This window comes from Rhinoraja longicauda, chromosome 2 (assembly GCF_053455715.1).
Source record: "Rhinoraja longicauda isolate Sanriku21f chromosome 2, sRhiLon1.1, whole genome shotgun sequence".
In the NCBI taxonomy this organism is placed as follows: Eukaryota; Metazoa; Chordata; class Chondrichthyes; order Rajiformes; family Arhynchobatidae; genus Rhinoraja; species Rhinoraja longicauda.
In genome coordinates, this window is record NC_135954.1 from 81,754 (window position 1) to 370,111 (window position 288,358).

Below are 288,358 nucleotides of genomic sequence, written 5' to 3' on the forward strand. Positions count from 1 at the left end.
CCACACCGCCCAGCGATCCCTCACACTAACGCTATCCTACACACACTAGGGATAATTTACAGATTGTTAATTAACCTGCAAACCTGCACGTCTTTGGAGTGCGGGAGGAAACCGAAGATCCCGGAGAAAACCCACGGGAGAACGTACAAACTCCGCACAGACAGCACCCGTGGTCGGGATGGAACCTGGGTGTCCGGCGTCGTGAGGCAGCAAGCTCTACCCGCTGCACCGGCCAGTTACTGCAGGATTTATACACCGCCTGTTAAACACTATCAATGTCCTCAGACCACAAACGCACATAAAACAGTTTATTTAAAAATAAATTTACATTTGCAAAAGTTAACCAAGAAATCCCACTTTTTGCCGCTTCGTTCCTAAACTTTCTTCTTTCGCCAGCGTGGTCCGCAGTGACTCGTGTAGAGCCTTGCCCACTCGCCTCCCCGTCTGTCAGGGACACACGAGACAGTCAGCCCCCCACAGCACCCCCCCCCACATACACCCCCCCCCCCACATACACCCCCACCCCACATACACCCCCCCCCACATACACCCCCCCCCACATACACCCCCCCCCACATACACCCCCCCCACATACACCCCCCCCCACATACACCCCCCCCACATACACCCCCCCCCACATACACCCCCCCCCACATACACCCCCCCCACAGCACACCCCCAGCGTGGTCCGCAGTGACTCGTGTAGAGCCTTGCCCACTCGCCTCCCCGTCTGTCAGGGACACAGAGACAGTCAGCCCCCCACAGCACCCCCCCCCACATACACCCCCCCCCCCACATACACCCCCCCCCACATACACCCCCCCCACATACACCCCCCCCCACATACACCCCCCCCACATACACCCCCCCCCCACATACACCCCCCCCACATACACCCCCCCCCCACATACACCCCCCCCACCACATACACCCCCCCCACATACACCCCCCCCCCACATACACCCCCCCCACAGCACACCCCCAGCGTGGTCCGCAGTGATTCGTGTAGAGCCTTGCCCACTCGCCTCCCCGTCTGTCAGGGACACAGAGACAGTCAGCCCCCCACAACACCCCCCCCCCCCCCACATACACCCCCCCCCCACATACACCCCCCCCCACATACACCCCCCCCACATACACACCCCCCCCCACATACACACCCCCCCCACATACACCCCCCCCACATACACCCCCCCCCCCCACATACACCCCCCCCACATACACCCCCCCCCACATACACCCCCCCCACATACACCCCCCCCCCACATACACCCCCCCCCCACATACACCCCCCCCACATACACCCCCCCCCCACATACACCCCCCCCCCACCCCACATACACCCCCCCCCACAACACCCCCCATACAACAAACCGTGGTGTGGGGGTGCGGGGGTCTCGGGGTGCAGGGGTCTTGGGTGTGGGCTCGAGCGGGGGTCTCAGGGTGTTGGGGTCTCTGGGGTGTTGGGGTCTCGGGGTGTGGGGGTCTCGGAGTGTGGGGGTCTCGGGGTGTGGGGGTCTCGGGGTGTGGGGGTCTCGGGGTGTGGGGGTCTCGGGGTGTGGGGGTCTCAGGGTGCGAGGGTGTGGGGGTCTCGGGGTGTGGGGGTCTCGGGGTGCGAGGGTGTGGGGGTCTCGGGGTGTGGGGGTCTCGGGGTGTGGGAGTGTGGGGGTCTCGGGGTGTGGGGGTCTCGGGGTGCGGGGGTCTCGGGGTGTGGGGGTCTCGGGGTGCGGGGTCTCGGGTGTGGGAGTGTGGGGGTCTCGGGGTGTGGGAGTGTGGGGGTCTCGGGGTGTGGGAGTGTGGGGGTCTCGGGTGTGGGAGTGTGGGGGTCTCGGGGTCTCGGGTGTGGGGGTCTCGGGTGTGGGAGTGTGGGGGTCTCGGGGTGTGGGAGTGTGGGGGTCTCGGGGTGTGGGAGTGTGGGGGTCTCGGGGTGTGGAGTGTGGGGGTCTCGGGGTGTGGGAGTGTGGGGGTCTCGGGGTGTGGGAGTGTGGGGGTCTCGGGGTGTGGGAGTGTGGGGGTCTCGAGGTGTGGGGGTCTCGGGGTGCGGGGGTCTCGGGGTCTCAGTGTGTGGGGGTCTCGGGGTGTGGGAGTGTGGGGGTCTCGGGGTGTGGGGGTCTCGTGGTGCGGGAGTCTCGGGGTGTGGGAGTCTCGGGGTGTGGGAGTGTGGGGGTCTCGGGGTGCGGGGGGCTGGTGCGGGTCTCACCTCCATCATTTCATAGACGCTGGCTGGGTCGAGGCTGCCGACGCCCACCTTGCGCAGACAGGTGAGGGTCCCGCGGTGAGTGACCGACACCAACACGCTCGCCATGCTGCATCGCTCCTCCTGCGCCGTCGCATCCACCACGTGGCGGTGACCCACCTGTGGGCACCAACACTGACCTGTCACCCACACACTGACCCACACACACTGACCCACACACACTGACCCACACACACGGACCCACACACACGGACCCACACACGACACGGACCCACACACACTGACCCACACACACTGACCCACACACGACACGGACCCACACACACTGACCCACACACACTGACCCACACACTGACCCACACACACTGACCCACACACTGACCCACACACGACACGGACCCACACACACTGACCCACACACACTGACCCACACACACTGACCCACACACGACACGGACCCACACACACTGACCCACACACGACACGGACCCACACACTGACCCACACACTGACCCACACACTGACCCACACACTGACCCACACACTGACCCACACACACTGACCCACACACGACACCGGACCCACACCACGACACGGACCCACACACACTGACCCACACACACCTGACCCACACACACTGACCCACACACACTGACCCACACACACTGACCCACACACACTGACCCACACACACTGACCCACACACTGACCCACACACACTGACCCACACACACTGACCCACACACTGACCCACACACACTGACCACACACACTGACCCACACACTGACCCACACACACTGACCCACACACACTGACCCACACACACTGACCCACACACTGACCCACACACGACACGGACCCACACACACTGACCCACACACGACACGGACCCACACACACTGACCCACACACACTGACCCACACACACTGACCCACACACTGACCCACACACACTGACCCACACACTGACCCACACACACTGACCCACACACACTGACCCACACACTGACCCACACACACTGACCCACACACACTGACCCACACACACTGACCACACACTGACCCACACACGACACGGACCCACACACACTGACCCACACACGACACGGACCCACACACTGACCCACACACACTGACCCACACACGACACGGACCCACACACACTGACCCACACACACTGACCCACACACACTGACCCACACACACAGACCCCACACACACTGACCCCACACACACTGACCCACACACACTGACCCACACACACTGACCCGTCACACACTGACCGGTCACACACTGACCGGTGCACACACGACCCACCACAGACACTACACACACCACTGGATCTGAACACACCTCCAGTTTACTGCTGTACCATAATAACAACACAAAATGCTGGAGTAACTCAGGGGGTCAGGCAGCATCTCTGGCGAGAAGGAATGGGGCAACGTCTCAGTTCCCTCGTTTCCATCCTCCCTGACTCCTCAGTCTGAAGAAGGGTCTCGACCGAACGTCACCCATTCCTTCTCTCCAGAGATAGTCATAGTGATAAAGTGTGGAAACAGGCCCTTCAGCCCAACTTGCCCATGCCGGCCAACATGCCCCATCTACACTAGTCCCACCTGCCCACATTGTCGGTCAGTGTGGGTGGGTGGGACTAGTGTAGATGGGGCATGTTGGCCGGTGTGGGTAGGTGGGACTAGTGTAGATGGGGCATGTTGGTCGGTGTGGGTGGGTGGGAGTAGTGTAGATGGGCATGTTGGTCGGTGTGGGTGGGTGGGACTAGTGTACATGGGGCATGTTGGTCGGTGTGGGTAGGTGGGACTAGTGTAGATGGGGCATGTTGGTCGGTGTGGGTGGGTGGGACTAGTGTACATGGGGCATGTTGGTTGGTGTGGGTAGGTGGGACTAGTGTAGATGGGGCATGTTGGTTGGTGTGGGACTAGTGTAGATGGGGCATGTGGTCGGTGTGGGCTGAAGGGCCTGTTTGTGTGTGGAGTGGCCAGGTTATGGGGGGATTTCTCACCTTGCTGAGCGTGATGATGCAGGGCACGTTGTCCACGTTCAGGCGCAGGCAGTCGAACGGGTCGTCGGAGAGCTCAATCTCCTTGGAGCCTTCGTCATCCTCAAGGACCCTCACCCTTGGGATTCTACAGAGAAGCAGACAGTGGTACAGGCCAGAGTAACCTACTAGAGGGCAGAGTAACCCTACTAGAGGCCAGAGTAACCTGCTAGAGGCCAGAGTAACCTACTAGAGGCCAGAGTAACCCTACTAGAGGCCAGAGTAACCCTACTAGAGGCCAGAGTGATCCTACTAGAGGGCAGAGTAACCTACTGGAGGCCAGAGTAACCGACTGAAGGCCAGAGTAACCTACTAGAGGCCAGAGTAACCGACTGAAGGCCAGAGTAACCCTACCAGAGACCAGAGTAACCTACTAGAGGCCAGAGTAACCTACTGGAGGCCAGAGTAACCGACTGAAGGCCAGAGTAACCTACTAGAGGCCAGAGTAACCATACTAGATGCCAGAGTAACCCGACTAGAGGCCATAGTAACCTACTGGAGGCCAGAGTAACTTGTTAGAGGCCAGAGTAACTTGTTAGAGGCTTGAGTAACCTACTAGAGGCCAGAGTAACCTACTAGAGGACAGAGCGGGGGGGGGGGGGCCCGGTCAGGTGGTGGAGGGCTCCGGTCAGGTGGTGGAGCGGCCCCGGTCAGGTGGGGGGGCCCGGTTAGGTGGGGGGGGGGGGCCCGGTTAGGTGGTGGGGGGACCCGGTCAGGTGGGGGGGGGGCCCCGGTCAGGTGGGGGGGGGCCCCGGTCAGGTGGGGGGGGGCCCCGGTCAGGTGGTGGGGGGGCCCCGGTCAGGTGGGGGGGGCCCCGGTCAGGTGGTGGGGGGGGGGGGCCCAGTCAGGTGGTGGAGCGGCCCCCGGTCAGGTGGGGGGGGGGGCCCGGTCAGGTAGGGAGGGGCCCCCGGTCAGGTGGTGGGGGGCCCCGGTCAGGTGGGGGGGGGCCCCGGTCAGGTGGTGGTGGGGGGGGGGCCCCCGGTTAGGTGGGGGGGGCCCCCGGTCAGGTGGTGGGGGGGGGGCCCGGTCAGGTGGTGGGGGGCCCCTGTCAGGTGGGGGGGGGGGCCCCGGTCAGGTGGTGGGGGGGGCCCCCGGTTAGGTGGTGGAGCCCCGGTCAGGTGGTGGGGGGGCCCCAGGTTAGGTGGTGGAGCCCCGGTCAGGTGGTGGGGGGCCCCGGTCAGGTGGTGGAGGGCCCCAGTCAGGTGGTGGGGGGGCCCCGGTCAGGTGGTGGAGCCCTGGTCAGGTGGTGGGGGCCCCAGTCAGGTGGTGCAGGGCCCCGGGAGCTGCTGCTCCACTCCGGACCCATGGTGACCACTGGGATAAACGGTGAAGTTCACGGGAAAACCAGACAGAGCGGGTCAATGATGCCGGTGTGGGAGACGTGCCCTGCCGGGACGTCCAGCTCCTCACCTGGTGCTGACCACACTGTCCACGCTAACCACACGCTGACCCTGTCCGGGACGTCCAGCTCCTCACCTGGTGCTGACCACACTGTCCACGCTAACCACACGCTGACCCTGTCCGGGACGTCCAGCTCCTCACCTGGTGCTGACCACACTGTCCACGCTAACCACACGCTGACCCTGTCCGGGACGTCCAGCTCCTCACCTGGTGCTGACCACACTGTCCACGCTAACCACACGCTGACCCTGCCCGTGACGCCCGGCCCCTCACCTGGTGTTGTGAAGCGCTGCTTTAACTGCGATGGAAACGGCATCAAACAGATTCCCTCCACACTCCAGCAGCTGAAACACAGAGACACGCTCGCTAGTGAGGTGGTCACCAGACCGCAGGAGGGAGGAGAGAGGGTGGGAGAGGAGAGAGGGTGGGGGAGGGGAGAGGGTGGGCGGTTGGGGGAGTGGCTGGGGGAGTGGGAGGGAGAGGGGGAGTGGGTGGGTGGGGGAGGAGGAGTTGGCGGGAGAGGGGGAGTGGGGGTGGGCGGGGGAGTGGGTGGGTGGGCGAGAGGGTTGGGCTGGGGAGTGTGAGGGGGGGTGAGCAGGTGGGCGAGAGGGGTGGGTGGGGCCAGACCTACCAACACGTCCACGTACAGCACCCAGCAGTGTTGGCGGGGGGTGATGCACAGGGCTGCCAGCTCCAGGCTGTGTGAGTGGGGGGGGGCTGTGTGTCGGGGGGGGCTGTGTGTGTGGGGGGGATGTGTGGGGGGAGGGGGCTGTGTGGGGGGCGGCTGTGTGGGAGGGGGGTTGTGTGTGGGGGGGGCTGTGTGTGGGGGGGGCTGTGTGTGGGGGGGGGGGCTGTGTGGGGGGGGGCTGTGTGGGGCGGGGGGCCGTGGGGGAGGCGCTGTGTGTGGGGGGGGGCTGTGTGTCGGGGGGGGGGCAGACCTACCAGCACGTCCACGTACAGCATCCAGCAGTGCTGGCGAGGGGTGATGCACAGGGCTGCCAGCTCCACACTGTGTGTGGGGAGGGGCTGTGTGTCGGGGGGGGGGGGGGGCTGTGTGGGGCGGGGGGCCGTGGGGAGCGCAGTGTGTGGGGGGGGGGGGGCTGTGTGTCGGGGGGGGGGGGCCAGACCTACCAGCACGTCCACGTACAGCACCCAGCAGTGCTGGCGAGGGGTGATGCACAGGGCTGCTAGCTCCACACTGTGTGTGGGGGGGGGGCTGTGTGGGGCGGGGGGCTGTGGGGAGGGGGGGGGGCGCTGTGTGTGGGGGGGGCTGTGCGTCGGGGGGGGGCCAGACCTACCAGCACGTCCACGTACAGCACCCAGCAGTGCTGGCGAGGGGTGATGCACAGGGCTGCCAGCTCCAGGCTGCTGCTGTTGTCAAACACACGGTACAGGGTGTTGGTGATCTCGGTGCTGAGATCGTCTCCCCCTCGCCCTTCAAACTTCGGCGTGGCATTGGCAGAGCTGCACGGAAACATCGTTACAAAGTTCAACACCAACGCTGCACGTCGACCGCAAGAGCCGTAAACAATTTCATTTTGATAAACGGAGCTAGTTTTGCTGAAGTTTAGTTTTCATTTGAATCTTCCAGCGAGACAGGAATGAGAACGTGGTCCTCTGGCGCCACCGAGTGGCCAATGCAGCAATGACAATCCCTGCACATCTAACGCCATGTCGGCACAACGAACTAAGTGATGGTTTACCAAAACACACAGAGTGTTGGAGTAACTCAGCGGGTCAGGCAGCATCTGTGGAGAACACGGATAGGTGACGTTTCACAGAGTGCTGGAGTAACTCAGCGGGTCAGGCAGCATCTGTGGAGAACACGGATAGGTGATGTTTCACAGAGTGCTGGAGTAACTCAGCGGGTCAGGCAGCATCTGTGGAGAACATGGATAGGTGACGTTTCACAGAGTGCTGGAGTAACTCAATAGGCAATAGGTGCAGGAGGAGGCCATTTGGCCCTTCGAGCCAGCACCGCCATTCAATGTGATCATGGCTGATCATTCTCAATCAGTACCCCGTTCCTGCCCTCTCCCCAGACCCCCCTGACTCCGCTATCCTTAAGAGCTCTATCTAGCTCTCTCTTGAATGCATTCAGAGAATTGGCCTCCACTGCATAAGATCATAAGTGATAGGAGCAGAATTAGGCCATTCGGCCCATCAAGTCTACTCCACCATTCAATCATGGCTGATCTATCTCTCCCTCCTAACCCCATTCTGCTGCCTTCTCCTCATAACCCCTGACACCCGCACTAATCAAGAATCTATCTATCTCTGCCTTAAAAATATCCACTGACTTGTGGCCTCCACAGCCGTCTGTGGCAAAGAATCCCACAGATTCTCCACCCTCTGACTGAAGAAATTCCTCCTCATCTCCTTCTTAAACGAACGCCCTTTAATTCTGAGGCTGTGACCTCTGGTCCTAGACTCTCCCACTAGTGGAAACATCCTCTCCACATCCACTCTATCCAGGCCGCTCACTATTCTGTACGTTTCAATGAGGTCCCCCCTCATTCTTCTAAACTCCAGCGAGTACAGGCCCAGTGCCGACAAACGCTCATCACAGGTTAACCCACTCATTCCTGGGATCATTCTTGTAAACCTCCTCTGGACCCTCTCCAGAGCCAGCACATCCTTCCTCAGATATGGGGCCCAAAATTGCTCACAATATTGCAAATGCAGCCTGACCAGCACCTTATAGAGCCTCAGCATTACATCCCTGGTTTTGTATACAAGCCCTCTTGACATAAATGCTAACATTGCGTTTGCTTTCTTTACCACCGATTCGACTTGCAGATTCACTTTTTGGGAATCCTGCACCAGCACTCCCAAGTCCCTTTGCACCTTTGATTTCTGGATTCTCTTCCCATTTAGAAAATAGCCTACGCCTTTATTCCAAATGCACGTCTCCACACTTTGCTCCACTATATTCCATCTGCCACTTCACTGCCCACTCTCCCAACCTGTCCAAGTCCTTCTGCAGAGTCCCTGCTTTCTCTACACTACCTGCCCCTTCATCTATTTTCGTATCATCTGCAAACTTGGCCAAAGCCTTCAATCCCCTCGTCCAAATCATTAATCTACAAGGTGAAGAGTAGCTGCCCCAGCACCGAGCCCTGTGGAACTCCGCTAGTCACTGGCAGCCAACCAGAAACAGCCCCTTTACTGCCACTCCTTGTCTTCTGCCGTCCCGCCAACCTGCTGTCCACGCTGGTGTCTGCCCTTTGATACCGTGGGCTCATCTTCCTTAGCAGCCTCACGTATGGCACCTTATCAAAAGCTTTCTGTAAATGTAAGTAAACATCATCTACTGACTCACCCTTGTCTGTCCTGCTATTTACGTCTTCAAAGAATTCCAGCAGATTTGTCAAGCAAGACTTCTCCTTTACAAAGCGGTGCTGACGTTGGCCTATATTATCGTGAACTTCTACGTTCTCCGTAACCTCATTCTTTATAATGGACTCTAAAATCTTACCAAGCACTGAAGTCAGACTAACTGGCCTACAGCGCCCACTATTCTGCTTTGCTCCCTTCTTGTACAGTGGGGTAATATTGGCCATTTCCCAATCATCTGGGACCACTCCTATCTCTAGTGATTCTTCAAATATCACTGTCAATGCCTCCACAATCTCCAAAGCCACCTCTTTCAGCACCCTAGGGTGCAGTCCATCCAGTCCAGGTGACTTATCCACCGTCAGCCCTTTCAGCTTCTGAAGCACCTTGTCCCTTTGACCATGACAGGGCACTCCTATGTGACGTGCATCTTACCAGTCTACGAAGAACTCCACGAAACCTTCGTTGGGCCTCTCCAGTTTGGGCAAGCCCATCTCTGCCTTAACACCGACTAGAATGTCTGTGTGACCCTGTAGGACATGCAGACACACAACGGGTTACTGACAGCAACACATTAACCAGAAACACACCAGTGAAGCGACGGAACCACTGGTTCTTAAATTCACCCACCTTTACTGACGGGACTAATGTCAACGTTACTGATGGCCTCACTGGACACCTGTACGTTTAGTTTAATTTTGAGAGACAGCGCGGAAACAGGCCCTTCGGCCCACCGAGTCCGCACTGACCAGTAATCCCTGCACTCTAACACTATCCCACACACACACTAGGGACCAAGTCAATGAACCTACAAACCTGCACGTCTTTGGAATGTGGGAGGGAACCGAAGATCTCAGAGATGAGGAAAAACTTCTTCACCCAAAGAGTTGTGAATCTGTGGAATTCTATGCCTGAGAAGGCACTGGAGGCCAATTCACTGGATGCATTCAAAAGAAAGTTAGATTTAGCTCTAGGGGCTAGTGGAATCAAGGGATATGGGGAGAAGGCAGGTGTAACTCAGCGGGTCAGGCAGCATCTGTGGAGAACATGGATAGGTGACGTTTCACAGAGTGCTGGAGTAACTCAGCGGGGTTACTCAGGCTAGTGGCTTTACCCAGAACAAGATCGTGCCACACAATCCACTTTCGTCATGATGAACATTTAATGTGTTCAGAGGGTTTAAAGCATACTTGTGAAGTGAGGCCGGGATTGTGGTCGTAGATTGTGGGCTCCACAATCAGAGTGAGGTTTTCAATGTGGGCTTTGATGTGCTCATTGTGGTCACTGGCTAGAATGGCATCTCACGTGATCAACACAACTAGCAATTATGATAAAAATCACTCCACTTAAAGTACTCATTATGTTGAAACAAGCTAATCAGCAGATGTATGTAGTCAGCAGATCCCGTCTGTAAAGCCCACTGGTGCAATGTAACGTAATAGAAAGATCGGAACCCACCCGGGACTAGGGCAGCTCGGTGGTGCAGCGGGTAGAGCTGCTGCCTCACGGCACCAAAGTCCCGGGTTCCATCCTGACTACGGGCGCTGTCTGTACGGAGTTTGCACGTTCTCCCCGTGACCTGTGTGGGTTTTCTCCGGGTGCTCCGGTTTCCTCCCACTCCAAAGACGTGCAGGTTTGTAGGGTAATTGGCCCTGTATATTGTTCCTAGTGTTCAGCACAGTCATTGTGGGCTGAAGGGCCTGTTCCTGTACTACACTGGTCACGGTATTACCACAGACGATCAAGGCAGCCCGTCCCGGTCCTTACAATTTTCATCCTGGCCGAGCCACTGGTGTTGGAGACCACGTCAGTCTCTATCTCGATGTGTCTGTAGTCTTCACATCCACGACCGTCAATCCGCACATCATCCTGAGAGTCAAACACACCCGCAAAACATTCAATTCATCACCTTCTTTACAATTCAATACCAATCCAAGTCTGTCCAACCAACGTCTTCATGAAGCTAATATCCTCCGATCCAGGGTAACCAAAGAATAGATCCCTCAGGAAGCAGAGTGATCTGTGTGTGGGGCCAGGGCTATGATCATGATCAATACTTCAGGAAGCAGAGTGATCTGTGTGTGTGGAGCCAGGGACACACTAGCCCCATCTCCACTAGTCCCATCTACACTAGCCCCATCTACAGCAGTCCCATCTAGACTAGCCCCATCTACACCAGCCCCATCCACATTAGCCCCATCTCCACTAGCCCCATCTCTACCCGTCCCATCTCCACCAGTCCCATCTACACCCGTCCCATCTACACCCGTCCCATCTACACCAGCCCCATCTCCACTAGCCCCATCTACACTCGTCCCATCTACACTAGCCCCAGCTCCACTAGCCCCATCTACACTAGCCCCATCCACACTAGCCCCATCCACACTAGCCCCGTCTACACCAGCCCCGTCTACACCAGCCCCATCTACACCAGCCCCATCTCCACCAGCCCCATCTACAGCAGTCCCATCTCCACTAGCCCCATCTACACTAGCCCCATCTACACTAGCCCCATCTACACTCGTCCCATCTACACTAGCCCCATCTACACTAGCCCCATCTACACTAGTCCCATCTACACTAGCCCCATCCACACTAGCCCCGTCTACACCAGCCCCGTCTACACCAGCCCCGTCTACACCAGCCCCATCTACAGCAGTCCCATCAACACTAGCCCCATCTACACTCGCCCCATCTACACTCGCCCCATCTACACTAGTATTCATGATGAATACGTCAGGAAGCAGTGATCTGTGTGTGGGGCCAGGGGTGTGAGCTCCATCATGATTAATACCTCGTTATTCCCCAAAGAGAAAGAAGGATGTCGAGAGGCTGGAGTCTCACAGACGGGCACACTGACCTTAGGGACGGGCACACTGACCCTACAGATGGGCACACTGATACTTAGGGACGGGCACACTGACTTTAGGGTCACACACTGACCCTTAGGGACGGGCAAACTGATCCTTAGGGATGGGCACTCTGACCCTTACGGATGGGCACACTGACCCTACAGACGGGCTCTCTGACCCTACAGACGTGCACACTGACCCTTAGGGACGGGCACACTGACCTTAGGGACGGGCACAGTGACCCTTAGGGACGGGCACACTGACCCTTAGGGACGGGCACAGACCCTACAGACGGGCACACTGACCCTTAGGGACGGGCACACTGACCCTACAGACGGGCACACTGACCCTACAGACGGGCACACTGACCCTTAGGGACGGGCACACTGACCCTTAGGGACGGGCACACTGACCCTACAGACGGGCTCACTGACCTTAGGGACGGGCACACTGACCCTACAGACGGGCACACTGACCCTTAGGGACAGGCACACTGACCCCTAGTGACGGGAGCAGACCCTTAGGATGGGCACAGTGACCTTACAGACGGGCACACTGACCCTTAGGGATGGGCACACTGACCCTACAGACGGGCACACTGACCCTTAGGGATGGGCACAGTGACCCTTAGGGATGGGCACAGTGACCTTTAGGGACGGGCACACTGACCATCCTGAGACCTGCAGCAGGTCTGCGTCAGGAAGGTGGAAGAGTTATGAATATTGGAGCACATTAAGGTGGGTAGACTCGCAATGTTTAGGAAACATTTAGACAGGGACATGGATAGGACAGGTTTGGGGGGATATGGACCAAACGCAGGCAGGTGGGACTAGTGTAGATAGGACATGTTGGCCTGTGTGGGCAAGTTGGGCTGAAGGGCCTGTTTCCGCCCTGTTTGACTAATTAAGTGCAGGTAGGTAAGAGTTGGTCTTGGCATCAGGAAGCACTGCCTCACAAAAAGGCAGCCAGCATGGCTGTCAAGGGTAGACACAAAATACTGGAGTAACTCAGCGGGTCAGGCAGCATCTCAGGAGAGAAGAGATGCACGATGTGTGGGTCGAGACCCTTCTACACTGGTTGTCAAGGGTTATGGGATGAAGGCAAGAGAAAGGGTTGAGAGGGAAAGACTGATCAGCGACGATTGAATGGCAGAGGGGACTTAATGGGCCAAATGGCCTAATTCTACTCCTAGAACATATGAGCATCATCAAGGATTCACACCACCCTGGCCACACTCTCACTGACCCACACCACCCTGGCCACACTCTCACTGACCCACACCACCCTGGCCACACTCTCACTGACCCACACCACCCTGGCCACACTCTCACTGACCCACACCACCCTGGCCACACTCTCACTGACCCACACCACCCTGGCCACACTCTCACTGACCCACACCACCCTGGCCACACTCTCACTGACCCACACCACCCTGGCCACACTCTCACTGACCCACACCACCCTGGCCACACTCTCACTGACCCACACCACCCTGGCCACACTCTCACTGACCCACACCACCCTGGCCACACTCTCACTGACCCACACCACCCTGGCCACACTCTCACTGACCCACACCACCCTGGCCACACTCTCACTGACCCACACCACCCTGGCCACACTCTCACTGACCCACACCACCCTGGCCACACTCTCACTGACCTACACCACCCTGGCCACACTCTCATCTCACCCCTGCCATGGGGAAGAAGGTACAGGAGCCTGAAAACTGTAACGTCCAGGTTCAGGAACAGCTTCTTCCCGACAGCCATCAGGCTGTTAAACACCACAACCTCAAATAAACTCTGAACTTTATAGACGGGGATATTGTTTGTGTCTTTGTACACTGAGCTTCTTTTTTGTTATTTATTCTGGTATTTAAAGAGTATTATGTTTACATATTTGTTGTGAACAATGCTGCCTGGAAGATCTAGCAGTGGCAAACGAGAAGGCTGTCCACTGTGCAAGAGCCTGGCCCAACATTGGAAACATAGATGATGGAGACGAATATCCATTTTGGGACATGTGACACTGGACAACCTGTCTTTGGGGCAGCAGAGAACGGCCAGGAAATAACAGATCTGTGATTCTCACATCAATGGCAGGGAAGTTATCAGATGCAAATCTGAGGGACAAGATTAACGATCACTTGGAAAAGCAGAGACCGATCAGAGAAGTCCAGCGCGGGCTTGTCAAGGCCAGACCAAGCTGATGGAACATTGTGAGGAGGTAACGAGTGTTGGGTGGTGGAGCACGCATGGTTGCACGGACGAGTCAGGCCTTCAACAAGGTTCTGCAGGAGAGGGTGATACAGGGCTGAGTGCACAGGGCACGTTGGTCAATTAGATCCAAGCACGGCTCAGTTGATGGAAAGGAGAGTGACAGCAGGGGTCATTTATGTGAGTGGATGCCTGTGACCAGTGGTGTTGTGTGTGTGTGGATCATTGTTGTGACTAGATGCCTGTGACCAGTGGTGCTGGGTGCAAGGATCCTTGCTGTGACCAGTGGTATTGGGTGAGTGGATCTTGCTGTGACTAGATGCCTATGACCAGAGGTGTTGGGTGAGTGGATCATTGCTGTGACCAGAGGTATTGGGTGTGTGGATCCTTGCTGTGACTAGATGCCTGTGACCATTGGTGAGTGCGGGTGCTGTCTTAGTTTACTTTAGAGATTCAGTGCCAAAACAGGGCCTTCGGCCCACCGGCCCAGCGATCTGCACACATTCACACTTCCCAACGCACACTGGGGACAATTTACATTTATAACAAGCAAATAAACCTACAAACCTGTACGTCTTTGGAGTGTGGAAACCGAAGATCTTGGAGAAACCCACGCAGTAATGGAGAGAAAGTACAAACTTTCTGAAAGCACCTGTAGTCGGGATGGAGCCCGGGTCACTGGTGCTACAAGTGCTGTAAGGCAGCAGCTCTTCCGCTGTGCCACCCGGCACGGAGTCTGTACGTTCTCCCCATGACTTGAGTGGGTTTTCTCCAAAATCTTCAATTTCCTCCCACACTCCAAAGGATTGTAGGTTAATTGGCTTGGTATAAATGATGTAAATTGTCCCTAGTGTGTGTCGGAGAGTGTTAGTTTAGGGGGATAGAAACATAGAAAATAGATGCAGGAGTAGGCCATTCGGCCCTTCGAGCCAGCACCGCCATTCAATATGATCATGGCTGATCATCTAAAATCAGTACCTCGTTCCGGGTTTTTCCCAAAATCCCTTCATTCCGTTCGCCCTAAGAGATAAATCTAACTCTCTCTTGAAATCATCCAGTGAATTGGCCTCCACTGCCATCTGTGGCAGAGAATTCCCCAGATTCAATAGACAATAGGTGCAGGAGTAGGCCATTCAGCCCTTTGAGCCAGCACCGCCATTCAATGCGATCATGGCTGATCACTCTCAATCAGTACCCCGTTCCTGCCTTCTCCCCATACCCCCTCACTCCGCTACCCTTAAGAGCTCTATCCAGCTCTCGCTTGAAAGCATCCAACGAACTGGCCTCTCTGGGTGAAAAAGTTTTTCCTCATCTCAGTCCTAAATGGTCTCCCCTTATTTTTAAACTGACATCACATCCACTGGCTCTCCCTTATCCATTCTACTTGTTACATCTTCAAAAAATTCTAGAAGATTAGTCAAGCATGATTTCCCGTTCATAAATCCATGCTGACTTTGACCGATTCTGTCACTGTTTTCCAAATGCTGGTTGATGTGGACTCGGTTGGGAAGGGCCTGTTTCCACGCTGTGTCTCTACACTAAACCTGTCTGGACAAACACTTGAATGTGAGAGGTGCAGAAAGTGAGGGGACAAATACGGAGCTGGAGTTGATGCGGATTGGCCTGTATCTGTGGATGGAGCAGACAGGTGGGCATCTTCATCAGGCTGGGCATTGCTCCCAGACTCTGCCCCGCCCTGTAGATAGAGCTGTTAATGATAGAGGAGTCAGGGGGTATGGGGAGAAGGCAGGGACGGGATCAGCCATGATCACATTAAATGGCGGTGCGTACAGGCTGGAAGGGCCGAATGGCCTCCTCCTGCACCTGTTGTGTACCGCACACACCCCGCTCCCCCACCCCGGCCCGGCCCGGCCGCGCTGCCGCACCTGCACCCCGTGCATCACGTACACCCGCTCCGCCTCGCTCAGCACCACCGCCGCCATCGCGCTGCGTCACCACCACGCGCCCCGCCACACGCAGCGTGGCGTCATCACCCCGCGCCCCCCCGCCGCGCCTCGCGTCATCACCCCACCACACCCAGCGTGGCGTCATCACCCCGCCACACCCAGCGTGGCGTCATCACCCCGCGCCCCCCCGCCGCGCCTCGCGTCATCACCCCGCCACACCCAGCGTGGCGTCATCACCCCGCGCCCACACACTGCGCTCTGGCGAGGCAGCGGCTCTCCGCGCTCTCCCTTTGCCGGACGAGCGGTTGTTCTCTGCGGGACATGAGCCGTTACAGGGGGAGCGCGGCCTCGCGACACGCTGCGAAACAAGCACGCAACCCCACGCCGGCGCCATGACGTCACAGCCGTGCGTCAGCTCCATTCGTCGGGGCCAGCTTCCGCTTCCGTTCAGCTCCCGGGCAACGGCCGCGCCTGCGCACCGGAACATGGCGGCGCTTTGGCTGCGGCGGCGACAGCGGCTCCCCCTCCCCCCGCGGGCGGCCTGAACCCCCCGCCCCCCAATACCCCCAACCCCGGCACTGGTACCCCCATCACCCGGCCCCAACCCCGCCCCCCCCCCCCCCCAACCCAGCGGCGGCTCCCCCTCCCCCCGCGGGCGGCCTGAGCCCCCAACCCCAGCCCCCGGCTCCCCCCGCGGGCGGCCTGACTGAGGCCCCGCTCCCCCCCACAACGGGCCGCGACTCCCTCCTTCCCTCCGCCAACACCGTGAACCCCCGGCCCGCGGCTGCCAGGGCGGGCGGGCGGGCGTGAGGCGGCGGTTCCCCGGCCCCGCTCCCCCTCCCTCCACCCCCGGCTCCGCGCCGCGGCCTCGCTGACTGACCAGGTGAGTGTCCGGCTCCAGTGCGCGGCGACTGCACCAAACTGCACTGGAGAGCTTCCCTTCGTTGTGCGCGCTGTCCAGTCAGACCTGATGATACAACACATAACTACAACCAGGACAAGCTCAGTCCAACAGGTGGAGCAGAGGGGAAGGTACATGGTGCAGAATATCGCTCTCAGCATTGGAGCCCATGAGGAAGGACATGAGTGGAATTCTCTGCCTCAGAGGGCAGTGGAGGCCAATTCTCTGAATGCATTCAAGAGAGAGCTAGATAGAGCTCATAAGGATAGCGGAGTCAGGGGGTATGGGGAGAAGGCAGGAACGGGGTACTGATTCAGAATGATCAGCCATGATCACATTGAATGGCGGTGCTGGCTCGAAGGGCCGAATGGCCTCCTCCTGCACCTATTGTCTATTCTTGCTATTGAGGGCGTGCAGCGTAGGTTTACTAGGTTAATTCCCGGAATGGCAGGACTGTCGTACGTTGAAAGACTGGAGCAACTAGGCTTGTATACACTGGAAATAAAGGATGAGCGGAGATCTTATCAAAACGTATAAGATTATTAAGGGGTTGGACACATTAGAGGCAGGAAACATGTTCCCGATGTTGGGGGAGTCCAGAACCTCAGAAGGCAGCGGAGGCCGATTCTCTGGATGCTTTCAAGAGAGGGTTAGATTGTAGAGCTCTTAAAGATCGCGGAATCAAGGGGTATGGGGAGAGGGTAGGAACGGGTTACTGATTGTGCAGAGATCACAGTGAATGGCGTTGCTGGCTCAAAGGGCCGAATGGCCCCTTCCTGCATCTATTGTCTATTGTTCCAGAGACAAAGTCCAATGTCCACAATGGGGTAGAGGTGAAGATAGACACAAAACATAAAATGCGGGACAGGCAGCATCTGTGGGGAGAAGGAATGGGTGACGTTTCGGGTAGAAACCCTTCATCAGGCCGAAACATTGCCCTTTCCTTCTATCCAGAGATGCTACATGTCCCGCTGAGTTACTCCAGCACTCTGTATCTATCTTCAGTATAAACCAGCATCTGCAGTTCCTTCCAACACTTTAAGGAGGGACCATTCAGCCAAACAATCAAGCTCAGACAAGCAAGCCAAACTCCAGTACAATAGGTAGAGCAAAGGGGAAGGTACAGAGTGCAGAATATAGTTCTCAGCATTGTAGCATCAGTTTCAGAGACAAAGTCCAATGTCCGCAATGGGGCCGAGGTGAAGATAGACACAAAATGCCGGGCAGGCAGCATCTTTGGAGAGAAGGAATGGGTGACGTTTTGCGTTTCGACATAGGGGGAAGGGTAAGTTGTAAAAAAAACCAGATCAAAGCAGGCAATAAGGAAATATAGAATGGTTGATGGTTAGCTGAGGGGAAGGTGCTAATGAGGCATACAATCAGTAAAATTAATCAGGAGGACAGAACTAGTTAGAGGATGGGGAGAGAGGGAAAGCAAAGGTTACACAGGGTTGTGGGTGTATGGAACGAGCTGCCGGAGGATGTAGTTGAGGCAGGGACTATCGCAACATTTAAGAAACAGTCAGACAGGTATATGTAGGGATATGGACCAAATGTGGGCAGGTTGGACAAGTGAGGCTGGGACATGTGTAAGAAGGAACTGCAGATGCTGGACAAGGGTCTCGACCCAAAACGTCACCTATTCCTTCTCTCCAGTGATGCTGCCTGACCCGCTGAGATTTTTGTGTCTTTCTGAGGCTGGGAATGCAGTGCTAAAGACAAATACTCTCAATGTTTAGGAAGTATCTTGACCAGCAGTTAAGGCAGAGAAGGCCATGGAGTAAATGCTGGAAAATGGGACTTGTGTAGATTGGTACTTGATGTAAATGTGTGACAGTTGGCATGGATGTCATGGGTGAAGAGCCTGTTTCAGTGCTGTGCTGTGTGATGGATATCATGGGTGAAGGGCCAGTTTCAATGCTGTACTATGTTCTAGGTGGCAGTTGGCATGGATGTCATGGGTGAAGGCCTGATTCAGTGCTGTACTATGTGTGTGATGGATATAATGGGTGAAGGTCTGATTCAGTGCTGTACTATGTGTGTGATGGATATAATGGGTGAAGGTCTGTTTCAGTGCTGTACTATGTGCTGTGTAATGGGTGGCCTGTATAAGTGCTGTACAATGTGCTGTGTGATGCATATAATGGGTGAAGGGCCTGTTTCAGTGCTGTACTATGTGTGATGGATATAATGGGTGAAGGGCCTGTTTCAGTGCTGTACTATGTGCTGTGTGATGGATATAATGGGTGAAGGGCCTGTTTCAGTACTGTACTATGTGCTGTGTGATGGATATAATGGGTGGCCTGTTTCAGTACTGTACTATGTGCTGTGTGATGGATGTAATGGGTGAAGGGCCTGTTTCAGTACTGTACTATGTGCTGTGTGATGGGTATAATGGGTGAAGGGCCTGTTTCAGTGCTGTACTATGTGCTGTGTGATGGATATAATGCGTGAAGGCTTGATTCAGTGCTGTACTATGTGTGTGATGGATGTCATGGGTGAAGGGCCTGTTTCAGTGCTGTACTATGTGCTGTGTGATGGATATAATGGGTGAAGGGCCTGTTTCAGTGCTACATGACCGTGCCTCAGTTTAATTGGTAAAGGTTGTTGCTTTGATTTGGCAGGTTTAAGTATGGACCAGACTACACCATGAGATCATCTAACCACAACAGAGATATTGAGCGGCGGGCGGAGTACCTGCAGGCTGACCAGTGCATGCCACCCCCCTCCAACGACAGCTCAATGGATCGGATCTGGTTCATCAAGGATGGATGCGGACTGGCCTGCGTCTTTGTCACCTGGATGCTGGTTTTCTACGCAGAGTTTGTGGTGGTTTTTGTCATGCTTATTCCAGGAAAAGACTTGCTGTACAGTATCATCAATGGGATTATCTTCAACGTCCTGGCGTTCTTGGCTCTGGCCTCTCACTCTCGGGCAATGCTGACCGATCCTGTAAGTCTCCCGCTGTCACACCTACTGTTGATTTTGTGACTGTTCATTGACCATGACACTAGCAAGTTTGCGGATGACACAAAGCTGGGTGGCAGTATGAACTGCGAAGAGGATGTTAGGAGGTTGCAGGGTGACCTGGACAGGTTGAGTGAGTGGACAGATGCAGTATAATACAGATAATATTAATATAAATGTGAGGTTATCCACTTTGGCGGCAAAAACAAGGGGGCAGATTATTATCTCAATGGTGTCAGGTTAGGTAAGGGGGAAATGCAGTGAGACCTGGGTGTCCTTGTACACCAGTCACTGAAAGTTGGCGTGCAGGTACAGCAGGCAGTGAAGAAAGCTAATGGAATGTTGGCTTTCATAACAAGAGGATTTGAATATAGGAGTAACGAGGTTCTTCTGCAGTTGTATAGGGCCCTGGTAAGACCACATCTGGAGTATTGTGTACAGTTTTGGTCTCCTAATTTGAGGAAAGACATCCTTGTAATTGAGGCAGTGCAGCGTAGGTTCACGAGATTGATCCCTGGGATGGCGGGACTGTCATATGAGGAAAGATTGGAAAAACTAGGCTTGTATTCACTGGAATTTAGAAGGATGAGAGGGGATCTTATTGAAACATAAAATTATAAAAGGACTGGTTAAGCTAAATGCAGGAAAAATGTTCCCAATGTTGGGGGAGTCCAGAACCAGGGGCCACAGTCTTAGAATAAAGGGGAGGCCATTTAAAACTGAGGTGAGAAGGAACTTTTTCACCCAGAGAGTTGTGAATTTGTGGAATTCTCTGCCACAGAGGGCAGTGGAAGCCAAATCACTGGATGGATTTAAGAGAGAGTTAGATTGCGCTCTAGGGGCTAGTGAAATCAAGGGATATGGGGAGAAGGCACGCACGGGTTACTGATTGTGGATGATCAGCCATGATCACAATGAATGGTGGTGCTGGCTCAAAGGGTCGAATGGCCTCCTCCTGCACCTATTTTCTATGTTTCTATGTTAGAATGTAGTTCCAGCCGCCACTTGCTTGTTATGGACCTCGTGGATTGGACTGGGACCAGACTAAAAGCTGGCGTTCCATACAGTTCATTTTTAACTAACAGTTAAAATAAAACAAAGACGTTAAATTGTGTAATTTAAAGGTAAAGTGCTGGAAATAACCAGCAGGTCAGGCCACATCTGTGGGAAGAGAAATGTAATTTTTCAGATCAAGAGCCTTTAAAGAAAATGTTAGGATAGGGCTAGCCCTAAACAAACCGGATGGGCACAGAGCAGTCATTTCCTTTGTGGAGTCCAGGTAGGAAAGGAAGCGTTTGTTTCCTTTGTGGAGTCTGAGGAAGGGTCTCGACCCGAAACATCACCCGAGATGCTGCCTGAGTGCTGAGTTACTCCAGCACTCTGTGAAACGTCACCTATCCATGTTCTCCATAGATGCTGCCTGACCCGCTGAGTTACTCCAGCACTCTGAAACGTCACCTATCCATGTTCTCCACAGATGCTGCCTGAGCCGCTGAGTTACTGCAGCATTTTGTGTCTACCTAGGATGGGGGCAGAAGCAGCTTATTCATGACGCCACTCGTCTGGGTTACATTGCACCTGCCCCTGCCCCTGCTCTGCCCACACTCCAGCTGATCAATGTCCTGCTGTATCCCGAGACAATCTACAACATCAGTTTGTATCACCTGCAACTTAACAGCTATTCCCCAACACTTTTATCCAGGTCATTTCTATACAGAACAAGTCCTAGCATTGATACTGTGTACACCACTTGCTGCAGACTTTCAGTACAAACACTCCACCACTATCCTCTGCCTCCTATCACCAACCCAGTTTTGGAACCAGTTTGCTAACATGCCTCAACCCCATGCCTTGACCTTCTGCGCCAACGTGCAACATTGAAGTCCATGCCAACGATCTCTACAACTCTGTCCTCATCATAGAAACATAGACATTTGGCTCTTCGAGGCAGCACCGCCATTCATTGTTATCATGGCATATCATTCACAATCAGTAATCTGTGCCTGCCTTCTCCCCATGTCCCTTGATTCCACTAGCCCCTCGAGCTCTATCTAACTCTCTTAAATCCATCCAGTGAATTGACCTCCACTGCCCTCTGTGGCAGAGAATTCCACAAATTCACAACTCTCTGGGTGAAAAAGTTCCTTCTCACCTCAGTTTTAAATGGCCTCCCCTTTAATCTAAGACTGTGGCCCCTGGTTCTGGACTCCCCCAACATTGGGAACATGTTTTCTGCATCTAGCTTGTCCAGTCTTTTTATAATTTTATATGTCTCTATAAGATTCCTTCTCATCCTTCTAAACTCCAGTGAATACAAGCCCAATCTTTCCTCATATGACAGTCCCGCCATCCCAGGGATCAATCTCGTGAACCTACGCTGCACTGCCTCAATAGCAAGGATGTCCTTCCTCAAATTAGGAGACCAAGACTGTACACAACACTCCAGATGTGGTCTCACCAGGGCCCTTTACAACTGCAGAATCTTGCATCCTATATATCTCCTAAAAAACAAATCAGTAAATTTGCGAGACAATTTCTGCGTGCACAAAACAATGCTCATTCTTTCCAGTCTGCTCCTCCCTTTCCAGGTGAAGATTCTCAGATCCTCTATCACTGCTTAGCTTGGCACCTTGGTCAGCATGGGTGAGTTGGGATGAAGGGCCTGTTTCCTGTTCCTGTCTGACATAAGGTTCATTGACCTGTGTTTCGAACACTTCCTCCTTGCTGATACAGATGTGCCCCTGAACATCTGCAACCCTCCCTGAACTCCCCAGCCTCCACCTCGCGTTTCATAGTGAAGTGTTCTTCCCGGCTTGTAGGAGCAGAATTAGGCCATTCGGCCCATCACATCTACCCCGTCACTCAATTAGAGCCGAGGTGTGCCCAAAGCTTCACAGCGAATGGCTGTTCATAGAGAGGTGGATTTAGTGACACTGCGGGGGGTGGGGGTGGAGTTAGTGACACTGTGGGGGGGGGGGTGGGGGTGGAGTTAGTGACACTGTTGGTGGGGGTGGAGTTAGTGACACTAGGGGGGTGGGGTTAGTGACACTGGGAGGTGGGGTTAGTGACACAGGGGGGTGGGGTTAGTGACACTGGGAGGTGGGGTTAGTGACACTGGGGGGTGGGGTTAGTGACACTGGGGGGATGGTGGGGGTGGAGTTAGTGACACTGGGGGGGGTGGAGTTAGTGACACTGGGGGGGTGGGGTTAGTGACATTGGGGGGTGGAGTTAGTGACACTGTGGGGGGGGTGGGGTTAGTGACACTGTGGGGGGGGGGTTAGTGACACTGGGGGGGGTGGGGGTGGAGTTAGTGACACTGGGGGGGTGGAGTTAGTGACACTGGGGGGTGGAGTTAGTGACACGGGGGGGTGGAGTTAGTGACACTGGGGGGTGGTGGGGGTGGAGTTAGTGACACTGGGGGGGTGGGGTTAGTGACACTGGGGGGGGTTAGTGACACTGGGGGGGGTGGGGGTGGAGTTAGTGACACTGGGGGGTGGAGTTAGTGACACTGGGGGTGGAGTTAGTGACACTGGGGGGTGGAGTTAGTGACACTGTGGGGGGTGGTGGGGGTGGAGTTAGTGACACTGGGGGGTGGTGGAGGAACGGACCACGTTCTGCCTCAAGAACAGAGATTTGTAACAATTCATTGTTTTTCCTAAGGATCATTAATTAATGTTAGGCGGCACGGTGGCGCAGCGGTAGAGCTACTGCCTTTCAGCGACAGAGACCCGGGTTTGATCCTGACCATGGGTGCTGTCTGTGTGGAGTTTGTACGTTCTCCCTGAGACCATGTGGTTTTCTCCAAGATCTTCGGTTTCCTCCCGCACTCCAAAGATGTGCAGGTTTATAGGTTAATTGGCTTGGTATACATGTAAGTTGTCCCTTATTTGTGTAGGATAGTGTTAGTGTGCAGGGATCACTGGTCGGTGTTGGCTGAAGGGCCTGTTTCCGTGCTGTATCTCTAAACTAGTGTGCGGGGTGATCGCTGGTCGGTGGGGAAGGGTCTGTTTCCGCGCTGTATCTCTAAACTAATCTAGTGTACGGGGTGATCGCAGATCGGTGTGGACTCGCTGGGCTGAAGGGTCTGTTTCCACGCTGTATCACTAAACTAATCTGTTTAAAATTAGGCAGTGCTATCTAGTCAGTTTGTTTTGGTATTAATCTATTTGTGAAATTGGTACTTTTGCAAGAAGACTAAGGCTGTTAATGCATCTCCCTGTAATTAAATATTTAATTAACGGTGAACTGTTGCTTAATTATTTAGATTGCGATTCTGTTGGCTCGCATCTTCATCTGCACAGCTCCTTTTACATTGAGGCAACTCCCCAGAGAACGTGTCAGTAACTATTCTGGACATACTATGTGTGATCACTGTAATGATTGTGAATTGTATTCATCATTGATTCCTGTGGTGACTGTTCATCTCATGAGGAATGACTGATTAAGATTGGTTGTACCGAATTACCTTATTGAGACAGGATTAAAGGACAGCTGCTGGCTGCCTCCTCCCTCTGGCGGACGGCACCAAGACAGGGGCTCGCTTAAGCTCTCACATCTCTGTGAATGTCTGCTTTAATCTGCTGTGAATGCTCCATTATTGAGCCGCGGCACAGGGTGGTCAGAGACCGTGCTGGGACAGTGGGTGAAGGGGAAGGTTAATGTAGATGGGACAGTGGATGAAGGGGGATATTAATGTAGATGCGTGGGGCGTCACGTCGCTGTGACAGTGGGTGAAGGGGGAAAGACCTTGCTGAGACAGTAGATGAAGGGGGAAGATTAATGTAGATGCGCAGGGTGTCACGTTGCTGGGACAGTGGATGAATGGGGAACATTAATGTAGATGCACGGGGCAAGTTCCTTGCTGGGACAGTGGATGAAGGGGGAAGATTAATGTAGATGCGCGGGGCAAGTTCCTTGCTGGGACAGTGGATGAAGGGGGAAGATTAATGTAGATGCACGGGGCAAGTTCCTTGCTGGGACAGTGGATGAAGGGGGAAGATTAATGTAGATGCATGGGGCAAGTTCCTTGCTGGGACAGTCTGCTGGCGAGATGAAAGGGGGAAGATTAATGTTTGTTGTTGCTCAGTGGTGGGTGCCTGGAACACATTACCAGGGGTGGTGGTGTAGGCAGATACAGAGGAGTGCTAAAGATGCTTTTAGATAGGCAGATGGATGGAGGGATATGGATCATGTGTAGGCAGAGGAGAGATGGTCTTGGTATCATGTTCAGCACACACCCTTTGGGCTGAGGGACTGTTCCAGTGGTGTACTGTTCTACTGAGCCAGTTGGGCTGAGGAATAACAGATGGAGTTTAATTCAGAACAATGAGGGTTGTTGCTATTTAGTAAAACAAACTAGGGAGAAGTTTACAAAATTATATGTCTGGTAAAATGAGGAGCAGGAGGAAGAAGCTTTCCACCCAGAACATGGCACTGCCTGAGGGAGTAGTGGCGATGAGTCCTCTCACACCACGAGATGTCCCCAGACCAGATGACCCGATCACAAGATTATAAAGCGACTTGTCATGGAGTAGACGGACTCCCCTTACCCCCCCCCCCACCCCCCCCCCATCCCCAATCTTTGTACATCCCGAATCCTGGATTTTCCACTCGGCACTTTAATTTCATGCATCTTGCTGTGTTCCATGACCGTTGACAAACGAATTTCCTTTCTGGACTAAATAAAGTTATATCGTATCGTAGACCCATTGTATCACTGTCATAGAGTGATGCAGTGTAGACACAGGTCCTTCAGCCCAACTTGCCCACACTGGCCAACATGTCCCAGCTACACTAGTCGTAGAGTGATGCAGTGTGGACACAAGTCCTTCAGCCCAACTTGCCCACACCGGCCAACATGTCCCAGCTACACTAGTCCCAGCTGCACTAGTCATAGTGATACAATGTGGACACAAGTCCTTCAGCCCACAACTTGCCCACAATGGCCAACATGTCCCAGCTACACTAGTCCCACTTAGAGTCATAAAGTGATGCAGTGTGGAAGCAAGCCCTTCGGCCCAACCTGCCCACACCGGCCAATATGTCCCAGCTACACTAGTCCCACCTGTCCGCGTTTGGTCGATATCCCTGCAAACCTGTCCTATCCATGTACCCAAGATAGAATCAAAAAGCTGGAGCTTCTCCTGGTTGCTGGATACTTTAATTCTCCTTCCCATTCCCACACAGACCTTTCTGTCCTTGGTCCCCTCCATTGTCAGAGTGAGGCTAAACGCAGATTGGAGGAACAGCATCTCATATTTTGCCTGGGCAGCTTACAGCCCAGTGGTATGAACATTGACTTCTCTCATTTCAGGTAGCCCCGGCATTCCCTCTCTATCCCTCCAACATCCAAGTCACACTAGCTTCTCATTTCCCCCCATAAACAGCTTACAATGGCCTGTTTCCTTTATCATCGTTACTTTCTTCATTGTTTCTACTTTCTTTAATTCATTGTTCTTTATCTCACCACATCACTATCTATATCTCTCGTTTCCCTTATCCCTAACCAGTCTGAAGAAGGGTCCCGACCCGAAACATCACCCATTCCTTCTCTCCAGAAATGCTGCCTGTCCTACTGAGTTACTCCAGCTTTGTGTCTATCTTCGGTTTAAACCAGCATCTGCAGTCCCTTCTTACACTATCCACGTACCTGTTTAACTGTTTCTTAAATGTTGGGAGAGTCCCTGCCTCAACTACCTCCTCTGGCAGCTTGTTCCATACACCCACCACTTTTGTGTAAAAATAGTTACCTCACAGATTCCTATTAAATCTTTTCCCCTTCAACCTTTGTCCTCTGGTCCTCGAGACTCTGTGCATCTACCCGATCTAGTCCCCTCATGATTTTATGCCCTCTATAAAATCACCCCTCATCCTCCTGCACTCCAAGAAATAAAGACCCAGTCTACCCAACCGCTCCCTAAAGCTCAGATCCTCTAGTCCTGGCAACATCCTCGTGAATCTTTTTTGAACCCTTTCAAGCTTGACAATATCTTTCCTATAACATGGTGCCCAGAACTGAACACAATATTCGAAATGCAGTCTCACCAACGTCTTATACAATTGCAACATGACCTCCCAACTTCTCTATAAGAAAATAACTGCAGATGCTGGTACAAATCGAAGGTATTTATTCACAAAATGCTGGAGTAACTCAGCAGGTCAGGCAGCAACTCAGGAGACAAGGAATGGGTGACGTTTTGGGTCGAGACCCTTCTTCAGACTGATGTCAGTGGGGCGGGACAAATGAAGAATATAGGTGGAGACAGGAAGATAGAGGAAGATCTGGGAAGGGGAGGGGAAGAGAGGGATAGAGGAACTATCTAAAGTTGGAGAAGTCGATGTTCATACCACTGGGCTGCAAGCTGCCCAGGTGAAATATGAGGTGCTGTTCCTCCAATTTCCAGTGGGCCTCACTATGGCACTGGAGGAGGCCCATGACAGAAAGGTCCCAACTTCTCTGCTCAATACTCTGACTGATGAAGGCCAAAGTGCCAAAAGCCTTTTTGGCCACCTTATCTACCTGCAACTCGACCTTCAGGGAACCATGCACCTGTACTCCTAGATCCATCTGCTCTACAACACTCCCCAGAGGCCTACCATTTACTGTGTAGGTCCTGCCCATGTTAGACTTCCCAAAATGCAACACCTCACACTTCAACCATTCCTCCACCCACCTGGCCAATCGATCCAGATCCTGCTGCAATCGTTCACAACCATCTTCACTGTCTGCAAAACCACTAACTCTTGTATCATCTGCAAACTTGCTAATCTTGCCCTGTATGTTCTCATCCAAATTATTGATGTAGATGACAAACAGTAACGGGCCCAGCATCGAACCCTGAGGCACACCACTAGTCACAGGCCTCCAGTCCGAGAAGCAACCTTCCACCATCACCCTCTGCTTCCTTCCATGGAGCCAGTTTGCTATCCATTCAGCTCTCACTCCTTGGATCCCATGCGATCTAACCTTCCAGAGCAGCCTACCATGCGGAACCTTGTCGAACACCTTACTGAAGTCCATGTACACAACATCTACAGCTCTGCCCTCATCAACCTTTTTGGTCACATCTTCAAAAAACTCAATCAGGTTTGTGAGACACGACCACCCACGTACAAACCCATGCTGACTGCCCCTAATCAGCCCTTGCCCATCCAAATGCCTGTATAACCTATCCCTCAGAACACTCTCCAGTAACTGACCAACTACAGATGTTAAGCTCACCGGCCTATAGTTCCCAGCATTTTCCCTGCAGCCCTTCTTGAAAAGAGGCACAACATTTGCCCCCCTCCAGTCTTCCGGCACCTCTCCTGTATTTAAGGACGACTCGTAAATTTTAACCAGGGCTCCCGCAATGTCCTCTCTAGTTTCCCACAATATCCTCGGACATATCTGATCAGGCCCTGGAGATTTGTCTACCTTCAAACACGACAGCACCTTCAGTATTTCTTCAACGGCAACACTGACTGCTCTCTAGACACCTCCAATGACTGCTCCAAGTTCCTCCATCCTGCTGTCTTTCCCCTCGGTAAATACAGAGGAGAAATACTCATTGAGGACCTTGCCCATCTCCTGTGGCTCCACACAGAGGTGACCGCTTTGATTCCTGAGAGGTCCCACTCTCTAGTTACCCTTTTCCCCCTTATGTATTTATAAAAATCTGTTGGGATTGCCCTTTATGCCAGAGCTATCTCCTGGCCCCTTTTTGCCCTTCTGATTTCCTTTTTTAACTTTGCTCCTTAGTACCACACCTGGCAGTCCCAGTTCCCCAACACAGCGTTTAACAGCTGCACTTGGATACAATGCTTACAGGCGTGGTCTGTGCCCACAGGTGTGATTCATGCCCACGGGCGTGATTCATGCCCATGGGCGTGGTCAGTGCCCATGGGTGTGGTCTGTGCCCACAGGTGTGATTCATGCCCACGGGCGTGATTCATGCCCCTGGGTGTGGTCAGTGCCCACAGGCGTGATTCATGCCCACGGGCGTGGTCCCTGCCCATAGGTGTGGTCAGTGCCCATGGGTGTGGTCACCAGCAGGTTTCCTCACTGCCCACATCCAGCAGGAAGACCATTGCACCTTTCCACCTGCCGTCACGTGCGCTGAACCTAGAAAGAAGGTTTCTAGGTTCAAAGAAAAATTGTTTACTGTATGTCACGTTATTATTTGTGAGCAAAGCACCAAGACAAATTCCTTGTATGTACATACTTGGCCAATAAAATGTATTCATTTATTCACACCAGGCGGTAACTGTCCTCGTCTGCTCAGTCACCTCACCAAAGACTGGTGTGAAGAAGGGTCTCAACCCAATACCTCACCCACTGCTTCTATCCACAGATGCTGCCCGACCCGCTGAGTTACTCCAGCACTCTGTGTCTACCTGTTGCTCCATTAAAGCCAATGAGCCGATGTTGATCAAATTATCACCCAACCGATCCAGACTCCTGCTCTAACTGGAACTAACTGGCTCCAACAATCCATGGGCCAGCTTCTGTCTGCATATTATCCCTACCCCTCCATTCCCTGCTCATCCAAAAGCTTCTTAAAAACCACTGTCATCTATAAAATATCATAAAAAAATAGTGTCACAGAAACAATGGTTGCACGGTGGCACAGCGGGTAGAGCTGCTGCCTCACAGCGCTACAGACCCGGGTTCCATCCTGACTACGGGCGCTGTCTGTACGGAGTTTGCACGTTCTCTCTGTGACCTGCGTGGGTTTTCTCCGGGATCTTCTGTTTCATTCCCGCACTCCAAAGATGTGCAGGTTTGTAGGTAAATTGGCTTTAGTATAAATGTAAATTGTCCCTAGTGTGTGTAGGATAGTGTTAGTGTGCGGGGATCGCTGGTCGGCGCGGACTCGGTGGGGAAGAGCCTGTTTCCGCACTGTATCTCTAAACTAAACTAAAAACAATTGTGTCAATGGGGAAAAGGGATGTTTGGTGTCAAAATGTTGCAGACTTACATTAATAAATGTATTTTTCCTGCAGGATTTTCAAAAGTAAAGTTCTTTTAAATAGCTAGAAGTTTATTATGTTTCTATTAAATTAATAGATGCTGTATGTTACATTATTTAATAGAGTATTTGCACTCAATAGAAGGGATTGTTGTTAACAAAGTAACTGTAATGGCCTTTTGTGGGCAAACTGGCAGTAGTGGTGTCGAGGATGCTGGTTTAAATCGAAGGTAGACTCAAAATGTTGGAGTAACTCAGCGGGTCAGGCAGCATCTCTGGAGAGAAGGAAGAAGGGTCTCAACCTGAAACGCCACCCATTCCTTCTCTCCACAGATGCTGCCTGACCTGCTGAGTTACTCCAGCACTCTGAAACGTCACCTAACCATGTTCTCCAGAGATGCTGCCTGGCCCGCTGAGTTACTCCAGCACTCTGAAACGTTACCTGTCCATGTTCTCCACAGATGCTGCCTGGCCCGCTGAGTTACTCCAGCATTTTGTGTCAGCCTGTGGTGTCTGATTACTGCAGGAACGTTACATGGAAACAGGATTTAATTTCTATGACAGCTTTTCTCTGCTTATCAATTTCCAAAGTAACGTTCAGCTTCTGCAATGAAACAGGCAGCCTGCGTCTGCTTAGTACATGGCTAGTACCCAAGCAAGATCACATTGCAACCAAGGCAACCACGTAATGTGAACAGTGTTCCCTGATTCTTCAATCGCATCGCATCCAGTTTCACAGAGAGATGCTGCCAAACGCAGGCAGGTGGGACTTGAGTAGATGGGGCATCTTGGTCGGCGTGGACAAGTTGGGTCGAAGGGCCTGTTTCTGTGAATCACGGTGGTGCAGCGGTAGAGCTGCTACCTCACAGTGCCAGAGCCCCGTGTCGATCCTGACTACGGGTGCTGTCTGTACGGGGTTTGTACCTTCTCCCCGTGATCGAAATGGCGGGACTTTCATATGTTGAAAGACTGGAGCGACTAGGCTTGTATACACTGGAATTTAGAAGGATGAGAGGAGATCTTATCGAAACATATAAGATTATTAAGGGGTTGGACACGTTAGAGGCAGGAAACATGTTCCCAATGTTGGGGGAGTCCAGAACAAGGGGCCACAGTTAATAAGGGGTAGGCCATTTAGAACTGAGATGAGGAAAAACTTTTTCAGTCAGAGAGTTGTGAATCTGTGGAATTCTCTGCCTCAGAAGGCAGTGGAGGCCAATTCTCTGAATGCATTCAAGAGAGAGCTGGATAGAGCTCTTAACGATAGCGGAGTCAGGGGGTATGGGGAGAAGGCAGGAACGGGGTACTGATTAAGAATGATCAGCCATGATCACATTGAATGGCGGTGCTGGCTCGAAGGACCGAATGGCCTCCTTCTGCACCTATTGTCTATTGACCCGCGGGAATTTTCTCCCAGTCTTTCCTCCCACACTCCAATGGCGTGCAGGGTTGTTGGTTAATTGCCTTGGTAAATGTACAAATTGTCCCTCGTGGGTGTAGGATAGTGTTAGTGTGTTAGCGGGGATCGCTGGTCGGCGCGGACCCGGTGGGGAAGGGCCTGTTTCCGCGCTGTATCTCTAAACTAAATCTTCCACACACCAATGACATACAGGTTTGTAGGTTAATTGGCTTGGTGTAATTGTAAATTGTCCCCAGTGTGTGTAAGATGGTGTTAATGTGTGGGCATCACTGGTTGTTGTGGACGGTGGGCTGAAGGGCCTGTTTTCGTGCTGTATCTCTAGAAACAAAAAAAACCTAATCACGCATTATAACAGAACAAACTGCAAGGTCTTTGTTGGGAATGTGAAGATTGTCCCAGACGCTGCCTGAAAGCGTGATTATGAAGCGTTTACATCAGTCGGGGAGGAATTGCAAGCTATGAATGTGATGTTCATCTGCTAATCCATTGGCCTTGAGCGGGGGGGGGGGGGGGGGGGGGGAGTGGTGAAAGTAAGTCTGGATTCTGTTGCCATGTATTGACACTTGAAGGAGGCTCACTCACTCGCCCAGTTGTATTAATCTCGTCACTGAGTGCATTGCTGTGATATCTCTTCCCTCAGTATAGGGGTTCTCATCGCTGTAGCACTTGCAGCTTACAATTATACCCTGTAATACTGTGTTAAGTTGAACATAATGCTATATTATATTTCTGCCATTTGCAGCAGCAGTTTGATTTCACCTTGTCTTTGTTTGCCAGGGCGCGGTACCTAAAGGGAATGCCACTAAGGAATTCATTGAAAGTTTACAGTTGAAACCGGGCCAAGTGGTGTATAAATGCCCCAAGTGCTGCAGCATCAAGCCGGAACGTGCACATCATTGCAGGTAAAACAATCTCACCTGGGTCTTGTCACCAGCAACACCAGCAACAATCTCACCTGGGTCTTGTCACCAGCAACAACTCTCCCTGCTTCACTGGCCTACAAACACCAATTGCAAGAAAAAACCCTCATCTAATATATTATATTTATTATAATATAAATATATTATTTAAATAGGGAAAATTCATTTAGAGTTATTGAGTCACACAGTGTGGAAACAGGCCCTTCGGCCCACTTACCCACACCGACCAATATGCCCCATCTACACTAGTCCCACCCACCCACACCGACCAACATGCCCCATCTACACTAATCCCACCTTGCCCACACTGACCAACATGCCCCATCTACACTAGTCCCACCTGCCTGTATTTGGCCCATATCCCTCCAAACCTGTCCTATCCATGTGCCTGTCCAAATGTCGAGTCATACAGTTACTTAACCAGCTACAAAATGAATAAAACGTCTATGTTGATTAAAACCTTCTCATAGAATGATTATGTGCTGCATCTTTGGGGGAGCTGGGCGGTAGGACGGTGGAGGTTTGTAGATTAGCAAGTCACCAGTCTGCGGGAGGCACAAGGAACAGAGTGGGAAATACTGACCATATAAAGCTGCAGCACATCGGGGCAGGACACAGTTCCTGGCCACTCTGCTCTGGGGGGTCATCGTGACGTTCGGTTTAAGTGACGTACTTTACTCAGTAGTCCGGGATAGAATGATGAGTCAATCAAATTAGATGTCCCCCTGACAATGTCCTGGCTGTTTCTGGTGTCTTTCCATTAGCAGAGTAACATTGACCTTCACTTTTTCCCAGTAGCTTCAATCTCTCTGGCATCCGTCCATCTGTGGGAGATGGTGGTGTGGCTTGGCGTTGTCCTGCTTGGAGAGGGGGATTTGTCATCTGTGGTTACATTTCCTTGCGTGACTGACGAGGCCTATCCGTGTCCGGCAGATCCTTCCACAGCTTCCGCACCACCCGACATTAAACCATTTCACGCCTCATCCCTCCCCCAAACATCACGGCCTTCCCTCGGGCGAGTTCTGTTCCCCCAAACATCACGGCCTTCTCCCAGTGAGTGGGTTCCCCCAAACATCACGGCCTTCTCCCAGTGAGTGGGTTCCCCCAAACATCACGGCCTTCTCCCAGTGAGTGGGTTCCCCAAACATCACGGCCTTCTCCCAGTGAGTGGGTTCCCCCAAACATCACGGCCTTCTCCCAGTGAGTGGGTTCCCCAAACATCACGGCCTTCTCCCAGTGAGTGGGTTCCCCCAAACATCACGGCCTTCTCCCAGTGAGTGGGTTCCCCCAAACATCACGGCCTTCTCCCAGTGAGTGGGTTCCCCAAACATCACGGCCTTCTCCCAGTGAGTGGGTTCCCCCAAACATCACGGCCTTCTCCCAGTGAGTTGTGTCCCCCAAACATCACGGCCTTCTCCCAGTGAGTGGGTTCCCCAAACATCACGGCCTTCTCCCAGTGAGTGGGTTCCCCCAAACATCACGGCCTTCTCCCAGTGAGTGGGTTCCCCCAAACATCACGGCCTTCTCCCAGTGAGTTCTGTTCCCCCAAACATCACGGCCTTTCCCCAGTGAGTGGGTTCCCCCAAACATCACGGCCTTCTCCCAGTGAGTTCTGTATACTTCACAGCTGGGGACTGACCCATCACTGACCGCTGCTGACCACGGGTCTCCACAACCACGGCCATTCCTCCCTCCAGGCCCGGCACATGTGCAACTGGCTGTTTCCCTATGGTTTCCATCCACTCTAATCTTGTAGACTACCATAAGTAATATGAGCAGAATTAGGCCACTCGGCCCATCAAGTCTACTCCGCCACTGACACAGGCGGGGGTTTGCCAAAGGCCTTGCTGAAATACATCCTGGTTTTTCTGCTTCCGCTGAAGGATGAAAGTTCTTATATCTTGCCCTTCATAATCTTCTATATTTCTATCAAGTCCCCTCTCAGCTTCCACCACTTTGAGGAAATCAAAGCGAGACTAATCAGAGGGAATCAGCTCAGCAGCTCCTCCAGTGCAGTCAGGTCCGCTATCTGTGATTAACCAATGCATCTTCATGCCATTCTATCATCTCTCTGCCCAGGCTCCTGAAAGCAAGTCTGACTTTCAGCGCCCTGTGGACTTGTACACCAATGTTGCTGTTTGTTACTCCCCAGAGCCCAGCCATTCATTCTGCTACGGCCCCAGCTAATTAGTCCTCCCATTTTCTCACACTTACCAGGATTGAACAACACCGTGGCACAGCTGTTAGAGCCCCCTACCTCACATCACCAAAGCCTGGCTTCAAGCCTGACCTTAACCTGCCTGTGGTGCTGTCTGTGTGGAGTTTGCATGTTCTCCATGTGAGCATGTGGGTTTCTTCCAGGTTGTGTGGTTTCCTCCCACATCCCAAAGACTCGCAGGTTGGTTGGTGAATTGGCCACAGTAATTGTGGCTCAGTGTGTGTGGGTGAGTCTGTGTGTGTGGCTCAGTGTGTGTGACTCAGTGTGTGTGGGTGAGTCGTGGTATCATAGTCACTGTGCAGTAATTGTGGCTCAGTGTGTGTGGGTGAGTGTGTGTGGGTGAGTGTGTGTGGGTCAGTGGGTGTGTGTGGGTGAGTGTGTGGGTCAGTGGGTGTGTGTGGGTGAGTGTGTGTGGGTGAGTGTGTGTGTGTGTGGGTGAGTGTGTGGTATCATAGTCACTGCAGAAACTGTCCCACTAGTTCATCATGCCTTTGTTGCCTGTTGCACACTAATCCGTTTAGTTTACAGACACAGCGCGGAAACAGGCCCTTCGGCCCACCGAGTCCGCACCGACCTGCGATCCCCGCACACTAACTATCCTACACATACTAGGGACAATTTACTTCATACCAAGCCAATAACCTACAAACCTGCACGTCTTTGGAGTGTGGGAGAAAACCAGAGATCTCGGAGAAAACCCGCACAGGCCACGGGGAGAACGTACAAACTCCCTACAGACAGCACCCGTAGTCGGGATGGAACCCGGGTCCCTGGCTTTGCTTATGCACCAAACCTATGCTTTGGTGACGTGTATTTACCCAGATGCTGCTTAAATGTCTAAATTTGGTCATGCAGCACAATCCTGCCCAAACATCCTCTGTGTAGAAACATTGCCCTCTTCACTTCCCTCCTCTCACCTTGAACCTCGACACGTGTTCTTGCTATCCCCAACATGGTAAACAGATCGATCGTGTCTCTTTCTACCTCCTTCCATCCACAGTAAACAAGCCAGCCTCTGCAATCTCCCCAGAACTAATGTTCAGTCCAACATCTTCACGCTGCCTCAGAGAAGTAGCCAACATTGTCAAAGACTTGTCCCACCTCAGTCATCCCATCTCCCCGCTCCTGTCCAGCATAACATACAGAGGCTTGAAAGTGCGCACCACCAGACTCAGGAACAGCTTCTTCCCCTCTGTTATCAGGCTTGTGAACGGCCCTTCCATGAGCTAGGGTACTGTCCCATTCACCTCTACCCCATTGCGGACATTGGACTTTGTCTGTGATGCTACAATGCTGAGAACTACATTCTGCACTCTATCTTCCCTTTGTATTTGAGGTTAGCTTGATTTAAATACATTGGTGGCATTTTAAAGACATGGACATGCAGGGAATGGAGGGATATGGGTTATGAGGGAAGAGTTGGTCTTGGCATCATGTTGGGCACAGGCATTGTGGGCCGAAGGGCCTGTTCTTGTGCTGTACTATTTATTGTACAGTTTGGATAACATGCAAAACAAATCTTTTTACAGTATCTTGGTGTATGTGACAATAATAAGATTTAGCTTTACCTAAACCTAAACAATAAACATTACTTTAGAGGTACAGCGCGGAAACAGGCCCTTCGGCCCATCGAGTCTGTGCCAACCAGCAATTACCCCATACACTGGCACTCGTACACTGGGGACAGTTTACAGTTTACAGACACCAATTAACCTACAAACTGATACAGCTGGGTGGTGGTGTGAACTGTGAGGAAGATGCTATGAGGTTGCAGGGTGACTTGGACAGGTTGTGTGAGTGGGTGGATGCATGGCAGATGCAGTTTAATGTGGATAAGTGTGAGGTTATCCACTTTGGTGGCAAGAACAGGAAGGCAGATTATTATCTGAATGGTGTCGGATTAGACAATAGACAACAGGTGCAGGAGTAGGCCATTCGGCCCTTCGAGCCTGCACCGCCATTCAATGTGATCATGGCTGATCATTCTCAATCATTCTCAATCAGTACCCCGTTCCTGCCTTCTCCCCATACCATAGAAACATAGAAAATAGGTGCAGGGGTAGGCCATTCGGCCCTTCGAGCCTGCACCGCCATTCAATATGATCATGGCTGAGGCAGAGAATTCCACAGATTCTTTTCCTCATCTCAGTTCTAAAGGAGAAAGAGAGGTGTGTGGCTTGACGATAAGCCCAAAATGAAGGTGGGGAGCCAGGTGTTTTGGGAGGGATTTTATTAGCTGTTGTTCTCTTGTCCAGTCAGGTCTGCAAGGGAACGATCGCGCCTAAACCCCTGCCCTTTATCCCTGAAGTCCATTCCCATGCCGAGGGGTTCGATAGTGGAATAGCCCGACCCTTGGGAGCCACTACAGGTGCAACGAGACCTGGGTGTGCTGTACATCAGTCACTGAAAGTAAGCATGCAGGTACAGCAGGCAGCAAAGAAAGCCAATGACATGTTGGCCTTCTTTGTGAGAGGATTTGAGTTTAGGAGCAAGGAGGTCCTACTGCAGTTATGCAGGGCCCTGGTGAGACCACACCTGGAGTATTGTGTACAGATTTGGCCTCCTAATTTGAGGAAGGACATTCTTGCGATTGAGGGATTGCAGCGTAAGTTCACCAGGTTAATTCCCAGGATGGTGGGACTGACATATGATGAAAGAATGGAGCAACTGGGCTTGTATTCACTGGAATTTAGATGGATGAGAGGTGATCTTATAGAAACATAAAATTCTTAAGGGATTGGACGGGCTAAAGGCAGGAAACATGTTCCCGATGTTGGGGGAGTGAAGAACCAGGGGTCACAGTTAAAAAATAAGGGGTAGGCCATTTATGACTGAGATGAGGAAAAACCTTTTCACCCAGAGAGTTGTGAATCTGTGGAATTATCTGCCTCAGAAGGCAGTGGAGGCCAATTCACTGGATGTTTTCAAGAGAGAGTTAGATTTAGCTCTTAGGGCTAAAGGAATCAAGGGATATGGTGAAAAAGCAGGGTACTGATTGTGGTTGGCTCGAAGGGCTGAAGGGCCTACTCCTGCACCTATTTTCTATGTTTCCATGTCTTTGGAATGTGGGAGGAAACCGGAGCACCCGGAGAAAACCCGCGCTGTCACCGGGAGAACGTACAAACTCCTCATAAACCTAATCCTAACTCCTTGTGAATCTCCTGTGCCATCACATTGTCGTCTTGTGTGGTGACACCATAGAGGTGTTTTATAAAGCTTCAGCATGTGGTCCCAGCAGGAACCGCCTTGTCCGTTTGTGCTGCCTCTTTCAGGCCGTTCCCCAAGGCTATGTTCATCCTCATTCCCGTGGTGTGTCTCACCCTCGTACAGTCACACACACTTACCACAACTACATTCCATTTGCCATTACTCCACACAATCTTTGCTTCATTCATTTATTGTCATGTGCAGCTAGACGCAGCGACACGCTGTGTGAAAGTGAAAAGTTTAATGCGCTTTGTGAAAGTGAACAGTTTAACGTGCTTTGTGAAAGTGAAAGGTTATTGCACAATATAAGAGCTCTGTTGATGGTAACACTTTACCTGGGACAGACGATTTGTTAACAGTGAGGAAAGATGAGGGAGAAGTGGATTAAATTGGCCATGCGTAATTGGTGCAGTGTGGAACCAGATCTGCTGCTGATCCATAACGTCTGGGGATAAATGGGAACCCAAGACTCAGTTGGAAGATGTGAGTGGATAAATCGGCAAGATTACAGGCAGCATGTGGGCAGGGTGGTGAATCTGTGGAACTCTTTGCCACAGAAGGCTGTGGTGGCCAGGTCAGTGGATATATTTAAGGCAGAGATAGATAGATTGTTGATTAGTATTGGTGTCGGGTGATGAGAAGGCAGGAGAATGGGGGTAGGAGGGAGAGACAGACTAGCCATGATTATTGAACGATTGGCCTCATTCTGCTCCTGGAACATGAAATGTAAGGTTGTCCACGTAACAGAGGAGCCTGAATCTTGTGTGTCTTGTTTACTCGGTTCCTGCGTGATGCCCCCTCGTTCCATGCTTTCCTTTCCAAAAGGCTCTCTCTCAATGAAGGGTTTTCATGGAGTCAATTAGTTTCCAGTTAAGACTAGCTTCTAATTACCGATTTGTTTGATTACATTCATTTAACCTCCCTGGCTGTTTAGCACGCAACAAAAGCTTTTCACTGTACCTCGGACCATGTGACAATAAACTCAACTCATTGGATTAGAACTTGTGTCGTAGGGTTAACAGTGACAAGACCCCCAGCGCCTGTGACCCGGCACCCCGCCCCCCTGACCATCGGCAGCATGCTGTGACCCCCGGCGCCCTGTGACCCCCAGCCCCTGTGACCCCCGGCACCCCGCCCCCCTGACCATCGGCAGCATGCTGTGACCCCCGGCACCCCACCCCCCTGACCATCGGCAGCATGCTGTGACCCCCGGTGCCCTGTGACCCCCAGCCCCTGTGACCCGGCACCCCGTCCCCCTGACCATCGGCAGCATGCTGTGACCCCCGGCGCCCTGTGACCCCCAGCCCCTGTGACCCGGCACCCCGCCCCCCTGACCATCGGCAGCATGCTGTGACCCCCGGCGCCCTGTGACCCCCAGCCCCTGTGACCCGGCACCCCGTCCCCCTGACCATCGGCAGCATGCTGTGACCCCCGGCGCCCTGTGACCCCCAGCCCCTGTGACCCGGCACCCCGCCCCCTGACCATCGGCAGCATGCTGTGACCCCCGGCGCCCTGTGACCCCCAGCCCCTGTGACCCGGCACCCCGTCCCCCTGACCATCGGCAGCATGCTGTGACTCTTTGCCCGCCAGCCCTGATGCGCATCTGTTGGAGCAGCTGCCTCACAGCTACAACAGTCCAGATTAGTTTACCGAGGTACAGTGAAAAGCTTTTGTTGCGTGCTAACCAGTCAGCGGAAAGACAAAACATGATTACAATCGAGCCGTCCACAGTGTACAGATATATGATAAGGGAATAACGTTTAGTGCAAGGTAAAGCCAGTAAAGTCCGATCACAGATAGTGTGAGGGTGACCAAGGAGGTAGATAGTAGTTCAGCACTGCTCTCTACAGGCCCCTGCTCGCTGCTCCCACCTCCCCAAAACGTACAGATTTGTAGGTTAATTGGCTTCAGTAAACTAGTAAATTGTCCTTGGTGTTAGTGTGCGGGCGATCGCTGGTCGGCGTGGACTCGTTGTCTCCATGCTGTATCTGAAGTGTAAAGGATGTCGGGTGTACACACTGGAGTGGGCATCGTACAGCATTTTGATTAAATAACTCGTGTATGAAATGTTCAATTGTCTTGCAGTGTATGTAAACGTTGTATCCGCAAGATGGACCACCACTGCCCCTGGGTCAACAACTGTGTGGGAGAGAATAACCAGAAGTACTTTGTGTTGTTTACAGTAAGTACTAGTGTGAATGTGTGTGTGTGTCCTCGAGCCTCTGGACACACTACTCTGACTAGACTCTGTGTCATTGTCTGCTCTGCTCTACTCCAGCTGCATTCCTAGACCTACATGATGCACGTGTGAATGCCCAACACGTGTGAATGCCCGGCACGTGAGCCTGCCCACCACATGCCATGAGTGAGGGGACTCTGAGCGTGGCTTTTCACAATCAGTTATATGGCACAGAAACGGACCCTTTGGCCCATCAGGTCCATGCCAGCCTTTTGCCCATTTGCCCACATTGGGTCCATACCTTCTACACTGTGCCTATTTAAGTGCCTGTCTAAATGTCTCTTAAACATTGTGACTGTCTGAATGCATCACCTCATGTGGCAGTGAGATCCAATTACTCTGTAAAACAAAACACTTCTCCATTCAGACCCCCTTTGGAAACTCCTTCCTCGCTTTTACTCCAGGGAACAAAAGTCCAATCTTGTCTCTGAGACAGGATTTACTCCCATGTGGAAGTGAGTGGGTAATTGAGGACAGCCAGCACGGCTCATCAACCTGAGGTTTTTGAGGAGGTGACAAAGGAGATTGATGGGGTGGGTGGGGGGCTGGATTCTACATGGATTAGCAAGGCTTTAGATAAGGTTCCTCATGGGGGGCTGATCCAGAAGATTCAGATGTATGGGATTCACCGTGACTTGGTCGTATGGATTTGGAACAGGTTTATTCACAGAAGACAGAGGGTTGTGGTGGAAAGTAGATATTCAGGCTGCAGGTTTGTGACCAGTGAGGTTCCACAGAGACTGTGCTGGGACCTCAGCTGTCTGTGATGTGTATACATGACTTGGATGTAAATGTAGATGGGTTGGTGAGTAAGTTTGCTGACAACACCAACATTGGTGGAGTTGCAGACAGTGAGGAAGGCTGTCAGAAGATACAGCAGGATGTCGATCAGCTTCAGAAACGAGCGGAGAAATGGCAGATGGAGTTTAACCCGAGCACGTGTGAGGTGTTGCACTCTGGGAGGTTGGATGTAAGGAGAGAGTATATAGTTAATGGCAAGACCCTGAACAGCATTGATGTGCACAGGCATCTTGGAGTCCAAGTTCATAGCTCACTGCAGGTGGCAGCGCAGTAGACAGATGGTAAAGAAGGCATGTTGTAGCTTGCCTTCATTGCGAGGAGTGTAAGAGTCAGGAAGTCATGATGCAGCTTTACAGGACTTTGGTCAGGCTGCATGTGGAGTATTGCGTGCAGTTCTGGTCACCCCCATTACAGGAAGGGTGTGGAGGCTTTGGAGAGGGGGCAGAGGGGGTTTACCAGAACGCTGCCTGGATTAGAGGGGTTCAGCTACAAGGAGAGGGTGGATTAGAGGGTGTGAGCTACAGGGAGAGGTTGGACAGACTGGGATTGTTTTCTCTGGAACATCAGAGGTTGAGGGGAGATGATGGAAGTGTATAAAATGATGAGAGGCGTAGATAGGGTAGACAGTCAGAACCTTTTTCCCAGAGTGGAGATGTTCAACACTAGAGGGCAGCTATAAGATGAGGGAAAGTTTCATGGAGATGTGCGGGCAAGTTGTTCTACATGGATGGTGTTGGGAGCCTGGAACGTGCAGCCAGGGGTGGTGTTGGGAGCCTGGAACGTGCAGCCAGGGGTGGTGTTGGGAGCCTGGAACGTGCAGCCAGGGGTGGTGGTGGAGCCTGGAACGTGCTGTCAGGGGTGGTGGGGGTCTGGAACGTGCTGCCAGGGGTGGTGGTGGGACCTGGAACGTGCAGCCAGGGGTGGTGGTGGGGCCTGGAACGCACGGCCAGGGGTGGTGGTGGAGCCTGGAACGTTCAGCCAGGGGTGGTGGTGGGGCCTGGAATGTGCAGCCAGGGGTGGTGGTGGGGCCTGGATCGTGCAGCCAGGAGTGGTGGTGAATGTAAATCCTGTCCCTCACCATCTGGTCCATCCACCTCGCCTTCACTGCCAGCAGGCTGACCAGCCTGGACTTCCCAAACCTCACCACTGCCCTCTTACAACACGGACAACATTTCCTGTCCTCCTGCCTCTGGCAGCTCACCTGCAGCTCACCTGACGTATGATGTGCTATCATGTCCACATCCCTTGGCTCTACACATCTTTAGTTGTAGAGAAACAGCATGGAAACAGGCCCTTCGCCCCACCGAGCCCGTGCCGAGCAGCGATCCCTACACACTAACACTATCCTACACACTAGGGACAATTTACCGCTTTTACCAAGTCCAAATTAACCAACAGACCTGCACATCTTTGGAGTGTGGGAGGAAACCGGAGCACCTGGAGAAAACCCACGCAGGTCACGTGGAGAACGTACAAACTCCGTACAGACTGTGGCCATAGTCGGGATCTGTGGCGCTGTGAGGCAGCAGCTCTACCTGCTGCACCACTGAGCCTCATCGAGTACCCTTCTGGTCACTGATGGGACCTATACCTATCCCACAATGCTGGCATTCATTTCAAGAGGGCTTGTATACAAAACCAGGGGTGTAATGCTGAGGCTTTAAAAGGCGATGGGCAGGCCACATTTGCAATATTGTGAGCAATTTTGGGCCCCATATCAGAGGAAGGATGTGCTGGCTCTGGAGAGGGTCCAGAAGAGGTTTACAAGAACGATCCCAGGAATGAGTGGGTTAACATATGATGAGTGTTTGTCGGCACTGGGCCTGTACTCACTGGAGTTTAGAAGGATGAGAGGGGACCTCATTGAAACGCACAGAATAGTAAGCGGCCTCCACTAGTGGGAGAGTCTAGGACCAGAGGGCACAGCCTCAGAATTAAAGGATGTTCTTTTACCAAGAAGATGAGGAGGAATTTCTTTAGTCAGAGGGCGGTGAATCTGTGGAATTCATTGCCACAGACGGCTGTGGAAGCCGTCAATGGATATATTTAAGGCAGAGATAGATAGATTCTTGATTAGTGCAGGTGTCAGGGGATATGGGGAGAAGGCAGGAGAATGGGGTTAGGAGAGAGAGATAGATCAGCCATGATTGAATGGCGGAGTAGACTCGATGGGCCGAATGGCCTAATTCTGCTCCTATCACTTATGACATAGAAACATAGAAAATAGGTGCAGGAGTAGGCCATTCGGCCCTTCGAGCCTGCACCGCCATTCAATATGATCATGGCTGATCATCCAGCTCAGTAGCCTGTACCTGCCTTCTCTCCATACCCCCTGATCCCTTTAGCCACAAGGGCCACATCTAACTCCCTCTTAAATATAGCCATTGAACTGGCCTCAACTACCTTCTGTGGCAGAGAATTCCACAGACTCACCACTCTCTGTGTGAAGAAATGTTTTCTCATCTCGGTCCTAAAAGACTTCCCCCTTATCCTTAAGCTGTGACCCCTGTGACCTTCTGATCTTCCTTAGCTATCCTCTTGCTTCTAATGCATTAATGATTTATTAATTGAACTGTTTGAGTTTAGTTCATTGTCACGTGTACCGAGGTATAGTGAAAAGCTCTTGTTGCGTGCTAACCAGTCAGCGGAAAGACAATACGTGATTATAATCGAGCCGTCCTCTATATACAGGTACATGATAAAGGGAATAACGTGAATGACGTTTGTGTTTGTGTCGAGGATGTGCCCATTCACTCCTGTATGTGGCTGTTTACATTGAAACACAACACCACTATCTGACTCAACGCCAAACTGGCAGGTTTAGGTTCTCATTGCACCGACTGATCAGGCTGTCGTTTGTATTGCAGATGTACACAGCACTGATATCTACACGCACCGACTGATCAGGCTGTCGTCTGTATTGCAGATGTACACAGCACTGATATTTCTACATGCACCGACTAATCAGGCTGTCGTTTGTATTGCAGATGTACATCGCACTGATATCTCTACATGCACCGACTGATCAGGCTGTCGTTTGTATTGCAGATGTACACAGCACTGATATTTCTACATGCACCGACTAATCAGGCTGTCGTTTGTATTGCAGATGTACATCGCACTGATATCTCTACATGCACCGACTGATCAGGCTGTCGTTTGTATTGCAGATGTGCATCGCACTGATATCTCTACATGCACCGACTGATCAGGCTGTCGTTTGTATTGCAGATGTACACAGGACTGATATCTCTACATGCACCGACTAATCAGGCTGTCGTTTGTATTGCAGATGTACATTGCACTGATATCTCTACATGCACCGACTGATCAGACTGTCGTTTGTATTGTAGATGTACACAGGACTAATATCTCTACATGCACCGACTGATCAGACTGTCGTTTGTATTGCAGATGTACATCTCACTGATATCTCTACACGCCCTGACCATGGTGTGCTTGCACTTCCTGTACTGCTTTGAAGAGGAGTGGCTGAGTAAGTCTCTCACACACAATGCCATTGGGTTGTTGTTGGTCTATTTTCGAGTTAGAGGGAATAGCTATTAAACCTTGGGCATTAAGGTGGTGTTAGTTTCATGCACCGTAACCTGTGGCTACCAGGTTGCCCGTTGTTGCCATGTTACCTGTGGCTACCAGGTTGCCCTTTGTTACCAGGTTACCTGTGGATACCAGGTTCCTGTTACCTGTAGTGTAACCTGTGGATACCAGATGACCTGTAGTTACCAGGTTACCTGTGGCTACCAGGTTGCCCGTTGTTGCCAGGTTACCTGTGGCTACCAGGTTCCTGTTGCCTGTTGTGTCACAGAAAATAAGTGCAGGAGGAGGCCATTTGGCCCTTCGAGCCAGCACTGCCATTCATTGTGATCATGGCTGATCATCCACAATCAGTAACCCGTGCCTGCCTTCTCCCCATATCCCTTGATTCCACTAGCCCCTAGAGCTCTAACTAACTCTCTTTTAAATTCATCCAGTGATTTGGCCTCCACTGCCCTCTGTGGCAGAGAATTCCACAGATTCACAACTCTCTGGGTGAAAACGTTCCTTCTCACCTCAGTTTTAAATGGCCTCCCCTTTATTACAATAGACAATAGACAATAGGTGCAGGAGTAGGCCATTCAGCCCTTTGAGCCAGCACCGCCATTCAATGCGATCATGGCTGATCACTCTCAATCAGTACCCCGTTCCTGCCTTCTCCCCATACCCCCTCACTCCGCTATCCTTAAGAGCTCTATCCAGCTCTCTCTTGAAAGCATCCAACGAACTGGCCTCCACTGCCTTCTGAGGCAGAGAATTCCACACCTTCACCACCCTCTGACTGAAAAAGTTCTTCCTCATCTCCGTTCTAAATGGCCTACCCCTTATTCTCAAACTGTGGCCCCTTGTTCTGGACTCCCCCAACATTGGGAACATGTTATCTGCCTCTAATGTGTCCAATCCCCTAATTATCTTATATGTTTCAATAAGATCCCCCCTCATCCTTCTAAATTCCAGTGTATACAAGCCCAATCGCTCCAGCCTTTCAACATACGACAGTCCCGCCATTCCGGGAATTAACCTAGTGAACCTACGCTGCACGCCCTCCATAGCAAGAACATCCTTCCTCAAATTTGGAGACCAAAACTGCACACAGTACTCCAGGTGCGGTCTCACCAGGGCCCGGTACAACTGTAGAAGGACCTCTTTGCTCCTATACTCAACTCCTCTTGTTACGAAGGCCAACATTCCATTGGCTTTCTTCACTGCCTGCTGAACCTGCATGCTTCCTTTCATTGACTGATGCACTAGGACACCCAGATCTCGTTGAACTCCCCCTCCTCCTAACTTGACACCATTCAGATAATAATCTGCCTTTCTATTCTTACTTCCAAAGTGAATAACCTCACTGTGTCCCCTGGTTCTGGACTCCCCCAACATTGAGAACATTTTTCCTGCATCTAGCTTGTCCAGTCCTTTTATAATTTTATACGTCTCTATACATTTTATACGTCACCTATGGTTCCCTGTGGCTACCCAGGTTCCAGGTACCTATAGTGGGTGCTGACAGATTGTGTTCCTCTGTGACTAGAGTCCCAGTGCAGGGGGCTACAGTGTGGCTGTGACTAGTCCCAGTGCAGGGGGCTACAGTGTGGCTGTGACTAGTCCCAGTGCAGGGGGCTACAGTGTGGCTGTGTGACTAGTCCCAGTGCAGGGGGCTACAGTGTGGCTGTGTGACTAGTCCCAGTGCAGGGGGCTACAGTGTGGCTGTGACTAGTCCCAGTGCAGGGGGCTACAGTGTGGCTGTGACTAGTCCCAGTGCAGGGGGCTACAGTGTGGCTGTGTGACTAGTCCCAGTGCAGGGGGCTACAGTGTGGCTGTGTGACTAGTCCCAGTGCAGGGGGCTACAGTGTGGCTGTGACTAGTCCCAGTGCAGGGGCTACAGTGTGGCTGTGACTAGAGTCCCAGTGCAGGGGGCTACAGTGTGGCTGTGACTAGAGTCCCAGTGCAGGGGGCTACAGTGTGGCTGTGACTAGAGTCCCAGTGCAGGGGGCTACAGTGTGGCTGTGACTAGAGTCCCAGTGCAGGGGGCTACAGTGTGGCTGTGACTAGTCCCAGTGCAAGGGGCTACAGTGTGGCTGTGTGACTAGTCCCAGTGCAGGGGGCTACAGTGTGGCTGTGACTAGTCCCAGTGCAGGGGGCTACAGTGTGGCTGTGACTAGAGTCCCAGTGCAGGGGGCTAGTGTGGCTGTGACTAGTCCCAGTGCAGGGGGCTACAGTGTGGCTGTGGCTAGAGTCCCAGTGCAGGGGGCTACAGTGTGGCTGTGACTAGTCCCAGTGCAGGGGGCTACAGTGTGGCTGTGACTAGTCCCAGTGCAGGGGGCTACAGTGTGGGTGTGACTAGAGTCCCAGTGCAGGGGGCTACAGTGTGGCTGTGACTAGAGTCCCAGTGCAGGGGGCTACAGTGTGGCTGTGACTAGAGTCCCAGTGCAGGGGGCTACAGTGTGGCTGTGACTAGAGTCCCAGTGCAGGGGGCTACAGTGTGGCTGTGACTAGTCCCAGTGCAGGGGGCTACAGTGTGGCTGTGAGACTCGGATGTACACAACAGTTGAGGAGTGCCCCACAGATTGGATTCATTGTATGGGCGTCAGAGAGATTATTGCTGCTTCCTTCTTGTATAAAATCTAATGGTCTTTATTAACTCTGGTCTTGCCTCAACAGGAGTGTTGTGTTCAGTTATATTTCTGCACTAAACCACTGCATGTGTGGTCTTCCGTTCAGTGAGATTATATTTTGAAATAGAGCTGTCATTTGTGATGGGTGTAAAGGTGGTGCATAGCTGTGTCCTCTGTCAGAGCCCTTCCCTCTCTAAGTAATTAAATGAAAGCATTAATCACTGCACTGGTTAGTTACGGACTGTTGTCAGCTATAAATCAAATGGAATCAGCATTACTGAGGCGTTATCGTTCTAGCTGAGGAAGTAGGGAATCATGAGTCCTCAAGCAGGTGGGAATAATGTTTCAACACTCTGGAATGAGTGAAACAATAACCATAAGTAGAACGACTACATTTCATAGAACAGTCCACCCAAGGAATAGGCCCTTCGGCCCACAATGTCCGTGCTGTACACGATGCCAAGACCAACTCTCAACCATATCCCGTTGCTAGTGTTACACGTGTGGGCTTAAACTAAGAAGTGAGGGGGAGGGGTTGACAAATTGGGAATATGAAGATGGAGTTAAAGGGGAAGCGAATACAGGAGAAATTGCAAAGGACTCTGGAATAAATGGGATTAGTGGAATAAACAGTGATTAGTGGGCAAAATTAGAGCACATGGTATTGGGGGTAGGGTACTGACATGGATAGAAAGTTGGTTGGCAGACAGAAAGCAAAGAATGGGGATAAATGGATCCCTTTCAGAATGGCAGGCAGTGACTAGTGGGGTACCGCAAGGCTCGGTGCTGGGACCGCAGCTATTTACAATATATATTAATGACTTGGATGAAGGGATTAAAAGTACCATTAGCAAATTTGCAGATGACACAAAGCTGGGTGGCAGTGTGAACTGTGAGGAAGATGCTATGAGGTTGCAGGGTGACTTGGACAGGTTGTGTGAGTGGGCGGATGCATGGCAGATGCAGTTTAATGTGGATAAGTGTGAGGTTATCCACTTTGGTGGTAAGAATAGGAAGGCAGATTATTATCTGAATGGTGTCAAGTTAGGAAAAGGGGACGTACAACGTGATCTGTGTGTCCTAGTGCATCAGTCACTGAAAGGAAGCATGCAGGTACAGCAGGCAGTGAAGAAAGCCAATAGAATGTTGGCCTTCACAACAAGAGGAGTTGAGTATAGGAGCAAAGAGGTTCTTCTGCAATTGTACAGGGCCCTAGTGAGACCACACCTGGAGTACTGTGTGCAGTTTTGGTCTCCAAATTTGAGGAAGGATATTCTTGCTAATGTGGGTGTGCAGCGTAGGTTTACTAGGTTAATTCCTGGAATGGCGGGACTGTCATATGTTGAAAGACCGGAGCGACTAGGCTTGTATACACTGGAATTTAGAAGGATGAGAGGGGATCTTATCGAAACATATAAGATTATTAAGGGGTTGGACACGTTAGAGGCAGGAAACATGTTCCCAATGTTGGGGGAGTCCAGAACAAGGGGCCACAGTTTAAGAATAAGGGGTAGGCCATTTAGAACTGAGATGAGGAAAAACATTTTCAATCAGACAGTTGTAAATCTGTGGAATTCTCTGCCTCAGAAGGCAGTGGAGGCCAATTCTCTGAATGCATTCAAGAGAGAGCTAGATAGAGCTCTTAAGGATAGCGGAGTCAGGGGGTATGGGGAGAAGGCAGGAACGGGGTACTGATTGAGAATGATCAGCCATGATCACATTGAATGGTGGTGCTGGCTCGAAGGGCCGAATGACCTCCTCCTGCACCTATTGTCTATTGTCTATTCCCTGCATATCCATGTGCTGAACCAAAAGTCTTTCAAATAGTATCTGCCCCCCCCCCCCCAACAGCACGTTGCAGGCTTTTATTACCCTTTGTGTAAAAAAAACACATGCCCCACAAATCGCCGTCAAATGTTCCCCCTGCCACCCTGTAGATGTGTCCTCTGGTACAGACATCTCCACCCTGGGTAAAGGTTCTGTTTGTCTCCCCTATCTATGTCCCCCAATGTAATATACTTCTATCATCACCCTGGTGCACAAAAACCCTTTACCCCTCTCACCTTACAACTGTGCTGTAGATCCCTGCATAGTTCCAATGGTCACAGACTCCAGCCTGAATGAAGTCCTTCTGCCACAACCCTCTGTCTATCAGTAAAGCTGCTCTGAACCCAAACCACCAAGTCACTGGTAATCCCATCAGTCTGAATCTTCAGCATCGGCCTGCCATGGGGAGTTTATCAAATGCTTTATTCAAATCCACCTTCCTTTCACAATCGTTGATGTGACACCTGATATTTGTTGAATAAAGACTGCGATATGTGCAGACCGGTGTAACGTGTGTGTGAGTAATGTGTGTAACGTGTGTGATCTGTGTGTGTAATGTGTGTGGCCCGGTGTAATGTGTGTAACATGTGTGGGCCGGTGTAACGTGTGTGTGATGTGTGTGTATGTAATGTGTGTGTAACGTGTGCGGGCCGGTGTAGTGTGATGTGTGAGTGTAACGTGTGTGATTGTGTGTGTGTACCATGTGCGGGCCGGTGTAACGTGTGTGTGATGTGTGAGTAACGTGTGTGATGTGTGTGTGTAATGTGTGCGGGCCGGTGTAGCGTGTGTGTGATGTGTGAGTAACGTGTGTAACGTGTGCGGGCGGGTGCTAAGTGTGTGTGCGGGCGGGTGTCACGTGTTGGTGACGTATGTGCGATGTGTGTGGGTGTGTGTACCGTGTGTGCGATGGTCACTACCTCTCCTGTTCTCCGCTCCAGAGTGCAGCTCGTTCTCGCCGCCGTCCACCGTCATCCTCCTGATCCTTCTGTGCTTCGAGGGGCTGCTCTTCCTCATATTCACCGCCGTGATGTTTGGCACCCAGGTACATTCCATCTGCTCCGATGAGACGGTGAGTTCCTGGCGTCACTGACCCTCACGTTACCAACCCTCCCACTCTCTCCATCCCCCCTCTCCCCTGTCCCAGTAGCAGATGTGTTCACCCTGACCCTCTGCATGAGTCCGTCCATTCAGCAGCTTGTGGTGAAGCTCCAGTGTGTTAATGCCAGTTCTGAGCCGTGAGTCTCCAGTGGTTTACAGTGCAGTTTCTTCCATGGAATGGGAGCAGTTCACCACCTGGGGAGCTGAAAGTCACAGGTAGACACAGAGTGCTGGAGTAACTCAGCGGGTCAGGCAGCATCTGTGGAGAACATGGATAGGTGATGTTTCACAGAGTGCTGGAGTAACTCAGCGGGTCAGGCAGCATCTGTGGAGAACATGGATAGGTGATGTTTCACAGAGTGCTGGAGTAACTCAGCGGGTCAGGCAGCATCTCTAGAGAGAAGGAATGGGTGACGTTTCGGGTTGAGACCCTTCCTTATACTGATGTCGGGGGAGGGGGCGTGACAAAGATAGGATGTAGTCGGAGACTGTAAGACTGGTGGGAGAACTGGGAAGGGGAGGGGATGGAGAGAGAGAGAGGGAAAGCAAAGCCTATTTGAAGTTAGAGAAGTCAATGTTCATACCGCTGGGGTGTAAAGCAGAAAGGGGTGGAGATGGGAAGATGTGGCCAGTAGTGTGATCCCGTTGGAGGTGGTGGAAATGTTGGAGGATTGTACGCTGCATGTGCGGCTGCAACAGTGAATGTTCAACGTTATCTCGGGGATAGGGCCAGTGAATGTTCAATGTTATCTCGGGGATAGGGCCAGTGAATGTTCAACGTTATCTCGGGGATAGCCAGTGAATGTTCAACGTTATCTCGGGGATAGGGCCAGTGAATGTTCAACGTTCCAAGCGTACACTGGTCCTACCCCGAACTCTACCTCCGCTACATTGACGACTGTATTGGTGCTACCTCTTGTACCCATGCAGAACTCACTGACTTCATACACTTCACTACTAATTTCCATCCTGCACTCAAATTCACTCGGACCATCTCCGACATCTCCCTACCGTTTCTAGATCTCACCGTCTCCATCACAGGAGACAGACTGCTGGCTGATATCTACTACAAACCCACTGACTGCCACTTAACTTCCCACCTTGCTTCCTACAAAGACTCTATCCCCCGCTCCCAATTAGGAGCTGCCGGACGAGGTAGTTGGAACAGGGATTATCGCAACTATTAAGGAACATTTAGACTGGTACATGGATAGGACAAGTTTCGAGGGATATAGGCCAAATGCTGGCAGGTGGGGCTAGTGTAGATGGGGTTGGAGTGGGCGGGTTGGGCTGAAGGGCCTGTTTCTACGCTGTGTGATTGTGATTCTGTAACTGAGGAAGCAGCACACCTTGGCAGCAAATGGCAGGAGTCAGGCCGAGCGCAGGCAGGAGTCAGGTCAATGGCAGGAGTCAGGCCGAGCGCAGGCAGGAGTCAGGTCAATGGCAGGAGTCAGGCCGAGCGCAGGCAGGAGTCAGGTCAATGGCAGGAGTCAGGCCGAGCGCAGGCAGGAGTCAGGTCAATGGCAGGAGTCAGGCCGAGCGCAGGCAGGAGTCAGGTCAATGGCGGCTGCATCTCGTCCTTGACTCACAGTTCATGCCCACTCTGAATCCACCAAATATTTTGGTAACAAAGTCATTCTCGGCACCTGAACACTTGCCCAAGATCCCGTCCCCTGCAGCTCCGAGCAGGAATGTGTGGGACAGCTGAACATGGTCTTAGTGAGCCTGGGTCATTGGTCACGCCAATAACATGGTCCTAGTGAGCCTGTGTCATTGGTCACGCCAACAACATGGTCTTAGTGAGCCTGGGTCATTGGTCACGCCAACAACATGGTCCTTGTGAGCCTGGGTCATTGGTCACGGCAACAACATGGTCTTAGTGAGCCTGGGTCATTGGTCACGCCAACAACGTGGTCCTTGTGAGCCTGGGTCATTGGTCACGGCAACAACATAGTCCTAGTGAGCCTGGGTCATTGGTCACGCCAACATCATGGTCCTTGTGAGCCTGGGTCATTGGTCACGCCAACATCATGGTCCTTGTGAGCCTGGGTCATTGGTCACGCCAACAACGTGGTCCTTGTGAGCCTGGGTCATTGGTCACGCCAACAACATGGTCCTAGTGAGCCTGGGTCATTGGTCACGCCAACATGGCTACCTCAGCACCTTGCTTCCTCAAATCCTTCCTACCCTGAAGGCAAAGCCAGGTTAGAATTGTAACTAGTGCTTAAGGTCGACACAAAAAGCTGGAGTAACTCAGCGGGTCAGGCAGCATCTGTGGAGAACATGGATAGGTGACGTTTCACAGAGTGCTGGAGTAACTCAGCGGGTCAGGCAGCATCTGTGGAGAAAAGGAATGGGTAACTTCAGTCTGAAGAATGGTTCCGACCCAAAACGTCACCCATTCCTTCGCTGCAGAGGTGCTGCCTGAGCTGCTGAGTCACCCCGGCATTCTGTGTCTATGTTGGGTGTAAATACGTATCTGCAGTTCCTTCCTACACATACTGCTCACGCAGTGCCGGCTTGCCGGCGTGGTGTGGGACCGCTGGTGACAGCAGACTTGCCGCATCCAGTGTGTTGCTCTGGCCCAGGGTGCCGCTCTGTCCCAGGGTGTTGCTCTGGCCCAGGGGGCTGCTGCGCATCCAGTGTGTTGCTCTGTCCCAGGGTGTTGCTCTGGCCAAGGGGGCTGCTGCGCATCCAGTGTGTTGCTCTGGCCCAGGGTGCTGCTCTGGCCCAATGGCTTATTTATTCTCTCAAACATTTTTGTGATTTGTTAAATTGAAGATGTTTGAACCACTGGGCATTCCAGGCAGCATCAGTGGGATGGACACATTGATGTTTGGGGTTGAAATCCCCATCATTTTCAGTTGTAATTCCCAATTTGCAGTGACTGCAGTTGTAGATTTTCATTTGTGAGGTGCTTAGCCGTTTATTTCTGACGCTGAGACGCTGTGTTGCTGTTGTGCCCTGATGGCGGTGCCTGCACGTGATCCATATCACATGGATATCAATGGCTCTTTGTCCCACATGGTCCGTGCCCAGCATGTTAAACCAATGTCTGCCTGCACGTGATCCATATCACATGGATATCAATGGCTCTTTGTCCCACATGGTCCGTGCCCAGCATGTTAAACCAATGTCTGCCTGCACGTGATCCATATCACATGGATATCAATGGCTCTTTGTCCCACATGGTCCGTGCCCAGCATGTTAAACCAATGTCTGCCTGCACGTGATCCATATCACATGGATATCAATGGCTCTTTGTCCCACATGGTCCGTGCCCAGCATGTTAAACCAATGTCTGCCTGCACGTGATCCATATCACATGGATATCAATGGCTCTTTGTCCCACATGGTCCGTGCCCAGCATGTTAAACCAATGTCTGCCTGCACGTGATCCATATCCCCCCATTCCCTACATATCCACGTGCCGATCTAAATGTCTCAAGCACCACTATTGTATCTGCCCCCACCACCACCCCTGGCAGCCCGTTCCAGACACCCACCTCCCTCTGTGGTCACGATGGAGCAGCGGGTAGAGCTGCTGCCTTACAGCGAATGCAGCGCTGGAGACCCGGGTTCCATCCTGACTACGGGCGCCGTCTGTACGGAGTTTGTACATTCTCCCCGTGACCTGCGTGGGTTTTCTCCGAGATCTTTGGTTTCCTCCCACACTCCAAAGACGTGCAGGTTTGTAGGTTAATTGGCTTGGCAAATGTAAATTGTCCCTAGTGTGTGTAGGATTGTACTAATGTGCAGGGATCGCTGGTCGGCACAGACCCGGTGGGCCAAAAGGTTCTGTTTCCACGCAGTATCTCTAAACCTAAACCAAACTATACATCTCCTTTAAACTTTGCCCCTCTTGTCTTAAAGCTGTGCCCTCTAGTATTTGGATTTCCATCCTGAGAAGGTTCTGGCTGTCTACCCTATCTGTGCCTCTCATCATTTTACACTTCTATCAGGTTCACCCACAACCTCTGGCGCTCCAGAGAAAGTTACAAAATCCCATTACATCAAACTCTTCCCTTTGCAACCAAACCACAAGAGCAAACTTCACGTGCAAGTTAGTCGTATCTAACTCTTGCAGATTAGATTAGATCTGCATCATTTGTCAGTGTGTTGACTATAACTGCCAATCATTCAGTGTTTTTAGTCTAGTTTAGTGTAGAGACACAGCGCGGAAACACAACTCCTTCCCCACCGAGTCCGTCCGCACCGACCAGCGATCCCCGCACACTAACACTATCCCACACAATAGGAATAATATACCATTTTAAATGGAGTTGAAAGCCAATTGACCCACAAACCTGTCTGCTTTGGAGTGTGGGAGGAAACTGAAGATCTTGAACAAAACCCACGCAGGTCACGGGGAGAACGTACAAACTCCGTACAGACGGCGCCCGTAGTCAGGATGGAACCCAGGTCTCTGGTGCTGTGAGGCAGCAGCTCTACCTATTTGGTGAAGCTAACATTCTATTTATGATTACAAAATAGGTCAAGGCAGAGAGTTAGTTGCCAGTGGCTGCAGAATGGTTTCATGGTTTAAATTACAGCAGTTCAGTGTAAAGCTACGGCTGCTTGGTATTTTATTCTTTCCCATTATCTTCCATTTCCATCTCCTGAAGATACTTTTGTTACACAGCATTGGTTGTTCAAGAGGCCATTATTCACAGGGGAGCCTCAGTGTTGGCTGCACAGCAACTGAAGACACTGGGCATCACTGCACGACTTTATCTGCATCCATGTGTGAATATTCCCAGGAGATGGTGATCTTCCCTTGGGTTCCAGGAGTCCATGCCTGCTGTGCCAACTGCCAGTCAAACGGTCAGAAGTGATAGGAGAAGAATTAGGCCATTCAGCCCATCAAGTCTACTCCGCCATTCAATCACGGCTGATCTGTCTCTCCCTCCTAACTCTTTCAGCTGCCTTCTCCCCATAACCCCTGACACCTTTTGTCTGTACGGAGTTTGTACGTTCTCCCCGTGACCTGCGTTGGGTTTCTCCGAGATCTTCAGTTTCCTCCCACACTCCAAAGACGTGCAAGTTTATAGGTTAATTGGCTTGGTAAATGTACAAATTGTCCCTAGTGTGTGTAGGATAGTGTTAATGTGCGGGGATCGCTGGTCGGAGCGGACCCGGTGGGCCGAAGGGCCTGTTTAGTGTGCGGGGATCGCTGGTCGGCACGGACCCGATGGGCCGAAGGGCCTGTTTCCGTGCTGTGTCTCTAAACTAAACTAAAGCTGTCTGTTGAGGTGAACGTGTAGAGCTGAGCGGGGCTGGTTTGGAGGTGACTCCAGGTAATAGAAACATAGACAGTAGGTGCAGGCGGAGGCCATTCGGCCCTTCGAGCCAGCACAGCCATTCAATATGATCATGGCTGATCATCCACAATCAGTCCCCCGTTCCTGCCCTCTTCCCACATGCCTTGATTCCGTCAACCCCAAGAGCTGAATCTAACACTCTTGAAAACCAGGTGATTGAGCTGTGGAACTGGGGGTTCCAGAGCCGAGCTCCTGACCGAGTTTGATCACAAAACCAGGGGGTTCCTGCAGCGTTGGCACCCCACTGTCAGGGTGTTCATTGTTGACCCACCCTGGGGTTGGGGAGACCCACTGCCTCACCACCTCTGGGTGCTGACGTTCCTGCTGATCTTGGCCCCGTGGCAGGTCGTGGTAGTCAAGGTACAACTGCTCATTGCTGCCCTACCTGTCGGGGTGCCAACCTCCACACTCCCAAATACGGGACAAGGTGACGTCACCGCCCCGCGCCCCACGTGACCTCACCCAACCAGCGGCCACGTGCTCCCACTCCACCAATGGCGGCCGCCCGGGCTGGGAGGCGGGTTGCTACGCAACCTCCGTTAGGTGAACACACTCTGCCCCGCTCCCCGAACACACTCCGTTAGCGTACACTGTCCGGGCCTACAGTGTCCGGGCCTACGGTGGCTCCCGGGCCTACAGTGTCCGGGCCTACGGCGGCTCCCGGGCCTACAGTGTCCGGGCCTATGGCGTCTGGGCCTACAGTGCCCGGGCCTACGGCGTCTGGGCCTACAGTGCCCGGGCCTACGGGACAGTTGGCTACCCCTAGCTACCTGCCACCCTTAAATCCTCACCCCTGTCCAATACTTCCATAAGTGATAGGAGCAGAATGAGGTCATTCGGCCCATCGAGTCTACTCCACCATTCGATCATGGCTGATCTATCTCTCCCTCCTCACCCCATTCTCCTGCCTTCTCCCCGTAACCTCTGACACCCGCACTGATCAACAATCTGTCTATCTCTGCTGTAAATATATCCACTGACTTGGCCTCCACAGCCGTGTGTGGCAGTGAATTGCAGATTCACCGCTCCATCGATCCCATCCCATCAGTTCTTTATCTCTAACCATAAGTCAAGGTTTAGCAGCTTCCATTCTGTTCTCTGGGAGCCACTTTGTGTCGTCCTCACCCTGACCCCTGACCCCTCTCACATCCAGGCCCTGATGCCAGACTGCGATTGCTAACTGCCCTCCTCTGTGTCTCTGACCTCACACCGCCACCTGAAACACCTGTGACGTTCCCGTCTCCAAGCTCAATGTCTGTCTGGGATGGCGGAGTAGGGCAGACGCACAACACCCATCAGAGTCATTCCCACACCCGCACACTCTCGCATGGTCTGAATACTATGTGGCTGCAAAGCAATGTCAGGCAACATCACTGGTGACAGTGCAGCCCCACATGATGCACTGATGGCAGGAGCCCCACGGGTGGGCAGCTGGAACACTGGAGGGTGGCTGATGAAGCTTCTCTGTTAGAAGAGGGCTGTAAGGCAAAGCCTGGGAATGTGGGCCAGTGAGCCTGTTATCCATGCTATCCAATCAGTGGAAAGACTATGCATGATTACAATCGCGCTGTCCACAGTTTACAGGTACAGGATAACGGTCAAGAAGACTTTCAGCACATTGGCCTTTATCAGTCAGAGCATTGAGTAAAGTTGGGATGTTATGTTACCATTGTACAAGTCGCTGGAGAATTGTGTTCAGTTTTGGTCACCCTTCTGTAAGAAGGATTTCAATCAGCTGGGAAGTGTGTAGAGAAGATTTATAAGGATGTTGCCAGGACCTGAGGGCCTGAGCTATAGGGAGAGGTTGAGCAGGCTGGGACTTTGTTCCTTGGAGCGGAGAGGATGAGGGGATATCTTATAGAGGTGTACAAAATCATGAGAGGAATAGATGAGGGAGATCAGTCTCTTGCCCAGAGTAGGGAAATCGAGGACCAGAGGACATGGGGTTAAGGTGAGAGGGGAATATTTATTAAGAAGCTGATGGGCAACAGTGTTACTCAGCGTGGTAGGGATGCATGGAACGAGCTGGTAGTTAAGGCTGGGACTATAACATGTACAAGACATTTGGACAGGTATGTGGATAGGGAAGGTTTAGAGGGTCATGGGCCAAACGTGTAGATGGGGCAGCTTGGCAAGTTGGGCTGAAGGGGCCGTTTCCTTGCCGTGTGATTCAACAGCGGAGTGGACTCGATGGGCCAAATGGCCTGATTTTGCTCCTATCACCTGTGACATTATGACCTTATGTCCTGTGTCGTTGACATTCCCACTGTGGTGGGAAGATTCTGACTGTCTCCCTTATCTGTGCATCTATTTTATATACTGCTATCATGAGTTTAGACAATCACGTAAATATGATCTTGTGTATATAAATGGTTTTATATACAGACCTGAGAGGTGAATGGCGATGTCGCAGATGAGCAGTGAAGTCGGCATGGATGTGGTGGGCTGAGGAATGGTTGATGGAATTTAATACAGAGAAATGTGAGGTGTGGCATTTTGGAAAGTCTAACATGGGCAGGATCTACACAGTGAATGGTGGGGCTCTGGGGAGTGTTGTAGAGCAGAGGGATCGAGGAGTGCAGGTGCATAGTTCATTGAAAGTGGCATCATAAGGCTTTTGGTACATTAACCTTCATCAGTCAGAGTATTGAGTAAAGAGGTTGGGAGGTCATGTTGCAGTTGTATAAGACGTTGGTGAGGCCACATTTAGAGTATTGTACTCAGTTTTGAGCACTGTGTTATAGGAAAGATATTGTCAAGCTGGAAAGGGTACAGAGAAGATTTACGAGGACTGAGCTACAAGCAGAGGCTTAGACTATTCCTTAGCGCGCAGGAGGGTGATCTTATCGAGGTGTACAAAGTCATGAGAGGAATAGATTGGGTAGATGCACAAAGTCTCTTGCCCAGAGTCGGGGAACCCAGGCCCAGAGGACATAGGTTCAAAGTGAAGTGGGAAAGATTTAATGGGAACCTGAGGGCTAACTTTATTGCACAAAGAGTGGTGGGTGTATGGAACGAGCTGCCGGAGGAGGTAGTTGAGGCAGGTGCTATCACAACGTTTAAGAAACATTTGGACAGGTACATGGATAGGACAGATTTTGAAGGATATGGGCCAAACACAAGCAGATGTGACTAGTGTAGATGGGGCAGGTGTAGGAAGGATCTACAGATAGAAACATAGAAAATAGGTGCAGGAGGAGGCCATTCGGCCCTTCAAGCCAGCACCACCATACATTGTGATCATGGCTGATCGTCCACAATCAATAACCCGTGCCTGCCTTCTCCCCATATCCCTTGATTCCACTAACCCCTAGAGCTCTATCTAACTCTCTTTTAAATTCATCCAGTGAATTGGCCTCCACTGCCCTCTGTGGCAGAGAATTCCACAAAGTGCTGAGCAAACTGATATGCTGGTTTACACCGATGATGGACACAAAATGCTGGAGTAACTCAGCGGGTCAGGCAGCATCTCTGGAGAACATGGATAGGTGATGTTTCACAGAGTGCTGGAGTAACTCAGCGGGTCAGGCAGCATCTCTGGAGAGAACAATGGGTGACGTTTCGGGTCGAGACCCTTCAGACTGAGAGTCGGTGGAGAGGGAGACAGAGATAAGATTTCGTTGAACACCACCGCTCAGTCTGCCTTAACCTACCTGATCTCCCCGTTCCTCAGCACTATAACTCCCCCTCCCATTCCCACACTGACCTTTCTGTCCTGGGCCCTCTCCATTGTCCGAGTGAGGCCCAGCGCAAATTGGAGGAACAGCACCTCATATTTCACTTGGGCAGCTTCCACCCCAGCGGTATGAACATTGACTGCTCTAACTTCAAATACCCCTTGCTTTCCCTCTCTCTCTCTCTCTCTCTCTCTCTCCATCCGTCCCCCTTCCCAGTTCTCCATCCAGTCTGACCGTCCCTGATTAAATATTATCTCTGTTTGCTTCGTTGTCACCTTCTTCGAGCTAACAATGATCTATTGTACATTTTCCTTGAGCTTCATTTCCTTTGATGTCTAGTTTTGACACTTATCCTTCCTTATCTGTGTCTCCCTCTCCTCTGACTCTCAGTCTGAAGAAGGGTCTCGACCCAAAACATCACCCATTCCTTCTCTCCAGAGTTGCTGCCTGACCCGCTGAGTTACTCCAGCATTTTGTGTCTATCATTATAGATTTGGTCATGTTGGTCGGTGTGGGCAAGTTGGGCCGAAGGGCCTGTTTCCATGCTGTAAGACTCTATATTGTCACGTGTACCGAGGCACAATGAAAAGCTTTGTTGCACATGCTATCAAAACAGATCAGATAATACCATACATAAACACAATCAAGTCATTTATTGTACAACAGGTAGAGCAAAGGGGAAGATACAGAGTGCAGAATATAGTTCTCAGCATTGTTCTCAGTTCCACAAAGTCTAATGTCCGCAATGGGGTAGAGGTGAATCGGACAGTAGCCTAGCTTATGCAAGGGCCATTCAGAAGCTGATAACAGAGGGGCAGAAGCTGTTCCTGAGTCTGGTGGTGCGCACTTTCAATCTTATAATACAATACAATAATACAATATATCTTTATTGTCATTGTACCCAGGGGTACAACGAGATTGGGAATGCGCCTCCCATACGATGCAATAATTTAAGTAATTTAGACAGCAGCAACCCAACGAAACGAAACAGTTGTAACAGTTTTGGACAGGGTAAAGTGCAAGTTGATCTATGCGTTGTGGCCATCCGGCTCAGCAGGACCGGTTCATAGCAGCTATGGCCCTGGGGATGAAGCTGTTCCTGAGTCTGGAGGTGCGGGCATAGAAGGCCTTGTATCGTCTGCCCGATGGAAGGAGTTCGAACAGACTGTTGCAGGGGTGTGAAGTGAAGAGTCTTTGTGGATGCTGGTGGCTTTTCTGAGGCATCGTGTACCTTCTGTACCTTCTGCCGGACGGGAGCGGGGAGAAGAAGGAATGACTAGGGTGGGACAATCTGGAATTAGTAAATGTGTGGTTGAGGGTCGGTATCAACTCACTGGGTTGAAGGGCCTCTTGGTGTGCTGTATCACTATGACTCAAAACACATCTGAAACACGAATCACACTTGGATTGATGGCATCTCAGTGCCCTGCTGATTAGAACAGAGGTAGAACAGGGACAGAACGGGCAGGACAGGGGTCGAACTGTGTGGAACTGGGGTAGAACGGGCAGGACAGGGGTAGAACTGGTGTAGAACAGGTGCAGGACGGGGGTAGAACTGTAGAACAGGGGTAGAACAGGCGCAGAACGGGCAGGACAGGGGTCGAACTGTGTGGAACTGGGGTAGAACAAGGATAGAACTGATGTAGAATAGGGGTAGAACTGTAAAACAGGGTGGAATAGCTGTGGGTAGAACTGTGTAGAACAGGTGTAGAATAGGGAAGAACAGGTGTAGAACAGTGTTGCACGTGGGTTGGCCCTCCTGAGATGGGTCCCATGTCTGAGATGGACAGTGTTATGGAGGTCGGGGGGTGGTCTCCACACTACTTCACATCGCCCAGAGGATGTGTATGGGAAGGAACTGCAGATGCTGGTTTAAACAGAAGATAGACACAAAAAGCTGGAGTGACTCAGTGGGTCAGACAGCATCTTTGGAGAAAAGGAATAGGTGATGTTCAGACCCCTGAAAGCAGTGTTGGGTCACCAGTAGAATGGCTGTCCATTTGCAACTCCCGACCAAGGGAAGGTCTGAAGAAGGGTCTTGACCCGAAACGCCACCTATTTCAATAGACAATAGGTGCAGGAGGAGGCCATTCGGCCCTTCGAACCAGCACCACCATTCAATGTGATCATGGCTGATCATTCTCAATCAGTACCCCGTTCCTGCCTTCTCCCCATACCCCCTGACTCCGCTATCCTTAAGAGCTCTATCTAGCTCTCTCTTGAAAGCATCCAGAGAATTGGCCTCCACTGCCTTCTGAGGCAGAGAATTCCACACCTTCACACCTCTCTGATTGAAAAAGTTTTTCCTTATCTCCGTTCTAAATGGCCTATCCCTTATTCTTAAACTGTGGCCCCTTGTTCTGGACTCCCCCAACATTGGGAACATGTTTCCTGCCTCTAACGTGTCCAAACCCTTAATAATTTTATATGTTTCAATAAGATCCCCTCATCCTTCTAAATTCCAGTGTATACAAGCCTAGTCGCTCCATTCTTTCAACATACGACAGTCCCGCCATTCTGGGAATTAACCTGGTGAACCTATGCTGCACGCCCTCAATAGCAAGAATATCCTTCCTCAAATTTGGAGACCAAAACTGCACACAGTACTCCAGGTGCGGTCTCACTAGGGCCCTGTACAACTGCAGAAGGACCTCTTTGCTCCTATACTCAACTCCTCTTGTTATGAAGGCCCAACATTCCATTGGCTTTCTTCACTGCCTGCTGTACCTGCATGCTTCCTTTCGGTGACTTTTCTCCAGAGATGCTGTCTGACCCGCTGAGTTACTCCCGCTTTTTGTGTCTATCTGCTGAGGATGCGTTGGATGAAGTCTGTGCACCGGTGGTGTGCTGGCCAAGGCAGGGGAGCAGCAGGGAGCGTGGGCAAGGAGGGCAGAGCCAACTTGGTCAACTGTGTAGAACAGTGATAGAACAGGTAGAACAGGGGTAGAACAGTGTGTAGAACAAGTATAGAACAAGTGTAGAACAGGGGTAGAACGGGTAAAGGTGCTGGAGTCAATTATTAAAGAGGTAATAACGGTGCATTTGGATAGCAGTAAAAGGATAAGTCCAAGTCCTCCTCCTGCTCCTATTTTCTATGTTTCTATATGTGTAGAACAGGGGTAGAACTGTGTAGAACAAGGGTAGAACTGTGTCAAACGGGTAGAACAGGTAGCAGGGAGAGTGGGCAAGGAGGGCAGAGCCAACTTGGTCAACAGCTCATGGTTTAAATAGAAAATGAATGCAATGTACAAACGCATCAGTGTTGTGTGAGACGGGTGAATGTGACCCGCTCCCCAGCTCAGGCCTGCTTGATTGAAGCTTGATTGAAGCTGTTCTATTTCTGTTTCCAGGGAATAGAGCAGTTGAAAAAGGAAGAGAGACGATGGGGTAAAAAAACCAAGTGGATGAATCTGAAGGCAGTGTTCGGGCACCCACTCTCAGTAGAATGGCTGAGTCCATTCGCAACTCCAGACCAAGGGAAGGTCGACCCATATCAGTATGTGGTCTGAGGCAGCAGACTCGTTATCTAATCAAAGTACAAAATATCCGTTGTAATTTACTTCATACGTTATCCACAAGACTGTATCCTTTCTGGTGGCTAAACCTGTGCTGGGAAAGTTTGAATGATGATGTCGTGCGTGGGGTTCAGTGTATGGCTCTCTGCTGTATCCCAGTCCTGGTTCAGTGTGTGGCTCTGCTGTGTCGATGATGGTAGCACAGACAGACCCATCTCCAACGGCTCTCTGCAGTGACTGTAGCACAGACCTATGTCCCAGCCCTGGTTCAGTGTGTGGCTCTCTGCTGTATCCCAGCCCTGGTTCAGTGTGTGGCTCTGCAGTGACTGTAGCACAGACCTATGTCCCAGCCCTGGTTCAGTGTGTGGCTCTGCAGTGACTGTAGCACAGACCCGTGTCCCAGCCCTGGTTCAGTGGGCGGCTCTGCTGTGTCGGTGACGGTAGAACAGACCCATCTCCAACGGCTCTCTGCGGTGACTGTAGCACAGACCCGTGTCCCAGCCCTGGTTCAGTGTGTGGCTCTGCAGTGACTGTAGCACAGACCCGTGTCCCAGCCCTGGTTCAGTGGGCGGCTCTGCTGTGTCGGTGACGGTAGAACAGACCCATCTCCAACGGCTCTCTGCGGTGACTGTGGCTCAGACCTGTCTCCCAGCTCCAGGGACAATGTGTGGCAGACAGTGGGTGGCTGGACACTGCAGATGTGGCTGTGAAATTACAATAAAGAATATTTCAGAAATTCAGGTGAATAAACTGTTGAAGGTTGGCAAGCTGCTGTCACAATAACATTAAACTTATTTCTCGGTCGTGTTTTCCCTTTAGTTTCTGCCCTTCACGTACTGGCCGGTCGGTCACAGTGACCGACGGTTGAACGGGTCGATCATCCACAGGTGTTTTACTCCTGGAGTCACAGCCAAGGCGAGCAAAGGCTCAAACCGCATCGCACCCACGTCTGTGCTCGCCTGTTCCATGGTTCCCGTGTAGCAAACAACTGCAGATGCTGGTTAATATATAAAACAACACAACAATGCTGGAGTAACTCAACGGGTCAGGCAGCATCAGGTCTGAAGAGTCTTGATCTGAAACGTCACCTATCCATGTTCTCCACAGATGCTGCCTGACCCGCTGAGTTACTCCAGCATTTGTGTCTATGTTCAGTGTAAACCAGCATCTGCAGTTCCTTCCAACACATGTGGTGTAGAAACATAGAAAATAGGTGCAGGAGGAGGCTATTCGGCCCTTCGAGCCAGCACCGCCATTCATTGTGATCATGGCTGATCATCCACAATCAGTAACCCGTGCCTGCCTTCTCCCCATATCCCATGATTCCACTAGCCCCGAGAGCTCTATCTAACTCTCTTTTAAATCCATTCAGTGATTTGGCCTCCACTGCCCTCTGTGGCAGAGAATTACACAAATTCACAACTCTGGGTGAAAAACTTTCTTCTTACCTCAGTTTAAATGGCCTCCCCTTTATTCTAAGACTGTGGCCCCTGGTTCTGGACTCGCCCAACATTGGGAACATTTTTCCTGCATCTAGCTTGTCCAGTCCTTTTATAATTTTATATGTCTCTATAAGATCCCCTCTCATCCTTCTAAACTCCAGTGAATACTAGCCTAGTCTTTTCAATCTTTCATCATATGACAGTCCCGCCATCCCGGGGATTAACCTCGTGAACCTACGCTGCACTGCCTCAATAGCAAGGACGTCCTTCCTCAAATTAGGAGACCAAAACTGTACACAATACTCCAGATGTGGTCTCACCAGGGCCCTGTACAACAGCAGAAGGACCTCTTTGGTCCTTTCCTCAAATCCTCTCGTTATGAAGGCCAACATGCCATTAGCATGTGTTTGGCACCTGTAGCCAGCTGCTGGCTAATAATAATAATAATATTCATTTATTGTCGTTGCAACTGCCTGTTCCCCTACACCCCCACCCCCTGTACTGCGGCCACCTGTACCCTGGTGCTGCCCCCCTTCACCCTTACACTCCCACTGTCTGTAATGTGGGGTGGCCTGTAGCCAGTGCTGACCGCCTGTGACCCGCCCAGTGCTGACCGCCTGTAGCCCAGTGCTGACCGCCTGTGGCCCAATGCTGACCGCCTGTGACCCAGTGCTGACCACCTGTGGCCCAGTGCTGACCACCTGTAGCCCAGTGCTGACCACCTGTAGCCCAGTGCTGACCACCTGTAGCCCAGTGCTGACCGCCTGTAGCCCAATGCTGACCGCCTGTGACCCACTGCTGACCACCTGTAGCCCAGTGCTGACCACCTGTGCTGCAGGGCCCACTGGTGTGAAGTGCAAATACCCCTTGGCCACCTGATATCTGACCGTCTGTGTGTTTTGTTTACAAGACTACAAGTTTACACAAGGACCACCCCTCCCCTCCCCTCCCCCCCCCGGTCCGTGAGCAGATGTGTCGACACGCTCCTGCAGTGCAAACTCTCCCCTCCTGCAGCCATGCTCAGTCCTATGCACATTTACCTGAAGCTTGCAGAATATTAAACACTACAGGCAGTTTTTATTTGAGCGGTGAGTTTAATCTTTCCGTTTCATGTCCGGCCCTTTCCCTGTGGTCTCCGGCCCTTGTTGCCAGTTCTCCTCCCACCCCCTGGGTCATGGCTTGACCAGTCCATGGCGTTTGTACCACCTGCCCACACTGACCAACATGCCCCATCTACACTAGTCCCACCCACCCACACCGACCAATATGCACCATCTACACTAGTCCCACCCACCCACACCGACCAACATGCCCCATCTACACTAGTCCCACCCGCCTGCGTTTGGCCCATATCCCTCTAAACCTGTCCTGTCCATGTACCTGTCCAAGTGTCACAGTCTAAGCCCCAGTGACGTGGGGCCATTCCGGGCAGTGATGGAGGTGGGTCCAAGTGGCAGCAATCACTACAGTCTGGACACTCCCTGGGACGGTGGCTGTGTGGTTGTGATTGATGTTTCTTTGCCCTGATCATTGGAACGGTTACTGATGCAGCTGTGACACATCTGTAGAGAGGCAGGGCCCGTGTAGGCAGTACTAATGCAGGGAGGATTAATATAGGGAGTACTAATGCAGGGAGTACTGATGTAGAGTACTGATGCAGCTGAGATGCAGGAACTACTGATACAGCTGTGACACGGCATTGGCACATCTGTTGGAGATGGAGGTGAAACAAGTTGAGATAACAGATGAGAGGAACCTGTGCTGATTCAGTGAATGTTGACAAATCTAGTTTTATACCACTGCACGATAATCTGGGCAGCAAAGACTGACAGGGTTTTAATTGAGTTTTGGAATTCCAGACATGGGTTAGCACCTGGTGTGATCTTAGTGTGGTTAACGGATGTGTAAAATGAGCAGTTATGATCGATTCGTAGACTCAGTAATTCTGGGATAATGAGGTGTAACATTTAGGCACATTGCCTTAGTCAATTCAAGCAAATTACACAACGTAAATTTTGGCTTTCTACTTTAGTCCTTTCAACTATCCACGTAATTAACAAACTGTTGTTTTCAGGTTTTCTGTTTATATTACAGTATTGCCAAAAATTATTCTATCATTATTTCTGGTAATGGTGGGGATGGGGCAAGAGTACATTTTTAAGCATGCGTATTTAACCTGGGGTTTGGAAAGATTATGTTTTGTGTTTATTGAAACATTGGCTTCAGATACAATCTGAATCGTGTGAGAAATCTGGGTGCTATGGAATAATCAAATAAAACATTTTACAACGATTCTGTGCCGTGTTTGCATTGATCTTGGTCACATGGGCATTCTCCATCGCTTGGTGATGTTCTGATGTGGGTTTTGAGTAAGTGAATCAGAGAGTGTTCTGTACATCTCACGGGATTGTTGGTGTTGAGTTACCAGTTCGAGTATTTGATCTGATTTAATAGTCACAGAGTGATACAGTGTGGAAACAGGCCCTTCAGACCAGACAACATGTCCCAGCTATACTAGTCACAGAGTGATACAGCGTGGAAACAGGCCCTTCAGACCAGACAACATGTCCCAGCTACACTAGTCCCACCTGTATCCTCTGAACATTTCCTATCCATGTACCTGTCCAAATGTCTATTTCCCAGGGTGGGTGAATCAAGAACCAGCGACGCAGGTTTAAGTTCATAAGTCGAGGGGACAGAATGAGGCCATTCAGCCCATCAAATTTACTCCACCCTTCGATCACGGCTGATCTATCTCTCCCTCCTAACCCCCTTCTCCTGCCTTCTCCCCATAACCCCTGACACCCGCACTGATCAAGAACCTGTCAATCTCTGCTTTAAAAATACCCACTGACTTGGTCACCGTGGCCTTTCTAAGGGGAAAGACTTAATGGGAACCTGAGGGGCAACGTTTTCATACAGAGGGTGGTGGGTGTATGGAACGAGCTGTCGGAGGAGGGAGTTGAGGCAGGGACTATCGCAACGTTTTAAAGACACGGACCTGGACAAGCTGACCACGACCGTACCCTAAACACTGGCAACATCAGTGTGGAGGTCAGCATCTGTGTCAGGGTGTGTGCTGAGCGTGGGCCAGCACGATGTCTTGGATCAACATCAGTGTGGAGGTCAGCATCTGTGTCAGGGTGTGTGCTGAGCGTGGGCCAGCACGATGTCTTGGATGGAGAGGTTCTAGTCGTGGGGACACAGGTGGGGCACACTCATACACAGGTGGGGCACACACACTCATACAGCAAGTCGTGGGGACACAGGTGGGGCACACTCATACACAGGTGGGGCACACACACTCATACAGCAAGTCGTGGGGACACAGGTGGGGCACACTCATACACAGGTGGGGCACACACACTCATACAGCATGGAAACAGGCTCTCCACAACACTACTCGTTCTTATAAGCTCCAAGGAATAAAGTCGTAGCCTGCTCAACCTTAGTCAGTGGAAAGATTATATGACTACGCACATGATTATAATCAAGCCGTCCACAGTGTACAGATACAGGATAAGGGAATAATGTCTAGTGCAAGATAAAGCCAGCAAAGTCCGATCAAAGATAGTCCGAGGGTCTCCAATGGGGGAGATGGGAGGTCAGGATGGTTCAGTTGCCTGACAACAGCCGCGAAGAAACTGTCCCTGAATCTGGAGGTGTGCGTTTTCACACTTCTGTACCTCTTGCCCGATGGGAGAGGGGAGAAGAGGGAGTGGCCGGGGTGAGACTGGTCCTTGATTATGCTGCTGGCCTTGCCAGGGCAGCGTGAGGTGGAGACTGGGTAGAGGTTTACAGAACTGTTGAATGGGGATAGGTAGAAATGGTTCCCACAGTAGAGGTGTGTCGGCATTGGATCATGGGCAGGGGTTTAGTGGGAACCTGCTGCCTGAGCCTGCGGTGCAGAGATTCTCACAACAAAGGTAATGCCAAAGATGAGCCCTTGAATCACAGAGGCACAGACAGCTACAGAAACAGCACTAATACAGACGGGTGTTTGATGGTCAGCACAGAACCTGTACTACTACCGCTGTCAGACCTGCCATTAAACCCGTGGGCTACCGGCCGGCCAGCCGCTGCTCTCCTGAACGCAGACACTGGAAAGGGGCCGGTGACAATCCCAACCACTCCCAATCCTCCTGGAGGATGTTAGCCGTTACATTGTCCTCTGGTGGCCCTGGGGCCCAGGGATGGGGCACTGGGGCCCCACTTACACCGTCACAAGTCTACAACTTTTATATGTTGGAAGCAACTGCAGACGCTGGTTTACACCAAAGATAGACACAAAATGCTGGAGTAACTCAGCGGGCCAGGCAGCATCTCTGGAGAACATGGATAGGTGACGTTTCACAGAGTGCTGGAGTAACTCAGCGGGTCAGGCAGCATCTGTGGAGAACAAATAGAGTGGATAGGTGGCGTTTCAGGTCAATAGACAATAGACAATAGACAATAGGTGCAGGATGAGGCCATTCGGACCTTCGAGCCAGCACCGCCATTCAATGTGATCATGGCTGATCATTCTCAATCAGTACCCCGTTCCTGCCTTCTCCCCATACCCCCTGACTCCACTATCCTTAAGAGCTCTATCTAGCTCTCTCTTGAATGCATTCAGAGAATTGGCCTCCACTGCCTTCTGAGGCAGAGAATTCCACAGATTCACAACTCTCTGACTGAAAAGGTTTTTCCTCATCTCCGTTCTAAATGGCCGACCCCTTATTCTTAAACTGTGGCCCCTGGTTCTGGACTCCCCCAACATTGGGAACATGTTTCCTGCCTCTAACGTGTCCAACCCCTTAATAATCTTATACGTTTCGATAAGATCCCCTCTCATCCTTCTAAATTCCAGTGTATACAAGCCTAGTCGCTCCAGTCTTTCAACATATGACAGTCCCGCCATTCCGGGAATTAACCTGGTGAACCGGAGAAAACCAACGCAGTCACAGGTAGAACGTACAAACTTCGTACAGACTGCACCTGTAGTCAGGATTGTACCCGGCTCTCCAGCACTGTGAGGCAGCAACTCTAACGCTTTGCTATCGTGAGAATGCACCGTAGAGGAGCATTTGGAATAAACACATAGAATTTCTTATACCGATAATGAAAAAGATAACTAGTCTGAAAAAGGGTCACCCATTCCTTCTCTGCACAGATGCTGCCTGACCCACTGAGTTACTCCAGCACTCTGTGAAACGTCACCTATCCATGTTCTCCACAGATGCTGCCTGACCCGCTGAGTTACTCCAGCACTCTGTGAAACGTCACCTATCCATGTTCTCCACAGATGCTGCCTGACCCGCTGAGTTACTCCAGCACTCTGTGAAACGTCACCTATCCATGTTCTCCACAGATGCTGCCTGACCCGCTGAGTTACTCCAGCACTCTGTGAAACGTCACCTGTCCATGTTCTCCACAGATGCTGCCTGACCCACTGAGTCACTCCAGCACTCTGTGACCAAATTATTACTTAGCTTGAAGTTTCAACAAAATTCTCCCCAAAATGCAACTGATATGTTGTGTTAAACTGCACCTCCAAGAGTCGAGAGTTGTCTTTCTTGACTTTAACCAAGTACTGGATTTTCTGGTGTAGGTTGGTGTGTCCGACCAATTTCCCATTCTCCTCAGTCAGGTTGTCCACCTGGCTACGAAGAGTTTTAACCTCCTGCAGTAAACCTACGCTGCACGCCCTCAATAGCAAGAATATCCTTCCTCAAATTTGGAGACCAAAACTGCACACGGTACTCCAGGTGTGGTCTCACTAGGGCCCTGTACAACTGCAGAAGGACCTCTTTGCTCCTATACTCAACTCCTCTTGTTATGAATGCCAACATTCCATTGGCTTTCTTCACTGCCTGCTGTACCTGCATGCTTCCTTTCAGTGACTGATGCACTAAGACACCCAGATCTCGTTGTACATTCCCTTTTCCTAACTTGACACCATTCAAATAATAATCTGCCTTCCTAGTCTTACCACCAAAGTGGATAACCTCACACTTATCCACATTAAACTGCATCTGCCATGCATCCGCCCACTCACACAACCTGTCCAAGTCACCCTGCAACCTCATAGCATCTTCCTCACAGTTCACACTGTCACCCAGCTTTGTATCATCTGCAAATTTGCTAATGGTACTTTTAATCCCTTCATCCAAGTCATTGATGTATATTGTAAAGCACCGAGCCTTGCGGTACCCCACTAGTCACTGCCTGCCATTCTGAAAGGGACCCATTTATTCCCACTCTTTGCTTTCTGTCTGTCAACCAATGTTCTATCCATGTCAGTACCCTACCTCCAATACCATGTGCTCTAATTTTGCCAACCAATCTCCTATGTGGAACCTTGTCGAAGGTACACCACATCCACCGGCTCTCCCCTGTCAATTTTCCTAGTTACATCCTCAAAAAATTCCAGAAGATTAGTCAAGCATGATTTCCCCTTCGTAAATCCATGCTGACTCGGAACGATCCTGTTACTGCTATCCAAATGCTCCTCAATTTCGTCTTTTATAATTGACTCCAGCATCTTCCCCACCACTGATGTCAGACTAACTGGGCTATAATTTCCCGTTTTCTCTCCCTCCATTCTTAAAAAGTGGGATAACATTAGCTACCCTCCCATCCACAGGAACTGACCCTGAATCTATAGAACATTGGAAAATGATTACCAATGTGTCCACGATTTCTAGAGCCACCTCCTTAAGTACCCTGGGATGCAGAACACCAGGCCCAGGGGATTTATCAGCCTTCAGTCCCATCAGTCTATCCAAAACCTTTTCCTGCCTAATGTGGATTTCCTCCAGTTCCTCCGTCACCCTAGGATCTCTGGCCACTAGAACATCTGGGAGATTGTTTGTATCTTCCTTAGTGAAGACAGATCCAAAGTACCCGTTCAACTCGTCTGCCAGGTTGAGACTGGTTTAGTTTAGTTTAGTTTGGAGACACAGCGCGGAAACAGGCCCTTTCGGCCCACCGGTTCCACACCGACCAGCGATCCCCGCACATCAACATTATCCTATACCCACTAGGGACAATTGTTTACATTTACCAAGCCAATTAACCTACAAACCTGTACGTCTTTGGAGTGTGGGAGGAAACAGAAGATCTCAGAGAAAACGCACGCAAGTCACGGGAGAAGGTCCAAACTCCGTACGGACAGCCCCCATATTTGGGATTGAACCCGGGTCTCCGGCGCTGCATTTGCTGTAAGGCAGCAACTCCACCGCTGCGCCACCGTGCCGGCCACAAAGGGTCTTGAACCAAAACATCACCCATTCCTTCTCTCCAGAGATGTTGCCATCCCACTGAGTTACTCCAGCATTTTGTGCCCATCTTTTATACACCCGTCTCACGTCTCCTGAAACGTGGACTCTGTTCCCATAACACAAGGATTGATTCAGTTATTGGCAACGCCTTCTTTTGAGAAGAGTAATGTGTGGTTGATTCCTGGGAGCTGCTCCTTGGAACCGTTTGGATCATGAAATACCTGCAGAACCGGTAACACCAGCGGGGAAGGAGAACGCCTGCACAGACCACCATCTTCAGCCGGCTTAAAGGCAGGGGAACCCCAGCCCAATCTGACCACGCCACATGACCTGACCACATGACCACGCCACATGGCCACATGACCACGGAGGTGAGGAAAACCTTTTTCAGTCAGAGAGTTGTGAATCTGTGGAATTCTCTGCCTCAGAAGGCAGTGGAGGCCAATTCTCTGAATGCATTCAAGAGAGAGCTAGATAGAGCTCTTAATGATAGCGGAGTCAGGGGGTATGGGGAGAAGGGAGGAACGGAGTACTGATTGAGAATAATCAGCCATGATCACATTGAATGGCGGTGCTGGCTCGAAGGCTAAATGGCCTAATCCTGCACCTATTGTCTATTGTCTATGACGTCACATGACATGTCACATGACCACATGACCACGCCTCATGACCACGCCTCATGACCACGCCACATGACCACGCCACATGACCACACCACATGACCACAAGCTGCACCACAGAACCGAGTTGGAGAGCAACGTAGTTTCCCCGTGCTGCATCTTGATGTTTCCACCCAGATGGAACTAAACGAAACTAAACTTTTGCTAAAGTATACGGCGGGATTATCGATCACTTAGTGAAACGGGCAGAGAAACGGCAGATGGAGTTTAATCCGAGCAAGGGTGAGGCGTTGCACTTTGGGAGGTGGAATGTAAAGGGGAAAGTCTACAATTAATGACATGACCCTTAACAGCAGTGATGTCCACAGTGTGATGTCCATAACTCCCTGAAAGTGACAACACAAAGACGGTGGGAAAGAAGGCTTGTGATCGGCTTGATTTCAAAAGAGTGTTTGTCATCATGCAGTGCCCTACATAATGTTTGGGACAAAGACCCACCATTTATTTATTTGCCTCTGCACTCCACAATTTGAGATTTGTAATAGAAAAAATCACATGTGGTTAAAGTGCACATTGTCAGATTTTAATAAAGGCCATTTTTATACATTTGTGGTTATTACAGTGTGTGGTCACTACCGTGTGTGGTCACTACAGTATGTGGTCACTACAGTATGTGGTCACTACAGTCAGTGGTCACTACAGTATGTGGTCACTACAGGGTGGTCACTACAGTCAGTGGTCACTAGTTAGTGGTCACTACAGGGTGGTCACTACAGTCAGTGGTCACTACAGTATGTGGTCACTACAGGGTGGTCATACAGTCAGCAGGTCGGGCAGCATCTCAGGAGAGAAGGAATGGGTGACGTTTCGGGTCAAGACCCTTCTAGTGTAGATGGGGCATGTTGGTCGGTGTGGGCGGGTGGGACTAGTGTAGATGGGGCATGTTGGTCGGTGTGGATGGGTGGGACTAGTGTAGATGGGGCATGTTGGTCGGTGTGGGCAGGTGAGACTAGTGTAGATGGGGCATGTTGGTCGGTGTGGGCGGGTGGGACTAGTGTAGATGGGGCATGTTGGTCGGTGTGGGCAAGTTGGGCCGAAGGGCCTGTTTTCATTCTGTGAGTCTGTGACAACAGCATCGATGCGCAGAGAGTTCTTGGAGTCCAAGTCCATAACTCCCTGAAAGTGGCAACACAAGTAGACTGAGTGAAGAGGGCGCACGTACGCCTGCCTTCATCAGTCGGGGCATTGAGTACAAGAGTCAGGAAGTCACGATGCTGTTTTACTGAACTTTGATCAGGCCGCATGTGGAGTATTGCGTGCAGTTCTGGTCGCCCCCATTACAGGAAGGATGTGGGGGCTTTGGAGAGGGGGCAGAGGGGGTTTACTAGACGCTGCCTGGATTGGAGGGTTCCAGCTACAGGGAGAGGGTGGATTAGAGGGTGTGAGCTACAGGGAGAGGGTGGATTAGAGGGTGTGAGCTACAGGGAGAGGGTGGATTAGAGGGTGTGAGCTACAGGGAAAGGGTGGAGATTTGTTTTGTTTGCTCTGGAATGCCAGAGGCTGAGGGAAGACGTGATAGAAGTTTATCACATTCTGAGAGGCGTATCTAAGGTGGACAGTCAGAACATTTATCCCAGGATGGGACAATCTAAGGCAGAGCTTTTCAGGTGAGAGGCAAAGTTCACAGATGTGCAGGGCAGGGGGTGGTGGGTGCAGGGAACGTGCTGCCAGGGGTAGTGGTGGAGGCAGATACAGAGTGGTGTCTAACAGACTTTGAGGTAGACTTGTAGATATGCAGGAAGTGGGAGAATATGGATCATAATGGGGGCAGATCAGAGATGTTCTTGGCCCATCATGTTGGGCCTTTTGGAAGGGTGGGCTGAAAGATGGCAGATGGAGTTTAATGCTGATAAGTGTGAGGTGCTGCATTTTGGTAGGACAAATCAAAATAGGACGTACAGGGTAAATGGTAGGGAATTGAGGAATGCAGTGAAACAGAGGGATCTGGGAATAACTGTGCATTGTTCCCTGAAGGTGGAATCTCATGTGGATAGGGTGGTGAAGAAGGCGTTTGGTATGCTTGCCTTTATAAATCAGAGCATCGAGTATAGAAGTTGGGATGTAATGTTAAAATTGTACAGGGCATTGGTGAGGCCGAATCTGGAGTATGGTGTGCAGTTCTGGTCGCCAAATTATAGGAAGGATGTCGACAAAATGGAGAGGGTACAGAGGAGATTTACTAGAATGTTGCCTGGGTTTCAGCACTTAGGCTACAGAGAGAGGTTGAACAGGTTGGGTCTTTATTCTTTGGAGCGTAGAAGGTTGAGGGGGGACTTGATAGAGGTTTTTAAAATTTTGAGAGGGACGGACAGAGTTGACGTGGGTAGGCTTTTCCCTTTGAGAGTGGGGAAGATTCCAACAAGGGGACATAGCTTCAGAATTGAGGGACAAAAGTTTAGGGGTAACATGAGGGGTAACTTCTTTACTCAGAGGGTGGTGGCTGTATGGAATGGGCTTCCGGTGGAAGTGGTGGAGGCTGGCTCGATTTTATTATTTAAGAGTAAATTGGATAGGTATATGGATGAGAGGGGATTAGAGGGTTATGGTCTGAGTGCAGGTAGATGAGACTAGGTCAGGGAGAATGGTCGGCGTGGACTGGTAGGGCCGGACAGGCCTGTTTCCGTGCTGTAGTTGTTATATGGTTATATGGTACAATATGGGCAGAAGGGCCTAGTCCTGGGCTGTACACTGTGGGCTGAGGGGCCTGGTCATGGGCTGTACTATGTTCTAACTGTGCTCAGTTCCCTCGTTAACCTGCCTCAGTCTCAGTCTGCCTGTCTGTTCACTGTTTAACTCTTCTTGCTTTTGCCTCTTGGACTAACTCTGCCTCTTTCCTCTTGCAACGCCGCGCCGTCTCAGACCAGACGCTGCTCCTCGCTCTGCCCACACCTTTACTGATCCTGGCCTTTGTTGCTCCAGGTACCGAGTCTGCACCAGCCCCTCGCCCCGCACCGCTCCGCTCCGCTGCCACAGCACCCCTCCCTCTACATGGACACCCCTCCCTCACCACCAGACCCTCCCCACTGGGGTGTCACATAGGTGCCCCGCTCTGCTCGCCCCTCTGCCACAGGGCGCCCCTCCCTCTACACAGACACCACTCCCTCCACACCAGGGTGCCCCACTCTGCTCCGTCCCGCCCCGCTGCGACAGCACCCCTCCCTCACCACCAGGGTGCCCCGCTCGCTCCGCCCCTCTGCTACAGGGCACCCCTCCCTATCCTTCTACACAGACAGCCACCCTCACTACCAGACCCTCGGCACCAGGGTGCCCCTCCCTCCACACCAAGGTGTCACCAGGGTGCCCCGCTCGCTCCTCACCCCTCTGCACCACGTCATTCTCTTGTTGTTGCCTCTCCTCTCTGCCCTGGGGGTGAGACCCCGACCACACTGGGGGCTCCGTGACCCCGCATCCCCCGGGCCAGTGAATGTGCCGGATATGCGGACAGGCGGCTGGTGCTGACGGCAGGGCCTGGAGACCCCTTCACTCTCCACCCAGGCCTCCTGCACCAGTCTGCAGACCCGGCCCGGGACCTGCTCCGGCCTGTGTCCACTGACCGGACTGTCTGCCACGGCCTGTGTCCACTGACCGGACTGTCTGCCCCGGCCTGTGTCCACTGACCGGACTGTCTGCCCCGGCCTGTGTCCACTGACCGGACTGTCTGCCCCGGCCTGTGTCCACTGACCGGACTGTCTGCCACGGCCTGTGTCCACTGCCCCGGCCTGTGTCCACTGACCGGACTGTCTGCCCCGGCCTGTGTCCACTGACCGGACTGTCTGCCACGGCCTGTGTCCACTGACCGTGTCCTGGGGCCGCTCTGCCTGGGCTCGGGGTCTCTCTGACATACGGGGTTGAGGAATTGACCGTTTCGCAATGTTTCAACGCTCCAGTCACGCTTCAGCCCTGAACGGCAACACACAGATCTGTGGACACGCGGGCTGGGCTGCCAGACCTCTCTGGGTCACTCAGCACATCCAGGAGGTCCTGGCAGGGGGGGGGGGGGTGGTTACTGCCCCTCCCTAGTTGCCCCAGTGGGGGGGTGATGACCAGTCCTTGCTGGCGGGGGGGGGGGAGGATGGTTAAAGCCCCTCCCTTGTTGCCCCAGTGGGGGGGTGATGACCAGTCCTTGCTGGCGGGGGGGGGAAGGATGGTTAAAGCCCCTCCCTTGTTGCCCCAGAGGGGGTGTGGGGGGTGATGACCAGTCCTGTCTGGAGGGGGGGGGGGGGGGTGGGTGGTTAAAGCCCCTCCCTTGTTGCCCCAGAGGGGGTGGTGACCTGAGGCCTGGCAATGATCAGTGCGGGTGTCAGGGGTTACGGGGAGAAGGCAGGAGAATGGGGTTAGGAGGGAGAGATAGATCAGCCATGATAGAATGGCAGAGTAGACTGGATGGGCCGAATGGCCATTCTTCTCCTATCACGTGTGACCTTGTGTTGCCAGTGCTGGGGAGGTGTCTGGGATTTACGGAATACATCTGAGGTGGTCACACTCACACTCTCACCCGAACCGTTCCCAGGGCATCGAGCGAGTGAAGAATGAGCCGGTGACCTGGCAGAAGACCATGGGCTGGGCCGGGATGAAGGCAGCGTTCGATGGCAACTTCTCCCTGCGATGGTTCAACCCCTTCTCAGGTCTGCGGTGCAGGAGAGCCCAGGCCAGTGGCCACAGGCCGGCCACGGTCCGCACAGAGGAGGTGGCAGTGGAGGCTCCACCGACTGACCCAACACTGACCGCACAGACCGAGCGGTCAGTGGAGACTGTGGCCGAGTGACCCAACACTGACCGCACAGACCGAGCCGTCAGTGGAGTCTGTGGCCGAGTGACCCAACACTGACCACATGGACTGAGCTGTGAGGTACCGGCGGAGTGACCCTACACTGACCGCATGGACTGAGTGGTGGAGGCTGCAACGTCTGATGGAAGAATCACCAAGAAACATTCATCACACAGAGTGTGTGTGCTATACAGTTCAGTATTGTTCATTGTCGTGTCCTTCACAAAACATACATGTGTGTGTGTGGTGGGACCACTGCAACATGAACCAAAGTATCGTGTGTCTAGCATCTCCTCTGCTGCTGACTGGTCTGAGATGACCAGAGGTACGGACTGACCTGAGACTCTACCTGTAACTGTCCACACCACCGATGACCACCCACCCCTCTACATCACTCCCACCCCTCTACATCACACCCACCCCTCCACATCACACCCACCCCTCCACATCACACCCACCTCTCCACATCACACCCACCCCTCCACATCACACCCACCCCTCTACATCACACCCACCCCTCCACATCACACCCGCCCCTCTACATCACACCCACCCCTCCACATCACACCCACCCCTCCACATCACACCCACCCCTCCACATCACACCCACACCCACCCCTCTACATCACACCCACCCCTCTACATCACACCCACCCCTCTACATCACACCCACCCCTCTACATCACACCCACACCCACCCCTCCACATCACACCCACCCCTCCACATCACACCCACCCCTCTACATCACTCCCACACCCACCCCTCAACATCACTCCCACACCCGCCCCTCTACATCACCCGCCCCTCTACATCACCCACCCCTCTACATCACACTCACCCCTCTACATCACTCCCACCCACCCCTCAACATCACTCCCACACCCACCCCTCTACATCACTCCCACACCCACCCCTCTACATCACTCCCACACCCACCCCTCTACATCACTCCCACACCCACCCCTCTACATCACACCCACCCCTCTACATCACACCCACCCCTCTACATCACTCCCACACCCACCCCTCTACATCACTCCCACACCCACCCCTCTACATCACTCCCACACCCACCCCTCTACATCACTCCCACACCCACCACTCTACATCACACCCACACCCACCCCTCTACAACGTCTTCACTCCCGCAACATGCTGGGGGAGGTTCCCTCAGTTACAGCTGGGGGAGCAACAGCCCAGGACTCTGCCAGAGACGCCATCTACACACCAACAACACGCAGAGACGTGATCTACACATCTACAACACGCAGACTTCATCTACAGATTTACAGCCCACAACTCTGACAGAGACTTGATCTAACATCTACAGCCCAGTTACAGACATGGTCCACACATCTTGGAGATGTGGTCTACATATCTACGTGGTCTCAGGCCTCAGACACTGACTTGACAAAGGGGCTTTTCCGTACAGTGTTTCTCAACTCTAGATTTTGCATTATGCAACAGTATATCTGCACTTTGTACAAATTAAACAGATGTTTTTTATAATTCCTATAAAGAGTTTGTCACGGAGTATTATGGAAGTGTTGAAGGATTAACCTTTGTAGCTGCCAGGCCGATAATCTCTTTACTGACACTGATCTTTTTAAACATTTTCCAATCATTTATTCTTATAACAATTCTGATTTCACAGAACTTTCTGAAATCAAAGACCATTAAAATCTGGTGATGTTTCTCCTCGTCGTGCTGCTGTAATTCTGTCACAACAACAAAATCTGACACAGATATTCACGCATTTATCACAGAAGCAGTGCAGGTGGGGATTACTGGAGATCACAGTGCAGGTGGGGATCACTGGAGATCACAGTGCAGGTGGGGATCACTAGAGGTCAGCCAGTGCAGGTGGGGATCACTGGAGATCACAGTGCAGGTGGGGATCACTGGAGGTCAGCCAGTGCAGGTGGGGATCACTAGAGGTCAGCCAGTGCAGGTGGGGATCACTAGAGGTCAGCCAGTGCAGGTGGGGATCACTGGAGATCACAGTGCAGGTTGGGATCACTGGAGGTCAGCCAGTGCGGGTGGGGATCACTGGAGGTCAGCCAGTGCAGGTGGGGATCACTAGAGGTCAGCCAGTGCAGGTGGGGATCACTGGAGATCACAGTGCAGGTGGGGATCACTGGAGGTCAGCCAGTGCAGGTGGGGATCACTAGAGGTCAGCCAGTGCAGGTGGGGATCACTGGAGATCACAGTGCAGGTGGGGATCACTGGAGGTCAGCCAGTGCAGGTGGGGATCACTAGAGGTCAGCCAGTGCAGGTGGGGATCACTAGAGGTCAGCCAGTGCAGGTGGGGATCACTGGAAATCACAGTGCAGGTTGGGATCACTGGAGGTCAGCCAGTGCAGGTGGGGATCACTGGAGGTCAGCCAGTGCAGGTGGGGATCACTGGAGGTCAGCCAGTGCAGGTGGGGATCACTAGAGGTCAGCCAGTGCAGGTGGGGATCACTGGAGATCACAGTGCAGGTGGGTAATCACTGCAGGTCAGCCAGTGCAGGTGGGTAATCACTGGAGGTCAGCCAGTGCAGGTGGGGATCACTGGAGGTCAGCCAGTGCAGGTGGGGATCACTGGAGATCACAGTGCAGGTGGGGATCACTGGAGATCACAGTGCAGGTGGGTAATCACTGCAGGTCAGCCAGTGCAGGTGGGTAATCACTGGAGGTCAGCCAGTGCAGGTGGGGATCACTGGAGGTCAGCCAGTGCAGGTGGGGATCACTGGAGGTCATCCAGTGCAGATGGGGATCACTGGAGATCACAGTGCAGGTGGGTAATCACTGCAGGTCAGCCAGTGCAGGTGGGTAATCACTGGAGGTCAGCCAGTGCAGGTGGGGATCACTGGAGGTCAGCCAGTGCAGGTGGGGATCACTGGAGATCACAGTGCAGGTGGGGATCACTGGAGATCACAGTGCAGGTGGGTAATCACTGCAGGTCAGCCAGTGCAGGTGGGTAATCACTGGAGGTCAGCCAGTGCAGGTGGGTAATCACCGGAGATCAGCCAGTGCAGGTGAGGACCACTGATGGTCTGCCAGTGCAGGTGGGGATCACTGGAGGTTAGCCAGTGAAGGCGGGTGATCACTGGAGGTTAGCCAGTGCAGTTGGGGATCACTGGAGGTCAGCCAGTGCAGGTGGGGAATCACTGGAGGTCAGCCAGTGCAGATGGGTATCACTGGAGGTTAGGCAGTGAAGGTGGGGATCACTGGCGGTTAGCCAGTGAAGGCGAGTAATCACTGGAGGTTAGCTAGTGCAGCTGGGGGATCACTGGAGGTCAGCCAGTGTAGATGGGGATCACTGGAGGTTAGGCGATGAAGGTGGGGATCACTGGAGGTTAGCCAGTGAAGGCGAGTAATCACTGGAAGTTAGCCAGTGAAGGCGGGTAATCACTGGAAGTCAGCCAGTGCAGGTGGGGATCACTGGAGGTCAGCCAGTGAAGGTGAGTAATCACTGGAGGTTAGCCAGTGAAAGCGGGTAATCACTGGAGGGTAGCCAGTGAAAGCGGGTAATCACTGGTGGTTAGCTGGGGAATGGGTGACAGGCCACAGATGGCTGTGGAGCTGACAATGGCTATAGATAGATAGATTCTTGATTAGTTCGGTGTCAGGGGTTATGGGGACAAGGCAGGAGAATGTGGTTGGGAGGGAGAGGTAGATCCCTGACTAACTCCAACCTCTCCCCTCCTGAACGTGCAGCCCTCCACTCACTCCGCAACAACCCGGACTTAGTCATCAAACCCGCTGACAAGGGAGGTGCTGTGGTAGTCTGGCGTGCTGACCTCTACCGGACCGAGGCCAGATGACAACTCTCAGACACCTCTTCCTACTTATCCCTGGACCATGACCCCACCGACAAACACCAGACCTTTATCATCAGCACCATCATGGACCTCAACATCTCCGGCGATCTACCCTCCAATGCCTCCAAACTCATAGTTCCCCAGCCCCGCAAGGCCCGATTCTACCTCCTACCCAAAATCCATAAACACAACTGTCCCGGCAGACCCATTGTCTCTGCCTGCTCATGTCCCACCGAACTTATCCCTACCTACCTCGACTCCATCCTATCCCCCATGATTAAATCCCTCCCCACCTACATCCAAGGCACCTCACAAGCTCTCCATCTCCTCGATAACTTCCGGTTCCCAGGCCCCAACTCCCTCATCTTTACCATGGATGTCCAGTCACTCTACACTTCCATCCCCCACAAGGATGGTCTCGAAGCCCTCCATTTCTTCCTCGACCGTAGAACCAGCCAATCCCCATCTACCAACACTCTCCTCCGCCTAGCAGAGCTGGTTCTTACCCTCAACAACTTCTCCTTTGACTCCCCCCACTTCCTCCAAACCAGAGGCGTAGCTATGGGCACTCGCATGGGCCCTAGCTATGCCTGCCTCTTTGTCGGGTACGTCGAACAATCCCTGTTCCAGACGTACACTGGCCCCATCCCCTAACTCTACATCCGCTACATCGACGACTGCATTGGTGCTACCTCTTGTACCCATGCAGAACTCACTGACTTCATACACTTCACTTCCAATTTCCATCCTGCCCTTAAATATACCTGGACTATCTCCGACATCTCCCTCCCGTTTCAGGACCTCACCATCTCCATCTCAGGAGATAGTGACTGACATCTACTACAAACCCACTGACTCGCACAGCTAGCTGGGCTACACTTCTTCCCACCCGGACTCCTGCAAAAAGTCTATCCCTACTCCCAATTCCTCCGTCTACGCCGCATCTGCGCCCGGGATGAGGTGTTTCACACTAGTGCTTCAGAGATGTCCTCATTCTTCAGAAAACGGGGCTTCCCCTCTTCCATTATAGATGAGGCTCTCACTAGGGCCACTTCTACATCCCGCAGCTCAATAGACAATAGACAATAGGTGCAGGATGAGGCCATTCGGCCCTTCGAGCCAGCACCGCTATTTAATGTGATCATGGCTGATCATTCTCAATCTGTATCCCGTTCCTGCCTTCTCCCCATACCCCCTGACTCCACTATCCTTAAGAGCTCTATCTAGCTCTCTCTTGAATGCATTCAGAGAATTGGCCTCCACTGCCTTCTGAGGCAGAGAATTCCACAGATTCACAACTCTCTGACTGAAAAAGTTTTTCCTCATCTCCGTTCTAAATGGCCTACCCTTTATTAACTGTGGCCCCTTGTTCTGGACTCCCCCAACATTGGGAACATGTTTCCTGCCTCTAATGTGTCCAACCCCTTAATAATCTTATAGGTTTCGATAGGATCTCCTCTCATCCTTCTAAATTCCAGTGTATACAAGCCTAGTCGCTCCGCTCTTGCTCCCCCTCCCCCCATTCGTAACAAGGACAGAATCCCCCTCGTTCTCACCTTCCACCCCACCAGCCAGCGGATCCAACAAATCATCCTCCAACATTTCCGTCACCTACAACGGGACCCCACTACTGGCCACATCTTCCCGTCCCCTCCCCTCTCTGCGTTCCGCAGAGACCGTTCCCTCCGTAACTCCCTGGTCCACTCGTCCCTTCCCACCCAAACCACCCCCCTCCCCAGGCACTTTCCACTGCAACCGCACGAGATGCAACACCTGTCCCTTTACCTCCCCCCTCAACACCATCCAAGGACCCAAACAGTCTTTCCAGGTGAGACAGAGGTTCACCTGCACCTCCTCCAACCTCATCTATTGTATCCGCTGCTCTAGATGTCAATTTCTCTACATCGGCGAGACCAAACACAGGCTCGGCGATCGTTTCGCTCAACACCTTCGCTCAGTCCGCCAAAACCAACATGATCTCCCGGTGGCTGAGCACTTCAACTCCCCCTCCCACTCCCAGTCTGACCTTTCTGTCCTGGGCCTCCTCCAGTGCCATAGTGAGGCCCACCGGAAATTGGAGGAACAGCACATCCTATTTCGCCTGGGCAGCTTGCAGCCCAGTGGTATGAACATTGACTTCTCCAACTTTAGATAGTTCCTCTGTCCCTCTCTTCCCCTCCCCCTTCCCAGTTCTCCCTCTATCTTCCTGTCTCCACCTATATCCTTCCTTTGTCCCGCCCCCCTGACATCAGTCTGAAGAAGGGTCTCGGCCCGAAACGTCACCCATTCCTTCTCTCCCGAGATGCTGCCAGACCTGCTGAGTTACACCAGCATTCAAATTCCCCACAGCGACGCTCCCGTTCACCGTCCAGCACTGCCAGTATCCCCCTGTCCCTCACCCACTCCCCACTGCCAGCACTGCCAGTATCCCCTGTCCCTCACCCACTGCCAGCACTGCCAGTATCCCCCTGCCCCTCACCCACTCCCCACTGCCAGCACTGCCAGTATCCCCCGTCCCTCACCCACTGCCAGCACTGCCAGTATCCCCCCGCCCCTCACCCACTCCCCACTGCCAGTATCCCCCTGTCCCTCACCCACTCCCCACTGCCAGTATCCCCCTGTCCCTCACCCACTCCCCACTGCCAGTATCCCCCTGCCCCTCACCCAGTGCCCACTGCCAGTATCCCCCTGCCCCTCACCCAGTGCCCGCAACAGCAGCACCCTCGGTCTCTCCCTTCCCTCACGGCCCCACACTCACCCCTCACTCCTCCTTGGTGTACACGCCTGTGTTCCCCGTGTCTGTAGCAGTGTGCAGCAGCAGCAGCCCAGCGAGGCTGAGTGCCGTCCCCAGCCACCACAACAGCGCGTGCTGCTCCCCAAACAGCAGCGTGCCCAGACAGGCCTGCAACAGCACATCACACAGAACATGTCAATCATCTCATACTCAGCCCTGTCACCACACAGTGCAGCACAGACAGACCCTTCCCCCACCATGTCCCTGCCAAGACCAACTCTTCTCTGCCTGCACGTGATCCATGTCCCCCCCATCCCCTGCAGAGCCATGTGCCTATCTGACACCCTCCCAACCCCCACTATCAGATCTGCCTCTACCACCACCCCTGGCAGCGCGTCCCATGCCCAACCACCTGGTGCATCTCACCTTCAAGCTGTGCCCCCTGGTATATGCATCTCCACCCTGGTTAGGTGGTTCTGACTGTCTACCCTCTCTACGCCTCTCATCATTTTACACTTCTATCCACGCAACCTCTGGTATTCTGGAGAAATCAATCCCAGTCTGTCCACCCTCTCCCTGTAGCTCACACCCTCTAATCCATCCTCTCCCTGTAGCTCACACCCTCTAATCCATCCTCTCCCTGTAGCTCACACCCTCTAATCCATCCTCTCCCTGTAGCTCACACCCTCTAATCCACCCTCTCCCTGTTGCTCACACCCTCTAATCCACCCTCTCCCTGTAGCTGGAACCCTCTAATTCACCCTCTCGGTGTAGCTCACACCCTCTAATCCACCCTCTCCCTGTAGCTCACACCCTCTAATCCACCCTCTCCCTGTAGCTGGAACCCTCTAATCCACCCTCTCCCTGTAGCTCACACCCTCTAATCCAGGCAGCGTTCTGGTAAACCTCCACTGCACCCTCTCCAAAGCCTCCACATCCTTCCTGTAATGGGGCGACCAGACAATACTCCAAGTGCACCCTGACCAGACACACAGCTGCATCATGGCCCTGACCAGAGGCACGGGGAGCTGCATCATGGCCCTGACCAGAGGCACGGGGAGCTGCATCATGGCCCTGACCAGAGGCACGTGGAGCTGCATCCTGACTGCTCGGCTCTGATACGCAACACCACGCGTTCAGTGAGAATGTTCCAATGAAGCAAACGATGAACTTACTGAGGTGAGAAAGTTGGAAGCAGTGGTCGTCAGGGAGGTTCGTGAAGACGAGGAATATCTCAGCGCTTTTGCAAATAATATCCACATCAAAGCGTTACAGAGGATGACCAACCCTCCACAGCCGAGCCAGAGCAGTGCATGCAGCTGTAAAACAGGTACGTGGCAAGGCTGTGACTAAACTGTAGGGCATCACTGAACACATTGCACATGGAAATCACAGGTGCTGACACTTGTACAGGGTGTGGGGAGGTGCAGAGGAGGTTCACCTGACACTGCCTGGATTACAGGGTATAATCTGCTGACAGAGGTTGGGTAGACATAGGTTTAAGGTGAGACATAGGTTTAAGGTGAAGCATAGGTTTAAGGTGAAGCATAGGTTTAAGGTGAAGCATAGGTTTAAGGTGAAGCATAGGTTTAAGGGGAAGCATAGGTTTAAGGGGAAGCATAGGTTTAAGGTGAGACACAGGTTTACGGTGGGGGGAGGGAAGTTTTAATAGGAATCTGGGGTAACTTTTTCCACAAAGGGAGGTGGGTGTTTTACCAAGATGCAGCACTGAACGCCGCAGGAGATCCTTCCTCCCTGTGGCTATCAAACTGTACAACTCTTCCCCCTTCTGTCGTGGGGTAGACTGAGACTGCCCCCTGCCCCCCCCCCCCTCCCAATCTTTGCACATTCCCAATCCTTTACACTCGGCACTTTCATTTCATGTTTCATGTATTTTTATGACTGTTGGCAGATCAATTTCCCTCCTGGGATAAATAAAGTTCTATCGTATCGTATGGAACGAGCTGCCAGAGGAGGCAGTTGAGGCTGGGACTGTCGCAACTTTAATAAACATTTGGACAGGTACATGGATAGGACAGGTTCAGAGGGATATGGACCAAACGCAGGCTGGGGGGACTGGTGTAGATGGGACATGTTGGTCGGTGTGGGCAAGTTGGGGTGAAGGGGCTGCCCCTGCATTCCCCCCCCCCCCCCACTGGTCAAGGGGCTGCCCCTGCATTCCCCCCCACCCCCCCACTGGTCAAGGGGCTGCCCTGCCCTGATCCCCCCACACCCAGTGGTCAAGGGGCTGCCCTGCCCTGTCGTCGTCCCCCACACCCAGTGGTCAAGGGGCTGCCCTGCCCTGTTCTCCCCCCCCCACTGGTCAAGGGGCTGCCCTGCCCTGATCCCCCCACACCCACTGGTCAAGGGGCTGCCCTGCCCTGTCCCACCCCCCCCCCCCCCACTGGTCAAGGGGCTGCCCCCCCACCCCAGTGGTCAAGGGGCTGCCCCTGCCCTGCCCCCCCCCCACCCCAGTGGTCAAGGGGCTGCCCCTGCCCTGCCCCCCCCCACCCCAGTGGTCAAGGGGCTGCCCCTGCCCTGCCCCCCCCCCACCCCAGTGGTCAAGGGGCTGCCCCTGCCCTGCCCCCCCCACCCCAGTGGTCAAGGGGCTGCCCTGCCCTGTCCCCCCCCCCACCCCAGTGGTCAAGGGGCTGCCCCTGCCCTGCCCCCCCCCAGTGGTCAAGGGGCTGCCCCTGCCCTGCCCCCCCCCCCCCAGTGGTCAAGGGGCTGCCCCTGCCCTGCCCCCCCCCACCCCAGTGGTCAAGGGGCTGCCCCTGCCCTGCCCCCCCCCACCCCAGTGGTCAAGGGGCTGCCCCTGTCCCACCCCCCTCCCCACTGGTCAAGGGGCTGCCCCTGCCCTGTCCCCCACCCCCCCCCCCAGTGGTCAAGGGGCTGCCCCTGCCCTGCCCCCCCCCCCAGTGGTCAAGGGGCTGCCCCTGCCCCCCCCCCCCCCCCAGTGGTCAAGGGGCTGCCCCTGCCCCCCCCCCCCCCCAGTGGTCAAGGGGCTGCCCCTGCCCCCCCCCCCCCCAGTGGTCAAGGGGCTGCCCCTGCCCTGCCCCCCCCCACCCCAGTGGTCAAGGGGCTGCCCCTGTCCCACCCCCCTCCCCACTGGTCAAGGGGCTGCCCCTGCCCTGTCCCCCACCCCCCCCCCCCAGTGGTCAAGGGGCTGCCCCTGCCCTGCCCCCCCCCCCCAGTGGTCAAGGGGCTGCCCCTGCCCCCCCCCCCCCCCAGTGGTCAAGGGGCTGCCCCTGCCCCCCCCCCCCCAGTGGTCAAGGGGCTGCCCCTGCCCCCCCCCCCCCCAGTGGTCAAGGGGCTGCCCCTGCCCCCCCCCCCCCAGTGGTCAAGGGGCTGCCCCTGCCCCCCCCCCCACCCCAGTGGTCAAGGGGCTGCCCCTGCCCCCCCCCCCCCCCAGTGGTCAAGGGGCTGCCCCTGCCCCCCCCCCACCCCAGTGGTCAAGGGGCTGCCCCTGCCCCCCCCAGTGGTCAAGGGGCTGCCCCTGCCCCCCCCCCACCCCAGTGGTCAAGGGGCTGCCCCTGGCTGCGGCCCCCGACATCCCCCCCCCTTGCCCCCCGGTGTCCCCGCTCTCACCGGTCCGGGTCCGGGCCCGGGGCCGCTCCCGCCTCCCAGCCACAGTTTGGCGGAGGCGGCAGCCGCAGCGCCCAGAGCGCCGGCACCGAGCGCCTCCCTCAGCCCCGACATCCGCGCCGCGCAGCGCAGCGCCTCCACCCGCAATGGCGACGCGTCCTCCTCCCGCCCACAATGGCATGGCGCCCCCTCCCGCCCACAATGGCGCCCCCTCCCGCCCACAATGGCATGGCGCCCCCCTCCCGCCCACAATGGCATGGCGCCCCCTCCCGCCCACAATGGCATGGCGCCCCCTCCCGCCCACAATGGCATGGCGCCCCCTCCCGCCCACAATGGCGCCCCCTCCCGCCCACAATGGCGCCCCCTCCCGCCCACAATGGCGCCCCCTCCCGCCCACAATGGCGCCCCCTCCCGCCCACAATGGCGCCCCCTCCCGCCCACAATGGCGCCCCCTCCCGCCCACAATGGCGCCCCCCTCCCGCCCACAATGGCATGGCGCCCCCTCCCGCCCACAATGGCATGGCGCCCCCTCCCGCCCACAATGGCATGGCGCCCCCTCCTGCCCACAATGGCATGGCGCCCCCTCCCGCCCACAATGGCATGGCGCCCCCTCCTGCCCACAATGGCATGGCGCCCCCTCCCGCCCACAATGGCATGGCGCCCCCCTCCTGTCCACAATGGCATGGCGCCCCCTCCCGCCCACAATGGCATGGCGCCCCCTCCCGCCCACAATGGCATGGCGCCTCCTCCCGCCCACAATGGCGGCGCCTCTTCCCCTCCCGACTTCCGGTACGCGTCACATCCGGGCGCCGGGGTCAGAGTCCGCATCCATCGTCCCCAAAGATACTAGAGAAGACAGATAGACCACTCGACCCTAAACACCACAGTACGTCACGGCGCCATTTTAGTAGGCAGAAACATTTTAAAAGATAAATAACAAAAACCTGTGAGTTGATAGATGAGATATATTCTGCATTTTAGAGGTATCATCACACACACTGTTCCCCCACAACACTGATCACACTGCGAGGCAGAGCGGGCGGTGGGGTTTGCCTCCTAACATGGCGGCCGTTCCGCTGCCATGCGTCCATCTCTTCAGCATTGGCCATTACACGGAGTTGGAGTAGGCCAACTTGCTCCTCTAGTATCTTTGATCTTCACTAAACCACAACTTGTGTCATCTGCAAATTTGCAACCGTGCCGCATCTGTTCTTGGTCCAAAATATTCCAAATGGAACTTAAACTGGAGGTGGCAGAGATTGGACTTAAGCAAGAAGGGCCTCTTGGAGAAGAAGCGCTACCTTAAATGTAGTTGCGTGTGGTTGGGTGACTATGGTAGGGTGAAGACTATTCCCTGCTTTAATTGTGCGAGGGAAGAATGGATTGCTACATACACATCTGTCTTGGCAGCTGGTATCTCGGATTGAATCGAATGCCCTCGTCTTCTCCTGATAGGTTTGGGTTTGGTGTGGATTTGGTCATCTATGTCGAGCTGACCATTTAACATTTTGTAAAAACAGGTTAAACGTTGGGCTTTACAGTTTGTACGTTCTCCCCGTGACCTGCGTGGGTTTTCTCCAGGTGCTCCGGTTTCCTCACACTCCAGACGTGCAGGTTTTTGTAGGTAAATTGGCTTGGTATGAGCGTAAATTGTCCCTAATGTGTAGGATAGTGTTAATGTGCGGGGATCGCTAGTCAGCACGGACTCGGTGGGCCGAAGGGCACTCGTGTAAATGTGCACAATTCTGTCTGCCTGCCAAAGAAAGGACATGGAAGATAGACACAGAGTGCTGGAATAACTCAGCGGGTCAGGCAGCATCTGTGGAGAACATGGATAGGTGACATTTCACAGAGTGCTGCAGTAACTCAGCGGGACAGGCAGCATCTCTGGAGAGAAGGACTGGGTGAAGTTTCGGGTCGAGACCCTTCTTCAGACTGAGTCATTGAGCCACACAGACTGGAAACAGGCCCTTCGGCCCAATTTAACCATGCCCACCAACATGCCCCATCTACACTAGTCCCACCTGCCTGCGTTTGGTCCATAGCCCTCTAAACCCGTCCTATAAATGTACCTGTCAAAACATTTCTTAGACCGTGTTGCAGTAAAGGGGAAGCAAAGGGCAATATTGCTGTGGTGGGTAAAACATCAGCCCATGTTGAGCTGAGAGGCAACGCCACAATCGTTCCACATTGGTACAGGGACCACTCGTGTCAGCGGCACATTAGGAAGTGGTGGCGGCCTGGTGTTGAAGCCCTCCTGCACACAAGTACAGGCGCGGTGAGAGCAACAGGAGGGGGGTCTCATTCAGCAGCCTCAAGGTCGGCTGTGGAGGGGGGGCCCTCTTCCGGGGAGGAGGCTGAAGAGGGCCGGGCGTGGAGAGGGGGCGAACGATGGTTCACGGGACGAGCAGAGTGGAGGCGGTTACAACGCATGTATGTGGGGGCTGAGACACGTGTGTGTGTGGGGCTGTAAGGCGTGTGTGTGGGGGTGTAACGCGTGTGTGTGGGGGCTGTGACACGTGTGTGGGGGCTGTAACGTGTCTGCACTGTACACTGCACTAAGTGGGCGATGGTGTTCATGTGGTCTGGCTGATGTGGGGGCTAACTATGTATAGCACTGTTGCTGGTGGACATGACCACTGAACTCCACCAACTCCAGAAACTGTCTTTAATACAATTACTGGATCAATAAAAATGGCAGCATCAAAATAATGTACAAAGTGAACCCGCGTCACACGGGAGACGGGGAGAGGAGGTTCACCGGGGGGGGGGTTACACCGGGGGGGGGGGGGATTACACCGGGGGGGGGGGGGGATTACACCAGGGGAGGGAGGTTTACACCGGGGGGGGGGGGGGATTACACCAGGGGAGGGGTTTTACACCGGGGGGGGGGGATTACACCGGGGGGGGGGGGGATTACACCAGGGGAGGGGGGGGGGATTATACCAGGGGAGGGGGGTTTACACCAGGGGAGGGAGGTTTACACCGGGGGGGGGGGGTGATTACACCAGGGGGTTGCCTGAGATACAGCGTGTTAGTAATGAGAGGGGTCAGTTTGTGCTGGAGGGGAGAGAGGGGTCATGACTGAGGGATAAACGATGAGGGATACAGAGAGGGGAGAAGGTGAAAAAGGTTTCCCTTTGAGTCGAGTTGAGTGGGTGAGAGGGCGAGGGGGAAGTGTGACCCGTTTACAGCCAGGCTTGACCGTGGGGGGGGGAGCAACATTTACGAGGGGCGGATGATTATTGCTGTACGTTTGCGTCTTGCTCCATCGAGGGGCCGTCTGGGGTCGAGGGGAGGTGTAGACAACCTTATAGGGTGGCGTAACCAGCTTGACCATGGTGGCGGGCGGGGGGTGGGAGCAGAGAGGGGCCAATGATTATTGCTGTATGTTTGCGTCTTGTTCTGTCGAGGCTCCGTCTGTGGGGTTGAGGGGAGGTGGGGGGGTTGGTGGGGGTGGGAGCAGAGATGATTATTGCTGGACGTTTGTGTCTTGTTCTGTCGAGGCTCCGTCTGTGGGGTTGAGGGTAGGTGGTGGTGGGGGGGGGGGGGGGGTGGGGGAGCAGAAATGATTATTGCTGGACGTTTGCGTCTTGCTCCGTCGAGGCTCCGTCTGTGGCAGGGAGCTGGAAAGTGTCGTTCAGGTCGAACCTCTTGTGTTCTTTCAACTTTAGATTCTCCAGTTTCAGCAAATTGTTTTCCTAGAAGCCAATAGGCAGCAGATTAGTTCAGTTTAGTTAGTTGTCACGTGTACCGAGGTACAGTGAAAAGCTTTCATTGCGTGTTAACTAGTCAGCGGAAAGACAACACATGATTACAATCGAGCCATTTACAGTGTACTCCTCCAACCTCATCTATTGTATCCACTGTTCCAGGTGTCAACTTCTCTACATCAGCGTGACCAAGCGCAGGCTCGGCGATCGTTTCACCTCTGCTCAGTCCGCCTTAACAATAGACAATAGGTGCAGGAGGAGGCCAATCGGCCCTTCGAGCCAGCACCGCCATTCAATGTGATCATGGCTGATCATTCTCAATCAGTACCCCGTTCCTGCCTTCTCCCCATACTCCCCGACTCCGCTATCCTTAAGAGCTCTATCTAGCTCTCTCTTGAATGCATTCAGAGACTTGGCCTCCACTGCCTTCTGAGGCAGAGAATTCCACAGATTCACAACTCTCTGACTGAAAACGTTTTTCCTCATCTCAGTTCTAAATGGCCTACCCCTTATTCTTAAACTGTGGCCCCTGGTTCTAGACTCCCCCAACATTGGGAACATGTTTCCTGCCTCTAACGTGTCCAACCCCTTAATAATCTTATACGTTTCGATAAGATCTCCTCTCATCCTTCTAAATTCCAGTGTATACAAGCCTAGTCGCTCCAGTCTTTCAACATATGACAGTCCCGCCATTCCGGGAATTAACCTGGTGAACCGGAGAAAACCAACGCAGTCACAGGTAGAACGTACAAACTTCGTACAGACTGCACCTGTAGTCAGGATTGTACCCGGCTCTCCAGCACTGTGAGGCAGCAACTCTAACGCTTTGCTATCGTGAGAATGCACCGTAGAGGAGCATTTGGAATAAACAAATAGAATTTCTTATACCGATAATGAAAAAGATAACTAGTCTGAAAAAGGGTCACCCATTCCTTCTCTGCACAGATGCTGCCTGACCCACTGAGTTACCCCAGCACCCTGTGAAACGTCACCTATCCATGTTCTCCACAGATGCTGCCTGACCCGCTGAGTTACTCCAGCACTCTGTGAAACGTCACCTATCCATGTTCTCCACAGATGCTGCCTGACCCACTGAGTTACTCCAGCACCCCGTGAAACGTCACCTATCCATGTTCTCCACAGATGCTGCCTGACCCGCTGAGTTACTCCAGCACTCTGTGAAACGTCACCTGTCCATGTTCTCCACAGATGCTGCCTGACCCGCTGAGTTACTCCAGCACTCTGTGACCAAATTATTACTTAGCTTGAAGTTTCAACAAAATTCTCCCCAAAATGCAACTGATATGTTGTGTTAAACTGCACCTCCAAGAGTCGAGAGTTGTCTTTCTTGACTTTAACCAAGTACTGGATTTTCTGGTGTAGGTTGGTGTGTCCGACCAATTTCCCATTCTCCTCAGTCAGGTTGTCCACCTGGCTACGAAGAGTTTTAACCTCCTGCAGTTTCACAGAAATATCAGATAATGTTTCAAAAACATTAAAAAGATTATACAATGATTATTTTTTTCTTCCCCAAATGTAGTGGACGTTTGAGCAGCTTGTTAAAATACAAATACAGGTTGATCAGTTCAGGGGCAGCTGGTGCACAATGCTTTCATAACAGATTCTGGCGACAACACAACACAGCCCAGAGGGATTCACACGGAGGGTGGTGGTGTACAGAATGAGTTGCCACAGAGGGTGGTGGGTGTACAGAATGAGTTGCCACAGAGGGTGGTGGGTGTACAGAATGAGTTGCCACAGAGGGTGGTGGGTGTACAGAATGAGTTGCCACAGAGGGTGGTGGGTGTACGGAATGAGTTGCCACAGCAAGGGCAGGTGCAAGAACAACATTTAAAACACATTTTAGTTTAGTTTAGAGATACAGTGCAGAAACAGGCCCTTTGGCCCACCGAGTCCACGCCGACCAGCGATCCCAGCACACTAACACTATCCAAACCACCCCATCCCCGGGCACTTTCCCCAGCAACCGCAGGAGATGCAACACCTGTCCCTTTACCTCCCCCTCAACTCCATCCAAGGACCCAAACAGTCTTTCCAGGTGAGACAGAGGTTCACCTGCACCTCCTCCAACCTCATCTATTGCATCCGCTGCTCTAGATGTCAACTTCTCTACATCGGCGAAACCAAACGCAGGCTCGGCGATTGTTTCGCTCAACACCTGCGCTCAGTCCGTCTTAACCAACCTGATCTCCCGGTGGCTGAGCACTTCAACTCCCCCTCCCATTCCCAGTCTGACCTTTCTGTCATGGGCCTCCTCCAGTGACATAGTGAGGCCCACCGGAAATTGGAGGAACAGCACCTCATATTTCGCTTGGGCAGCTTGCAGCCCAACGGTATGAACATTGACTTCTCCAACTTTAGATAGTTCCTCTGTCCCTCTCTTCCCCTCCCCTCCCCTTCCCAGATCTCCCTCTATCTTCCTGTCTCCACCTATATCCTTCCTTTGTCCCACCCCCCTGACATCAGTCTGAAGAAGGGTCTCGACCCGAAACGTCACCCATTCCTTCTCTCCTGAGATGCTGCCCGACCATGGGACTAGGGAATGAATGGCAGTGCGGTGGTACAGAGGTAGCCCTGCGGCCTTACAGTACCGGAGACCCGGGCTCAGTCCTGGCCACCGGCATTTGTACGCTCTCTCTGCCATGGCGTGAGTTTTCTCCGGGTGCTCCGGTTTCCTCCCACAGTCTTTGGTTCACTCTTCACTTCCCATCACCTCTCAGGTACTTTCCCCTGCGACCGCAGGAGATGTGACACCTGTCCCTAAACCTCCTCCCTCACCTCCATCCAGGGACCCCAGCAGTCCTTACAGGTGACGAGAGGTTCCTCTCCCCTCATCTACTACATCTGGTGTTCCTAATGTGACCTGTACATCGGCGACACCAAACGTAGACTCAGCGACCGATTCACTGAACACTTGCGCTCGGTCCGCCAAGGCCTGCTGGATCTCCCGGTTGCTAAACATTTTAACTCCCCCTCCCATTCCCACACCGACCTTTCTGTCCTGGACCTCCTCCATTGTCAGAGTGAGGCCCAGCACAAACTGGAGGAACAGCACCTCATATTCTACTTGGGAAGCTCACAACCCAACGAACAGTGAATTCTCCAATATTAGGAATGAATGAATGAATGAATGAATGAATGAATAGGTTTATTGGCCAAGTATGTGCACATACAAGGAATGTGCCTTGGTGCTCCGCTCGCAAGTAACAACACGAACATACAGTGAACAATTAAAAATAAAACATTAAAACATTAAGAACACACGTTACAGTTTAAACATGTGAGTGAAATAAACCAGAGCAAAAGGAGAAGACAGACTTTGTTGTTGTAGAGCTGCTACTCGTGGAAACATCGCTGCATTTATGTCTGTCTGTGGCGGCTTTGACAGTCCGGAGTTGCCTTCCAGAAACTAGTACATCCTCTTCTCTCCCCCCCCACTCCGCTGTGCCCCCCATCCATTCCCGCCCCCCACTTTGCTCTCCTCTCCCCCCCACTCTGCTCTTCTCTTTCCGCTCTCCGCCCCACTCCGCATTGCCCCCCCCCCGCATTGCCCCCCCCCGCTTTGCCCCCCCCCCACTCTGCTCTTCTCCCCCCCCACTCTGCTCTTCTCTCTCCGAAGTGAAGAGTGAACCAAAGACTGTGGGAGGAAACCGGAGCACCCGGAGAAAACTCACGCCATGGCAGAGAGAGCGTACAAATGCCGGTGGCCAGGACTGAGCCCGGGTCTCCGGTACTGTAAGGCCGCAGGGCTACCTCTGTACCACCGCACTGCCATTCATTCCCTAGTCCCATGGGCTTTGACGCAGTAAAAAGATGAGACACGATGGGCAGCTCGGTGGCGCAGCGGTAACGTTGCTGGTTGATATCACCGGAGACCCGGGGTTGATCCTGGCTACGGGCGCTGTCTGCACGGAGTTTGTACGTTCTCCCCATGACTGCGTGGGTTTTCTCCGTGATCTTCGGTTTCCTCCCACACTCCAAAGGAGTTCGGGTTTGTAGGTTAATTGACTTGGTTTAATGTAAATTGTCCCTAGTGTTTAGGATAGTGTTAGTGTGCAGGGATCGCTGGTCGGCAAGGACTCGGTGGGGAAGGGCCTGTTTCTGCGCTGTATCTCTAAACTAAAGGCCCTTATTTAAGGTCGCGCCCATTTCTCCACCACTGCTCTCCATGACCACCCACAGCTCCCCTTACCCAGAGGTGTCTCTCTCTCTCTTCGTTCGCCGATTCCAGGGCTGACCGAAACTCTTCCTTCTCACTGAAGGCCTTGACTTCTAATCTCCTGGTGCGCTCAAGTTCCTCTTGGCATTTGGTGACGTCGAGCTGAAGACAGTCCAGGGACGTTTTGTTCACAGTTAATCTGGACAAACAAGAGTCAGTAGTTTAGTTAGACAGGTAGACACACAATGCTGGAGTAACTCAGCGGGTCAGGCAGCATCGCGGGAGAGAAGGAATGGGTGACGTTTTGGGTCGGTTAGACCGACTCAGGTGGTTTAATTTATTGTCACATGTCACGAGGTACAGTGAAAAGCTTTTGTTGCGTGCTAACCAGTCAGCGGAAAGACAATACGTGATTACAATCGAGCCATTCACAGTGTACAGATAGCAGTTAAAGTAAGAAATGTAGCTGCAGGAGTAGAGATTTAAGAGAGTGGAGCTACACCGGGGGGGGGGGGGGGGGGGGGGTGGAGTGAACAACCTGGAAGTGTGTGCGTGCAGTTAACAGGAAAGAGAGTGTAGGAAAGGTCACGTTTACACTAACAGGGCAGGGGGGATAGGGCCCAATGCAGGGAGAGAGAGGGCCATAAAAGGACAGAAGCAAAAGGTAGAAGGGAGGTAATAAAACTAACCTGAAAGCTTTGTGCCTTAATGCGAGGAGCATTCGTAATAAGGTGGATGAATTGAATGTGCAGTTAGTAGTTAAGGGATATGATATAGTTGGGATTATGGAGACATGGCTCCAGGGTGATCAAGGCTGGGAGCTAAACATGCAGGGGTATTCGATATTCAGGAAGGATAGACAGAAAGGAAGAGGAGGTGGGGTGGCATTGCTGGTTAAAGAGGAGATTAATGCAATAGGAAGGAGAGACATTAGCTTGGATGCTGTAGAATCGGCATGGGTAGAACTGTTTGATAACGCTTGTTGGAGTTGTGTACACGGCTGATCATCTACAATCAGTAACCCGTGCCTGCCTTCTCCCCATATCCCTTGATTCCACTAGTCCCGAGAGCTCTATCAAACTCTCTCTTAAATCCATCCAGTGCTTTGGCCTCCACTGCCCTCTGTGGCAGAGAATTCCTAAAATTCACAACTCTCTGGGTGAAAAGATTTCTTCTCACCTCAGTTTTAAATGGCCTCCCCTTTATTCTTAGACTGCGGCCCTGGTTCTGGACTCCCCCAACATTGGGAACATTTTTTCCGCATCTAGCTTGTCCAGTCCTTTTATAATTTTATACATCTCCATAAGATCCCCTCTCATCCTTCTAAACTCCAGTGAATACAAGCCTAGTCTTTCCAACTTTTCCTCATATGACAGTCCCTCCATCCCAGGGATTAACCTTGTGAACCTACGCTGCACTGCCTCAATAGCAAGGACGTCCTTCCTCAAATTAGGAGACCAAAACTGCACACAATACTCCAGATGTGGTCTCACCAGGGCCCTATACAACTGCAGAAGGACTTCTTTGCTCCTGTACTCAAATCCTCTCGTTATGAAGGCCAACATGCCATTAGCTTTCGTCACTGCCTGCTGTACCTACACTCTTACTTTCAGTGACTGGTGTACAAGGACACCAAGGTCTCGTTGCACTTCCCCTTTACCTAATCTGACACCATTGAGATAATAATCTGCCTCCTTATTTTTGCCGCCAAAGTGGATTACCTCACATTTATCCACATTATACTGCATCTGTCGCGCATCTGCCCACTCACTCAACCTGTCCAGGTCACCTTGCAACCCCCTAACATCCCCTTCACAGTTCACACTGCCACCCTGCTTTGTGTCATCTCCAAACTTGCTAGTGTTACTTCTAATTCCATCATCCAAATCATTAATATATATTGTAAATAGTTGCGGCCCCAACACCGAGCCTTGCCTGCAGTGTAATGAGGAAGGATTAGTTAGCGATCTGTTGGGACTGAAGGCAGATAAATCCCCAGGGTCTGATGGTCTGCATCCCAGAGCACTCAAGGACGTGGCCCTAGAAATCGTGGATGCATTGGTGATCATTTTCCAATGTTCTCTCTGGATCAGTTCCTGTGGACTGGAGGGTAGCTCCACTTTTTAAGAAAGGAGGGAGTGAGAAAACAGGGAATTTTAGACCAGTTAGCCTGACATCGGTAGTGGGGAAGATGCTGGAGTCAATTATGAATGATATTACAGCAGCTCATTTGGAAAGCAGTGATAGTATCAGTCACAGTCAGCATGGATTTATGAAGGGGAAATCATGCCTGACTAATCGGGAATTTTTTGAGGATGTAACAAGTAGAATGAATAAGGGAGAGCCAGTGGATGTGGTGCATCTGGACTTTCAAAAAGCCTTTGACAAGGTCCCACACAAGAGATCAGTGAGCAAAATTAGAGCACATGGTATTGGGGGTAGGGTATTGACATGGATAGAGAACTGGTTGGCAGACAGGAAGCAAAGAGTAGGAATTAACAGGTCCTTTTCAGAATGGCAGGCAGCGACTAGTGGGGTGCCGCAAAGCTCGGTGCTGTGACCACAGCTATTTACAATATATATTAACGATTTAGACGAAGGAATTAAATGAGACATCCCCAAGTTTGCGGATGACACAAAGCTGGGTGGCAGTGTGAGCTGCGAGGAGGATGCTATGAGGCTGCAGGGTGACTTGGACAGGTTGGGTGAGTGGGCAGATGTATGGCAGATACAGTTTAATGTGGATAAATGTGAGGTTATCCACTTTGGTGGCAAGAACAGGAAGGCAGATTATTATCTGAATGGAGTCAGATTAGGAAAAGGGGACGTACAACGAGATCTGGATGTGCTTGTACATCAGTCACTGAAAGTAAGCATGCAGGTACAGCAGGCAGTGAAGAAAGCTAATGGCATGTTGGCCTTCATTGCGAGAGCATTTGAGTTTAGCAGCAGGGAGTTCCTGCTGCAGTTGTACAGGGCCCTGATGAGACCACACCTGGAGTATTATGTGCAATTTTGGTCTCCTAATTTGAGGAAGGACATCCTTGCTATTGAGGGAGTGCAGCGTAGATTCACCAGGTTAATTTCCAGGATGGTGGGACTGACATATGATGAAAGACTGGAGCGACTGGGCTTGTATTCACTGGAATTTAGAAGGATGAGAGGTGATCTTACAGAAACATATAAAATTCTTAAAGAATTGTACAGACTAGAGGCAGGAAACATGTTCCCCATGTTGGGGGAGTCCAGAACCAGGGGTCACAGTTTAAGAAAAAGGGGGAGGCCATTTAGGACTGACATGAGGATTTTTTTTTTAACCCAGAGAGTTGTGAATCTGTGGAATTCTCTGCCACAGAGGGCAGTGGAGGCCAATTTTGTTTTCAAGTGAGAGTTAGATTTAGCTCTTAAGGCTAAAGGAATCAAAGGATATCGGGAGAAAGCAGGAATGGGGTACTGGTTTTGGCTGATCAGCCACGATCACGATGAGTGGCGGTGCTGGCTCGAAGGGCCGAATGGCCTCCTCCTGCACCGTTTTTTCTATGTTTCTATGAATGTAATATACGATTGTCCATCTCCTTCTGTGCCCAGCCGCAGCCAGTGGCCTGGGACGGACAGCAGGGACCGCAGCCAGTGGCCTGGGACGGACAGCAGGGACCGCAGCCAGTGGCCTGGGACGGACAGCAGGGACCGTAGCCAGTGGCCTGGGACGGACAGCAGGGACCGCAGCCAGTGGCCTGGGACGGACAGCAGGGACCGCAGCCAGTGGCCTGGGACGGACAGCAGGGACCGCATCCAGTGGCCTGGGACGGACAGCAGGGACCGCAGCCAGTGGCCTGGGATGGGCAGCAGGGACCGCAGCCAGTGGCCTGGGACAGACAGCAGGGACCGCAGCCAGTGGCGTGGGACGGACAGCAGGGACCGCAGCCAGTGCCTGGGACGGGCAGCAGGGACCGCAGCCAGTGGCGTGGGACGGACAGCAGGGACCGCAGCCAGTGGCCTGGGACGGACAGCAGGGACCGCAGCCAGTGGCCTGGGACGGACAGCAGGGACCGCAGCCAGTGGCCTGGGATGGGCAGCAGGTGAGAAAAACTGAGGTGAGAAAAAAAAAAATTGTGGAATTCTCTGCCACAGAGGGCAGTGGAGGCCAATTCACTGGATGGATTTAAAAGAGAGTTAGATAGAGCTCTAGAGGCCAGAGGAATCAAGGGATATGGGGAGAAGGCAGGCACGGGTTACTGATTGTGGACGATCAGCCATGATCACAATGAATGGTGGTGCTGGCTCGAAGGGCCGAATGGCCTCCTCCTGCACCTATTGCCTACGTTTCTATGACTGAGCTGTCACCTGCACATTGTGCTGCTATGGTCAGTGTTAGCCAGGGAGTGGAGCGGTTTTAGAGATACATCGTGGATACAGACCCTCCCGCCCACCGAGTCCGTGCTGACCAGTGATCACGGGGAGTCCGTGCTGACCAGTGATCACGGGGAGTCCGTGCTGACCAGTGATCACGGGGAGTCCGTGCTGACCAGTGATCACGGGGAGCACTAGTTCTATCCTACACATTCAGAACCATTTAAAGAAGCCAATTAACCTACAAAGTTGTTCATCCTTGGTGTGGGAGAAAACCCACACGATCACAGGGAGAACGTACAAACTCCGCACAGGCAGCACCCGTAGTCAGGATGGAACCCGGGTCTCTGGCGCAGTGAGGCAGCAGCTCTATCCGCTGCGCAGGTAAAGGGATGTCTGGCAGGTGGCTTTTAAATGGGAGCTAGAGGTCAGGGCATGTACGTGTTTGAGTAAATGGTTATGAACAATTACAGCAGGGTCTTGACCAGTTGGTCAAGTGGGCCGATGAATTACTCATGGAATTTAATGCAGAGAAGGGTGGGGTGTTGTTTGTTGGGAAGTCAAACTCGGGCAGGACCTTCACAGTGAATGGCAGCGATCTGGGGCGTGTTGTAGAGCAGAGGGATCTAGAAGCGCAGGTACACAGATCACTGAAAGTGGTCACAGGTAGACAGGGAGTGTTGTGGAGCAGAGGGATCTAGGAGCGCAGGTACATAGTTCCTTGAAAGTGGCGTCACAGGTAGATAAGGTGATCAAGGCAGCTTTCAGCACATTGGCCTTCATCAGTCAGGGTACAGAGCACAGAAGTTGGAATGTTACGTTGCAGTTGAACAAGACGTAGATGCGGCCACATGCAAAGTATTGTGGTGAGTTTTGATCACCCTGCTATTGGAAGGATGTCATTAACATGGAAAGAGAGTGGAGAAGATTTAAGAAGATGTTGCCAGGATTTATGGGACTGAACTGCAGGGGGAGATTGGGGAGGCCAGGACTTTATTGGGGAGGCCAGGACTTTATTCCTTGGAGCGCAGGAGGCTGCAAGAAGATCTTATAGAGGTGTACAAAATCATGAGGAGAATAGATCGGGTGACAGTGCAGAGTCTTCTACCCAGGGCAGTGGAATCAAAAACAAGTTGAACCAGGAGATAAAATTGGCGTGTCACAAATGTAATGCTACGGTGGTTATGGGAGATTTCAACATGCAGGTAGACTGGGAAAATCAGGTTGGAAATGGACCCCAGGAAAGAGAGTTTGTAGAGTGCCTTCGAGATGGATTCTTAGAACAGCTTGTACTGGAGCCTACCAGGGAGAAGGCAATTATGGATTTAGTGTTGTGTAATGATCCGGATCTGATAAGGGGACTAGAGGTAAAAGAGCCATTAGGAGGCAGTGATCACAACATGATAAGTTTTACTCTGCAAATGGAAAGGCAGAAGGGAAAATCGGAAGTGTCAGTATTACAGTATAGCAAAGGGGATTACAGAGGCATGAGGCAGGAGCTGGCCAAAATTGACTGGAAGGAGGCCCTAGCAGGGAAGACGGTAGAACAGCAATGGCAGGTATTCCTGGGAATAATGCAGATGTTGCAGGATCAATTTATCCCAAAGAGGCGGAAAGACTCTAAGGGGAGTAAGAGACACCTGTGGCTGACAAGGGAAGTCAAGGACAGCATAAAAATTAAGGAGAGGAAGTATGACATAGCAAAGAAGAGTGGGAAGACAGAGGATTTGGACTCTTTTAAAGAGCAACAAAAGTTAACTAAAAAGGCAATACGGGGAGAAAAGATGAGGTACGAGGGTAAACTAGCCAATAATATAAAGGAGGATAGCAAAAGTTTTTTTAGGTACGTGAAGAGGAAAAAAATAGTCAAGGCAAATGTGGGTCCCTTGAAGACAGAAGCAGGGGAATTTATTATGGGGAACAAAGAAATGGCAGACGAGTTAAACCGTTACTTTGGATCTGTCTTCACTGAGGAAGATACACACAATCTCCCAAATGTTCGGGCCGGAGAACCTAGGGTGATGGAGGAACTGAAGGAAATCCACATTAGGCAGGAAATGGTTTTGGGTAGACTGATGGGACTGAAGGCTGATAAATCCCCAGGGCCTGATGGTCTGCATCCCAGGGTACTTAAGGAGGTGGCTCTAGAAATAGTGGAAGCATTGGAGATCATTTTTCAATGTTCTATAGATTCAGGATCAGTTCCTGTGGATTGGAGGATAGCAAATGTGATCCCACTTTTTAAGAAAGGAGGGAGAGAGAAAACGGGTAATTATAGACCAGTTAGTCTGACATCAGTGGTGGGGAAGATGCTGGAGTCAATTATAAAAGACGAAATTGCTGAGCATTTGGATCGCAGTAACAGGATCATTCCGAGTCAGCATGGATTTACGAAGGGGAAATCATGCTTGACAAATCTACTGGAATTTTTTGAGGATGTAACTAGGAAAATTGACGGGGGAGAGTCAGTGGATGTGGTGTACCTCGACTTTCAGAAAGCCTTCGACAAGATCCCACATAGGAGATTAGTGGGCAAAATTAGAGCACATGGTATTGGGGGTAGGGTACTGACATGGATAGAAAATTGGTTGACAGACAGAAAGCAAAGAGTGGGGATAAATGGGTCCCTTTCGGAATGGCAGGCAGTGACCAATGGGGTACCACAAGGTTCGGTGCTCGGACCCCAGCTATTTACGATATACATTAATGACTTAGATGATGGGATTAAAAGTACCATTAGCAAATTTGCAGATGATACTAAGCTGGGGGGTAGTGTGAATTGTGAGGAAGATGCAATAAGGCTGCAGGGTGACTTGGACAGGTTGTGTGAGTGGGCGGATACATGGCAGATGCAGTTTAATGTAGATAAGTGTGAGGTTATTCACTTTGGAAGTAAGAATAGAAAGGCAGATTATTATCTGAATGGTGTCAAGTTAGGAAGTGGGGATGTTCAACGAGATCTGGGTGTCCTAGTGCATCAGTCACTGAAAGGAAGCATGCAGGTACAGCAGGCAGTGAAGAAAGCCAATGGAATGTTGGCCTTCATAACAAGAGGAGTTGAGTATAGGAGCAAAGAGGTACCCGTAAAAGGGACCACATCACCCCGATTCCGGCCTCTCTCCACTGGCTCCCTGTACGGTACAGAATCAACTTCAAGCTCCTCCTATTCTCGTATAAAGCCCTAAATGGACACTCCCCCCCCCTACATCAAAAATCTTCTAACCCCCCTCTCTAACTCCAGGTCCCTCAGGTCGGCCGACTTGGGGCTACTCACTATCCCGCGGTCTAGGCTTAAGCTCAGGGGTGACCGTGCTTTTGCGGTTGCAGCTCCTAGACTGTGGAACAGCATCCCTCTCCCCATCAGAACTGCCCCCTCCATCGACTCCTTTAAGTCCAGGCTCAAAACCTATTTCTACTCCCTAGCGTTTGAGGCTCATTGAGGAGGCGCTGTGAACTGTTTGCGTGCTACTGTATGTTTCATTTTTTTTCCCCATTGGAACCTAATCAGATGTACAGCACTTTGGTCAATGTGGGTTGTTTTTAAATGTGCTATACAAATAAAATTGACTCGACTTGAATTGACTTGACTTCTACAGTTGTACCGGGCCCTGGTGAGACCGCACCTGGAGTACTGTGTGCAGTTTTGGTCTCTAAATTTGAGGATGGATATTCTTGCTATTGAGGGCGTGCAGCGTAGGTTCACTAGGTTAATTCCCGGAATGGCGGGACTGTCGTATGTTGAAAGGCTGGAGCAATTAGGCTTGTATACACTGGAATTTAGAAGGATGAGGGGGGATCTTATTGAAACATATAAGATAATTAGGGGATTGGACACATTAGAGGCAGGAAACATGTTCCCAATGTTGGGGGAGTCCAGAACAAGGGGCCACAGTTTAAGAATAAGGGGTAGGCCATTTAGAACGGAGATGAGGAAGAACTTTTTCAGTCAGAGAGTGGTGAAGGTGTGGAATTCTCTGCCTCAGAAGGCAGTGGAGGCCAGTTCGTTGGATGCTTTCAAGAGAGAGCTGGATAGAGTTCTTAAGGATAGCGGAGTGAGGGGGTATGGGGAGAAGGCAGGAACAGGGTACTGATTGAGAGTGATCAGCCATGATCGCATTGAATGGCGGTGCTGGCTCGAAGGGCTGAATGGCCTACTCCTGCACCTATTGTCTATTGTCTAAGACAGATTTAAGTCGGTGGTTTTATGGAATACGCTGCCAGGGAAAAGAGTTGAGGCAGGAAGTAAAACAACATTTAACAGATACTGGGATGGGAAACGTTTAGAAGGAGATGGGCCACATGTGGGCAAATGGGACTAGTGTAGATGGGGCAGGTTGGTTAGCATGGAAGAGTCGGGTCAAAGGGCCTGTTCCATGCTGTGTGAGTCTAAATGGGACTGGTGTAGATGGGGCAGGTTGGTTAGCAGGGACAGGTTGGGCTGAAGGGCCTGTTCCGTGCTGTGACTATCTATGACCATGGCATGCCCACATTAATGTACTTACTCAGTCTCGGTGCGTGACAACTTTTCTGCCAGAACTTCCTGTAAAATTAAAATAGAAATCGATTGATGACACAAGCGAGATTCTCTAACAGATGGCGAATAAATATTCCTGCCGTTCTCGCCGTTTTCCAGACTCTCGATGGGTGAGTGCCAGGTTGACATTGCTCCCTGAACCATCTGCCACACATTCCTCTGTGAAGCCTGCACAGAGCACTGTCCAACCGCAGTGTTGGATCGCCCATGTAACAAGGGTTGGCAACAACAGGGAACGTCTCATTCCACTGTCTCCTTGCCAGAGTAGCGAGCGAGACCGTGTGACACAGGTTCACCATCGACCCACCTATTAACCCAAAGAATCATCACAAGGTCAGTTGTCAGATCAGTGCTGCCACGACCCACCCAGAACAAAGGCCCTCTCCTTTCTAACCCAGGTATACAGAGGCCAAAACTCAGCGGGTCAGGCAGCATCTGTGGAGAACATGGATAGGTGACGTTTCACAGAGTGCTGGTGTAACTCAGCGGGTCAGGCAGCATCTGTGGAGAACGGATAGGTGACTTTTCACAGAGTGCTGGAGTAACTCAGCGGGTCAGGCAGCATCTCGGGAGAGAAGGAATGGGTGATGTTTGGGGTCGAGACCCTTCCTGCCTGACCCGCTGAGTTACTCCGGCATTTTGTGTCTACAAAGATTGATTCTTTGAGCAAAGGAATATCAACAAAGCAGCAGTACCTTGACATCCGATTCTTCGATCAGTTTCTTCTCCAAGTCACTGAGATGTTGTGGCTCAGTTGTTGCACTGTTTAGAACAAACCATACAATTATTTAAAACACAGGAATTTAAAGGACAATCAAAATGCTCTGAAAGATCAACAAATAAGCTGCACATTTACTCCCAACAGACCAACTCATCGAAACACTGGTAACTACCACGATCCCATGACTCTGCAATATTGTACAATAATGTCTGTCCATTTTGGTTCCACTTACCTCTTGCGATGTCAATCTTCACTCAACCTCAATATTAACTACTTTGCTGACACTGAATTCTAACCCTGCTGCACGGAATCATTACAAACGTCTAACTTGGAGCTGAAGACAACAGCTGGACGCAGCGGTAGAGTTGTTGCCTCACAGCGCCAGAGACCCGGGTTCCACCCTGACTACGGGTGCTGTCTGGACGGAGTTTGCACGTTCTCCCCGTGACCACGTGGGGTTTCTCCGGGTGTTCCGGTTCCTTCCACATTCCAAAGATGTACAGGATTGTAAGTGAATTGATTGGTAGGTAAAATTGGTAGGTTCAGCAGGCAGTGAAGAAAGCCAATGGAATGTTGGCCTTCATAACAAGAGGAGTTGAGTATAGGAGCAAAGAGGTCCTTCTGCAGTTGAACAGGGCCCTAGTGAGACCGCACCTGGAGTACTGTGTGCAGTTTTGGTCTCCAAATTTGAGGAAAGATATTCTTGCTATTGAGAGCGTGCAGCGTAGGTTTACTAGGTTAATTCCCGGAATGGCGGGACTGTCATATGTTGAAAGACTGGAGCAACTAGGCTTGTATACACTAGAATTTAGAAGGATGAGAGGAGAACTTATCGAAACGTATAAGATTATTAAGGGGTTGGGCACGTTAGAGGCAGGAAACATGTTCCCAATGTTGGGGGACTCCAGAACAAGGGGCCACAGTTTAAGAATAAGGGGTCGGCCATTTAGAACTGAGATGAGGATAAACTTTTTCAGTCAGAGAGTTGTGAATCTGTGGAATTCTCTGCCTCAGAAGGCAGTGGAGGCCAATTCTCTGGATGCTTTCAAGAGAGAGCTAAATAGAGCTCTTAAGGATAGCGGAGTCAGGGGGTATGGGGAGAAGGCAGGAACGGGGTACTGATTGAGAATGATCAGCCATGATCACATTGAATGGCGGTGCTGGCTCGAAGGGTTGAATGGCCTACTCCTGCACCTATAGTATAATAATTATAATAGTAAATTATCCCTAGTGTGTGTAAGATAGCATTAATGTGCGGGGATCGCTGGTCGGCGCAGAATATAACCGGGTATGCAAGCAAAGAATTTCACAGCGCCTTGTCACACGTGTCAATAAAGTATTCCATTGTTTAGCTTAGAGATGCAGCACAGAAACAGGCCCTTCGGCCCAGAGATACAGCACAGAAACAGGCCCTTCGGCCCAGAGATACAGCACAGAAACAGGCCCTTCGGCCCAGAGATACAGCACAGAAACAGGCCCTTCGGCCCAGAGATACAGCACAGAAACAGGCCCTTCGGCCCAGAGATACAGCACAGAAACAGGCCCTTCGGCCCAGAGATACAGCACAGAAACAGGCCCTTCGGCCCAGAGATACAGCACAGAAACAGGCCCTTCGGCCCAGAGATACAGCACAGAAATAGGCCCTTTGGCCCACCAAGAATAGAATAGTGAAAGGCTTGGATAGAGTGGATGTGGAGAGGATGCATCACAGAAAGCAAATCTTTAAATTAAGGTTCTAACAGGAAACCCATTAATCTGGAGAAAGGCTGGTTCATCAGAACCTTGTACCTGTTCTCCGCTCGTTCCAGGCACCTCTCCAACTCCCGGCAACGTCTCTCCAAAGCCTTCATCTCCAAAAGCTGACTCTTGGATTCATGCAACTGGCTCTGTGATGTCCACCATGCGGAGATACAAAACATCAGGATTGAAGCAATGCGTCTTTCTCAATGTTACTTTTAAAGAGATTAAAAATCTCACATTTCAGAAGGGCTTGCGTGGGAAAGCAAAGCTGATTTTCCAGGCAGTATCAACATAAAACACATCACCTTCCCACAGATTTATCACTCTACACTAAAGATTTATGATATTGGGTTATTTAATTTGTAGAGGCAAAACAAACAATTTTGCACCCGTTCATTTTGCCATGTTTTGAATAACAAAAAAGAAATCTGGTGAATAAAATTCTAATTTACGCCTTTTATTCACCTGGCACTCCAGTCATCGTGTGGGAAGGAACTGCAGATGCTGGTTTACACCAAAGAAAGACACAAAGTGCTGGAGTACCTCAGCGGGTCAGGCAGCATCTGTGGAGAAATGGAATAGGTGATGTTTCAGGTCAACTAAGTCCGAAGAAGGGTCTCGTCCAGAAACATCACCTATTCCTTGTCTCCAGATGCTGCCTGACCCGTTGAGTTACTCCAGCCTTTTGTGTCTATCTCCAGTTATGGAGCCTGTTCACCAAACAATCTTCAATATGGTTCCTTTCTTCTCAGATTTTGCTGAATAATCTCTATCGTGGCATCATACCAACAACTTTCTACTGGTTTCCATTTTCTATATGGCTGCTTGCAAACTCAAAATATTCGTAAAGATTTCTCAAACGCGATTATCCTTCGATAAATCCACTTCATCTCTGCCCATCCCGTTATTTAATATGTCAATTAATGAATTCCTCTATTGATTTATTTATGGGTGATCTTATGGAGGTGTACAAAATCATGAGAGAACTAGATTGGGTAAACGCACAGAGTGTCTTGCCCAGAGTAGGGGAGATCAAGAACCAGAAGACAAAGGTAGAAGGTGAAGGGAAAAGATTTACTAGAGACCCGAGGGGTAATCTTTACACAAAGGATGGTAGGTGTATGGGACACAGGTATTTGGGAACGACAGGTAGTATCGCAACATTGACACAGGTACATGGATAGATCAGGTTTAGATAGATATGTGGGCCAAACACAGGCAGGTGGGACTAGTGTAGATGGGGCATGTTGGTCGGTGTGGGCAGGTGGGACTAGTGTAGATGGGGCATGTTGGTCGGTGTGGGCGGGTGGGACTAGTGTAGATGGGGCATGTTAGTCGGTGTGGGCGGGTGGGACTAGTGTACATGGGGCATGTTGGTCGGTGTGGGCGGGTGGGACTAGTGTAGATGGGGCATGTTGGTCGGTGTAGGCAAGGTAGAACTAGTGTAGATGGGGCATGTTGGTCGCTGTGGGTGGGACTAGTGTAGATGGGGCATGTTGGTCGGTGTGGGTGGGACTAGTGTAGATGGGGCATGATGGCCGGTGTGGGTGGGACTAGTGTAGATGGGGCATGTTGGTCGGTGTGGGCAAGTTGGGTCGAAGGGCCTGTTTCCTTGTTGTATGACTATGACAAATAAAAATCAGTGGCAGTTTTAGAATTTAAATAGTCTGGAAAGTTGGTGTTGTGTTGCTCGACAGTCATTAAAGACCAACACCAATCGAGGCTGTTGTGCACCACCTGTAGCTGCTGAAGCTGTTTGTTCCTGGAGGCCCTCTCCCGCTCCATCTCCTCCAGAACCTCCATGCTGGCGTGGAACGCCATCCCCTCTCCCGGCCTCTGCCGCATCTCCGGGGTGTGGAGCGGATGAACGGGAGACACCTGCGATCGCGGAGTCTGCAGGGAACCAAGCAACACAATAATTAATGTGTTTAGAAACATAGACAATAGGTGCAGGAGGAGGCCATTTGGCCCTTCCAGCCAGCACCACCATTCATTGTGATCATGGCTGATCATCCACAATCAGTAACCTGTGTCTACCTTCTCCCCATATCCCTTGATTCCACTAGCCCCCTAGAGCTCTATCTAACTCTCTTTTAAATTCATCCAGTGAATTGACCTCCACTGCCCTCTGTGGCAGAGAATTCCACAAATTCACAACAAATTCTCTGGGTGAAAAAGCTTCTTCTCACCTCAGTTTTAAATGGCCTCCCCTTTATTCTTAGACTGTGGCCCCTGGTTCTGGAACAAAGTTCTTTACAACAAAGCTCATGGGCACAGGCAACTAGTGATATGTTTCATGAATCTACCCAAAGGATTTCAGGGATGGTTGGTATTTAGAAGGTAAAATTGCAGCAGGTACAGAAAGATTACTGACTGCCTCTGCAACCAAGGAGAACGAAGACAATAAGACCGAGCTGCAGACATATACCTCCTCTCTCTCTGTCCCACCACAATCCCACAGAACCAGGGGGCACAGCTACCAGCATTGGAGGGCATCTACAATACACGATGCCTCAGAAAAGCCACCAGCATCCACAAAGACTCTTCGCACCCCTGCAACAGTCTGTTCGAACTTCTACCATCGGGCAGACGATACAAGGCCTTCTACACCCGCACCTCCAGACTCAGGAACAGCTTCATCCCCAGGGCCATAGCTGCTATGAACCAGTCCTGCTGAGCCGGATGGTCACATCGCACAGTGAACCGGCACAGATCTACTTGCATTTTATTCTGTTTTAAAACTGTTCTAATTTGTTTCATTGGGTTGTTTAAATTAATACTGATTAGCTAATTGCCTCGTATGGGAAGCGCATTCCCAATCTCGTTGTACCCCTGTACAATGACAATAGAGATATATTGTATTGTATTAAGAATAAGAGGTAGGCCATTTAGAACGGAGATGAGGAAAAACATTTACACTCAGAGTTGTGAATCTGTGGAATTCTCTGCCTCAGAAGGCAGTGGAGGCCAATTCTCTGGATGTTTTCAAGAGAGAGTTAGATCGAGCTCTCAAAGATAGCGGAGTCAGGGGGTATGGGGAGAAGGCAGGAACGGGGTACTGATTGTGGACGATCAGCCATGATCACATTGAATGGCGATGCTGGCTCAAAGGGCCGAATGGCCTCCTCCTGCTGTTGTCTATAAAAAGGTTTAGATGCACCAGCCACTCCTGTACAAACAACAGACCTGATAGAAGTGTATAAATTTATGAGAGCCATAGATAGGGAAGACAGTCAGAACCTGTTTCTCAGGGGGAAATATCAAACACGAGGTGCTGGTGCTGCAGTTTTATTGGACTTTGGTCGGGCCACAGCTGGAGTATTGGTCGGGCCACAGCTGGAGTATTGGTCGGGCCACAGCTGGAGTATTGGTCGGGCCACAGCTGGAGTATTGGTCGGGCCACAGCTGGAGTATTGGTCGGGCCACAGCTGGAGTATTGGTCGGGCCACAGCTGGAGTATTGGTCGGGCCACAGCTGGAGTATTGGTCGGGCCACAGCTGGAGTATTGGTCGGGCCACAGCTGGAGTATTGGTCGGGCCACAGCTGGAGTATTGCGTGCGGTTCTGGTCGCCCCCATTACAGGCAGGACAAGGAGGCTTTGGAGAGGGTACGGGGAGGTTCATCAGAATGTGTGGATCATGAACTTCATTCATCCCTGGAGGGAGATTGATCTGCCGACAGTCACGACACTCAAGGTTCACAGAAACCTGACATTAGAAGTGAAAACACAAAGAAAAGGACAAGCGACTGTTGTCTGGCAGCCGTGTGGACAGCGCCTTGACCGGAACAAACAAACACACAAACATACACGGACGTATCCCCTGGGCAGAGGATTCTAGACTAGAGTGCCCCCCCCCCCACACCGGGCCCCCATGCCCCCCCCCCCCCCACACCGGGCCCCCATGCCCCCCCCCCCCCCACACCGGGCCCCCATGCCCCCCCCCCCCCACACCGGGCCCCCATGCCCCCTCCCCCCACACCGGGCCCCCATGCCCCCTCCCCCCACACCGGGCCCCCATGCCCCCCCCCCCCCACACCGGGCCCCCATGCCCCCCCCCCACACCGGGCCCCCATGCCCCCCCCCCCCCCCACACCAGGCCCCCATGCCCCCCCCCCACACCGGGCCCCCATGGCCCCTCCCCCCACACCGGGCCCCCATGCCCCCCCCCCCCACACCGGGTCCCCCTTTGTCCTCCCACCGTCCCTCACGGGGGGCCTCCCACACCGGGTCCCCATTGTCCCCGTCCCCCCCCTCACGTTCATGGACCGCGAGGCCCCACCGCCACCAAGGCCCACGCTGCCGCTGAGGCTCCTTCGGCCCAGACAGGCCTGGCAGCCCGGCCTCTCCACAGTCCACTGGGAGGCCTCTTGTTCGAGTCGGGCTGACTGGGACGTGTTCCGGTCGGTGGTGGCGGCGGCGCGGTTGTTCGGCGGGTGGGTCAGGCCTGCACACCCCGGGAGAGGGGGGATTAGCTACACGGAGAAGTTGGAAACAGGCCCTTCAGCCCACCGAGTCCATGCTGACCAGCGATCCCCACACGTTACACTATCCTACACACACCAGGGACAGGTGACACCAAGCCAACTACCCTACACGTCTTTGGAGTGTGGGAGGAAACGGAAGATCTCGGAGAAAACCCGCGCAGGTCACGGGGAGAACGTGCAAACTCCGTACAGACAGCGCCCGTAGTCGGGATGGAACCCGGGACCTGGATGTCTGGTGCTGTGAGAACATGGATAGGTGATGTTTCACAGAGTGCTGGAGTATCTCAGCGGGTCAGGCAGCATCTGTGGACTGATCTTACCTGCATGTTGGTCGGAGTTTGTCTCCAGGATTCACCCGGATGACCATTCCCTTCAGATTCACATTTTAAAGCTCGGATTTCACCATCTTTTGTCTGCAGCTGTAAACACCACGATGATAAAGGCAAATTACTTAAAAACAGTATCATTAAATTTTACAAAATCACAGAGCAAGAAACGTTATCGACAACTACAGATACGGTAGTGGTGTTTTAGAGGCTTTTAGATAGTCACTTGGATATGACCGTGTCAGGGCAGCGGCCGTGACCGTGTCAGGGCAGCGGCCGTGACCGTGTCAGGGCAGCGGCCGTGACCGTGTCGTGACGTGTCGTTACCGAGAAGTGTCGTTACCGTGACGTTACCGGGCCTTGTTCGTGTCAGAGCAGCGGCCTTGACGTTTCGTTACCTGGCTGTGAAGGTGCTCTATGGTTTTCACGCGGTTCTCTGCTTCGTCCTGCATCAGCTGTAATTTAGCGGTCAGCTCTCTAGAATGTTCTGTTTGCTGCTCGAGGTGCTGGGAGATGGTGGTGAGGTCTTCATACAACATATCCATCTGAATGTCAGAAACAAGGCGTGAGGACAGCACACATGGGACGATACAAACAGCCCAGCCTGTGTGGGGCGGAACCTACACCTCGGGCAAGGCCAGGGGAGGCCTAAACTACAGGCCGCACGTTTAAGGTGAGGGGGAAACATTTCAACGGTAATTACGGGGCAACTTTAACAGAGTGGTGGGTACATAGATCAAGTTACAGGGCATGAGTGGGTTAATGTACGATGAGCGTTTGTGGGCACTGGGCCTGGACTCGCTGGAGTTTAGAAGAATGAGGGGGGACCTCATTGAAACTTACCGAATCGTGAAAGGCCTGGATAGAGTGGATGTGGAGAGGATGTTTCTAGTGGTGGGAGAGTCTAGGACTAGACAGCACAGCCTCAGAATTAAAGGTTGTTCCTTTAGAAAGAAGATGAGGAGGAATTTCTTTAGTCAGAGGGCGGTGAATCTGTGGGATTCTTTGCCACAGACGGCTGTGGAGGCCAGGTCAGTGGATATTTTTAAGGCAGAGATAGATAGATTCTTGATTAGTACGGGTGTCAGGGGTTATGTGGAGAAGGCAGGAGAATGGGGTTAGGAGGGAGAGAGAGATCAGCCATGATTGAATGGCAGAGTAGACTTGATGGGCCGAATGGACTAATTCTGCTCCTACAACGTGTGAACATTTGAACGACATTCGGACAAGTGTGCAGATAGGGAATATGTAGTGATACAGGGGCCAGATATGGACCATCTCCAGTAGACAGACAGTGTGGGCATGAACAGGTGGGACTGGGCGGCCCGTCTATGTGCGGCATAACTACACGATTGTGATAATACTTGGCCTCACCTGCACGTTACAAGAATGTTTCATGCTTTCCACGGCCTCCCTCATCTCCACGACTTCTTGCTCCTTGTTTTCAACCATGGCTTTATTGTCCTCTTTCACAGCCACAGCCGCACTGTACTGCAACTGTAAGCAGTAGAGACCGTCAGTAGAGTCACATCAAGCACAACACGGAGATGAAAGCCGAAGCTTCAGCTCACCTCACGACAGCCCAGACCATCACACAAACCAATCTCCCTTCCATTGACTCCATCTACACCTTGCGCTGCCTCGGCAAGGCCAGCAGCATAATCAAGGACCAGTCTCACCCCGGCCACTCCCTCTTCTCCCCTCTCCCATCAGGCAAGAGGGACAGAGGTGTGAAAATGCACACCTCCAGATTCAGGGACAGTTTCTTCCCAGCTGTTATCAGGCAACTGAACCATCCTACCACAACCAGAGAGCAGTGCTGGACTACTATCTACCTCATTGGTGACCCTCGGACTATCTTTGATCGGACTTTGCTAGCTTTATCTTGCACTAAACGTTATTCCTTTATCATGTATCTGTACACTGTGGACGGCTCGATTGTAATCATGTATTGTCTTTCCACTGACTGGATAGCACGCTAGAAAAACTTCTCACTGTACCTCGGCACAAGTGACAATAAACTAAACTAAACTAGAAACTGAATCTTAAGTGCTTTCAAACATCAGGTAGGGGAATAAATTGCAAGGAAATGGACAAATAGATTTTCTTCAAGGAGCCCACAGACTTGTGAAAACGGCAACCTTCAGTGCTGTTAAGATTCTGTGATTTCAAAAGCAAATGTATATCATATCATATCATATCATATATATACAGCCGGAAACAGGCCTTTTCGGCCCACCAAGTCCGTGCCGCCCAGCGATCCCCGTACATTAACACTATCCTACACCCACTAGGGACAATTTTTACATTTACCCAGCCAATTAACCTACATACCTGTACATCAGAGTACCAGGCCCACACACTGTAGCACTATCATTGTTGAATAAGCACGTCACCCATTCCTTCTCTCCTGAGATGCTGCCTGACCCGCTGAGTTACTGCAGCATTTTGTGTCTACCTTCGATGTAAACCAACAATCTGGATAAGGTCAATGCCAGAGCAGGGGAACGGGTTCGATCCCGACTACGGGCGCTGTCTGTATGGAGTTTGTACGTTCTCCCCGCGAGTGTGTGGGATCTTCGGTTTCCTCCCACACTCCAAAGACGTGCGGGTTTATAGATTAATTGGTCTAAATGTAAAAATTGTCCCTAGTGTGTGTAGGATAGTGTTAATGTGCAGGGATCGCTGGTCGGAGCAGGCTTGGTGGGCCGAAGGGCCTGTTTCCGCGCTGTACCTCTACACCAAAATAAACAATGCTCTTTGATACAATTTTAGTGGTACAATGTGAATGCACACAGCTGCCTCACAGACCATTAAACCCCAGATTTACATCGTTCAAACAGATAAATCAATGACACACTCAGCTATTGTCTGTAACATTTAACTCACTTTGATATCCTCCAGTTCTTGAGTCAAAGCAGAAACATTTTCAGATTTCTGACGGCAAGCGTTTCTCATTTCGTGTATTTGATTCTTCAGTTCCCCCACCACATCCTAAAAGAAACAGATTGGTTCTGGTTAAGATGCAGCAATATCTTCAATTTGGAATAAGATAATATGTTTAGTGTTCACAATCCAGGGGAGTTGGAGCCAGGGACGGCATCTCACCGACTGATGGTTAACGTACGGTCCCAGCCAGCAATGACAGCCCACTGGTCTTTGTTGTGTGAGTCAGTCTTTATTGACAGAGGGCTTGTAAGAGCAGATAAATCTCACCCAGATTATACAGAGTAGAGAAACAATAGACAACAGGTGCAGGAGGAGGCCATTCAGCCCTTCCAGCCAGCACCACCATTCAATGTGATCATGGCTGATCATTCTCAATCAGTACCCCATTCCTGCCTTCTCCCCATACCTCCTGACTCCGCTATCCTTAAGAGCTCTATCTACCTCTCTCTTGAAAGCATTCAGAGAATTGGCCTCCACTGCCTTCTGAGGCAGAGAATTCCACAGATTCACAACTCTCTGGGTTAAAAGGTTCTTCCTCATCTCCGTTCTAAATGGCCTACCCCTTATTCTTAAACTGATCCCTTGTTCTGGACTCCCCCAACATTGGGAACATGTTTCCTGCCTCTAACGTGTCCAACCCCTTAATAATCTTATATGTTTCGATAAGATCTCCTCTCATCCTTCTAAATTCCAGTGTATACAAGCCTAGTCGCTCCAGTCTTTCAACATATGATAGTCCCGCCATTCCGGGAATTAACCTAGTAATCCTACGCTGCACGCCCTCAATAGCAAGAATATCCTTCCTCAAATTTGGAGACCAAAACGGGGGCGTGAACCAGTTTTAAACCTCTGACCAACAACACAAACTGCTGGAGGATCTCAGATGCTGTTTTGGGTGGGGACCCTTCTCCAGACGTGAAGCTCTGGCTACTCTACTCCAGCACTAAGGCCCTGATACTCGACCACATTCATGTTGTCTGCAATAATCAGTGTGGTCTCACACAACTGCGGGTAATGTCAGCAGTGCCTTTATGGTTGTCCCGGGACACATGACGGGCGGCGAGGAGGACTGTTGGCGGGCCGAGCCGGGCGTGGGCTCGGAGTCACTCCCGTGGAACAAACACACGCTCGGGAACCAAACCTTGAACTCAATAGAACATGGCGGCGCTGGCATTACATCCAACATGAATGTCTCTCTGTAATGTTTCACTGCAGATATGACCATAAATATCCATTGAAGTTGCAACTCTCACCTGCTCAGCGGCGTGTTTCTTCTCCACGTCACTGAGAAGCAGTTTTGTATCGGCCAGGCTCTGCTCCATCCGCCTCAGCTCCAGCGCCTGAAAGAACGTTATTCATCAGTAATAATCAGGAGGAACCCGCACAAGGTTCACACTGTGCATTCCCAGAGTCTCAGCTTGCTCACGTGTTCAATAAATCCAAGATTCATATTGGCTTTTTGCCATATTGTCAAATTATCTTATTTAAGTGGTGCAGCGGTAGAGTTGCTGCCTCACGGCGCCAGAGACCCGGGTTCCATCCTGACTACGGGTACTGTCTGTACGGAGTTTGCACGTTCTCCCCGTGACCTGCGTGGGTTTTCTCCGGGTGCTCCGGTTTCCTCCCACACAGGTTTGTAGGTTAATTGGCTTCAGTAAAATGGTAAATTGTCCCCAGTGTGTGTGTAGGATAGCGTTATTGTGCGGGGATCGCTGGTCGGCACGGGCTCGGTGGGCCGAAGGGCCTGTTTCCACGCTGTATCTCTAAACCTAAGCAGTGCACAATGAATCGTGTGCATGAACAATGTTCCAGCCTCCACCCCAGGTGATGAATTGATCGTATTTGTATTGCAGCAGTTGTGTGAGTATTGGACAAGGTACCAATGTAAAGTAAAGCAACCCAGAGTGATGTGGGATTTACGCATTTAACGGTGGAACAGGAATAAAACAACAGAAGCCAAGAGTAGTAACTCTTTTTTTCACCCAGAGAGTTGTGAATTTGTGGAATTCTCTGCCACAGAGGGCAGTGGAGGCCAGTTCACTGGATGAATTTAAAAGAGTTAGATAGAGCTCTAGGGGCTAGTGGAATCAAGGGATATGGGGAGAAGGCAGGCACAGGTTACTGATTGTGGATGATCAGCCATGATCACAATGAATGGTGGTGCTGGCTGGAAGGGCCGAATGGCCTCCTCCTGCACCTATTGTCGATGTTTCTAGAGGAGAAGTAAACAGTTAAACAGGCACAGTGTGTAGGAAGGAACTGCAGATGCTGGTTCAAATCGTAGATAATCACAAAGTGCTGGAGTAACTCAGCAGTACAGGCAACACCTTTGGAGAGAAGGAATAGGTGACGTTTCAGGTCGAGACCCTTCTGCCTGTCCCGCTGAGTTACTCCAGCATTTCATGTCTGTCTTCGAGTTAAACAGGCCGCCTAGATTCACATACCTGCTGTTCAGACTTCAACAATAACTCAGACGTTTCTGTCTTTAGAAGATCTTTCTCATTCAAAGCCTTCACCAGCTCCCTGTATCAAGAAACATTAATGGCTCAGTATTGAAAACTACAGCAAATAATTTAAAAGTAAATCACACACTGAGTAATTACTGTACTTTCATGGACAGCCACAAACACTGGTTAATTAGCAAAAATACTGCCCACGGCATTGTGAATCTAACGATCAAACATCATCAGCGGTCACTGGAGGCGAGTGTGACTGTCCTCTCCATAGGGTGGGACCCCTGTGGGTGACTTTGTTTAACGTGGTGCACAGACAGCCACCACACGGTCCTTGACAGATCTGGGTCAGGATCCAGTGGCGTGGAGTCCAAGACGACCGGGGACTCTTTTCTGCCGCAGCCTTCATCCATCCGCCTTCCCAGCCGTTGTGACGCTCCACTAAAGTCAGCCCTCATCCTCCCTCCCTCCGCCTGTTCCACCGTTGAGGTCTTGGTTGGATCGCTCTTTGTCAGGGACCTCCCTCCCCCTCGACCTTACCCCCATGGGTGACCTACCAGGAGCGTAGCTCCAGACGGCATCGCTCTCAGGGTCTCAGGACCACACGAGCTTCTCCACCGCGACACGGTGACAACCCACGATCGAACAGACAGGCGGCTCACACAAGGCACACTGAGGCTCCCATAAAACACAACAGTCCAGCACAGGAACAGGCCCTTCGGCCCACAATGTCTGTGCTGAACAAGATGCCAAGTTAAACTCATCTCCTCTCCCTGCACGTGATCCATATCCCTCCATTCCCTGCATGTCCATGTGCCTGACCAAAAGCCTCTTAAACACCACGATCGTAACTGCCCCCACCCCCACCCCTGGCAGCGCGTCCCAGGCCCCCACCCCCACCCTGGCAGTGCGTTCTAGGCCCCCACCCCCACCCCCACCATGGCAGTGCGTTCTAGGCCCCCACCCCACCCTGGCAGTGCGTTCTAGGCCCCCACCCCCCACCCCCACCATGGCAGTGCGTTCCAGGCCCCCAACCCCCTCTGTGTAAAACACTCGCCCCACACATCTCCTTTAAACGTTCCCCTCCTCACCTTAGTTACGCCCTCTACTGGTGGACATTTCCACCCTGGGGGGGGGCTCTGACTGTCTACCCTCTCTCTTTTTATGACAAACTTCCACCAAGTCTCCCCTCAACGTGACGTACCGAGAAAAAACAACTAGGAACTTGTCTATTTTGCTACTCGAATCAGGGGGCTTGGGAAGAAGGGTCTCGACCCGAAACGACACCCATTCCTTCTATCCAGATGCTGCCTGACCCGCTGAGTCTATCTCCAACAAATACTTACTTAGAGTTGTTTTCGATGTCTTGTTGAAGTTGTGAAGCGAGAGTTTGACTTAGTTCTTTTTCAGCTTCTGGAGGCTCCATCAGGGACTATATTTAACACAAGAGACAGTTAAGGAGCATTTCACGATCGGTGCTGGCTCAGTGTGCTAAAGTATAGTTTGATGTATCTCTTAAATTATTAAGACTCACAATGCATTTGGGAAAAGGAAACATTTGGTAGGGTAAGGATTAGTATTTGATTAGTACGGGTGTCAGGGGTTATGTGGCAAAGGCAGGAGAATGGGTTAGACAGGCAAAGAGAGATCAGCCATGATTAAATGGCGGAGTAGACTTGAAGGGCCGAATGGCCTAATTCTGCTCCTAGAACTTATAGTTTTCAAACAAAAAGGTGTGGGCACAGGGGAAGTTTGCCTGAACAACGACGAGCAGATATTCGGCATTGTGCCAACATGGGGTGATGCTGAACAAGATCAGCCAATGCATGTCGGCAAGGCTTGAAATCAACATCGACTTTAACACGCTGGCAGCTATCAACCTGTTGAGTGTGGCACTTACCATTCAAACATGAGGTGTCTAGAGCCACACAGTACGGTCACAGCACAGTAACAGACCAGTTAATCCCTACTCTTTGTTTCCTGTCTGCCAACCAATTCCCTATCAATGTCAATACCCTACCCCCAATACCATGTGCTCTAATTTTGCCCACTAATCTCCTGTGTGGGACCTTAAAGACTTTCTGAAAGTCCAGATACACTACATTCACTGGCTCTCCTTCATCCATTTTACTTGTCACAACCTCAAAAAATTCCAGAAGATTAGTCAAGCAGGATTTCCCTTTCATAAATCCATGCTGCCTTGGACCAATCCTTTTACTGCTATCCAAATGCACCGTTATTACCTCTTTAATAATTGACTCCAGCATCATCCCCACCACCGATGTCAGGCTAACTAGTCTGTAATTCCCCGTTTTCTCTCTCGCTCCTTTCTTGAAAGGTGGGATAACATTAGCTATCCTCCAATCCACAGGAACTGATCCTGAACCTGTAGAACATTGGAAAATGATCACCAATGCGTCCACCATGCGTTCAGTCTGAAGAAGGGTCTCGACCCGAAATGTCACCCATTCCTTCTCTCCAGAGATGCTGCCTGACCCGCTGAGTTACTCCAGCATTGTGTGATACCTTCGATTTGTACCAGCATCTGCAGTTATTTTCTTACACCAATGCGTCCACTATTTCTAGAGCCACCTCCTTGAGTACCCTGGGATGCAGACCATCAGGCCCTGGGGATTTATCAGCCTTCAGTCCCATCGGTCTACCCAATACTATTTCTCACCTAATGCAAATTTCTTTCAGTTCCTCTACCCCCCTAGATCCTCTGTCCACTAGAACATCTGGGAGATTGTTTGTGTCTTCCTTAGTGAAGACAGATCCGAAGTACCTGTTCAACTCTTCTGCTATTTCCTTGTTCCCTTAATAATCTCACCTGTTTCTGACTTCAAGGGACCCACATTTGTCTTTACTAATCTTTTTCTCTTAACATACCTAAAGAAGCTTTTACTGTCCTTCTTTATATTCTTGGCCAGCTTCCCCTCGTACTTCATCTTTTCAGCCCGTATTGCCCTTTTTGTTACCTTCTGATGTCCTTTGAAAGTTTCCCAATCCTCTGGCTTCCCGCTACTCTTTGCTGTGTTATACAACTTTACTTTTAGTTGTATTCCATCCCTAACTTCCCTTGTCAGCCACGGTTGCCTCCTACTCCCCTTAGAATATTTCTTCCTCTTTGGAATGAAATAATCCTGCGTCTTCCGGATTATGTCCAGAAATTCCTGCCATTGCAGTTCCACCGTCATTCCTGCTCGGATCCCTTTCCAGTCGACCTTGGCCAGCTCCTCTCTCATGCCTTCATAGTCCCCTTTGGTCAACTGCAACACTGACACTTCCGATTTAACCTTCTCCCTCTCAAATTGCAGATTAAAACTAATCATATTATGGTCACTACCTCCTTGCGGTTCCTTTACCTTGAGTTCCCTGATTAAATCTGGTTCATTGGACAACACTAAATCCAGAATTGCCTTCTCTCTGGCAGGCTCCAGTATAAGCTGCTCTAAGAATCCATCTCAGAGAAACTCTACAAACTCTCTTTCTTGGGGTCCAGAACCAACCTGATTTTCCCAGTCTACCTGCATATTGAAATCCCCATCACCACAGTGGCATTACCTTTGTTACATGCCAGTTTTAACTCCTGCTGCAACTTGCACCCTACATCCAGGCTACTGTTTGGGGGCCTGTAGATAATTCCCATTAGTGTCTTCTTACCGTTACAATTCCTCAACTCTATCCACAGCGACTCTACATCGTCAGTCCCTATGACACAAGGTTCAAGATAATATGGATGGACAATTCTCCAAAACCTAGACCCAAACAGGAACTTTCGGTCAGAAAACAACAAAAATAAAGTGCAATGAACCACTTCAATAGTTTATTTCAGTTCAGAGAGACAGCGCAGAAACAGGCCCTTTGACCCACTGAGTCCGCACCGACCAGCGATCCCCGCACACTGACACTATCCTACACACACTAGGGGCAATTTACAATGATACCAAGCCAATTACCCTACAAACCTGCACGTCTTTAGAGTGTGGGAGGAAACCGGAGCGCCCGGAGAAAACCCACGCAGGTCACAGGGAGAACGTGCAAACTCCGTACAGACAGCACCTGTAGTTCTGATGGAACCCGGGTCTCTGACGCTGAGAGGCAGCAACTCTACCGCTGCACCACAGTGCCTCCTCTCACTGGAACAGAGTACCCCCTGCACACAGAGTACCCATCCACACAGAGCACCCCTGCACAGAGTACCCATCCACAGTCCCCATCCACACAGAGTACCCGCTCACACAGAGCACCCGCTCACACAGAGCACCCATCCACACAGAGCACCCATCCACACAGAGCACCCCATCCACACAGAGTACCCCATCCACACAGAGTACCCCTGCACACAGAGTACCCATCCACACAGAGTACCCATCCACACAGAGTACCCATCCACAGAGTCCCCATCCACACAGAGTACCCATCCACACAGAGTACCCATCCACACAGAGTACCCATCCACACAGAGTCCCCATCCACACAGAGTACCCATCCACACAGTGTACCCGCTGCACACAGAGCACCCCATCCACACAGAGTACCCATCCACAGAGTACCCATCCACAGAGTACCCATCCACACAGAGTACCCGCTGCACACAGAGCACCCCATTCACACAGAGTACCCATCCACACAGAGTCCCCATCCACACAGAGTCCCCATCCACACAGAGTACCCATCCACACAGAGTACCCATCCACACAGAGTACCCATCCACACAGAGTACCCCCTGCACCACCGTGCCTCCTCTAACCAGAACACAGTTTCCTGGTCTTCAAATCATGAACATGTACACTGGAAGAGTCGCTCAATTCCCTGCCTCCTTTCACAGACGTGTCAAACAAGCTCAGCGGATAAAGGTGACCCTGCGGGAACACATCTACTGCACAACTCAACCATTACCGTGACTTTCTAAATGAGACATTATGATGAAACATTGAAATCCAAAAATCTCTCCAGAGACTGGAACAAATAAATCCAGAAAAGCTGCAAACAGCCAGCACAGCAGCGTGTCGAGAAACAACTCGAGGCATCGACCCTGCCATTGGAATAATTAGTGTAGGAAAGAACTGCACGTAGGAAAAAAAACTGTGGATGCTGGTCTAAATCGAAGGTAGACACAAAATGCTGGAGTAACTTAGCGGGTCAGGCAGCATCTGTGTACATGGATAGGTGATGTTTCGGGTCGAGACCCTTCTTCAAACTGTCTGAAGGGTCCCAACCTGAAACGTCACCTATCCATGTTCTCCACAGATGCTGCCTGACCCACTGAGGTACTCCAGCGTTAGGTCTATCACAGGAATAATGAAGTGATCTTTCACTCACACTGATTTCGGACTGCAGAGTTGCCACCTCCTCCTTCATCTGTTGCAAGTGCTCACGCAGTTGGTCAGCTTCATACTCCTTGAATCTCATGACCTCCAGGAGATTGTCGTTGATGTCTTGCAGAGAGCGCTTCTGCTCCAGAATTCTTTCATGCTCCAACCTTGGGTTTGAAAGCACAGGCAGCAGAGAGGAGACCCATGAGGTGGGAATAACAACAGAGCAGCCAGTCAGCAAGACAACAACACCTTGGATTATTATAGATTTCACCGCAAAGAGGGAAGTAAAATAAACATTGACAGAGTTTCAGGAAGCCGTAGAAGTGACAACTGATGAACACCTCCATCTGTGTGGCACAAGACTCAATAAAGTTCAGGAAAGCTGCAGCTTATTCCACTTCTCCTCCGAAGGAGAAGGTAAAACTTGGACATGTACATGGATAGGAAGGAAGAGTTGAGAGGGAGACGAGCCAAACGCTGGCAAATGCAACCAGCTTGGATGGGGCATCCTGGGCCGAATGGCCTGTTTCAGCACTGGGCCACTAAATGTCTACAACTCGTCTCAGAATCGTTTGTTATTTAAACCACAACCCAACAGATGTTCAGGAAGGAACATAGATCAAAGATAGACAAAAAAATGCTGGAGCAAATCAGCGAAGGAATAAGTGACGTTTGGGTTGAGAAACAAGATGTGCCTGAAGAAGGGTCTCGACCCGAAATGTCACCCATTCCTTCTCTGTAGAGATGCTGCCTGACCCGCTGAGTTACTCCAGCACTCTGTGAAACGTCACCTATCCATGTTCTCCACAGATGCTGCCTGACCCGCTGAGTTACTCCAGCACTCTGTGAAACGTCACTTATCCATGTTCTCCACAGATGCTGCCTGTCCCGCTGAGTTACTCCTGCACTCTGTGAAACATCACCTATCCATGTTCTCCACAGATGCTGCCTGACCCACTGAGTTACTCCAGCGTTTTGTACCACAAGGTATCGGTGGGAAGGTGATAAACTCACCTGATGTTATCCAGCTCCAGCTGCACCTTTATGAACTGGTCTGAGGTGTGAAAGAGCTCCACATCGTGCTGGGCCTTGCAGGAATGGTATTCCTCTTTCACGGCTCTGAGCTCCTTGTCTGCAGACCGCAGCACAATGCGCAGGTCCTGCACCTCACTCTGCAATACTGCAACACAGAATAAAGCCGCATCACCCACCGCACTTCACCACAGAGCACCGCACTTCACCACAGAGCACCGGCTTCAACACCCAACAGCAAATCTTCACTCCCACTCGCAGCAAGCTTTTGAAACATTAAAGTTCAGAGACACGGAACTTTACATGCTGGAATCTTGAGTAAAACATAAAGTGATGGAGAAACTCAGCATGTCAGACAGCATCTGTGGAGGGAACGGACAGATGGAGCCTTGGGTGGATTGGGTGCTGCAATGTTTGTTACAGGTAGATAAGGTGGTCAAATAGGCTTTTGGCACATTGGCCTTCATCAGCCAGAGTATTGAGTATAGAAGTTGGGAGGTCATGTTGCAGTTGTATAAGACGTTGGTGAGGCTGCATTTAGAGTATTGTGTTTAGTTCTGGGCACCATGTTATATTAAAGATGTTGTCAAGTTGGAACGGGTTCAGAGAAGATATACGAGGATGTTGCCAGGATTAGGGGGCTTGAGCTACAGGGAGAGGTTGAGTAGGCTGGGAATCTATTGTTTGGAGTGCAGGAGGATGAGGGGTGATCATAAAGTTGTATAAAATTATGAGAGGAATAGATCGGGCAGATGCACAGAGTCTCTTGCCCAGAGGAGGGGAATCGAGGACCAGAGGACATAAGTTTAAGGTGAAGGGGGAAATATTTCATAGGAATCTGAGGGGTAACTTTTTCACACAAAGGGTGGTGGGTGTATGGAACGAGCTGCCAGAGGAGGTAGTTGAGGTAGGGACTACCCCAACGTTTAAGAAACAGTTACAGGTACATGGATAGGACAGGTTTGGAGGGATATGGACCTAATGCTGGCAGGTGGGACTAGTGTAGCAGAGACATGTTGGTCGGTGTGGGCAAGTTGGACCGAAGGGCCTGTTTCCATGCTGTATCTGTCTGAATGGTCCCAACCCGTATACATTCCCTCCGTAGATGCTGCCTGACCTGCTGAGTCACTCCGGCATTATGTAATCAAAGCTTAATTAAAAAATGTTTTTAAAAAATCATCTAAAACAGTACAACAGAAAATGTTGAAAGGGGCATTTTAAGATTTGGTGCAATGGTACACGGGAGAACAGCTGCCCCTCGACGTACGATGCTTCGACTTTACGATGGTGTAAAAGCGATCACATTCAGTAGAACCCCTACTTGGAGCTTGGACCTTTTCCCGGGCTGGTGATATGCGGTACGATGCTCTCTGGTGATGCCGGGCAACGGCAGCGAGCTGCGAGCTGCACCTCCCAGTCTGCCCCACCATCGCCAGTGGAAACAACACAGATGCCATTATTACACTTCCACTACTGTACTGTGTTCAATAAATTACACGAGATATTCAACACTTTAATATAAAATAGACTTTGTGTTAGATGATTTTGCCCAACTGTAGGCTAATGTGAGTGTTCTGAGCACGTTAAGTTAGGCTAGGCTATGATGTTGGGTAGGTTAGGTGGCTATGATGTTGGTGGGTTAGGCTAGGCTATGATGTTGGGCAGGTTAGGTGGCTATGATGTTGGTGGTTAGGTGGCTATGATGTTGGGCAGGTTAGGTGGCTATGATGTTGGTAGGTTAGGTGGCTATGATGTTGGGTAGGTTAGGTGGCTATGATGTTCAGTAGGTTAGGTGGCTATGATGTTGGGCAGGTTAGGTGGCTATGATGTTGGTGGTTAGGTGGCTATGATGTTGGGCAGGTTAGGTGGCTATGATGTTGGTAGGGTAGGTGGCTATGATGTTGGGCAGGTTAGGTGGCTATGATGTTGGTGGGTTAAGCAGCTATGATGTTGGTGGTTAGGCAGCTATGATGTTCAGTAGGTTAGGTGTATTAAATGCATTTTCGACCTGCGATATTTTTGATTTACGATGGGTTTATCGGAACATAACCCCATTGTAAGTCGAGGAGCATCTATCTGTATTAACTTAATCATATGTGTGACCTGGGAATTAAGAATATCCAAGTAGATGAAACAAAACACATTGGCAATAAATGGAATATCTTTCACCTACTGTTGTTTTGGCTCAGGCAGTCCTGCAGCTCATTCTCCAGCGATTTATTCTGTGTCTGGAGGTCCTGCTGGCTTTTGTTCCGATCATTTCGTTCAGAGGTGAGCAGCTAAGAGCAATTCACACAGGAAGGTTTAGCAGGTATGAACGAGGAATATTTACAATTATGGACACAATCGACACATTCCAATGAAGATGCACGCAGAGAAAGCAAGACCTCCCCCCTCGCCCACTAGTAAGAAGATTACAAATCGCCAGGGCTTGAAGATAAATGTAAAGACAAATCACTGTCGTTTTAGAAGATGAAACATTGGCAATAGTTCCAGTTTAAACATTATTGGATACTAGACCAAGTGGACCCGTTAGGCCCAAACCTCTCCTGCATTGGTGCAGCACCCTCTCCTCACCCCCTCTCCTTGCCCCCCTCTCCTCTCCTCGCCCCCCTCTCCTCTCCTCACCCCCCTCTCCTCTCCTCACCCCCCTCTCCTCTCCTCACCCCCTCTCCTCTCCTCACCCCCCTCTCCTCTCCTCTCCTCTCCTCACCCCCTCTCCTCTCCTCACCCCCCTCTCCTCTCCTCACCCCCCTCTCCTCTCCTCACCCCCCTCTCCTCTCCTCACCCCCCTCTCCTCACCCCCCTCCCTCCCTATGAGATAGATTTAAACTTTAAAATTTGAATAACTTAAAAAATATAACACCAATTTCAATGAAACTTCTTCCATTAGCACCAAAGGGACGATGGTGAGTAAAGTGGGCCTAAAATTGTCGCGCTATCGTGTACCGTTTTGGCTGTAGTTCAGGAACAAACAAACAAACAAACAAGAGTTTTAGTATACAGATTTTGTCAGAGTCATAGGCATTTCAGAGACATGGATATGCAGGGATGGGAGGGATGGGATTATGTGCAAGCAGATAAGAGAAGGCCACAACTATTTACCATATATATTAATGATTTGGATGATGGAATTAGAAGCAACATTAGCAAGTTTGCAGATGACACAAAGCTGGGTGGCAGTGTGAACTACGAAGAGGATGCTAGGAGGTTGCAGGGTGACCAGGACAGGTTGAGTGAGTGGGCAGATACAGTATAATAATATAGATAAATGTGAGGTTATCCACTTTGGCGGCAAAAACAAGGAGGCAGATTATTATCTCAATGGTGTCAGATCAGATAAAGGGGAAGTGCAGTGAGACCTGGGTGTCCTTGTACACCAGTCACTGAAAGTAAGCGTGCAGGTACAGCAGGCAGTGAAGAAAGCCAATGGCATGTTGGCCTTCATAACGAGAGGAGTTGAGTATAGGAGCAAAAAGGTCCTTCTGCAGTTGTACAGGGCCCTAGTGAGACCGCACCTGGAGTACTGTGTGCAGTTTTACGAGAATTATCCCAGAAATTAGTGAGTTAATGTATGATGAGCGTTTGTCGGCACTGGGCCTGTACTCGCTGGAGTTTAGAAGGATGAGGGGGGACCTCATTGAAACCTATCGAATGATGAAAGGCCTGGTTAGAGTGGATGCGGAGAGGATGTTTCCACTAGTGAGAGAGTGTAAGACCAGAGGGCACAGCCTCAGAATAAAAGCACATACATTTAGAAAGGAGAGGAGGAGGAATTTATTTAGCCTTATGATGAATTTATGGAATTCTTTGCCACAGAAGGCAGTGGAGGCCAAATCATTGGGTATTTTTAAAGCAGAGATTTACAGATTGTTGATTAGTACGGGTGTCAGGAGTTATTGGGAGAAGGCAGGAGAATGGGGTTGAGAGGGTGATACAACAGCCATGATTGAATGGCGGAGTAGTTTTGATGGGCCGAATGGCCGAATTCTGCTTCTGTGACATTAACTATTAAACAAGGTTACAGCGACTAGAGGTGAGGAATTTTAACATGGAGCAATATAGGGTGAAATCAAATTCTCTGCTTCATATCCAAATCGCTTTTATAATCTACATTAATGCTCATTACCCAGATGGGTATTAGTTAGTTGGTTTAGTTTATTGTCACGTGTACCGAGGTACAGTGAAAAGCTTTTGTTGCGTGCTAACCAGTCAGCAGAAAGACAACACATGATTACAATCGAGCCGTCCACGGTGTATAGATTTATGATAGAGGGAATAACGTAAATGTAATGTTTAGTGCAAGATAAAGATCATAGTTAAAGTAAGAAATATTGCTGTAGGAGTTGAGATTTAAGAGTGGGGTGATCGTGATGTGTGACTGCAGCTCCACTTCCATGGCCAGCACACAATGAGGGGCCTGGGCTGGCTGGCTGGCTGGCGTCTGTGAAACTTAAAACTGTGCTTATTTAATAAAAAAGGCTACCAGGGATCACATAAATAAGATAGCCGTACGTTAGGAAAGTAGTCTACCTTGTTCAACTTGGTGGAATGGTTTTCCAGCTTGTCGATGTTCTGCTGCAGTTTGACATTTTTGCTCTCCTCTTCATCCAACCTGGTCTGGAGATCGGTCAGCTGCTCCTAAAAACCAAAGGCAGCTTCAGCCCGGTCACACACAGCGTCAGCCTGCTCACCCACACCCACAGTGTCAGCCCAGTCACACAAAGTGTCAGCCCGGTCACCAAAGGCAGCCCGGTCACACACACACACACACAGTGTCAGCCCGGTCACACCCACACACACAGTGTCAGCCCGGTCACACACAGCGTCAGCCTGCTCACCCACACCCACACAGTGTCAGCCCGGTCACACACAGTGTCAGCCCGGTCACCCACCCCACACACACACACCCACACAGCTTCAGCCCGGTCACCCACACACACACACACACTGCAAACACACAGCGTCAGCCTGCTCACCACACACACAGCAAACGCACAATTTCCACCAGGTGGCGCCGTCAGCAATGGCAGCCTCGCCAACAGTCTGTCTGTCTTTTCACCTTCTTTGTTATTTTTATTGTGTTTTAAAAGTTTGTGTTAATGTTCTCTGGTTTGTTTTATGTGGGGGAGGGGAGGAGGTCGGGGGAAACTGTTTTCCAATCTCTCACCTTGCCGGAGATGCGATTGTTTTGCGGATCTTATCTCCGGTCACTCTGCGGCCGAACATCGTGGAGCTGGCGGCCTTGCTCGGGACTGACTCCGAGCCCCACCACAGGGCGTGAACTTACCATCGGAGCCTATGATCCCTTGCCTGGGATCGACGCTCCAACCGCGGCCTGCGGACTTCACCATCGAGGAGTTCGCAGTCTCGGGTTGAGACCGATGTCGGGAAGCTCCAAGACGCAGGAGGTTCGACCGCCCCTGACCTGGGGTAGATTGCCCGGCACGGGGGAGCTGAGATTCCCCCCCCCCCCCCCCCCCCCCCGATGCAGGAGCTTGATCGCCCCGACGCGGAGGGGCCGACATGTGGAGGATGTTCATGTTAACATGTATTTTGTGTGTCCTGTTGCTTTTTACTGGTGTGACTGTACGGCAAAACAAATTCCTCATATGTTGCTAATACTTGGCTAATCGAGTATGATTATGATTCAGCCTGCTCACCCAGACACTGCAAAGCTGAGCGCCCATCAGCCCAGGAGTCCTGCAGACCCACGCATCCATCAATAACACGCCACATGGTCAAATTCAATCAAAGGATTCAGCACGGAAACATGCCCTTCAGCCCACCGAGTCCAGGCCAACCATCGATCACCCATTCTATGTTATCCCACGATCTCATCCACCCCCACACACTAGGGGCAATTTAGGGAGGGCCAGCTAACCGACAAACCCTCACGTCTTTTGGGATATGGGTGGAAACTGGAGCACCCAGAGGAACCATATAACCATATAACAACTACAGCATGGAAACAGGCCTGTCCGGCCCTACCAGTCCACGCCGACCATTCTCCCTGACCTAGTCTCATCTACCTACACTCAGACCATAACCCTCTAATCCCCTCCTATCCATATACCTATCCAATTTACTCTTAAATAATAAAATCGAGCCAGCCTCCACCACTTCCACCGGAAGCCCATTCCATACAGCCACCACCCTCTGAGTAAAGAAGTTCCCCCTCATGTTACCCCTAAACCTTTGTCCCTCAATTCTGAAGCTATGTCCCCTTGTTGGAATCTTCCCCACTCTCAAAGGGAAAAGCCTACCCACGTCAACTCTGTCCGTCCCTCTCAAAATTTTAAAAACCTCTATCAAGTCCCCCCTCAACCTTCTACGCTCCAAAGAATAAAGACCCAACCTGTTCAACCTCTCTCTGTAGCCTAAGTGCTGAAACCCAGGCAACATTCTAGTAAATCTCCTCTGTACCCTCTCCATTTTGTCGACATCCTTCCTATAATTTGGCGACCAGAACTGCACACCATACTCCAGATTTGGCCTCACCAATGCCCTGTACAATTTTAACATTACATCCCAACTTCTATACTCGATGCTCTGATTTATAAAGGCAAGCATACCAAACGCCTTCTTCACCACCCTATCCACATGAGATTCCACCTTCAGGGAACAATGCACAGTTATTCCCAGATCCCTCTGTTCCACTGCATTCCTCAATTCCCTACCATTTACCCTGTACGTCCTATTTTGATTTGTCCTACCAAAATGCAGCACCTCACATTTATCAGCATTAAACTTCATCTGCCATCTTTCAGCCCACCCTTCCAAAAGGCCCAAGTCTCTCTGTAGACTTTGAAAATCTACCTCACTATCAACTACACCACCTATCTTAGTATCATCTGCATATTTACTAATCCAATTTGCCACACCATCATCCAGATCATTAATGTAAATGACAAACAACAGTGGACCCAACACAGATCCTTGGGGTACTCCACTAGACACTGGCCTCCAACCTGACATACAATTGTCAACCGTTACCCTCTGGTATCTCCCATTCAGCCATTGTTGAATCCATCTTGCAACCTCACTATTAATACCCAACGATTTAACCTTCTTAATCAACCTTCCATGTGGAACCTTGTCAAATGCCTTACTGACGTCCATATAGACAACATCCACAGCCTTGCCCTTATCAATTTCCCTGGTAACCTCTTCAAAAAATTCAAGAAGATTAGTCAAACATGACCTTCCAGGCACAAATCCATGTTGACTGTTTCTAATCAGGCCTTGATTATCCAAATAATTATATATATTGTCCCTAAGTATCTTTTCCATTAATTTTCCCACCACAGACGTCAAACTAATAGGTCTATAATTGCTAGGTTTACTTTTAGAACCTTTTTTAAACAAAGGCACAACATGCGCAATGCGCCAATCTTCCGGCACCATCCCCGTTTCTAATGACGTTTGAAATATTTCCGTCATAGCCCCTGCTATTTCTGCACTAACTTCCCTCAATGTCCTAGGGAATATCCTATCAGGACCTGGAGACTTATCCACTTTTATATTTTTCAAAAGTGTCCGTACCTCCTCTTCTTTAATCCACCTAATTTCCATCACTACTCTACTTGTTTCGCTTACCTCACATAATTCAATATCCTTCTCCTCGGTAAATACCGAAGAAAAGAAATTGTTTAATATCTCCCCCATTTCTTCCGGCTCAGCACATAGCTGTCCACTCTGACTCTCTAATGGACCAATTTTATCCCTCACTATCCTTTTGCTATTGACATATCTGTAGAACCCCTTGGGGTTTACTTTTACATTACTTGCCAAAGCAGCCTCATATCTTTTTTTCGCTTTTCTAATTTCCTTCTTAAGATTCCTTTTACATTCTTTATATTCCTCAAGAACCTCATTTACTCCCTGCCGCTTATATTTATTGTATATCTCCCTCTTTTTCCGAACCAAGTGTCCAATTTCCCTGGAAAACCACGGCTCTTTCAAATTATTATTCTTTCCTTTCCACCGAACAGGGACATAAAGACTCTGTACTCTCAAAATTTCACCTTTAAATATCCTCCATTTCTCTATTATATCCTTTTCATAAAACAACAATTTCCATTTCACTCCTTTTAAATCCTTTCTCATCTCCTCAAAATTAGCCTTTCTCCAATCCAAAATCTCAACCCTTGGTCCAGATTTGACCTTCTCCATAATGATATTGAAACTAATGGCATTGTGATCACTAGACCCAAAGTGCTCCTCAACACATACCTCCGTCACCTGACCCATCTCATTTCCTAACAGGAGGTCCAACACTGCCCCTTCTCTGGTAGGCACCTCTACGTATTGCTGCAAAAAACTATCCTGCACACATTTTACAAACTCCAAACCATCCAACCACGCAGTAATAGGGAGAACATGCAAACTGTATTGCACACGCTAGATAGAGACTCGACCCGAAACGCCACCCATTCCCTCTCTCCTGAGATGCTGCCTGACCTGCTGAGTTACTCCAGCATTTTGTGAAATAAACACCTTCACTCATAAAGTATCATCACCCATAAAGTATCATCACCCATAAAGTATCTCATTCATAAAGTATCTCACTCATGAAGTATCTCTCGTTGACACTGAGCTGAGCACTCACCTGAACTAGTCGGAGCTCTTCGGCGATGGCTTCGTGTGCTTGTTCATTCATGTCGAGGGGCAGGGACTCGTTCATTACCGCACCGTTCTGACCTCCTGCCTCCAACTCCGCGCACACCCCAGGCGTTCCCTCAGGACTAGTCTGTAAAGCCACGTTCCAAGCAGACTTTGTGGGCGTGGTCATATTCTATGGAAACAGGTATTACAGTCAAATCTTGTAACAATGCAGATGTGGCAGAAAGGAACTGCAGATGTTGGTTTATACCATTCCTTCTCTCCCAAGATGCTGCCTGACCCGCTGAGTTATTCCAGCGTTTTGTGTCTACCTTTGGTTTATACCGTTTAGAGTACGGTGTTCAGTCTGGGCACCGTGTTATAGGAAAGACGTTGTCTAGCTGGAAAGGGTACAGAGAGGATTTACGAGGATGTTGCCAGGATTCGAGGGTCTGAGATATCGAGTGAGGTTGAGTAGGCTGGGACTTTATTCCTTGGAGCACAGGAAGATGAGGGGTGATTTTATAGAGGTGTATAAAATCATGAGAGGAATAGATTGGGTAGACGCAGAGTCTCTTGCCCAGAATAGGGGAATTAAGAAAAAGAGGACAATAGGTGCAGGAGGCCATTCGGCCCTTTGAGCCAACACCACCATTCACTGTGATCATGGCTGATCATCCACAATCAGTACCCCGGTCCTGCCTTCCGCCCATATCCCTTGACTCTGCTATCTTTAAGAGCTCTAACTAACTCTCTCTTGAAAGCATCCAGAGAATCGGCCTCCACTGCCTTCTGAGGCAGAGTTCCACAGATTCACAACTCTGGGTGAAAAAGCTTTTCCTCGTCACTGTTCTAAATGGCCTACGCCTTATTCTTAAACTGTGGCCCCTGGTTCTGAACTCCCCCAACATTGGGAACATGTTTCCTGCCTCTAACGTGTCCAATCCCTTAATAATCTTATGTTTCGATAAGATTCCCTCTCATCCTTCTAAATTCCAGTGTATAAAAGCCCAGTCGCTCCATTCTTTCAACATATGACAGTCCTGCCATTCCGGGAATTAACCTAGTAAACTTACGCTACACTCCCTCAATAGCAAGAATATCCTTCCTCAAATTTGGAGACCAAAACTGCACACAGTACTCCAGGTGCGGCCTCACTAGGGCCCTGTACAACTGCAGAAGGACCTTTTTGCTCCTATAAACAACTTCTCTTATGAAGGCCAACAAGCCATTAGCTTTCTTCACTGCCTGCTGTACCTGCATGCTTCCTTTCAGTGACTGATGAACAAGGACACCTGGATCTCATTGTACGTCCCCTTTTCCTAACTTGACAGCATTAAGATAATAATCTGCCTTTCTGTTCTTGGCACCAAAGTGGATAACCTCACACTTATCCACATTAATCTATGACTCTACAGACCTGCCATGAAGTTGAAGTTTTCTCAAAGTGCTGCGTTGATCTTGGCCAAACACTTTGCAGAAACAAGGAACTGCAGATACTGGCAGACAGAGTGCTGGGATAACTCAGCGGGTCAGGCAGCATCTCTGGAGAACATGGAGAGATGTTTTGGATCAGGAGACGGGGATTTGAAGAGCCTTGATGAAGATCTCTGTACCTCGTTAGCAAGGGTGAGGTGCCGGGACTAATCAACGTTGCTGCTCAGCGGGTCAGGCAGCATCTGTGGAGAACATGGATAGGCGACGTTTCACTGGGATAACTCAGTGCTGGGGTAACTCAGCGGGTCAGGCAGCATCTCCGGAGTAAAAGGACAGGTGATGTTTCGGATCAGAACCCTTCTTCAACTCCTTTCACACCCCCACTGTGTCCCAATATGTGGCAATAATAAGCCAAACCATGAACAGCCAATTAAAAGGAGAGTCTTAAAGCATTGGTTGCATCTCTCCTCTCCACAGAGGCTGCTTGTCTTGCTGAACAATCCTGCTGTTATTATTTTATTTCTGATTTACAGCACATGCATTGTCATGGTTTGCATTAATTTAGGTTTATTATTGTCACGTGTACCGAGGTACAGGGAAAAGCTTTGTTTTGCATCCTATCCAATCAGATAATACTTTACATAACTACAATCCAGTACAATAGGTAGAGCACAGGGGAAGATACAGGGTGCAGAATATAGTTCTCAGCATTGTAGCACATAAGTTTAGTTTAGTTTAATTTTAGTTTAGAGTTGCAGCGCGGAAACAGGCCCTTCGGCCCACCGGGTCCGCGCCGACCAGCGATCCCCGCACACTAACACTATCCTACACCCACTGGGAACAATTTTTGCATTTACCAAGCCAATTAATCTACAAACCTGTATGTCTTTGGAGTGTGGGAGGAAACCGAAGATCTCAGAGAAAACCCACACAGGCACCGACAGCACCCGTAGTGGGGATGGAACCCGGGTCTCCGGCGCTGTATTCGCTGTAAGGCAGCAACTCTACCGCTGCGCCACCGTGACCGCCCAGAGACAAAGTGCAATGTCCGCAATGGGGTCGAGGTGAATCGGACAGTACCCTGCAGTTCAGAAGCCTGAAGAGGGATGTGGGCCAAACTCGGGCAAATGGCTCCAGCTGAGATGGGCAAGTTGGTCATGGATGAGTCGGGCCATGGATGTTCCCGTGCTGTATGACTGTGGCTACAAGAGGGGAAGAAGCTATCCAAGTCTGCTGGAAATGTCACATTATTCTACCTAGCCCACTTGTTCAATACTGCTAAACTCTATAAACACGTGCACTTAGTTCTGAAACCTACAAATAAAAAACAGAACTAAGCTCCAAACAGGGAAATTCACAGTGAAATAGTTGCACTTCAGACAGATCTGGGAAATCGGCATGTCTGATGTAAAGATGATGATTTGAAAATAGTTTACAGAGTTGTCGCGTTTACCTTAATCGTCTCCACATGCATTTTATTCAGCTGCAAGACCTCCTGGCGTTTGTGAGCTTTTGTTGCCTCCAGAATATTTTCCAAATGTTGATTGGCCTTTGCAAGGGTTTGGACTTCGGATTCCAACTCGATTTGTTTCTTCCTGAATAACAGAAATAGTTCACAGCAAAAGTCCTTCAGAACTCTCTTCGACAATTTAGGAATGAACACTATTATCCTGGATTAACATTTGCCGATCTTATAAGCAATGATCAAGGTTCAAAAAATCATGAGGGGAACATAAAGGGTGAATGCAGTGTTTTACCCAGAGTCATCATGGGCGGTCACTGCCCACGGCATTGTGAATCTAACGATCAAACATCATGGGCGGTCACTGCCCACGGCATTGTGAATCTAACGATCAAACATCATGGGCGGTCACTGCCCACGGCATTGTGAATCTAACGATCAAACATCATCGGCGGTCACTGCCCACGGCATTGAGAATCTAACGATCAAACATCATCAGTGGTCGCTGGAGGCGAGTGTGACTGTCCTCTCCATAGGTGGGACGCCTGTGCGTGACTTTGTTTAACGTGGGGAGACTGGTGCACAGACAGCCACCACACGGTCCTTGACAGATCTGGGTCAGGATCCAGTGGCGTGGAGTCCAAGACGACCGGGGACCCTTTTCTCCCGCAGCCTTCATCCATCCGCCTTCCCAGCCATTGTGACGCTCCACTAAAGTCAGCCCTCATCCTCCCTCCCTCCGCCTGTTCCACCGTTGAGGTCTTGGTTGGATCGCTCTTTGTCAGGGACCTCCCTCCCCCTCGACCTTACCCCCATGGGTGACCCTACCAGGGGCATAGCTCCAGACGGCATCGCTCTCAGGGTCTCAGGACCACATGAGCTTCTCCACCACCACAAGAGTAGGGTAATGAAGAGGACATGGGTTTAAGGCGTGAGGGGGAAGGTTTAACAGGAACCTGAGGGTGGTGGGTGTGGATATACATGGATATGCAGGGAATGGAGGGATATGGATCATGTGCAGGCACATTAGTTTATCTTGGCATCATGTTTGGCACGGACATTGTGGGCAGAAGGGCCTGTTCCTGTGTTGTACTTTTCTATGATAATTAATAGGAGCAGAATTAGGCCATTCGGCCCATCAAGTCTACTCTGCCATTCAATCATGGCTGATCTATGTCTCCCTCCTAACCCCATTCTCCTGCCTTCTCCCCATAACCCCTGACACCCGTACTAATCAATAGACAATAGGTGCAGGAGTAGGCCATTCGACCCTTCAAGCCAGCACCACCATTTAATGTGATCATGGCTGATCATTCTCAATCAAGAATCTATCTATCTCTGGTTTAAAAATATACATTGACTTGGCAAATCAATTCTGTGGCAAATAATTTCACCGATTCACCACCCTCTGACCAAAAAAATTCCTCCTCATCTTCCAAAAGGAACGTCCTTTAATTCTGAGGCTGTGCCCTCTAGTCCTAGACTCTCCCACTAGTGGAAACATCCTCTCCACATCCACTCTATCCCGGCCGCTCACTATTCGGTACATGATCTATGTCCTAAACCATTTGCATAAATTTGTTCGTGTCCTTGTATCTGTCCAAATGTCTTAAATGTTGTGATAGTCCCTGCCTCAACTACCTCCTCTGGCAGCTCATTCATTGTACCCTCAACTTTTGTGAAAAACATGATCCCCATGCAAAAAGTCAAAAGACAATCTTTCCCTTGTCATCTGGTTCTTGTTTCCCCAACCTTGCGAAAAAGACTGCATTCACCTAATCTGTTCCCTTCATGAGTTTATACACGTCTATACGATCAGCACTCAGCCTCTTGTGCTGCAAGAGGGCGGCACGGTGGCGCAGCGGTAGAGTTGCCGCCTTACAGCGAATGCAGCGCCGGAGACCCGGGTTCCATCCCGACTACGGCTGCTGTCTGTACGGAGTTTGCACGTTCTCCCCGTGACCTGCATGGGTTTTCTCCGAGATCTTCGGTTTCCTCCCACACTCCAAAGACGTGCAGGCTTATAGGCTAATTGGCTTGGTAAATGTAAAAATTGTCCCCAGTGTGTGTAGGATAGTGTTAGTGTGCGGGGATCGCTGGTCAGTGCGGACCCAGTGGGCCGAAAGGGCCTGTTTCCGCGCTGTATCTCTAAACTATTCCAGAATCAAGTCCTCACTGCAGTGACCGGTCGATCTTGTGTCAGTGACCCGCGTTTACTCATTGGCTAGAGATCGCCCAATCAGCAAATGGCTCACTTGGTCAGGTCCTGAAACTCCTCAAACTCCTGCTTCACGGACGCCCAGTCATTCTGTGCCTGAACAAGTCGAGCTTTCAACCGCTGCTGAGACACAGCGGAGACGTTCTCGATCTTGACAGGAGACGGGTACAAGGCCCGAACTGAGGGATGAAGAGGTTTCAAAGCACAACGTTACATTTCAAACACCACGTTGAATACAAGAGCTAAATTGGGAATGACAAACGGATCCGATACATGGCCTTCAATATTACTAAGCAACTATTCTATCCAGTATACATGTTTAAAGAATATTTGTAGGAAGGGAATGTGGGTGCGGGATTAAACCGAAGATAGAATCAAAAGGTTGGAGCAACTCAGTGGGTCAGGCAGCATCTCTGGAGAAAAGGAGTCAGTGACGTTACTGGTCGAGACTCTTCTTCAGACCGAGAGTCTGGGGAAAGCGAATAGTGGGATATTAACAGTGGTATAGAGAGATATAGAACAAATGAATGAAAGATATGCAACAAAATAACGATGATAAAGGAAACAGGCTGTGGGCTAGGTGAAAACTAGTTACCGACAATGAGACTCAACAAGACAACTTTGAAATTGGTATGGGGGTGGGATGGAGAGAGAGGGGATGCAAGTTACTTGAAGATAGACAAATCAATATTCATACCAAAGTATTTGTTTCTTAAATGCCCAAGTTGTTCAGCAAACTGAGTTTTTGTTTAAGACGTTAGCAATAGTTTTTACCTCCAGCATTTTTCTCCAAGGTAGAGGCTTCCAAAAATGCCCTTTCCAGTTCAGCTGCCCTCCGCAAGTTCAGCTCCTTGGCCTGCTTCACGTGCTCCAAGGAGCTCAGGTACTTGTTTTCTTCCCGTAGAGCACGATTCTCGATTGCATAACTGACCACCCGCGAGTCTTGTTCAATCTGCAACCACAAACCTCGCTATCAGGTCACAACATAGAGGCAGCATTGGGTCCGTTCAGTCTACTCCGCCATTCAATCACGGCTAATCTACACCGATCAGCCAAAACATTATGACCACTGACAGGTGAAGTCAATAACATTGATTATCTTGTTACAATGGCACCTGTCAAGGGGTGGGATATATTAGGCAGCAAGTGAACAGTCAGTTCTTGAGGTTGATAATAGACAATAGGTGCAGGAGGACGCCATTCGGCCCTTCGAGCCAGCACCGCCATTCAATGTGATCATGGCTGATCATTCTCAATCAGTATCCCGTTCTTGCCTTCTCCCCATACCCCCTGACTCCGCTATCCTTAAGAGCTCTATCTAGCTGATGTGTGGGATGCAGGAGAAATGGGCAGGAGTAAAGACCCGAGCGACTTTGACAAGGGCCAAATTGTTCTGGCCAGACGACTGGGTCAGAGCATCTGTGAAACGGCAAGGCTTGTGGGGTGCTCCCGGTCAGCAGTGGTGAGTACCGACCAACAGTGGTCCGAGGGGGGTCAAACCACAAACTGGCGACAGACAGGGTGTTGGGCGCCCAAGGCTCATCGATGCGCGAGGGCAACGAAGACTATCCCGTCTGGTCTGAACCGACAGAAGGTCGACTGTGGCACAAGTCACAGAAAATGTCAATGTTGGTCACGGGAGGAATGTATCACAATACACAGTGCATCGCACCCTGCTGCGTATGGGGCTGCACACGGAGGACCATTAGCATATTAGGCAGGTGAGCATAATGTTTTGGCTAATCAGTGTATTTTTCCTTCTCAACCAAGAACAATTACTAATCAAGAATCTATCTACTGTATCTCTGCCTTAATATCCACTGGCTCCACAACTGTCTGTGGCAATGAATTCCACAGATCCACCACCCTCTGATGAAAGAAAATCCTCCTCATCTCCTTTCTAGAGGAACGTCCATTTATTCTGAGGCTCATCTGCTACAGAGTCACTGTCACACTAAGCACAGGGAGACTTTTACAACAAAACTGCAGATGCTTGAAAACAAAATCAAACTGCAGGAAATGCTCAATGGAAACAAGAAACTGCAGATGCTGGAATCTTGAACTAAACACAAAGTGCTGGAGGGAGTCGGGGGTCAGGCAGCACCTGTAGAGGGAATGGATACACAATGTCTCACGTCAAGATCCTTCTTCAGACTTGCCTGCACCCCTAGCTATAGAATCCCTTACCCGAAACGTCATCCGGAACATTCCATCTGCAAATGCTGCCTGGCCTGTTGAGTTCCCCCAGCACCTGGTTTTTGTACCGGAAGTGTTCAGCAGGTCAGGCAGTATCTGTGCAGAGAGAAACAAGAATAAAAAGAGGCTCAGGTCAAAGATCTTGGTCAGAATTGAGAAAAGAGAAAACATGTCTGTATGGAGGATGGACTGAACAAATGGGCCATCAGTGACAGGTAGTATTACAACATTGAAAAGACATTTGGACAGGTACATGGATAGGACAGGTTGAGAGGGATATGGGACAAGCACAGGCAGGTGGGACGAGTGTAGATGGGACACGTTGGTCGGCGTGGGCAAGTTGGGTCGAAGGGCCTGTTTCCACACTGTATGACTATGCTGAAGACTGCTCAGGACAACGCGAGTTTAGTTTAGTTTAGATACAGTGCGGAAACAGGCCCTTCGGCCCACCGAGTTCGTGCCGACCAGCGATCACCCCATACACTAGTTTAGTTTAGATACAGTGCGGAAACAGGCCCTTTGGCCCACCGAGTCCGCGCTGACCAGCGACCCCTGCACATTAACAGTATCCTGTGGACAATTTACAAGTAAACTAATCAAGTTAACCTACAAACCCGCACGTCTTTGGTCACATAGAGAGCGTTCAAATTCCGTACAGACAATGCCCGTGGTCAGGATTGAACCCGGGTCCCTGGCGCTGTGAGGCTGCGACTCTGCTGTGCTGCCCATGTGCAGGTTAGTGATTCTGTGCATTCAGAGCTCCAGCCGGATGTTTTACCTGCTCTTTTAAAATCTGGATTTCATCTTTCAGTTCCCGGATGACCGTGTCCTTGTCGTCAGGAGAGAGGTTGGCATGGCAACCGTTCACCATCTTCTCCAGGTGTGCGATGTTGGTCTCCCGGAACTTCACGATCATCCTGGTCGACTGGATTATCTTTTCCTTTTTGCCACACACGTCCTTGAGTTGCCCAACCTTCTCCTTCAGGGTCTGGAAAACAAATATATATGAATATAAGGTAGACACAGAGTGCTGGAGTAACTCAGCGGGTCAGGCAGCATCTGTGGAGAACATGGATAGGTGACGTTTCAGAGTGTTGGAGTAACTCAGCGGGTCAGGCAGCATCTGTGGATAGAAGGAATGGGCGACGTTTCGGGTTGAGACCCTTCTTCAGACTGATGTCAGGAGAGGGGGCGGGAAAAAGATAGAATGTAGTCGGAGAGAGTAAGACTGGTGGGAGAACTGGGAAGGGGAGGGGATGGAGAGAGAGAGGGAAAGCAAGGGCTATTTGAAGTTAGAGAAGTCAATGTTCATACCACTGGGGTGTAAACTACCCAAGCGAAATATGAGGTGCTGTTCTTCCAATTTGCGCTGGGCCTCACTCACTCTGACAATGGAGGAGGCCCAGGACAGAAAGGTCAGTGTGGGAGTGGGAGTTGAAGTGCTCAGCCACCGGGAGATCAGGTTGGTTAAGGCGGACTGAGCGCAGGTGTTCAGCAAAACGATCACCGAGCCTGCGTTTGGTCTCGCCGACGTAGAGAAGTTGACACCAGGAACAGCGGATACAATAGATGAGGTTGGAGCAGGTGCAGGTGAACCTCTGTCTCACCTGGAAAGACTGTTTGGGTCCTTGGATGGAGTTGAGGGGGGAGGTAAAGGGACAGGTGTTGCATCTCGTGCGGTTGCAAGGGAAAGTACCCGGGGAGGGGGTGGTTTGGTTGGGAAGGGACGAGTTGACCAGGGAGTTACGGAGGGAACGGTCTCTGCGGAACGCAGAAAGGGGAGGGGATGGGAAGATGTGGCCAGTGGTGGGGTCCCATTGTAGGTGACGAAAATGTTGGCGGATGATTTGTTGGATACGTTGGCTGGTGGGGTGGAAGGTGAGAACGAGGGGGATTCTGTCCTTGTTGCGAGTGGGGGGAGGGGGAGCAAGAGCGGAGCTGCGGGATGTAGAAGAGACCCTAGTGAGAGCCTCATCTATAATGGAAGAGGGGAAGCCCCGTTTCCTAAAGAATGAGTACATCTCTGATGCCCTAGTGTGAAACACCTCATCCTGGGCGCAGATGCGGCGTAGACGGAGGAATTGGGAGTAGGGGGATAGAGTCTTTACAGGAAGCAGGGTGGGGTGTGGTCTAGATAGCTGTGGGAGTCAGTAGGTTTGTAGTAGATGTCGGTCAATAGTCTGTCTCCTGTGATGGAGACGGTGAGATCGTAAAACAGTAGGGAAATGTTAGAGATGGTCCTAGTGAATTTGTGTGCAGGATGGAAATTGGTGGTGAGTTTCTGTACGGAGTTTGTACGTTCTCCCCGTGACCGCGTGGGTTTTCTCCGGGTGCTCCGGTTTCCTCTCACACGTACAGGTTTGTAATTTAATTGGCTTTGGTAAAAATTGCAAATTGCCCCTGGTGCATCGGATAGTGTTAGTGTCCGGCGATCGCTGGTCGGTGGTCGGTGCGACCAAGGGCCTGTTTCCATGCTGTGTCTCTATAGTCTAAGGTCCAACAGGTAAACCCATGGAGCAGTGAGGATATTTATCACCGGTTCCCAGCCTCTCTCCACAAGGGGAATAATGACCTCACAGCCCACCACCAGACAGCCCCCCCACATGTTTCTCCCAAGGTCAACGTTTCCTTGGGTATGGAGCTAGGCTCCTGGTAGGGTCACCCATGGGGGTAAGGTCGAGGGGGAGGGAGGTCCCTGACAAAGAGCGATCCAACCAAGACCCCAACGGTGGAACAGGCGGAGGGAGGGAGGATGGCAGCTGACTTTAGTGGAGCGTCACAACGGCTGGGAAGGCGGATGGATGAAGGCTGCAGCAGGAAAGGGTCCCCGGTCGTCTTGGACTCCACGCCACTGGATCCTGACCCAGATCTGTCAAGGACCGTGTGGTGGCTGTCTGTGCACCAGTCTCCCCACGTTAAACAAAGTCACGCACAGGCGTCCCACCCAATGGAGAGGACAGTCACACTCGCCTCCAGTGACCACTGATGATGATGATCACAGGTCAGCTTGGGAACAGCTCTGCCCAAGATGCCCCATCCAAGCTGGTGCCATATCCCTCTAAACCCATCCCATCTACATACCTGTCCAAGTGTCTTTTAAACGCTAGTACAGCACATGTCTCAACTGTTACAGTTAGTTACAGTTTAGTTTATTGTCATGTGTGCTGAGGTACAGCGAAAAGCTTTTGTTGCGTGCTAATCAGTCAGCAGGAAGACAAAACATGATTATAATCGAGTCATTTACAGTGTACAGATACATGATAAGGGAATAACGTTTAGTGCAAGGTAAAGCCAGCAAAGTCCAATCAAAGATAGTCCGAGGGTCACTAATGAGGTGGATAGTAGTTCAGCACTGCTCTCTGGTTGTGGTGGGATGGTTCAGTTGCCTGATAACAGCTGGGAAGAAACTGTTCCTGAATCTGGAGGTGTGCGTTTTCACACTTCTGTACCTCTTGCCCGATGGGAGAGGGGAGAAGAGGGAGTGGCCGGGGTGAGACTGGTCCTTGATTATGCTGCTGGCCTTACCGAGGCAGCGTGAGGTGTAGATGGAGTCAGTGGAAGGGAGGTTGGTTTGTGTGATGGTCTGGGCTGCGTCCACAATTCTCTGCGATTTCTTGCGTTCTTGGATGGAGCTGTGATGGATCCTGATAAATGCTGATAAATGCTTGCTATGGAGCATCTGTAGAAGTTGGTGAGAGTTGTGGGGGACATGTCGAACTTCCTAAGCCTTGTAAGGAAGTCGAGGCATTGGTGTGCTGGCTGCTCATTCCATGCAGTCACCACCTGAGGGTGTGTGAAGATCGCTGGAATCAACCAGACCCTACAACAGTGTCCTGGATGGATTCTCACCTGGTTTTGACTTTCACTCGTTTCCCAGAGAAGCATAGCTTGCAGAAAGCGATCCTTCCAGTCACCACCATCAACACCACGTCCATTCACAGGCTCGGCATCTAGCAGGCAGGAAAGACGTGTCATTACACTGTCTGCACTGGCATTTGGAAAAGCACTTTTAATTCACACTAGACCAAGTGGATCCATTGGGCCCAAAACTCTCCTGCATTGGTGCAGCACCCTCTCCTTCCCCCTCCCCTTATCCTCCCCCCTCCCCTTATCCTCCCCCCTCCCCTTATCCTCCCCCCTTATCCTCCCTACTCCCCTCTCCCCCCTTCCCTCCCTTCCCTCCTCCCCTCCCTATGAGATAGATTTAAACTTTAAAATGTGAATAACTTTCAAAATATGACACCGATTTCAATGAAACTTGTTCCATTAGCACCAAAGGGACGACGGTGAGTAAGTTGGGCCTAAAATTGTCGCACTATCATGTACGTTTTGGCTGTAGTTCAGGAACAAACAAACGAGAGTTTTAGTGTATAATAGATGAAGCAAACTCTTCCTCAACACAAAGCCATTTCCTTAGACCCAAAAATAAGCTCAGGTTTGGCTCAGCATCTAGAACCTTGCAGTCTATGAACATAGACCTGTGTAGCACAGGAACAGGCCATTCGGCCCACAATGTCTGTGACAAACATGAAGGCAAGAACAACTCTTACCTGTACATAACCCATATCCCTTCATTCCCTGCATACCCATATGCCGATCCAAATACGTAGAAACATACATAGAAACAGAAAATAGGTGCAGGAGAAGGCCATTCGGCCCTTCGAGCCAGCACCACCATTCAATGTGATCATGGCTGATCATCCAAAATCATTACCCCGTTCCTGCTTTTCCCCGTATCCCTTGATTCCGTTAGACGTAAGACCTAAATCTAACTCTCGCTTGAAAACATCCAGTGAATTGGCCTCCACTGCCCTCTGTGGCAGAGAATTCCACAGATTCACAACTCTCTGGGCGAAAAAGTTTTTCCTCATCTCAATCCTAAATGGCCTACCCCTTATTCTTAAACTGGGACCCCTGGTTCTGGACTCCCCCAACATCGGGAACATTTTTCCTGCATCTATCCTGCCCAATCCCTTAAAAATGTTTCTATAAGATCCCCTCTCATTCTTCTAAATTCCAGTGAATACAAGCCCAGTCGACCCATTCTTTCATCAGATGTCAGTCCCACCATCCCGAGAATTAACCTCGTGAACCTACGCTGCACTCCCTCAATAACAACAATGTCCTGCCTCAAATTAGGAGACCAAAATTGCACACAATACTCCAGGTGTGGTCTCACAGGCCCAAGTACAACTTTTAAATGAATGCCACCAACACACGTCTCAACTACCTCCCCCGCCAGCACGTTCCAGGCACCCCACCCTCTGCAATAAACATGCCCCACACCACCTTTAAACTTTGCCCCTCTCACCCCACAGCTACGCCTTGTCTTTGATATTTCCATTCTCAGAAATTGGTTCCAGCTACCCCACAAGTTAATGCATTTCTCTCTTTTGTTCCATAGAAAACAATTCAAGCCTATCCAAACTCTCCCTGTAGCTGGAACCCTCTAATCCAACCTCTCCCTGTAGCTGGACCCCTCTAATCCAGGCAGCGTTCTGGTAAACCTCCTCTCCAACCTCTCCCTGTAACTAACACCCTTTAACCCAAGCATCGTCTGCACTCCAAAGCCTTGCTGTGATGGGGCGATGGGAACTGTACGCAATACTCCAAACGTGGCCACACCAACGCTGGTCACATAAAGCTGCATGACATTCTGCATAGTATTATCTGATTTGAATGGATAGCATGCAAAAATCGAGCTAGTCACTATATTCCGGTACACGTGAGAACAAACCCAATTCTGTGTTTCTCTGGTGGGGACAAAATGTTGGAGTAACTCAACGGGTCAGGCAGCACCTCAGGAGAGAAGGAATGCGTGACGTTTGGGATCGAGACCCGAAACATCACGCATTCCTTCACTCCAGAGATGCTGCCTGACCCACTGAGTTACTCCAGCATTTTGTGTTTACCTTCGATTTAAACCAGCATCTGCAGTTTTTCTCCTACTCTGTATTTCTCTGGCTGTTCCTCGCTCAATTCCATTGGTATTTGTCAGATTAAATCAGCCCATGGTGTCTTAGCTTTTCACACATCCTCTTGTCCTCCACTACTGAATTCCATCTAGTTTTTGCCGGTCAGTAAGGACGTGGGGAAAAGGCCCACGTGTCTGTTGTTGGGTTCCACGTATGTGGTGGCTGGTATTCTCCTCACTGTTAAACCTCACAATTACAGTGGAGGGTGGATTGATACCAGATATTACTCAGACACCTGAAGCTTTGGCTGGGTGCCTTACCTGGCCTGGGCTCGACCTCTTGCAGTATTTGTCCCTTGGACAGCTCACAGATCTGTTCTTTCAACTTCTTAATTTCAGCCTGGAGGTGTTGGACATTTCCTTGAGTATCTTCGTTTATCACAGCCTAGAAACAAAACGCGAATGAACACCTTCCACCACAACACGTCATAGCAACAGCCTGGTAGCAACAGATTAATGCTGGAGTAACTCAGCGGGTCAGGCAGCATCTTGGGAGAGAAGGAATGGGTGATGTTTCTTGTACACCCGAGGGTCAGTCTGAAGAAGGGTCTCGACACGAAACGTCACCCATTCCTTCTCTCCTGAGAAGCTGCCTGACCCACTGAGTTACTCCAGCATTTTGTGTCTACCTTCGATTTGAACCAGCATCTGTCGTTTTTTTCCTACACTTCATAGCAACAGTCTGGTAGCAACAGATCGATAATCGAAATGGAGCAACTATTTTAAAGTGTTTGTACAAGAGTGGCAATAGTTAATTTGGCGCAAGTCAAGAGAGAGGCAAAGTTTCAAGGAGATATGCAGGGCAAGTTATTTAAAGTTATGATGGGATCTGGAACACACTGCCAGGTGTGATGGGTATCTGGAACACACTGCCAGGTGTGATGGGTATCTGGAACACACTGCCAGGTGTGATGGGTATCTGGAACACACTGCCAGGTGTGATGGGTATCTGGAACACACTGCCAGGTGTGATGGGTATCTGGAACACACTGCCAGGTGTGATGGGTATCTGGAACACACTGCCAGGTGTGATGGGTATCTGGAACACACTGCCAGGTGTGATGGGTATCTGGAACACACTGCCAGGTGTGATGGGTATCTGGAACACACTGCCAGGTGTGATGGGTATCTGGAACACACTGCCAGGTGTGATGGGTATCTGGAACACACTGCCAGGTGTGATGGGTATCTGGAACACACTGCCAGGTGTGATGGGTATCTGGAACACGCAGAGAATGGAGGGATATGGTTCACATGCAGGCAAGTTTGTCTCAGCATCATGTTCAGCACAGACATTGTGGGCCGAAGGGCCTGTTCCTGTGCTGAACTGTCCCATGTTCAACTTATTTAGAAAACAGTTTAAATTAATATTAAATTAAGAAGTTAAACATATTTAAATTAAAGACATTGAGCGGTGTTAACACACCACAGCATCTCCAAAGATAATTTTTAAGGAAAAGGTAGGGGGGATAAGATTCCCCCCCATCCTACTCATGATCCAGTCAATGATTACCAGCAGCCTTGGCCTGCAGGACACTGGAACACTGCACGTGCCACTTGTACAGTGTGAAATCACCACAGACAAGTGGCAGCTCAAACCAAGCTCTCATCTGCTTCTATTTCAGATGGTGTGGCACGGTGGTGCAGCGGGTAGAGCTGCTGCCTTACAGCACCAGAGACCAGGGTTCCATCCTGACTACGGGTGCCGTCTGTACGGAGTTTGCACGTTCTCCCCGTGACCTGCGTGGGTTTTCTCCGAGATCTTTGGTTTCCACCCACATTCCAAAGATGTGCAGGTTTGTGATTAATTGGCTTGGTGTATGCGTAAATGATAGCGTGTATGGTAGTGTTAATGTGCGGGGATCGCTGGTCGGCGCGGACTCGGTGGGCCTGTACCTGCGCTGTATGTCTAAACTAAACTAAAGGATGTGACAGTGAATTATCCCCCAGCTGAAATCTGCCTAAAACAGACTAATGGAGATGATAGAGGTGGAAGAGGGATGTTGAGGCCGGAGGTCTGTGATTAGTGGAGTGTGGATAGTGAGGAACTGTATCCTGTGAGGCTGTCAGAAGATACAGCGGGACATAGATCATTTACAGACAGGGGCAGAGAAATGGCAGCTGGTGCTTAATTAACCCAAGCATGTGTGAGGTGTTGCACCTCGGGAGGGCAAAGTACACAGTTCATTGCAAGACCCTGAACAGCACTGATGTACAAACTAGGGTTGCCAACTATCTCACTCCCAAACACGGGACAAGGTGACGTCACCGCCCCGCGCCCCACGTGACCTCACCCAGCCAGCGGCCACGTGCTCCCGCTCCACCAATGGCGGCCGCCTGGGCCAGGAGGCGGGTTGCTACGTCAACCTCCGTTAGGCAGCGCCCGGGCCTACAATATCCGGGACTATAGCAACCCCCGGGCTACAGTGTCCGGGCCTACAGCGCCGGGCCTAATACGGGACAAGGGCGGTCCCGTACGGGACAAACCAATTTAGCCCAAAATACAGGATGTCCCGGCTAATACGGGACAGTTGGCGACCGTACTGCAGAGGGATCTTGGAGTTACCTTAAAATAATCCGAATTAAACTCACTTTATTTTTGATCAACTTGGCCCGACGGGCAAACTGCAGAGTGGAGAGTGTTTCACCAAAACACTTTGACCCCGGGTGCACGTTGGCAATGATGTAGGTCTTCGCATTCCCACCAAGAGAGTCCTGCAACAAAATCAACCCATTCACTCAAAAGACAGCGATGACATAACTGTAAACAGCAACTCATTTCAACAGGCAAGAGCGGTTTATTGTCATATGTCATGTCTATTGTCATAGAGTTAGATGTGGCCCTTGTGGCTAAAGGGATCAGGGGGTATGGAGAGAAGGCAGGTACGGGCTACTGAGTTGGATGATCAGCCATGATCACATTGAATGGCGGTGCAGGCTCGAAGGGCCGAATGGCCTACTCCTGCACCTATTTTCGATGTTTCTATGTCCCAGATAGAACAACGACATTCCTACAACAGAACATGTAAACATGGTACACTGTAAACAGGATAATAAACGATGAAATGTTTACACACACACACACACACACACACACACAAACAATAATAGTGCAAAATCTCATCCTTCTAAATTCTAGGCTTGCTTTCACTGGAATTTAGAAGGATGAGAGGGGACCTTATAGAAACATATAAAATCTTAAGAGGATCAGACAGGCTAGAGGCAGGAAAAATGTTCCTGATGTCGGAGAGACCAGAACCAGGGGTCACTGCTTAATGAATGAATGGTTTATTGGCCAAGTATGTGCAGGTACAAGGAATGTGCCTTGGTGCTCCGCTCACAAATGACAACACAAACATACAGTTAACAATTAAGAATAAAGCATAAACACATCAAAACAATAAGGATACAACATTACGGTCTAAACATGTGGGTGAAAATAAACCAGAGCAAAAAAGAGACTACAGACTTTGGTTATTGAGTAGATCTATCACTCGTGGAAAAAAGCTGTTTTATGTCTGGCTGTGGCTGCTTTGACAGTCCGGAGTCGCCTTCCAGAGGGAAGTGCTTCAAAGAGTTTGTGGCCAGGGTGAGAGGGGTCAGAGATGATCTTGCCCGCTCGCTTCCTGGCCCTTGCAGTGTACAGTTGGTCAATGGGGGGAAGGTTGCAGCCAACAACCTTCTCAGCTGTGCGAACGATCCGTTGCAGCCTCCGGATGTGGTGCTTGGTGGTTGAGCCAAACCAGACCATGATGGAGAAGGTGAGGACGGACTCAATGATAGCAGTATAGAATTGGACCATTATTGCCTGCGGCAGATTGTGTTTCCTCAGTTGCCGCAGGAAGTACATCCTCTGTTGGGCCATTTTGACTGTGGAGTCGATGGTGGCCCCCCCATTTAAGGTCCCTGGAGATGATGGTTCCAAGGAACTTAAATGACTCCACAGATGTGACAGATTAACAATAAGGGGTAGGCCATTTAGGACTGAGATGAGGAAAAACTTTTTTCACCCAGAGAGTTGTGAATCTGTGGAATTCTCTGCCACAGAAGGCAGTGGAGGCCGATTCACTGGATGTTTTCAAGAGAGTTAGATTTAGCTCTTAGGGCTAAGGGAATCAAGAGATATGGGGGAAAAGCAGGAACCAGGTACTGACTTTAGATGATCAGCCATGATCATATTGAATGGCAGTGCTGGCTCGAAGGGCCGAATGGCCCACTCCTGCACCTATTTTTTCTATGTTTCTAAAAAGACAAAACCAATGCCCCCAAATCTATGTAGTTCAGAGATTATTTGAGGTTGTGGTGTTTAACAGCCTGATGGCTGCAGGAAGGAGCTGTTCCTCAACCTGGACCTTACAGTTTTCAGGCTCCTGCACCTTCTTCCCCATGGCAGGGGTGAGATGAGAGTGTGGCCAGGGTGGTGTGGGTCAGTGAGAGTGTGGCCAGGGTGGTGTGGGTCAGTGAGAGTGTGGCCAGGGTGGTGTGGGTCAGTGAGAGTGTGGCCAGGGTGGTGTGGGTCAGTGAGAGTGTGGCCAGGGTGGTGTGGGTCAGTGAGAGTGTGGCCAGGGTGGTGTGGGTCAGTGAGAGTGTGGCCAGGGTGGTGTGGGTCAGTGAGAGTGTGGCCAGGGTGGTGTGGGTCAGTGAGAGTGTGGCCAGGGTGGTGTGGGTCAGTGAGAGTGTGGCCAGGGTGGTGTGGGTCAGTGAGAGTGTGGCCAGGGTGGTGTGGGTCAGTGAGAGTGTGGCCAGGGTGGTGTGGGTCAGTGAGAGTGTGGGTCAGTGAGTGTGGCCAGGGTGGTGTGGGTCAGTGAGAGTGTGGCCAGGGTGGTGTGGATCAGTGAGAGTGTGGGTCAGTGAGAGTGTGGCCAGGGTGGTGTGGGTCAGTGAGAGTGTGGCCAGGGTGGTGTGGGTCAGTGAGAGTGTGGGTCAGTGAGAGTGTGGCCAGGGTGGTGTGGGTCAGTGAGAGTGTGGCCAGGGTGGTGTGGGTCAGTGAGAGTGTGGCCAGGGTGGTGTGGGTCAGAGAGTGTGGCCAGGGTGGTGTGGGTCAGTGAGAGTGTGGCCAGGGTGGTGTGGGTCAGTGAGAGTGTGGCCAGGGTGGTGTGGGTCAGTGAGAGTGTGGCCAGGGTGGTGTGGGTCTCTGCTGATGCTGGCTGCGTATCTGAGGCAACAATTCCTGTAATTCCCTTCGATGGTGGGGAGGTCGGAGCTGGTGATGAACTGGGCAGTGTTCACCACTGCTCCAGGGCATTCAGCAGATATGCCATATTGTTGATGTTACAATGGCCATTTAGGACTCATCCAGCAAACATCATCAACTCTACATGGAACTGTGGGAATCCCTCTGCACAACCTACATGAAACTGACTGTTTATTTCACAGCTAAACTCTGATGAGGGACGCATCGAGCAGCCCAGCAGTAAAGTCCCCATGCAAAATGCTGGAGTAACTCAGCGGGTCAGGCAGCATCTGTGGTGAACATGGATAGGTGACGTTTCAGGACGAGACCCTTCACATCTATTTGTTAAAGGGCTGACGATATGTAATTACCCGCAGCAGGAAGGTCAGCTTGGAATCTCTGTAGGAAATGTGGCGACTCTTGCCATTGGCCATGTCGCCGAGCCCCATGATGACGTGTCCCAGGCAGCTCAGGGAACGGTTTATGTTGCTCGCCTCCTGCACAAAACAGAACAGCATCAAAGCACCGAAACCCACCGGACAAGAACCACAACAACATCGTCTTTAGTGCTGAATACTTCACAACAATAAAGCACATCATACAGAATGGGGCCGGTCGCCTCCACTCCTCCCTTGTTTGATCAGATATTCAACATGATCAGATCGTGGTCTCAGCTCCACTTTCACAGAACAATCCAGCACAGGAACTGGCCCTCTCAGCCCAACCTCCCAACCCCATGTCCCCATAACCCCTGACACCCGTACTGATCAACAATCTGTCAAACTCTGTCCTAAACATATCCATTAACTTGGCCTCCACGCCTTCTGTGGACAAGGACACCTACATCCCACCCTACAGTTTAAGAATAAGGGGTCGGCCATTTAGAACGGAGATGAGGAAAAACATTTTCAGTCAGAGAGTGTGAATCTGTGGAATTCTCTGCCTCAGAAGGCAGTGGAGACCAATTCTCTGGATGCATTCAAGAGAGTTAGATAGAGCTCTTAAAGATAGCAGAGTCAGGGGGTATGGGGAGAGGGCAGGAACGGGGTACTGATTGTAGATGATCAGCAATGATCACGGTGAATGGCGGTGCTGGCTCGAAGGGCCGAATGGCCTCCTCCTGCACCTATTGTCCTCTTCCTCGATTCCCCTATTCTGGGCAAGAGACTGCATCTACCCAATCTATTCCTCTCATGATTATTTACACCTCTATAAAATCACCCCTCATCTTCCTGTGCTCCATGGAATAAAGTCCCAGTCTACTCAACCTCACTCGATATCTCAGACCCTCGAATCCTGGCAACATCCTCGTAAATCCTCTCTGTACCCTTTCCAGCTAGACAACGTCTTTCCTACAACATGGTGCCCAGACTGAACACTGTACTCTAAACGGTATAAACCAAAGGTAGACACAAAATGCTGGAGTAACTCAGCGGGTCAGGCAGCATCTCAGGAGAGAGGGAATGGGTGATGTTTCGGGTCGAGACAATTCTTCAGACTGAAGAAGGGTCTTGACCCGAAACGTCACCCATTCCTTCTCTCCTGAGATGCTGCCTGACCCGCTGAGTTACTCCAGTATTTTGTGATACCTTCGATGGTGCCGACTGTAGAGGTTTAGGTAATGAGGGGGATAGATAAAGTCAGTCTTATTTCCCCCCCAGTGTAGAGGACTCCAAAACGAGAGGACAAATTTAAGTTGATGGGGAAAAGACTTCAAGTGGACCTGAAGATCCGGTTTTCCCAGACAGTGGTCGAGGCAAGTACAATGTTTAAAATCATTTAGACAGTAAAATGGATAGATTTAGATCAATAGATTTAAACACGGTCTTACCAGTGCCTTATAGAGCCTCAGCATTACATCACTGTTTGTATACAAGACCTCTCAAAATAAATGCTAGCATTGCATTTGCTTTCTTTATTACCGATTCACTTGCAGATTCACAGTTTGGGAATCCTACACCAGCACTCCCAAGTCCCTTTGCACCTCCGATTTCTGGATTTTTTCTCCATTCAGAAAATAGTCTACACCTTTATTCCTACGACCAAAATGCATGACTCCACTATATTCCATCTGCCACTTCTCTGCCCACTCTCCCAACCTGTCCAAGTCTTTCTGCAGAGTCCCTGCTTTCTCTACACTACCCTACACAATTTACATTTATCCCAAGCCAATTAACCGACAAACCTGCACGTCTTTGGAGTGTGGGAGGAAACCGAAAATCTTGGAAGAAAACCCACGCAGGTCACGGGGATAACGTGCAAACTCCACACAGACCGCACTGGCAGTCTGGGTGCAGCCCGGGCCTCTGGCGCTGTGAGGCAGAGTTCTACCGCTGCAGACAGCACTGGCAGTCTGGGTGGAACCCGGGTCTCTGGCGCTGTGAGGCAGAGTTCTACCGCTGCACTGCCCATAATGATGGAAAACAATAATGAGGATCAGGCACAGGACAGCATTTACCTTTAGTCGTTGCCCTTCAGCTTGCGAATCTTTCTGCCGTTCAGATCCTGCTAAATCAACCAGGTTTAACCGTGAGGTTCGGATATTGACCAGGGCGCTGGTCTTTTCCTTGGACTCGATGGCAAGTGCAAAGACGGCGTGGGATCGCGAAGACTCTCGGTTCATGGAGGTGGAAGCAACACTTCTGTTCCGCCATCCCACCGACAGAACCTGTGGGGAAATTCATCAAAATTATTCACTTTTACCCACACCACCAACCCCAGAGTCTAGTTTAGTTTAGTTTTGAGGTACAGCGTGGAAACAGGCCCTTCGGCCCACTGGATCCATGCCGACCAGAGATCCCCGCATACTAACACTATCCTACACACACCAGGGACTGTGGTTGGACTCATCTCAGAAGGAGATGAGACAGCCTATAGGGATGAAATCCAAAGGCTGGCAGCATGGTGTTCAGTGAACAATCTGGTCCTGAACTCCTCCAAAACAAAGGAACTTATAATTGACTTTAGAAAAACCAGTGGAGATTACGACCCACTCTACATCAATGGGGTCTGTGTGGAAAGGGTACCAGCTTTCAGGTTCCTGGGTACGCACATCGCAGAGGATCTTACCTGGTCTACCAACACCATCACCACAGTAAAGAAGGCACAGCAGAGACTCCACTTCCTGAGGATCCTCAGGAAAACCAACCTGCAGGAGAAGCTCATGTTGTCCTTCTATCGCTGCTCCATCGAGAGTGTGCTGGCATACTGTATAACCACATGGTATGCCAGCTGCTCAGAAAAGGACAGGAAGGCCCTTCAGAGGGTCATCACGACGGCCCAGAAGATCATCGGCTGCTCACTGCCCTCCCTGGAGCACCTGTTCAGCCTACGCTGCCTCAGTAGAGCAGGCAAAATAATAAAAGATCCATCCCACCCCGGCCACCGTCTGTTTGTTCATCTGCCCTCTGGTCGACGTTTCAGGTCGATCAAATCCCGAACAAACAGACTTAAGAACAGTTTTTACCCCAGGGCCATACGAGAACTGAACACTACCTTTGCACTAGGCAACACCGTTAAAAAATCTTGTACTTAATATAATTGTATTTATGTATTTATTTGTTTTTGCATTTATTGCATATATGTTTGTACGCACCGTCAGGATTGGCTATTTTTTAATTTCGTTGTACTCGTTGCAATGACGATAAATGAATATTATTATTATTATTATTATTATTTACACGTGAACCAAACCAATTACAAACCTTCACGTCTTTGGAGTGTGGGAGGAAACCGAAAATCTTGGAAGAAAACCCACGCAGGTCACAAACTCTGTACAGACAGCACCCGTAGTCGGGATGGAACCCGGATCTCCGGAGCTGCAAGTGCTGTAAGGCAGCAAATCTACCATTGCACCACTGTGCCGCCCTTTATTATTTTCATGTGTACCGAGGTACAGTGAAACGAGATTGATCCCTGGGATGGCGGGACTGACATATGAGGAAAGATCGAAAAGACTGGGCTTGTATTCACTGGAGTTTAGAAGGATGAGAGGGGATCTTATAGAGACATATAAAATTATAAAAGGACTGGACAAGCTAGATGCAGGAAAAATGTTCCCAATGTTGGGGGAGTCCAGAACCAGGGGCCACAGTCTTAGAATAAAGGGGAGGCCATTTAAAACTGAGGTGTGAAGGAACTTTTTAACCCAGAGAGCTGTGAATTTGTGGAATTCTCTGCCACAGAGGGCAGTGGAGGCCAATTCACTGGATGGATTTAAGAGAGAGTTAGATAGAGCTCTAGGGGCTAGTGGAATCAAGGGATATGGGGAGAAGGCAGGCACGGGTTACTGATTGTGGACGATCAGCCATGATCACAATGAATGGTGGTGCTGGCTCCAAGGGCCGAATGGCCTCCTCCTGCACATATTGCCTATGTTTCTATGTTTCTTTGAAACGCTTTTTGTTGCGTCTCTCCAGTCAGCAAAAAGACTATACATGATTAGAAATCAGGCCATCCACAGTGTACAGATGCAGGATAAAGGGAATAATGTTTAGTGCAAGATAAAGTCCAGTAAAGATACAGTAGTCCGAGAGAGAGATAGAACAGCCATGATTGAATGGCGGAGTAGACTTGATGGGCCGAATGGTCTAATTCTGCTTCTATCACTTGAGAACATGACCAGTACTAAACATACATGTACTGGTCTGTATCACAGCAAGGTTAATGTATAAACCTACCTGGTAGGCTTCAGCTGCTGACGTCACCACCTGCTCAATCACTCCTTCGACAAAGACACCCGTCTTTATGTTCTCGCGTAGAAACAGACCCGATGATGCCGGGTCCAGAAGGTCAAATATTTGTTCGTTGTAAATCTCAATGAAGGAGCATTTGCAGAGAAACCTCTTGCCTTCTCCAGCCTAGAAATGGACACGGGTTTGAAACGTTAGCAAGTGGTCGACAATCCACACAACCGTGGTTAGACAGTGTGAGCCGTGTTACCCATGGTTAGACAGTGTGAGCCGTGTTACCCATGGTTAGACAGTGTGAGCCGTGTTACCCGTGACCAGAACAGTGTGAGCCGTGTTACCCGTGGTTAGACAGTGTGAGCCGTGTTACCCATGACCAGAAGTGTGAGCCGTGTTACCCGTGACTAGAACGCTGTGAGCCGTGTTACCCGTGGTTAGACAGTGTGAGCCGTGTTACCCGTGGTTAGACAGTGTGAGCCGTGTTACCCATGACCAGAACGCTGTGAGCCGTGTTACCCGTGGTTAGACAGTGTGAGCCCTGTTACCCATGACCAGAACAGTGTGAGCCGTGTTACCCGTGGTTAGACAGTGTGAGCCGTGTTACCCGTGGTTAGACAGTGTGAGCCGTGTTACCCGTGACTAGAACGCTGTGAGCCGTGTTACCCGTGGTTAGACAGTGTGAGCCGTTACCCATGACCAGAACAGTGTGAGCCGTGTTACCCGTGGTTAGACAGTGTGAGCCGAGTTACCCGTGACTAGAACGCTGTGAGCCGTGTTACCCGTGGTTAGACAGTGTGAGCCCTGTTACCCATGACCAGAACAGTGTGAGCCGTGTTACCCGTGGTTAGACAGTGTGAGCCGTGTTACCCGTGACTAGAACGCTGTGAGCCACGTTGTGACCAAACGTGCCTCAGTCACCCTCAACGCAAGTCTGTCATTCACACCACAACAAGGGGGGGGGGGGGGATGGGTCATGCGAGGGTGGGGGTCATGCTCAAGTGGAGGGGAGGGTCACCCTCAGGTAGGGGGGGTTCATCCTCAGGGGGAGGAGGAGGAGGTGAGAAGGTCATCCTCAGGTGGGGGAGATGGGGGTATTCTCGGGAAGTGGGGGAGGAGGAGGGGAGGGGGTGATTCTCAGGTGGTGGGGAGGGGGTCATCAGGTGGGGGGGAGGGGGGGTATTCTCAGGGAGGGGGTGATTCTCAGGTGGGGGGAGGGGGTCATCAGGTGGGGGGGAGGAGGGGGTCATCAGGTGGGGGGGGAGGAGGGGATTCTCAGGTGGGGGGAGGGGGGGTATTCTCAGGGAGGGGGTGGTCCTCAGGTGGGGGGAGGAGGGGATTCTCAGGTGGGGGGAGGGGGGGTATTCTCAGGGAGGGGGTGGTCCTCAGGTGGGAGGGTCACCCTTCAGGTGGTTTGTGGGGTTCCCTTGTTGGCCAACATGATTGCTGAAGGGAGGTAACATGGAAACACAATACTGGCCCTGCGCTCATCCCTTGTTACCTGGAGAACAAGGACACTGATGTCAGACCATAGCTCTGCCTTGAACAAAACTCATCTTCCTTGTAGGAAAGATGTTGTCAAGCTGGAAAGGGTGCAGAGAAGATTTACAAGGATGTTGCTAGGACTCGAGGGCGTGAGCTACAGGGAGAGGTTGAGTAGGCTGGGACTCTATTCCATGGAGCGCAGGAAGATGAGGGGAGATCTTACAGAGGTGTACAAGATCATGAGGGGAATGGAGAATGTGAATGAACAGAGATTTTTACACGAAGTAGAGAGGGGAAAGATGCAATAGGAACCCGAGGGGCAATGTTTCTCAGAGGAGGTAGTTGTTTAGAGATACAGCGCGGAAACAGGCCCTTCGGCCCACTGGATCCGTGCCGCCCAGCGATCCCCGCACATTAACACTATCCTACACACACTAGGGACAATTTTTACATTTACCAAGCCAATTAACCTATAAACGTGCACGTCTTTGGAGCGTGGGAGGAAACCGAAGATCTCTGAGCAAACCCACAGAGGTCACGGGGAGAACGTGCAAACTCCGTACAGACAGCGCCCGTAGTCGGGATGGAATCCGGGTCTCCGGCGCTGCATTTGCTGTAAGGCAGCAACTCTACCGCTGCGCCACCGTGACCGCCCTGTTGTAGTACCTGTTGTGGCAGGGACTATAACAATATTTGGGACGGGTAGATGCCACAAGAACGGTTTAGAGGGAAGATTGTTTTAAACCAGCATCTGCAGTTCTTCCCTACATATGGTACAGGGACATGGGCCAAACGCTGGCAAATGGGACTAATGTAGGTGGGGCACCTGGGTCGCGTGGACAAGTGGTACAACCCCTGTTTCCGTGCTGTGGGACTAACATTCTTCAGAGTAGATTAACCAGGCATTCATCTGCAATGTAATTATTAATACAAATCACACTCAATCCATTGTGTGAACTACTTTGTGTTAATTATAATCTGCCACATTGTGATTATTTATACAGGAAGATGAATAACTAGGCAGTATAAAGAAAGAATACCTTTTCCTTTTCGCGATTGATCAGGTAGAAGAGGTATTCAAGGCTGCGTGGGATTATTCCTCTCAGGTTGTGAGTGCGGTTGTCAGTCTCCTCAGAGGGCCCTGTGGACACACGTTGACAGAACCAGGCACGCGAATGAGGTCAAAAAGAGGAAATGAGCCGAGCGCTTGCTCGAGTTGTACAGCGGGGGTCAAAAAATGGAACATTTACACACAAAATGACCAAATTCGAGCCTCTTTTAGTGCATTTCAACATAAAAACGGACATTACTAAATAATGTGAATATGTCACTGTACACTAATACCATTGAAGTAAATTCGCACATTAATTGATAATCAGCCCAGAAAGGTGGTAATTGGCTTTTCTGCTGTGTTTTATATTTTAACCCTGTCTTAATTAATTTAGTTCTATAATCTTGCATTTAAATTTAATATTTATTCATTACAGTTCCATCACTGATTTTCTGGCACTCTTGGTTCCAGAGCTTTGCTGGTTTATCCAGCCAGCCAAGGAAGTCGCTGGGCGATGGCGATAGATGTGCCGGCTCCAGCTGGGCTGGAGTTCCACAGCCCCGGCCACAGGTTGCAAATTCAACCCACCGATCAGCCATGGAAGTCCCAATGAGGTGGAGATTGGCTGTCTTTCTCAGACGAGGTGCCACATTTTCGGGGAGACTTCCAGGGCGCAGGGGATTTCTCACAGAACCCCTAGCTACCTCTAGCGGAACCCTAGTGTTCATTAGAAGTCTGTACATCGTTTATTTTCTTTTTTTTCCCGATCCGATTTCTCCATTGGTAAACACGAATTTGGCGGAAATCAGGCAAAAAGTGTGGAAAATGGATTTTAAAAACGTGGAAATCTACGTAAACACGTAAAATGCACATGCCTGCAGAAAAACACGAGATTGGGGTTACGATTTAAAAATATCAGTGAATGGAGCAGGTTTGTACACGTCAGAATACTAGGGAGCCACGATCAGTTTTATTTTCAACGGCTGTTCAGGTCTGAAGGCTGGAAAGTTCACGCGATCCTCAGCTTCCGGTGGGGTTCCGTTCCGAGAAACCCATTGATCATCGCCAACTATCTCCGTGTAACTGCAGCGGGAGGTGGCTGGGAAGCAACGTTGTATAGTTTAGACAAGACAATAGGTGCAGGAGGAGGCCATTCGGCCCTTCGAGCCAGCACCGCCGTTCAATGTGATCATGGCTGAGTTTAGAGATGCAGCGCGGAAACAGGCCCTTCCCCACCGAGTCCGCACCGACCAGCGATCCCCGCACACTAACACTATCCTACACACACTAGGGACAATTTACATTTACACAGAAGCCAATTCACCAACATGCCTGTACGTCTTTGGAGTGTGGGAGTAAACCGGAGCTACCCTGAGAAACCCCACGCGGGTCACGGGGAGAACGTACAAACTGCGCCCGTAGTCAGGACCAAACCCGAGTCTCCGGCGCTGTGAGGAAGCAACTCTACTTCTGCCCAAACGGAACACAGTGCGGCAGGAACAGGCGACTGAACTCCAGGGAATGTACTGAGATTATGACACCACAGAGCATGTGTGTGTGTACAACCACAACTGGCATTACTGCAGAAGGATCATTAGAGGGCAGCACACTGGCTCAGCGGGTAGAGTTGGTGCCTCTCAGCGCCACAGACCCGGGTTGGATCTACGGGTGCTGTCTGTAAGAAGTTTGAAGAAGGGCCTCGACCTGAAACGTCACCCATTCCTTCTCTCCCGAGATGCTGCCTGTCCCGCTGAGTTACTCCAGCATTTTGTGTCTACTTCCCATTTACTGTATTTTAGTTTAGTTCAGAGATACAGAATAGAAACAGTTCACCACACTGAGTCCACACCGACCATCCATCGCCTGTTCACACTAGTTCTATGTTATCCCACTTTCTCATCCACTCCCGACACATTAGAGGTTGAGGTGATTTTACAGAGGGGGGAGTAACCTACAAACCTGCACATCTTGGGGAAGAGAGAGGAAACCGGAGCACCGAGACGAAACACAGGAGGCCACAGGGAGAACGGGTAAACTCCACACAGACAGCACCCAAGGTCAGGCTCGAACCCAGGTCTCTGGCGCTGTGAGGCATCGGCTCTACCAGCTGCTCCACCGTGTCAATATTGGAGAAATTAAAATTCCCCAGAAATATAACCCCGTAGAATGTGTCTATATCTCCGGCGCACAGTTAGGGGCTTGTAATAGAAACATAAAAACATAGAAAATAGGAGCAGGAGGCCATTCGGCCCTTCGAACCAGCACCACCATTCATTGTGATCATGGCTGATCGTCCACAATCAGTAACCTGTGCCTGCCTTCTCCCCATATCCCTTGATTCCACTAGCCCCCAGAGCTCTATCTAACTCTCTTTTAAATTCTTCCAGTGAATTGGCCTCCACTGCCCTCTGTGGCAGAGAATCCCACAGATTCACAACTCTCTGGGTGAAAAAGCTCCTTTTCACCTCAGTTTTAAATGGCCTCCCCTTTATTCTTAGACTGTGGCCCCTGGTTCTGGACTCCCCCAACATTGGGAACATTTTTCCTGCATCTAGCATGACCAGTCCTTTTATAATTTTATACGTCTCGATAAGATGTTATAGAGACAAACCAAGTAAAGTGGTCACCACTTCCTTGTTTCCAAGTTCCACGGTGGCAGGACCTTCCACGTGTGCAGCAATGGTTTTCTTGCGATGCCCTCTCCTCATTTACCGGCCTGTCGATCACGTCTAAACCTCAGCAGGCCCGGGTTCCATCCTGACTACGGGCGCTGTCTGTACGGAGTTTGTACGTTCTCCCCGTGACCTGCGTGGGTTTTCTCCGGGTGCTCCGGTTTCCTCCCACACTCCAAAGACGTACAGGTTTGTAGGTTAATTAGCTTGGTATAAATGTAAAATTGTCCCTAGTGCATCTGGGGTAGTGTTAATGTGGGGGGATCTCTGGTCGGCGTGGACCTGGTGGGCCGAGATACGGCACGCGCTGTATCTCTAAACTAAAAACTAAACCAGGGGGCTGAGAACACATCCTTGCTGGACCTCAAACTCTAAGATACATGACAAAAGCACATGCATTCTTTACAACTTGAAAGCTTTCATATATATCATGTGTTTGTGTACTTACCCAACATTGTAAATGTTTTCCCAGAGCCAGTTTGTCCACTAAGGAAAAGAAACATTTTTTAGTACATTTCTCCTAATGTTGAGCGAAGACAATCTTTATTTACAATACAATATATCTTTAGTGTCATTGTACAGGGGTACAACGAGATTGGGAATGCGCCTGCCATCCGATGCAATAAATTAATTAGCTAATCAGTATACATTTATACAACCCAGTGGAACAAATTAGAAACAGTTTAAAACAGTATAAAGTTCAAGTAGGTCTGTGCCGGTTCACTGTTGGTAAGACCAGAGGATGGGGGTTGTACGGAACGGGCTGCCAGAGGATGGGGGTTGTACGGAACGGGCTGCCAGAGGATGGGGGTTGTACGGAACGGGCTGCCAGAGGATGGGGGTTGTACGGAACGGGCTGCCAGAGGATGGGGGTTGTACGGAACGGGCTGCCAGAGGATGGGGGTTGTACGGAACGGGCTGCCAGAGGATGGGGGTTGTACGGAACGGGCTGCCAGAGGGGGCAGCTGAGGCAGGTACTATCACCGCATTTAAAAGACATTTAGACAGGTGCACGGATAGGGCAGGTTTAGAGGGACGTGGACCAAACGTGGAGAAAGTGGGGCATGTGGGTCAGTGCGGACAAGTGGCGAGGGGCGAGTTTCTGTGCAGCGTGACTGTGCGGAATCGTGCACAGTTCTGATTGCACTCCTTCGGGAAGGATGTCATTAAATTGGAAAGTGTGGAAGAAATTAATTTAGAGGTAAATTAAAGGGGATTGAAAAGCAGAGACTTTGCAGGTTTGCTTCAAGAGACTTTATTGCATGATATCATGGAGAGATGGCAGCAGTAATCTGCCCACCAGTTCTCTGACTTCACAGCAGAATTAGCCGACAGTCACACTAAGCAGTATCCAACTTTTGTTTTCTGTTAGATACAACTTTATGAAAATATACTGCCTACTACATGGGTACCAATGATTTCATTAGACATAACATTCCACTGAAAGTGTGCAAAAAAAAGATTCACCACAACTGGAGGACTTGAGTTTATAAAGAGTGGTTGGGTTGGATAGGCTAGAACTTGAGCATAGGAGTGACTTTATGAAGTTTATAAAACCATGAGGTGCATTGATCAGGGGAAAAGCCACCGACCTTTACCCAGAGTAGGTGAAATCCAGATCTAGAGCAGATAGGGAGGGGTAAGGAGAGATGCAATAGGTACTCAAAGGGTAGGAAGAAACTGCAGAAGCTGGTTCAAATCGAAGGTAGACACAAAATGCTGAAGTAACTCAGCGGGTCAGGAGAGAAGTCAGGAGAGAACTCAGCGGGTCTGGGGAGAAGGAATCGGTGACATTTCGGTTCCGGACCCTTCTTCAGACTCAATGGGAACACTTTCCACACAATGGTAGGTGGGTAAATGGAACGAGCTGCCAGAGGAACTGTTCGAGGCCGGTACAACGACCACATTTAAAATGGAATTTAAACAATGACTTACTATGCAAAGATGGTCCCATTGTACCCGTTCATGCAAGACTCGATGATGCCCCGTCCCACAGCTGAGAACACGGCTTCCTGCAACGTGGAGGACAGGAGACATTCACATCAGCAGCCAATTGTGGACGCAGCCCAGACCATCACAAACCAACCTCCCTGCCATTTACTCCATCTACACCTCACGCTGCCTCGGCAAGGCCAGCAGCCCAGACCATCACACAAACCAACCTCCCTGCCACTGATAGACACAAAAAGCTGGAGTAACTCAGCGGGACGGCCAGCATCTCTGGAGAGAAGGAATAGGTGACGTTTCTGGTCGAGACCCTTCTTCAGACTGATCCTTCAATTGACTCCATTTATACCTCGCGCTGCAAGGCCAGCAGCATAATCAAGGACCAGTCTCACCCCAGCCACTCCCTCTTCTCCCCTTCCCATCGGGCAAGAGGTACAGAAGTGTGAAAACGCACACCTCCAGATTCAGGGACAGTTTCTTCCCAGCTGTTATCAGGCAACTGAATCAGTTAGCTGCGAGGAGGATGCTAGGAGGCTGCAGAGTGACTTGGATAGATTAGGAGAATGGGCAAATGCATGGCAGATGCAATATAACGTGGATAAATGTGAGGTTATCCACTTTGGCGGCAAGAACAGGAAAGCAGAGTATTACCTGAATGGTGGCCAATTAGGAAAAGGGGAGATGCAACGTGATCTGAGTGTCATGGTGCACCAGTCATTGAAAGCAAGCGTGCAGGTGCAGCAGGCAGTGAAGAAAGCAAATGGTATGTTAGCATTCATAGCAAGAGGATTTGAGTATAGGAGCAGGGAGGTTCTGCTGCAGTTGTACAGGGCCTTGGTGAGACCACACCTGGAGTATTGTGTACAGTTTTGGTCTCCTAATCTGAGGAAAGACATTCTAGCCTTAGAGGGAGTACAGAGAAGGTTCACCAGATTGATCCCTGGGATGGCAGGACTTTCATATGAAGAAAGACTGGATAGACTGGGCTTGTACTCGCTGGAATTTAGAGGACTGAGGGGGGGATCTTATTGAAACATATAAAATTCTTAAGGGGTTGGAGAGGCTAGATGTGGGAAGATTGTTCCCGACGTTGGGGAAGTCCAGAACCAAGGGTCACAGCTTAAGGATAAGGGGGAAGTCTTTTAGGACCGAGATGAGAAAACATTTCTTCACACAGAGAGTGGTGAGTCTGTGGAATTCTCTGCCACAGAAAGTAGTTGAGGCCAGTTCATTGGCTATATTTAAGAGGGAGTTAGATGTGGCCCTTGTGGCTAAAGGGATTAGGGGGTATGGAGAGAAGGCAGGTACAGGTTACTGAGTTGGATGATCAGCCATGATCATTATGAATGGCGGTGCAGGCTCGAAGGGCCGAATGGCCAATCCTGCACCTATTGTTTATGTTTCTATCCTAATACAACCAGGGAGCAGAACTACTAGAACAACCAGAACTACTATCTACCTCATGTGTGGTCACGTGTGGCGGCGCCTAACGGCTGCGGCTCGCTGGCAGTCTGTTTGTCCTTTTTCCTTTTTTGTTTGTGTGTTGGTGTTGGGGTGGTTTGTTTTTGGCTGTGTATGTGTGGGGGGTGGGGGAAATCTTTCTTTTTTTAGGTCTCTTCCTCGGGGCGAAGCTCGGCCACGGGACTTACCATCGCCGTTGCGGCTCGGCCGCGGGACTTACCATCGCCCGGTGCGGCCGCGGGGCCTTCCATCGCCCGGTGCGGCCGCGGGGCCTTCCATCGCCCGGTGCGGCCGCGGGGCCTTCCATCGCCGGTGCGGCTCGGCCGCAGGGCCTTCCATCGCCGGTGCGGCTCGGCCGCGGGGCCTTCCATCGCCCGGTGCGGTTCGGCCGTGGGCCTTCCATCGCCCGGTGCGGTTCAGCCGCGGGGCCTTCCATCGCCCGGTGCAGCTCGGCCGCGGGGCCTACCATCGCCCGGTGCGGCCGCGGGACATACCATCGCCCGGTGCGGTTCAGCCGCCGGGCCTTCCATCGCCCGGTGCGGTTCGGCTGCGGGACTTAACATCGCCCGGCTTGGCCGCGGGACTTACCATCGCCCGGTGCGGCTCGGCCACGAGGTCTTTCCATCTCCTTGCGGGGGCTGTGCGGGTCGGTCGCCTCGGTAGGGGTCGAGCTGTCTGTCCGTGGGAGGGGCATGGGGGAAGAGAGAGGAAGTTTTGTTGCCTTCCATCACAGTGAGGGGGTGTTTGGAGTCACTGTGATGGATGTTTGTGTTGGGGTCGTGTGTCTTGTGTTTTTTTTGTTTTTTTGTACTGCTGGCAAATTAATTTCGTTCGGTAAAACGAATGACAATAAAATCTATTCTGTCTGTTCTGTCTGGTGACCCTCGGACTATCTTTGATCAGACTTTGCTGGCTTTACCTTGCACTAAACATTATTCCCTTATCATGTATCTGTACACTGTAAATGACTCGATTGTAATCATGTACTGTCTTTCTGCTGACTGGTTAGCACGCAACAAAAGCTTTTCACTGTACCTCGGCAGACGTGACAATAAACGAAACTGAAAGAGAAGTCCCTGAGCCTCCAGGTGCTCGTTTACCTGCTGGTATTTACGCAAATTTGCAGATGATACAAAGCTGGGTGGCAGTGTGAACAGTGAGGAAGATGCTATGAGGTTGCAGGGTGACTTGGACAGGTTGTGTGAGTGGGCGGATGCATGGCAGATGCAGTTTAATGTGGATAAGTGTGAGGTTATCCACTTTGGTGGCAAGAATAAGAAGGCAGATTATTATCTGAATGGTGTCAAGTTAGGAAAAGGGGACGTACAACGAGATCTGGGTGTCCTAGTGCATCAGTCACTGAAAGGAAGCATGCAGGTACAGCAGGCAGTGAAGAAAGCCAATGGAATGTTGGCCTTCATAACAAGGGGAGTTGAGTATAGGACCAAAGAGGTCCTTCTGCAGTTGTACAGGGCCCTGGTGAGACCGCACCTGGAGTACTGTGTGCAGTTTTGGTCTCCAAATTTGAGGAAGGATATTCTTGCTATTGAGGGCGTGCAGCGTAGGTTTATTAGGTTAATTCCCGGAATGGCGGGACTGTCGTATGTTGAAAGACTGGAGCGACTAGGCTTGTATACACAGGAATTTAGAAGGATGAGAGGGGATCTTATTGAAACATATATGATTATTAAGGGGTTGGACACGTTAGAGGCAGGAAACATGTTCCCAATGTTGGGGGACTCCAGGGGCCACAGTTTTAGAATAAGGGGTAGGCCATTTACAACGGAGATGAGGAAAAACTTTTTCAGTCAGAGTTGTGAATCTGTGGAATTCTCTGCCTCAGAAGGCAGTGGAGGCCAATTCTCTGAATGCATTTAAGAGAGAGCTAGATAGAGCTCTTAAGGATAGCGGATTAAGGATACTGATTGAGAATGATCAGCCATGATCACATTGAATGGCGGTGCTGGCTCGAAGGGCCGAATGGCCTCCTCCTGCACCTATTGTCTATTATAAAAACATCAACTAACTGCCATTTATTCTACCACCAAAATGTGCTATGTCATTATTAAATCGCCTTCATTTGACCCCTGCATTTCTAATACGATGTTTCAGGTCAAGACCCTTCTTCAGACCGAGTCAGGGGAGAGGGAGAGATAAGGAAGGGTAAGGTGTGAAACTGAGAGATCAAAGGGGACGAAGGGCGTAAATGTAGAACTGATCATTGTTAGCTAGGGGAAGGTGACAACGAGGCACACATCTGAAGGTGGGTCTCGACCGAAACGTTAAATATTCCTTCTATCCACAGATGCTGCCTGACCCGCTGAGTTACTCCAGCACTCTGTGAAACGTCAACTATTCCTTCTCTCCAGAGATGTTGCCTGACTCGCTGAGTTACTCCAGCGTTTTGTGTCGATCTTCGGTTTAGAGCAGTTGATTCCTTTAGAAAATGTAAACATTGCTTAGATGGGCATTCAGTGTAAAGGTCCAAGTTTAGCTTGAGCACGGTACCTGGGTGGTGTCCATGTCAGCCACATGGTCGTACGTGAAGACTTTTGGTTCTGGCTTTGAACAGAAGCGGATGGTGTTCGGGGAGGTAACGGTCAAACACAGCCCCTGGTCTCCAGCACAACACAGTCCAGGGCTCTTCTCCAGTGGCCGCACCCTGACATAGACCTTGATGGAGTCACCGTCCACACTGCACGACAAAGCTCTAGTCACACACCATGCACATTACACAGCGCCAGCCACAATGCATCAACAGGCACGACCACACTCCCAAAACAAATTCCGGCCCGTTGCAAGACCTCTGTGTCAGGGATTTTGTCCTGCCACCTGATGTGAAGGAGTCTGCGTAGGCAGCTCAAGTGAAAGTGGTTGAGCTGTTTGGCATGTCTGCTGTAGACAGTCCATGTCTCACTGACATAGAGAAGAGTGGTGAGTACCACTATACTTGGTCAATAAACTCATTCATTCACTTGTCCATTTCTGCCATAAAATTATACACTGGCTTGGCCTCCACAGCCCCATGTGGCAAAGAATTCCACAGATTCACCACCCTCTGATTCCTCCTCGCCTCCTTTCTAAAAGAGCACCCTTTAATTCTGAGGCTGTGCCCTCTGGTCCTAGACTCTCCCACTAGTGGAAACATCCTCTCCACATCCACTCTATCCAGGCCGCTCACTATTCTGTAAGTTTCAATGAGGTCCCCCCTCATCCTTCTAGACTCCAGCGAGTGCAGGCCCAGTGCCGACAAACGTTCATCATATGTTAACCCACTCATTCCTGGGATCATTCTTCTAAATCTCCTTTGGACCCTCTCCAGAGCCAGCACATCCTTCCTCAAATATGGGGCCCAGATTTGCTCACAGTACTCTAAATGCGGCCTGACCAGCACCTTGTAGAGCCTCAGCATTACGTTTGTGTATTCCAGTCCTCTTGATATAAATGCTACCCTAGATTTTGCCTTCACCAGCATGTAGTAAACTGAGGATGATATGAGGAGCATTAATATGGTCGACAATACCATATCAATGCTTCTCATATTGGGCGGTCACGGTGGCGCAGCGGTAGAGTTGCTGCCTTACAGCGAATGCAGCGCCGGAGACCCGGGTTCCATCCCCACTACGGGTGCCGTCTGTACGGAGTTTGTACGTTCTCCCCGTGGGGTTTCTCTAAGATCTTCGGTTTCCTTCCACACTCCAAAGACGTGCAGGTTTGTCGGTTAATTGGCTTGGTAAATGTAAATGTAAAGATTGCCCCAAGTGGGGACAGGATAGCGTTAATGTGCGGGGATCGCTGATCGGCGCCTGTTTCCACGCTGTATCGCTGAACTAAACAATCAGGCTTTTCCCAGGGACAGCACATTGCCCAGCTAGAAGGCACAGGTTCCAGTTACATACTTGTACACTGTTAGAAGATTATATGAGCATTGATGTGGTAGACAGTCAGTCTGTTACCCAGGGCAGGGGATTCTAGGGCGAGAAGGCACAGGTTCCAGTTACATACTTGTACACTGTTAGAAGATTATATGAGCATTGATGTGGTAGACAGTCAGTCTGTTACCCAGGGCAGGGGATTCTAGGGCTGGAAGGCACAGGTTTGGTTTGCAGAAGGAGATTTAAAGGCGTCCCAAGGGGCAGGTTTTTCCGCACAGAGGGTGGTGAATATCTGCAACAAGATACCAGAGGAGGTAGTAGAGGCAGCTACAATTACTGGTTTGAAAGGCATTTCAACAACGTACTGGTGCTCACAAGAATAGGAGAGATCAAATGAATGTGGAGCCAGAGGGCTCGACATTATCTGCTCATTGAGTAAGTGATACCTGCAGAGGCACCTGTACAGAAACAGGTCCATTATACCAAAGTGTGAAAACGCACACCTCCAGATTCAGGGACAGTTTCTTCCCAGCTATTATCAGGCAACTGGACCATCCTACCACAACCAGAGAGCAGTGCTGAACTACTATCTACCTCATTGGAGACCTTCGGACTATCTTTTATCAGACTTTACCGGCTGTACCTTGCACTAAACGTTATTCCCTTATCATGTATATGTACACAGTGAATGGCTCAATTATAATCATGTATTGTCTTTCCATTGACTGGTTAGCATGCAGCAAAAGCTTTTCACTGTACCTCAGTACACGTGACAATAAACTAAACTCGAGTAGAACAAAGAACTGCAGATGCTGGTTTTAGACAAAGATAGACATGAGTGTCAATCACCAATATACATCACCTGCCTCCACACATCATCTACCACCCCGTGGATAGGAAACAATGTTGGTCAGAAAGAGTCCAACATGGTACGATAGAACTTTATTTATTCCAGGAGGGAAACTGATCTGCCAACAGTCATAAAACACAAGATACATGAAACTAAAGTGACGAGTGGAAAGGATTGGGGAGGGGGGTTGGTCCAGAGAGGCATCATGATCACGGTGAGCTGAAGGTGCCCGGCTCTGTGCTGTTTGATTCTATGATATCGATTTCCTCATCCCACACTGACTGTCGTACACACCCGGCAAAGTGATCACCCAGCTTGTTCTCAACATCTATCAATATGAAGATAGACACAGAACTGGAGTAACTCAGCGGGTCAGGCAGCATCTGTGGAGAACATGGATAGGTGACGTTTCACAGAGTGCTAGAGTAACTCAGCGGGTCAGGCAGCATCTGTGGAGAACATGGATAGGTGACGTTTCACAGAGTGCTGGAGTAACTCAGTGGGTCAGGCAGCATCTGTAGAGAGAAGGAAAAGGGTCCCGACCCGAAGCGTCACCCATTCCTTTTCTCCAGAGATGCTGGCTGACCCGCTGAGTTACTCCAGCATTTTGTGTCTACCTACTGTGCTGGAGTATCTTGGCAAGTCAGACAGCATCTCTGGAGAACACCAAAGCTGCTGATATTGTCCCTGTCACAGAGAACTGTTTGAACGAAGGACGGGACAAGGTTGAGGCGTGACAGGTGGATGTGAAAGGACGGGGTACTTCAACGAGATATACTAGAAGGATCTCGACCAGAAACGTCACCTATCCATGTTCTCCACAGATGCTGCCTGACCCGCTGAGTTACTCCAGCACTCTGTGAAACGTCACCTATCCATGTTCTCCACAGATGCTGCCTGACCCGCTGAGTTACTCCAGCACTCTGTGAAACGTCACCTATGCATGTTCTCCACAGATGCTGCCTGACCCGCTGAGTTACTCTATCTTCGATTTAAACCAGCATCTGCAGTTTTCTTTCCTATTCCAGCAGTGTCCTTTTGTGTATAAACCAGCATCGGCAAATCTTTGTTTCTGCATATTCATAAGTTATACGAGCAGAATTAGGCCATTCAGCCCATCAAGTCTACTCTGCCATTCAATCACGGCCACCTGGAAAACAACAGCACCGGTAGAGTTGCTGCCTCACGGCGCCAGAGACCCGGGTTCCATCCTGACTACGGGTGCTGTCTGCACGGAGTTTGTACGTTCTCCCCGTGACCTGCGTGGGTTTTCTCCGGGTGCTCCGGTTTCCTCTGTGCATGCTCTCTTAATTTAAAATCAGTCTGCAGTCACTCAGTCAGTCTGCAGTCAGTGCTATGCACACCACACAGTCTCTCACAGTGGGTGAAAATATATGACATTAAAAACCATTCCTTACCTCAGTGACTGATTAGCTGGTGTATCGGTTGCATCACCTGAAGAAACAAGACATTTGTAACTTTGTGAAGGTCACACATCAATCCCCACACATTGCCACACTGTGCTTTATGTTCAGGCAAGGAGCCATGACCATGAGTTTCAGGGCAATGTTTATATTTTACGGTGTTGGGAAGAACTGAAGATGGTGGTTTAACATATAACATATAACAACTACAGCATGGAAACAGGCCTGTCCGGCCCTACCAGTCCACGCCGACCATTCTCCCTGACCTAGTCTCATCTACCTGCACTCAGACCATAACCCTCCAATCCCCTCCTATCCATATACCTATCCAATTTACTCTTAAATAATAAAATCGAGCCAGCCTCCACCACTTCCACCGGAAGCCCATTCCATACAGCCACAACCCTCTGAGTAAAGAAGTTCCCCCTCATGTTACCCCTAAACCTTTGTCCCTCAATTCTGAAGCTATGTCCCCTTGTTGGAATCTTCCCCACTCTCAAAGGGAAAAGCCTACCCACGTCAACTCTGTCCGTCCCTCTCATAATTTAAAAAACCTCTATCAAGTCCCCCCTCAACCTTCTACGCTCCAAAGAATAAAGACCCAACCTGTTCAACCTCTCTCTGCAGCCTAAGTGCTGAAACCCAGGCAACATTCTAGTAAATCTCCTCTGTACCCTCTCCATTTTGTCGACATCCTTCCTATAATTTGGCGACCAGAACTGCACCCCATACTCCAGATTCGGCCTCACCAATGCCCTGTACAATTTCAACATTACATCCCAACTTCTATACTCGATGCTCTGATTTATAAAGGCAAGCATACCAAACGCCTTCTTCACCACCCTATCCACATGAGATTCCACCTTCAGGGAACAATGCACAGTTATTCCCAGATCCCTCTGTTCCACTGCATTCCTCAATTCCCTACCATTTACCCTGTACGTCCTATTTTGATTTGTCCTACCAAAATGCAGCACCTCACACTTATCAGCATTAAACTCCATCTGCCATCTTTCAGCCCACCCTTCCAAAAGGCCCAAGTCTCTCTGTAGACTTTGAAAATCTACCTCACTATCAACTACTCCACCTATCTTAGTATCATCTGCATATTTACTAATCCAATTTGCCACACCATCATCCAGATCATTAATGTAAATGACAAACAACAGTGGACCCAACACAGATCCTTGGGGCACTCCACTAGACACTGGCCTCCAACCTGACATACAATTGTCAACCGTTACCCTCTGGTATCTCCCATTCAGCCATTGTTGAATCCATCTTGCAACCTCACTATTAATACCCAACGATTTAACCTTCTTAATCAACCTTCCATGTGGAACCTTGTCAAATGCCTTACTGAAGTCCATATAGACAACATCCACAGCCTTGCCCTTATCAATTTCCCTGGTAACCTCTTCAAAAAATTCAAGAAGATTAGTCAAACATGACCTTCCAGGCACAAATCCATGTTGACTGTTTCTAATCAGGCCTTGATTATCCAAATAATTATATATATTGTCCCTAAGTATCTTTTCCATTAATTTTCCCACCACAGACGTCAAACTAATAGGTCTATAATTGCTAGGTTTACTTTTAGAACCTTTTTTAAACAAAGGCACAACATGCGCAATGCGCCAATCTTCCGGCACCATCCCTGTTTCTAATGACGTTTGAAATATTTCCGTCATAGCCCCTGCTATTTCTGCACTAACTTCCCTCAATGTCCTAGGGAATATCCTATCAGGACCTGGAGACTTATCCACTTTTATATTCTTCAAAAGTGTCCGTACCTCCTCTTCTTTAATCCTCCTAATTTCCATCACTACTCTACTTGTTTCGCTTACCTCACATAATTCAATATCCTTCTCCTCGGTAAATACCGAAGAAAAGAAATTGTTTAATATCTCCCCCATTTCTTCCGGCTCAGCACATAGCTGTCCACTCTGACTCTCTAATGGACCAATTTTATCCCTCACTATCCTTTTGCTATTGACATATCTGTAGAACCCCTTGGGGTTTACTTTTACATTACTTGCCAAAGCAGCCTCATATCTTTTTTTCGCTTTTCTAATTTCCTTTTTAAGATTCCTTTTACATTCTTTATATTCCTCAAGAACCTCATTTACTCCCTGCCGCTTATATTTATTGTATATCTCCCTCTTTTTCCGAACCAAGTGTCCAATTTCCCTGGAAAACCACGGCTCTTTCAAATTATTATTCTTTCCTTTCCACCGAACAGGGACATAAAGACTTATTCACAAAATGCTGGAGTAACTCAGCAGGTCAGGCAGCATCTCGGGAGAGAAGGAATGGGTGACGTTTCGGGTCGAGACCATAAAGACTCTGTACTCTCAAAATTTCACCTTTAAATATCCTCCATTTCTCTATTATATCCTTTTCATAAAACAACAATTTCCATTTCACTCCTTTTAAATCCTTTCTCATCTCCTCAAAATTAGCCTTTCTCCAATCCAAAATCTCAACCCTTGGTCCAGATTTGACCTTCTCCATAATGATATTGAAACTAATGGCATTATGATCACTAGACCCAAAGTGCTCCTCAACACATACCTCCGTCACCTGACCCATCTCATTTCCTAACAGGAGGTCCAACACTGCCCCTTCTCTGGTAGGCACCTCTACGTATTGCTGCAAAAAACTATCCTGCACACATTTTACAAACTCCAAACCATCCAGCCCTTTAACAGAAGATAGCCACAAAACGCCGGAGTAACTCAGCGGGTTAGGCAGCATCTGTGGAGAACATGGATTAGTGACGTTTCACAGAGTGCTGGAGTAACTCAGCGGGTCAGGCAGCATCTGTGGAGAAACGGAATAGGTACCGAATAGGGGAGACCCGACAGAGGTATGTAAAAGTATGAGAGGCAAAGATAGGGTAAACAGTCTGAATCTCGTTCCCCAGGGTGGAAATGTGAGAGGGGGAAGTTTAATGGAGATGCGTGAGGTGAGTTTTACTACACATACAGGTTTTACTACACATACAGTTTTACTACACATACACCCACCACCCTCTGTGTGAAAAAGTTACCCCGCAGGTTCCTATTAAATCTTTTCCCCTTCACCTTGAACCAATGTCCTCTGGTCCTCGATTCCCCTACTTTGGGCAAGAGACTCTGTGCATCTACCTGATCTGATCCTCTCATGATTTTGTACACCTCTATAAGATCTCCCCTCATCCTCCAGAGACCTGGGTTCGATCCCGACCACTGTCTGTATGGAGTTTGCACGTTCTCCCCATGAACTGTGTGGGTTTTCTCCGGGTGCTCCGGTTTCCTCCCGCACTCCAAATTCATGCGGGTTTGTAGTTTAGTTGTCTTCTGGGCAGGTGTAAACTGTCCCCTGCTGTGTGTGTGCGGGATGGTGTTAGTGTGCGGGGGATCGCTGAGCAGCACAGACCCAGTGGGGCCGAAGGGCCTCATTCCGTGAGAGAGGCGGCGGGACCGGTGTTTACTCCGCAGAGACCTGTGGGGTACCACTGGTATTGACTAGTGGGGTACCACAAGGCTCGGTGCTGGGACCGCAGCTATTTACAATATACATTAATGACTTGGATGAAGGGATTAAAAGTACCATTAGCAAATTTGCAGATGATACAAAGCTGGGTGGCAGTGTGAACTGTGAGGAAGATGCTATGAGGTTGCAGGGTGACTTGGACAGGTTGTGTGAGTGGGCGGATGCATGGCAGATGCAGTTTAATGTGGATAAGTGTGAGGTTATCCACTTTGGTGGTAAGAATAGGAAGGCAGAGTATTATCTGAATGGTGTCAAGTTAGGAAAAGGGGACGTACAACGAGATCTGGGTGTCCTTGTGCATCAGTCACTGAAAGGAAGCATGCAGGTACAGCAGGCAGTGAAGAAAGCCAATGGAATGTTAGCCTTCATAACAAGAGGAGTTGAGTATAGGAGCAAAGAGGTCCTTCTGCAGTTGTACCGGGCCCTAGTGAGACCGCACCTGGAGTACTGTGTGCAGTTTTGGTCTCCAAATTTGAGGAAGGATATTCTTGCTATGGAGGGCGTGCAGCGTAGGTTCACTAGGTTAATTCCCGGAATGGCGGGACTGTCGTATGTTGAAAGGCTGGAGCGACTGGGCTTGTATACACTGGAATTTAGAAGGATGAGAGGAGAACTTATCTAAAGGTATAAGATTATTAAGGGATTGGACACGTTAGAGGCAGGAAACATGTTCCCAATGTTGGGGGAGTCCAGAACAAGGGGCCACAGTTTAAGAATAAGGGGTAGGCCATTTAGAACGGAGATGAGGAAAAACTTTTTCAGTCAGAGAGTGGTGAAGGTGTGGAATTCTCTGCCTCAGAAGGCAGTGGAGGCCAATTCTCTGAATGCATTCAAGAGAGAGCTAGATAGAGCTCTTAATGATAGCGGAGTCAGGGGGTATGGGGAGAAGGCAGGAACGGGGTACTGATTGAGAATGATCAGCCATGATCACATTGAATGGCGGTGCTGGCTCGGGGAGGGGAGGGGAGGGGAGGGGAGGGGAGGGGAGGGGAGGGGAGGGGAGGGGAGGGGAGGGGAGGGGAGGGGAGGGGAGGGGAGGGGAGGGGAGGGGAGGGCCAGGCCAGACACACACTCACCTCTCCCCGCGGGGCCCATTTCCATACCGAGGCCGGGGATCGAACCTTCACCGCCGCTTCGGCGGCCGCGACGATCGGTTTAAATTTTGGCGCCGGCGCTCACGGTCACGTGCCGGGGGACGGCGGTTGAAGCGACCGCTTGACGTCACGTGTCGGGGAGGGTGGAAAAAAAGAGGCGCGTAACCGTTCCGGCTGGCGCCCCTCTCACGTGACGAGGGCGCCCTGCAATTGGCGCTGCGCTGCAGTTCCCCCTCCCATGTGAGAGGGGCGGCGGCTGCCATTGGCTGTGGGCGAGTGATTTCTCCCCGCCTCCCATGTTCCGGGGGCGGCTACCGTCCATTGGCTGTGAGCTTGCAGTTCGTGTTCCATGTGACAGGGGCGACAACTACCATTGGCGGTTCGCTGCAGTTTTTCCCCCTCCCATGTGCCGGGCTGCCATTGGCGATGCACTGCAGTTCCTCTCCCATGTGACGGGGGCGACAGCTGCTATTGGCGATGCGCTACACTTTCACCCCTCGCGTGTGACGGGGGCGGCGGCTGCCATTGGCGGTGCGCTACCATTCCCCCCTCCCATGTGCCGGGGGCGGCGGTCGGGCCGGGCTGGGCCGGGGAGATGAGCAAACGCAGCGCCGTGTCGTTCGTGCGGCCGCCGGAGCCCGCCTTCCTGCGGCGCTTCAAGGAGGCGGTGGGGTACAAGCCGGGGCCCAGCGTCCACACCAAGGTCGGTGCCGGCGCCGGCCCGGACCCGCGGCGCTCCCTCACTCACCCCCCCCCCCCCCCCCCCCCCCCCCCCCGCGGCGCTCCCTCACTCACACCCCCCCCCCCCCCCCCCCGCGGCGCTCCCTCACTCACACACCCCCCCCCCCCCCCCCGCGGCGCTCCCTCACTCACAACCCCCCCCCGCGGCGCTCCCTCACTCACACCCCCCCCCCCCCCCGCGGCGCTCCCTCACTCACACCCCCCCCCCCCCGCGGCGCTCCCTCACTCACACACCCCCCCCCCCCCCCGCGGCGCTCCCTCACTCACAACCCCCCCCCGCGGCGCTCCCTCACTCACACCCCCCCCCCCCCCCGCGGCGCTCCCTCATTCACACCCCCCCCCGCGGCGCTCCCTCACTCACACCCCCCCCCCCCCCCCGCGGCGCTCCCTCACTCACACCCCCCCCCCCCGCGGCGCTCCCTCACTCACCCCCCCCCCCCCGCGGCGCTCCCTCACTCACACCCCCCCCCCCGCGGCGCTCCCTCACTCACACCCCCCCCCCGCGGCGCTCCCTCACTCACACCCCCCCCCCCCGCGGCGCTCCCTCACTCACACCCCCCCCCCGCGGCGCTCCCTCACTCACACACCCCCCCCCGTGGCGCTCCCTCCCTCCTCCCCCCCTTTCAGCCTACACGTGGCCCGTGTCCCTCTAAACTGTCGCTGTCCACAGCCCCTCACTGACCACCATGCCCCATCTACACTAGTCCCACACTGACCAACATGCCCCATCTACACTAGTCCCACACTGACCACCATGCCCCATCTACACTAGTCCCACACTGACCAACATGCCCCATCTACACTAGTCCCACCTGCCAGCACTTGGTCCATATCCCACCGAACCTGTCCTATCCATGTACCTGTCCAACTGTTTCTTAAACGATGGGATAGTCCCAGCCTCAACTACCTCCTCTGGCAGTTTGTTCCATACACCCACCACCCACTGTGTGGAAAAGTTACTCCTCGGATTCCTATTAGATCTTTTCCCCTTCACCTTGAACCTGTGTCCTCTGGTCCTCGATTCCCCTACTCTGGGCAAGAGACTGTGCATCTACCCGATAAGATATAAGATTATTATGGGAATCGAAGGAGTAACCTTTTCACACAGAGGGTGGTGGGTGTAAGGAACAAGCTGCCAGAGGAGGTAGTTGAGGCTGGGACTATCCCATCGTTTAAGAAAAAGTTAGACAGGTACATGGATGGGGCAGGTTTGGAGGGATATGGACCAAGTGCTGGCAAGTGGGACTAACGTAGCTGGGACATTGTTGGTCGGTGTGGGCAAGTTGGGACCAAGGGCCTGTTTCTGCACTGTATCACTCTATGACTCTATATCTGCAGTTCCTTCCTACACAGAGTACATTGAGATTGGATCAATGAGTGCCACTGTTGGAGCCACTGTTTTAAAGCTGCACTTGTGACTGTTTGCACACAGTGAGAGCACTGTCCATGGAATTGAAGGTTTTGTGGCCAAGATTGCAGATGATGCTAAGATATGTGGAGGAAGCAAGGACTCTGCGGAAGGACTTGGACAGGTTGGGAGAGTGGGCAGAGAAGTGGCAGATGGAATATAGTGCAGCAAAGTGTGGGGGCATGCATTTTGGTGATAAGAATAAAGGCGTAGACTATTTTCTAAATGGAGAAAGAATCCAGAAATTGGAGGTGCAAAGGGACTTGGAAGTGCTGGTGCAGGATTCCCAAAAAGTTCATCTGCAAGTCGAATCAGTTGTCCGGAAGGCAAATTCAAGGCTAGCATTTATATCAAGAGGACTGGAATACAAAAACAGGGATGTAATGCTGAGGCTGTATAAGGCACTGGTCATGTCACATTTGGAGTACTTTGAGCAAATTTGGGCCCCATATCTGAGGAAGGATGTGCTGGCTCTGGAGAGGGTTCAGAAGAGGTTTACAAGAATGATTCCAAGAATGAGTGGGTTAACATATGATGAGCGTTAGAGCACATGATATTGGGGATAGGGGAGAGACATGGATAGAGAATTGGTTGGCAGACAGGAAGCAAAAAGTAGGAATTAACGGGTCCTTTTCAGAATGGCAGGCAGTGACTAGTGGGGTGCCGCAAGGCTTGGTGCTGGAACCCCCGTTGTTTACAATATATATATTAACGATTTAGACGAGGGAATTAAATGTAACATCTCTAAGTTTGCGGATGACACAAAGCTGGGTGGCAGTGTGAACTGTGAGGAGGATACTATGAGGTTGCAGGGTGACTTGGACAGGTTGTGTGAGTGGGCGGATGCATAGCAGATGCAGTATAATGTGGATAAATGTGAGGTTATCCACTTTGGTGGCAAGAACAGGAAGGCAGATTATTATCAGAATGTCAGATTAGTAGAAGGGGAGGTGCAACGAGACCTGGGTGTCCTTGTACATCAGTCACTGAAAGTAAGCATGCAGATACAGCAGGCAGTGAAGAAATCCAATGGCATGTTGGCCTTCATTGCGAGAGGATTTGAGTTTAGGAGCAAGGAGGTCCTACTGCAGTTGTACAGGGCCCTGTTGAGACCGCACCTGGAGTGTTGTGTGCAATTTTGGTCTCCTAAGTAGAGGAAGGACATTATTGCTATTGAGGGAGTGCAGCGTAGGTTCACCAGGTTAATTCCCAGGACTGGTGGCGGGACTGACGTATGATGAAAGAATGGGTCGACTGGGCTTCTATTCACTGTTATTTAGAAGGATGTGAGAGGATCCTCTAGAAACAAACAAATTCAGAGGATTGGACAGGCTAGAGGCAGGAAAAATGTTCCTGATGTTGGGGGATTCCAGAACCAGGGGTCACAGTTTAAGAATAAGGGGAGACCATTTAGGACTGAGATGAGGAAAAACTTCTTCACCCAGAGAGTTGTGAATCTGGAATTCTCTGCCACAGAAGGCAGTGGAGGCCAGTTCACTGGGAGGTTTCAAGAGAAAGTTAGATTTAGCTCTCAGGGCTAAAGGAATCAAGAGATATGGGGAGAAAGCAGGAACGGGGTACTCATTTTGGATGATCAGCCATGATCATATTTAATGGCGGAATGGGCACGATGGGCCGAATGGCCTAATTCTGCTATAACGAGTGAGCTAAGCATAAAGTGCAGAGTTGGTGAGCTATGTTGTGGTAAATGTCAGGGTCACATAATGGTAGGGTTTGTTTTTTTGTGTGTGTTTCAGAGACAGCTGCAGGGCCCGGTGGACAGTGACAGTGGGCCAAGCGACGCGGAGGATGAGCAGCCGCAGGTGGTGGTGCTTCGCCAGGGAGACCTGACTGCCGAGGAAGCAGCAACGGTCAAAGAGACGGCAGAGAGCTCCGAGAAATGTAGGGGGTCATCGTGCCTCGCCCGCCCGCGAGTGTGCCAATAGACCATGGGTGCAGGAGGAGGCCATTCGGCCCTTCGAGCCAGCACCGCCATTCAATGTGATCATGGCTGATCATTCTCAATCGGTACCCCGTTCCTGCCTTCTCCCCATACCCCATGACTCCGCTATCATTAAGAACTCTATCTAGCTCTCTTGAATGCATTCAGAGAATTGGCCTCCACTGCCTTCTGAGGCAGAGAATTCCACAGATTCACAACTCTCTGACTGAAAAAGGTTTTCCTCATCTCAGTTCTAAATGGCCGACCCCTTATTCTTAAACTGTGGCCCCTTGTTCTGGACTCCCCCAACATTGGGAACATGTTAAAGTGTTGTACTTAAATGCGCGTAGTATAAAAAATAAAGTGGATGAGCTTGAGGCTCAGTTAGTCATGGGCAAGTATGATGTTGTAGGGATCACTGAGACATGGCTACAAGAGGACCAGGGCTGGGAACTGAATATTCAGGGGTACAAAACGTATAGAAAAGACAGACAGGTGGGCAGAGGGGGTGGGGTTGCTCTGATGGTAAGGAATGATATTCATTCCCTTGCAAGGGGTGACATAGAATCAGGAGATGTTGAATCAGTATGGATAGAAATGAGAAATTGTAAGGGTAAAAAGACCCTAATGGGAGTTATCTATAGGCCCCCAAACAGTAGCCTCGACATAGGGTGCAAGTTGAATCAGGAGATAAAATTGGCGTGTCAAAAATGTAATGCTACGGTGGTTATGGGAGATTTCAACATGCAGGTAGACTGGGAAAATCAGGTTGGAAATGGACCCCAGGAAAGAGAGTTTGTAAAGTGCCTTCGAGATGGATTCTTAGAACAGCTTGTACTGGAGCCTACCAGGGAGAAGGCAATTCTGGATTTAGTGTTGTGTAATGATCCTGATCTGATAAGGGGACTAGAGGTAAAAGAGCCATTAGGAGGCAGTGATCACAACATGATAAGTTTTACTCTGCGAATGGAAAGGCAGAAGGGAAAATCGGAAGTGTCGGTATTACAGTATAGCAAAGGGGATTACAGAGGCATGAGGCAGGAGCTGGCCAAAATTGACTGGAAGGAGGCCCTAGCAGGGAAGACGGTAGAACAGCAATGGCAGGTATTCCTGGGAATAATGCAGAGGTTGCAGGATCAATTTATTCCAAAGAGGTGGAAAGACTCTAAGGGGAGTAAGAGACACCTGTGGCTGACAAGGGAAGTCAGGGACAGCATAAAAATTAAGGAGAGGAAGTATAACATAGCAAAGAAGAGTGGGAAGACAGAGGATTGGGACTCTTTTAAAGAGCAACAAAAGTTAACTAAAAAGGCAATACGGGGAGAAAAGATGAGGTACGAGGGTAAACTAGCCAATAATATAAAGGAGGATAGCAAAAGTTTTTTTAGGTACGTGAAGAGGAAAAAAATAGTCAAGGCAAATGTGGGTCCCTTGAAGACAGAAGCAGGAGAATTTATTATGGGGAACAAAGAAATGGCAGACGAGTTAAACCGTTACTTTGGATCTGTCTTCACTGAGGAAGATACACACAATCTCCCAAATGTTCTAGGGGCCGGAGAACCTAGGGTGATGGAGGAACTGAAGGAAATCCACATTAGGCAGGAAATGGTTTTGGGTAGACTGATGGGACTGAAGGCTGATAAATCCCCAGGGCCTGATGGTCTGCATCCCAGGGTACTTAAGGAGGTGGCTCTAGAAATAGTGGAAGCATTGGAGATCATTTTTCAATGTTCTATAGATTCAGGATCAGTTCCTGTGGATTGGAGGATAGCAAATGTTATCCCACTTTTTAAGAAAGGAGGGAGAGAGAAAACGGGTAATTATAGACCAGTTAGTCTGACATCAGTGGTGGGGAAGATGCTGGAGTCAATTATAAAAGACGAAATTGCTGAGCATTTGGATAGCGGTAACAGGATCATTCCGAGTCAGCATGGATTTACGAAGGGGAAATCATGCTTGACACATCTACTGGAATTTTTTGAGGATGTAACTAGGAAAATTGACAGGGGAGAGTCAGTGGATGTGGTGTACCTCGACTTTCAGAAAGCCTTCGACAAGGTCCCACATAGGAGATTAGTGGGCAAAATTAGGGCACATGGTATTGGGGGTAGGGTACTGACATGGATAGAAAATTGGTTGACAGACAGAAAGCAAAGAGTGGGGATAAATGGGTCCCTTTCGGAATGGCAGGCAGTGACCAGTGGGGTACCGCAAGGTTCGGTGCTGGGACCCCAGCTATTTACGATATACATTAATGACTTAGACGAAGGGATTAAAAGTACCATTAGCAAATTTGCAGATGATACTAAGCTGGGGGGTAGTGTGAATTGTGAGGAAGATGCAATAAGGCTGCAGGGTGACTTGGACAGGTTGTGTGAGTGGGCGGATACATGGCAGATGCAGTTTAATGTAGAGAAGTGTGAGGTTATTCACTTTGGAAGTAAGAATAGAAAGGCAGATTATTATCTGAATGGTGTCAAGTTAGGAGGAGGGGGAGTTCAACGAGATCTGGGTGTCCTAGTGCATCAGTCAATGAAAGGAAGCATGCAGGTACAGCAGGCAGTGAAGAAAGCCAATGGAATGTTGGCCTTCGTAACAGGAGGAGTTGAGTATAGGAGCAAAGAGGTCCTTCTACAGTTGTACCGGGCCCTGGTGGGACCGCACCTGGAGTACTGTGTGCAGTTTTGGTCTCCAAATTTGAGGAAGGATATTCTTGCTATGGAGGACGTGCAGCGTAGGTTCACTAGGTTAATTCCCGGAATGGCGGGACTGTCGTATGCTGAAAGGCTGGAGCGATTGGGCTTGTATACACTGGAATTTAGAAGGATGAGGGGGGATCTTATTGAAACGTATAAGATAATTAGGGGATTGGACACATTAGAGGCAGGAAACATGTTCCCAATGTTGGGGGAGTCCAGAACAAGGGGCCACAGTTTAAGAATAAGGGGATGAGGAAGAACTTTTTCAGTCAGAGAGTGGTGAAGGTGTGGAATTCTCTGCCTCAGAAGGCAGTGGAGGCCAGTTCGTAGGATGCTTTCAAGAGAGAGCTGGATAGAGCTCTTAAGGATAGCGGAGTGAGGGGGTATGGGGAGAAGGCAGGAACGGGGTACTGATTGAGAGTGATCAGCCATGATCGCATTGAATGGCGGTGCTGGCTCGAAGGGCTGAATGGCCTACTCCTGCACCTATTGTCTATTGTTTCCTGCCTCCAACGTGTCCAACCCCTTAATAATCTTATACGTTTCGATAAGATCCCCTCTCATCCTTCTAAATTCCAGTGTATACAAGCCTAGTCGCTCCAGTCTTTCAACGTACGACAGTCCCGCCATTCCGGGAATTAACCTCGTAATGCCACCGTGCTGCCCCGTCAAAACATGTACAGCCTCTGATAGATTCCAGTAATTCATCACCTACAAAGTGGAGGAGGTTCCCTTCAGCTTATTCCCAAATGACTGAGCTCTTTATCCTGAGATTATGATTGTGTTCAAGATTCTAACATCGCATAGAATGTCCACACAAATATTTATCGCGTGAACATTTTTGTTCCTCCTGGTCTGACCGGTTTGTTGTGTTCATTGTTCTGTGCTTCAGTGCAGCCTGTGGGCGGGAAGATTGTGTTTCGGAAGCCAGCAAAGCGGTCTTCAGATGACAAGGTCACGGGCATCTTTAGCAGCTCCAGCAAGAAGAGGAAGGAAGCGCAGAGCGGCAAACCCGACACCTCACCCTCAGAAAGCAAAGGCAAGCAAGTGAAGAACAGCAGCCTGCTTTCATTTGGAGACGATGATGAAGATGATGAGTAGAGTGGGAGGCCCAGGGACTGGGGGAGAGTTGCAACACATCCCTCTGGTCACCTGTGGTCAACCCATGTGAACATCTCAACCAATAGACTTGCTCACAAGCTGAGCTTGGTCAGTCAATGAGCAGCCAATGCTCTGGGCATTTGTCAGTGCTGGAGACCACCTCTACTGCCCTGCATGCAGAGAACCACAATGCATCAGCTCTGTACATGTGTACGTGGTCACATCACTACAACTGTACCTGAGTTGTTTACTGTTCCCCACATAAACACACACACATAAACACACACACACATAAACACACGCACACACAAACACACACACATAAACACTCGCACACATAAACACGCACACATAAACACACGCACACATAAACACTCGCACACATAAACACACGCTCACATAAACACACACACATAAACACGCACACACATAAACACTCGCACACATAAACACGCACACATAAACACTCGCACACATAAACACACACACATAAACACACACACACATAAACACGCACACACATAAACACTCGCACACAAACACACGCACACACACACATAAACACACGCACACATAAACACACGCACACATAAACACGCACACATAAACACACGCACACATAAACACACGCACACATAAACACACGCACACACAAACACACGCACACATAAACACACACACAAACACACGCACACATAAACACACGCACACACATAAACACGCACACATAAACATACACATAAACACACGCACACATAAACACTCACAATCTCAATCATACTTTATTAGCCAAATGTGTTTTGCAACATACGAGGAACTTCATTTGTCTTACAGTCATAATAAAAAGCAACAGCACACACAAAACACATTTTAACATGAACATTCACCACAGTGACTCCTCCACATTCACCACAGTGACTCCTCCACATTCATCACTGATGGAAGTAAAAACAACTTCAAACTTTTCCCTTCTTTGTCCTCCAGCGGTCGGGGGCCTCGAACCTTCACGCCGCATGCAAACACACACACACACACACACTCAGACTGACACACACACACACAAATGCACACACACTCAGACCGACACACACACACACTTCCCACTATTGTAAGGAAAATAACTGCAGATGCTGGTACAAATCGAAGGTATCACAAACTGCTGGAATAACTCAGCGGGTCAGGCAGCATCTCTGGAGAGAAGGAATGTGTGATGTTTCGGGTCGAGACCCTTCTTCAGACAAGTGTGGTCACATCAGTCTGAAGATGGGTCTTGACCTGAAACGTCGCCCATTCCCTCTCTCTTAGATGCTGCCTGACCCGCTGAGTTACTCCAGCATTTTGTGTGATACCTCCCACTATTATAACGTTAGTGTAGTCATCATGGCAGGGATCAAGGTGGATGTAAAAAGTTATGGGGAATGTTGCCAATCGTTATCCAGCGTTAATTGTATTAGCAGCTTAACGATGGAGTGGATTGAATGATGTTATTATGTTTATTTCTGAAGCTGCTGAGCTCAACTTCTGTAAGTGGAATTATCTGCATTAAATTAGTGTGATGGGAATAATAACACAGTGAAGCTTACTGGAGGAGTAGACACGTGTCTGGTGTCGTGACATTGCCGTGAGTCTGCGGGACCGATGATAACCTGACCTTGGCCAGTGATCTACCTCCTCACTCCATCACACACCCACGGCCTGGCGATATACCCACCTTGGCTCTTATTCTTTATTGCCCCGTATTGCCAATCTTTTATCCATTTTAGATTTAAAATTCACTGTACACAGTTCCACACTTCCTCCACCTCAGTTCGGTTCAGTTTATTGTCACGTGTACCGAGGTACAGTGAGAAGCTTTTGTTGCGTGCTAACCAGTCAGTGGAAACACAACACATGATTACAATCGAGCCGTCCACACTGTACAGATACAGGATAAGGGAATAACGTTCAGTGTAAGGTAAAGCCAGCAAAGTCCGATTAAGGATAGTCCGAGGCTCTCCAATGAGGTAGATAGTAGTTCAGCACTGCTCTCTGGTTGTGGTAGGATGGTTCAGTTGCCTGATAACAGCTGGGAAGAAACTGTGTGACCTCTGTCTCAGGAGAGCTCATCTTCACTCCTGTAAGTTCTGTCTGTAATTTCCAACCCATATTCTCGGGGCCTAGACTTCCAACCAGTGGATAGCTCTGTTCACATTTTCTGTGACTTGTGCCACAGTCGACCTTCTGTCGGTTCAGACCATACGGGATAGCCTTCGTTGCCCTCGCGCGTCGATGAGCCTTGGGCGCCCAACACCCTGCCTGTCGCCGGTTTGTGGTTTGTCCCTCCTTGCTGTTTCAGAGATGCTCTGACCCAGTCGTCTGGCCAGAACAATTTGGCCCTTGTCAAAGTCGCTCAGGTCTTTACTCCTGCCCATTTCTCCTGTATTCAACACATCAACTTCAAGAACTGACTGTTCACTTGCTGCCTAATATATCCCACCCCTTGACAGGTGCCATTGTAACAAGATAATCAATATTATTCACTTCGCCTGTCAGTGGTCATAATGTTTTGGCTATCGCAAAATGCTGGAGTAACTCAGCACGTCAGGCAGCATCTAGGACGTTTCGGGTCGAGACCCTTCTTCAGACTGATGTCAGGGGGGCGGGACAAAGGAAGGATATAGGTGGAGACAGGAAAACTGGGAGAACTGGGAAGGGGGAGGGGAAGAGAGGGACAGAAGAACTATCTAAAGTTGGAGAAGTCGATGTTCATACCACTGGGCTGCAAGCTGCCCAAGGGAAATACGAGGTGCTGTTCCTCCAATTTGCGGTGGGCCTCACTATGGCACTGGAGGAGGCCCATGACAGAAAGGACAGACTGGGAGGGGGAGTAGAAGTGCTCAGCCACCGGGAGATCAGTTTTGTTAATGCGGACCGAGCGCAGGTGTTGAGCGAAACGATCGCCGAGCCTGCGTTGATTTCGCCGATGTAAAGAAGTTGACATCTAGAGCAGCGGATGCAATAGATGAGTTTGGAGGAGGTGCAGGTGAACCTCTGTCTCACCTGGAAAGACTGTTTGGGTCCTTGGGTGGAGTTGAGGGGGGAGTTAAAGGTACAGGTGTTGCATCTCGTGCGGTTGCAGGGGAAAGTGCCCGGGGATGGGGTGGTTTGGGTAGGAAGGAACGAGTGGACCAGGGAGTTACGAAGGGAACGGTCTCTGCGGAACGCAGAAAGGGGAGGAGATGGGAAGATATGGCCAGTGTGGGGTCCCATTATAGGTGACGGAAATGTTGGCGGATGATTTGTTGGATCCGTTGGCCGGTGGGGTGGAAGGTGAGAATGAGGGGGATTCTGTCCTTGTTACGAATGGGGGGAGGGGGAGCAAGAGCGGAGCTGCGGGATATAGAGGAGGCCCTAGTGAGTGCCTCATCTATAATGGAAGAGGGGAAGCCCCGTTTCCTGAAGAATGAGGACATCTCTGACGCCCTAGTGTGAAACACCTCATCCCGGGCGCAGATGCGGCGTAGACGGAGGAATTGGGAATCTTCCCACCCTGTCTATCCCCTACTAAACAGGAGACAGACTAGTGACGGACATCTATAAACCCACTGACTCCCACAGCTATCTGGACTACACTTCTTCCCACCCTCTCTCCTGCAAAAAGTCCATCCCCTACTAAATCTGTGATTCCTACACATAATGTTTTGGCTGATCGGTGTAGTTGTACATGATGATTGGATTTTATCCTTCATGGGCTTTATACATTTCAAATTCTCATTGTCTTGTACATTTATAGAATGTGCTACGACTCAGAAATTATTATTATACGTGTATGTTACAACTTTGGAATATTCTCTTGTGTGAAGTGCGCTGCAATTCTCCTTACTAAAACACTAAGGTGGGCAGCACGGTGGTGCAGTGGGTAGAGTTGCTGCCTCACAGCGCCAGAGACCCGGGTTCCATCCTGACTATGGGTGCTTGTCTGCACTGAGTTCACAAGTTATAGGAGTAGAATTAGACCATTCAGCCCATCAATTCTACTCCACCATTCAATCATGTCTGATCTCTGTCACCTGATGTAATTTTCCTGCCTTCTCTCCATAACCTTTATGTTTTTACATTCTCCCCATGACCTGTGTGGATTTTCTCCGGGTGCTTCGGTTTCCCCCTCACTCTCCAAAGTCTTACAGATTTGTAGGTTAATTGGCTCGGTATAAATGCAAATTGTCCCAGGTGTAGGATAGTATTAATCTGCGGGGATCGCTTGTTGGCGCGGACTCGGTGGGCCGAAGGGCCTGTTTCCGTGCTGTATAACACAGTCTAAGAATAAAGGGGAGGCCATTTAAAACTGAGGTGAGAAGAAACTTTTTCACCCAGAGAGTTGTGAATTTGTGGAATTCTCTGCCACAGAGGGCAGTGGAGGCCAATTCACTGGATGGATTTAAAAGATAGAGCTCTAGAGGCCAGTGGAATCAAGGGATATGGGGAGAAGGCAGGCACGGGTTACTGATTGTGGATGATCAGCCATGATCACAATGAATAGCGGTGCTGGCTCGAAGGGCCAAATGGCCTCCTCCTTTCCACAAAGAAAGAGAAAATAAATCGTTTATTCACCAGACATTGCTGACGGATATTTTATAATTTCCCAGAATATTTTCAGAGCAGCAGGGCGTAGCTCAACAACAAACACGAGCAACTGCAAATGCTGGTTATCAAAAAAGGACGCAAGTGCTGGAGTAACTCAGCGGGTCAAGCAGCATCTGTGGAGAACATGGATCGGTGACGTTCCGGTCGAGACCCCTCTTGGCAGAGCTGCTGCCTGCAGGTCTGTGCAGGTGCCTGTCAAATACAAAGTGTTTTTGTACAAACTCTCAGTTGTGGAACTTCAGCCGACATCCAGCAGAGGCCGGTGTGATGCCTGGCGCCTGCAGACCTGTGCTTGATGCTGAAACTCTGCTGCTGCCTTTGCCTGTGACGTGACTGGTCTGGAATTTGTTGACGGCTTTGATCTGGCCTGCTCTGTGCCCCGTCTCTCTGCCCCCTCTCCCCGCCCCTCTCTATGCCCTGACTCTCTGCCCTGACTCTCTGCTCCCTCTCCCCATCCCTCTCTCTATGCCCCCCCCTCTCTGCCCCCCCCTCTCTGCCCTCCCCCTCTGCCCCGACTCTCTGCCCCCCCCCCCTCTGCCCCCCCTCTAACCTGTTTCTCCGTCTCTCTGCCCCCCCTCTCTACCCCGTCTCTCTCTGCGTCTCTGTGCCCCGACTCTCTACCCCGTCTCTCTCCATCTCTCTGCCCCCCTCTCTACCCCATCTCTCTGTCTCTCTACCCCGTCTCTCTCTCTCCGTCTCTCTCTCTCCGTCTCTCTGCCCCCCTCTCTCCCCCATTTCTCTCTCTGTCTCTCTGCCCCCCTCTCTACCCCGTCTCTCTCTCTCCGTCTCTCTGCCCCCCTCTCTACCCCATCTCTCTGTCTCTCTACCCCGTGTCTCCGTCTCTCTGCCCCCCTCTCTACCCCATCTCTCCAACTCTCTACCCCGTGTCTCCGTCTCTCTGCCCCCCTCTCTACCCTGTCCCTCTCTCCGTCTCTGTGCCCCGACTCTCTACCCCGTGTCTCCGTCTCTCTGCCCCCCTCTCTACCCCGTCTCTCTCTCCGTCTCTGTGCTCCGACTCTCTACATGGTGTTCGGAGCGGCACAGTGGTGCAGCAGTAGAGTTGCAGCCTCACGGCACCAGAGACCCGGGTTCCATCCTGACTATGGGTGCTGTCTGTACGGAGTTTGCACGTTTGTCACGGGGAGACCTGCGTGGGTTTTCTCCGGGTGCTCCGGTCTCCAAAGACGTGCAGGTTTGCAGGTTAGTTGGCTTGGTAGAGGTGTAAACTGTCCCCAGTGTGTGTAGGATAGTGTTAGTGTGTGGGGATCGCTGGTCTGTGCGGACTCGGTGGGCCGAGGGGCCATTGTATCTGGTACTAAACTAAAGTTATGACGGTCAGACGTCCAGCCCTGGTCAGTGGCCTGACCCCAGAGTGTCACAGTTCACAGGAGGTTCACAGGTCACTACCCTCGACCTATGACCCTCCCAGACACACACCTCCAACACTTTAATTCAAATAACGTTTAATGTGAAATGGGCAAAGTTTGAAGGTGTGCGCGGCAAGTCTTTTACAGAGGGAGGGGGTGGAGGCAGATACGATCGTGGTGCTTCAGAGGCTTTTGGACAGGCACATGGATATGCAGGGAGTGGAGGGATATGAATCATATGCAGGCATGGTCTTGGCATCATGTTCAGCACGGACATTGTGGGCCGAAGAGCCTCTTCCAGCGCTGTGCTGTTCTATGTATAGGAAGGAACAGCAAATACTGGTTTATAACATATATAACATATAACAACTACAGCATGGAAACAGGCCTGTCCGGCCCTACCAGTCCACGCCGACCATTCTCCCTGACCTAGTCTCATCTACCTGCACTCAGACCATAACCCTCCAATCCCCTCCCATCCATATACCTATCCAATTTACTCTTAAATAATAAAATCGAGCCTGCCTCCACCACTTCCACCGGAAGCCCATTCCATACAGCCACAACCCTCTGAGTAAAGAAGTTCCCCCTCATGTTACCCCTAAACCTTTGTCCCTCAATTCTGAAGCTATGTCCCCTTGTTGGAATCTTCCCCACTCTCAAAGGGAAAAGCCTACCCACGTCAACTCTGTCCGTCCCTCTCAAAATTTTAAAAACCTCTATCAAGTCCCCCCTCAACCTTCTACGCTCCAAAGAATAAAGACCCAACCTATTCAACCTCTCTCTGTAGCCTAAGTGCTGAAACCCAGGCAACATTCTAGTAAATCTCCTCTGTACCCTCTCCATTTTGTCGACATCCTTCCTATAATTTGGCGACCAGAACTGCACACCATACTCCAGATTCGGCCTCACCAATGCCCTATACAATTTTAACATTACATCCCAACTTCTATACTCGATGCTCTGATTTATAAAGGCAAGCATACCAAACGCCTTCTTCACCACCCTATCCACATGAGATTCCACCTTCAGGGAACAATGCACAGTTATTCCCAGTTATTCCCAGATCCCTCTGTTCCACTGCATTCCTCAATTCCCTACCATTTACCCTGTACGTCCTATTTTGATTTGTCCTACCAAAATGCAGCACCTCACACTTATCAGCATTAAACTCCATCTGCCATCTTTCAATCAATAGTCAATAGTCAATAGTGGTTTATTTGTTACATACACATAAATGTGTAGTAAAATGAAACATTACCCGCAGTTGAACAATAAGACCAATAAGATTAATAACACATACAATCACAACTAACACCAAACAAAAAGAAACATCCATCATAGTGAGTCTCCTCCAGTCCCTCCTCACTGTGATGGAAGGCCAGAATGTCTTTTTCTCTTCCCTGCCGTCTTGTCCCGCGGTCAGGCTGTTGGAGTTGCCACGTCGGGGCGGTCGGGGCTCCCGATATTGAAGCCCCCGCTGGGCGGTGAAAAAAAATCCCGCGGCCTATTTCAGGCCGCGCCGGATGGTGAAAGGTCCGCGGCGGGCCGACCCAAGCCCCGCGATTCAGGGCGGGCGAACACGTTGCCTCTGCCGCTGCCGGAGCTCCTGATGTCGGCCCCCATCCAGGGGCCTGCGGGCTTCCGACGTCCACGCGGCCCGCGCCGGAGCCTCCGGAGACGAGTCGCAGCCGTTCCCGCAGCATTCGCAGGCAGCCAGCGCCGCAGGTGGTGAGTCCGGACCGCGGGCTCTGCGAACCAGAGACCCAGGTGGTCCCAGGTGCATGGCCGGTGGTAGGCCGCAACGGGAACGGAGACACGGCACAGAACAAAGGTCGCGTCTCCGTTCTGGAGAGAGAATGTTACAGTTACAGTTCCCGTTCCCTCCCACCCCCCCCCCCCAAAACATAACATACAACACTACATCATATTAACACTACAATTGAGACAAAAACAACAAAAAACACAAAAGACAGACGGACTGCAGGCAAGCCGCAGCTGTGACGGCAGCGCTGGCTCCTCCCTTCCAAAAGGCCCAAGTCTCTCTGTAGACTTTGAAAATCTACCTCACTATCAACTACACCACCTATCTTAGTATCATCTGCATATTTACTAATCCAATTTGCCACCATCATCCAGATCATTAATGTAAATGACAAACAACAGTGGACCCAACACAGATCCTTGGGGTACTCCACTAGACACTGGCCTCCAACCTGACATACAATTGTCAACCGTTACCCTCTGGTATCTCCCATTCAGCCATTGTTGAATCCATCTTGCAACCTCACTATTAATACCCAACGATTTAACCTTCTTAATCAACCTTCCATGTGGAACCTTGTCAAATGCCTTACTGAAGTCCATATAGACAACATCCACAGCCTTGCCCTTATCAATTTCCCTGGTAACCTCTTCAAAAAATTCAAGAAGATTAGTCAAACATGACCTTCCAGGCACAAATCCATGTTGACTGTTTCTAATCAGGCCTTGATTATCCAAATAATTATATATATTGTCCCTAAGTATCTTTTCCATTAATTTTCCCACCACAGACGTCAAACTAATAGGTCTATAATTGCTAGGTTTACTTTTAGAACCTTTTTTAAACAAAGGCACAACATGCGCAATGCGCCAATCTTCCGGCACCATCCCTGTTTCTAATGACGTTTGAAATATTTCCGTCATAGCCCCTGCTATTTCTGCACTAACTTCCCTCAATGTCCTAGGGAATATCCTATCAGGACCTGGAGACTTATCCACTTTTATATTCTTCAAAAGTGTCCGTACCTCCTCTTCTTTAATCCTCCTAATTTCCATCACTACTCTACTTGTTTCGCTTACCTCACATAATTCAATATCCTTCTCCTCGGTAAATACCGAAGAAAAGAAATTGTTTAATATCTCCCCCATTTCTTCCGGCTCAGCACATAGCTGTCCACTCTGACTCTCTAATGGACCAATTTTATCCCTCACTATCCTTTTGCTATTGACATATCTGTAGAACCCCTTGGGGTTTACTTTTACATTACTTGCCAAAGCAGCCTCATATCTTTTTTTCGCTTTTCTAATTTCCTTTTTAAGATTCCTTTTACATTCTTTATATTCCTTAAAAACCTCATTTACTCCCTGCCGCTTATATTTATTGTATATCTCCCTCTTTTTCCGAACCAAGTGTCCAATTTCCCTGGAAAACCACGGCTCTTTCAAATTATTATTCTTTCCTTTCCACCGAACAGGGACATAAAGACTCTGTACTCTCAAAATTTCACCTTTAAATATCCTCCATTTCTCTATTATATCCTTTTCATAAAACAACAATTTCCATTTCACTCCTTTTAAATCCTTTCTCATCTCCTCAAAATTAGCCTTTCTCCAATCCAAAATCTCAACCCTTGGTCCAGATTTGACCTTCTCCATAATGATATTGAAACTAATGGCATTATGATCACTAGACCCAAAGTGCTCCTCAACACATACCTCCGTCACCTGACCCATCTCATTTCCTAACAGGAGGTCCAACACTGCCCCTTCTCTGGTAGGCACCTCTACGTATTGCTGCAAAAAACTATCCTGCACACATTTTACAAACTCCAAACCATCCAGCCCTTTAACAGAATGTGATTCCCAGTCTATATACGGAAAATTGAAATCACCCACAATCACCACTCTGTGCTTACTACTAATATCTGCTATCTCCTTACATATTTGCTCTTCCAATTCTCGTTCCCTATTTGGCGGTCTATAATACACCCCTATAAGTGTTGCTAAACCTTTCTCATTTCTGAGTTCCACCCAAACAGCCTCCTTAATCGAGCCTTCTAGTCTGTCCTGCCAAAGCACTGCTGTGATATCCTCCCTGACAAGCAATGCAACACCCCCACCTCTTGCCCCTCCGATTCTATCACATCTGAAACAATGAAATCCTGGAATATTTAATTGCCAATCGCAACCCTCCTGCAACCATGTTTCACTGATCGCCACAACATCATACTTCCAGATGTCAATCCAGGCTCTAAGCTCATCCACCTTTCTTACAATGCTCCTAGCATTAAAATATACACATTTAAGGGACCCATCATTTCTTATTCTCAGTTTATTTCTTTTCCCTTCTTTCTCTCCTACATATTGGGTCTGAGTGTTTCCCTTTTCTGCCTCCTGCCTCACACACTGCCTATTAGCTATCTGTGTTTGAGTCCCTCCCCCCAACCGTACTAGTTTAAAGTCTCCGCAGTTATTTTAGCAAATCTCCCCGCCAGGATATTGGTTCCCCTCGGGTTCAGATGCAACCCGTCCTTTTTGTACAGGTCATACTTCCCCCAGAAGAGGTCCCAATGATCCAGAAACTTGAATCCCTGCTCCCTGCACCAGTTCCTCAGCCACGTATTTATCCTCCACCTCACTCCATTCCTATTCTCACTATCGCGTGGCACAGGCAGTAAGCCTGAGATTATTACTTTGGAAGTCCTTTTTTTTAACTCTCTTCCTAGCCCCCTGAATTCTCCTTTCAGGACCTCTTCCCTTATCCTACCTATATTGTTGGTACCTATATGTACCACGACCTCTGGCTTCTCTCCCTCCCCTTTCAGGATATCCTGGACACGCTCAGACACATCCCGGACACCGGCACCAGGGAGGCAAACCACCATCCGGGTCTCCCGACTGCGTCCACAGAAACGCCTATCTGACCCCCTCACTATAGAGTCCCCTATTACTACTGCTCTCCTCTTCCTTTCCCTACCCTTCTGAGCAACAGGGCCGGACTCCTTGCCAGAGGCCCGGGCACCGTCGCTGCCCCCAGGTAGGCTGTCCCCCCCAACAGTACTTAAACAGGAGTACTTATTTCCAAGGGGTACAGCCACCGGGGTACTCCCTAGTCCCTGCCTCTGTTCCTTGCCCCCCCTAACAGTGACCCACTTGTCTACCTCCCGTGGTCTAGGAGTGACCACCTCTCTGTAACTCCTATCTATAACCTCCTCACTCTCCCTGATCAGACGGAAGTCATCAATCTGCCGCTCCAGGTTCCTAATACGGTCCCTTAGGAGCCCCATCTCGTCACACCTGGCGCAGATGTGGATGTCTGGAAGACTATCAGACTCCCAGATTCCCCACATCTGACACCCAGAACAAAAAACTGCCCTGGCAGTCATACTCCCCAAACAAAGCCCCGCGCTCAGTTACTAAACCTACCGCCCGGCCGCTACTCCAACCGCTCCAACCGCCCACCCAAAAGAACTGAGTGATCTCCTGGGAGAGGCGAAAAACCGGATAAAAAACCCAGGCCAATTTGGGAAAAAATCCGGGAAATTCCTCTCCGACCCCAAGCTAGGCGATCGAAACTAGTCCGGCAGATCACACAGGTCTTACTCCTTACTATCCCCACACAATCCCCACACAATCCCCACACACTACTTCCCAAGCAACACAGCTTGGTGCTACAAAAAGCTGGAGTAACTCAGCGGGTCAGGCAGCATCTGTGGGGAACATGAGTCAGTGACATTGAAACATCACCTATTCTTTTTCTCCACAGATGCTGCCTGACCCGCTGAGTTACTCCGGTGTGGGACAGAACTGCAGATGCTGGATTAAATCGAAGCAAGACACAAAATGCTGGAGTAACTCAGCAGGTCAGGCAGCGCCTCCACAGAGGAGGAATGAGTGGTGTTTTGGGTCGAGACCCTTCTTCAGACCGAGTTACTCCAGCATTTTGTGTCTGCCTCTGAGTTAGTCCAGTGTTTGTTGTCGACCTTCGGTGTACACCAGCGTCTGCAGTTCCTTCCTGCCCCGAGACAGGAGATTAGTTGGGCTTGTCTCAGGTTGGGCAGGGCCGCGGTGGGCTGCCGGGCCTGTTGCTGCTGTGCTAACCTTTGTTCTGTGCTACAGTTCAGGTGATTAATCGGGAACCTGTCTCGGTGGAGATTTGCTTTTGCAGTTTACTTTGTTCAGATTTGAAAGCGGTGCGGTGAGAAATCAAAGGGCAGCCGTGTGTGTAACCCGAGACGCCAGACTGTGGCTTGTGTTTGAAGACCTGCCAGGCGGATCGCAGGTGAGGGGCGTCTTCGTGCCGAGTCCTGCTAACGTTCCCCCTCACCCCGCATGAAAGGACTGCCCTCCTTCAAAGGCTGCCCGCACCTGGATGCTGGTTCCCCACTGCAATTACCTGGCGGGACCGAGCGGACAGACTGCAGGCCAGTGACTGCCACGCTCCCCTAGCCCAGGTACACCCAGGTAACACAGCCCAGGTACACCCAGGTAACACAGCCCCAGGTACACCCAGGTAACACAGCCCAGGTACACCCAGGTAACACAGCCCAGGTACACCCAGGTAACACAGCCCCAGGTACACCCAGGTAACACAGCCCCAGGTACACCCAGGTAACACAGCCCAGGTACACCCAGGTAACACAGCCCCAGGTACACCCAGGTAACGCAGCCCCAGGTACACCCAGGTAACACAGCCCAGGTACACCCAGGTAATACAGCCCAGGTACACCCAGGTAACACAGCCCAGGTACACCCAGGTAACAGCCCCAAGGAACCCACACCTCACCCAGCCCAGGTAACCCAGCCCAGGTACACCCAGGTAACACAGCCCAGGTAACCCACACACCACCCGGCTTAGACGAAGGGATTAAAAGTACCATTAGCAAATTTGCAGATGATACTAAGTTGGGGGGTAGTGTGAATTGTGAGGAAGATGCAATAAGGCTGCAGGGTGACCTGGACAGGTTGTGTGAGTGGGCGGATACATGGCAGATGCAGTTTAATGTAGATAAGTGTGAGGTTATTCACTTTGGAAGTAAGAATAGAAAGGCAGATTATTATCTGAATGGTGTCAAGTTAGGAGGAGGGGGAGTTCAACGAGATCTGGGTGTCCTAGTGCATCAGTCAATGAAAGGAAGCATGCAGGTTCAGCAGGCAGTGAAGAAAGCCAATGGAATGTTGGCCTTCGTAACAAGAGGAGTTGAGTATAGGAGCAAAGAGGTCCTTCTACAGTTGTACCGGGCCCTGGTGAGACTGCACCTGGAGTACTGTGTGCAGTTTTGGTCTCCAAATTTGAGGAAGGATATTCTTGCTATGGAGGGCGTGCAGCGTAGGTTCACTAGATTAATTCCCGGAATGGCGGGACTGTCGTATGTTGAAAGGCTGGAGCGATTGGGCTTGTATACACTGGAATTTAGAAGGATGAGGGGGGATCTTATTGAAACATATAAGATAATTAGGGGATTGGACACATTAGAGGCAGATAACATGTTCCCAATGTTGGGGGAGTCCAGAACAAGGGGCCACAGTTTGAGAATAAGGGGTAGGCCATTTAGAACGGAGATGAGGAAGAACTTTTTCAGTCAGAGGGTGGTGAAGGTGTGGAATTCTCTGCCTCAGAAGGCAGTGGAGGCCAGTTCGTTGGATGCTTTCAAGAGAGAGCTGGATAGAGCTCTTAAGGATAGCGGAGTGAGGGGGTATGGGGAGAAGGCAGGAACGGGGTACTGATTGATAGTGATCAGCCATGATCGCATTGAATGGCGGTGCTGGCTCGAAGGGCTGAATGGCCTACTCCTGCACCTATTGTCTATTGTCTATTGTCTATTGTAACACAGCCCCAAGTACACCCAGGTAACACAGCCCAGGTACACCCAGGTAACAGCCCAGGTAACAGCCCAGATACATCCAGGTAACAGCCTCAGGAACCCACACCCCACCCACCCCAGGTACACCCAGGTAACCTACACACCACCGAGCCCAGGTACACCCAGGTAACCAACACACCACCCAGCCAGGTACATCCAGGTTACACAGCCCCAGGTAACCCACACACTACCTAGCCCAGGTAACACAGCCCCAGGTACACTCAGGTAACCCACTTCCTCACCCAGCCCCAGGTAACCCACACAACACCCAGCCCAGGTACATCCAGATAACCCAGCCCCAGGTAACCCACACAACACCCAGGTAACCCAGCCCCAGGTAACCAAGGTAAAGCAGCCCAGGTAACCCATGACTTGCAGAATCGAGAACCAGAGGACATGGGTTTAAGGTGAAGGGGGAAAGATTTAATAGGAATCTGAGGGGTAACTTTCTCCCCACATACGGGGGGGGGGGGGGGGGTGGATGTATGGAACGAGCTGCCGGAGGAGATAGTTGACACATGGACTATATCACAAACGACATTCTCCTCTCCTCCGACGCTGGCAACCTCAACATCCTCATCCTACTTGACCTCAGCGCCGCCTTTGACACCATAAATCACTCCATTCTCCTCACCTGACTTGAAACCTCCTTTAACATCACCAGCACAGCCCTATCCTGGTTCAAATCTTACCTCTCTGACAGACACCAGTTCATCTCCATTAACAACTGTAAATCCCCCACCGCTCCCCTCCCCCAAGGTGTCCCCCAAGGCTCAGTCCTTGGCCCCCTCCTCTTCATCCTCTACCTGTTCCCCCTTGGTCAATTAATCCGCCGTCATGGTCTCAACTTCCACTGCTTCGCCGATGATATCCAGCTCCTCATCTCCACCAAGTCAATCTCCCCCACCACACACTCTACACTGACAAACCGCATCACTGAAATAAAATCTTGGCTTCAATCAAACTTTCTCAAACTCAATTGCAACAAATCTGAAATCATCATCATTGGCCCAAAAATGCTCACCAAATCCACCCAAAACTTCATCCTCAACATTGATGGTCTCCCAGTATTCACCTCACCTCACATCCGGAATCTTGGAATCATCCTTGATCAAACCCTCTCCTTCGACAAACACATCAAACACATCACAAAGACAGCCTTCTTCCACCTCAAAAACATTGCCCGTCTCCGTCCATCCCTATCCTCCACAGCTGCAGAAACCCTCATCCACGCCTTCATCACCTCCCGTCTGGACTACTGCAACAGCCTCCTCTATGGCGCACCCTCAAAAATCATCAATAAACTTCAATACATTCAAAACTCCGCTGCCCGTCTACTCACACACACCTCGATCCGTGACCATATCACCCCCGTCCTTTATAAACTCCACTGGCTCCCCATCCCCCAGAGAATCCAGTACAAAATCCTCCTCATAACCTACAAAGCCCTCCATAACCTGGCCCCATCCTACCTGACCGACCTCCTCCACAGGCACACTCCCACCTGCACCCTCCGCTCTGCCGCTGCCAATCTCCTATCCCCCCACATCCGGACTAAACTCAGATCCTGGGGGGACAGGGCTTTCTCCATCGCTGCTCCCACCCTATGGAACTCACTACCCCAAACCGTTAGAGACTCCCCCACACTCACCACATTCAAAACATCGCTGAAGTCTCACCTGTTCAATACTGCCTTCAACCACTGAAGGTCACCTCACCTTCTGTCTCCTTTCTCTGTTCATTTATTTATTTACTTATTTATCTATTTATTCATTTCCCTATGTTCTCAAAATCTCTGTAAAGCGTCTTTGAGTATATGAAAAGCGCTATATAAATAAAATGTATTATTATTATTATTATTATTATATCAGTGTTTTTTAAATATTTGGACAGGTACATGGATAGGACGGGTTTGGAGGGATATGGGTCAATCGCAGACAGGTGGGACTCGTAGATGGGACGTGTCGGTCGGTGTGGGCAAGTTGGGCAGAAGGGCCTGTTTCCATGCTGTGACTCTATGACTCTATTTCTCCAACTATTCACCCATCCCAGGGACACCCACGATTCAAAATGAAGCAAAGCATTGCCACAGTTCAGTATAGTTTATTGTCACATGTACCAAGGTAAGATCGTTAGTGATAGGAGCAGAATTAGGCCATTCGGCCCATCAAGTCTACTCCACCATTCAATCATAGCTGATCTATCTCTCCCTCCTAACCCCATTCTCCTGCCTTCTCCCCATAACCCCTGACACCCGCACTGATCAAGAATCTGTCTATCTCTGCCTTAAAAATATTCACTGACTTGGCCTCCACAGCCGTCTGTGGCAAAGAATCCCTCAGATTCACCACCCTCTGACTAAAGAAGTTGCAGTGAAAAGCCTTTGTTGTTCATCATGCAGCTGCGGCTCCCCGGCAGTCTCTCCGGTTTTTTTTGTTTTTTGTCATTGTCGTTGTTAAATGTACGTTTTGTTTTATTTTTAATTCTGTGTATGTAGGGGGGTGGTGGGGGGGTTGGGGGAAACCTTTTTTTCAAATCTCCTCCTCAACGGAGATGCGACCTTTACCGTGTCGTATCTCCGTTCGCGCTACGGCCTAACATCGTGGAGTCGGCGGCCTCCAGCTGGGATCGACCCCAAAGACTCCGGTCGCAGGGCCTGGACTTACCATCTCGGAGGCTTCGGCCGTGGGCCCTGCAGACCGCAACATCGGGAGCTCGCAGGTCCCTGGCTGGCGACCAGCTTTTGGAAGCTCCAGCCGTAGCAGCTTCGACCGCCCCGAAGCGCGAGGTTCGATCAACCCGCCCGCAGGCCCTTCATCGCCCTGCGTGGCTCGGCCGCAGCACTTTACATCGCCCGGTGGGGGCTCAGGACTTTCATCGGCCTGCTCGGCTCGGCTCGGCCCTGGGACTTTCCATCGCCCGGTGGGGGCTTCAAAAAGTTGGGAGCCTCGATCACCTCGTGGCACCACGGGAGAAGAATGAGGAGGAGATAAGACTTTGCCTTCCATCACAGTGAGGGTATGCCTAGAGCAATCACTGTGATGGCTGTTTTGTGTAAAAAATTATATCTGTGTGTCTTGTGCTTTTTAATGTCTACTGCCGGACCCTGACGTGAGAGGACGCTGGCGTTGAGTATTCGCCGCTTTTCCGTCAGGATAGTTTGTCTGTTTGTTTCTATGTTAATTGTTTTTGTAAAGCGCTTTGAGCATGTGATAAGGCGCTATATAAAATAAATGGATTATTATTATTATTATTATCATCCAGTCAGCGGAAAGACTACATGATTACAATCGAGCCGTTACTGTACGGATATAACGTTCAGCCTTGAATGTTTAGGGTCAGGGTAAGATACTGAGCCTGATGTATGTTTCCAGATGCCTTGCACTTTACGTTCTGTAGTTCTAGGACCTGCCTGCTTCAGTTAGACGGTGCATAGTTCCCGTCTCTGGATGAGCACGAGGTTCTGGGGAAGATGCAATGAAACGTTTACAGGGACAAAGCCATGAGAATAGAAGAGCCGCTGCTCACAGCACCAGAGTGGTTCAATCATCCTGACCTCAGCTGCTGTCTGTGTGGAGTTTGCACGTTCTCTCTGTCATCCCAAAGACGTGTGAGTTTGTTGGTTAATATCAAAGAACAGCCAAGAAAGCAGAACAGTGCCTCTACGTCCTGAGAAAGGTTCAGGAGGATCGGCACCACCCCTACAAGTCTGTGGATGCCGGGGAAGCAGAACAGTGCCTCTACGTCCTGAGAAGGTTCAGGAGGATCGGCACCACCCCTACAAGTCTGTGGATGCCGGGGAAGGCATCTAGGGTGGGGGTGGTTGGCAACCACAGGAGATGCACAAACCACCCCCTCCCCAGGCACTTTCCCCTGCAACTGCAGGAGATGCAACACCTGTCCTTTTACCTCCCCTCTCGACTCCATCCAAGGACCCAAACAGTCTTTCCAGGTGAGGCAGAGGTTCGTTCACCTGCACCTCCTCCAACCTCATCTATTGTATCCGCTGTTCCAGTTGTCAACTCCTGTACATCGACGAGACCAAACGCAGGCTCGGCGATCGTTTCGCTGAACACCTCCGCTCAGTCCACCTTAACCAACCTGATCTCCCGGTGGCTGAGCACTTTAACTCCCCCTCCCACTCCCAGTCTCACCTTTCTGTCATGGGCCTCCTCCAGTGCCATAGTGAGGCCCACCGCAAATTGGAGGAACAGCACCTCATATTTCACTTGCGCAGCTTGCAGCCCAGTGGTATGAACATTGACTTCTCTAACTTCAAATAACCATTGCTTTCCCTCTCTATGCCCTCCCCCTTCCCAGTTCTCCCACCAGTCTTACTGTCTCTGACTACATTCTAACTCTGTACCACCCTTCCCCGACATCAGTCTGAAGAAGGGTCTCGACCCGAAACACCACCCATTCGTTCTCTCCCGAGATGCTGCCTGACCCGCTGAGTTACTCCAGCACTCTGTGAAACGTCACCTATCCATGTTCTCCACAGATGCTGCCTGACCCGCTGAGTTACTCCAGCATTTTGTGTCTACGTTTGATTTAAACCGGCATCTGCAGTTTTCTCCTACACATCTCTTCCACAGACTCCATCTACACCTCACGCTGCCTCGGCAAGGCCAGCAGCATAATCAAGGACCAGTCTCACCCCGGCCACTCCCTCTTCTCCCCTCTTCCATTGGGCAAGAGGTACAGAAGTGTGAAAACGCACACCTCCAGATTCAGGGACAGTTTCTTCTGTCCACACCTGGAGTACTGTGTGCAGTTTTGGTCTCCTAATTTGAGGAAGGACATTCTTGCTATTGAGGGAGTGCAGCACAGGTTCACCAGGTTAATTCCTGGGATGGTAGGACCGACATATATTGAAAGAATGGGTCGACTGGGCTTGTATTCACTGGAATTTAGAAGGATGAGAGGGGATCTTATAGAAACATATAAAATTATTAAAGGTTTGGACAGGTGAGATGCAGGAAAAATATTCCCGATGTTGGGGGAGTCCAGAACTAGGGGCCACCGTCTAAGAATAAAGGGGAGGCCATTTAGGACTGAAAGTGTTGTGGATTTGTGGAATTCTCTGCCACAGAGGGCAGTGGAGGCCGATTCACTGGATGGATTTAAAAGAGAGTTAGATAGAGCTCTAGGGGCTAGTGGAATCAAGGGATATGGGGAGAAGGCAGGAACGGGTTACTGACTGGATGATCAGCCATGATCACAATGAATGGTGGTGCTGGCTCGAAGGGCCGAATGGCCTCCTCCTGCACCTATTTTGTATGTCTATGTTTTTCTTTTCTCTCTCTCTCTCTCTCTCTCTCTCTCTCTCTCTCTCTCTCTCTCTCTCTCTCCCTCTCTCTCTCCTCTCCCCCCCCTCTCTCCCTCTCTCCCTCCCCCCCTCTCTCCCTCCCCCCCTCTCTCCCTCCCCCCCTCTCTCCCTCTCCCCCTCTCTCTCTCTCCCACACAATCACATGCACACACGCGTGTACACATTCAGACACATGCGCGCAAACACACACACACCAGCACGTGTAGACACACACATGCTCTCTCCCACCGGTGGAGCAGGTGTGTTCGGAGTTAACCGTGTGTGAGGAGGAGAGTGTTTGGGGCCGCTGGGCAGTGGGTGGGGTGGTTTTGGGCTATTGTTAGTCTGTATGCAGCTGCAGACGGGCCTGAAACCAAACAAAGCCTGGAGCTCCCTCCACACCCTCATTATCAGGCGGGGTGGAGACACACACACACACGCACACAGGCCACAGCTCTTTGTGAATGGGGAACACGGTGACTGGGCTGCAGGCTGGTTAACCCTTCGTGTCCACGCCCAGAGACAGACTGATCCAGCATGGGATCAGGCCCTTCATAGAGTCACAGAGTGATCCAGCGCGGTCACATGCCCTTCGGCCCAACTTGCCCACACCGACCAACATACCCCATCTACACTAGTCCCATCTGCCCGCGTTTGGCCCATATCCCTCCAAACCTGTCAATAGACAATAGGTGCAGGAGGAGGCCATTCGGCCCTACGAGCCAGCACCGGCATTCAATGTGATCATGGCTGATCATTCTCAATCAGTACCCCGTTCCTGCCTTCTCCCTGTACCCCCTGACTCTGCTATCCTTAAGAGCTCTATCTAGCTCTCTCTTGAATGCATTCAGAGAATTGGCCTCCACTGCCTTCTGAGGCAGAGAATTCCACAGATTTACAACTCTCTGACTGAAAAAGGTTTTCCTCATCCCAGATCTAAATGGCCTACCCCTTATTCTTAAACTGTGGCCCCTGGTTCTGGACTCCCCCAACATTGGAAACATGTTTCCTGCCTCTAACGTGTCCAACCCCTTAATAATCTTATACGTTTCGATAAGATCCCCTTTCATCCTTCTAAATTCCAGTGTATAAATAGTTGCTCCAGTCTTTCAACATTATTAATTCCGGGAATTAACCTAGTAAACCTATGCTGCACGCCCTCAATAGCAAGAATATCCTTCCTCAAATTTGGAGACCAAAACTGCACACAGTACTCCAGGTGCGGTCTCACTAGGGCCCGGTACAACTGCAGAAGGACCTCTTTGCTCTTGTACTCAACTCCTCTTGTTATGAAGGCCAACATTCCATTGGCTTTCTTCACTGCCTGCTGTACCTGCATGCTTCCTTTCAGTGACTGATGCACTAGGACACCCAGATCTCGTTGTACGTCCCCTTTTCCTAACTTGACACCATTCAGATAATAATCTGCCATCCTATTCTTACCACCAAAGTGGATAACCTCACACTTATCCTCATTAAACTGCATCTGCCATGCATCCGCCCACTCACACAACCTGTCCAAGTCACCCTGCAACCTCATAGCATCTTCCTCACAGTTCACACTGCCACCCAGCTTTGTATCAGCTGCAAATTTGCTAATGGTACTTTTAATCCCTTCATCCAAGTCATTGATGTATATTGTAAATAGCTGCGGTCCCAGCACCGAACCTTGCGGTACCCCACTAGTCACTGCCTGCCATTCTGAAAGGGACCCATTTATCCCCACTCTTTGCTTTCGTTCTGTCAACCAATTTTCTATCCATGTCCATGTACCTGTCCAAATGTTTCTTAATCATCCTCTGGCAGCTCGTTCCATACACCCACCAGCCTCTGTGTAAAGAGTTATGGCCAGCAGGTTAATCAAGGACCAGTCTCACCCCGGCCACTCCCTCTTCTCCCCTCTCCCATCAGGCAAGAGGTGCAGAAGTGTGAAAACTCACACCTCCAGATTCAGGGACAGTTTCTTCCCAGCTGTTATCAGGCAACTGAACCATCCCACCACAACCAGAGAGCAGTGCTGAACTACTATCTACCTCATTGGTAACCCTCGGACTATCCTTGATCGGACTTTGCTGGCTTTACCTTGCACTAAACGTTATTCCCTTATCATGTATCTGTACACTGTAAATGGATCAATTGTAATCATGTATTTATAAGATCATACGTGATAGGAACAGAATTAGGCCATTCGGCCCATCAAGTCCTTAAATAGAGGAGAGACTGGAGGGGGGCAAATGTTGTGCCTCTTCTCAAGAAGGGCTGCAGGGAAAATGCTGGGAACTATAGGCCGGTGAGCTTAACATCTGTAGTTGGTTCAGTTACTGGAGAGTGTTCTGAGGGATAGGTTATACAGGCATTTGGATGGGCAAGGGCTGATTAGGGGCAGTCAGCATGGGTTTGTACGTGGGTGGTCGTGTCTCACAAACCTGATTGAGTTTTTTGAAGACGTGACCAAAAAGGTTGATGAGGGCAGAGCTGTAGATGTTGTGTACATGGACTTCAGTAAGGTGTTCGACAAGGTTCCGCATGGTGGGCTGCTCTGGAAGGTTAGATCCCATGGGATCCAAGGAGAGATAGCTGAATGGATAGCAAACTGGCTCCATGGAAGGAAGCAGAGGGTGATGGTGGAAGGTTGCTTCTCAGACTGGAGGCCTGTGACTAGTGGTGTGCCTCAGGGTTCAGTGCTGGGCCCATTACTGTTTGTCATCTACATCAATAATTTGGATGAGAACGTACAGGGCAAGATTAGCAAGTTTGCAGATGACACAAAAGTGGGTGGTTTTGCAGATAGTGAAGATGGTTGTGAATGATTGCAGCAGGATCTGGATCGATTGGCCAGGTGGGCAGAGGAATGGTTGATGGAATTTAATACAGAGAAGTGTGAGGTGTTGCATTTTGGGCGTCGAACAAGGTCAGGACCAACACAGTGAATGGTAGGTCTCTGGGGAGTGTTGTAGAGCAGATGGATCTAGGAGTACAGGTGCATGGTTCCTTGAAGGTCGAGTCGCAGGAAGATAAGGTGGTTAAAAAGGTCGTAAATAACAACCAGGGCTCCCGCAATGTCCCCTCTAGTTTCCCACAATGTGCTCTCTAGTTTGTCCTCGGACATGTCTGATCAGCCCTGGAGATTTGTCGACCTTCAAACACCAACAGCACCAGGGCCAGAGCTGGGGTCAGTGTGGGGGTCAGTGTGGGGGTCAGTGAGGGTTCAGTGAGGGGGGGTCAGTGTGGGGGTCAGTGTGCGGTCAGTGCGGGGGTCAGTGAGGGTTCAGTGAGGGGGGTCAGCGAGGGTTCAGTGAGGGGGGGTCAGTGTGCGGTCAGTGTGGGGGTCAGTGTGCGGTCAGTGCGGGGGTCAGTGAGGGTTCAGTGAGGGGGGTCAGTGTGGGGTCAGCGAGGGTTCAGTGAGGGGGGGTCAGTGTGCGGTCAGTGCAGGGGTCAGTGTGGGGGTCAGTGAGGGTTCAGTGAGGGGGGTCAGTGTGGGGTCAGCAAGGGTTCAGTGAGGGGGGGTCAGTGTGGGGGTCAGTGAGGGTTCAGTGAGGGGGGGTCAGTGTGGGGGTCAGTGTGGGGTCAATGTGGTGGTCAGTGCAGGGGGGTCAGTGTGCGGTCAGTGCGGGGGTCAGTGAGGGGGGTCAGCAAGGGTTCAGTGAGGGGGGGTCAATGTGGTGGTCAGTGTAGGGTCAGTGAGGGTTCAGTGAGGGGGGGTCAGTGTGGGGGTCAGTGTGCGGTCAGTGCGGGGGTCAGTGAGGGTTCAGTGAGGGGGGGTCTGTGTGGGGTCAGTGTGGTGGTCAATGTGGTGGTCAGTGTGGGGTCAGTGAGGGTTCAGTGAGGGGGAGTCTGTGTGGGGTCAGTGTGGTAGTCAATGTGGTGGTCAGTGTGGGGTCAGTGAGGGTTCAGTGAGGGGGGGTCAGTGTGGGGGGGTCAGTGTGGGGTCAGTGCAGGGGAGTCAGTGAGGGGTCAGCGAGGGTGGTCAGTGTGGGGTCAGTGTGGAGTCAGTGAGGGGGTGGTCAGTGTGGGGTCAGCGAGGGGTCAGTCTAGGTCAGTGTGGGGTCAGTGCAGGGGAGTCAGTGTGGAGTCAGTGAGGGTTCAGTGAGGGGGGGTCAGTGTGGGGTCAGCGAGGGGTCAGTCTAGGTCAGTGTGGGGTCAGTGAGGGGGTGGTCAGTGAGGGGTCAGTGTGGGGTCAGTGCAGGGGATCAATGTGACGGTCAGCGAGGGGTCAGTGTGGGGTCAGTGTGGGGGTCAGAGGGCGGTTCCAAGCCCACACTCCCTTTGCTGAATCATCTCAGGTGACTCATTGACCCCAGTGAGTGGCTCCAGTGTTGACCATCTCCCTCAAGGCCTCGACAAGTCCACTGGTCAGAGACGATGAAGGCCTGACCCCGGCAGCCCAGGACTGACAAACGGACCCAACACCGACCCATGTTCACACACGTTACAGCTGTAGAATTAGGCCATTCGGCCCATCGAGTCCACTTCGCCGTTCAATCACGGCTGATCTCTGCCTCCAAAACCCATTTTCCTGCCTTCTCCCCAAAACGCCTGACACCTGTTCTAATCATGAACTTGTCTATCTCTGCCTTAAATATATCCACTGACTTGTGGCCTCCACAGCCGTCTGTGGCAATGACTTCCACAGATTCACCACCCTCTGACTAAAGAAATTCCTCCTCACCTCCTATCTAAAAAAGCGCCCTTTAATTCTGAGACTGTGACCTCTAGTCCTAGACTCTCCCACCAGTGGAAACATCCTCTCCACATCCACTCTATCCAGGCCGCTCACTATTCTGTATGGTTCAATAAGGTCCCCCCTCATCCTTCTAAACTCCACCGAGTACAGGCCAAATCCGAGGGTCTCCAATGAGGTAAAATGGGAGGTCAGGACCGCTCTCTGGTTGTGGTAGGATGGTTCATTGGCCCTATAACAGCTGGGAAGAAACTGTCCCTGAATCTGGAGGTGTGCGTTTTCACACTTCTGTACCTCTTGCCCGATGGGAGAGGGGAGAAGAGGGAGTGGCCGGGGTGAGACTGGTCCTTGATGATGCTGCTGGCCTTGCCGAGGCAGCGTGAGGTGTAGATGGAGTCAATGGAAGGGAGGAGAATTCGAGAGGAGGAGAACTTCTTCACCTCAGCCAGAAGAAGGGTCTCGACCCGAAAGGTCACCCATTCCTTCTCTCCTGAGATGCTGCCTGACCCGCTGAGTTACTCCAGCATTTTGTATCTACCTTCAATGGAAGGGAGGTTGGTTTGTGTGATGGTCTGGGTAACCATGCTTTGGGTGGTGATCGACCCAAGCAGATTATGAGGTGCTGTTCCTCCAGTTTGTGCTGGGCCTCACCCTGGCAATGGAGGAGGCCCAGGACAGAAAGGTTAGCATGGGAATGGGAGTGAAAGTGGTCAGCGACCGGGAGATCCAGCACTCAGGAGGGAACGGTCTCTGTGGAAAGCAGAAAAAGGGTGGGGATGGGAAGGTGTGGCGAGGGGTGGGATCCTGTTGGAGGTGGCATGGAACGCTGGGAATGGCGGGATATGGATCATGGATAGGTGGAGGAGAGCAGTTTCATCGGCATGTCCACACGTGATCCTCAGCACCACTCGCCCACACTGACCAACATGCCCCGTCCACACACGCACACTGACCAACATGCCCCGTCCACACACACTGACCAACATGCCCCGTCCACACACACTGACCAACATGCTCCGTCCACACACACTGACCAACATGCCCCATTAACACACACGCTGACCAACATGCCCCATACACACACACACTGACCAACATGCCCCATTAACACACACGCTGACCAACATGCCCCATACACACACACTGACCAACATGCCTCATTAACACACACACTGACCAACATGCCCCATTAACACACACAGACCAACATGCCCCGTCCACACACGCACACTGACCAACATGCCCCGTCCACACACACACACTGACCAACATGCCCCGTCCACACACACTGACCGACATGCCCCGTCCACACACACTGACCGACATGCCCCGTCCACACACACTGACCAACATGCCCCGTCCACACACGCTGACCAACATGCCCCGTCCACACACACTGACCGACATGCCCCGTCCACACACACTGACCAACATGCCCCGTCCACACACACTGACCAACATGCCCCATTAACACACACGCTGACCAACATGCCCCGTCCACACACGCTGACCAACATGCCCCATCCACACACACTGACCAACATGCCCCATTAACACACACGCTGACCAACATGCCCGTCCACACACACTGACCAACATGCCCCGTCCACACACGCACACTGACCAACATGCCCCATACACACACACACTGACCAACATGCCCCATTAACACACACACTGACCAACATGCCCCGTCCACACACACTGACCAACATGCCCCGTCAATAGACAATAGACAATAGGTGCAGGAGTAGGCCATTCAGCCCTTCGAGCCAGCACCGCCATTCAATGCGATCATGGCTGATCACTCTCAATCAGTACCCCGTTCCTGCCTTCTCCCCATACCCCCTCACTCCGCTATCCTTAAGAGCTCTATCCAGCTCTCTCTTGAAAGCATCCAACGAACTGGCCTCCGCTGCCTTCTGAGGCAGAGAATTCCACACCTTCACCACTCTCTGACTGAAAAAGTTCTTCCTCATCTCCGTTCTAAATGGCCTACCCCTTATTCTCAAACTGTGGCCCCTTGTTCTGGACTCCCCCAACATTGGGAACATGTTATCTGCCTCTAATGTGTCCAATCCCCTAATTAAAATCGTTCCAGCCTTTCAACATACGACAGTCCCGCCATTCCGGGAATTAACCTAGTGAACCTACGCTGCACGCCCTCCATAGCAAGAATATCCTTCCTCAAATTTGGAGACCAAAACTGCACACAGTACTCCAGGTGCGGTCTCACCAGGGCACGGTACAACTGTAGAAGGACCTCTTTGCTCCTATACTCAACTCCTCTTGTTACGAAGGCCAACATTCCATTGGCTTTCTTCACTGCCTGGTGAACCTGCATGCTTCCTTTCATTGACTGATGCACTAGGACACCCAGATCTCGTTGAACTCCCCCTCCTCCTAACTTGACACCATTCAGATAATAATCTGCCTTTCTATTCTTACTTCCAAAGTGAATAACCTCACACTTATCTACATTAAACTGCATCAGCCATGTATCCGCCAACTCATACAACCTGTCCAAGTCACCCTGCAGCCTTATTGCATCTTCCTCACAATTCACACCCCAACTTAGTATCATCTGCAAATTTGCTAATGGTACTTTTAATCCCTTCGTCTAAGTCATTAATGTATATCGTAAATAGCTGGGGTCCCAGCACCGAACCTTGCGGTACCCCACTGGTCACTGCCTGCCATTCCGAAAGGGACCCATTTATCCCCACTCTTTGCTTTCTGTCTGTCAACCAATTTTCTATCCATGTCAGTACCCTACCCCCAATACCATGTGCCCTAATTTTGCCCACTAATCTCCTATGTGGGACCTTGTCGAAGGCTTTCTGAAAGTCGAGGTACACCACATCCACTGACTCTCCCTTGTCAATTTTCCTAGTTACATCCTCAAAACATTCCAGTAGATTTGTCAAGCATGATTTCCCCTTCGTAAATCCATGCTGACTCGGAATGATCCCGTTACTGCTATCCAAATGCTCAGCAATTTCGTCTTTTATAATTGACTCCAGCATCTTCCCCACCACTGATGTCAGACTAACTGGTCTATAATTACCCGTTTTCTCTCTCCCTCCTTTCTTAAAAAGTGGGATAACATTTGCTATCCTCCAATCCACAGGAACTGATCCTGAATCTATAGAACATTGAAAAATGATCTCCAATGCTTCCACTATTTCTAGAGCCACCTCCTTAAGTACTCTGGGATGCAGACCATCAGGCCCTGGGGATTTATCAGCCTTCAGTCCCATCAGTCTACCCAAAACCATTTCCTGCCTAATGTGGATTTCCTTCAGTTCCTCCATCACCCTAGGTTCTTCAGCCCCTAGAACATTTGGGAGATTGTGTGTATCCTCCTCAGTGAAGACAGATCCAAAGTAACGGTTTAACTCGTCTGCCATTTCTTTGTTCCCCATAATAAATTCCCCTGCTTCTGTCTTCAAGGGACCCACATTTGCTTTGACTATTTTTTTCCTCTTCACGTACCTAAAAAAACTTTTGCTATCCTCCTTTATATTATTGGCTAGTTTACCCTCGTACCTCATCTTTTCTCCCCGTATTGCCTTTTTAGTTAACTTTTGTTGCTCTTTAAAAGAGTCCCAATCCTCTGTCTTCCCACTCTTCTTTGCTATGTTATACTTCCTCTCCTTAATTTTTATGCTGTCCCTGACTTCCCTTGTCAGCCACAGGTGTCTCTTACTCCCCTTAGAGTCTTTCCACCTCTTTGGAATAAATTGATCCTGCAACCTCTGCATTATTCCCAGGAATACCTGCCATTGCTGTTCTACCGTCTTCCCTGCTAGGGCCTCCTTCCAATCAATTTTGGCCAGCTCCTGCCTCATGCCTCTGTAATCCCCTTTGCTATACCGTAATACCGACACTTCCGATTTTCCCTTCTGCCTTTCCATTTGCAGAGTAAAACTTATCATGTTGTGATCACTGCCTCCTAATGGCTCTTTTACCTCTAGTCCACACACACTGACCAACATGCCCCATTAACACACACGCTGACCAACATGCCCCATCCACACACACTGACCGACATGCCCCATACACACACACACTGACCAACATGCCCCATTAACACACACGCTGACCAACATGCCCGTCCACACACACTGACCAACATGCCCCGTCCACACACACACACTGACCAACATGCCCCATTAACACACACACTGACCAACATGCCCGTCCACACACACACTGACCAACATGCCCCGTCCACACACACTGACCAACATGCCCCGTCCACACACACTGACCAACATGCCCCGTCCACACACACTGACCAACATGCCCCGTCCACACACACTGACCAACATGCCCCGTCCACACACACACACTGACCAACGTGCCCCATTAACACACACGCTGACCAACATTGCCCGTCCCCCTCTCCCTCCCCTCTCTCTCCCTCCCCCTCCCTCAACCCCTCTCTCCCCCTCCCCCTCTCTCTCCCCCTCTCTCTCCCCTCCCTCTCCCTCTCCCTCTCCCTCCATCCCCTCATCCCTCTCCCTATCTGCCTCCACCCCTCATCCCTCCCTCTCTCTCTCCCTCCACCCCTCCCCCTCTCTCCCCCTCCCCCTCCCCATCTCTCAACCCCTCTCTCCCCTCCCCCTCTCTCTCCCCTCCCTCTCCCCCTCCCTCTCCCTCCACCCCCTCATCCCTCTCCCTATCTGCCTCCACCCCTCATCCCTCCCTCTCTCTCTCCCTCCACCCCTCATCCCTCTCTCTCCCCTCCCCCTCTCCCTACCCCCATCTCCCTCCCCTCCTCATCCGCTCCCCTCCTCATCCACTCCCCTTCTCCCCATCTCCCTCCCCCTCCCCTCCTCATCCTCTCTCTCTCCCCCTCCACCCCCTCCACCCCCTCCCCCTTGCTCTCCCCTTCCCCACTCCCCCTCCCCCCCAGAGGTGCTACAGATGTGAGTCGTTCCCACCCACACTGGGGAAGCCATGAATCACTCCAATTATCAGCACATCAGTTTGTTGGTGTTAATGAAGTTAAATGTAAATTGGAATCCGGTTGGAAGCTTTAATGGAGACGCAGAGAATTACAGACACTGGGACCCAGAGATCGATGGTCCAAGGGTCACCATGAGGTAGATAGTAGTTCAGCACTGCTCTCTGGTTGTGGTGGGATGCTTCATTTGCCTGATAGCAGCTGGGAAGAGCCGTCATCAGGCAGCTGAAAGATCGAGCCACAACCAGAGAACAGTCCGGAACTGCAGGGAACTGCTGCTTCTTCTTTTTGCGTTTGAGGCAGCAGAAGTTATGAAGCTGCTTCTGCTTCTGCTTCTGCTGTCTCTGTGTGTTGTCGCTCGCCTGACTGAGGTGAGTTGACAGGGCTCACCACGGGGAGGTCGACAACGTCAGCCCTTGCAGGGAACTGCAGAAGCTGCAAACTGGAGCAAAGCACCAAGTCCTGGAGGAACCCAGAGAGTGACTGACCCAGCCGAACACTGAATCCTCCAGGTTCAACTATAAACCCCCCCACCCCCACCCCCTCTCCCCTGCTCCCACCCCCCTTACCCCCACCACCCTTTCCCCTGTTCCCACCTTTTCCCCTGTTCCCACCCCCACCCCCCTTCCCCCCAACCCCTCTCCCCTGCCCCCCAACCCCTCCCCCTCTCCCCTGCCCCCACCCCCTCTCCCCTGCTCCCACCCGGTGCACACACAATCCTCCCGCCATCTCCCACCCCCCAGTCATCCTGCCCACACCCCCGACCCTCTGTATGTTCATGTCATAAAAGCAGAATTAGGCCATTCGGCCCATCAATTCTACGCCACCCTTCAATCTGGAGTATTGTGTACAGTTTTGGTCTCCTAATTTGAGGAAGGACATCCTTGTAATTGAGGCAGTGCAGCGTAGGTTCACAAGATTGATCCCTGGGATGGCGGGACTGTCATAAGAGAAAAAATTGAAAAGACTAGGCTTGTATTCACTGGAGGGAATCTTATAGAAACATATATAATTATATAAAAGGGCTGGACAAGCTAGATGCAAGAAAAATGTTCCCAATGTTGGGGGAGTCCAGAACCAGGGGCCACAGTCTAAGAATAAAGGGGAGGCCATTTAAAACTGAGGTGAGGAGAAACTTTTTCACCCAGAGAGTTGTGAATTTGTGGAATTTTCTGCCACAGAGGGCAGTGGAGGCCAATTCACTGGATGAATTTAAGAGAGAGTTAGATAGAGCTCTAGGGGTTAGCTAAATCAAGGGATATGGGGAGAAGGCAGGCACGGGTTATTGATTGTGGATGATCAGCCATGATCACAATGAATGGCGGTGCTGGCTCGAAGGGCCGAATGGCCTCCTCCTGCACCTATTTTCTATGTTTGTTTCTATGTTTCTATATGTCTGTGTTTCTATGTTTCTATATGTCTATGTTTCTATGTGTCTGTGTTTCCATGTTTCTATGTGTCTGTGTTTCCATGTTTCTATGTGTCTGTGTTTCTATGTGTCTGTGTTTCCATGTTTCTATGTGTCTGTGTTTCTATGTGTCTGTGTTTCCATGTTTCTATGTGTCTGTGTTTCCATGTTTCTATGTGTCTGTGTTTCTATGTGTCTGTGTTTCTGTGTTTCTATGTGTCTGTGTGTCTGTGTGTCTGTGTGTCCATGTTTCTATGTGTCTGTGTTTCTATGTGTCTGTGTTTCTATGTGTCTGTGTGTCTGTGTGTCTATGTGTCTGTGTTTCTATGTTTCTGTGTTTCTATGTTTCTATGTGTCTGTGTTTCTATGTGTCTGTGTGTCCATGTTTCTATGTGTCTGTGTTTCTATGTGTCTGTGTGTCCATGTTTCTATGTGTCCATGTGTCTATGTGTCTGTGTTTCTATGTGTCTGTGTTTCTGTGTTTCTATGTGTCTGTGTTTCTATGTGTCTGTGTTTCTATGTGTCTGTGTTTCTGTGTTTCTATGTGTCTGTGTTTCTGTGTTTCTATGTGTCTGTGTTTCTATGTGTCTGTGTTTCTATGTGTCTGTGTTTCTGTGTTTCTATGTGTCTGTGTGTCTGTGTGTCTGTGTGTCCATGTTTCTATGTGTCCATGTTTCTATGTGTCTGTGTTTCTATGTGTCTGTGTTTCTGTGTTTCTATGTGTCTGTGTTTCTATGTGTCTGTGTGTCTATGTGTCTGTGTTTCTATGTGTCTGTGTGTCCATGTTTCTATGTGTCCATGTTTCTATGTGTCTGTGTTTCTATGTGTCTGTGTTTCTATGTGTCTGTGTGTCTGTGTTTCTATGTGTCTGTGTTTCTGTGTTTCTATGTGTCTGTGTTTCTATGTGTCTGTGTGTCTGTGTTTCTATGTGTCTGTGTGTCTGTGTTTCTATGTGTCTGTGTGTCTGTGTTTCTGTGTTTCTATGTGTCTGTGTTTCTATGTGTCTGTGTGTCCATGTTTCTATGTGTCTGTGTGTCTGTGTGTCTGTGTTTCTATGTGTCTGTGTGTCTGTGTTTCTGTGTGTCTGTGTGTCCATGTTTCTATGTGTCCATGTTTCTATGTGTCTGTGTTTCTATGTGTCTGTGTGTCCATGTTTCTATGTGTCCATGTTTCTATGTGTCTGTGTTTCTGTGTTTCTATGTGTCTGTGTTTCTATGTTTCTATGTGTCCATGTTTCTATGTGTCTGTGTTTCTATGTGTCTGTGTTTCTGTGTTTCTATGTGTCTGTGTTTCTATGTGTCTGTGTTTCTGTGTTTCTATGTGTCTGTGTTTCTATGTTTCTGTGTGTCTGTGTTTCTATGTTTCTATGTTTCTGTGTTTCTATGTTTCTGTGTGTCTGTGTTTCTATGTTTCTGTGTTTCTATGTGTCTGTGTTTCTATGTTTCTATGTTTCTGTGTGTCTGTGTTTCTGTGTTTCCGTGTGTCCGTGATTCTATGTTTCTATGTTTCTATGTGCTGGGCTGTCCCATGCTCTATGTTGTATGAAGTGTTAGAATCTCTCCAGCATCGTCTCGCTGATTGAGACAGTTTGCAGAGTTACATCAAGTGGCAAGGTCTTGTGCTTTTGGGTTAAAGGTTTCATGCCTCAGATTTCTCCCACCCTGAGACTGAGGAGGTGCGGCACTGTGAGGATGCGGGACATTAGATGGAGCCTCTGCCTTCCCCCTTGGCCCAAGTGTGCAAGGTGTAAGGGTGAGGCCAGTCAATGGACAAGATCAACCTCAGGGACAACACAGAGGGCGGTGGGTAAATGGAACCAGCTGCCAGATGAGGTAGTCAAGGCAGGTACAATAACACGAAAGGCACATTGGCCTTCATGTATCAGAGTATTGAGTACAGAAGTTGGGAGGTCATGTTGCAGTTGTGTAAGACGTTGGTGAGACCGCATTTAGAGTTTTGTGTAGGAAGGAAGTGCAGATGGAGGTTTGCACCAAAGATACACACGCACACACACACGCACGCACACACACACGCGCACACACACGCGCACACACACACACCCTACACGCACGCACGCACCCCACACACGCGCACACACACACACCCCAAACCCCACACACCCCACACACACACACACGCACGCACACACACACACACATCCCAAACCCCACACACCCCACACGCACACACACGCACGCACGCACGCACGCACCCCACACACACACACACGCGCACACACACACCCCAAACCCCACACACACACACACCCCAAACCCCACACACCCCACACACCCCACACACACACACACACACCACGCACACACACACACACACACACACACACCACACACACCCCACACGCACACACACACACCCCACACGTACACACACACACCCCAAACCCCACACACCCCACACACACACCCCCACACACACACACACACGCACGCACACACACACACACACACACACCCCACACGCACACACACACACCCCAAACCCCACACGCACACACACACACCCCAAACCCCACACACCCCACACACACACACACGCACGCACGCACACACGTTGATATCTTCAAGTTCCTTGGAATAAATGTCACCAGCAACGTGTCCTGGACCATCCATATCAAAGTGATGGCAAAGAAAGCGCCGCTACTTCCTTCCCCACCAACGTCTACAGGTGCACCATGGAAAATATTTATCGGGATGCATCACAGCCTGGTATGGGAACAGCTCCATCCACGACAAGAAATTGCAGCGAATTGTGGACGCAGCCCAGACCATCACACAAACCAACCTCCCTCCCACCCACTCCATCTACACCTTAAGTCATTTTGTGGCCCCTTTTGGCCCTTCAAATGTTCCACTTGTACGTAACATATTGAGTGGTGTTTATTTCAGCTAGACCATGGATGTTCTTAGTATTATCAAATGCCACAGTTTAAGAATAAGGGGTAGGCCATTTAGTTCGGAGATGAGGAAGAACCTTTTCACCCAGAGAGTTGTGAATCTGTGGAAATCTCTGCCTCAGAAGGCAGTGGAGGCCAATACAATAGACAATAGGTGCAGTAGTAGGCCATTCGGCCCTTCGAGCCAGCACCACCATTCAATGTGATCATGGCTGATCATTCTCAAGTAGTATCCCGTTCCTGCCTTCTCCCCATACCCCTTGACTCCGCTATCCTTAAGAGCTCTATCTAGCTCTCTCTTGAATGCATTCAGAGAATTGGCCTCCACTGCCTTCTGAGGCAGAGAATTCCACAGATTCACAACTCTCTGACTGAAAAAGTTTTTCCTCATCTCAGTTCTAAATGGCCTACCCCTTATTCTTAAACTGTGGCCCCTTGTTCTGGACTCCCCCAACATTGGGAACATGTTTCCTGCCTCTAACGTGTCCAACCCCTTAATAATTTAAAAGAGAGTTAGATAGAGCTCTAGGGGCTAGTGGAATCAAGTGATATGGGGAGAAGGCAGGAACAGGGTACTGATTGTGGATGATCAGCCATGATCACATTGAATGGCGGTGCTGGCTCGAAGGGCCGAATGACCTCCTCCTGCACCTATTGTCTATTGTCAATTACATAGAAAATAGGTGCAGAAGGAGGCCATTCGGCCCTTCGAGCCAGCACCGCTATTCAATATGATCATGGCTGATCGTCCCGAATCAGTAACCCGTGCCTGCCTTCTCCCCATATCCCTTGATTCCACTAGCCCCTAGAGCTCTATCTAACTCTCTCTTAAATCCATCCAGTGAATCATCTATTATTAGAATCCCAGTATTTGTGCTCCACTGCCACTCTCTGTGATGGTCTGAAGCAGAGCCATTATTCATGTTCATAAGTCACAGGAACAGAATTAGGCCATTCAGCCCATCAAGTCTACTCCAAAATTCAATCATTTCTGATCTATCTCTCCCTCCTAACCCCATTCTGTATAGTGCGGGTGTCAGGGGTTATGGAGAGAAGGCAGGAGAATGGGGTTAGGAGGGAGAAACATAGAAAATAGGTGCAGGAGTAGGCCATTCGGCCCTTTGAGCCTGCACCGCCATTCAATATGATCATGGCTGATCATCCAGCTCAGTAGCCTGTACCTGCCTTCTCTCCATACCCCCTGATCCCTTTAGCCACAAGGGCCACATCTAACTCCCTCTTAAATATAGCCAATGAACTGGCCTCAACTACCTTCTGTGGCAGAGAATTCCACAGATTCACCACTCTGTGTGAAAAAAAACATTCTCATCTCGGTCCTAAAAGACTTCCCCCTTGTCCTTAAACTGTGACCCCTTGTTCTGGACTTCCCCAACATCGGGAACAATCTTCCTGCATCTAGCCTGTCCAACCCCTGAAGAATTTTGTAAGTTTCTATAAGATCCCCCCTCAATCTTCTAAATTCCAGCGAGTACAAGCCGAGTCTATCCAGTCTTTCTTCATATGAAAGTCCTGCCATCCCAGGAATCAATCTGGTGAACCTTCTCTGTACTCCCTCTAAGGCAAGAATGTCTTTCCTCAGATTAGGAGACCAAAACTGCACGCAATACTCCAGGTGCGGTCTCACCAAGGCCCTGTACAACTGCAGCAGAACCTCCCTGCTCCTATACTTAATTCCCCTCGCTATGAATGCCAACATACCATTCGCTTTCTTCACTGCCTGCTGCACCTGCATGCCTACTATTAGATAGATCAGCCATGATTGCATGGTGGAGTAGACTCGATGGGCCGAATGGCCTGATTCTGTTCCTATCCAAGGTCACGGAAGTCTCCAGAAATAACAGGACAGAAAGTTAAAAAGGGAGAAGAGTGTAAGGTTGGGTAAAGCCGGGATGGTTGTGAGGGGAGGGGTGGTGAACACCAAATGGAAGGTACTATATTTGAATACACACAGAATAAGGTACAAAGTGGTCGAGCTTGTGGCACAGTTGGAAATTGGCAGGTGTGATGTAGGCATTATGGTGACGTGGGTTGCAGCTGGGACCTGAATATTTAGGGTTGTATGTCCTATCAGAAGGACAGAAAAGTGGCAGAGGGGGTGGGGTAGCACTGTTGGTAAGGAATGAAATTCACTCCTCAGCGAGGGGTGACATAGGATCAGAAGATGTAGAGTCATTGTGGGTAGAGCTGAGAAATGTTCAGGGTAAAAAGACTATTGGGAGTTATCTACCGGCCCCACAAAGTAGCCTGGATGTAGGGTGTAAGATGCAGCAGGAGTTAAAACTGGCATGTAACAAAGGTAATGTCACTGTGGTGATGGGGGATTTCAATATGCAGGTAGACTGGGAAAATCAGCTTGGTTCTGGACCCCAAGAAAGGGAGTTTGTAGAGTTTCTCCGAGATGGATTCTTAGAGCAGCTTATACTGGAGCCTACCAGGGAAAAGGCAATTCTGGATTTAGTGTTGTGTAATGAACTGGATTTGATGGGAACTCAAGGTAAAAGAGCCATTAGGAGGTAGTGACCACAATATGATGTTTTAATCTGCAATTTGAGAGGGAGAAGTGAAATTGGATGTGTCGGTTTTGCAGTTGAACAAAGGGGACTATGAAGGCATGAGAGAGGAGCTGGCCAAGGGTGGGGAGGGGGCCTGTGGGGCTGAGGGGAGGGGGCCAGTGGGGCTGAGGGAGGGGAGGGGAGTGGAAGGGACTGATGAGGCAGAGGGTGGTGAGGGGAGGGGAGGGGTGTGAGGGGAGGGGGGAGAGGGCTGGTGGGAGTGAGTGAGGGGAGGGGAGGGGGGGTGAGGGGGGTGAGAGAGGGGAGGGGAGGGGAGGGGGGGTGAGGGAGGGGAGGGGATGGGAGGGTGTGAGGGGAGGGGGCTGCTGCTGCCTTTATCTCCTGCAGTAGAGCTGCCTCTCTGTCGGTGCTGCCTCTTTCATGTCTCCTCTCACGGACAGGCAAACCGTGGCTAAATGTGTTCCCGCTGAGCCCAGCCCTCACTGGCCCACCAGCTTTATCTTTCTTGCGTCCCAGTTCCTAATCTTGTGATAATAGAGCTGATCACGGTGGGTCACCAGGAGCAGAGATGGTGAGCTCAGTCTAACCTGCTGCTGCCCCTAAGCAACTCCCCACAACTACCCGAAGCCCGACCCCAGCTTGCCGCCTGCTTGTTAATTACGCGGAAATATTGTTCATATCTCCTGCAACCTTCTGGGACGCCGGTGAAACGGAGAAATTAATTCCTCACTCGTCGGCCAAAGCCTGAGATAGTTCAGGTGCAGAGAGCAGAGAGAGACCAACCAATCAATCACAGTCATACTCGATTAGCCAAGTGTGTTTTGCAACATATGAGGAACTTCATTTGCTGCACAGTCACAACAATAAAAAGCAACAGGACACACACGATACATGTCACCATGAACATCCACCACACTCCACCACATTCCTCACTGTGGTGGAAGGTGAAAATAAACCTGGTCCCAACTTTTACAGATCCGGCACCCAATATCCCAAATGTCTATTGTTTCTAAACAACTAAACAGGCAACTGTTCAGACAGTTTGTTACTAAACAGACAGTTTAGTGTTGTTGCTCAGTGCACCATTAATACAATGATGGTCATATTTGACTGCTGATATACAGTGAATTGTTGCATCTCCGTGTGGGTGATGAATTGATTAGCTGCTGCCTGCAGACGGCTGCTTTGCACCTAGGCTGAGCAGCAGCTGAGCTACAACCTGCATTGTCTGCTGCAGGTTACATTTCCCGGGGAAACGGTTGCGATGTTGCCTTTCTTTCCGCCTGCCTTTCATGTGAAGAGAGAGCAGTGCATTATCACAAGATACAGGCCCACTTTCATCCCATAAAAACACGATTTCAACAGTGAGAGTAAGATCACTGAAACAAAGATGGCGCGGCTTAAATTTGTGCGGCGAATGTTGTTGTGAAATGCGGTGGTAAGATGGCGAGGGTTGTCGGTCCGGGGAGGGGGAGTGGGGGGGGGGGAAGAATGGTGCAGTTTGCACGATATAATGAGAAGACGCATAGAAGCCGAGGATTTCATTGTCGATAATACATAAACACAGATGAATTCTGTCTTTGGTTAGTTCATGGTTTTCAATCTGCACAGCAGGGATGTTCTTAAGAACTTGCCCTCAGCGTAATTTCTCTAAGCAGGAGCCAGAGACCTAGTGAGATGTGATTATATTCAGATCAGCTGTTCCCTCCATCGGACAAGTGTTATAATGTGAGTTGGTGATCGAGTGGTCCACGTTCACATAGTGGGGATTTATAAATACGCACTCATCACTGTAGCATTTTACTGACGCCGTTACTGTCGGGCAGCTTTGTTGTTGCAGATATATTTAGTGAGTTACAAGGTCTCTACTGTCTTGGTCTCTGCACCTCTCGCCATGTTGCCAGCTAACCAGGAGATCAGAAATTATCGATTTCATGCAACTCCGTGACTGGATATGCAAGTGAGTTTTAAATGTGGCAAGATCGACCGCAAATAACACAGTCGGTACAATTCTGTAATGGCAAGATGCCTCCTGACTATGGTTGCCTTTCAGGTGATGCCTTCTGAGTTTATTTCGAGCAGGGTTAGCATCGAGAATATCCGCACAGATTCTGCCGCAGTCCCGGCAGCCTTTGTGCTTCTAATCTTTCTCATGTTGGAACTCGTTCAGTCTTTTCAAGGATTAAAGGCGCAAATAGTGAACGATCGCAATAACTGGAAGTAGTCCAGGCGATCAGCAACAACTCAGGAGAGAAAATAGATAATCAGAGAGGATGGAATATGAAACTTCTCCATCTCTCTTTTGACGATTGTCACACATCACCCCCCTTTATTATTTGTCTTTGTTGAGTTTCTCAGCGCACTGTTGCCCAGTTATATTGCGGTGAATGCAAGATCGGCAGCACAGCGGTGAGCTTGCAGGTATCTCTGGGTACCAGGGCGCGGGGCTGCTCTGAGTTGTGTGAATAAAGACGTCGCCATTGCCCGCAGTTATCTCCTTGCGCGTAAATGATGGGCTTTCACACACCTCTGCTGCTACCCACACAGTTCCTTCACAACAACTCATTCCCCATCACTCCAACACTTAAAACACAAACGATAAAACGCAAAGTGTGATTTAACTCAACAATCACCTGATAGGAATTAATTTTCAAATATTCCCCGGCAATATTCCCCAGTAAATGGGGATTTTTATCAACCATATCCCTGTGAAGGTCACAATGCCAGCGCACCCTTCAATATTTATGCACAGAATCCTCTGGAAACTGAAAAATATGTCGCGTTTAACAACATTAACGAAATAATGTCTATTTGTCCCAAACGTGAATGGAAGTTTTTTAACAAAGAATATCATCATCATATCTGAAAAATATAATTGTGTTTTTAGGAAATTGTACTTGTTTTTTGACAGAATACCTGGCTTTTTAAAATGACTGAAATAATGCGTAAACTTCACGTTTGTCTTTGTTAACGGACTGGTCGAGTTGCTCAATAAACGGTGGACATTGTGGCTTCAAGGCAACGATTTGGATCATTTATCTGTTTGTGATGTTGGTTCAATCAGCAATTAATCTGCTTACCTCGAAACATCTTGGTCGTATAAGTGTGGACAATGCTTTTATTGGTAAATATGAACAGTGATAGATTACTTAGAAATCGCAAAGGAAGTAATATTTAGAAAAGGAACTGCAGATGTTGGTTTAAACTGAAGATAGATACAAAATGCTGGAGTGACTATTTAGAGATATGTAAAGGATATTTTAATCTGTGGCGTTTAGTATCAACACCACAATATAACAATGTTTTGTCAAAATAGCTGCATCGATCAATGATCAGGGCTGGGGCAAACCTCCGTCAGCTTAAATACTATCCAGGAGCTGAAAATTAATGCTGTTTGATTGGGTTAAATGTACAGATGTTTCCCAATTATTATGTTCTAATTGTGAATAAAATGAACAATTAATATTTTCACACATTTAGTGGTTTTCTGCAATGTATCTTTAATTTTCACAGATATTTGTGAGAAATCTTTTGTCTGGTGATTTGTGAAATGGTGCGTGCCTTCTATTTTAATGTGTGATTTTCACCAAAGGTTATCTTTGCACACATCCCCCCCCACCCCCCTGGTTTCACGGCCATCTTTTCTTTTCAAAGTGAGAGCTTTTTGACTTTTCAACTAATTGTGACAAACCTGTGATCACATTAAACCTTTTCACCGTCGAGCCAAAGTGCTTGCAGTTTGCATAAACCAAAACTGTGCTCGAGATGTGGATCGGAATTATTTTTAGTTGTTTAAGAAAACCTTTGGCTGTTGGAAAATTGGGATCTTTAACTAAAGGACATACGTGGGTTCTGAAATATCCTCAGCATTGCAGTAAAGGGGAGGTGTGAAACGATCCAAGAACATTCTTCATATATAAATACATTTTGGATCTACGATTATGAAATAAATTAGCACATGTTGATAACACAAATATAAGATGCACACCAGCGTTAATTCATTGCAACTTCCTTGTCGTGTTGCTTTTTGCAACTGACCAAAGGGATATGTTTGCAAATCCATTATCAACAGCAAAGAACAGTGTTATATCCCTGAGCACGCACTTGACAAAGATGTATTCTACACAGCACGGTATATTTGGAGAGTTTAATGTGCAGGCAAAATTATTAAATGCTTAAGTGATTTTATTGTTGCGCTGTTCATTGTGACAGAGAGGGGAATTGTGTGGACACTGCCCTGATTATTGTTGAGCAGCCTTGCATTGTTCCTGCACCATATGGAACGCAAAGCTACAATCCAACATCGCCCGTTTTAATATTAAATAATATTACAATACCAACCACATCAGTACAATGACCTAAATTAATAACCACAACAAGCAGATCATTCAACTCACAATTACTGTGCTTTTGGGAGCCAGGTCTTTATTTGCTATTCGTTATTAAAATCCACTTGTTATTGGATTTTGATAGGCTTTTCTTCAGCAAAAATTATAACACGTATATTGTGCTTGGAAAACGTTGGCGTATCTAAGTGTATCATAGTGAGAAATTATTATTATATGATCAATATTGTGTATTAGCATTGATGATGAGGGGCTGTTATTTAATCCCACTGACATTAAAATGGCTTTGAGAAATATTTAACACGTTTCATGAGTGCAATGTGACCACACATGGATACCGTGCTAACATACATGTGTCCTGTGGAAGTTGCATTCTAGTTATGTCTCAACATAGTGAAATACTGAATACACGGACAATCCTAATTCTCCACAAACCGCAATGTTCTGTCTCACGTATTCTCACTGTGAGAAAATGAAATAATGGAAGGAACTATTTGAGGAATATCGCTGCATTTCATGGTCGGTGGCCTCCCCTGCAATGCTGCAGGAAAGCCACTGCCGACAAGCAGCATTGCTCCTCCGCACCCTGCTGCAGTCAGGAAATCTGAAAGTGTTTCAGTCACGGTGCACGAGAATTTCCCCGTCGAAAATCAACAACCGTCTGACGGGAACAATTACCGGTAGAACCTGAGCTTCAATCCACCTGTTACCCGCCACGCTTTGTCCTGCCTCTCCCCTTTCCCAGCTCTCCTCTCCACCCCCCCCCCTACAATCAGTGTGCGGACGGGTCTCAATCCATGTTCTCCAGAGATGCTGCCTGACCCGCTGAGTTACTCCAGCACTCTGTGAAACGTCACCTATCCATGTTCTCCACAGATGCTGCCTGACCCGCTGAGTTACTCCAACAATGTGAAACGTCACCTATCCATGTTTTCCACAGATGCTGCCTGACCCGCTGAGTTACTCCAGCACTCTGTGAAACGTCACCTATCCATGTTCTCCACAGATGCTGCCTGAGCCGCTGAGTTACTCCAGCACTCTTTGTCCTTTAGTTTCCCAGTCAACCACACAACCCTCCCATTTCCCAAAATTCGGAAGGTGATGAGGGAATTTAAAATATTGCATTACAGAGTAACGGCCTGGACATTGATGTCCTTCCGCTGAACATGGTCAGTGTGCAGCTCAACGTCAGGCATCACTTCCAATTAGCTTTTCATGACGTATCGTGAAATCTTACACAAGTCTTGCCACAAGTCCGTCAACGCCTCAATGTTGATGAAGTTTTAGTTTAAGGATGCAGAGTGGAAACAGGCCCGATCGGCCCACCGAGTCCGTGCCGACCGCTGATCACCTTGTACACTGACGCGATCCTACACACACAGGGGACAATTTACCAAAGCCAATTAACCTACAAACCTGTACACCTTTGTGGTGTGGGAGGAAACCAGAGCACCCGGAGAAAACCCACGCGGTCACGGGGAGAACGTAATAACTCCGTAAAGACAGTGTTCAAGATCAGAATCAAACCCGGGTCTCTGGCACTGTGAGGCAGCAGCTCCACCCTCTGCGCCCCTGGTGTAAGCTTCAGGATGAGCGTTTCCCCCCCCCCCCCCCCCCGACACTCCTCCCATCGTGACCCCAGCTCCCCATCCCATTGGGAGTTTGACCCTCAATGTTGACCTGCTCCTCCTTCCACAGAGGCTGCCTGACAGGCCGAGGTCTTCCAGCATTTTCCAGTTTCTTGTTTAGTTAGTCTTCCTGTTTCTTGTTTAGTTAAAAGACACAGTGTGGAAAAGGACCCTTCAGCCCACCGAGAAGGATAGGTGGGGGGTGGGGTAGAAAGCTTAGCGAATGGTGAAAGGCCTGGACAGAGTAGATGTGGAGAGGATGTTTCCACTGGTGGGAGAGTCTAGGACTAGAGATCAAAGCCTCAGAATTAAAGGACGTTCCTTTAGGAAGGAGATGAGGAGGAATTTCTTTGCACAGAGTGTGGTGAATCTGTGGAATTCATTGCCACAAGAGGCTGTGGAGGCCAAGTCAGTGGGTATTTTTAAAGTGGAGATTAATAGGTTCTTGATTAGTACGTGTGTCAAAAGTTATGGGGTGAGAGCAGGAGATGGGCGTTGAGAGAGAAAGATAGATCAGCCATGATTCAATGTGCTGAATAGCCTACTTCTCCTATGTCTAATCCACACCAACCATCCATCACCTGTTCAAGCCAGTTCTACGTTCTATTCTAAACCCACTTTCTCATCCATAGAAACATAGAAAAAAAGGTGCAGGATGAGGTCATTCATTCCTTTGAGCCAGCACCGCCGTTCAATGTGATCGTGGCTGATCATCCAGAATCAGTACCCCGTTCCTGCTTTTCCTCCACATTCCTTGATTCCGTTAGCCCCAAGAGCTCTATCTAACTCTTTCTTGAAACCATCCAGTGAATTGGCCTCCACTGCCTTCTGTGGCAGAGAATTCCACAGATTCACAATTCTCTGGTCCTAAATGGCCGACCCCTTATTTTTAAACAGTGACCACTGGTTCTGGACTCCCCAACATTGGGAACATTTTTCCTGCATCTAGCTTGTCCAATCCTTTAAGAATTATATATGTTTTTATATAGGACTGAGATGAGGATTTTTGTTTTCACCCAGAGAGTTGTGAATCTGCGGGATTCTCCGCCACTGAAGGCAGTGGAGGCCGATTCACTGGATGTTTTCAAGAGAGAGTTAGATTCAGCTCTTCGGGCTAAAGGGATCAAGGGATATGGGGAGAAGGCAGGAACGGTGATTGTGGATGATCGGACATGATCACATTGAATGGCGGTGCTGGCTCAAAGGGCCGAATGACCTCCTCCTGCACCTATTGTCTATGTTTCGATTCAAGATCCCCTCTTATCCTTCTGAATTCCAGTGAATACAAGCCCTGTTAACCCATTCTATTCTTTCATCACATGTCAGTCCCGCCATCCCGGGAATTAACCTGGTGAACCCTGCCCCTCAATAACAATCCCCTGCACACACTGGGATACAATTTACAGAGGTCAATTGACGTCTTTGTAGTGTGGGGGGGAAACCGGAACGCCCGGAGAAAACCCACGCGGTCACGGGGAGAGAAGGTCCAGACAGCGCCCGTAGTCGGGATGGAGCCCGGGTCTCTGTGGGGCAGCAGCGGCGGGTTTGCTCCACGCTGCGCTGTCTTTGTGTCGGGAGGATTTGCGGCGACCATTTCCGCAAAAAAATGCCAGCAACAGGCAGCTGCCTGCGGGGCTGTAGTTGTAGCTGGATCAGTGCGGGGCACAGTCACAGTCACAGTCACAGTCACAGTCACAGCCACAGCCACAGCCCATCCATCCCCCCACCCCCAGCACTGTTTGATCTCAGGGAACCAAAGCCAAGAGTTAATGCAGCCACTCGATCACGCAGAATGCAAAGGAATGTGCGTGATTAGTCTCTGCGTAACGTGGCCGCCCCGCGCCCCTTTGTGTTGCAAACTCATTGAAGTTTGCTGAGACTCTGTGAAGTAAAGTAAAAAGTTGCTCGACAGCGAGGCGGACTTGTGCAAAGGGAGGGAAGTTGCAATCAGCCACAGCCAACGCAAGGGAGTTGTGTTGCAGCGGTGCAGGGGGCATTGCACCCGTGCGTGGGGGTGGGGGAGGCTGCATTGCAGCGGGGGGGAAAGGTGCATTACAGCCGCGCATGGGCCCATGGAAGTTGCACAGCACGGGGGGGGGGGGGGGTGAGAGTGTATTGCACCCGTGCAGGGGATGGGAGGATGCATTGCAGCGGGGACTGAGTGTATACAACGCGCAGGGTATGTGGAGGTTACAATGGTAGGTGGGAGGCGTTGCAACCGTGCAGGGAATGTGGAAGCAGCATTACAGGTCATGTGCATGTTGCATTGCATGAGCCATGCAGCGGGCGTGAGGATGCATTGCAGCAGTGCACGGAGCGGGAGATTGTATTGCAACAGTACAGGAGCTGTGGAAGTTGCATTGCAGCCGTGCCGGTGTGGAAGTTGCATTGCAGCCGTGCCGGTGTGGAAGTTGCATTGCAGCGGGGAGAGAGTGCATTGCAGTCGTGCAAGAGCTATGGAAGTTGCATTGCAGCGGGGAGAGTTCTTTGCAGCCGTGCAGGGAGTGTGGAAGTTGCATTGGAACAGGAAGAGTGCATTACAGCCGTGCAGGGAGTGTGGAGGTTGCATTGCAGCGGGGAGAGTGCATTGCAGCAGTGGAGGCAATGTGGAAGTTGCATTGGAGCGGGGAAGTTGCATTGGAGCGGGGAAGTTGCATTGCAGCCGTGCAGGCAGCGTGGAAGTTGCATTGCAGTCGTGCAGGCAGCGTGGAAGTTGCATTGCAGCCGTGCAGGCAGTATGGAAGTTGCATTACAGCGGGGGAGGGGAGTACATTGCAGCCATACAGGCAGTGTGGAAGTTGCATTATTGCGGGGGGTGGTGCATTGCAGCCGTGCTGGCAGTGTGGAAGTTGCATTGCAACAGGGGAGAGTGCATTGCAGCCAGTGTGGAAGTTGCATTGCAGCCGTGCAGGCAGTGGGGAAGTTGCATTGCAGCGGGGGAGAGTGCATTACAGCCGTGCAGGCAGTGTGGAAGTTGCATTGGAGCGGGGAAGTTGCATTGCAGCCGTGCAGGCAGTGTGGAAGTTGCATTGCAGCCGCGCAGACAGTGTGGAAGTTGCATTGGAGCGGGGGGGGGGGGGGAGGTGCAAGTTGTGCAGCGCGGGCCTGGATTCGCCGCTGCGCGAGCCGCCGCCGGGACTACAGCAGCGGGCCGGCCCACTGCGGGCCGGGGGTGGGGGGGGGGGGGGGAGAGCAGAGAGGGAATGGCCGCCTCTGACGGTCCTCAGGCGCGGAATCCAACCGCTTGATTGTGCAGGGATTATTGAACTGCAGGTGTGCCGGCGGCAGTGAGTGGGGGAGGGGAGGGGGAGTGAAGTGTATGGTAGCTCTCCCCCCCCGGGTGTTGGTGCGGCCCGCGCACTATTTGCCGCGCGGAGGGGCGGCCGCGTCACCGCCGCTTAAAGAGCCGCGCCGCCGCCCCGCGCCATCTTGGCGGAGCCGGAGCTGCGGGCGGCGGAGGGAACGAGACAGAGCGAGCGGTGAGACGGAGGGAGGAAGCGGAGCCGGGGGGGGGGGGGGGGGGGGTGATGATGGGGGGAGCGGGCCAGGCCGGGTGATTGTGGGGGGGGGGGGGGGGGGGGGGGGGTGATGATGGGGGGAGCGGGCCAGGCCGGGTGAGGGGGGGAGTGAGGTGAGGGGCCGGGTGATTGTGGGGGGGGGGGGGGGGGGATGATGGGGGGAGCGGGCCAGGCCGGGTGATTGTGGGGGGGGGGGGGGTGATGATGGGGGGAGCGGGCCAGGCCGGGTGAGGGGGGGAGTGAGGTGAGGGGCCGGGTGATTGTGGGGGGGGGGGGGGGTTTGAGACGCGCGGGCCGGGCCCGGAGAGTGGGCGCGGAGGCCGGGTGGGCGATGAGAGCGGGGGCGGTGGGTGAGGTGCGGGGCCGGGGGGAGGGGGGGGCGGTGGGTGAGGTGCGGGGCCGGGGGGAGGGGGGGGCGGTGGGTGAGGTGCGGGGCCGGGGGGGGGGGGGGGGTGGGCGGTGGGTGAGGTGCGGGGTCGGGGGGAGGGGGGGGGGGCGGTGGGTGAGGTGCGGGGCCGGGGGGGGGGGGGGGGGGGGGCGGTGGGTGAGGTGCGGGGCCGGGGGGAGGGGGGGGGGGCGGTGGGTGAGGTGCGGGGCCGGGGGGAGGGGGGGGGGCGGTGGGTGAGGTGCGGGGCCGGGGGGAGGGGGGGGGCGGTGATGGGTGCGGGGCCGGGGGGAGGGGGGGGGCGGTGATGGGTGCGGGGCCGGGGGGAGGGGGGGGGGCGGTGATGGGTGCGGGGCCGGGGGGGGGGGGGGAAGGGAGCGCGAGGACGCTCCCCGGGGCCGGTTTTTCGGTTGAGGGGGTATCTGCCCCGGGGGGGGGGGGGGGGGATGTTTACTCCAGGGCGCGGGTGCGGCGGGTGTTTACCCCGGGGTGAAGGTGGGGGGGGGGGGTGGGAGTGAGAGGTGAGGGGGGTGTGGGTGTTTACCCGGGGTGATGAGGAGTTTACCTGGGCAGGATAAGATGGGGTTTACTCGGAGTTTGTTAACCCCAGGACAGTGTTTCCCTGCCTGGCCCGTGGAGTGGGGGTGATATGTACCCGTGAGAGCGGCTGATATGTGCGTGTGTGGGGGGGGGGGGGTGATGTTTTCCCATGGGAGCGGCTGTTTTGAGTGTGTGTTGGGGGTGATGTTTACTCCTGAGGGGGGGGGGGATGTTTACCCGTGGAGTGGGTCGGGGTGGGGGTCATGTTTACCCGTGGAGTGAGTGTGTGTGTGGGGGGGGGGGGGTGATGTTTACCCATAGAGAGTGTGGAGATGGGGGGGGTCATGTTTACACGTGGGAGCGGCTGTTTTGTGTGTGAGTGGGGCTGTGGGGAACCCTGTAGATTTCCGTGGAGATATTCCTGTGAACCTTGGAGAGGAAATGGGTGGTTAGTTCCCCAGCAGCCGTTTGCGATCTGAAGAATGTTTTTTTGAGTGACAAGCAAAAAGTAAATTTGCTCATGAAGAGTTTAAAAAGTATCGTAGAGTTGCAGAGAAAATAATCTATCGTTTCATGTATATAATATAATTTACCTTCCGCGGACGATTGATAAAGTATACGCATGATTTTCGAGGATCGGGTTTATTTAAGTTAGCTGCCTCTGGGAAGTTTATGTGTGAAAGGGGATGTAGTATAAAATAGTTCTCAGACTGGAGGTAGGCAGTCTGAAGAAGGATCCCTGACATGAACCGTCACCTATCCACGTTCTCCAGAGATGCTGCCTGACCCGCTGAGTTACTACAGCACTCTGAAACGTCACCTATCCATGTTCTCCACAGATGCTGCCTGACCCGTTGAGTTACTCAGACACGCTGTGTATACTAGATGCCAGCATCTGCAGTTGCCTGTGTCTAGCCACTTACCTGCTGTGCGAGCAGTTGTTCACCACTCGGGAGTGGGCTGGCTCTGTGCTTCAGTGGGCAGGCCCCGACTGGCCTCTACTCGGGCGGGTGGAGCTTATTTCATGGGTTAACCCTAATCCGAGCTCGCAGAGAGAGGTTGCATTCAAATTGTTTTCGTGCAATGCTTAACGACTCATTAATCTTCAGATGAGTTGTGTGTTTTCAGATAGTTGGAAATTTACATTTTAAAATATTTTTTTGGTAAGTAACGGAATAGTTTGAGTCATCGAGGAAGGATCTCCTGTTGTGGAGGGTTGGAGGCATTGAGATGATGCTGATCAGAAATAACCTTGGTGTGTATCAAACGTTTTCTTTGGAAATTTCCATCATTTTTGTAATTCCAATATGTTCTTTGAAATGATTTAATAATTGAAGTTTATGAGTGGATATGGGGCAAATGAGGCACGGTCAGAATGCTGGCATGGTGGGCAAGGACAATTTGTGTAAATTGGGTGCGATCCTTGGGGAAATGGGGGGTTGTCTATGCATGATAGTGTTAATGTACGGGGATCGCTGGGCGGCACGGACTTGGTGGGCCGAAAAGGCCTGTTTCCGGCTGTATATATATGATATGTTGTGTAAGGGTGGCTTTGCCCTGTGTTTAGACACAAAATGCTGGAGCAACTCAGTCTGAAGAAGGGTCTCGACCTGAAACGTCACCCATTCCTTCCCTCCAGAGATGCTGCCTGTCCTGCTGAGTTACTCCAGCATTTTGTGTCTACCTTTGATTTAAACCAGCAACTGCAGTTCTTTCCTACACATTTTGACGTGTTTGTTTTGCGTGGGTGGGAAAGGAAAGCATGAATACCAGCCAGAATCTTGTGGCCATTGAGGGGGTTTACATGGGGGAAAGTGGTGGCTTATTACTGGGCATTCGAGCTTCAACTAATGTACATATGGATACATGAATGAAAACTGTTGAAAGGCAAAACGTCTGTGTTGGTGGTTTTCCTTGTGCAGTTTTAACCAAATCTTTATGACATGTGTATTTACCAGTTGTCTAGAAAATGGATTTTGCCACAAATTTCAAACTAAAGATTATTTTTAAAATTTTACTTTAGTATAAATCGGTGATAATTGAATGGTTTAGTTTTAATTGTGGTACATTTCATAGTTCAAAGTGTTTCATACATAAATGGTTGTTTTTAACTGTTTAAATGTGAACGGTTGATATGGTTTAATGGGCTGCTTTGATTTAACGGTTGTTCTAAACAGAAGTTAGATTTTGCTCAAGGATTGTCTTCATTTTAATGTGCTTTATACTCTTTAGTTTTAGAGATACAGTGCTGAAACAGGCCATTTGGCCCACTGAATCTGTGCTGACAAGCAATCACTCTATACACTAGCCCACACTCTCTGGACAATTGTTTTTACAAATACCTAATTACCAGTGTACGGTTTTAGGAGTGTGGCAGGAAACTGGAGCATCTGGAGAAAACCCACGCGATCACAGAGAGAACATGTATCCGTAGTCAGTATCAAACCCGGGTGGGTTTCTGGCGCTGTAACGCAGCAACTGTCCCACTTGTTATTTCTAATACTGTGTGAGCTATGATGATGTGCACTAATTTTATTGTAGTTGCAAATTGTTATGAAGGTACAAATTGTACCAGTGCCCCAGCAATGAAGATGCACTTTAATGAATGTCGGTCGACCAGTTTCTGTAACATGTCGTTGTCCATTGATAATTGGGATCCATTGCCCAGACCTGCAATGCTTGAAACCAGTGTTTCTCTCCAGAGTTACCTGGGTCTGTGTTGATCTGCTGAGATTTGATTTGTACAGCACTAATCTGCTTCACTGGAACAATACACTTTATTGTAACCTGCTGCTTTGATTTAAGTCTGAGATGTGGTTGACTTGTTTTCTTTTATTAGTGAAATATATGCTGCCTGGAAGCTGCATGATTAAAACCTGCAACTCTTCAAACTGAACATAGGTTTGCATTTTAACTTCCATTGCCTATAACCTTTTTATTATATTTTGTCTTGCATTTCCAGTTGAGTGAAAGCTGAATGAGACTGCAGCTCAAGTAGTCTTTTGGATGCTAAATATACTTGGTTTTTATATATTTTTAATATTTTTTCCCGGAAAAGTGTGGGGGTGTATATATATAAAGAGTTTTAACATACAAAAGATGATTTGAGCTGCAGTGTCACATCCAAATTGAGTGAATTGAATGAGATGTTTACTTTGTATAATTTACAATCTTTCCAAGTTTGGCTTGATGCACAGATGTTCCTTTGTCTTCCTTCCAAGGTTTTGAAACCTTATTACCTGTTTTATCAATAACATCAAAGTTGGAATAGCACTGGTGAAGTTAAAGTTGAGTAATTTGTACTCTGATTATCTCCTTCTTTCTCTTGCTCATCATGGCCAGAATCCATTGGATATATTTGGAAAACTAGCAATATGAGTGGTGAATTTGTAACTACCCTTCTGCTTTCTAATGAATAGCCAAGTCGGTTCCCCACTACCATGGGAATATTTGTGATACTGTACAATATAAAGTATGGTAATTGAGAGCATCGCATTTCAATTTTGTTATTTGCTGCATTCCTGGTTGTTTGGGACAACTTTAGTTGTGTTAGTGCCGGGCTGCAGGCCTACAGAAGGCATTGGTATTTAGCCAAGTGAATTATTAACCATGCCTGTTGTTTGTCACAAATCTAATCACCTTTACATGCGTCGTTGGTAAAGGTAAGAGACGCCTTTTTCATTCTTTTACCACTTAACGCTGGCAACTGACTGAACAATTTGGTGCCAGCTAGATTGGATCTCTATTGTTTGTGTAATCATGTATTGTCTTTCTGCTGACTGGTTAGCACGCAGCAAAAACTTTTCGCTGTACCTCGGTACACGTGACAATACACTAAACTGAAACTAATTTTCTTTATGCACAAAACCACTTTGTTCACTTGCTACTACGTTGTAAATGTAGGAAAAAGAGGTTGGTCTTGATGGAGTCATAAAATGTAACGTTTAGTCATTGATGGCTTTTTGAATCTTGTGTAATTAGGACTGACCTTTTCGAAGGATGCCCATCAGCCTTTGCTCAGTGCATGCAGACGGTTTGTTCCAATGCACAATTCCCTCGGCCAAGATTGCTGGCCATTCTACTTACATACTAGTATTCAGCACATTTGTCTGCACGTAAATACAAATGTGTGTGTTTAAGAAAAAATAAAGACAGAGCTGGAGTAACTCAGCGGATCAGGCAGTATCTCTGGAGAACATGGATAGGTGACGTTTCACAGAGTGCTGGAACAACTCAGCGGATCAGGCAGCATCTCTGGAGAACATGGGTCGGTGACGTTTCACAGAGTGCTGGAGCAACTCAGCAGGTCAGGCAGCTTTTCTGGAAAACATGGCTAGGCGACGTCTCACACGTCATATAGTATGAGTTCACTCAAGCCATACATGTGCACCCATTTTGTTGGTTCCTCTCTCATTCACCTGCCTATTACGTGCAGTTCGCCCTATCAGTTCCTATTTTTTAATCTATCTGGAAACTTTCCTCGGTATTTAAGATTTTTTGTCATTACTTCCTGACGTAAGGTTTTTGCACTTTTAAAGACAATAGACAATATGTGCAGGAGTAGGCCACTCAGCCCTTCGAGCCAGCACCATCATTCAATGTGATCATGGCTGATCATTCACAATCAGTACCCCGTTCCTGCCCTCACCCCATACCCGCTGACTCCACTATCATTAGGAGCTCTATCTAACTCTCTTGAAAGCATCCAGAGAATCGGCCTCCACTGCCTTCTGAGGTAGAGAATTCTACAGATTTACAACTCTCTGAGTGAAAAAGTTTTTCCTTGTCTCCGTTCTAAATGGCCTACCCCTTATTCTTAAAATGTGGCCCCTGGTTCTAGACTCCCCCCAACATTGGGAACATGTTTCCTGCCTCTAGCGTGTCCAATCCCTTAATAATCTTATATGTTTCAATAAGATCCCCTCTCATCCTTCTAAATTCCAGTGTATACAAGCCCAGTCGCTCCAGCCTTTCAACATACGACAGTTCAGCCATTCCGGGAATTAACCTAGAGAACCTATGCTGCACTCCCTCAATAGCAAGAATGTCCTTCCTCAAATTTGGAGACCAAAACTGCACACAGTACTCTAGGGCCCCGTACAAATGCAGAAGGACATCTTTGCTCCTATACTCAACTCCTCTTGTCATGAAGGCCAACAGGCTATTAGCTTTCTTCACTGCCTGCTGTACCTGCATGCTTACTTTCAGTGACTGATGAACAAGGACACCCAGAGATCTCTTTGTACTTCCCAAACATTATTTCCCCTTCGTAAATCCATGCTGGCTCGGAACGATCCTGTTACTGCTATCCAAATGTTCCACAATTTCTACTTTTATAATTGACTCCAGCATCTTCCCCACCACTGATGTCAGGCTAACTGGTCTATAATTTCCCATTTTCTCTCTCCCTCCTTTCTTAAAAAGTGGGATAACATTAGCTACCCTCCAATCCACAGGAACTGATCCTGAATCTATAGAACATTGGAAAATGATCACCAATGTGTCCACGATTTCTAGAGCCACTTCTTTAAGTACCCTGGGATGCAGACCATTAGGCCCTGGGGATTTATCAGCTTTTTGACCCATCAGTCTACCCAACACCATTTCCTGCCTAATGTGGATTTCCTTCAGTTCCTCTGTCACCCTAGGATCTCTGGCCACTAGAACATCTGGGAGATTGTTTGTGTCTTCCTTAATGAAGACCTGTTCAACTCGTCTGCATTTCCTTGTTCCCCATAATAAATTCACCTGCTTCTGTCTTCAAGGGACCCACATTTGTCTTAACTATTTTTTTCCTCTTCACATACCTTTTCGTGATGGAGATGCTAGATACTGAAGCAGGTGATTGATGAGCATGAAGATGTTTCTATTCGTGTGCAATACCACAATTTCTGGCTGAATACACTACATCTGAGGGAATTTGGTCAAATCGGTTTTCTCTGAAAATATGGAGCTGGGTAGAATAGGCAATTGAAACAAATAGAGGCAGTTAAGAGGCAACTGGATCAAAGGTGTTGAGAGGAGTTGGTATGGAGGTGTAGAGTAGGGTTGAATGGCCTGTTTCTGTGGTGTAGGGATAGGGTTGAATGGCCTGTTTCTGTGGTGTAGGGATAGTGTTGAATGGCCTGTTTCTGTGGTGTAGGGTAGGGTTGAATGGCCTGTTTCTGCGGCGTAGGGCAGGCTATGAAACGTGCAGACTGCTTGGCCAAACTGGTGGGGTAAAATGGCCGGTATTAACGTGGCCCTGCAGTGCACTTCAATGGATCCTCTTGAAGGACTGGAGTGGAGCTGGTATCCAGACTAGTCATATCTTGCTTTATACCCATTCCAGTTTACTTTCATTAAGCTGCAGGCTGGCAAGTGCCAACATTGCAAGATGTAATGTGTAGTTGCTAAAATACAGTGGCTATGTGAAATGTTTTAATGTGAATCTTCTTGGAGCTGTTTTGAAAATATTGACCCATTTTCACTGTATTTGCTGATGATGTAATACCCCTGAATATTTTGCCGAAGATTGCATAAAGTGAATGACGCAGGCATGTTTCTTTGCTGGTGAGAGAGAGATGCCCAACCTAATTCTGCCATTTGCTGCTGGGCCCGAAACCCTGGAGGTGAGTTTCTCAGGAATTTAACCAGCTGCTTTCACCTCGTCAGCTGTCCTCGGTCTCCTCCATTGTCAGAGTGAGACTAAACGCAAATTGGAGGAACTGCATCTCATATTTCACTTGGGCAGCTTACAGCCCATTGGTATGAACATTGACTTCTCTCATTTCCGGTAGCCCCGGCATTCCCTCTCTCCCTCCAACATCCAAGTCGCATTAGCACCCTACTAACAGCTTACAATGGCCTGTTTCCTTTATCATCGTTACTTCTTTGCATATCTTTCATTCATTGTTCTTTATTTCTCCACGTCACTGTCTAGTCGATATCTCTCTTTTCCCTTATCCCTAACCAGTCTGAAGAAGGGTCTCGACCCGAAACATCACCCATTCCTTCTCTCCTGAAGTGCTGCCTGTCCTGCTGAGTTACTCTAGCTTTTTGTGTCTATCTTTGCTTTAACCTTTAGTTTAGTTTAGAGATACAGTGTGAAAACAGGCCCTTCGGCCCACCGAGACCTATCTCCTGGGGAATCTCTTCTTTTTGAAAAATCTAGATAGATCCCATGTAATTTAAGAAGTTACTTTTGGGCATTTGACAATAAAATACCCTTGACTCTCAAGTATAGAGTTGGGACATCAACTTATAGTTCTACAAAATATTGGATGTTGTCTTGACTGGCGATCTTGAGTGGATCTGCTGGGATTGTTTTCACTGGAGTGCAGGAGGCTGAGAGGTCACCTAATAGTTTGTAACATTGAGGGGCATTGATTGGGTAGATAGTCTAAAGCTAGAGAGCATGGTTGGAGGTGAGGGAAAAGATTTAAAAATGGCCATGAAAGACCGTCACACGGAGAGTGGTAGGTACACGGAATGAGCTGCTGGTATAAGTGGGTACAGTTAGTTTGTTTAAATATTTTGGACTGGTTTGTGGGTAGGAAAGTTAGGGATGTCGGCAGATCAGGCAATGGAAGTAGCTGAGGAAGGCAGCTTGGTTGGCATGGACTCATTGGGGCATAGAGCTGTTTCTGTGCTGCGTATGAATCTATAAAACCTTGCGGCTGAAATAATGGCTGCTTTGATAATTTCTGCACCACACTATTTTCCTGTAAGGTCGTGACTGGGGCTGTATTAGTTCTTGTTTTGGCATAAACCCAGCTCATTTGCTCTGTGCCTCACCTAATAAAAGGAAAGAAGCCTCATAAGGGATAGGAGTAGAATTAGGCCATTTGGCCCATCATCTATGCCACTCAATCATGGCTAATCTATCTCTCCCTCCTAACCCAATTCTCCTGCTTTCTCCCCATAACCTCTGACACACGTACTAATCAAAAATCTATCTATCTCTGCCTTAAAAAATCCACTGACTTTGCCTTCTGTGGCAAAGAATTCCACAGATTCACCATCCTCTGACTAAAGAAATCTCTACTCATCTTTCTAACAGGAGAAAATCTCCTTCCTAAGTCCTGGGCGGCTTTTCAACCGGGATTTTCAAAATACCCGTTTCATAAAAATGGTTGCATATTTAATAATCCTTTTCCTTTGTCCAAGTTAACATCCATCTTCCAAACCGCGGCCACTGTTGTGATCCACCGCCTTAACTGTCTACTATCCTACCAGTTTGGCATCTGCAACCCTAACCATCCAACCCCATTCCCATCCACAGGATAGTAGAGGTGGGGAACAACTGTAGAGTCAGCACTGATCACGCAACACACCACTGGTCACAGCCCCCCCCCCCCCCCCCCCCCCCCAGCAACATAGATAGGATGTGCCCATCCTTTGCTTCCAGGCCAGATGGAGTCATACAGCACCGAAACAGGCCCTTCTGCCCATACTCGTCCCACACACCTTTGTTTGGCCCATATCCCTCCAAACCTGTCCTATCCATGTACCTGTCTGGCTGTTTCTTAAATGTTGCCAACTACCTCCTCTGGCAGCTCGTTCCGTACACCCACCACCCTTAGTGTGGAAAAAGTTACCCCTCGGATTCCTATTAATCTTTCCCCCTTCACTTTGTCCTCTGGTCCTCAATTCACTTATTCTGGGCAAGAGATAGAAACAGAAAGTAGGTTCAGGAGTAGGCCATTTGGCCCTTCGAGCCAGCACCGCCATTCAATATGATCATTGCTGATCATCTAAAATCAGTACCCTGTTCTGGCTTTTTCCCCATATTTCTTGATTCCCTTAGCCCTAAGAGCTAAATCTACCTCCCTCTTGAAAACTTCCAGTGAATTGGCCTCCACTGGCAGGGAATTCCACAGATCTACAACTCTCTGGGTGCAAGGGATTTTCCTCATCTCAGTCCTAAATGGCCTACCCCTTATTCTTAAACTGTGACCCCTGGATCTGGACTCTCCCAACATCAGGAACATTTTTCCTGCATCGAGCCTGCCCAATCCTCTTAATGATTTTATATGTTTCTATAGGATCCCTCTCATCCTTCTAAATTCCAGTGTATACAAGCCCAGTCGACCCATTCTTTCATCATATGTCAGTCCCACCATCCTTGGAATTAACCTGGTGAACCTACGCTGCGCCCTCAATAGCAAGAATGCCCTTCCTCTCATGATTTTATACACCTCTATAAAATCACCCCTCATCCTCCTGCGCTTCAAGGAACAGAGTCCCAGCCTACTCAACCTCTCTCTTTCGCTCAGACCCTCTAGCCCAGGGAACAGATGTAAAGTTTGCATCCAATTTGTCCCTTTCCCATGGATTCCATAAGCTTGTGCTTACTGGAGCAGCCCTGGCGGGCATGTGCTAACGATCCTGCTGAATGGGCTTCTGTGTGGCCAGAGAAACGGCTCACTTGCATGCTGGCATTTTGACCACATTTCTGTCATTGGGTGGGTTGGGGGGGAGGAGGGGGGGGAAACGCTTTGTTGTCGATGGCAGCGATTGTGTTTCAAAGTGGAATTCGGTCCTAGATAATATTTCTTGTGTAAGCAATTAGGTAACTCATAAACTAATAAAATGCAGAGTTGCTCTTGTTGCTAATTTTTAATCTTTATTTTTAAGGATTTAGATTTTGATGTTTGCCATAAAGTAGTCTACATTGTGTGAGTGGAGTCCAACAGATTTCAAGTTAATCCTGGCTGCTTTCATAGTTCATTTTCATAATGGCTTCCTGCTTTGCAGTTTATAAATACTGTAAAGCTGGTCTTTGTACAATACCTACTTTATTTAAAAGAATTCTTAACTTGTGCCAATAGCAGCAAAGACTGTCTTTAAAGTTGTGGTTCTGCAAATGCAATCAGTATGGCACATTGGAAGGAATGCTGGTGTAGTGTGGTTACAGGGAGGTGTACAGAGACTGCTGCTGCTTTGAAGTTAGTCAGATGAATTCCATATGTGTGGAGGAGTAATGAACAGCAGCTTTGGAGAGTGCTGCATGTCGTTTGGGAAATGCTGTGTTGGAGTTTGTGGGAATGTGGGTGCTCCAAGAACCGGGAGTTGTGGTGTTCGAGTGGGATCTGCCAGCTGGCTTTCTTTAACAACAGATCAGTTGGCAGTCATTTATCAAGAGTAAACACGTGGCTGATAACCCTGTGCATTCCCAGATACTAATTAAAGTAACTTTCGGGGTACTCGGCTGGCTACTAGGCTAACAATCAAGAATTTGTACTTAATTTTCCAAAGTTGGAAAAGCTAAATCTAATTAATCTGGAAGAAGCAGTCTTCAGTTAAAGTGCACACACTACCTTGAGGTTACTAATCCACATTGTTTTACCAGAGCAGGTTTCCTACACAAAATAACTTCCTTTTACTGGAATATTCAAGAGTGTTTTATTGTCATATGTCCCGGACAGAACAATGAAATTCTTATTTGCAACAGCACAACAGAACAGGACGCTCTGTCACCAAGTTGATTGTAACCTGGTCTCTGGCCTACCAAATGCTTTGTGTATGGATTACGTACATGTTTAAGAAGAAACTGCAGATGCTGGTTTAAACCAAAGAGAGGCAGCATTTCTGGAGAGAAGGAAAGGGTGAAGTTTCGGGTCGAGACCCTTCTTCAGACTGGTTAGGGATAAGGGAAATGAGAGATATAGACGGTGATGTGGAGAGATAAAGAACAATGAATGAAAGACATGTAAAAAAGTAACGATGATAAAGGAAGCAGGCCAATGTAAGCTGTTTATGGGGTGGAAATGAGAAGCTAGTGTGACTTGGATGTTGGAGGGATAGAGAGGGAATGCCGGGGCTACCTGAAATGAGAGAAGTCAATGTTCATACCACTGGGCTGTAAGCTGCGCAGGCAAAACATGAGATGCTGTTCCTCCAATTTGCATTTAGCCTCACTCTGACAATGGAGGGGACCGAGGACAGAAAGGTCTGTGTAGGGACCGAAGAAGGGTCTCTACCCGAAACGTCACCCACTCCTTCTCTCCTGAGACGCTCAGTTGTCCCGCTGAGTTACTCCAGCTTTTTGTATCTATCTTCAAGGTTTGTGTAGAAATGGGAAGGAGAATTAAAGTGTCCAGCAACCGGGAGATCAGGTTGGTTCACGCGGGCTGACCGAAGGTGTTCCGCGAAACGATCGGCCAGCATACGTTTGGTCTTGCCGATGTATAGGAGTCCACATCTTGAACAACGGATACAGTAGATGAGGTTGGAGGAGGTGCAAGTGAACCTCTGCCTAACCTAAAAGGACTGACCACCCAAACCACCCCCTCCCCAGGTACCTTCCCCAGCAACTGCAGAAGATGCAACACCTGTCGCCATACCTCCTCCCTCGACTCTGTCCAGGGACCCTGACAGTCCTTTCGGGTTAGGCAGAGGTTCACTTGCACCTCCTCCAGCCTCATCTACTGTATCAGTTGTTCTAGATGTGGACTCTTGTACATCGGTGAGACCAAATGCAGACTGGGCGCTCGTTTCGCGGAACACTTGGTGGTTCACAGCCCGCCTGAACCAACCTGATCTCCCGGTGCCGAACACTTTAACTGTCACAGTTAATCTTGTGGTTGTGGAGGCACATGCCCTTTTTCTCCGGGTGCTCCGGTTTCGTCCCACATTCCAAAGATGTACAGGTTTGTAGGTTACTTGGCTTTGGTATAATTGTAAATTGTTCCCATTGTGTGTAGGATAGTGTTAGTACGGAGATCGCTGGTTGGTGGGCCGAAGGGCCAGTTTCTGCGCTGTATCTCTAAACTAAACACTGCTGTTTTCAAATATTTGCTTTAGCAGAACTTCAAAGAAATAGAGTAAATGTTGTTTCTGTTTGTCTGCTGGCATTTCTGTGGAGACAAAATTCAAAATGATCTGTTGTTGGCACTAATGTGGAGCAGTGTTTAAGACTGGAGACCATGGGAACTCATGCTCCTGTCCCATATTGACGCGTGTGCACTGTGTTGTGGATATTAATGATTACGGCCTTGACTGGCCTGGCTTCGCGGGGTCAACTTTCCACACTGATTGCAATGCTGGAACATGAAGGAAAGCAAATATATGCTTGATATCTGACTCTTGGTGCTGTTGTGAGGTGGCATTGCAGTTGGGGGTAGTAAATGTTAGCTTTGGCAGTGGCGTGATATCTGAGTGAATGAATCATTAAGCCGTGCCTGAGACTGTTGTACTTGCAGCTCTTGGGCCATTCCCTTCCAGGGACTGACCATGTGGCAAACAGAGTGGTGTCGTCTTGTTCTGATTATACTTTGAGTTTATTTTGGAACCTGCCTTTTTGTCGTGTAAGAAGACTATAATTTTGTCTGACTGCTGAGCATTAGTTGCTGTGGGAGGAACAAACGGTGTGAATACAAAACTAAATCTGTACGTTGGACTCGGCTATGACTCACATGGGTGTGGAGAAACTTCTGCTGTCGAACACAAAACTAAAGGTGAAACCTGATGCTTTAATTGACTGGAAGATGCAAAAGCAATTACCGTTTAACAGCCAAGCCTGGAGAAATGTCCCAGGGACAAAGTAGCTTTACAACAAAGATGTAGGAACAAAGAACAACACGTGCTTCTGTATACCAAAGGTCGACCGACATGAAGTGCTGGAGTAACTCAGCAGCTCAGACAGAGTCTGATCAAGGGTTCCGACCTGAAAACTCATTCATCTTTTTCCTCCACAGATGCTGTCTGACCGGCTGAGTTACTCCAGCACTCTTTGAAACGTCACTATCCATGTTCTCCACAGATGCTGCCTGACCCGCTGAGTTACTCCAGCACTTTGTATCTATCTTTACAGCAGAGATAGACACAAAAAGCTGGAGTTACACAGCGGGTCAGGCAGCATCTCTGGAGAGAAGGAATGGGTGATGTTTCGGGTCGACACCCTGGATTAATAATAGCTGATATCATCCATGTTTGTGCTGCAAGGCAGTTGTGACAGAGCTCAGTGTGATTAATAAGTTGGGAATTTATGACTAAATTCAGTATCTACTTTGAAATGTAATCATGCATTTGGTGATTTTTGTTTTTAGTTTGTTTTCCCTCGGTGTGGGAAGAAACATCACCCATTCCTTCTCTCCAGAGATGCTGCCTGACCCACTGAGTTACTCCAGCATTTTGTGTCTATCTTTGTGGGAAAGTACATGTTGGATTTGTGAGAACAAATAGGATTTTTAAAATATAATTACTTATGTATCAGATGTCAAATTGGATACTCACTGCAGTTTAGTTACTTTCAAAATTGTGGATCTCAAATTAAATGTGTTTGTTTCTATTGTGTTGTGATGCTGATTTCGGATGGGTATTCTAATAAGAGTTGTCTTTATGAAGGGAAATTGTGAAATGTGCTTAAATTCATTTGAGTAGTTTCACAAAATACATTGGGGCCTTGTGAATATTGAGAGATATTATCCCAGCACCTTTCCAGCTTGGGAGGTAGGTCACCACTCATGTTTCAGCTTGCTTCTCATCTTCATTAGATCATTAGTTGTGTTTCTAGCTTTGGAGGACCTAAAACTGATTGCTAATTCCAAGTGGAATTTGTAATTTCTGTGAGGGAGAGGACAGGATTGGCCTTGGCAGGGAATCTGCCATCCTGGGGAAAAGGTAAAATGAAGGTTTGCCCTCTAGTCATAGAGTCATGCAGTACAGAAACAGACCCTCTGGTCCAACTCATTCATGCTGTCCAACATCTACACTAGTCCCATTCGCATGTGGTTTGTCCATATAACTCAACCATTAAGATGTCAATCTTAAATGATGTAATAGTATCTGCCTCAGTTGCTGCTCCTGGCAGCTCGTTCCATTTATAACCATATAACCATATAACAATTACAGCACGGAAACAGGCCCGTTCGGCACTACCAGTCCACGCCGGCCACTTTCTCTGACCTAGTCTCATCTACATGCTCTCAGACCATAACCCTCCAATCCCCTCCCATCCATATACCTATCCAATTTACTCTTAAATAATAAAATCGAGCCTGCCTCCATCACTTCCACCGGAAGCTCATTCCATACAGCCACCACCCTCTGAGTAAAGAAGTTACCCCTCATGTTACCCCTAAACTTTTGTCCCTTAATTCTGAAGTTATGTCCCCTTGTTGGAATCTTCCGTATACTCACCATCCTCCGAATGAAAAGGTTGCCTCTTGGCTTCCTATTAAATCATTCCCCTCTCACGCTCTCTGGATCTTGATTCTGTGCATTCACCTTATCTATATTCCCTTCGTGGTTTTAAACACCTATAAGATCACCCCTCAGCACCCTGTGCTCCAAGGAATGAAGATAAGGTCCTAGCCTGCCCAACCTCTCCCGAGAGCTCAAGTCCTGTCAATGTCCTCGTAAAAGTCTGTGAGCTGACTGGTGAGAGGAATAGATTATAGGAATATTCTTCATGAGATGAATAGATCGGGTAGATGCACAGAGTCTTTTACCCAGAGTAGGGGAATCGAGGACCAGAGGACATAGGTTCAAGGTGAAGGCGAAAAGATTTAATAGGAATCCAAGGGGTAACTTTTTGACTCAGAGGGTGGTGGTTGTATGGAACAAGCTGCCAGAGGAGGTCGTTGAGGCTGGGACTATTCCACTGTTTAAGAAACAGTTGGACAGGTACATGGATAGGACAGGTTTGGAGGGTTATGGACCAAGTGCAGGCAAGTGTAGCTGGGACATTGTTTGCCAGTGTGGGCGAGTTGGGCCGAAGGGCCTGGTTCCACACTGTATCACTCTGACTCTCTGGTGCTGACACCACTTCTTCATCCTCAGCAGAAGAATCTAAATGCAGCCACTCCCTGGATTACTGAACTCTCTATAACCCAACGGTTCCGTCTGCCAGTCATGCTGTTGGCTGAGATCACAAAAGTTCATTAGTACAGATTTCATTAGCAAATTTGCACATTTGCAGATGATACTAAGCTGGGGGGTAGTGTGAATTGTGAGGAAGATGCAATAAGGCTGCAGGGTGACTTGGACAGGTTGTGTGAGTGGGCGGATACATGGCAGATGCAGTTTAATGTAGATAAGTGTGAGGTTATTCACTTTGGAAGTAAGAATAGAAAGGCAGATTATTATCTGAATGGTGTCAAGTTAGGAGGAGGGGGAGTTCAACGAGATCTGGGTGTCCTAGTGCATCAGTCAATGAAAGGAAGCATGCAGGTACAGCAGGCAGTGAAGAAAGCCAATGGAATGTTGGCCTTCGTAACAGGAGGAGTTGAGTATAGGAGCAAAGAGGTCCTTCTACAGTTGTACCGGGCCCTGGTGAGACCGCACCTGGAGTACTGTGTGCAGTTTTGGTCTCCAAATTTGAGGAAGGATATTCTTGCTATGGAGGGCGTGCAGCGTAGGTTCACTAGGTTAATTCCCGGAATGGCGGGACTGTCGTATGTTGAAAGGCTGGAGCGATTGGGCTTGTATACACTGGAATTTAGAAGGATGAGGGGGGATCTTATTGAAACATATAAGTAGGGGATTGGACACATTAGAGGCAGGAAACATGTTCCCAATGTTGGGGGAGTCCAGAACAAGGGGCCACAGTTTAAGAATAAGGGGTAGGCCATTTAGAACGGAGATGAGGAAGAACTTTTTCAGTCAGAGAGTGGTGAAGGTGTGGAATTCTCTGCCTCAGAAGGCAGTGGAGGCCAGTTCGTTGGATGCTTTCAAGAGAGAGCTGGATAGAGCTCTTAAGGATAGCGTAGTGAGGGGGTATGGGGAGAAGGCAGGAACGGGGTACTGATTGAGAGTGATCAGCCATGATCGCATTGAATGGCGGTGCTGGCTCGAAGGGCTGAATGGCCTACTCCTGCACCTATTGTCTATTGTACTGGAGAATGCAAACCTGCAGAGTCTTAGTGCCAGAGTTGCAGCCTGTGCTGTTACATAATCCTGTCCCAGTGACTCTGACAGTCGGCTTATGTTGGGATGAAGAAGAGAGAACTTGTGCTTGCAGCCCATTTTGTTGGAAGGAATCTGAAGTGTGAAGAACAAATGCTATTTTACTGCCAGGTTAATTAGAAGTACGAAACATCAGAAATGCAAGTGTCACTTTGATTTTGACTTGGGCAGTAATTGAAAGGATGGTGAACTTGTTGCTTTAGTCTGAACGTGTATGTGTCAAGCTGTTGGTTTGTGCTCTGCTTCTGGTGGTTTGTGGTAGGAAATCTTGTGTCTGTATTGCATCCTGATTTGAGTCAAATCGGTTGTGGTAGAAATCGAGAGTGTTATGTAGTGGCTTTTGGGGGAAAATCATACTGCTGTATAAGAAGCAGCGGATATAGCCCAGGGCTCAGGGTGAGGGGAGAAAGATTCAATAGGTACCTGTTTAAGGGTGGTGCGTATATGGAATGATCTGCTAGAAGAGGTAGCTGAGGGAGGTACTATCACAACATTAAAAATAGGATGTTTTGAGGGATAGGGGCCAAATGCAGGCAGATGGGGCTAGTATGATTGGACGGAGTGGGCAAGTTGGGCGGAGGGCCTGTTTCCATGCTGCATAACTCTAGAGCTTTTCTTTTGTGTTGCCTGATGCGTTTCTTCAGACTTGGATAAAAGATGCATTAAAAATAGCTTCTGAGATCATTGGGGTTTACAAGTCTTCCTTATTACTTTTGAATCTTTTATCTCCAACCTTTCTACTTGTGAATCCTTGTTAGATTCCCAAGGACGAGCTTAGATGTGGCATCTTGGTTGGCATGGGTGAGTTAGGCTGCAGTCCGTGACTGCATCTATCATTGGGAGATTTGTAGGTGATTTTACACCAGGTGCTACTGCAGTTGGATCAACAGGAAACCAGTGCGTGTATGTAGAGCACAGATCAGGCCAGATTGGCACGGCAAGGAGCCAGGAACCACACACTTTTGGATGTTGCCTATGTTTTAACTGGTGTAACAAAATACATGAGCAGTTTAAAAGGTGAAGTTCTGAAATACAGTATTTTGAGCCACATTCTTAATTTGAAACTATTCCTGTTCTGCCGTGGGTGCTAGTGGAGGCAGATACAATTGTACCAGTCACACTGGAGTTGGTTGAGTATTGGTGAGGAAATACTTTGCATTGGAATAGGGAGAGGGCAGGAAGTTTGGCCAGCCGAGCCGCTGCTACTGCATGGCTACTGCCTTCCTGCGTGCTGTAGTCACACTAAACACCAGCAAATTCCGTTTCCCACTGCCCTACTTTCCCCCACACCCACTGCAGTGAAGCTGCAGCAAGGAAGAATTTAATTGTTCCATTGGTGATACACGTGACAATTAAACACTCCTGGTCCTGACGTTGTTTTTCTGAATTTAAGCAGGGATAGATATGCATCTAGCATGCCTGTCAGGCTGTGAGTAAGTGCCAATGTGGTGTGAAATTATGAGACTCCAGGACATCCTTGTTCCTCTGCCCTCGTCAGACGGAAGCAGATTCTTTTAATAAATATTTATATCCCTCCCCATTGTTGCAGTTTAACTCTTGCCCTGCACGAGTGTCTGAGTCATCTGTTGTGCATGAAGCAGCAGTAGAAGTGCTTGTCTCCTGCACTTCCTCAACAAATGCTGCCCACCTGCCTCTCTGATATTCCACCTGGATGGTTATAACAAGAATGTGATGCCTATTGGTCACAGTTTAATGTTGGAATGTGAATATGGTCTGTAATGTGGACAGGCAGCATCTGTGGAGGGGGATGGTTAGTGTTTCACATCAATGACCCTTGTAGCGGAACTGCAAATGGTGATTGGTAATGGTTTATCAAGGAATGAGACGGTGAAACTGAGCAAACAAATCATGAGACACACACATTTGCCAACAAAGTGAGGAGGTTCATAATATTGACAACCAATAACTAACGTATAAAATTCTTAGAAAGTGCTTGTCCTGGTGGATGTGGAAATGTTTCCATTTTCATTGCTATCTGTTAATACTGACGTTTTGCCAAACTATTTTATGAGTTACTATCAATTTTCAGTAATAAAAAGAATGTTAGAAATACACAGCATCTGTAGAAAGACGGGTGAATTTCTTTGGGTTGAGGATCCCTGTTTAAAACCAGAACACTTTCGTCAGATGCTGTCTGATTTTTAGTATTTTGTTTGTTTCTGATCTTTGGTATAGTTTATAGATCCGGTCAGTGGGACCAGCGATCCCCACGCTTGCGTTACTCTACACACACAAGGGACAATTTACAATTATACCAAGCTAATTAACCTGCCAACTTGTACATCTTTGGAGTGTACGAGGAAACCGGCGATCCTGGACAAAGGGGAGAACGTACAAACTCCGTACAGACAGCACCGGTAGTCAGGATCGAACCCGGGTCTCTGGCGCTGTAAGACAGCAACTCTACTGTTGTGCCACTGTGCTGTTGTATAGTGTTTTCGATTTTCTGCCCCATAAAATGTTGCTTGTATCCAATCAAATTGAATTTTTGTATTAGAAAACTGTCTGTTGAAGGTTATAACACAAGTCACAGTCATTCCACATGGAAACAGGGCTTTCAGCCCAGCTCTCCATGGCATCCAGGATGCCCAATCTGAGCTGGTCCCATCTACCTGCATTTGACCCAGATCTCTTCTATCCATGTTTCTATCAGTTTGTAGCAGTCCAAATGTTTACATATTGATATTGTACCTGTCAAGTACCTTCTGTGACAGCTCGTTCCATATACTGCCATGTGGAAAAAGTGGCCCCTCGGATACCTATTATATCTTCCCTGTCTCGCCTTAAACCCGTGGTCTCTAGTTCTTAGTTCTTGCCTTATCTAACTGTGACGTTACTTTCGGAGAGCTGGACTTGTGTTCCTCGAACCCTCTTCAGCACTCCCCAGACTCTGCCACATGACGCAAGCACACACAGCTGAGGCCAGCACTGGCCCCTGGACACGACGCCTGGTTTAGGCAAGAGTCCAGGAAGTGAAGTCAGAGCTGGCCAGGGCTCTGGTGGCCCCTCGTGATGCAACGTGTCAGCAACTGCCTTGGCTGGTGAGTGGGGCAGAGTTTTAGAAAGGAGTCTTTAGTCAAAGGGTAGTTAATCTGTGGAATTCATTGCCACAGATAGCTGTGGAAGCCAAGTCAGTATATATCCAGCACTACGGGTCACAGTTAAAGAATAAGGGGTAGGCTATTTAGGATTGAGATGAGGAACAACTTTTTCAGCCATTGAGTTGTGAATCTGGAATTCTCTGCCACAGAAAGCAGTGGAGGCCAATTCACTAGATGTATTCAAGAGAGAGTTAGATTTAGCTCTTAGGGCTAACGGAACCAAGGGATATGGGGAGAAAGCAGGAACAGGGTACTGATTCTGGGTGATCAGCCATGATCATATTGAATGGCGGTGCTGACTCGAATGGCCTACTCTTACACTTATGTTTGAGGCAGAGATAGACATGTTCTTGATTAGAGCGGGTGTCAAGGGTTATGGGAAGAAGGCAGGAAAATGGGATTAGGAGGCAAGGATCAGCCAGATTGAATGGCGGAGTGGACTCGATGGGCCGAATAGCCTAATTTTACTCCTATAACGTGAACTTGTTTCACTCCGTCTGTTCACAGGGATCCTCAGACACTAGGATGTGGCTGTGACTGCCAGCCAGATAACACACTGGCATCACTCCCACAGTTTGTGGCCGCACTGAGTTGATAATCCCAATATTGATGAGGCTTGGTTTTTGTGTTGTGTTCCCCACCTATATTCAGTAATTGAATTTTGTTCGTTATCTCAGTTTTGAGCAATGATTTGTGAATTTTGTATGGGTGAATTTGCATTATCTGACTTGCCACACTGCAGAGATCACCTATATTTCTAGCAAAAGTAATGGGACCAGGATGGATACATTGGAGTTCTTCTTGCGTTTGAGGCAGCAGAAGTTATGAAGCTACTTCTGCTGTCTCTGTTTGTTGTCGTTCGCCTGACTGAGGTCAGTTGACTGGGCCCACCACGGGGAGGTCGACTACGTGAGCTGGACATGTTACTGCCGAGGTTTTAACGTTCACTCCAGTCCTTCCGGATCTGCTTTGTTGTTTTTTTCCATAAATCTCATCACCCCACTTTCCCCAAAGTTTGTTATGCCTCTAACCTTTCACTTTCCTCTTTAGTCTTTTCCATTTCAAATTGAATAACGTTGAGAGTGTAATACAGATTTTGGAGGAGACAAGTTCTTCCTCATTTGCTCACAGTGCCACAGCATGGCACTGAATGGCTTGGAGGCTAACACAAGATGGCGTGCTCTGCTATTCAAAACTCCCGTCTACTTGCGAGTGAAGTTTTGGGAAGTGCTTGGGGAAAGCTTGCGGGTGTGTTTTCTTTCCCAGTGCCCGCAGCAGAGGTCTGTTTGAGTAATGCTTTAATTATGCTCCTGGCAAGTCATGAGACAATGGGAAAGGTATGAAACACATGCCCGTTGTGACGTGACAAACCTGTCACAGATTTACTCGGTCCATTCACACAATCTGTGGACCGAGCAGTTCTGCTGCTCTCCTTGATATGGCTGTGGGGATCGGCAGGTGAAACAGACAATAGGTGCAAGAGGAGGCCATTCGGCCCTTTGGCCCTTTGAGCCAGCACTGCCATTCATTGTGATCATGGCTGATCATCCACAATCAGTAACCCGTGCCTGCCTTCTCCCCATATCCCTTGGTTCCACTAGCCCCTAGACCTCTTTTAAATTCATCCAGTGAATTGGCCTCCACTGCCCTCTGGGGCAGAGAATTCCACAAATTCATAACTCCCTGGGTGATTTTTTCTCTCTCGATGGCCACTGAAGGTGGTGATGCTGCCCATCCAGATGCTGCAGTGCTGGGCCTCCTGCCCTATGGGCCACGCGCTCGGTGCTGCCTTGGATACTTCTGCAACTGTGGTGGTGCTGAATGTTGGCACTTTGCCATTGATGAAGGGTAGCTTGGAGATACGGCAACTGCCTGTTTTTAATGTTTTGATTGTGGATTTTTTATTGCCAACAATTAGTGGTGTATAGGGAATGCAGCTAATCACCGTGCTGGAGTAACTTAGCAGGACAGGCAGCATCTGTGGAGCAAAGGACAGGCGACGGTTAATGGTCTTAAGACCACTCCCTCCACTAATTGTACACCACTATAATGGTACACTTGAGTTAACTGCCATTTCCTCCCAGATGGGAAATTATTTTGCCAACAGTCATAAAAACATGAAACATGAAAATAAAGTGGTAAAGTTTTGGGGGTGTGCAAAGATTAAGGAGGAGGGGGGGGGGGGTCAGTCTCAGTCTACCCCACGACAGAAGGGGGAGGAGTTGTACAGTTTGATAGCCACAGGGAAGTAGGATCTCCTGTGGTGTTCTGTGCTTCATCTTGGTGGGACCAGTCTGCTGCTGAAGGTGCTCCTCAGGTTGACCAGTGTGTCATGGAGGGGGTGAGCTGTATTGTCCAGGATGCTCTGCAGTTTGAGGAGCATCCTTCACTCCAAGACCATCTCCCGTGAATCCAACTCCGCCCCCAGGACAGAGCCAGCCTTCCTGATGAGCTTGTTGATCTTATTGGCGTCCACAGCCTTCACCCTGCTGCCCCAGCACACGGCAACGAAGATGGCACTGGCTACCACCGACTGGTAGAACATCTGCAGCATCCCACTGCAGATGTTGAAAGATGTTGAAGGAGCGGAGCCTTCTCAGAAAGTACAGGCGGCTCTGTCCCTTCTTGTACAGGGCCTCAGCGTTCCTGGACCAGTCCAGTTTACTGTCCAGGTACACTCCAAGGCACTGCACTCTCTGGTAAACTGCACAATGTATTGTCTCCTAGAGTGATCTGGTGAGGAAAATGGAGGGTGTGGTGAGTGTGGCGTGCTCTGCTGGGGATGAGGGCTGAAGCAGATATCTTAGTGGCATTTAAACAACTTTTGGAGAGGCATATAATAATAATAATAATATTCATTTATTGTCATTGCAACGAGTACAACGAAATTAAAAAATAGCCAATCCTGACGGTGCGTACAAACATATATGCAATAAATGCAAAAACAAATAAATACATAAATACAATTATATTTAGTACAAGATTTTTTAATGGTGTTGCCTAGTGCAAAGGTAGTGTTCAGTTCTCGTATGGCCCTGGGGTAAAAACTGTTCTTAAGTCTGTTTGTTCGGGATTTGATCGACCTGAAACGTCGACCAGAGGGCAGATGAACAAACAGACGGTGGCCGGGGTGGGATGGATATTTTATTATTTTGCCTGCTCTACTGAGGCAGCGTAGGCTGAACAGGTGCTCCAGGGAGGGCAGTGAGCAGCCGATGATCTTCTGGGCCGTCGTGATGACCCTCTGAAGGGCCTTCCTGTCCTTTTCTGAGCAGCTGGCATACCATGTGGTTATACAGTATGCCAGCACACTCTCGATGGAGCAGCGATAGAAGGACAACATGAGCTTCTCCTGCAGGTTGGTTTTCCTGAGGATCCTCAGGAAGTGGAGTCTCTGCTGTGCCTTCTTTACTGTGGTGATGGTGTTGGTAGACCAGGTAAGATCCTCTGCGATGTGCGTACCCAGGAACCTGAAAGCGGGTACCCTTTCCACACAGACCCCATTGATGTAGAGTGGGTCGTAATCTACACTGGTTTTTCTAAAGTCAATTATAAGTTCCTTTGTTTTGGAGGAGTTCAGGACCAGATTGTTCACTGAACACCATGCTGCCAGCCTTTGGATTTCATCCCTATAGGCTGTCTCATCTCCTCCTGAGATGAGTCCAACCACAGTCGTGTCATCCGCGAACTTGATGATGGTGTTGGTGGGATGGGTGGGGGCGCAGTCGTGAGTGTAGAGGGAGTAAAGGATGGGGCTCAACACACAGCCCTGTGGTGAGCCGGTGCTCAGTGTAATGGTGGAGGAGAGGTGAGGGCCTATTTTGACGGTCTGGGGGCGGTTGGTCAGGAAGTCCTTGATCCATTGGCAGATGGTTTGGGAAAATCCAAGGTCGGAAAGTTTGGTGACCAGTCTGCTCGGGATGACCGTGTTAAAGGCAGAGCTGAAGTCGAGGAAGAGCATCCTCACATAGCTCCCCTGGTGTTCAAGGTGGGTCAGTGCAGTGTGAAGAGCAGTGTCGATGGCATCCTCTGTAGACCTATTTGCTCTGGGTTCTGTGCAAGTAGATGGATCAGTGATGTCTTGGCGGCATGTTAGGCATAGACCTTGTGGGCCGAATGGCCTGTTCCTGTGCTGTAGTGTTGTGTGTTCTAAACCAAGAACAGTGGCATCAGTGGACCTGTGGGTGTGCAGGAAGAAGGATTGGGGCTGGTCTCCAAGTATCAATAGTTTTGGTGTTTGTACCAGTAATGTTACTGATTATTATTGTTGATATAATTGAACATTGTCTACTTATCTGTGTGACTGCATTAATGGACCTGTTTGGCTGCAACATGTGTTGAATGTCATTGTTACATTGCTGGTACATATGCCAACTAAACACTCTTGACCCATTTATATATATCTGCCCCTTTGCCCATATGTTGTACGGTGTATCTGATGTGATGGGTAGCTTGCTTATCCCAGTACCTTGGTACATGTGACAATAATAAACCTAAACCTAATACATTTTTATGCCTTGTATCTAATCTTGCTGTCATTTGTGTTTCAGGTATTGGAAATATAAAGCTACGCTGAACTAAGTTGGAGAGATGACTACATCAGGTACGGAATATCTTTATGTTCTTGTCCCGTAGTTCCCCTGTCCTGTGCACCAGATCTCGTCTGCCTTAGTTTTTAAGTTCAGTTAGAGTTTATTTTTAGTTTAGTTTGTCACGTGTACCGAGGTACAGTGAAAAACCTTTGTTGCGCGCTAATCGTCAGCGGAAAGACATGGTTACAATCAAGCCGTTCACAGTGTACAGATACATGATAAAGGGAATAACGTGAATAACGTTTAGGGCAAGGTAAACTCCGATCAAAGATAATTGGAGGCTCTCCAATCAGGTAGGTAGTTCTTCAGGACTGCTGTCTAGTTGTTATGCAACTAAAAAACAATTTGAGGTTTGATTCTATTAAATGTTTCTGCTTGCTGAACCGTTATTCAGTCCAAGGTACTGGTCTGCAGCTGGATCATCTGCCCACCGGGCTAGAACACTGTCAGGTTGCAGGTAAAGGTGTTGCTGCCCACCGGGCTAGAACACTGTCAGGTTGCAGGTAAAGGTGTTGCTGCACTCTATGCAGTTCACTTGTACTCGTACTCCTGATCTGGTGGTACACTACTACATGCTACTGCTCTGGTACGCTACTGCATACTACTGATCTGGTAGTACACTGCTACATACTACTGCTCTGGTACACTACTACATACTACTGATGTGGTAGTACACCACTAGATACTACTACATACTACTGATCCTGGTTTGGCAGCTACATTTATATTATAATTAAAATGTCAATTTATGTGATTAGAGATCATATTTGATTTGGAATAGAAGCATAGAAAAAACATAGAAAATAGGTGCAGGAGGAGGCCATTCGGCCCTTCGAGCCAGCACCGCCATTCATTGTGATCATTGCTGATCGTCCCCAATCAATACCCCGTGCCTGCCTTCTCCCCATAGACCTTGATTCCACTAGCCCCTAGAGCTCTATCTAACTCTCTCTTAAATCCATCCAGTGATTTGGCTTCCACTGCCCTCTGTGGCAGAGAATTCCACAAATTCACAACTCTGGGTGAAAACGTTTTTTTTCACCTCAGTTTTAAATGGCCTCCCCTTTATTCTAAGACTGTGGGCCCTGGTTCTGGATACGCCCAACATTGGGAACATTTTTTCTGCATCTAGCTTGTCCAGTCCTTTTATAATTTTATATGTTTCTTTAAGATCCCCTCTCATCCTTCGAAACTTCAGTGAATACAAGCCTAGTCTTTTCAATCTTTCCTCATATGTCAGTCCAGCCATCCCAGGGATCAATCTCGTGAACCTACGCTGCACTGCCTCAATTACAAGGATGTCTTTCCTCAAATTAGGAGACCAAAACTGTACACAATACTCCAGATGTGGTCTTACCTGGGCCCTATATAACTGCAGAAGAACCTTTTTACTCCTATACTGAAATCCTCTTGTTATGAAGGCAAACATTCCATTAGCTTTCTTCACTGCCTGCTGTAACTGCACGCCAACTTTCAGTGACTAGTGTACAAGGACACCCAGATCTCAATGCACCTCCCCCTTACCTAACCTAACTCCATTGAGATAATATCTGCCTCCTTGTTTCTGCCGTCAAAGTGGATAACCTCACATTTATCTATATTATACTGCATCTGCCACGCATCTGCCCACTCACTCAACCTGTCCAGGTCACCCTGCAACCTCCTAACATCCTCTTCAAGTTTACACTGCCACCCAGCTTTGTGTCATCCGCAAACTTGCTAGTGTGACTTCTAATTCCCTCTTCCAAATCATTAATATATATGGTAAACAGTTGCGGCCCCAACACCGAGCCTTGCGGCACTCCACTCGCCACTGCCTGCCATTCTGAAAAGGACCCGTTTACTCCTACTCTTTGCTTCCTGTCTGCCAACCAATTCTCTATCCATGTCCAAACCCTACCCCCAATACCATGTGCTCTAATTTTGTCACCTATCTCCCGTGCGGGACCTTATCAAAGGCTTTCTGGAAGTCTAGATACACTACACCCACTGGCTCCCCTTCATCCATTTTACTTGTCACGTCCTCAAAATATTCCAGAAGATTAGTCAAGCATGATTTCCCTTTCACAAATCCATGCTGACTTGGACTTATCCTTTTACTGCTATCCAAATGCACCGTTATTACCTCTTTAATAATTGACTCCAGCATCTTTCCCACCACCGATGTCAGGCTAACTGGTCTGTAATTCCCCGTTTTCTCTCTCGCTCCTTTCTTGAAAAGTGGGATAACATTAGCTATCCAACAATCCACAGGAACTGATCCTGAATCTATTGAACATTGGACCCTGGGATGCAGACCATCAGGCCCTGGGGATTTATCAGCCTTCAGTCCCATTAGTCTACCCAATACTATTTTTCGCCTAATGAAAATTTCTTTCAGTTCCTCTACCCCCCTAGATCCCCTGTCCTCTAGTACATCTGGGAGATTGTTTGTGTCTTCCTTAGTGAAGATAGATCCGAAGTACCTGTTCAACTCTTCTGCCATTTCCTTGTTGCCCATAATAATTTCACCCGTGTCTGCCTTCAAGGGACCCACATTTGACTTTGCTACTCTTTTTCTCTTAACATATCTAAAGAGGCTTTTACTGTCCTTCTTTATATTCTTGGCCAGCTTCCCCTCGTACTTCATCTTTTCAGCCCGTAATGCCCGTTTTGTTACCTTCTGTTGTCCTATGAAAGTTTCCCAATCCTCTGGCTTCCCGCTACTCTTTGCTGTGTTATACATCTTTTCTTTTAGTTTTATTCCATCCCTAACTTCCCTTGTCAGCCACGGTTGCCTCCTACTCCCCTTAGAATCTTTCTTCCTTTTTGGAATGAAATGATCCTACGTCTTCCGGAGTATGCCCAGAAATTCCTGCCGTTGCTGTTCCACCGTCATTCCTGCTAGGATCCCTTTCCAGTCGACCTTGGCCAGCTCCTCTCTCATGCCTTCATAGTCCCCTTTGTTCAACTGCAACACTGACACTTCCGATTTAACCTTCTCCTTCTCAAATTGATCTAGTTCAGATTTCAAATGGTTGAAGTTATTAGACCGTGGATGAATATCGATTAAAAACAGATTCATAGAACATGGAACAGTACAGCACACGAACAGGCCCTTCGGCCCATAATGTCTGTGCCAAACATGTTGCCAAGACCAACTCTTCTGCCTGCACAAGATCCATATCACTCCATTCCCTGCATACCCATGTGCTTATCCAAAAGACTCAACACCTCTATCATATCTGCCTCCAGAGGCATGTCCCAGGCATCCACCACCCTCCATGTAAACAAAACCTGGACCCTGCATCTTGGCTCTTCAGAAGTGCCCCGACCCGAAACGTCTCCTATCCATGTTCTCCATAGATGCTGCCTGACCCGCTGAGTTACTCCAGCACTCTGTGAAACGTCACCTATCCATGTTCTCCACAGATGCTGTCTGACCCGCTGAGTTACTCCAGCACTGTGAAACGTCACCTATCCATGTTCTCCACAGATGCTGCCTGACCCGCTATAAGTGAAACCATCATTTTGTGTCCTTTTAGCTTTAGGTTTATTTATGTGTACGGAGGTACAGTGAAAGGCTTTGTTTTGCATGCTGTCCAAATCAGATAATACTATACATAAATACAATAAAAACTACAAGTAAGACAGGTTAAGTAAAGGATGCAGAATATAGTTCTCAGCATTGTAACACACGGTTCTGGATATGGAACGGCTGTGATTTGATATTGTATACGGGCCATGTATTAACTAATGCAGTTCTCAGCATGATAACACATTAGTGTGTGGATATGGTGCGCTTGTGATATGATATAACATACAGACCCTGTACTGACTAATGCAGTGGTTCTAAGCACGGTAACACAGTTTCTGGAGGTAGTACAGCTGTGATATGATGTAACATAAGGGCCATGTATTGACTAACGCCATGTTGTTTAGCATTAACTAACTATTAGTTTCTGGAGATGGTACACCTGGTAACATACGGACCATGTATTGACTAATGCAATGGTTCTCAGTTTGGTAACAGTTTCTGGAGGTAGTCTGGCTGTGATGTAACATACGGACCATGTATTGACTAACGCAATGGTTCTCAGCTTGGTAACAGTTTCTGGAGGTAGTCTGGCTGTGATGTAACGTAAGGGCCATGTATTGACTAACGCTGTGCTGTCTCTCCTTGCTTGGCAGCAGCTGACTTGATGGAGCTGGACATGGCGCTGGAGCCGGACAGGAAAGCCCAGGTCAGCCACTGGCAGCAGCAGTCCTACCTGGATTCAGGCATTCACTCCGGGGCTACCACCACTGCCCCGTCCCTCAGTGGCAAGGGCAACCCAGAGGAGGAGGAGGTGGACACTGGCCATGTGCTGTATGAGTGGGAGCAAGGCTTCTCCCAGTCCTTCACTCCTGAGCAAGTCACTGGTGAGTTAAACGCTCTTCCATCTCCTTCCAAAGTCAGCTTGCTGTTGCACTCTGCTGAATTGGAATAGTAGTTTAATTCTGTAGAAGTTCCATGGTTTAATTTTCCACGCGTTCATGTAGCCGGGTGACTCCATGATGCACCCGATGCAGTGTTGCAGTGATAGTTGTGTTTACCTGTATTTATAGGCTCTATGTTTTCTAACGATACTTGGGTTTAGTTGTATTTCACGGGTCTATGTTTGTGATGATTGTTGTGTTTAGTTTAGAGATACAACGTGGAAACAGGCCCTTCAGCCCACCATCCGCCCCGACCAGCGATCCCCGCGCATTTACATTATCCTACCCACACTAGGGACAATTTACAATTATTCCAAGCCAATTGACCTACAAACATGCACGTCTTTGGAGTATGGGAGGAAACCGGAGCACCCAGAGAAAGCCCACACAGTCACAGGGAGAACGTACAAACTCTGTACAGACAGCAGCTGTAGTCAGGATGGGACCTGGGTCTCTGGCGCTGTAAGACAGCAACTCTACTGTTGTGCCACTATGGTGTTTCGGTTTTCTGTCCCCTAAAATGTTGCTTGTATCCAATCAAACTGGATTTTTGTATTAGAAAACTGTCTGTTGAATTTTATAATACAAGTCACAGTCCTTTGAAGAATCCTTTGAACCTCAGGTTTCAGTCAAATATCCTATCCTCTTGTAAACATTAGCAGATACAGGCCAAACCCCTGTAACAATGAGTATATATAAGTGTTGAAGCAATGGAGAACGTAAAACTCCACACAGACAGCACCCGTAGTCAGGATGGAAGCCGGGTCTCTGGTGCTGCGAGGCAGCACCGTGCCATCTTTCATGGGTCTGTGTTTACAATGATAGTCGTGTTTCACTTGTTTCACAGTCTATGTTTGCAATGATAATTGTATTTAGCTGTGTTTCACAGTCTACATTTGTGGCGATAGTTGTGTTTCACTCGTTTCATAATCTATGTTTGTGATAGTAGCATTTAGCTGTGTTTCACGATGCACGTTTGCTGTGTTTAGCTGTGTTTCACGGTCTACGTTTGCTGTGTTTAGCTGTGTTTCACGGTGCACGTTTGCTGTGTTTAGCTGTGTTTCACGGTATAGATTAGCTGTGTTTAGCTGTGTTTCACGGTATAGATTAGCAGTGTTTCATGGTGCACGTTTGCTGTGTTTAGCTGTGTTTCACGGTCTACGTTTGCAGTTTTTGCTGTGTTTCACGGAGCACGTTTGCTGTGTTTCACGGTGCACGTTTGCTGTGTTTAGCTGTGTTTCACGGTCTACGTTTGCTGTCGCCCTGTGCTCCAGACATCGATGGGCAGTATGCCATGACCAGAGCTCAGCGGGTCCGGGCTGCCATGTTCCCCGAGACGCTGGACGAAGGCATGCAGATCCCAACCACGCAGTTCGATGCTGCGCACCCCACCAATGTGCAGCGCCTGGCTGAGCCGTCACAGATGCTGAAACATGCGGTGGTGAACCTGATCAACTATCAGGATGATGCCGAGCTGGCCACTCGAGCCATTCCAGAGCTGACCAAACTACTGAATGACGAGGACCAGGTAGGCAGCCGTTGGTGTGGGCTTCTGCAGACAACACTTGCCCATTTAGTGCAAGGCATCGCCAGTAATCTGTGGTAGATTGGTCCGTGGGACGGGATACATAGATGGTGCGCGGATATCACGTAGATCAGCTCCACGTCTGTCCCCCATAAAACAAATGTGTCAGCAGCTTAAAATTAGTGTTTCATTCTTGCTGAGGACAACGTGGGGGATCACAACAAACAATTGTTAATTCAGTCTAAAGTTGCTGCTGTTTTGTATTTCTGTCATGAATATAATTACCCATAATCAAATAGTGCAAGGCCTGGATAGAGTGGATTTGGGGAGGATGTTTCCACTAGTGGATTTGGGGAGGATGATTCACTAGTGGGAGAGTCTAGGAAGGAGCTGAGGAGGAATTTCTTTAGTCAGAGGGTAGTGAATCTGTGGAACTCTGCCACAGAAGGCTGTGGAGGCCAAGTCAGTGGATATATTTAAGGCAGAGATAGACAATATGGGTGTCAGGGGTTACGAGGAGAAGGCAGGAGAATGGGGTTAGGAGAGAGATGAGGATGGATATTTTTATGGCAGAGATAGAGAGAATCTTGACTAGTGTCAGGGGTTCCTGTTATGGATCTACTATGTACTCAGCTACTAAAACCTCTGCTTGTCTGCTTCAGGTTGTGGTAAACAAGGCTGCCGTGATGGTCCACCAGCTGTCTAAGAAGGAGGCGTCTCGGCACGCCATCATGCGCTCACCACAGATGGTCTCGGCCATCGTACGCACCATGCAGAACACCAACGATGTGGAGACCGCGCGCTGCACTGCCGGAACGCTGCACAATCTCTCACATCACCGCGAAGGCTTGCTGGCCATCTTTAAATCTGGAGGCATCCCTGCCCTGGTCAAAATGCTGGGGTACGTGCTGAACCTACACCAGCCCCGACATCTATTTACAATCGTGTTGCCCTGTTTGGTTTTAACTGTGTTTGTGTTTTTGTCCCCACGCTGGTAGTTGTAATCGCGTGGTGCAACCGTATTGTAGCTGTGCCGTGTTGGTATAACTTTGCCCTGTTTCCTGGGAGGAACTTATAGAGCAAAGTCCAAGTGTCTCATTAAGGAGAAATCATTTGGTTTTTGTAGCCTTGATGTTTTGAGCATTTACTTGGAGTGGAAGTAGGGGAATAAACTTAAAAAGAACATAGTGGGTGGTCTTAATATTTTAAATCCACCACATTTAACCCCATTATTTAATAGACAAATCTCTATTAACCGTTACAGATCTCCGGTGGATTCTGTGCTGTTCTACGCTATAACCACCCTTCACAACCTGTTGCTGCACCAGGAAGGAGCAAAGATGGCCGTGCGTCTGGCTGGCGGCTTGCAGAAGATGGTGGCCTTGCTCAATAAGACCAATGTCAAATTCCTGGCCATCACTACAGATTGCCTTCAGATTCTGGCATACGGCAACCAAGAAAGTAAAGTAAGTGAAGATAGGCACAGAGTGCTGGAGTAACTCAGCGGGTCAGGCAGCATCTGTGGAGAACATGGATAGGTGACGTTTCACAGAGTGCTGGAGTAACTCAGCGGGTCAGGCAGCATCTGTGGAGAACATGGATAGGTAACGTTTCACAGAGTGCTGGAGTAACTCAGCGGGTCAGGCAGCATCTCTGGAGAGAAGGAATGGGTGACGTTTCGGGTCGAGACCCTTCTTCACCAGGGTCTCCTCAACATCCCACAGCTCCGCTCTTGCTCCCCCTCTCCCCATTTGTAACAAGGACAGAGTCCCCCTTGTCCTCACCTTCCACCCCATCAGCCGTCTCCACCCCTTTCTGCTTTCCGCAGAGACCGTTCCCTCCGTAACTCCCTGGTCCACTCGTCCCTTCCTACCCAAACCACCCCCTCCCCAGGTACTCTCCCCCTGCAACCGCAGGAGATGCAACACCTGTACCTTTACCTCCCCCCTCAACTCAATCCAAGGACCCAAACAGTCTTTCCAGGTGAGACAGAGGTTCACCTGCTCCTCCTTCAACCTCGTCTATTGTATCCGCTGTTCCATATGTCAACTTCTCTACATCGGCGAGACCAAACACAGGCTCGGCGATCATTTCGCTCAACACCTGCGCTCAGTTCGCCTTAACCAACCTGATCTCCCGGTGGCTGAGCACTTCAACTCCCCTCCCACTCATAGTCTGAGCTTTCTGTCCTGGGCCTCCATTGTCATTGACTTCACTAACTTCAGATAGTTCCTCTGTCCCTCTCTCTCCCCTCCCCCTTCCCAATTCTCCCAATAGTCTCTCTGTCTCCTACTACATCCTATCTCTGTCCCGCCCCCTCCCCTGACATCAGTCTGAAGAAGGGTCTTGACCTGAAACCTCACCCATTCCTTCTCTCCAGGGATGCTGTCTGACCCGCTGAGTTACTCCAGTAATTTGTGTCTACAAATGAATGAAAGATATGCAAAAAAAGTAACAATGATAAAGGAAACAGACCATTGTTAGCTGTGTGTTTCCGGTGAGAACGAGTACAGATGCTCCCCAGCTGATGATGCTTCGACTTTGCAATGGTGCAAATGACAACGAGCCACAGCTCGCTTCCGGACACGTGATCAGGTGTATTAAATGCATTTCGACTTACGATATTTTAGTTTTCCGATGGGTTTCTCGGAACGTGACCCCATCGTAGGTTGAGGAGCACCTGGACAGACAATGAGACTCAACAAGACTACTTTGAAGCTGGTGTGATTTGGGTGGGGGAAGGACAGAGAGGGAGTGAATGCAAGGGTTACTTGAAGTTGGAGAGATCCATGCTCATACCACTGGGCTGTATAGCTGCCCAAGCGAAATATGAGGTGCTGTTCCTCCAATTTGCGTTTAGCCTCACTCTGACAATGAAGGGGACCGAGGACAGAAAGGTCAGTGTGGGAATGGGAAGGGGAATTAAGGTGTTTGGCAACCGGGAGATCAGGAAGGTCCTGAGCGAAGGTGTTCAGTGAAATGATCGCCCAGTCTTCGTTTGGTCTTACCGATGTATAAGCGGTCACATCTTGAATAACAGATACAGTAGATGAGGTTGGGGGAGGTGCTAGTGAACCTCTGCCTGACCTGAAAGGACTGTTGGGCTTTACAATGAGATGGGGTGTCTGTTGTGACGTGTTGGCACTAATGTGGGCCTCTGTGTGCAGTTGATCATCCTGGCCAGTGGAGGGCCCCAGGCTCTGGTGAACATCATGAGGACTTACACCTACGAGAAGCTGCTATGGACCACCAGCCGTGTGCTCAAGGTGCTGTCTGTCTGCTCCAGCAACAAGCCTGCTATCGTGGAGGCCGGTGAGTGTCTCGGCTCCAGATGTTGCTCCTCTTCAACCATCTCCACCAAGTCAATCTCCACCACCACACACTCTACACTGACAAACCGCATCACTGAAATAAAATCTTGGCTTCAATCAAATTTCCTCAAACTCAACTGCAACAAATCCGAAATCATCATCATTGGTCCAAAAACGCTCACCAAATCCACCCAAAACTTCATCCTCAATATTGATGGTCTCCCAGTATCCACCTCCCCTCACATCCGGAATCTTGGAATCATCTTTGATCAAACCCTCTCCTTCGACAAACACATCACCAAGACAGCCTTCTTCCACCTCAAAAACATCGCCGGTCTCCGTCCATCCCTCTCCTCCACAGCTGCAGAAACCCTCATCCACACCTTCATCACCTCCCGTCGACTACTGCAACAGCCTCCTCTATGGCTCACCCTCAAAAATCATCAGTAAACTTCAATACATTCAAAACTCCGCTGCCCGTCTACTCACCCACTCCCCGATCCGTGACCATATCACCCCTGTCCATTACAAGCTCCACTGGCTCCCCATCCCCAGAGAATCCAGTACAAAATCCTCCTCATGACCTACAAAGCCCTCCATAACCTGGCCCCATCCTACCTGACTGACCTCCTCCACAGGCACACTCCCACCTGCACCCTCCGCTCTGCTGCTGCCAACCTCCTGTCCCCCCCCATCCGGACCAAACTCAGATCCTGGGGGGACAGGGCTTTCTCCATTGCTGCTCCCACCCTATGGAACTCACTACCCCAAACCGTTAGAGACTCCTCCTCACTCACCACATTCAAAACAACACTGAAGTCTCACCTGTTCAGCACTGCCTTCAACCACTGACCGTCACCTCACCTTCTGTCTCCTTTTTCTGTTCGTTTACTTATTTATCTATTTATTTTCTTCTCTATGTTCTAGTAATCCCTGTAAAGCGTCTTTGAGTGTTTGAAAAGCGCTATATAAATGTAATGCATTATTATTATTATTAATGATAGCGGAGTCAGGGGGTATGGGGAGAAGGCAGGAACAGGGTACTGATTGAGAATGATCAGCCATGATGGCGGTGCTGGCTCGAAGGGCCGAACGGCCTACTCCTGCACCTATTGTCTATTGAGGCAGTGGGCTGTGTGTGACTGGTCTCATGGACTGTGTGTGACTGGTCTCATGGACTGTGTGAGACTGGTCTCATGGACTGTGTGTGACTGGTCTCATGGACTGTGTGTTACTGGTCTCATGGACTGTGTGTGACTGCCCTCATGGACTGTGTGTGACTGCCCTCATGGACTGTGTGTAACTGGTCTTGCCCTCATTTACAGGTGGGATGCAGGCCCTGGGATTGCACCTCACTGACCCCAGCCAGCGACTTGTGCAGAACTGTCTCTGGACCTTGAGAAACCTGTCAGATGCTGCCACGAAGCAGGTAACAATTAGTTATTTTGATGCAGTAACCTGGGGAAATCAATGTGGTGCACTGTCCCTTTCACCTCCACCTTGTTGCCAGAGTCCCATGCACCTCTGCCCTGTCCATGCCCCATGCACCTCTGCCCTGTCCATGTCCCATGCACCTCTGCCCTGTCCATGCCCCATGCACCTCTGCCCTGTCCATGCACCTCTGCCCTGTCCATGCACCTCTGCCCTGTCCATGCCCCATGCACGTCTGCCCCATTGTGAACACTGGAACATCCATTGAACTGATGTTCCACAATACTGAGAACTATATTCTGCAGTCTGTATCTTCCCCATTGCTCTACCTATTGTACTTGAATTGATTATCTATATTATATTACTAAAACTCTCATCTTGTCTGTTTGTGTGTTTTTTCGTTTGTAAATATATTTATACCCGAAATACAGCCAAAACGGTACACGATAGCGCTGCAATTTTAGGCCCACCTTACTCCCCATTGGCCTGCGGTTCAAATGGTTGTTATATTCTAAGTGATTCACTTTTTAAACTGTAAAAATTACTTTTTAAAGTTTAATGAACCCCTTTTCCACTTGCCCTGCCCGTTAGCCGCACACACCTGTGCAGTAATACCTCTGCTCGACGTCACACTGGGAACCCAACAGGTCGGCCCTGCGCAGTTGGGGGCCATTGATCTAATACAGATGCTCCAGACTTACGATATTGTGACTTTGCGATGGTGCAAATGGGAGGGGTAGAGGTGGAGGGAGTGGGTGGGGAGGGAGGGGAAGGGAAGGAGCAGGGGAGTGGGGGAGGGAGGGTGCTAGACCAATGCAGGAGAGGGCTCAACGGGTCCACCCTTTTCTAGTATAATATAAAATCTGTTTGAAAAACTTTGTTTTGCATGTGTCCACTGACCCTCTGAACACGCGACAATAATAAACCTAAATAATGCCCAACTGCCTTTACAAAATCGGGATTTTTTAAAAATTTAGAGATACAGCGCGGAAACAGGCCCTTCGGCCCACCGAGTCCGTGCCGCCCAGCGATCCCCGCACACTAATACTATCCTACACACATCAGGGACAATCTTTTACATTTACCCAGTCAATTAACCTACAAACCTGCACGTCTTTGGTGTGTGGGGGGAAACCGAAGATCTCGGAGAAAACCCACGCAGGTCACGGGGAGAACGTACAAACTTCGTACAGACGGTGCCTGTAGTCAGGATCGAACCTGAGTCTCCAGCGCTGCATTCGCTGTAAGGCAGCAACTCTACCGCTGCGCCACCGTGCAGTTTTTGAACAACTTGGGTGGGGAGATTTATTGGGTGTTGGCAGTGCAGATCTGGGAAATGATGCTGGTCCCAGGGATCGATGTGGCATCACTGTGGCCCCGACCCGCACTATGGCGCTGGTTTTCCGTGGCCCTGACCATAACCATGACCCTTGTTTTGTGTGTGCAGGAGGGAATGGAAGGTCTGCTGGGGACCTTGGTCCAGTTGCTGGGCTCGGATGACATCAACGTGGTTACGTGTGCAGCAGGCATCCTCTCCAACCTGACCTGCAACAACTACAAGAACAAGATGATGGTGTGCCAGGTGGGCGGGATCGAGGCGTTAGTCCGTACGGTGCTGCGGGCTGGAGACAGAGAGGACATCACCGAGCCTGCCATCTGTGCACTGCGCCATCTAACCAGCAGGCACCAGGATGCCGAGATGGCCCAGAACGCGGTCAGGCTGCACTACGGCCTGCCGGTGGTGGTGAAACTCCTGCATCCTCCATCTCACTGGCCTCTCATCAAGGTAATCACCTGGCCCTCTGTGTGCCAGCATCAGTCCTCTGGTCAATAAGCCTTGGGTTTAGTTTAGAGATACAGCGCGAAAACAGGCCCTTTCGGCCCACCGGGTCCGCGTTGACCAAGGATCCCCGCACATTAACACCATTTCACACACACTAGGGACAATTTTTACATTTACCAAGCCAATTAACCTACAAACCTGCAAGTCTTTGGAGTGTGGGAGGAAACCAAAGATCTGGGAGAAAACCCGCGCAGGTCACAGGGAGAACGTACAAACTCCGTACAGACAGCACCCGTAGTCGGGATGGAACCCGGGTCTCTGGCGTTGCATTCGCTGTAAGGCAGCAACTCTACCGCTGCACCACCGTGCAATGAACAATAAACACAGAATGTAGAACTGCACCAGAACAGTGCTGAACATGATGCCAAGTGAAAGTAACCTTGCCTCCCTGCACATGACCCATCTCTCTTGATTCCCTGTATATCCATGTGCCAGTGTAATAGCCTCTGAAACGCCACTATCGTATCCAGCAGGGCATTACGGGCTCCCGCCACCCGCCATGGGGAAAACCTGTCCCGCACATCTCCATTAAACTTAAAGCTTGCCCTCCGGTATTTGACATTTACACCCTTGCAAAAAGGCTTTGACTGTCTTCCTCGTGGAATTTTTATACTTGTATCAAGTCTTCCCTCAACCTTCAGCTTTCAATAAAACTTTAAAACTGAGTTAATCTTTGAGCTGAGTTAGACAGCAGAGACAACACACACTAACAACAATAACAGATACTGCTGCAAACTCAACATTATCAGTGGAGTTGGGTCCCATCAAGCTCTCCTCTAAAACATCTGTGAGAGAAATGGGGTGTTGGATTCTAGATGAGCAGCTGGTCCAGGTAGATTCACAAACTTCATCTGTGAGGCTGATGGGGTGTTGATGAGGCAGTGCCTCCAGTGTAGCTTTACCTCAAACATTCCCCACCCCACCACCCATCTCTCTCGCCAGTCTGCACCTAGAGATACCAGTTCAAATGTAACATGCTGCTTTCACTGCCTCTTACCCAATCTCACCTTCAGCATTTCTACAGGTACAGCCCATTATGTCTGTACCATTTAAGTTCTTTATTTCACCAAAGTTACCTGCTTTCTGAATGTATTTTCCTTTTGTCCCTGCACATTGATTGGGCTTCTGTGCTGGAGTGGTGCTGGTGAAACACTTTCTGTAAAGACCAGGGCTGAGTTTGTCTCAGAAGCTGCCTTGTCATAGAGAGATATGGCGTGGCCACAGGCTCCATACACCCACCACCCTCTGTGTGAAAACGTTATTAAATCTTTTCCCTTCACCTTGAACCTATGTCCTCTGGTCCTCGATTCCCCTACTCTGGGCAAGAGACTCTGCATCTGCCCGATCTATTCCCCTCATGATTTTGTTCACTCCCCTGGTCTTTGCTCTTAAACATCCACAGCTGGAGCCCAGAGGATCAGGTGACAATTGAAACAACATTTTTTCCACATGTTCAGCCAGTGAGACACCAGAACAGGCTAGACTTTTCATTGCCACACTTCAAACCTCCTGCTTCCACAAGGTTTTTCCACTTGTTTTTAAGTAAGCTTTTATTGCAAAAAATACGCATTGTAATTTGGCATGGGAGTCATTGCTTATTAGACGTTGTTGGTGTCATGATCCTTTCAACAAATTTAATACATGAAATTCAGCTGGCAGCTGGCAATAATTTAGCTGTACTTAAAAAGCCTGATGAGGATATTTGAAACAGTATTGCTGGAGTGTTGTGAGCACAAGGAACTGCAGATGCTTGTTTACAAAAAAAAGACAGTGCTGGAGTAACTCAGCGGGTCAGGCAGCATCTGTGGAGAACATGGATAGGTGACATTTAGCGTTGGGACCCAAGGAAGGGTCGAGACACGAAACGTCACTTATCCATGTTCTCCACAGATGCTGCCTGACCCACTGAGTTACTCCAGCACTCTGAAACGTCACCTATCCACGTTCTCCACAGATGCTGCCTGACCCACTGAGTTACTCCAGCACTCTTGTGTCCCTTCTTGATTATTGTAATATTGATACTTTTGGAATTGCAACAGAGGTATGTAGCTGCGGCAGTGAACACTTATCTCCTTGCTGATCTGTGCCCTGCTTAGGCTACTGTGGGACTGATCCGCAACCTGGCGCTGTGTCCAGCTAACCACGCTCCCCTGCGTGAGCAAGGGGCCATTCCCCGGCTGGTTCAGCTGCTGGTGAGAGCGCACCAGGACACCCAGCGCCGCACATCGATGGGAGGCACGCAGCAGCAGTTTGTGGTAAGGTTGGCCGCCCACACTCGTCACAGGCAGTTCACACGTGCACACGCACAGTTTCGCACACGTACACTCCCCACGCACACGCTTTCCCTGTGCGCACACGCTCTCCATGTGCACACACTCCCAGCGCACACACTCCATGTGCACACACTCTCCCTGCGCACACTCTCCCTGCGCACACACTCCCTGCGCACACTCCCTGCGCGCGCACACTCCCTGCGCACACACTCTCCCTGCACACACTCCCTGCACACACTCTCCCTGCGCGCACACTCTCCCTACGCACACACTCTCCCTGCGCGCACACTCTCCCTGCGCGCACACACTCCCTGCGCACACACACTCTCCATGCGCACACACTCCCTGCGCGCACTCCCTGCACACACACTCCCTGCACACACTCTCCCTGCTCACACTCTCCCTGCTCACACTCTCCCTGCTCACACTCTCCCTGCACACACTCTCCCTGCACACACTCTCCCTGCGCACACTCTCCCTGCGCACACACACTCCCTGCTCACACTCTCCCTGCACACACTCTCCCTGCACACACACTCCCTGTGCACGCGCACACTCCCTGCTCCTGCGCTCTCCCCATACTGTGCATTCACCATTTCTCCCTGTGCTGTGGCAGGAGGGAGTGCGGATGGAGGAGATCGTGGAGGGGTGCACTGGAGCCTTGCACATTCTTGCCCGTGACGTCCACAACAGGATTGTCATTCGAGGACTCAACACCATTCCACTCTTTGTTCAGGTAACGGCATTTCTTTCTCCTACACCCCTGGAGTGTTTGACATCTCCACTGTATTGGAGCGCAGGTCCTGACACCTGGTATGGCTGCGTCACAAGGTGTCAGAGGTTACGGGGAGAAGGCAGGAGAATGGAGCTAGGAAGGAGAGATAGACAATAGGTGCAGGAGTAGGCCATTCAGCCCTTCGAGCCAGCACCGCCATTCAATGCGATCATGGCTGATCACTCTCAATCAGTACCCCGTTCCTGCCTTCTCCCCATACCCCCTCACTCCGCTATCCTTAAGAACTCTATCCAGCTCTCTCTTGAAAGCATCCAACGAACTGGCCTCCACTGCCTTCTGAGGCAGAGAATTCCACACCTTCACCACCCTCTGACTGAAAAAGTTCTTCCTCATCTCCGTTCTAAATGGCCTACCCCTTATTCTTAAACTGTGGCCCCTTGTTCTGGACTCCCCCAACATTGGGAACATGTTATCTGCCTCTAATGTGTCCAATCCCCTAATTATCTTATATGTTTCAATAAGATCCCCCCTCATCCTTCTAAATTCCAGTGTATACAAGCCCAATCGCTCCAGCCTTTCAACATACGACAGTCCCGCCATTCCGGGAATGAACCTAGTGAACCTACGCTGCACGCCTTCCATAGCAAGAATATCCTTCCTCAAATTTGGAGACCAAAACTGCACACAGTACTCCAGGTGCGGTCTCACCAGGGCCCGGTACAACTGTAGAAGGACCTCTTTGCTCCTATACTCAACTCCTCTTGTTACGAAGGCCAACATTCCATTGGCTTTCTTCACTGCCTGCTGTACCTGCATGCTTCCTTTCATTGACTGATGCACTAGGACACCCAGATCTCGTTGTACTCCCCCTCCTCCTAACTTGACACCATTCAGATAATAATCTGCCTTTCTATTCTTACTTCCAAAGTGAATAACCTCACACTTATCTACATTAAACTGCATCTGCCATGTATCCGCCCACTCACACAACCTGTCCAAGTCACCCTGCAGCCTTATTGCATCTTCCTCACAATTCACACTACCCCCCAACTTAGTATCATCTGCAAATTTGCTAATGGTACTTTTAATCCCTTCGTCTAAGTCATTAATGTATATCGTAAATAGCTGGGGTCCCAGCACCGAACCTTGCGGTACCCCACTGTTCACTGCCTGCCATTCCGAAAGGGACCCATTTATCCCCACTCTTTGTTTTCTGTCTGTCAACCAATTTTCTATCCATGTCAGTACCCTACCCCCAATACCATGTGCCCTAATTTTGCCCACTAATCTCCTATGTGGGACCTTGTCGAAGGCTTTCTGAAAGTCGAGGTACACCACATCCACTGACTCTCCCTTGTCAATTTTCCTAGTTACATCCTCAAAAAATTCCAGTAGATTTGTCAAGCATGATTTCCCCTTCGTAAATCCATGCTGACTCGGAATGATCCCGTTACTGCTATCCAAATGCTCAGCAATTTCGTCTTTTATAATTGACTCCAGCATCTTCCCCACCACTGATGTCAGACTAACTGGTCTATAATTACCCGTTTTCTCTCTCCCTCCTTTCTTAAAAAGTGGGATAACATTTGCTATCCTCCAATCCACAGGAACTGATCCTGAATCTATAGAACATTGAAAAATGATCTCCAATGCTTCCACTATTTCTAGAGCCACCTCCTTAAGTACCCTGGGATGCAGACCATCAGGCCCTGGGGATTTATCAGCCTTCAGTCCCATCAGTCTACCCAAAACCATTTCCTGCCTAATGTGGATTTCCTTCAGTTCCTCCATCACCCTAGGTTCTCCGGCCCCTAGAACATTTGGGAGATTGTGTGTATCTTCCTCAGTGAAGACAGATCCAAAGTAACGGTTTCACTCGTCTGCCATTTCTTTGTTCCCCATAATAAATTCCCCTGCTTCTGTCTTCAAGGGACCCACATTTGCCTTGACTATTTTTTTCCTCTTCACGTACCTAAAAAAACTTTTGCTATCCTCCTTTATATTATTGGCTAGTTTACCCTCGTACCTCATCTTTTCTCCCCGTATTGCCTTTTTAGTTAACTTTTGTTGCTCTTTAAAAGAGTCCCAATCCTCTGTCTTCCCACTCTTCTTTGCTATGTTATACTTCCTCTCCTTAATTTTTATGCTGTCCCTGACTTCCCATGTCAGCCACAGGTGTCTCTTACTCCCCTTAGAGTCTTTCCACCTCTTTGGAATAAATTGATCCTGCAACCTCTGCATTATTCCCAGGAATACCTGCCATTGCTGTTCTACCGTCTTCCCTGCTAGGGCCTCCTTCCAATCAATTTTGGCCAGCTCCTGCCTCATACCTCTGTAATCCCCTTTGCTATACTGTAATAGATCAGCCATGATTAAATGGCGGCGTAGACTTGATGGGCCGAGTGGCCTAATTCTGCTCATTGCTTCTGACCTTAAGTGCTGCGTGTCCGCCACTACTTTACGACCCGTGTACAAAGACACATTCAGATTGTTTATTGAAGACAGTTCAGTCACCATCCTCCTATACATTAGGCACAATCATACTAAGCATCAGATAGTTGAGTAGGAAAAAAACTGCAGATGCTGGTTCAAATCGAAGGTAGACACACATTGCTGGAGTAACCCAGTGGGTCAGGCAGCATCTCGGGAGAGAAGGAATGGGTGACGTTTCAGGTCGAGACCGTTCTTCACCCATTCCTTCTTCACCCATTCCTTCTTTCCCAAGATGCCGCCTGACCCGCTGAGTTACTCCAGCATTGTGTATCTACCATAAGATAGTTGAGTCCGTCCTACACCCTTCAATGTGTACCTGGCATTCTAACCGTTGTACAAGTTTTCACATTGTGTATCAAACGCAGACAAACGGTTAATTTGTTCCAAGTGACAGTGAGCTGTAGACAGGGAGCCACTCCAGCCGTTGTATGAGTGGGTGACCCACGCTTCATTGGTGACCATGTACTTGGCCATCCATGGCTCCAACCTTATGTAGTCAGAGGCACCATCAGTTGGGGACATGGGAGGTGATTGTCCATCGTGGGCACTGACCTGCAAATCTCTGTCTATGGGAAGGTGCACGTGATTACAAGTAGGAGGCCTCTCACCACCACAGCCCCGTCAATTCATCCCCATCCACCCCCTGTAACCGTTACCTTTTGTCAAGAAAGTCTACGTGTTCCTTAACAGTATTCAATGCTTTGCTTTGAGGGCATCATGAGGAAGGTACAGCACACAGAGGCCGAAGGACCCCAGGGAAGATTTCTTATCACCACTTAAAGTTTAAAACAGTGGGCGTTTGTTGTAGATCTGACCACGGGAAAGCAGCCGCTCCACAGACCCCATGTGGGGTCCTGGGGACAGCACTTTGTCCAGGTCTCCATGATGGACCTGGTTGTCTTGTGGTTAGATGATAACCAACTGCAATGGTGAATGGAGGAGGACCGAGAGGAGTTGAGTATAGGAGCAAGGAAGTCCTACAGCACTTGTACAGGGCCCTGGTGAGACCACACCTGGAGTATTGTGTGCACTTGTACAGGGCCCTGGTGAGACCACACCTGGAGTATTGTGTGCACTTGTACAGGGCCCTGGTGAGACCACACCTGGAGTATTGTGTGCACTTGTACAGGGCCCTGGTGAGACCACACCTGGAGTATTGTGTGCACTTGTACAGGGCCCTGGTGAGACCACACCTGGAGTATTGTGTGCACTTGTACAGGGCCCTGGTGAGACCACACCTGGAGTATTGTGTGCACTTGTACAGGGCCCTGGTGAGACCACACCTGGAGTATTGTGTGCACTTGTACAGGGCCCTGGTGAGACCACACCTGGAGTATTGTGTGCACTTGTACAGGGCCCTGGTGAGACCACACCTGGAGTATTGTGTGCACTTGTACAGGGCCCTGGTGAGCCCACACCTGTAGTATTGTGTGCACTTGTACAGGGCCCTGGTGAGACCACACCTGTAGTATTGTGTGCACTTGTACAGAGCCCTGGTGAGACCACACCTGTAGTATTGTGTGCACTTGTACAGGGCCCTGGTGAGACCACACCTGGAGTATTGTGTGCAGTTGTACAGGGCCCTGGTGAGACCACACCTGGAGTATTGTGTGCACTTGTACAGGGCACTGGTGAGACCACACCTGGAGTATTGTGTGCACTTGTACAGGGCCCTGGTGAGACCACACCTGGAGTATTGTGTGCAATTGTACAGGGCCCTGATGAGACCACACCTGGAGTATTGTGCAGTTTTGGTCTCCTAGTTTGAAGAAGGACATTCTTGCTATTGAGGGAGTGGAGTGGAGTGTAGGTTCACCAGGTTAATTTCCGGAATGGCGAGACTGACGGTATAATGAAAGAATGGGTTGACTGGGCTTGTATTCGCTGGAATTTAGAATTTAGAACTAAATGTAAAATTTAGTTTCTATCTTACAGAAACATATAAAAGTCTAAAGGGATTGGACAAGCTAGATACAGGAAAAATGTTCCGCATGTTGGGGGAGTCCAGAACCAGGGGTCACAGTTTAAGAATAAAGGGGAGGCCATTTAGGATGAGATGAGGAAAATCTTTTTCACCCAGAGAGTTGTGAATCTGGAATTCTCTGCCACAGAAGGCACTGGAGGCCAATTCACTGGATGTTTTCAAGAGTTAGATTTAGCTCTTGGGACTAACGGAATCAAGGGATATGGGGAGAAAGTAGGGATAGGGGTATTGATTTTGGATGATCATATTGAAAGGGCTGAATGGCCTACTCCTGCACCCATTTTTTGCAGTTTCTCTGAGCTGTGGAGAGGTGTTTGTTGGTGTCTAGCAGTGGTGTGGGATGGATGAGGACCTGTGGTGAGATGCTTGTGGTGGTGTGGAGGACCTGTGGAGAGATGCTTGTGGTGGTGTGGGATGAAGGAGGACCTGTGGAGAGGTGCGTGTTGTAGCAGTGGTGTGGGTTGGAGGAGGACCTGTGGAGAGATGCTTGTTGTAGTAGTGGTGTGGGATGGAGGAGGACCTGTGGAGAGGTGCGTGTTGTAGCAGTCGGCCGTCTTCGGAGGCTGCGGGAGCGGCTGCGACTCGCCTTGGGCTTGGCCCGCTGTGGACCGTCCGGTGCGGCCTCCAACCACAACAACCTGACTGCGGGCGAGGACAGCAGGAGAAGGGAAAGACATTGTGGCCGTCCATCACAGTGAGGAGAGAGAGGACTGGAGGAGGAGACTCACTGTGATGGATGTTTCTTTGATGGATGTTTCTTTTTTGTGTGTTTTTGGGGTTGGGTAATTTGAATGCCTATTTAATGCTTTTATTGTTGGACTGTGTTTTGGGGGTTTTTTGGGGTTGTGTAATTTTAATGCTTATTTAATGCTTTTATTGTTGGACTGTGTATGACTGAATTTCGTCCAATATTGGATGACAAATAAAGCTATCTTGAATCTCTTGGATGGAGGAGGACCTGTGGAGAGATGCTTGTGGTGGTGTGGAGGACCTGTGGAGAGATGCTTGTGGTGGTGTGGGATGAAGGAGGACCTGTGGAGAGGTGCGTGTTGTAGCAGTGGTGTGGGATGGAGGAGGACCTGTGGAGAGATGCTTGTAGTGGTGTGGGGTGGAGGAGGACCTGTGGAGAGGTGCTTGTTGTTGTAGTAGTGGTGTGGGATGGAGGACCTGTGGTGAGATGTTTGCCGTTCCTTTCACAGCTGCTCTACTCCCCCATTGAGAACATCCAGCGAGTGGCGGCGGGCGTGCTGTGCGAGCTGGCCCAGGATAAGGAGGCAGCTGAGGCCATCGAGGCTGAGGGAGCCACTGCCCCCCTGACTGAGCTGCTGCACTCCAGGAACGAGGGTGTGGGTGAGTACAATCCGTCCATAGATGCCTGGCCCAGAGTGGAGTGTGCTCGAGGGAGGAGGGTGTGGGCGTATACAGCCCCATCGTGGCTACCTGGCCTAGGGTGGGGTGGACTGGGGGGTGTGGGCGTGTACAGCCCATCATAGATGCCCAGCCCAGGGTGGGGTGGACTGGAGGGTGTGGGTGAGTACAGACCCGTCATAGATGCCCAGCCCAGGGTGGGGTGTGCTCGAAGGAGGGGGAGTGGGTGAGTACAGATCCTCCATAGAGGTTAGACGGTTTGAAGAAGGGTCTCGATTCGAAACATCACCCATTCCTTCTCTCCAGATATGCTGCCTGTCCCGCTGAGTTACTCCAGCATTTTGTGTCTTATCCTCGGTGTAAATCAGCTTCTGCAATTCCTCCTACATCCTTCTATGGAGGCCTGGCCCAGAGTGGTGGCTGCACATTAACAGGCATTCCTACAACACCTACAGGTGTCGTGTTGTGCTAAATGTGCTAAAGACCCAGTGAATGTCACGTGAATTCACCACCCCAGATTTCAAGCCGCCCAGTGTCATACAGTAGGAATGGCCCTGCCTTCATAGTCCTGAAGATCAAAGCAGGAGTAAGAGTTGTCTACAAAGCCCCTGACCTGCCCAACCATAGACTCTGATCGTGGCTGATCCACGCTGGCATCAACTCCTCTCTGTGCCAGCTCTCACAGCTGTTCTAAACATCTCCCATCAACTGGCCACCACCACCCTTGGGTGCTGGGAATCCCTGAGATGTCCCACCTGAGCGACCTTACTGCGCTCCTTAGTTTTAAATGAGGCCCCTTATTTCCCCTAGATTATTGACTCTGGCACCTTAATAGATGTTGTGCTAAATGGTCTGTAATCTCCACTACCCACCTCCCTTCCTCAACCAGGGGACACTTTGGCTGTTTAGCAATCTTCACCTGAAACTTTTCAACCAATGGGTCCCCATTGCCCCGATCCCTGGATGTTTAGTTTGGTTCCTGAGATGGGGGTTTATGTTAGAGGGATTAACCAGAGGGGTTTGTGTTAGTGGGATTAACCAGAGGGGTTTGTGTTAGTGGGATTAACCAGAGGGGTTTGTGTTAGTGGGATTAACCAGAGGGGTTTGTGTTAGTGGGATTAACCAGAGGGGTTTGTGTTAGTGGGATTAACCAGAGGGGTTTGTGTTAGTGGGATTAACCAGAGGGGTTTGTGTTAGTGGGATTAACCAGAGGGGTTTGTGTTAGTGGGATTAACCAGAGGGGTTTGTGTTAGTGGGATTAACCAGATTTACAGGCGGTTGCAGGAATGTGCAGGATGTGGGTGGATTGGGCAGGGGGATGTTGGTGCCAGGGGGATGTTGGTGCCGGGGTTGATGTTTGGGTTCTCTGCTCTGGGCAGGTGGAGGCTGTTGCTGAGTCAATGAAGGCAGATCCACTGATGATTAGAGAAACAAGGAAGTGAAGTGGATGGTGTGGGGGGATGTGAATGTTTTGTGATCTTGTGCATTCACCATCTATTATATCCCAAGCCACTGCGTTTTTGCAGGGATGGTGTTAAATGTGGTGAATAGTTGTGACCCTCCTGCTCTCCCTGCAGCAACCTATGCGGCAGCAGTACTGTTCCGTATGTCTGAAGACAAGCCCCAGGACTACAAGAAACGCCTCTCTGTTGAGCTGACCAGCTCACTCTTCAGGACCGAGCCCATGGCGTGGAACGAGGTGAGGTTATGGGGTGGGCAGCACACCAGGCTTCGCTGTTCCCAGTCCTGGTTCATGCTGGCGCTTGGCAGGGATTTCTGAATCAGCAAAACTGATGTTCTCTTCTGTGTTTAAACAGACCGGAGATCTCGGGATTGACATGGGAAGCCAGGGAGAGCCCCTTGGATACCGCCCCGATGGTAGGTCTGCCCCCCATCCCCCTGCGGCGTTACCCTGGCGGTAAATCTGCCTTGGCCCCCACCACCCGTGGAATTTGCCCGTCGCCCATTGTATCGCTCCACACCAGCCGTGTTGCCCCAGCATCTGCGTTCTCGCCCTGATGCTCGGTCTGCCTCAACCCAACAACTGTGGTATTGAATAATGAGTCTTTCCAGCAAGAGTAACTAGAAATATTGATGGTTCAGAAATACAGCGCGGAAACAGGCCCTTCGGCCCAGCGAGTCCAGGCCGACCATCAATCACCCATTCACACTAGTTCCATGTTAGCCCACATTCTATCCACTCCCTACACACTGGGGTCAATTTACAGAAGCCAATTAACCTGCACGTCTTTGAGATGTGGGTGGAAACCGGAGCAGCTGGAGGAGACACACGTGGTTCCAGGGAGAATGCAAACTCCACACAGACAGCACTCGGTGTCAGGACCAAGCCCATGTCTTTGGCGCTGTTTCGCAGCAACTCGTCAACTATCAGTCCCCGTGACAATAATAGCAAACTAAACGCTGCCAGCTGTGCCGCTGTGATAGATTATTGAACAAACTGCTGTTTTGCGTTACATTGGTATGAAGTCGCTGACTATCTAAGTGAGTCCGTTTCCTTTTAGAACATTGAACAGTACAGCACAGGAACAACCCACAATGTCCTTACGAACATGATGCCAAGATCAACTCTGCCTACACATAATCCATGTCCCTCCATTCCCTGCATATCCATGTGCCTGTCTGAAAGTCTCTTAAACACCACTGTCGTATCTGCTTCCACCCCCACCCCTGGCAGCGCGTTCCAGGCACCCAGCCCCCTCTGTGTAAAAAAACAACATCCCGCACATCTTAACTTTGCCCTCTCACCTCAAAGCTCCGCCCTCTAGTCTGATTTTTCCATCCTGGGGAAAAAGGTTCCGTCTACCCTTCTATAAACTTCTATAAGGTCTTCCCTCAACCTCTAGCGTTCCAGAGAAACAAATCCAAATTTATCTGTGGCAATGATCCCCTTAATCCAGGTGTCATTCTGGTAAAACAAGCTGTGCTTGTCTCATTTTGTCCACAACGGCACCTTTACCATTTTACTCTGTAATGCCCAGAGAACACTTGGATTCCTACTTATCTTGGTAGTTCTCTTATATATTTGTTGCCTCTTATTTCAGTTGTCCCTTCTGATGTAATACTCAGCAGTTTACAGCCTGACCTTTGTCACAGAGCCTTGCTTTGCAGCTTCTCCCCTGCATCTTGTCACTCAGGGTGCTCTGGATTTGCCTGTCCATCGTGAGAAGGTGCTTCACCCATCTCAAGGGCAGCCCTGATCCTGCTGCAACGCTGCCAGTCTTTGCTTCCTACAACTCATTACTCTTGCCATTGCTCTTCTGTTTCTACAGCCAGTCCAAAGCCTCGGTTCGGATCTTTCTCTCAGATGTTCCCCTCCTGAGGTTTGGTACAATTGACCCACCTCATTTCCCACATCTGCTCATCTCCTTTCTCGGTGCTCAAAGATGAGCTGGCAGATTGAAATACTCTACCCTCAACTTACTATCTCAGTTTAAGCTTTTCAACTTCTCTACACTTCTCCCTGCATAGATGCTCCCCGCCCTCATGTTTGTGGGTGACCTGTACAATACACAGCACTTTTATATCCCTCTACTGTTCTCTCTCTGTCCCACCTCTCTCCCGCAGTGTAATATGCCCATTGATTAACACAGCCTTCCTTCCCGAGCTTCATTAGTGTGCTGTTGACGACAATATGCTTTATCAATGCAGCTACTTTTAAAAAAGGAAAGGCTCTCCAGCTGAGAACAAGGGAGTAACTGTTGATCTTGGTGGGCTTTGCTTTTCAACTTGCCACTGGAGGAGAGGGACTGTTTTCCATGTGTCTCATTTGTTCTCTGTGCCACCTCTCCCTGCCCACCACCTCCCCCTCTATCTCTCCCCCCCATCCTCTGTCCCTCCCCCCTCCGTTTGTCCCCGTTAGACCCGAGTTTCCGCTCCTACCACCCGGGTGGGTACGGGCAGGACCCGATGGGGATGGACCCGATGATGGAACATGACATGGGAGGCCACCACCCTGGAGCCGAGTACCCAGTGGATGGGCTGCCCGACCTGGGACATGCCCAGGACCTGATGGATGGATTGCCCCCGGGTGACAGCAATCAGCTGGCCTGGTTCGACACAGACTTGTAAATATAACCTGCATCATAGGTACGGCAACCGTGGAGGGGTGGGGGAGATGGCGTCAGCGTTGCCCTTTGGGGCTAAAACTTTTAACTCCATTTCAATCTTGCGTTGACCTTTTCTATTGTGGTGACATAATTCTTTCTTTTCTTCTTACAGTTGTACTGTGTGAATGAAGTTGCATTGTGATTGGCCTGTAGAGTTGCTGAGGGGTTGGGGTGGGCTGGTATCTCAAAGTGCCTGACACTAATAACGCTCACTTTCCTGGGAGAAGTCAAAGTAAAATTGTTCTTCTGGTCCTTTTGGTCGAGGAGTATGGAAGTGAATGGATTCGGAAATGGCTGCCTACTTTTAAAGAAAGTTCAAGACTGCGACAAGACATGGAACATTAAAAACTCTAGCCTTGCCTGTTGATTTTTTTATTATTTTTTAAAATCTGTACTTGTACTGATGTAGCTTGCTTTGAAGTAGAGTAGAGCAGTAAATGATATTTTTTAACATAGTTTGTAGTTTTAAGTTATAGTTGCAATGCTATAGCTGTTCCTTAATTTTTAAACTCTGAAGTAATTGTGTAGAGCACTAACTCATTCATAATAGATTTAATCGTACTCTGAAGTGTAACACTGTGTAGCTTTTTGTATAAAAATGTGAATCTAGATAAGTCCACTTTCAATAGGCTGCCAAGCGGGCAGGTGGGACGACGTGTTTGGTCAATATTGCTTCTTGCTGGGGATTTTCAGGAGGGTTTCAGTACACGGTTGTAATAGTTTAACGAAAGGTCACTCTCCCAGCCCCCCCTTGTCCTCCAAGTTATTGTATCCTGCAACACAGACGCTTCATGGAAATAATGCGATTATAGAAGCAGAATTAAACTGGACTGACTTCATTTTTGTGTGAGTGGCTTCATTACTAGAGCACCAATATTAAGTTTATATGCAGTTTAAGCAATTTTGTCTCTTACATAATTTTATGTATAAGTTGATTAAATAAAAATGTTTGGAATTTGGTATTGTCTTTAGGCTGTTTATTTGTGGAATATTTCTCACCATATTGAAAGCTGTTTGGGAAAATGTTCTCAAATATCTAACAAACTAAAATTCTGTTTGTTTGGTCCTGTTGCTTGGTATGGATGCAGGGTCCTCTCCACCTGCTGCCTGAGCTCCACACTTGCTTCCAGTCTTGTCTTGCCAAGTGATTCTGGGGAAGCTGTTTAGACGCACTAATGCCACATATCCATGGCAGTGGCAGCCACAGTGAGGAGCTTGTTAGGCCCTCAGCAGGGATGAATAAACCCAGGCCCAGGGGGGAGGAAGCTGGAATGTTGCCTGCAGTCGACATGCACAAGAAATCGAGGAGTGTGAAACCTATTTCTGTAAATAAATGTCAGTGGCTTCAGTTGATTCCTTGCATAACACATAGGAACAGAATTAGTCATACAGCATGGAAACAGGCCCTTTGGCCCACCTTGCCCATGCTGATCAACATGTCCCACCTGTCTGGTCCAGATCCTTCTAAACCTGTCCTGTCCATGTGCTTGTCCAAATGTTTCTTAAAACGTTGTGATGGTCCCTACCTTCACTACCTCCTCTGGCAGCTCATTCCATACACCCACCAACCTTTGTGTACAAAAAGTTACCCCACAGCTTCCTATTAAATCTTTCCCCTTCACCTTAAACCCATGTCCTCTGGTTCTACTCTCTCATTCAGTGGTCGATCATCTATTTTTCCCCCACACCCCCATAATCTTTGCCCTTTTTAACACCTATCTCTCCTCTAAAAAAAATTCCACAGATTCACCACCCTCCGTTGAAAGAAATTTCTCTTCATCTCCTTTCTGAAGGTACGTCCTTTTGCTCTGAGGCTGTGACCTCGTCCTAGACTCTCCCACTAGTGGAAACATCCTCTCCACATCCACTTTATCCAAGCCTTTATTCAATAAGGTTCCCCCTCATCCTTCTAAACTCCAGCGACTGAGCAGTCTGAAGAAGGGTCTCGACCCGAAACGTCCCCATTCCTTCTCTCCCGAGATGTTGCCTGTCCTGCTGGGTTACTCCAGCACTCTGTGAAACGTCACCTATCCATGTTCTCCACAGATGCTGCCTGACCCGCTGGGTTACTCCAGCACTCTGAAGCGTCACCCATTCCTTTTCTCCAGAGATGCTGCCTGACCTGCTGGATTATTCCAGCACTCTGTGTATCTTCAGCATTACATGTTACATTTATATTAAGAGTCCCCTCAAAATGAATGCTGACTCAATCTGCAAATGAACCTTTTGGGAATCTTGCTGCATCAGCACTCCCTATGTAAGATGCACCTGGTGCATCAGCACTCCCTATGTAAGATGCACCTGGTGCTGACTTCCTTCTGTCCAGGTCCTGTCACCTGGCCTTGAAAGTCAAAGACTGGGATGGGAGAGTATTTCTGGACAAACCCAGCGAGCAGGTTATTGGTGAGTAAATGAAGCTTTGTGCTGTGGTGGGCACCATCACGGGTACTGACCTCCCCACCATCGAAGGCATCTACAGAGAGGGGTGGGCACTGCCCGGTCTATCACGGGTACTGACCTCCCCACCATCGAAGGGATTATAGGAGTCGCTGCCTCAAAAAGGCAGCCAGCATCAGCAGAGACCCACACCACCCTGGCCACACTCACTGACCCACACCACCCTGGCCACACTCACTGACCCACACCACCCTGGCCACACTCACTGACCCACACCACCCTGGCCACACTCACTGACCCACACCACCCTGGCCACACTCACTAACCCACACCACCCTGGCCACACTCACTGACCCACACCACTCTGGCCACACTCACTGACCCACACCACCCTGGCCACACTCACTGACCCACACCACCCTGGCCACACTCACTGACCCACACCACTCTGGCCACACTCACTGACCCACACCACCCTGGCCACACTCACTGACCCACACCACCCTGGCCACACTCACTGACCCACACCACTCTGGCCATCCTCATTTCACTCCTGCCATCAGGAAGAAGGTTCACTTTATACACTCCCTCCCCGACATACACAATTGTACAGCACAGAAACAGGCCCTTTGGCCCAATCCCAACCGCAAAACCCCATCTGCACTAATCCCACCCACCTGTGCTTTGTCCCTATCCTATCCGCAAGACCAAACCCACAATAAAGACAGTCAAAATATGGCCCGAGGATGCCACCCTACAACTCCAGGACTGCTTTGATCACACCGACTGGGACCTGTTTGCACAACAGGCCACCTACGGTTCAGAGGTAGATTTGGAGGAATACACATCCACTGTGCCCTCCTACATCAACTGCTGTGTGGAGAATGTCACGGAGGACAAGGAGATAAAGATGTTCCCAAACCGGAAATCCTGGATGAACAAGGAGGTACAGAACCTGCTGAGGGCACGCAACAATGCCTTTAAATCTGGTGACACTTCAGCATACAGTGTTGCCAGATCAAACCTGAACAACGGTATTAAAAGGGCCAAAGACACCCACAGGCAACGGGTGGAAGACCACTTCAACACCACGGACACCAGAAGCATGTGTCAGGGTGTCAGGGACATCACTGGCTACAAGAGCAGCCCTGCCTGCCCCCACAGCGATATGGCACTGACCAACGAGCTTAACACCTTTGCCCGCTTTGAAACTGGCAAAACCACCTTGAATGGAAGAACCCCAGCCGAGGCGGAGGGACAGGTCTTGCAACTGAGCACACAGGAGGTACAACGCGCTCTGCAAAGGGTCAACCCATGCAAGGCTGCAGGACCGGATGGAGTTCAAGGAAGGGTACTGAAGGACTGTGCTAAACAGCTGGCTGAGGTATTCACCAGGATCTTTAACCTGTCATTATCTCTGGCTACGGTCCCCAAGTGCTTGAAGTCGGCTATCATAGTTCCGGTGCCGAAAAAAGCAAAGATCTCCAACCTGAACGACTACCGCCCGGTTGCCCTAACGCCGATAGTCATGAAGTGCTTTGAGAGGCTGGTCCTCTCACACATCAAATCCAGCATCCCTGACTCACTGGACCCACAATCAATTTGCATACAGGGCAAATAGATCTACAGAGGACGCCATCTCTCTGGCTCTTCACACTGTCCTGACTCACCTAGAGAGACAGGGCACGTACGCGAGGATGCTATTCATAGACTATAGCTCCGCCTTCAACACGGTCATCCCCACCAAGCTCATCACCAAACTCCACCAGCTAGGCCTCAGCTCGTCGTTATGTGACTGGATCCTGGACTTCCTGCTGGAACGACCGCAGGCAGTGAGAATGGGCCCGCACCTGTCCTCCACTATCACCCTGAGTACCGGCACACCACAGGGCTGTGTTCTGAGCCCCATGCTCTACTCCCTCTTCACACACGACTGTGTTCCTGCATTCGACACCAACAACATTGTTAAGTTTGAAGACGACACAACGGTGATCGGGCTGATCACCAACGGGGATGAAACAAACTATAGAGCGGAGGTGCAGAACCTGGCAGACTGGTGCTCTGATAACAGCCTGTCCCTAAATACCACCAAGACCAAGGAGCTGATCATCAACTTCCGTAGGTCACATAACGGGGAATATGCCCCGATCTCTATCAACGGGGACAGTGTGGAGAGAGTGTCCAGCTTCAGGTTTCTGGGCACTCACATTTCGGAGGACCTAACATGGTCCAATAACACTGCTGCGCTGGTCAAGAAGGCACAGCAACGACTGTTCTACCTAAGAACACTGAAAAAGTCTGGTCTACCCCAACAGCTGCTGACGACCTTCTACCGCTGCACCATAGAGAGCATTCTAATGCATGGCATCCCTGTGTGGTACCTCAGCTGCACGGAGGCAGAAAGGAAAGCTCTTCAGCGGGTAGTCCATAGAGCTCAGAGGGCCATCGGAACACAGCTACCAGACTTGGAGGGCATCTACAACACACGATGCCTCAGAAAAGCCACCAGCATCCACAAAGACTCCTCACACCCCTGCAACAGTCTGTTCGAACTCCTTCCATCGGGCAGATGATACAAGGCCTTCTACGCCCGCACCTCCAGACTCAGGAACAGCTTCATCCCCAGGGCCATAGCTGCTATGAACCGGTCCTGCTGAGCCGGATGGTCACAACGCATAGATCAACTTGCACTTTACCCTGTCTAAAACTGTTACAATTGTTTCGTTGGGTTGCTGTTGTCTAAATTACTTAAATTATTGCATCATATGGGAGGCGCATTCCCAATCTCGTTGTACCCCTGGGTACAATGACAATAAAGATATATTGTATTATTGTATTGTATTGTATCCACTTGTCCAAGTGTCTTACCTTGATTTACAGGATTCCAGCTGGCGGGAGAGGTTGGATAGATTTGGACTGTTTTCCCTGGAATGTCGGTGGTTGAGGAAAGACGATGGAAGTTTATAAAATTATGAGGCATAGATGGAATAGAGAGCCTTTACCCCTGGGTCAAAATGTCCATCACTACAGGGCATAACTTTAACGTGAGAGGGGCCAAGTTTAAAGGAGATGTGGGGCAAGTGTTTTACACAGGGGGGTGGGTGCCTGGAACATGCTGCCTGGGGTGGTGCTGGAGGCACATGGATATGCAGTGAATAGTGATATGGATCATGTACAGGTTTATCATGCTCAATGCAGACATTGTGAGCTGTACTGGTCTATGTTCTATATAAGCTATGGTTTGGAGCCGCCAGCCCTCGTTGTGTTGCTGGGGTGACAGTTTAACACCAGTCACTGGCACCCACAGCTGACAGTCCGTTAAATACACATACTCCCCGCCAGTTTCATTGAAACTCATCGCCAGGTTGAAGTTCTAAGTCCCAGTGTCAAACAAAAGGAAACGATTGCTCAGTGGAAGTGTCCTTCCCATGGGCATTTAATCAGATACTGATGACAACACATCTAACGCCGGTTGCTGAGAAAGGGCAAGGGAGCTTCCACGCTTTTCATCGCTGCTAACATCAGGCGCAGTCATGACCAATTGCATCTAACAGTATGTGTAACTGAAAACAAAGATGTCATTGACTGAAAGTTGGCTCCAGTTGCTTTGTAGGTCCATGTTGTGTCCAAGGTGATGTCCTTGCAAATGGCAATATCTAACTTTTTGATAAACTTCCTTTCCATCCTTTACGAGGATGTTGCCAGGACTGGAGGGTGTGAGCTACAGGGAGAAGTTGAGCAGGCTGGAACTTTATTCCTTGGAGCGCAGGAGGATGAGGGGAGATCTTATAGAGGTGTACAAAATCCTGAGGGGAATAGATCTGGTAAATATACAGAATAATTTACTCAGGGTAAGTGAATTGTGAACCAGGGACCATGGGTTTAAGGTGAGGGGGGAAAGATTTAATAGGAAGCTGATGGGTAACATTTCACACAGAGGGTGGTGGGTGTATGGAATGAGCTGCTGGAAGAGTGGTACAATCACAACGTTTAAAGGATATTTGGACAGGTACGTGGATGGGACAGGTTTAGAGGGATATGGGCCACATGTAGGCAGGTGGGACTAGTGTACATGGGACATGTTGGCTGGCATAGGTGAGTTGGGCCGAAGGGCCTGTCTCCCTGCTGTCTGACTGACTCCTGCACTGCTGTGTCTTGCATGATGAGAATGCTGGTGTTTCAGGACAAAGCCAGTCGCTGCCCACTGCGATGGGACGGACGCCTCTCCCTCCACCGTACTCTGTCGGTGGCACAGAGTGAATGCCAGCCTCGATGGCGAGCAGTGGTGTGGAGCTCCACCTCACAGACCGATGATTCTCAGGATCTCTGCAGCCAGCCACGCAATGCCAATGTCGGTGTGAGAACTGGGGTGAAAACAGAGAGAACACCCTCGATCAGCATCACACAGGACAGGACAGGTACGGTAGACAGTCACAACCTTTCCCCCAAGTTAATGATGAGGGGGTATCACTTTAAGGTGAGAGAGGCAAAGTTTAAAGGAGATGTTTGGGGCAAGTGTTTTACACAGAGGGGGGTGGGGGCCTGGAACGTGCTGCCAGGGGTGGGGTGGAGACAGATACCATAGTGGTGTTTAAGAGGCTTAGGGCTAGGCACATGGATATGCAGGGAGTGGAGGGATATGGATCACAGGCAGGCAGACAAGAGTTGGTCTTGGCATCGTGTCAGGCACGGATATTGTGGGCCGAATGGCCTGTTCCTGTCCTATACTGTTCTTCATAAGTTCATATGATAGGAGCAGAATTAGGCCATTTGGCCCTTCAAGTCTACTCTGCCATTCAATCATGGCTGATCTATTTCTCCCTCCTAACCCTATTCTCCTGCCTTTTCTCCATAACCCTTGACACCTGTACTAATCAAGAATTTATCTATGCCTTTAAAATATTTATTTGCCAAGACAGCCATCTGTGGCAAAAAAAATCCTCAGATTCACCACCCTCTGACGAAAGAAATTCCCCCTAATCTCCTTTATAAAGGAATGCCCTTTTATTCTGAGGCTGTGCCCTCTGGTCCTAGACTCTCCCACTAGTGGACACATCCTCTCCACATCCACTCTATCCAAGCCTTTCATTGTTCAGTACGTTTCAATGAGGTTCCCCCTCATCCTTCTAAACTCCAGTGAGTACAGGCCCAGTGCTGACAAACGCTCATCATATGTTAACCCACTCATTCCTGGGATCATTCTTGTAAACCTCCTCTGGACCCTCTCCAGAGCCAGCACATCCTTCCTCAGATATGGGGCCCAAAACTGCTCACAATACTCCAAGTGCGGCCTGACCAGAGCCTTATAGAGCCTCAGCATTACATCCCTGTTCTGTGACGGAATCAAAACAGGTTTGCAGAAATGAAAGAGGAAAGTTGATGAAGTGAGTTTCTGGGACAACTCTTTGCCTCATCTGATTCCGTGCGTTGACTCTGTCACACCGGGGGTGGGGGGAACAGAAGTCTGAATGATCCAGAACCAGGCCTTTGGCAGTGGAGCTGGGGAGCATGTACTGTGGGGGTGAGAAAAGTTGCTTCCATGTGCTGGGTTAGCGCTGGGCCTGACAGATGTGTGGTGAGCAGAGATACAATGCTTCATTCATAACCACACTCCACATCTGGTGCTGCTGCAGTTACATGAATCACTTCACTGTATTTCCCTTCACCAGCTATTCACCACGTTCATCAACTTTTCTTTCAGAAATATATAAAACTATAAAATATAAAATGATGAGAGGCACAGACAGGAGAGACAATCGGAACGTTTCAGCGCAGGATGGCATCATCAAAGACTAGCGGGCAAAGATACGTGGAGAATATCTGCCTCCACCCCCACCCCTGGCAGCACGTTCCCTGCACCCACCACCCTCAGTGTGGAGAGCCAGCCCCCCACACCTGTAAACATTGCCTCTCTCACCTTCCAGCATTTCTTCAGCTTCAGCCACATCCTTAAAGGTTCTGTCCACCCTATCAGTGAGGGGTGATCTCATAGGGAGATCGGGTAGATGCACAGTCTCTTGCCCAGAGGAGGTAAAGCAAGGACCTACCACCCCCACAGCCCTGCCCACGACTGCCCACAACTCTGCCCACGACTGATACATAGCTGGGTGGCAGTGTGAACTGTGAGGAAGATGCTATGAGGTTGCAGGGTGACTTGGACAGGTTGTGTGAGTGGGCGGATGCATGGCAGATGCAGTTTAATGTGGGTAAGTGTGAGGTTAGCGACTTTGGTGGTAAGAATAGGAAGGCAGAATATTATCTGAATGGTATCAAGTTAGGAAAAGGGGACGTACAACGAGATCCGGGTGTCCTAGTGCATCAGTCACTGAAAGGAAGCATGCAGGTACAGCAGGCAGTGAAGAAAGCCAATGGCATGTTGGCCTTCATAACAAGAGGAGTTGAGTATAGGAGCAAAGAGGTCCTTCTGCAGTTGTACAGGGCCCTAGTGAGACTGCACCTGGAGTACTGTGTGCAGTTTTGGTCTCCAAATTTGAGGAAGGATATTCTTGCTATTGAGGGCGTGCAGCGTAGGTTTACTAGGTTAATTCCCGGAATGGCGGGATTGTCATAGGTTGAAAGACTGGAGCGACTAGGCTTGTATACACTGGAATTTAGAAGGATGAGAGGAGATCTTATCGAAATGTATAAGATTATTAAGGGGTTGGACACGTTAGAGGCAGGAAACATGTTCCCAATGTTGAAGGAGTCCAGAACCAGGGGCCACAGTTTAAGAATAAGGGGTAGGCCATTTAGAACGGAGACGAGGAAAAACTTTTTCAGTCAGAGAGTTGTGAATCTGTGGAATTCTCTGCCTCAGAAGGCAGTGGAGGCCAATTCTCTGAATGGATTCAAGAGAGAGCTAGATAGAGCTCTTAAGGATAGCGGAGTCAGGGGGTATGGGGAGAAGGCAGGAACGGGGTACTGATTGAGAATGATCAGCCATGATCACATTGAATGGCGGTGCAGGCTCAAAGGGCCGAATGGCCTCCTCCTGCACCTATTGTCTATTGTCAACCCTGCCCACAACTGCCCACAGCCATGCCCTCAGCCCTGCCCACATCTAGCTTGTCCAGTCCTTTTATGATTTTATACGTCTCTATGAGATCCCCTCTCATCCTTCTAAACTCCAGTGAATACAAGCCTAGTCTTTTCAATCTTTCCTCATATGACAGTCCCGCCATCCCAGGGATCAATCTCGTGAACCTACGCTGCACTGCCTCAATTACAAGGATGTCTTTCCTCAAATTAGGAGACCAAAACTGTACACAATACTCCAGACGTGGTCTTACCAGGGCCCTATATATAAAAACATATAAAATTCTTAAGGGGTTGGAGAGGCTAGATGCGGGAAGATTGTTCCCGATGTTGGGGGAGTCCAGAACCAGGGGTCACAGCTTAAGGATAAGGGGGAAGTCTTTTAGGACCGAGATGAGAAAACATTTCTTCACACAGAGAGTGGTGAGTCTGTGGAATTCTCTGCCACAGAAGGTAGTTGAGGCCAGTTCATTGGCTATATTTAAGAGGGAGTTAGATGTGGCCCTTGTGGCTAAAGGGATCAGTGGGTATGGAGAGAAGGCAGGTACAGGTTACTGAGCTGGATGATCAGCCACGATCATATTGAATGGCGGTGCAGGCTCGAAGGGCCGAATGGCCTATTCTTGCACCTATTTTCTATGTTTCTATGTTTCTATACAACTGCAGAAGAACCTCTTTACTCCTATAATGAAATCCTCTTGTTATGAAGGCCAACATGCCATTAGCTTTCTTCACTGCCTGCTGTACCTGCTCGCCAACTTTCAGTGACTGGTGTACAAGGACACCCAGGTCTCGCTGCACCTCCCCCTTACTTAACCTAACTCCATTGAGATAATAATCTGCCTCCTTGTTTTTGCCGCCAAAGTGGATAACCTCACATTTATCTATATTATACTACATCTGCCATGCATCTGCCCACTCACTCAACCTGTCCAGGTCACCCTGCAACCTCCTAACATCCTCTTCACAGTTTACACTGTCACCCAGCTTTGTGTCATCTGCAAACTTGCTAGTGTTACTTCTAATTCCCTCTTCCAAATCATTAATATATATGGTAAATCATTAATATATATGGTATACGTAATAAGGTGGATGAATTAAATGTGGAGATAGTTATTAATGATTATGATATAGTTGGGATTACGGAGACATGGCTCTAGGGTGACCAAGGCTGGGAGCTCAACATCTAGGGATATTCTATATTCAGGTGGGATAGACAGAAAGGAAAAGGAGGTGGGGTAGCGTTGCTGGTTAGAGAGGAGATTAAAGCAGTGGAAAGGAAGGACATTAGCTTGGAGGATGTGGAATCGATATGGGTAGAGCTGCGAAACACTAAGGGGCAGAAAACGCTAGTGGGAGTTGTGTACAGGCCACCTAACAGCAGTAGTGAGGTTGGGGATGGCATCAAACAGGAAATTAGAAATGCGTGCACTAAAGGTGCAGCAGTTATAATGGGTGACTTCAATCTACATATAGATTGGGTGAACCAAATTGGCAGGGGTGCTGAGGAAGAGGATTTCTTGGAATGTTTGCGAGATGGTTTTCTAAACCAACATGTCGAGGAACCAACGAGAGAGCAGGCCATTCTAGACTGGGTATTGAGTAATGAGGAAGGGTTAGTTAGCAGTCTTGTTGTGCGAGGCCCCTTGGGCAAAAGTGACCATAATATGGCGGAGTTCTTCATTAGAAAGCCTTCGACAAGGTCCCACATAGGAGATTAGTGGGCAAAATTAGGGCACATGGTATTGGGGGTAGGGTACTGACATGGATAGAAAATTGGTTGACAGACAGAAAGCAAAGAGTGGGGATAAATGGGTCCCTTTCGGAATGGCAGGCAGTGACCAGTGGGGTACCGCAAGGTTCGGTGCTGGGACCCCAGCTATTTACGATATACATTAATGACTTAGACGAAGGGATTAAAAGTACCATTAGCAAATTTGCAGATGATACTAAGTTGGGGGGTAGTGTGAATTGTGAGGAAGATGCAATAACGCTGCAGGGTGACTTGGACAGGTTGTGTGAGTGGGCGGATACATGGCAGATGCAGTTTAATGTAGGTAAGTGTGAGGTTATTCACTTTGGAAGTAAGAATAGAAAGGCAGATTATTATCTGAATGGTGTCAAGTTAGGAGGAGGGGGAGTTCAACGAGATCTGGGTGTCCTAGTGCATCAGTCAATGAAAGGAAGCATGCAGGTTCAGCAGGCAGTGAAGAAAGCCAATGGAATGTTGGCCTTCGTAACAAGAGGAGTTGAGTATAGGAGCAAAGAGGTCCTTCTACAGTTGTACCGGGCCCTGGTGAGACCGCACCTGGAGTACTGTGTGCAGTTTTGGTCTCCAAATTTGAGGAAGGATATTCTTGCTATGGAGGGCGTGCAGCGTAGGTTCACTAGGTTAATTCCCGGAATGGCGGGACTGTCGTATGTTGAAAGGCTGGAGCGATTGGGCTTGTATACACTGGAATTTAGAAGGATGAGGGGGGATCTTATTGAAACATATAAGATAATTAGGGGATTGGACACATTAGAGGCAGATAACATGTTCCCAATGTTGGGGGAGTCCAGAACAAGGGGCCACAGTTTGAGAATAAGGGGTAGG

The 288,358-nt window shown here is 50.1% G+C and overlaps 7 protein-coding genes across 17 annotated transcripts in view; 3 read left to right on the forward strand and 4 right to left on the reverse strand.

Moving 5' to 3' along the window:
• Window positions 1-313: 313 nt before the first annotated feature.
• Window positions 314-16,058, reverse strand: exosc7 (exosome component 7). The gene is made up of 8 exons (XM_078426411.1): window positions 15,955-16,058; window positions 10,762-10,863; window positions 9,430-9,524; window positions 6,957-7,122; window positions 5,932-6,002; window positions 4,222-4,345; window positions 2,201-2,356; window positions 314-444 (listed from the first exon to the last, which is right to left on the reverse strand). The coding sequence occupies exons 1-8, from the start codon at window positions 16,009-16,011 to the stop codon at window positions 340-342; spliced, it is 876 nt and encodes a 291-aa protein (XP_078282537.1). The 5' UTR covers window positions 16,012-16,058; the 3' UTR covers window positions 314-339.
• A 171-nt stretch (window positions 16,059-16,229) lies between these two features.
• Window positions 16,230-76,900, forward strand: LOC144601494 (palmitoyltransferase ZDHHC3-like). 4 transcript variants are annotated; one of them, XM_078413697.1, is made up of 7 exons: window positions 16,230-16,858; window positions 19,501-19,828; window positions 31,991-32,115; window positions 39,644-39,740; window positions 44,013-44,094; window positions 49,534-49,664; window positions 76,101-76,900. In XM_078413697.1, the coding sequence occupies exons 2-7, from the start codon at window positions 19,526-19,528 to the stop codon at window positions 76,353-76,355; spliced, it is 993 nt and encodes a 330-aa protein (XP_078269823.1). In that variant the 5' UTR covers window positions 16,230-16,858; window positions 19,501-19,525; the 3' UTR covers window positions 76,356-76,900. The 4 variants fall into 4 exon arrangements, with proteins under 4 accessions (XP_078269823.1, XP_078269813.1, XP_078269842.1 ...); XM_078413687.1 differs by having other exon boundaries at window positions 16,230-17,007; window positions 76,101-76,899; XM_078413716.1 differs by lacking the exon at window positions 76,101-76,900 and adding an exon at window positions 62,042-65,935 and having other exon boundaries at window positions 16,237-17,007; window positions 49,534-49,637.
• tmem42a (transmembrane protein 42a) lies at window positions 59,343-86,615 on the reverse strand. 2 transcript variants are annotated; one of them, XM_078413729.1, is made up of 4 exons: window positions 86,488-86,615; window positions 84,075-84,218; window positions 82,924-83,067; window positions 59,343-62,910 (listed from the first exon to the last, which is right to left on the reverse strand). In XM_078413729.1, exons 1-3 carry the CDS (start codon window positions 86,596-86,598, stop codon window positions 82,927-82,929), a joined length of 396 nt encoding a protein of 131 aa, XP_078269855.1. In that variant the 5' UTR covers window positions 86,599-86,615; the 3' UTR covers window positions 59,343-62,910; window positions 82,924-82,926. The 2 variants fall into 2 exon arrangements, with proteins under 2 accessions (XP_078269855.1, XP_078269864.1); XM_078413738.1 differs by lacking the exon at window positions 59,343-62,910 and adding an exon at window positions 64,962-68,037.
• A 3,441-nt stretch (window positions 86,616-90,056) lies between these two features.
• kif15 (kinesin family member 15) lies at window positions 90,057-173,477 on the reverse strand. Its single transcript, XM_078430030.1, has 35 exons — window positions 173,416-173,477; window positions 168,797-168,833; window positions 165,162-165,348; window positions 161,181-161,257; window positions 159,694-159,731; window positions 156,563-156,663; window positions 154,032-154,211; window positions 151,811-152,020; window positions 149,724-149,849; window positions 146,772-146,894; window positions 144,441-144,564; window positions 142,055-142,155; window positions 138,984-139,193; window positions 136,784-136,961; window positions 136,047-136,188; window positions 133,783-133,924; window positions 130,900-131,085; window positions 126,822-126,929; window positions 124,462-124,567; window positions 122,271-122,436; window positions 121,261-121,420; window positions 117,282-117,367; window positions 115,927-116,005; window positions 114,736-114,822; window positions 113,423-113,527; window positions 111,908-112,030; window positions 110,932-111,078; window positions 110,528-110,626; window positions 107,460-107,615; window positions 105,771-105,868; window positions 103,957-104,023; window positions 103,230-103,267; window positions 94,411-94,576; window positions 91,521-91,652; window positions 90,057-90,185 (listed from the first exon to the last, which is right to left on the reverse strand). Exons 1-35 carry the CDS (start codon window positions 173,438-173,440, stop codon window positions 90,057-90,059), a joined length of 4,239 nt encoding a protein of 1,412 aa, XP_078286156.1. The 5' UTR covers window positions 173,441-173,477.
• A 497-nt stretch (window positions 173,478-173,974) lies between these two features.
• On the forward strand, window positions 173,975-181,717 carry kiaa1143 (KIAA1143 ortholog). Its single transcript, XM_078413748.1, has 3 exons — window positions 173,975-174,136; window positions 177,340-177,484; window positions 181,116-181,717. Exons 1-3 carry the CDS (start codon window positions 174,029-174,031, stop codon window positions 181,322-181,324), a joined length of 462 nt encoding a protein of 153 aa, XP_078269874.1. The 5' UTR covers window positions 173,975-174,028; the 3' UTR covers window positions 181,325-181,717.
• A 36,895-nt stretch (window positions 181,718-218,612) lies between these two features.
• On the forward strand, window positions 218,613-277,289 carry LOC144601533 (catenin beta-1). Of its 5 annotated transcripts, none has more exons than XM_078413758.1 (16): window positions 218,613-218,719; window positions 250,740-250,792; window positions 254,955-255,182; window positions 256,514-256,767; window positions 257,427-257,665; window positions 258,029-258,230; window positions 259,932-260,076; window positions 261,401-261,504; window positions 262,954-263,292; window positions 265,446-265,604; window positions 266,239-266,358; window positions 272,035-272,185; window positions 273,781-273,902; window positions 274,021-274,081; window positions 276,084-276,310; window positions 276,443-277,289. In XM_078413758.1, the coding sequence occupies exons 2-15, from the start codon at window positions 250,780-250,782 to the stop codon at window positions 276,290-276,292; spliced, it is 2,346 nt and encodes a 781-aa protein (XP_078269884.1). In that variant the 5' UTR covers window positions 218,613-218,719; window positions 250,740-250,779; the 3' UTR covers window positions 276,293-276,310; window positions 276,443-277,289. The 5 variants fall into 5 exon arrangements, with proteins under 5 accessions (XP_078269884.1, XP_078269876.1, XP_078269879.1 ...); XM_078413750.1 differs by having other exon boundaries at window positions 218,699-218,719; window positions 254,952-255,182; XM_078413753.1 differs by lacking the exon at window positions 218,613-218,719 and adding an exon at window positions 226,095-226,212.
• A 4,536-nt stretch (window positions 277,290-281,825) lies between these two features.
• The window catches only part of ulk4 (unc-51 like kinase 4), a 434,415-nt gene continuing 427,882 nt past the window's right edge, over window positions 281,826-288,358 (reverse strand). For all 3 annotated transcript variants that reach the window (XM_078413782.1, XM_078413790.1, XM_078413774.1), the window contains one exon: window positions 281,826-283,091. In XM_078413782.1, the coding sequence (XP_078269908.1) occupies window positions 283,028-283,091 (64 nt within the window). In that variant the 3' untranslated portion in view covers window positions 281,826-283,027. The remainder of the gene's footprint in view (window positions 283,092-288,358) is intronic.

Excerpts from the sequence above, each read along its gene's own strand:
- tmem42a (XM_078413729.1), bottom strand. The coding sequence starts at position 86,598 with ATGTCGGGGCTGAGGGAGGCGCTCGGTGCCGGCGCTCTGGGCGCTGCG. Across the intron at positions 84,219-86,487 it reads CCGGGCCCGGACCCGGACCG|CTGCATGCACTGCTCTGGCT; the intron begins GTGAGAGCGGGG and ends CCTGTTTTACAG. Across the intron at positions 83,068-84,074 it reads CTTCCAACTTTCTCACCTCA|GCCTGTCTGGGCACGCTGCT; the intron begins GTAAGTTCATCG and ends GTGCTGTTGCAG.
- exosc7 (XM_078426411.1), bottom strand. The coding sequence starts at position 16,011 with ATGGCGGCGGTGGTGCTGAGCGAGGCGGAGCGGGTGTACGTGATGCAC. Across the intron at positions 6,003-6,956 it reads TGCTGTACGTGGACGTGCTG|CTGCTGGAGTGTGGAGGGAA; the intron begins GTAGGTCTGGCC and ends TCTGTGTTTCAG. Across the intron at positions 445-2,200 it reads GCGTCTATGAAATGATGGAG|ACGGGGAGGCGAGTGGGCAA; the intron begins GTGAGACCCGCA and ends TGTCCCTGACAG.
- LOC144601533 (XM_078413750.1), top strand. Across the intron at positions 256,768-257,426 it reads TACTGAATGACGAGGACCAG|GTTGTGGTAAACAAGGCTGC; the intron begins GTAGGCAGCCGT and ends TGTCTGCTTCAG. Across the intron at positions 261,505-262,953 it reads CAGATGCTGCCACGAAGCAG|GAGGGAATGGAAGGTCTGCT; the intron begins GTAACAATTAGT and ends TTGTGTGTGCAG.
- LOC144601494 (XM_078413687.1), top strand. The coding sequence starts at position 16,946 with ATGATACAACACATAACTACAACCAGGACAAGCTCAGTCCAACAGGTG. Across the intron at positions 17,008-19,500 it reads CAGGTGGAGCAGAGGGGAAG|GTTTAAGTATGGACCAGACT; the intron begins GTACATGGTGCA and ends TTGATTTGGCAG. Across the intron at positions 49,665-76,100 it reads CCATCTGCTCCGATGAGACG|GGCATCGAGCGAGTGAAGAA; the intron begins GTGAGTTCCTGG and ends AACCGTTCCCAG.
- kiaa1143 (XM_078413748.1), top strand. The coding sequence starts at position 174,029 with ATGAGCAAACGCAGCGCCGTGTCGTTCGTGCGGCCGCCGGAGCCCGCC. Across the intron at positions 174,137-177,339 it reads GGCCCAGCGTCCACACCAAG|AGACAGCTGCAGGGCCCGGT; the intron begins GTCGGTGCCGGC and ends TGTGTGTTTCAG. Across the intron at positions 177,485-181,115 it reads GGCAGAGAGCTCCGAGAAAT|TGCAGCCTGTGGGCGGGAAG; the intron begins GTAGGGGGTCAT and ends TCTGTGCTTCAG.
- kif15 (XM_078430030.1), bottom strand. The coding sequence starts at position 173,440 with ATGGAAATGGGCCCCGCGGGGAGAG. Across the intron at positions 149,850-151,810 it reads CTGAAGGGCAACGACTAAAG|GAGGCGAGCAACATAAACCG; the intron begins GTAAATGCTGTC and ends TGTTTTGTGCAG. Across the intron at positions 116,006-117,281 it reads GACATCGAAAACAACTCTAA|GGAGCTGGTGAAGGCTTTGA; the intron begins GTAAGTATTTGT and ends TTCTTGATACAG.